Source organism: Megalopta genalis, chromosome 8 (assembly GCF_051020955.1).
Source record: "Megalopta genalis isolate 19385.01 chromosome 8, iyMegGena1_principal, whole genome shotgun sequence".
NCBI lineage: Eukaryota > Metazoa > Arthropoda > Insecta > Hymenoptera > Halictidae > Megalopta > Megalopta genalis.
In genome coordinates this window covers 11140861-11427879 of record NC_135020.1, presented here as the reverse complement: position 1 = coordinate 11427879, position 287019 = coordinate 11140861, and the positions used below count along the sequence as shown (strand labels likewise).

The following is a 287019-nucleotide window of genomic DNA, read 5'->3' as shown; positions in this document are numbered from 1 at the left end:
TAGTGACGTCAATGAAACACGTGCAAATTTAAATTAATTGTCACAAATTAGGCAATCAAATAACGATATTCGTACTCTGGGTCCAAATAGACCCGAGCTTCGTCTTCCGAGTCTCGACACAATGATAGGTTGATGCAACAACAATGATATTGCAGTCTGCAAAATATACAGGACGTATATTTACGTCTTTCGTGCATATTGGTAGACTTGCGAGGACGTATATATACGCCCTTCGTAGTCAAACAAAATTAATTTGCGAAAGTTCGTGCACATTAACAAACAGTAACGACAACGGCTCCCCTATTTTCATGGCAAAGACTTTCCTAATTGGTAAATTTCTTATCCCGTTCACTACGAAAGCGTCCGTGGATATTGAAAATTTGCGTAATTCGCAGTTTAACACGTTCCGTGCCGAGCTTTTTTTACTCGAATCTTCACACTTTAATATTTTACTAAAACTTGATGTATTACGTGCAATTATTAATTCTCGTACACATAACAACGTAACAAAAACTTATCAACGCCCATTCTTGCGGTGGAAATTGATTCTTCGGTTCTAAACTTCTTGTAAACAATTTGTTCAGTTCACTAAGTAAACATGCAAGCGTGTACCATGGATGGTACACGTGGCACGGAACGTGTTAATTATGACAAAGAGAGAAAAGAGTCAATAACTTTGTTGTAAATAGGGCGAAAGGTCGAGGAAAGCCTAAACTGTAGTAAAAGCGCGGTCGTTCTTAATTTGACTCTGAGACACCGCCGCGGCGCGGCGGGTCCCCATAGCAGCGGCATAAACGTTCCGCGGCGACAGGGGCCATTGTGATTCGTAAAATATACGTATTTCGTGGGAGAGCCATGGTGCTCGAAAGTTTTCGCCGGTCGTGGCTCAAGTTTAATAACATTTCGCGTGCAACCTTTTTACGCGGCCGGCTCTTTAATTTAAAGTTTCGCGGCTGAAGCGTTGCCCTTTTCGCGTTTCTCGTTCTTTCATTTAAAGAAAAGCGAGGCGTCGGAGTTATGGCCAGGCGAACGCCGGGAACTGAAAGGTCGGGTTAATATCTTGATGCACGGCCCGAAACGAAACGGCACGGAACGAAACGGTACGAAACGAAACGAAACGAAACGAAACGGAACGGAACGGAAAACGGGTCACAAGGTGTCAATGTCCCGCGATCAGAGATTTTAATGGAATCGGGGTCATTCTATTGGATTTGAAATTCGTTCGTGTTCGCGCTGTGATCCGCGTGCTCCTGAATAGGCGCGCAGATATGCGCATCAAAGGACCGTGATTGGGGTTATATGGAAGCCGGGAAGGGCTTCCGTTCTGCGGCAGAGGTGCGTCATCCTCCCCTGCCCCCCTCTGCACCCCCGCGAACCTCCAGCAAACCCGACAACTACTGTATAATAATTTTATCGCGTATTCTCGCGGTGATGCGCGTGATTGCGCTTCGCGTAATTGAAAGGCGAAATGGCTGGCTCTCTGATGTTCCCTTCGTTTAATTTCGATCTTCGGCCTCTCTGACGTACAAAATTACTATATTTTATTGTTACTTTATCTTGTGAACGTATAGATTAATTTTGAATAATTAATTTTGAGGCTTGCAAGTCGATGGAACACAGCAAGGTTGATGGCAAATAGTATGTACATGAATAAATAGTGTAATGTACACTAGATTAAATTGCTTTTTGTAAAATGGCAATTATAAATAGTTGACCTGCATTGTACATCGAACTTCTTCAGTCTTGTATTTTACGTCAAGTTCAATTTCGAGACGCGAAGACCTGAGGAAGATAGCAAGATTGATGGTAAATTGAATATTTCGACTGCACGTTAAATTAAATTGCTTTCTGTAAAATGGTAACTATAAATGATTTTAATGTATTGTACATCGAACTCTTCAGTCTTGTATTTTACATCAAGATCAATTTCGAGACATGAAGACCTGAGGAAGACAGCAAGATTGATGGTAAATTGAATATTTCGACTGCACGTTAAATTGAATTGCTTTTTGTAAAATGGCAACTATAAATGATTGTAATTTATTGTACATCAATCTCCTCAATCTTGAATTAGACATCAAATTCGATTTCGAGACGCGATGTCCTGAGGAAGATAACAAGGTTGACATTAAATAGAATATCTGACTGTACATTAAATTAAATTGCTTTTTTAAAAATGGCAACTATAAATAGTTGACCTGCACTGTACATCGAACTCTTCAGTCTTGTATTTTACGTCAAGTTCAATTTCGAGACGCCAAGACCTGAGGAAGACAGCAAGATTAATGGTAAATTGAATATTTCGACTGCACGTTAAATTGAATTGCTTTTTGTAAAATGGCAACTATAAATGATTGTAATTTATTGTACATCAATCTCCTCAATCTTGAATTAGACATCAAATTCGATTTCGAGACGCGATGTCCTGAGGAAGATAACAAGGTTGACATTAAATAGAATATCTGACTGTACATTAAATTAAATTGCTTTTTTAAAAATGGCAACTATAAATAGTTGACCTGCACTGTACATCGAACTCTTCAGTCTTGTATTTTACGTCAAGTTCAATTTCGAGACGCCAAGACCTGAGGAAGACAGCAAGATTAATGGTAAATTGAATATTTCGACTGCACGTTAAATTGAATTGCTTTTTGTAAAATGGCAACTATAAATGATTGTAATTTATTGTACATCAATCTCCTCAATCTTGAATTAGACATCAAATTCGATTTCGAGACGCGATGTCCTGAGGAAGATAACAAGGTTGACATTAAATAGAATATCTGACTGTACATTAAATTAAATTGCTTTTTTAAAAATGGCAACTATAAATAGTTGACCTGCACTGTACATCGAACTCTTCAGTCTTGTATTTTACGTCAAGTTCAATTTCGAGACGCCAAGACCTGAGGAAGACAGCAAGATTAATGGTAAATTGAATATTTCGACTGCACGTTAAATTGAATTGCTTTTTGTAAAATGGCAACTATAAATGATTGTAATTTATTGTACATCAATCTCCTCAATCTTGTATTAGACATCAAATTCGATTTCGAGACGCGATGACCTGAGGAAGATAGCAAGTTTGACATTAAATAGAAGATTTCGACTGTACATTAAAATAAATTGCTTTTTGTAAAATGGCAACTATAAATGATTGACCTGCATTGTACATCGAACTCTTCAATCTCGAATTAGACATCAAATTCGATTTCGAGACGCGAAGACCTGAAGAAGATAGCAATTTTGACATTAGATAGAATATTTCGGCTGTACATTAAATTAAATTGCTTTTTGCAACTATAAATGATGGTAATATATTGTACATCGAACTCTTCAGTTTTGTATTTTACATCAAGATCAATTTCGAAACGCGAAGACCTGATGAATATAGCAAGGTTGACAGAAACTAAAATATTTCGACTGCACGTTAAATTCAATTGCTTTTTGTAAAATAAAAACCATACTTACCTTGTACTGCACAAAATCGAGACTTCAAGACCCGAGGAAGATAGGAAACAGCAATTTCGTATAGCACACCTGGTTCTACATTAAATTTAATTATGAATCACGAAGATCCGAAGAATGTGTGAATGATAAACAATTAACGATTCGATCTTCCAAGTAATTGGAAAACGCCAGCAACTTCTAACGTACACAATCTGCACGAGCGAACCATCGAAAACATAATTGTCCGATTAAAGTTGCAATCTAATTATATTTGCCAGCAGCAATGACAGTCGCGCAGACCCGCGGAACGTGTGCGCGCCGCGAAGCTGTTGCGAGATCGAAAGCAGGAGTGGTAAATTTTTCAGAGGACCGCGTACGCGAGAGAACAAAAGCAGGCGCCGACTTTATTGTTATGGCGCCGCGGTGTTCTCCTGACTGTTTCCCTTTCAAAAACTCCAGTAGATCACGCGGCATCATCGATTGTCTCGGGCAATAAATTTGCTAGCCGCAGAGACAGCGGGAGCGGGCAAAAATAGAGTCGTCGCATGAATTCGAACGAGACGCGGCGGCGTTCCACTTCCAAGGGGATGGAAAACTAAAAGAACCTTAAATAACATCTTCGAAAAACCCACTACCCCCAAAATTAAACAGAGTGCTGTCCCATTTTAAGTGGGGCAAAGTGGAGCGAGCAGCCTTCGGTGCAGTAAGTTCGGGGATCCACCCACTTCGAAGCTACTTTAGTTCTACAGAAAACATACATACTATTGGTTTCGCAAGGGGGGAGCTTACAGAGGATTCCAAAATGCCCGGCCGTTTGTTCTGCCGAAATTAGATTCCGTATAGCGGGGCGATATCGCCGTCGCCTATCGGCGATTCCTATCAAAAAGGGGGGGCAGGGGGGGAATCGTGCCGCGCTGACGAATTAAATGGCGGCGCGTAACGAAATCGAATACGTAGCTCCATCCGTAGTTGCATCCGCCAGCCGGATCTGGATCGGATCCGCTGTGTAAGGGGCGTGCATAAACGGTATGAGCGCAACGAAGATTTCGAATAAGTTTAATGAAAAGGAAACACGGGCGGAGCCGAAATTCCTGCCGTTAGCCATTGAACGGGAACACCGTCGCGGTGGAATCGCGCCGGAATTTCTCGCAAACGGTATCGTATTCCTGGAATCGTGACGCAATCCGAAACGTTGCGGAGGAAGGAACGGCTTGGATGGAGGGCGTGCAAACGCTTTGGGAACGGTATTATTTTTTCCTTCGAAATCTCCGCTCTATTCCGCGGACCAGAACCGACGAGAATTAGATCAAATATCACTGAAGTACCGTTTTAATGATCTGTCTTCTCCTTCTCTCCCGCTCTCTCGCTCTCTCTCTCGAGCTCACTCTCTCTCGTGATATTTATCTCGCTCTCTCTCTCTCTCTCGTGATATTTCTCTCGCTCTCTCTCTCTCGTGATATTTCTCTCGCTCTTTCTCTCTCTCGTGAAATTTCTCTCTCTCTCTCGCGATCTTCCTCTCGCTCTCTCTCTCTCTCTCTTGCGCGCTCTCTGTCTCTCTCGTGCGCGCTCTCTCTCTCTCGTGCACTCTCTCTCTCTCCATTTCTCTCTCTCCATCTCCCTCTCTCTCTCCCTCCATCTCTCTCTCCCTCCATCTCTCTTTCCATCTCTCTCTCTCTCTCTCTCTCCCTCTCTCCCTCTTTTGCTCTCTCTCCATCTGTCTCTCTCCATTTCCCACTCTCTCTCTCCATCTGTCTCTTAACAGTTCCCTGTCTCTCTCTCTCCCTCTCTCACTTCGCCTCTCTTTCTCTCTCCCCTCTTACTCTCTCTCTCTTCTTTTCTCTCTCTCGCTCCGTCTTCCGCTTTCCGCTTCTCCATTCGAGTATCAGATTTAAGTCGCAATTACCAATAGCAGCACATCGAAGATCTTCGTCTAATTGACGCGCTGATCAATGCGGTTGACTCTGAAACAGAAAACTGCTGCACGAGCACGTGCAGAAATTCTGATTTTTGTTCTCGATCACTCGAAGGCGATGCGCCGTGAAATGTATTCCGCGCGGAAGTTTTATCGGGGCGTTGGCAGGTGAGAGCGAGAACAGGGAGCAGTTTTTCAATTTTCGACGAGCTGTTCGGCTTTATAATCTAACGTTCTAAATTGGCGGCGAACTTTCAAATTGAAATACTTCTCCGAAACTTTGATTCTTCTTTCGCCAGGCTTGTTACGAAAAAAAGAAGTCGATAGCAAGACTGTTCGATGTTGCAATCAGATCGATTTAGCGCGTTTCATTGTTCCGCGAGTATTTTCATTCGTTATAAAATCCGTGCGAAATGTGTAGGTTAATGCTGTTTGCACAGCGGAGTGTGCGTTGCACAAGCATTACCGTGCGAGATGGTGTAATTATCGGAGCGTCTCGTATCGTCGGAACAACGGAGTAAATGAAATATTTGAATAAATAAATGTGGAGACACGATCGATGCAACGCGCGACGGTAACGTATGCGTTTAACGCGCATACATTAAAACGAACAGGCGTTTATTTCTGGTGCGCAGCAACAACGACTTCGAATATTATTTTATGGGTGCTCTCGGGTGCTCGATTCGCGCGGCCAGGCGTCAGTCAGAACGTGGTCGCAGAAAAATACCGAATGCACGGCTCGTCTATTCTCAGTGCAGCGTTTCTGAATCGTCGAAGTTCCCCGGAAAATCTTAATTATTCCGGCCGAGCGAAAAATTCGGGAATTCTCGCGTTCGCGACACGAGGAAGGAAATTCTGTCGGCGGCCAGTTTGGCTACTTCGCGTGCAAACGCTATTCATGAGCCGGGGCATGCATAATCTTACGTAGTGTATAAACGGAGGAATTGATATCGTGAAATTGTGTACACAGTTAATCCTTGAACTTCGGTGTAATTTTCATGCGGGAAACGTGACCGAAACAGCCTACATTCTTGCAAAAATATTGGGTTGGCGTGACGCGCTGTATTTTGTACGAAAACCGTGCCGCATTTTTGTTAGTGGAAACACACTTTGTTCGATAACAACCGTGCGCCCATTCTCTTTTGGAAACTCGGTCGCACGATTTCATAATTTCCACGATAATCGTCACGTGTACGTATATACATTCGTAATCGTGTAGGATTGTCGCGCAGAAATTTCGAGTATCGCTTCATTTGTATTCGCGTTGCATACTTGCCTTTGCGGAGGCAAAAAGCCGTGATGCCCCAGAAAAACGCATTGCTGCGCTCCGGTTTGTCGAAACGTTATTATAACCGACAAAGAATGCCTTCGAATGCCAGTTTCATAGAAAAGTGTACAGAGCGAAGTTTGTCGTGTGCGTTGTTAGACACGAGCGAGTACGAACCAATTAACAGTACGTTTGCATAATTCTTATTCATTTATTGTTTATTTCGTCGTCGCACTTGATTCTCGACTCTGGACGACTGCCGATTTCCCTTTCTATCGCAATGTGGAATTCGCAATGTATTTTGTACAATTGATCGAGAAAATAACTAAATTTGAAAAGATTTTAATTAGAAAGAAAAGATTGTTGTTGCTTCTTGTTTCTCTTTTTATATCCTTTTTAATCGACAACAAATAAAACTAGCCTTCGATACCGAATTTTTAATACCGAAAAGTCATGAAATCGCACGCGATTGGGGACTTAATACTACTAATTATGTGAAAGAAAGTATCTACATTCTTAAAAAGTAATAAACATGACTGCGGATTTAATGCATTCGTAACAAGAACGAGTACAGTGGATCACAAAAGTGTTCGTACACCTTTTAAAAGGCAATAACTTTTTTGAAACTGGACCAAGTGACTTGAATTTTTTTTAGATGATAGCGGGACTAGTTTACTAGTCCAAAATGACCAAAGTGCATTTTTTAAATTTTGCTATTGTTTGGAAGGACAAAAAAAAAGAAAAAAACTCTTGTTTTTAACTTACTTTTTTATCACGAATTTAACGAAAAACTGGAAGAAATCTGCAGTTTTTTAAATCTTTCAACGTTCATAGCTCGACTCCGAGTCAGTCATTCGATCTCGGTCAAATTTTCAGTACGCGTATAATATGTACAGTATATACAGTAATAATACATAATATATAATATAATATATAATAATATATATAATATAATAATAATATATAATAATATATAATAACATATAATATATACTAATAATATATAATATAATAATAATATATAATAATATATAATATGTACAGTAATATACTTATCGAGACCTACGAAAGGCACAATTAACTAATTAACTTAATTATTAAACTAAATTTTCTAGGACAAATTTTCTACCATGTCACAAGAGGGTCGCCTGTGTTCGAATAAACATAATTCTACCATGAATTTTAGAAAACAAAACAGTTAAAATGCCATCTGCTGCTTAAATAACTTCGACTTCGTCAAGAAAAATTCGCGAATTTTTAGCGTTGATTTTCGATACTTGACGCGCAACGAAGCTGAAAATCTTTCCGCGCAGAGGAAAAATGTTTAGCGTAAACCGTTCGCGCAAACCGTTCGCGTTTGCGTCGCGAATACGATAGAACCTGTCCGAACACGTTCGACGTGTAAATAGTTGAACGCGGGTTGAGCCATTTGGTATACAAGTCGCTTAAGAACTAGTTCCAACACGGTAACTAAACACACGTTCCACTATCCGAACAACGTCGCTTCAGCCGCCAGTTCGGATAATCGACGTGGCACTTTGAATCCAAAATGTCCTCGACAATGTTTCCTGCAGCCTGCAGTAAAATCGATTAACATCCAGCGAGGAGCAAGAGCAGTTTCAGGGTAGCCAACGACCGAATTTAAAAAAGCCGAGAGCTGCGAAAACTGGCTCCGGATGTTTCATCGTGGCAATTAACTCTTCTCATAGGTGTGATTATCGAAACGGCGTGGCCGGAGAGAGGGTGGGGGGCCTGGCGGTGGGACGAGAAAAACAATTTATCCTTGGGAATACAGTAATGTCTCTCTAATTGACGCTTAGATTGTCCAAAAGAATGGACAATTTAGGAAGAGGAGATACGATTATTCGAACATTGCGGTTCAGTTTTATAGTCACGAATTGTCAACAACAATTAAAACGAGCTGCAAGGCTCGAATAATCGTGTCCCCTCTTCCCAAATTGTCCATTTTTGTGCAGAATCTGAGCGTCAATAAGGGAAACATTACTGTACATTTTAAGTCTCCCTTACTGACGCATTACTGTACAGCAATGTCTCCCTTACTGACGCATTACTGTACAGCAATGTCTCCCTTGCTGACGTATTACTGTACAGCAATGTCTCCCTTGCTGACGCATTACTGTACAGTAATGTCTCCCTTACTGACGCATTACTGTATAGCAATGTCTCCCTTTCTGACGCATTACTGTACAGTAATGTCTCCCTTACTGACGCATTACTGTACAGTAATGTCTCCCTCACTGACACTTTACTGTACAGTAATGTCTCCCTTACTGACGCATTACTGTGCTGTAATGTCTCTCTTACTGACGCTCAGATTGTGCACGAAAATGGACAATTTGGGAAGAGGAGATACGATTATTCGAGCCTTGCAACTCGTTCTTATAGTTGTTGACAATCGATAACCATAAAAAACGAGCCACAAGGCTCGTGAATGTATCTTTACGATATGAATAATCGCGAATCAAAAAAATTAGTAACCGGCCATTTTGTCAGATTCCATAAATTTAGTGTTGAGAGAGGCATCGGTTTTCTAATTCAGAGATTCGTTATCGAATTAATAAGCTGAAACTGTTATTACTGGATTACGAAATTTTGTGGAAAAATAAAAATTGTTTGCATCGATTGCAGGAAATAGGGGTTAAATGGAAAATGGTTTCTTCTGTTAGTAATTTGAGTAGGTTGTGAATATACTGTATCAGAAATGTTAAGTGCTTCTAATATTCCGATCATTATACAGGGTGTCTCAAAAATGTCTCGAAATCCAGAAATAGGGGTTCCCGAGGTCGTTTCAAGTAACTTTTGCGTCAGCGAGAATGTAATTCGCGGCTTCGTTTACGAGTTATTAACGAAAAACAGTTATTAAAGAAAAACATATAAATTGAATAAATAACTCATAAATATATCTTCACGATATGAATTGCAATCGTAAATTAAAAAGATAGCACCATTTCGACGGGTTCCGTAAATCCAGTGTTAAATTTGTCAAGTTCATTATTGTGCAGTAATGTCTCCCCTACTGACGCTCAGATTGTGCACAAAAATGGACAATTTGGGATTGGGATTATTATTGTCTGGAATTATTATATTATAGTTACACCGATTGTCAACTAATTATAATAATGAGCCGCGAGGCTCGAAAAATCGTATCTCCATTTCCAAAATCGTCCATTTTTGTGGACAATCCGAGCGTCAATTAGGGAGACATTACTGTAATTCGTAAGGAACGAAGGACGCGGCGGCGGCGGCGGCGGCGGCCGCGTGCACGGGCGTCGAGGCTCGCGGATCCGCGAGGGGTTCGTTTATTCCCAGCGCTTTCAATCGCGAAAAGCGAGGCGCAAAAGTGTGCAGCGCTGTGCAACCGCTGGGTGATCAGCGAAACGAGATGAAGGCGGTCGATTCATAATGCAGCCCTGGCTTCTATGAAAATGGTATGCACGTATTTCCGAGCTTTACAGGCTACGAAAGTGCTTCTGTGTCCATTCCATTGCGAGACTGAAAAGCAGATAGGAAGCTGCACTCTCGAGTTCATTTCCGTTCCACTCGTGGCCCCGTACTGTCGCATCAAAAAACATCATAAAGTCGGGGCACACTCGTCCCGGCGCGCTGGCTGGCTGGCTGGCTGGCAGCTCCTGCATCGGCTCGAGGCCGACCTTTCCAACGCCACCGGCCACCCTCCGGCCACCCTTCCCAGCCGCCTGCCTATCCAACGAATCTCCATTCCTCTCTTTACCTACTCCGTAACCGCGACCGCGATCCTTTAACGTCCGCGTCTACTGCGCCGCTGCTGATGAGAAAGCTTAACGACGCTCGGCACCAGGACCACCGGCCGGGCCACTTTATTTTACACATTTACGTTTAATAAATTGCGAACAGTCCGAAGTTTTATTCGCTGACGGCCGTTTTTACATCCTACTTCGCCCGGCCGGCGCGGCGGCCGCCGGAGCCACGGCACTCCTCAGATTCCGTCGTTTACTTTATAGCGCAGCTTCAGAGAACGAGGAGCCCGTGTAAAAACCGTCGCTATTCTTATTGCAACACTCCGACTCGTATAATGCGCGAAGTGGTCCTTTTGGTTACGTCAAGGTTGATCTGTTATCGGAACGCGATGGGGGACCTGATCTTCAGGTATGTTATCGGTTTTGCAGGTGATTCGTTAGAAGCGAATTAATACTAGATTTATGGAGACGAGCTCCGTAAAGGTTTTCGCAATTTTTCTTGAAGTGTTGGAGCGAATTAGGGTTATACATGGTGTCCCAAAAATGTCTCGAAATCTGAAAGTAGCGGGTTCCTCGGGTCATTCGAAGCAACTTTTTCCTTTACAAGAATTTTCTCCGAGACACCGTTAACGAGTTATTAACGAAAAACAGTGACCAATGAGAGGCGAGCTCGGCTGGCGCGAGGCGACCGAGCCAGTGAGCGGAACTGGGCTTCGCGCGCTGGTTGGCTGGGCCGCCTCGCGTCAGCCGTACTCGATTCTTATTGGTCACTGTTTTTCGTTGATAACTCGTTAACGGTGCCTCGGAGAAAATTTTTGTAAAGGAAGAAGCTGCTTCAAATGATCCGAGGAACCCGCCATTTCCGGATTGCGGGACATTTTTGGGACACCCTGTAGAATGCTGTATTGTACGAGTGCAAACTGTAATTACAGATATTCCTAAATTCAGATAAATAAGACATTCAATTTTGTCTACGATAAAAATGATGCATTCAAGGTTTTTCACAAGGAGTCTCCAATTAAGGAAAATTCAATATAATTGTCGATTCATTTGCGTTTACAAATTGCAATTGTGCCACTGGAGTTCGGAAATTCGCGACTCGACGATGTTCATTCGACGGGACTGATTTATTTAAGTGATTTCATGAACCCCTCAGTTCCCGGAAATACAATAATTTTGGAACACCCTGTATATATTGCAGTGCAATACGAGCAATATTGCAGTGCAATATTGTACAGATTTTTATGCATTTACAAGTACGGAAACCCTGAGAACTTTCGTACGATTAACACTAGATTTACGGAGCACAAAAAAACAGCTGTTTTATATTAGTTCATTTATTTTTATATAGAAATCTGTTCTGATTTTTAACAAGTGTTATTGCAACATTTCCTGCGAGTATAAAGTTCGATAAACAACTCAGAAATGCATCTTTGCGATACGAATAATCGTGAATTAAGAAATTAGTGATTAGTGATTAGTTATTAATGAACCCGCCATTAAAAAATAATAAATCCAGTGTTAAATTTGTCCCACTTTCAATCCTTCGAATCCTCTGCACCGAAAAACGTAATTTTACGTAAACGACAATTTAACGTAAATGCCAATCGATTATTTATAAATAAAGCAGAAGGTATTCAGGCTGCAGAGAGGCGCGCCGGAATCTCGCGATCGAATAGGTAGATTTTTTTGTTTCGCTGTTGCAAGGAGCTAGGTAACGGAGGCAGGGAAAATAAAAGAAAATTGCGAATTACCAGATACCAGGTCAATGCAGACAGCAATCCTGCAGCTCCTTTTCGTCGATGGGAAAACTGATTGCGAGGCGGAGGCATGCTTCCGCGTGACGGGCTGTTCGTTTTCTGAAAGAACTCGGCCGTGTACCCGATCCGATATATTCCATCAAATTTTCGTTCGGCGAGAGGCAAGGCAAAAAAAAAATTTTAACTCCGCGGCCCGTGTAATGTCAACAGCGGTATCATGAGCCGGCGCTCGGGCAGGACACGGCTGAATGAGCAAATCTAAAACCCCTTCGGTACGAAGAATTTTCAGCTGCGCCGCCGCGCCGCCGCACGGATCGTATATTACACGTTCCCCCGAAATATTAACAACAAACCCTGGCAGCCACACGAACGGATCAAAATTTCATCCGTTCGAGGGAAAGTTTCTCGGCGGAATTCTCGTGCGATGAAAAATTACGCCGCCGCAAAACCAGCCGCGAACACTGCGCCGAGACCTGGCTGGATTATTTGCTGCTGCTGCAAATTTCTACGGGGTTACGAACAGAGAAACCATTACGGTAAACCAGAAGGAACGTGCGTTCTAAAAATGTTATTTTCGGTTCGGAATTCCCGACGGATTCCGCAACGAGTGCAATTAATTATACAGCGTGTCCCAAAAATGTCTCGCAATCCGAAAGTGGCGGGTTCCTCAGGTCATTCGAAGCAACTTTTTCCTTTACAAAAGTTTTCTCCGAGGCACCGTTAACGAGTTATTAACGAAAAACAGTGACCAATGAGAGGCGAGCTCGGCTGGCGCGAGGCGACCGAGCCAATGAGTGGAACTGGGCTTCGCGCGCTGGTTGGCTGGGCCGCCTCGCGTCAGCCGTACTCGATTCTTATTGGTCACTGTTTTTCGTTGATAACTCGTTAACGGTGCCTCGGAGAAATTTTTTGTAAAGGAAGAAGCTGTTTCAAATGATCCGAGGAACCCGCCATTTCCGGATTGCGAGACATGTTTGGGACACCCTGTATATGCGCGGAGAATATGAATAATATTCTTCTGATTTGCATACAAAATGTAGGAAACCGAACGGTTCGCTTTCTTTTTTCCTATCGCGATAAAATATTTGTACTTTGCGACACGGTTTCGCGCGTTGTCTTCGCCGCGGCTAGTCAGACGTTTCGTGCGTTTTGAACGCAGCATCCGAATCGCCGCGTCTCTTGAATATTCGACGACTTAATAAGAAACGTTCCCGGGGAAAGTCGGGAATAAAGAATTCATAAACGAATGGCAAACTTTCGTAAAATTCCGGTACACTGCGGTGTACATCAATGTTTCACGGAATAATTTGCCCTCCGACGTTGCAGTTTTTTCGAATAATACGAAGAATACTCCGAGGCGCGACGCGCTCGGTTCGACGCGGCGTTGTCGCGGCGAGCTGAATTTTCGTCGTACAAATTTCTCCGGCCATTTATTAAGTCGTATATTTAGCGGCGGCAGAGGCGGACACGTACACGCGGAATATCCACATTAAATATTCAGTAACAGGCGGCCGGCCGGCTTTTTCGAGTCTGAGTATGATTTAACTGAACTCTTTGAGTGCATGCATCTAGCAAATCCGAAAATCCGATTTACTGCGGCAGGTAGCCCGGAACAAGGGCGACCGAAAATGCAATTTTGCGAGCTTTTATCTAATATTACGACCGCGTACTCGTGCCTAGCGTATTCCCAGAAAATGTGGAAAGAGGAGTTCTCTCTCTCTCTCTCTCTCTCTCTCTCTTTCTCTCTCTCTCTCTGTGTGTGTGTGTGTGTGTGTGTGTGTGTGTGTGTGTGTGTGTGTGTGTGTAACTTCACGCCGGGAAATATAACTACAGGTCTCACGGACGCAATAAAATATGCTTATCGTAAGGAAAGTTGGACGGCGCCGGCTAAACCCAACACAATAGGACTTGATACGTTTTTACAAGTTTATGGCGCGACACCGCATTTTTACGCGGGCCCGAGATTATTCCCGAATGCCGGCGCAATGCGTGACCGAGTATCGGCAAAACCGGAAGCTTGGAAGCTGTTTCTACATTTTTCGATGCAAAGTACTTTCTCTTTAAACAGGGCGTCCCAAAATTATAGCATTTCCGGAGAATGAGATGTAGCTGAGATCATTTGAAGTAACTTTTTCCTTAGCGAAAATGCAATCCGCCGCGTCGTTTACGAGTTATTGACGAAAAACGGTGACCAATGAGAGGCGAGATTAGTCGGCGCGAGGTCGCCGAGCCAATCAGCGCAACTGGACTTCGGCCGCTCGACCGCCTTGTGCCAGTCGAGGTCGACTCTCATTGGTCATTGTTTCATCGTTAATAACTCGTGAACGAAGCGGCGGATTGCATTTTCGCTAAGGAAAAAGTTACTTCAATTTACCTGAAGAATCCCTCATTTCCCGAAGGTAATAACTTTGATTATTGACAATAATAATAATGAAACGAGCCGCAAGGCTTGAATGATCGTATCTTCTCTTCTCATATTGTCCATTTTTCAGTATAAACTGAGGATCGATTAGGGAGAATTTACAGTACTACCTGGAACTGGGAACTCGCTAGTTAAGAATCGTGAACACGGTTTTAAAATCTTTCCATCAACCAATCAAAAGACTGGAGGTCGCAGGACAGTTGTTAGAATAGTTTTTTCGTGTGCTAAATTCTTATCCGGATCTTTCGAAGAAAATAAATATCAGGAAAGAACAGTAAGTTCTCTCCAATTGTCCTTCAATTCCTAAACAAAAAATGGACAATTTTCCTGTTTTCATACTTATTGACAATCGGCGACTATAAAACCGAATCGCAAGGCTCGAATAATCGTATCTCATCTTCCCAAATTGTCCATCTTTGTTTACAAACTGAGCAACAAAGGAAAAGAATTTACTGAATTACGAAATAACTTAACGAAGTAACTTAGCGTTTATTCTGAGAATATTGCAGATGGAAGAAAAATTATATCTTTTTAGCGCTACAAGATTGCATGCATTCAAGCTTCCTTCGATCTCGAATAATCGAATAATCATATCTCATCTTCCCAAATTGTCCATCTTTGTTTACAAACTGAGCAACAAAGGAAAAGAATTTACTGAATTACGAAATGACTTAACATCATAGATCAGCGTTTATTCTGAGAATATTGCAGATATAAGAAAAATTATATCTTTTTAGCGCTACAAGATTGCATGCATTCAAGCTTCCTTCGATCTCTATTATAATGTCAGCTCGAACAACGAAGTATACCAAAAAGTTTCAAAAAGTTTCAAAAATCGGAAACCGTCACGATTTGTTCGATAGTTCTATTGACTCGCGCAACTCGATATTTCACGTCCGAATTCTAGAAAAACTGCAAACCCACGGTAATAATAATATATAGTCTAGAAGAGATAAAATACTACACGCGAGAGCCAACGGTGCTGAATATTTCCCGAGTGTTATATTTTCCTCGAAAACACGATGTTGGCATGCTAATATTCGCAAGGGTAGGACGCGCGCGCGCTCGCGCGCACACGCACAGAGCTTTCATCTTGTGTTCTACATCAAAGAATTTTCGTCACGCTTACTACTGTAACATCTACATGGAAACAAGACTCATTTATGGTTCATTTCTGGTCCGTGGCTGAAAAGGCAAGGTTCGACAGAAGAAAAGGAAATTCCCGATTCGCCCTTTACGATGCTCCGCCGACGCTCTTGACAAAGGTGAAGCGTGTCAATCGCAGAAGTAATATTCGAAAGTAGGATGAGACATACCGGAGGCGGCGGGAGATGTAAGAACGCGAAAACGTGGGAACGTGTGCCTCCTGTCAGGCCAATCTGCGTGAAAAATTTCCAATTTCGGCGCGGCGACGGCGGCGGCGGCCGGAGACGGGTCAGCACAAAAAGCGTTGATATCCGAAAACCGGGGGGAATTCATTCTCAGGCAGGCGTTACGGTCACTTTGTCGCAGAGCACATCGAAATAACCGATCGAATATTGAACACGTTCCCTCCGTCTTTATCATTGAAATTTTGCCACACGCGTTTCGCGGACGCGCACCGCGAGGCTCCCAGGGAATTTCTCTTGAGCAAACGCCGCGCATGTGTTTCAAACGGAAGGACACGAGTTTGAGAACTGCAGAGGGTCGTAGATTTTCGGACATATTATGCAAAACTACTCTTCCAGCATATATTACGCGTTGTCATATTGTAGGGATTAGTTTAGGAAATCCTACGGGACCACGTGGTAAAATGGGAACAACGCGCAGAGCGCAACTTAAATAACGATAATAATGATAAGAACGATTTTATTAACGGAAATAACGATCGGTCTAACAGAACATAATTTCTCACGAATAATAACAACAACGACGGCGGTAATAACGAGTTCGATAACAGCGACGACTACGGCGGTAACTACTGCGACTTCGACAACGACAGCGACAACAACAACAATGACGACAACGACTTTGCTCGCAATGGCTCAGCTTGGCTCTGCTTCTAATGCCTCGATCTTTGCATTTTGGGGGAGGGGGGCATGTTCCTTATAGGTTCTTTCCTTTTGTACTTCTTTCTCTTCCATACATTATTCCTGCTCTCACTCTCACTCTCTCTCTCTCTCGCTCTCTCTCTCTCTCTCGCTCAACCTTCCTCTCTCTTGCTCTCTCTCTCTCTCTTTCACTCCCTCGCTCTCTCTCTCTCCCTCGTGCTCTTTCTCTCGCTCTCTCTCTCCCTCGTGCTCTCTCTCTCGCTCTCTCTTGCGTTCTCTCTCTCTCTCCTTCTCTCTCTCGCTCTCTTACACACAGAGGTCCTCTTTATTCTCTCTCTCTCTCTCTCTCCTTCTCTCTCTCGCTCTCTTACACACAGAGGTCCTCCTTATTCTCTCTCTCTCTCTCTCTCTCTCTCTCTCTCTCTCTCTCTTACACACAGAGGTCCTACTCATTCTCTCTCTCTCTCTCTCTCTCTCTCTCTTTCTTACATACATTCTGTCTTACTCTATGTCACTCTTACTTATTCTCTCCCTTTCTCTCTCGCTCTCTTTTTCTCCGTCTCACTCCCTCACGCTCTATCTTTCAGCAACGCAGGAGTTCGAGGAACCTAAGCAATAAACTCAGGTCACTCAAAGCTGCGCACACACTCGGCAGACGTCAGTCCCATTCATTCAGTATTTTGCTACACTCACTCTCGAGATCATTCTGTCTTTCATACACAGAAAAACCCTATAATATTCAGATATGCAATTAATACGTATACTAATCAAAATGATTTGTCCATACCCTGAAGTCAATTTTTGTCTTTTTTTCTTTATACTCATTTCTATCTTGATCTCTTTAAATGTAAAACTGACCGACACGTGACACTCGGAATTCTTTTTTGTAGTGAAAATTTGTAATCTTAGACGGCGACCGTGGTCGAGAACAATTGTAATATCAATGACCGAGATTAAACAATTTGTTACAATCGGCTTCACGACGAGTATGTCCGTCATTTGCAGTGAGTAAGAAAATCATCGATCTACACTGATATCCGCGAAGAACGCACGCAACGTGCAGGAAAAAACAGTAAAGAAAACTATGAAAAAGAAGAAAAAAATAAGTATAAACTCTCATTATCAAAATTTATGTTTATTTGTATTGTATCGGTCGCAACTGTGTCATGTTTTCTTGAAAAATTGTGCTTCCTAAATAGTTTAATTAAACAGAAACATTGCGTTACCATCGGCCCTATACAGTTCTCCATTGTTTGTTAATAACTTAAATGTTTCTTGCAAAACGAAAATACCGTGATCAAATAGCGTCAGATAACCGGATAACATTTTGACGCAAAACTTTTCATTGAAAGTGTAATCGTAACCGTGAACGAAAGTCAAGGTGTCGCTTTCGACCACGGTCTCCTTTGTTCATTGATACTTTCGTCGGATCGGAACAAAGGGAAGGGCGCATAAATCGATTAAAAAATGAATCGAAAATGTACGGCGCTGTTATCGTGTTGCGCGTAAACCATGATAATGTCGTAAATGAAACTAGATGAAAATTTCTGCTTGCGAAAGGGAACGATCCTCCATTAGGCGAGTGCTCTCCGAAATTGAAAGCTAATATGTTCGTGGATAATAAATTTTTTATAGTAACAAGTAAATCGAATATCTTTCAAACTGTGTGCGCTGCGCGGCGGTCGTTGTCGTATTTCCAACGGAACGGCGTTTTGATGAAAATAATGCATGAAATTTATGGCCGAACTGGCTATCGTGCGGATATTGAGAGGTGGAAAAAGTGGAGCATCGCTTATCGAATTGCTGCGAGGTTCCTCGCCGAACGCTGCCCGGTAGTAAAACTTGCCACTAAGCAGATGGAGTGCTGCAAATGGACGAAACAAAGTGGAATTTAACGTTTCCGAAGCACCAGGAACAGCCTGACAAGCTTCAGGACAATCGATGGAGATGGGAATACGGGCGCAGCTGGTAACTACCATATGTTATCGGAAAGATCGATGATACATGTCTAGAGAAAGCTAGAGATAGCAAGAAATTCGATTGTTAATATTTTTCCACAAGTGCCTTCTTGAATGGAAAAAGAGCCACTTGGTCCATCGAAATTCGCTAAATTATTGGGTATGATTATAAAAAGTTGCAAACGACGGACACGCGCCAGTAAACGTCGCGAATCTGCATCGGTTTGAGTGAAAAAGAACTTTTCATGAGATGCATCGATGGACGTAATCAATATGCAATATTGTAATGGCGGCATCAAAATTATTTCTTAAAACCTGAAACTCATTTGCAGCCTGCATAAATTTATACTCTCGAAGAATAATGTTTTTGGTGCGACTGTTTTCTCTGTTTAAGAAGTTCGTTAAGAAATGGACTTTTCTTGCTCGCATTTTAATAATTTCGTTCTAATATTTTCGAGTCGGAAACAGATTTAAGTGGAAGCAAATAATACGCCCAAATTAGGGCGTATTCCAGATGATTTCGAGAGAAAGCTAGAGATAGCAAGAAATTCGGTTCTTAATATTTTTCCACAAGTGCCTTCTTGGATGGAGAAAGAGCCACTTGGTCCATCGAAATTCGCAAAATTATTGGATAAGATTATAAAAAGTTGCAAACGACGGACACGCGCCAGTAAACGACGCGAATCTGCATCAGTTTGAGTCAAACAGAACTTCTCACGAGATGCGTCGATGGCCTGTGCCTTTTTTGATCTACGAAAGACATTTTTTAAATTTTCGTTACATGCTCGGATAAAAAAGTGAAAAAACGAGGGTTTATAATTCTTTCTTTTTATTCCAACTAATAGCAAAATTGGAAAAAAGCTCTTCAAGTATAGTCTAGTATATTAGTCTGGCATCTAAAAAGAATTCAAATCATTTCGTTCAGTATTAAAACAGTTACAGTAATGTCTCCCTAATTGACGCTCAGCTTGGAGACAAAAATGGACAATTTGGGAAGAAGAGATACGATTATTCGAGCCTTGCAGCTTGTTTTTATAGTTGTCGACAATTCGTAACCATAAAAATAAGTCGGAGGCCACGTGACACGATTCGAAGTCTATTGCGCAGGCCACGTGACACGATTCGAAGGCAATTCGGAGGCCACATGCCACGATTCGAAATTAGTACAGTAATCTCTCTCTAATTCGCGCTCGGATCTCTCGTTTCTACAGTTGTCGACAATTCGTAACCATGAAAATAAGACGGAGGCCACGTGACACGATTCGAAGGCAATTCGGAGGCCACATGCCACGATTCGAAATTAGTACAGTAATTTCTCTCTAATTCGCGCTCGGATCTCTCGTTTCTACAGTTGTCGACAATCGATATAAATCGAATAATCGTGTCTCCTTTTCCCAAATTGTCCATTTCTGTGGACAATCTGAGCGTCAATTAAAGAGACATTACTGCATTTCGTTTTAAAATGTGTACGAACACTTTCGTGGGCCATTGTGTATTGACCTTAAAGAAATCCCTGGACCTTCCTCAATTCCACGCAATTTCCTCGAATCGAGTTTAATATTTACGAAGCGATAAGAGACGAGAGAGAGAGAGAGAGAGAGAGAGAGAGAGAGAGAGAAAGAGAAAGAGAGAGAAAGAGAGAGAGAAAGAGAGAGAGAGAAAGAGAGAGAGAGAGAGAGAGAGAGAGAGAGAGAGAGAGTAAAAAGCGGGTCGCCGGAAGTCGGAAAATAGAGGTCTGTTAAAAGAGCGCGTACGCGTGCTCATGATCGATGACGCGCGATCGGGACCGCGATGGACAGGAATTTTCAATTTTGTCCGAACACCCGAACTTCCCGCGCCAAAGAAACCAGCGCGGCGGCACGTTCCCGCTGGCAATTTTTTCGCCGAACATTTCAGCAAAATCGCACGATTATCGCCGTAGCCGCGAAACCTCCATTATGTATATCGGATTCCAAAAAAGTTCGGGTCGCCGCCGAGAAGTTTTAAAACTCGATAACCTCGGAATGTAATATAGGTTTCGCATATTTCGACGAGTCGGATATTCCTCGGTCGCGCGCGAAAGGACGTTCCGCGTTTCAAAGTTCATTTATTTCCGACATTTTCGCTCCCGAAACCTGGGAGATAACCTATTCTTCGTTTACGATGCGCCCCCCCCCCCCCGCGGCGCAAGCTTCTTTTCTTCGTTCGTTGCGGCTAAATGCGCAACTCGACTTTGAAAGCGGAAAGCTGACCATTAAACGTCTATACATCCGAACGAGGAGCGTTTGAAAAACCGGCAAGATTTCTTTAAAGCGGCCATTTTTCTGTCATACCCCCCTTCCCGCACCCCGACCCAAGATACGTTTTAATTGCTGCTCGCTGAATGCCGGGCGAGTGGCGTCCCGGCTGCCGAATTGAATGAACGTAAAAAAAACCGGCTGCTCGCCTGCCTGCACCGTTCCCGACATTAATTAAAAACGACGAACGAAATGGCATAAGTTCAATCTCCATAATCTTAACGAAACAATGCAATTCCGTCTGCTTGTCTACCTTGAAACAGTATAGCCCGACTTCCTCCTCCTCCTCCTCCTCCTTCTCCGCGAAAGTTCCTCGATCAAAGACGCTCCGAGAACGAACTCCTCTCAGATTGTCTTAAGCGTTAAGTTTCGTACGAATTCCGTATCTTGTTCTTTCGAACAATGCCGAAGCATTCTTTCAGACAATCGCTGGTACGGTAGATTCTCTCCGTTGACTCAGCTTTTAAACAACAAGTGGACAATTTCGATAGAGGAGACACGATTGTTCGAGCCTCGCGGTTCGTTCTTGTTCGCGAGCTGAGGAACAATTGGAGAGAATTCGTTGTACAGCAATGTCTCCCTAACTGACGCTTAGATTGTGCAGAAGAATGGACAATTTGGGAACAGGAGATACGATTATATTCCGGCTTTGTACTATGTTTTTATGTATCGTTGACAATCGGTAACTAGAAAAACGAGTCGCAAAGGCTCGAATTCGCAAGGCTCCTCTTCCCAAATTGTCCATTTTCGTGGACAATCCGAGCGTCAATTAGGGAGACATTACTGTACCCGTGCAGGACAAATTGGAATAATTTCTCGAGGTCTTCGAGAACTCATTTATTTAATCTCAATTTTATAGTAGCTTTCATCACGTTTTTATAACAGTTTGAAGCTAGTTGAGACGTTGATTCGTTCATCGCGATGTTGCTTCTGTTTATGAATTAACAAATATAAATAAATCAATGGTATGCAACGAATGAAATTTGGTATGAATTTACAGGGAGCAGAGAATAGTTTAACCCTTTTAGTGGCGGTGCGAAAAATACCGGACCAATTTGTCGAATTTGCTAAGGTTTGGGGAAGAAGCTCGTAAAAAGCAAAGTAAGAATGATATTTAGAAAATTCAAGAGGAAGCACGTTACGAAATAATGGGAGAATGAAATAACGCCAATTGTATTTATATGTTCGTTGAAAACCATACGAATAACATAAATAAAAAATCAATAGAGAAAAAGAGGAAAATCAATTCTCTTTGTTAGAAACAGTATTTCTACGTAAGAAAAATTTTACGTAGATCACCTTTTTATTTATATAAAAAATACTATAAATTTTTTAATTTGTAACAAAATAACTGATATCGGACCACAAAACTAAAGGATAATGCCATGATGAATGGCAAGCGTCAGAACGATCTGTTATGAATTAGTGTAGCTAGAAAAAAATTTGGTATTATTATAAATATTAAAAAATTTTAGTATGCAAAAAATTCATATTTTAATATGAAAAAAATTTAGTATTATTATAATAATATTTATATTTAGCTATCTGGCTATCGAAAAAATCTGTAATATTTACTTATCATTACTCGCACAAATAATTTATTTAGTTAATATTTTATTGATATTTAATTAACATTTATTATTAATATTTATAATTCATTTAATATTTTTCTTATACGCAACTGTATATCGTCTTTGGCACTTTTCGATGTATCGACGATGTATCGTCGTTCGGCGCTAAAAGGGTTAAAATAAAAGGTCACAAACGATATTTAGGAACTCGTGAATTTTGATATCTGCATCGCGGAGATCTTATCGCGCGATCTCGAAACAAATTTACGGCAGAAATTTCAACCAGTCCACCCGACAATCGAAAGTTTATCCGTCTCTTCTTTCTAATGGCTGCCTAACCGCGTGTTTCTGACGTATAATCCCGAGATCTCCAGTTGATGTTTTCCTTTCTTCTCTCACAATGTCCGCACGAACTCAGCCAGCATCTTTGGTCTCGTGGCGCCGCTCTCCAGCGCAGACAACGCGTGATCGTTTTAACTCCGAGCAACAGCCATTGAAACTTAGCAACCAGTAATAAGAAAGGGAGCTAAGAGAGATTGAGACATCGCGATCGCGGAGGTACGAAATCGCTTCTTCCTTTTTTTGCTCTCTCTCTCTCTCTCTCTCTCTCTCTCTCTCTCTCGCTTTTCCTATTTTCTTCGCAATCAAACTTCGGAGAAATGTAATTTCCTCGTACTTCAGCGTGGTTAATAGTGACAGTTTCCACGTGATCTCACACACGGTTTGTGAAAAATGATCGAGACGCCCCAGTTCCACGATATGAGATGGCATATATTCGACACGATGTTTTTGTACGGAACGGGCACGGAGTGAAATGGAACGACCGCTTCTCCCCGCGAAGTAAAATTAACGTTGAATACGACACGGGGAAGCGATCGAAAGTCCGATCATTTTATCGGCAGAGGCGTGTAACGCGGATATATCGCCGCTATAACGACGTCGAATTTCGCGTCTCCGATAACCGCGTGTTTTCGGGATTTTCGGGAGTTCGGCTCCGATTGCGTTCACGTGTGCAGATCTTTCATGAAATTAGCAGGATAAAGCGATAATTCAACAGCGAAATTAACGTTTTACGATGCAGTTGACGTTCGCCGTTTGATGGAGAACGTAGACGATATTACGAGCGGACAGAATTGTTTCAACAGTAAATTGGATCGGGACTTTATCAATCAGTATGTTCGAGTGGATAGTAAAATAGTGTTTAACGAACGGTACTCTCTCTCTCTCACACACTCTCTGTCTCTCTCGTTCCGTCATAAAATTATTTCATCACACGATTCTCTTCGATTCGAATGTACAGTAATGTCTCTCTAATTGACGCTCCGGTTGTGTACAGAAATGGACAATTTGGGAAGAGGAGATACGAATGTTCGAGCCTTGCGGTTTATTTTTATAGTTATAAATTGTCCACAATTATAAAAACGAGCCGCAAGGCTCGACTAATCGTACCTCCTCTTCCCAAATTTTCCATTTTAGTGGACAATCTGAGCGTCAATAAGGGAGACATTACTGTATCTCCCGATTAATTCTTCCATTAAAAAATGTATTTTCTAGGGTTTGTTTTCTACGAACGCGTTGTAAACGTGTAATATTTAGACTAAATATTAATATTTAACTAAATACTAATGATTAACTTAACTAACTTAACTAACTTAACGATAGTTAATATTTAACTAAATACTCTCCCTCTCACTCTCTCTCATCTCGTCGTAAAATTATTTCGTCACACGATTCCCTCCGATTCGAATGTATCTCCCGATTAATTCTTCCATTAAAAGATGTATTTTCTGCGGTTTTGTTTTCTACGGACGTTGTAAACGTGTAATATTTACACGTAGAAAGTATTAAAGCAGACAGAATTGTTCCAACAGTGAATTGGATCGGGACTTTATCAATCAGTATGTTCGAGTGGATAGTAAAATAGTATTTAACGAATGATATTTTCTCTCTCTGTCTCTCTCGTCTCGTCGTAAAATTATTTCGTCACACGATTCCCTCCGATTCGAATACATCTCCCGATTAATTCTTCCATTAAAAGATGTATTTTCTGCGGTTTTGTTTTCTACGGACGTTGTAAACGTGTAATATTTACACGTAGAAAGTATTAAAGCAGACAGAATTGTTACAACAGTGAATTGGATCGGGACTTTATCAATCAGTATGTTCGAGTGGATAGTAAAATAGTCTTTAACGAACGGTACTCTCTCTCTTTCTCTCTCGACCCGTCATAAAATGATTTCGTCACACGATTCCCTCCGATTCGAATACATCTCCCGATTAATTCTTCCATTAAAAAAATGTATTTTCTAGAGTCTGTTTTCTACGGACGTTGTGTAAACGTGTAACATTCAATTTCTCCCGGGTGTATTTTGGTCAGACAGCGATTACCGAAATCGCATTCGATCCCCAATCATAATTGGTTGCATTCGGTCATTACCCGTCAGCCGTCCTTTGGCCACCGCACTGCACCACCACATGAACGAATTACCATCGTGCTGATGGTAAAATATAATATGTACATAATCCGACGCATATTTCGTTTAATGCCGCGGTTTTAATTCGATCTTATTTAGCAGATGACTGATTTAATGCCGCGCGCCGCCAACACAACGCGATATAATGGCCGCGCGATTTCGATGCGGTTTTAATTTACAAGATTACGGCGCACGTAAATTGCAATATTCATAGGATAACGCGGAACCTCTTCGCCGCGTTATTTAATGCGCGACGAAAAGCCGAAAGAGGTATTCAGAGCGATTTAGCCCGATTCGCGGGGAGCAGCTTTAACCCTTTGTGCTCGAAGCTATTTTAACTGTAAATATAAAATCATTTTTCTAACCTATAGTGATTTTATTTTATATGGCAAAATGCATTTTATGCATATGAGATTGACTCTTACGAGTCACACGCAACGATTACGCTCTTAACAATTTTTTAAATCTGAATTTTGTTGATATATAGTAAAAATGATTTTAGAACGTGATGTAACAAATTTTAGCGGTGCCTCAGAGTCACCGCTCGAGTGCAAAGGGTTTAACGATGAATCGACCGATAATCATCGTCGCTCGTTTGATTTTCCTATTACACATCGTAGACACCAATTATTATCGCACATCGCGCAAAATGTTCCGAAAACGCCGCCACGCGACCGACAATGAAATATCTGTCGCAAACGGGCCATTCGTTTGCGAGATCGATTTATCGGATTGCTCGATAAAATTTCAACCTTAGAACATTTTTTGGAACCGAGTTTTTCACGCTCCGCCACCGTGACTCATTAACTTGGCTGTCGGTGTTTACTGGGGCGCAAATACTATTTCCACGCCGTTCATCGTTTCGCAAAACGCGTGGTACGCGAGAGATCTCTGTTGATAAATATTACGTTGCTTGGAGCAGACTGTCGAGAACGGTAATTTGTTACGTGCAAGAACCGTTCTTCAATGTTCCTTTTAGTATCATCTATGACTTTCGAAGTACACCTTTTTTGCAGAGATATTTGGCTCTCACGCGGAGCTGTTCGAATAAAGACATTTTTATAATTTTGTGATCAAATCGTCGAGAATGATTGAATCCTTTCTCAAGACTTGCAATAATGTTTCCCTAATTGAAATGAAGAATTTGGGAAGAAGAGATATGATTATTCGAGCCTCGTTTTTATAGTTGTTGACAGTTCGTAACTAGAAAAACGAACCGCAATCGTATCTCCTCTTCCCAAATTGTCCATTTCTGTGGACAAACTGAGCGTCAATTAGAGAGACATTACTGTGCTTCCATCGTTAACACTGAACCCGTCGAGTTCTAAAAAGCACTAACGCGTGCTGCTTTATAAGAACGACAAGATTGAATTGATTTAGACTGTTCGCCATTTTCGTAACAATTTAAGCTCGATGGAAGGAATTTATTCAATCGTTTCCTATGAAAGAGTCTTCGTAACTTCAGCGATTTGAAAATAATAATATATATATATATAATATAAAAACAAGCCGCTCTAAATACGATACGAAAATATACGCAACATTCTATCCACTTTTCGTTTCTCCAGAAATACTGCTTCTACGTTGTTGTTTAACGCTTCGGCCGCCATTTCTAAATTTACTAATATCCGGAAAAGCGAGAAAGAAAGAATGTCGACAACGCAACGACGAGTATACTCGTCAAAAAAACACATAACCGGTTAATCTATAACTTTGCTCTCCGTAATAATAATAACAAAAGCAGCGAAACATTGCAAAACATCGTCCACGATTTTCTGTAACAATTTCGAGAAGAATTCAACAGATGGCACACCACCGTTCAGACGAAGAGAAAAACGAACTGATCGTTTGAATTCTTGGTGGAAACGCGCGGCTGCAGCGCAAGCAAAACGTAGGATGCGAACGTGTTAATACCGGGGGCTTTTCTAGAATGCCAATTTGTTCGAGAACGCGTCGCAGAGAAGCAATAACGGACCGGGAAAATTAGCCCGAGGCGCGGAGCACCTTTTCAACGCGTCGGTATCAGATCACCTGGCCCGTTCGAACGGAACCCGCTTAGAAACGTGATAGAATTTCCGCGGCGATGCGCGTCGGTCCGGGATCGTAGCACGCCGATCTTCTCTTCCTTCGTGTGAACACCTCTCTCTCTCTCTATATATATATATATATACAGCGAGAGAGAGAGAGAGAGAGAGAGAGAGAAAGAGAGAGAGAGAAAGAGAGAGAGAGGCACCCAGCAACAATCGAAATAGGATACACCGTTCATCGGGCGAGCGCCGGCTGCGTAAAAAGAGGGGCCCGCGGGGACGGAGGCGGGCCGTGTCGTAGTTTTCCGTCGAAATAATACGAGGTGTCGGATAGGGGTGGCTGATTGCGCTCGAAGAAATTGAATTTCGCCGGGAGCCGTGAAGAGCCGGTGGCAGAGCGAGCCAATAATGCCAGGGTCACGGGTGATCGGGCGATCAAACGAGTGTGTATCTTCATGATTTCGTCGGTGGTAACGATGCACGGGGTGGCCCGGGCGAGCTGCGCGAACAGACGAGGAAAAAATAGACCGACGGAAAATCGAGTTGTCGGGCTGCGCGCCGGGCCCGGCCCGGCCCGACCCGCTCCGATCCGCCCCGGCAGCCAGCACGATTTCAGACACCGGGCAAGAACGAAATAACATTTTCTGATAATTAAATCGATCCTCTGCGGAATCGGGTCCCGGCGTTTACGTATTCGCGGGCTCTCCGCATTTACATTTATTTGCATAAACATGAGCAATACATACGCGCCGGCGAAAGTAGACTTCCGAATGTCTGGAGGTGGCGTGTGTGTGTGTGTGTGTGTTACTCAAAATATTTAGGAGACCCATTTGCATCCGCGGCGAAGAAAAAACTGGCGCGCGGACCGAGCAATATACGGTTTTTGTTTAACGCAACGGTATTTTCTCGGGGAGTTCGCGCAATTTTGGATAACGGCGTGGGGGGGGGGCGAGGGTTTCTTTGTAATTTCACGCATTTGGTACTGCGAAAATCAGTGTGAATAGGACGGTTGTAAAATATACGTACGGTCCCGTTGTCGGTAGAAAATTGTGCGCGAGACTTCCGAAACGGAACAACTTTCTTCCAAATTGAATTTAACCCTTTGCACTCGAAGCCATTTTAACTCGAAATCTAAAATAATTCCTTCGATCTATGGTGCTTCCATTTGATGTAACGTACCGCATTTTTATGCACGCGACATTGAATTTTGTAACGATAATTACACTTCGCGCGGTTCTTTAAATATAAGCAAATTCGATGATGTTAAAAAGTATCATCAAACGTGACGTAACAATTTTTCGTGGCGCCTCGGAGTCGCTACTCGAGCGCAAAGGGTGAAGCGAATTGAGTTTTGTCGAGGCATTAAATTTGCTAGTTTACTGGACAATTCGTGAAAAAATTGTTGGTAACAATTGCTATTGCTTAGAATGACAAAAATGTTTTAAAGTGATGGTTTTACAACTTTTCTGTTCGTGTCTGTAACGGAATCTTAAAAAAGAACAATGCGTTTAATAAATCTCGGTGGCTTGTTTTTCTAATTTTGGTTATCGTTCTGACTAATTGCTATTCCTTCACAAATATTTGTCACGTGTTGTCTAGTAAATTAGTCCTTTTATCGTCTGGAAAAAGATTCTAACAAATTGCTTCGATCTTAAATAGGTTCAATGTTAAATCCAATCTTAATAATCGATAATAAAATTAAATTTTGTCTCTAAAATTGTACGAAAGAATAATGTAACCTTTTTTTATTAAATAAGTACGATGCACCTAGTGCACAAATTTCGTGTGCAATTTATTTATGTAATATAAATGTTCACACACATGCTGCAAAACTTTGTCGAACCAACACAGATACTTTCCGAATTTTGAACGTGTTACACTTTTATGTGTTTAATCAAAAGGGAATTAAATTCAATTGAATAAAATACAATAATCTCTCCCCAATTTCCCTTCACAGCTTATAACAAAAATGCCGATTGTCTGCAATTATACAAGGGGACCTAAAATTATGGTACTACCGCCAAATTAGAGATTCCTGAGGTTATTCGAAGTAACTTTTTCCCTTACAAAAATTTTCTCCGAGGCATCGTTAATGAATTATTAACGAAAAACACTGACCAATGAGAGGCTAGCTCGCACGAGGCGGTCCAGCCAACGAGCGCACGAAGCCCAGTTCCGCCCATTGGCTCGGTCGCCTAACGCCAAACGAGCTCACACCTCATTGGTCATTACATTTTGATAATAACTTCTAAACGAAACTGCGGATTGCACTTTCGCTGAGGAAAAAGTTGCTGCAAATGATCCCAGGAACCCCTCATTTCCCGGAAATACCATAATTTCGGGACAGCCTGTAGAAACGAGGTGCAAGGTTCGAACGAACTCCTCTTCCCAAATTGTCCATTTTTGTTCACAAGCCGCAGGAAAATTAGGGAGAGAACTTATCGTATTCTCTCGCCCGAAAATCCTTCGTCGAAGATGCCCCCTAACGACGGTTCCCGAGGGATGATAGCTTCTACAAGCTCTTCAACTTGACTTGAATTAATAATATTAGATATCGCAAGGTCAGCGAAGGGCTAATTTTCGTCACAACATTTCTAAACGCGGTTAACTCGGAGCACCCATTATCCCGGGTGCTTGATTAAATGGTAAGCCGTTTGTGTATAATCGGGACTCACGTGGAACAACGCGGGGAATACAACTTGCGGTTTAATTAAAGTTGGGCATAAAGCAGCCTTTATGCGTGCCGGGCTATTAGTTTGATTACCATGAAAATATTCGCTGCGGCACACGCTTATAATGGAGAATATTAAGCTTGAAGGTTGTGAACGCGCGCGGGGACAGTTGCGCGACGACGCAATTTCGCGTCGCTATGATTACTCGTCGATCTCGTTCTCGACCGTCTCTAGCCCTAATTATCCACACACAAAAATTCTGCAGCTTCTCTACGCGCGAATTAACCGGCATAAAATATTTATGACAGGATCGCGCGAACTTCAGTCACGGTAACGGCGGGATCTCCCTCTCAAAATTTCGAAAGCGCTACATATAATTTCGCGTAATCGCGTAGAAACGCGTCGCGCGAAACGGAAATATGTGACCGGGTTTTAAGCCGCCTTATCGTACGCTGTTACTAAAATTTTTTCCACCCGTTAATGTCATCTTTAACCTCGTTCCTGCTAAATGTATCTCTGATCCACTTCAGCGTGTATTCCAAGAAGAACATTAGCATTCACATATTAAAACGGCCCCCGCGCTCTGTATCTCAATTAAGTGTCTCCAGTTTTAATTCGGGCGACGTTACGGTCTTTGAAAAAAATCCTAATTTTCCGGCAATAAAATCCGTGGAATCCGGGTCAGGACTTTGTTTTATACTGGCGGAGCTCGCGCGGGGCTCTCGATGTTCTCTTTGCGCGTTATCGCCGGATAACAGCGTATTATCACGAACTTCATATCCAGCGGAAAGTTACGTCAATTGCCAGTCCCCAGGGCGTCCTCGTGGATTGTCATAAATTTTCACACGCGGTTAAGGCGTTTCGTTTCCTTTTTTCCCTCTCTCTCTCTCGCGCTCTCTCTCTCTCTCTCTCTCTCTCGCTGTCTCGCGGTCTCTCTCGCTCTCTCTCGCTCTCTCTCCCTCGCGCTCTCCCTCTCTCGCGCTCTCTCTCTCTCGCGCTCTCTCTCTCGCTCTCTCTCTCGCTCTCTCTCTCTCGCGCTCTCGTCCTCTCTCGCGCTCTCGTCCTCTCGCTCTCTCTCGCTCTCTCTCGCTCTCTCTCCCTCGCGATCTCTCTCTCTCGCGCTCTCTCTCTCTCTCTCACGCTCTCTCTCGCGCTCTCGTCCTCTCTCGCTCTCTCTCGCGCTCTCTCTCTTGCGCTCTCTCTCGCTCCCCCTTTCGCTCCCTTTCTCGCTCTCTCTCGCTCCCCCTTTCGCTCCCTCTCTCTCGCTCCCCCTTTCGCTCCCTCTCTCTCGCTCCCCCTTTCGCTCCCTCTCTCTCACTCTCTCTCTCTCTCTCTCTCTCTCTCTCTCTGAAATTCTACCACGCCCCGCGCAGCCGCCGCCGATTCGAAATACGATTGGCCTTGGTCCGAAAGTTTATGGACAATGTTGGACGCTATAAAGAAAAAGGATCGAAGAGACAGATGAACACGTATATGGCCGAGAGTTCGCCCGATACAGTCGAGTCATCCGGAATGTATGAAGTTTCCCCGAAATGGCTCGTGCGAGGAATAAATATTATGAGGAATTCCGTCCGTTCGGTATCATACGTCTGCCAAGAAATTGCTTTTTAGGGGGCTCGAATAGACGAATCCTAAAAACCTGTCCGGGGAACATCGTAACTCGTTTCGGAAATGGAAGCCAGCCAAAGATTCGTTAAACGCTCGTCACCGATCCCAATCTGCGAACGTTCAACCAATTCGGCCGTTATCGTCGCAGAACGAAAGCTCTGATAACGATGTCGCGTCCGCGAAAATTATTTTGCATTTTATGTAATCTGTAATGTATTAAACCCTTACAGAACGGTGGGCCACGAAATTATTCGCTCACCTTTTAAAACGCAGTAACTTTTTGAGAATTGTACTAAATCACTTGCATGTTTTTTTAGATAAATTAGTTCTATGGATTTTTAATTAATTGACTCGACGGATGAGATTATTGCGTAGTTTTCGAATGTTATTTAAGAAATTTTACAGCTTTTTAAGAACTGCTAGAGAATTGCCAATAGATAAAGCGTTAAGTTACGATAACGAATGCACCGTTAATTAAATGATTTATATTGACACTTTATTTACTGGAAGCCCTACTAATGAACTTTCGACGACTGAACTGTCCCTAAAAGAATTTATTATTCCTTATTATCATTATTTCTTTGACATAATAATTCCAAGAGAACTTGTTACATCATATTTGTCTAACTAATTTGCTGGACGGGATTTAAACAATTTAATTAATTAATTCGACGGCTGAGATTATTACGTAGTTTTCGAACGTTTTTAAAGAAATTTTCAAGCTTTCTAAGAACTGTTAGAGAATTGCCTGTAGATAAATTGATCATAACGAATGCATCGTTAATTAAATGATTTATATTGACACTTTATTTACTGGAAGCCCTATTAACGAATTTTCAATGACCGAACTGTCCCTAAAAGAATTTATTATTCCTTATTATCATTATTTCTTTGACACAATAACTCCAAAAGAACTCGTTACATCATATTTGTCCAACTAATTTGCTGGACGAGATTCAAACAATTTAATTAATTAATTCGACGGCTGAGATTATTGCGTAGTTTTCGAACGTTTTTAAAGAAATTTCGAGCTTTTTAAGAACTGTTAAAGAATTCCCGATAGATAAAGCGTTAAGCGACGATAACGAATGCACCGTTAATTCTTCTCGCGCGGCATCGCGTACCGCCGGAACAATTGATTACGAACCCGATGAATAGACAATGGAATCGCAAAAAGTGATTTCCCCGTAATCCAGGAATGCGCCGGGCCTTTTCAATCAGCCTAATGCATCGCATTAAGTATTAGGCGAGCGTTGATTTCCCGGCTCCGCGGGCCGGCCCGGGTTTCATTCAGGCCAGCTCGCGGGAGAAGACACGTACACACGTGTTGTGGAATAGGTCTCATAAATTATGCCTGGGAACCAATTCGATCATCGGTCGAAAGTCATGCGCATCCAATTACGCGATTAACAGGCTGAAAACGGAATTACTCTCGCGGGGCTCGACCGCCGGCGAGAGGAATTCGGCCCACGGAAAATTCGTCGCGGGCCGTGGTTTCGGGGTTTCGGAGTTTCTCCCGTGCCCGGCGCCGTCGATATCGTTATCGATAACCATCGCTGGAAAAATGATTTGCATGCCGGTCGACGGCGCGGCCGCCGCTGAGCCGCGCGACGCGCTAAGCGCGCGCAACGACCGTCGCCCGTTCCGCACTGATTACAGGCCGCTTTTGTGTGCCCGATAAATCCGAACGATCGATTTATCGGTGTTTACTCAAATTTCGGTCTCGATTTAAATCGCGACCGGGCTAACGATTTAAATTCGACGCTACCGTAAATCGTGCGAGTCGGACGGCTCGCGCCGGTCGGACGACACGGACGCGTTCGCGAATCGAAAAACGCGCGCTGATCGATGGAACTGTTTCATATTGTTGAAGAAAGAAACTTTAGCCTTGGAGAAAAATTAATCTACAGCGTGTCCCGAAAATGTCTCGCAATCAGGAAATGGCGGGTTCCTCGGATCATTTGAAGCAGCTTCTTCCTTTACGAAAATGTTCTCCGAGGCACCGTTAACGAGTTATTAACGAAAAACAGTGACCAATAAGAATCGAGTACGGCTGACGCGAGGCGGCCCAGTCAACCGGCGCACGAAGCCCAGTTCCGCTCATTGGCTCGATCGCCTCGCGCCAGCCGAGCTCGCCTCTCATTGGTCACTGTTTTTCGTTAATAACTCGTTAACGGTGCCTCGGAGAAAATTGTTGTAAAGGAAAATGTTGCTTCGAATGACCTGAGGAACCCGCCACTTTCGGATTGCGAGACATTTTTGGGACACCCTATATAGTCTACTTAGGACTGAGATTCGAAAATATTAGTTTACATTTCCGCCGGTTCCGTCAGTGCGCACCGACGGTGCGTTAGAGCACATCGCGCTCTGACTGTTAGTGATCCAAGAATGAGCCGCGAGACTCAAATAATCGTATTCTCCTCCTCCCAAATTGTCCATCTTTGTGCACAATCTGAGCGTCAGTTAGGGAGACATATTACTGTACAGGAGACGCTAACTTAAACGGTTCTTCTAACGGGTAATTTTTTGGAAAGAAACTATTACACCTCTTGCAGCCAAATTGACATGGTTTATTTGTACGTGTTTTAACAATTTAATATTTTTTGGGAAAAATAGTTGAAATTAGTGGCAACGTCAGACTTTTAAACAAAGTCGATTTGTAAATAAGATCGTCCCACGGTGTCCATGATTCCAGCCATTCTGTTTGTCTGAAAAAACGTGAAAGTTTCTTAATCGGTACGAATTTGATTACAGTAGGTGGTAGAACAAAAGAAAAATGTCAAGTTAATTAAAAACGTGGCGAGACTTTGAAATTCGATTATCGATTGATTTCCAGCAATGATGGAAACATTCCGTTTTCAGCATAGTTCGCTACAATTAATATTACAAAGATGAACAAACTTTAAAGTCGATTTTCTCGGAAACCGTGCCTAAAACAAAAAAATGTTATATCAAATTTTTTTCTTACTTCTCACGTAGAATCGCCCACTGCTCGGTTGCATTACGAATTCCGGCCCACCCTGTGTAGTATAAGCGAAAAAGAACTATAAATACGTACAAATTTGTATACAGGGTATCCCAAAATGACTCACAGTCCAGATATGAGGGTTCCTGAGGTCATTTGAAGTAACTTTTTCCTTAGCGAAAATACAGTCTGCGGCTTCGTTTACGAGTTATTAACGAAAAACGCTGACCAATGAGAGGCGAGCTCGACTGGCACGAGGCGGCTCAGTCAACAAGCGCACAGAGCTCGGTTCCACTCATTGGCTCGGTCGCCTCGCGCCAACTCGCCTCTCATTGGTCAGTGTTTTCGGTTAATAACTCGTAAACGATGCATCGGAGAAAATTTTTGTAAAGGAAAAAGTTACTTTGAATGACCTCAGGAATCCCTCATTTCCAGACAGTACCATAATTTATGACAAAAATGATTAGTTCGAATTGAAAGCAGTGAATCACTTATTCTAGGCTCCTGGATCTCGCAGCCGGTGCAGACAATTTTTATTTTGCGTCCGCAGTCGAATAAATTAAGTCGAATATATTATAAATATATTATAATATTAGTATAATATATTGTATATATTATAATATACTATTATATATATATTATATTATAATATTATAATATACTATGATATATATTATATTATAATATTAGTATAATATAATATTATAGTATACTATGATATATATTATATTATAATATTGGCGTAATATAATATTAATATAATATATTATGTATATTATATTATAATATTAGTATGATATAATATTATAATATCCTGCATTGAGTTAGTATTGTAACTAACAATACTAACAACAACGGCGACCATTTCGATGTACCTACAGCCTTGTGATCCTTCTTCATTAAATTTTTCTATAAAATGTCCGCACCGAATATACAAGAGCGAAGTCTAATGCAAGCGTTGTACAGAGTGAGTGCTTTACGATTTCATCCACAAGAGCGGATCTCTGGAAAAGGATGAATCCTCCAGAAGCCAACAGCACTAAAAGGGTCCAGGACGGGAGTGTCGAGGATCCGGTTGACTGTGCGCCGGGACCGGATAGCGGTTGATTTCCTTCTGTCTCGGAACACAGCGGGAACAGCGTTGCGCGTCTGTTGGCCGGCTCGCGGCGCGGGCAGGAAGGAATCCGAAATAGGAGCGCGTTCAGTCGTCCCTGATCGTCGCAACGAATCCAGAAATACCCGTCCACCGCGAAGCGTACCGGAGTTCCATAAATCTGAATCCCGTATACGATAAAACCCGCTGACACGGCAGCGCGACTGTAATTGCGCCGAGTGGCTCGTAAACCGTGCATTTACACGGGGCCCACGTACAGAGCCTGTAAACAGCGTACGCGATGGAATGTCGCCCGGTGTTCCAGCCGATGTGCAAACTTTTCTGCTAAAGTCGTTGGCATATGCACACCGCTCCTGCTCCATTTACCGTCGAACTTCGTTCCGACGTCGATAACCAACCCACATACCCCGCCCCGGCGTCCTGTTTACGCGTTAAAGCATGCGCTCGTTTTAAAACTCGACCGGTCGCGTCGACCGATGTCACACTCTCGCCTTTTCCGGTCGAGTTTCTTGGCCCTTAATGCCCAACCGCGCGGCTCGTGCCGCGGTTTAACGACGGCAAGTTTCCCTCGGCCAGCCGTTCTCGGACGTACCGATGTTTAATTCAGCTCCTATCGGCAGAAACCGCGTTCGATTTCAGCGGATTCGGTTTCAAGCTCGCCGCGCATTCGAGAATATTCGTTCCCCCCGGGTTCATCGTCATCGCGCGCCCTTCTCGCAAGAAGGGCGACGTCTGGCAGCGTGTTTCAAGCTGAGATCACAGACCAGACGTTTCAGGACTGAAATCTACAATTGAAATCGTACGAGATTTCGCTGACTCTTGGCTCGGCGAAGGCAAAAGAGTACACATCTTACTTTCAAAGCGACAGCGTTCTCGGTCGAGAGATACAATTTTTCGTTCGCCTGGCGCGAGAACTGCCATTCTTTCGCGATAAGGTCGTCGAACTCGGACGCGGCTCAAGGATTGTATAAATGGGTAGTTTTACTCGAATTAGGTAGCTTTAATACGCGATCGATCTCTCGGTACGTCGAGCGCCATTTTTCCGTGACGAGTGTACTCGTCAAACAACGATTTGCGAAGAGATATGCGAAGAGATATGCGAAGAGATTTGCAAAGAGATATGCGAAGTTTATGGCGTCGATTGTTTAACAGAACGAACGTGTCAGAATTGGTTCTGACTTTTGAACATCGAGCTGGCGAGCTTGCGAGCTTTGAGCTTTTGAGCTTTTTGAGCTTGCGAGCTTTGAGCTTGTGAGCCTCGTGCTTTCGAGCTTTGAGCATTGAACATTGAGCATTGAGAATTGAGCATTGAGAATTGAGAATTGAGAATTGAGAATTGAACGTTGAACGTTGAACGTTGAACGTTGAACATTGAACATTGAACATTAAAAAGAGATACGCGAAGTTTATGGCGTCGATTGCTTAACCGAACACACGTGTGAGAATTGGTTCTCACTTTTGAACATCGAGCTTGCGAGCTTGCGACCATTGAGCTTTTTGTGCTTGCAAGCTTGTGAGCTTTTTGAACTTACGAACTTTGAGCTTTTGAGCCTCGTGCTTTCAAGCTTTGAGCATTGAACATTGAACACTGTGCATTGAGAATTGAACGTTGAACGTTGAACATTGAACATTGAAAAGAGATGCGCGGAGTTTATGGCGTCGATTGCTTAACAGAACGCACGTGTGAGAATTAGTTCTCACTTTTGAGCACCGAGCTTGCGACCTTTAAGCTTTTTGTGCTTGCAAGCTTGTGAGCTTTTTGAACTTGCGAACTTTGAGCTTTTGAGCCTCGTGCTTTCGAGCTTTGAGCATTGAACATTGAACACTGTGCATTGAGAATTGAACGTTGAACTTTGAACATTGAACATTGAACATTGAAAAGAGAAACGCGAAGTTTATGACGTCGTTTGTTAACAGAACGCGCGTGTCAGAATTGGTTCAAAAAATTTCGTTCCGAAGATATTTCACTTAAAGATGACCAACGTCCTGGTCGACCTTCTGAAATTGACGATGACAAAATCAAAGCCATAATTGAATCGAATCGTCGTATAACTGTACGAGAGATTGCAAAAAGGTTAAATGCATCGCACACAACAATTGAGTATCACATAAGCTGTCTTGGACTCGTTAAGAAACTCGATGTTTGGATTTCGCATGAATCGAAAGAAATTCACTTAACACAACGAATCGGTATTTGCGATATGCATTTTAAACGCAATGCGATCGACCCTTTTTCGAAACGAATTATCACTGGTGATGAAAAATAGATCGTTTAGAATAACATTAGTCGAAAAAGGTGATGGTCCAAGCGTGATGAAGCAGCACAGGCCATATCGAAAGCTGAAATGCATCGGAAAAAGACCATGCTGTCAATTTGGTGGGACTATAAAGGTGTTGCGTATTTTGAGCTGCTTCCAAGCAACCAAACGATCAATTCGGATGTTTACTGCCAACAATTTGTGAAATTGGAGGAAACGATCAAAGCGAAAAGGCCAGAATTGGCAAATCGCAAAGGAATCGTGTTCCACCGCGACAATGCGAGGCCTCGCGCATCTTTGGCAGCACGTACGAAATTATTGGAGCTTAATTGTGATGCGATGTCGCATTCTCCATATAACCCCGACCTTGCACCATCGGATTATCATTCATTTCGAAATTTACAAAACCTTTTAAATGTTAAAAATTTCAATAATAACGTCAGCCTCGAATCGCGCTTGGTCGAGCTTTTCACTGATAAAAACCAGAAGTTTTACGAGCGCGGAATCACGAAATTACCAGAAAGATGGCAAAAGGTGATCGAACAGAATGGAAAATATTTGACCGATTAAAGTTCGTTTCTCGTATAGAAAAAATTAAGTTTTATTTAACATTGAAATTCCGAAATTACTTTCCTGCCTAATGAATAGTTTCACCCCGTAGACTGCATCGGACGCGCATCGCGTTTTCGTCAGTACTTTTTAGCCTGCTCCGAGAGACTTCCATTTTCCGAAGAACCCCAGATCGATGTTTATTCTGTCGAGCAGCATCCCCGCATATCCCGCAGTTCCATAAATACACGAACGGAGTTCGCCGGCATCCGGAAGTCCCTTAATTCTTCGATGCACTCGCGTAAGAGGCTTTCTGTCGTAGGTTGACGCGATGCAACAATACCATGTCGTCTGGCTGACGATGTCGCTGGTGCCTGTTTACACACGTTGTCGCAGAATTACGGGGGAACGTAAGCACCCGGCAGTCGGCGAGTTTCGCAGCGCACAGTCGTCCGAAGCAGGAACGGCCGGCCGGCTGTCAAAACAATGCCATTTCTCACGGCGTTATGCGCGGCCCATTTAAGAGGCCACGCCAGGGCCGACGTGTTTCCGCTCCGCGTTTCGCTTCGTTTCGTCACCGACGCGGCCTTTCCCCCGCAGCCAACCTCGCGGATCAGTCGATCGTATAGTTTACGCTCGCCCCGCCTGATCCGTATTAGCTGAGTCAATGTTGACTACCATTATAATTCAATGCGACTCCCCCTCCCCACCCCTCAACGCGGTGATTTGCAGCGGAGGTGAGGCGATTATCTGACTCCGAAGGATCAAGACTAGACTTTCGGCAACTACGTACTGATGGGATCGGTTGGATGTTTGATTAGTCGAATGTTTGTGCAAGAATGAACTGCGGCGGCGATATGGTTGTGACAGACTGGATAAATTGACAGAATGATTTTTTACATTCATCTGTTCATCTTATATCGCTGATCAGAGTAAATTCAATTTTTTTTTTTAAATTTTGTATCCGTTGCTAATTTGTGTCGACAGATTTATGCTACGTACAAATATATAAATATAATTTATAATAATATAAACATGGTGACCACTAGACGCATGTATTCCTTCGACAGATTTATATATGCGCGCTAGATACAAATATATAAATATAATTTATAATAATATAAACATGGTGACCATTGGACACACGTGTTACTTTCAAAATAGACTAATAAAAACAGTACATAAAATCGAACAATTTATTTAATATGTTATTTAATATTTGGTTGTTTAATTTATAACACCATTCTGAACTTAAACGTTAAATTAATTCGGGCGATGTATTTATGTTCTTTAAAAATTGGCGAATGATCAATTTTTTAATCGATGCACTTTTCACCTTCCATTCTAGAGATCGTTCTTGACTTTTCAACATAGTTGAAACGACACTTTTCAACATAGGCGAAAACTGATAAATACAGGGTGTCCCAAAATTATGGTATTTCTGGAAAGGGAGGCGTTCCTGAGGTGATTTGAAGTAACTTTTTCCTTTACAACAATTTTGTCCGAGGCATCGTTTACGAGTTATTGAGGAAAAACAATGAGCAATGAGGGACGAGCTCGCCTGGCGCTAGGCGGCCGAGCCAATGAGCGGAACTAGGCTTCGCGCGCTCGTTCGCTGCGCGTCAGCCAAGCTCGCCTCTCATTGGTCAGCGTTTTTCGTTAATAACTCGTGAACGATGCCTCGTAGAAAATTTTCGTAAAGGAAAAAGTTGCTTCGAATGACCACAGTAGTCTCTAATTTCCTGGAAGTACCATAATTTTGGAACATATAATCTTCAGTAATATTTTTAAAACTAGTCGTTCTCAGAGTTTTGTGAAAACTCTTCGAAATTAATATTTTTAATCATCCCTTGAACTCGATTACAAATAGACAAAACAATCTACAATTAACTAATCTTGTTCTTGCCTTTAACCAGCTCAATCTTTGAGCAGAAAAAATTCTCTGCACGTCCGACAAGTGACACACAATTCTACTTCGATGTAAAGTGCCCGTTGCTAGATCTTAACCTCGGTGAATTATAAAAGCTGATTACGTGCAATTCGAGCTAATGCATGTCGAGTCAATTGCCACGCAAATCGATAGAACTGTTGTTTATCGTCCTTTTATCAGTAACGCTTCTCATCGACTCGCCGAGGGTTCTTTGGAATCCCTACACCTCGCCGGTCGTTCGATAATGCCGAGTGCTATACTGGCAACTGGTTCTTGTTAAGTCACATCTTCCGGCGGAGCGGAAACCGGCAACAATAGAGACAAGTACTTCCCGCCTATTGTGATGAACCGAATAAGGCGAAGACGCGGCGAGAAACGCGACGCGATTTCCGGCTGTCAAATATTGATTGAATATTTGTCGGACCGTAGGGACGCGGCTATCAAATATTTGTGTATCGATGGATCTGCATAGCTACGCGAAGTTCGAAATTTTTGATCCGGTAACAACCATTCATCGACGCGTTTGTCGCGCCGCGCCGCATGCTGCTTTTAAATTAAATATTAGGAGAGATAAAACATGCAGGTCCGTCGATTGAAAATTTCATACGTTCCGATTTCAAGATCATTGTTATCGTAACGTATTGAGCAAATTTTATGCCACTAAGATTTTTAGAATACGATCAAGTTAAATTAATATTTGCTACGCTAAACTTTCACTTTTTAGCCTCGGTTTCAATTAATTCAGTAACTCTGATATCGTAGGAATTTTTCTGCCTGATATCCGGCACTCAACGAGTTAACCTAAATATACTGGAAAGAGTCAAAATCATAGTGAAAAGTATAATATTGCAAATGAGTATACGAAGTTCACGTTTCCTTGAGAAATTTGTATTTGCTTATTCTTTATTTGCTTATCGTCGAAACTTCGGCTGGAAATGACGCGCTCGAAGTAAACTTATTCAGTTTAAAATCATTAATTATTCACATTAAACACATTCCGCGTATTATCAGAATATTCCCAGCAAGAGAAACGACGGCGATATCGGAAATCCTGCGAAAGATGCGGAAACATATTCTTTGGACATTGAATTTCCAAGCTGGCGTGCAGGCTAATGAAAGGCTGGATCGCGGCTCTGGCACGGTGCTCGGCTGAATTTCTTTCGAAAATGTTAGTTGGCGCTTTTTACTTGGTTCGTTATTCGCGCGGCTCGCCGCTTTTAATTAGAAACATCGAAAACGCGGCGCCGTCGCCGTTAATGCGGCCTGTGAATAATAACGCCGATAAACCGGAATTTCCGCAGTGCGACGACGACGACGACGATGACGTTGATAACGACGCCGCGCGATCTGCTCCGGAACTTTTAATAATCGGTTTATGTAATAGAGATTAAGAACCGGCCGCTTCTGGGCCGATCTCGCGATCGATCGATCGCGCGCCGAACAAAAATATCGCGCGAACCAACGCGGATTCGGTGCAACGCGATTCCATCGGTATCAGGAGCAACGATCGGGAGGGTGCGATACGGGATTTCATTAGCCGATTAATGCATTCATTTTCATCCACACCGCCGACAAATTATATCGTTACTATTCGGACACGCGCGACCGCCGAGAGAATACGATAATTGAATTCAATGATGCACACTTGCGTCTGGAGATTTTATTAACCGGATAATTGGCCCGGTTCCGGCCGCATCGCGACGTGTCGCTCCGAGGTTTCTAATTAATCACGATTTCAGGAGTCAGATGTCCGAGACAGCGCCCCGATACACCGAACACGCGCGATTTCGTGCGACTGGATAACGAATAATATACCGGGTGTCTTGGAACGAACGAGTTTCGAGATACTAAAGCTACGAACGAATCGTTCCATGACGACTTTTCGATGGAAGAGCAGCAGATCGAAAATACGGAAGATAAAATAACTATGTTTTTCGGTCACGTTGGCACCTTTTGGGACGGCCAACAAAATTCGTGAAACTGGACCATGGTATATTTCCGTGCTCGACTGTTAACACTAGATTTACAGAGCACAAAAAACAGCTATTTTATATTAGTTTATAAAAGCGACAATAAGACATTTATTCTGATTTTTAACCAGCGTTATTGTAACGTTTGCCGCAAGTGACATATAAATTGAATAAATAACTCGTAAATGTATCTCTACGATACGAATGATCGTAAATTAAAAAATTAGTGTTAAAACGAGAACATTTTTAGGAAGAATAATATAATTTAGTTTTGAGGCCGATGCGATAGAGAACAATTATTACTATTTCTTTTTACGTTTAGTCAAGAGTCACTTCTTTTAACTTGTTAAGTATTGCGATTATCGCTACATGAACTCATGGACATTCCATTCCTTTATCCCCAGAGATTCTAGGATGTTCAAATTATGTTCTCAAATTTTTGGATCTCGATAGTACTGCTAGTTTTTTACTGACAGTTGTTTGAACACTGAACTGATGCGATACACGTGATTCGCGTAGGAAGCGTGATAGTTTAAGGTTTAAGGTTTAAGCGAAATATTTCTTTAACTTCTCGTAAAAACTGAGCCGAATGAGTCATTGCAATCGTAAACATTATAATCTATGTCAGTGAGTGCAGCGCCGTGAATCAGTGTCATGAATTTTTAATAAGTAACCACTTTTTAAAATAAATAACCACTTATTAAAGTAAGTAACCACTTGTTAAAATAAGTAACCACTTATTAAAATAAATAACCACTTATTAAAGTAAGTAACCACTTATTAAAATGAGTAACCACTTATTAAAAATTCCTGGCGCAGATCTACGCCGTTGTGCAGTCATTTACATCGACTATAATTATTACAACTACAATGATCAGCACAGTTTTTCTAAGAAGTTAAAGAAATATTTTTATTGAATCTCCGCTGTCACACTTTTAATACGAATCACGTGTGTCGGTTCACTTTTCAAACAACTGTCACTCAAAGACTAGCAACACTATTGGGCCCCAAAAATTTGAGAACATAATTTGAACTGTCTAGAACATCGATTTCTCTATTGGAACTCGATATCTCCCTTCCAAGTATGTATATTGAATTATTATCGTCGCTTTAATTTTTCTCACAATATCGCTTCCTCAGAAATATCGCTTTCCGTATGTGAGTCGAGGCAATAAGATTTAAAATATATTACGATTTTAAATATATTATACAATAATTTTAAATATATTATACAATAATTTTAAATATATTATACAATAATTTTAAATATATTACTAAATATATTAAGATAATTAAATTGAATACGCGGTCAATACGAATTATTGTTGCGACCCAAAAATTTGAAAACATAACTTGAACTGTCTAGAACATCGATTTCTCTATTATAACTCGATATCTTCCTTCAAAGCATGTATATTGAATTAATATCGTCGCTTTAATTTTTCTCACGACAATATCGCTTTCCGAATGCGAGTTGATGCAATAAGATTTGAAATATATTACTAAATATATTAAGATAATTAAATTGAATACGCGGTCAATACGAATTATTGTTGCGACCCAAAAATTTGAGAACATAACTTGAACTGTCTAGAACATCGATTTCTCTATTGGAACACGATATCTTCCTTCAAAGCATGTATATTGAATTAAAATCGTCGCTTTAATTTTTCTCACGACAATATCGCTTTCCGAATGCGAGTCGATGCAATAAGATTTGAAATATATTACATAATAATTTCAAATATATTACTAAATATATCAAGATTATTAAATAGAATACGCGGTCAATACGAATTATTGTTGCGACCCAAAAATTTGAGAACATAACTTGAACTGTCTAGAACATCGATTTCTCTATTAGAACTCGATATCTTCCTTCAAAGCATGTATATTGAATTAAAATCGTCGCTTTAATTTTTCTCACGACAATATCGCTTTCCGAATGCGAGTCGATGCAATAAGATTTGAAATATATTACATAATAATTTCAAATATATTACTAAATATATCAAGATTATTAAATAGAATACGCGGTCAATACGAATTATTGTTGCGACCCCAAGGATCGAATTGTCGTGGTTTCGGTACGAATAAATTTGTCACGTCGCGGCCCGCCGCGTGAAATCTGCATTCAGATGTAATCCGTAAATTAAGTTGCCCCGGTCACGGTAGCCCAGATGTATCGATTCCAGACAACTCGGCCGAGATACCATCCCGTAACGATCGAAACCCGAGACAAATCTCGCGAGCAAACAACCCCCGGCTACGCTATCTATCCACAGGGCGGCTCGTCCCTCTTCTTTTTTTCTTCTTCTTCGGCTCGTTTCGTGGCCGACGGCATTAGCCTCAGAAATTCCGGGCTCGGTTTTCATTGCTCACGGCTGATTTGAATCGTTAATTGGAAGCGCTTATCGTCATCGCGGCGTCTGGCGTACTCTGTTCACGCGATCGTCACGTACAACGTCTGCCATAAGTACGGCGGGGTGGATGGGAGGGAGGAGGAGGAGGAGGAGCCGAATCGGGGAGTCATTCGTCGAACCGCGTATTTTTTTCTTGTATTTTTTATTACCGAGAGTGAACGGACGAATCGTTATATCGAAAGCGAGCATTACGCCAGTTTTGGGAAAAAGTTCATCAAACACAGAAACGGGTTTATCGGACGGATCTGTTTGGAGCGGATTCAACGTCGGAGCAAAGAAATGAGATTTGTTGGTTTTCGTCGGAATTTTCCAGAAATATCAAACACATTCAAACCAATTCGCAGCAGATTTATTCTATTTGTTCGGCGCCGGGCCGGGCGTGCTCCGGCGGTGGCCGCGCGAAATCCGTCGATTCTACGTGTAAAAAATGGATCCCGGATGTAGAATGAAACTTTCTGGTACAAAGCTTTTTTCCCCCGGAGAATCCAATTGAAAAAAAAATCTCGGGGAGCCGCGCACGCTACTGAATACGACCGACGCGAAAATGCCTGAGTAATGACCAATCCTATTTCAAACGAACTTCGACGGTGGTTTTATATTATTATCCGATAATTCGTGAACGGCTGAATGGTCTCCGACGTGGAACGCGGCGGTACAAGCATTTATATTCCTGTGTGTACAAGTGAAAATTCGTGAAATCTGTTTTTCCGCGCCGCTGATGCTGCGGTTTTTGGTCGAACGGGGCCAGTTACGGGAGATTCTCCCTAATTGACGCTGCTCGGATTATAACACAAAAATGGACAATTTGGGAGTCGGGATTATTTTTGTCTGGAATTATTCGAGCCTCGCGGCTCGTTTTTATAATTATCGATCGTCGACTAGTTATAATAATGAGCCGCGAGGCTCGAATAATCGTATCTCCTCTTCCCTAATTGTTCATTTTTGTGCGCAATCCGAGCGGCAATTAGGGAGAAATTAATGTAATTGTGGCTAATAATATGTAGTAGATTTCCTAAGTCAAGATTTCAAGGTCACGATTTTCTAATGAATTCGCGCAGTCATTTCGTAAGTCATTTAACTCATTCACCTTAATTTTCAAATATAAAATTATGTTATATAAGGCATAGAGGGGAGCATGCACGATAACAATGAATTTTTTGCTATTTATCTTTTTTTATCAAAATATGAAGGTCATTATATATTATAAGGTCATTATAAGGTCATTATATATTATAAGGTCATTATAAGGTCATTATATATTATAAAGTCATTATAAGGTCATTATATATTATATGGTCATTATAAGGTCCTTATATATTATAAGGTCATTATAAGGTCATTATATATATTCACATATCAAATATGAAGGTCAATATGAAGGTCAAAAAATACGAAACACTTACACATGCATGACTCGCTATTTGTTTATTCGTCTACATGCTTGCTCTGGTTGCAATGCACAACATTTAGAACGTATCTTGCATTAAAAATCGACCAAATATCTCGACAAACATTCGTCCGTGAACCCTTGCACCATTTTTACTCGGCATTCAATAGAGTTTATACTTTTAAAAAAACACACAAACGTTTCGATAAAAAAGGAAAACAGCAAAAAGTTAATTGTTGCGCATGTAAACAACTTTCATTCGAAACATTTTTGTATACAACATATATACGAGAAAATTTTGCTTACGAGTAAAATGATGACGAAGGAGTGAAATTATTTAGTCAAAGAGTTAATTCATTTAATTAATTAAATGAGTTAAATTTAATCATTAAAGTTAATTCATTTTAAGAGTTAATTCATTTCTTCCGAATCGACATAAAACTCTAGGCACACGACAAATATAAATTGTCTTCTTCTCACAGAAAATTATATTTCCCAAACAAATTCTAATCATTGCAGTTTCGCAATGATTAATAATACAAGCAAATTAGTACCGAAAAATTCAGCGCAAGAGGCTTCCTGTGTTCAGACTGCCGATTTGATATATCCTCGACAAAAATTGGAAGAACTTCGAAATATAAATGCAACTTATTAAAACTGTTAAACAGAAAACTAAATTCCTACTTGTATCCTGGTTCTTTCGATTGTTGCAAATAATGTCTATTTCGTGTACATTATGGTCGCCGTCCAGTTAGGATTCGACGCTGAGAACAGGTCCGAAACCGCGAGCGATGATACTTGTGGCCGGTACTGTACACGAGCTATGTAATCGCGAAGCCATCCGTGGCTACCTTTCCTCCCGCTATCATCCGCAGTTAATTACTGTCCGCGTAATTGTCACCTTCTCGGGGAAATTGCTTCGCCGATTAGTCTGAGACCCTGGCACGCGAAGTGCATCGAAACAGCGTCGAGTTATAATTTCCTTCATCCCCGTGCCCTCTCGTTCGTCCTCTTTCCACCGGCGACTGCTATCTCACGGGGTAAATGGAAGTGGAATTATTATTAGCCGAATGAACGAATCTCGTTTTTTTTTCTGCTCGCCCTTGCCGCGCGCGAACTGCCGCTCTCTCTCTTTTTTCCTTTTGCCAGAAAAATAGCCAATTTTCTTGAGTGAGCGGCGCACCGCAACTGGTAGGAATAACGTCAACAGCGTTACTTTTAAAATTTACCGTGGTAATATGGAAATTTTGCGAGCGCACCGATAAAATAAATAGCGACGCCCGGGCGCAGTCGCTGGAAAGGGTTGCAACGAAAGCCTGCGCGAAAGACGAAGAATTTTTATCGGCAGAGGAATAAATGTTTTTCTTGAACGTCGATCGCAACTGGCGACTCGGTTGCCGCGAGTTCCGGCGACTTCCGGTTTTTACGGAAGAAAGAGAAATCGTTTTTATTAAGAATTACTGTCTTTATTACTTACTTTAGATTGATATTAATAACTGACGATATTATTAACTGTTAAGTATTGTTAATATTACTTAATAACATTAACTGCTTACTTTATTAAGAATTACTGTGCCGGTAACGCACGTTCCAACATAATGCGTACATAACCTTGGTATATTTGAACATAATACATAAACAAATAGCAAATATTTCAACGTAACGGGTTAATTAATAATAAGAAATTATATGCGAAAATATTTGCAGAAAGTGTGAGGTTGCTCACATTTGGTTTTAAGGTTATTCGCATACCAAGGATTCACCACCATTAATAAATAAATAAATAAATAAATAAGTAAATAAATAAATAGATAGATAGAGAGATAGATAGATAGATAGATAGATAGATAGATAGATAGATAGATAGATAGATAGATAGATAGATAGATAGATAGATAGATAGATAGATAGATAGATAGATAAATAGATAAATAAATAGATAAATAAATAGATAAATAAATAGATAGATAGATAGATAGATAGATAGATAGATAGATAGATAAATAGATAGATAGATAAATAGATAAATAAATACATAAATAAATAAATAAGTAAATAGATAAATAAATAAATAAGTAAATCAATAGATAGATAGATAGATGGATAAATAAATAAACAAAAATAAATGACGCGTGATAATTTTCAGCGTCGTAACATAGTTTCAACGAATTTAGACCGGTTCTTCCAGCGCTTCTTCAGAACATTCCCCAATCATCCCCAAACGTTTCTTAATAAAACCATCCTTCGACTAGCTTCCTAATTCCCGCTTCGCGAAGCTCTATTAAAATCACGAATACCGCGGGATCTTCGTTTCTCCTTCTAACCGGGTAACGTTTGTTTAATACGCGCGAGAGAAACCGAATCGGTCCTACTTGAAGCGCGAGACGAGAACGATGGAAAATCACGGGTGTATCTTTTGTCCAACTATCCTCGAGTATCCCGTAAAGTTTAATCGGGACTAGTTTCGGAATCATCGCGGTATGTCCCGAGCTCCCGTCGTAGAAAGTATTATACATGTGCATCCGCAGGCGCGCGCGCGCGCTCGCTCGCTCGCGGATCGATACATGGGGAAACTTGTTGTCGACTTCCTCGCGGCTGAACGTTTCGCCTGTGACGGCTCGAGAACAGGCAGATATCTATTTCCAGTGCGCCGCATCTGCCGCGTGTCTCGCGGCCTCGCTGCCTCCCGAAGACGCTTTCAGCCCTCTCTCTCTCGCTCTCTCTCTCTCGCACTCTTTCTCGCGCGCGCTCTCTCTCTCTCTCGCGCTCTCTCGCACTCTCGCTCTCTCTCGCGCTCTCTCGCGCTCTCTCTCTCTCTCGCGCGCTCTCTCTTTCGCGCTCTCTCGCACTCTCGCGCGCTCTCTCTCTCTCGCGCGCTCTCTCTCTCTCGCGCGCTCTCTCTCTCTCGCGCGCTCTCTCTTTCGCGCTCTCTCTCTCTCGCGCTCTCTCTCTCTCTCTCGCGCGCTCTCTCTTTCGCGCTCTCTCGAACTCTCGCTCTGTCTCTCGCGCGCTCTTACTCTCACGCTCCCTCTCGGGCTCTCTCGCACTCTCGCTCTCTCTCTCGCGCTCTTTCGCGCTCTCCCTCTCTCCCTCGCTCTCTCTCTCTCTCTCTCTCTCTCTCTCTCTCTCTCTCTCTGTCGGGCTAGACTCAGTCGAAAGGTTATTAGATCTTGATGGCCTCTCGCTTTCCCGGTCTCGTTGCTCGTTACCGGCAAGCTTAGAGGGGTTTAAGCAACCCGTCCAAACAAAGTTTCCGCATGAACTGGGGAGACGCGGCACGTCACATCTGCCGTATGTCACCGGAAGCTCTCGGAGCTCGCAGGATAATTGGAGTTTCGAAAGCGAGCCGATCGGTCCCGAAAGGATGATTTATCGGGGCCGCGAAGCAACCCGGCGTAACCGGCAATAACCGATTCGTCATTAGCGGGGATCTTCTCAGACACGGTTTATCATCGATTAAGACCTGGAACTCCCGCGTTAACCCGTCCTGCTTGATATTTATTGGTGTGTACGTTATCCGGTTTCCTCGATTAGCTCACCTTACCCCGATATGAACCGGATGATTTAGGATCCCGCCACGCTAGATCCACGATCTCGGGACACCCAACGTTTACGAACGATCCGCGGATATATCAAAAAGTCGTTCTTACGCGGATCTTGGAGCAGAAGACGCGCAAGCTTCTTCAGAGGTAAATGAAGTTTGCGTAACTTAAGGAACGATGATGATACTCGCGCTTGTTTCGCTTTAACGGAGTTCCATTGGTGTTCGAAGAAGATTGGTGTTCGAAGAAGTGTTTAAACTGTTAGCTGGTGAAACTTAACATTAGTCAAAGCGGTCGAAATGACTGGCGTTTTCTTTGTTTGCGATTTTTATGAGAAATTGTTTGATAAGCTTCTTTATTAGGGCGTATATAATAAGAGAAGTCGTACAAAATTCGTGTAAATCCGATCTTGGTTATTGTTAGGGTTCGGTAGCGTTGAATTGTATTGTATGCACTGTGCAGTAGTGTTGAATTGTATTATATGCACTTTGCAATAACGTTGAATTGTATTATATGCGCTGTGCAATAATGTTGAATTGTGTTATATGCACTGTGCAATAATGTTGAATTATATTATATGCACTGTGCAGTAATGTTGAATTGTATTATATGCACTGTGCAATAATGTTGAATTGTATTATATGCACTGTGCAGTATTGTTGAATTGTATTATATGCACTGTGCAATGATGTTGAATTTTATTATATGCACTGTGCAATAAAGTTGAATTGTATTGTATGCACTGTGCAGTATTGTTGAATTGTATTATATGCACTGTGCAGTATTGTTGAATTGTATTATATGCACTGTGCAGTAATCTTGAATTGTATTATATGCACTGTGCAATAACGTTGAATTGTATTACATGCACTGTGCAATAACGTTGAATTATATTGTATGCACTGTGCAATAACGTTGAATTGTATTATATGCACTGAGCAATAACGTTGAATTGTATTATATGCACTGTGCAATAATGTTGAATTGTATTATATGCACTGAGCAATAACGTTGAATTGTATTATATGCACTGTGCAATAATGTTGAATTGTATTATATGCACTGAGCAATAACGTTGAATTGTATTATATGCACTGTGCAGTAATGTTGAATTATATTATATGCACTATGCAATAATCTTGTTCATAGTTGACTACATTTGTGAAAACGTCTCATCGATAGACTCAATTTCTCATTAGATGTTCTAACACTGCAAACTAAAGCAAACATTCTGTTAATAGTATATACGAATGTGTGTATGTGTCTGATATACGAAATGAGTAAAAAGAGACAAGCAAGTAAGCGTCGCTTTTTCTAGTTTATCAAATAACCAGGTTTAACTTCTACTTGAATGAAATTGAAATCTCTTCATTCCTTTCATTCCTTCATTCCTTCATTTCAATTGAAATTCCTTCCTTCATTTACTGTCTCTGTACTAAAATTACTGACGAACATTTCATGATTTTCTCGCGAAAGGTCGCGCGGTGGTCAACATGTCGCACCTCGTTGGATTTGTATTTTTATATGCTATAAGACTGGTGTAGTAAAAATACGTAGTCCCATTTGAAAAAAAATACGATGATCGTAAAATCTCGAAGAAATGACCTTGAGAAAAAAATTCGGCCCGTCACCGTATCGGCGCCTTTGAACAGAATATTTGCCTCCTCGTGACATTTTTTCCTATCGTACAAAATAAGCGATATATTTAAGGTGGTCAAGTTAAGCGAAATACCTTGTATATACATACAATAATTAATATATGTATGACTAATTAATTATACGTATGAATTACATGTATGAACAACTAGTTCACACATCCTTTTCATACAACGTAGAATTATAAATCACAACGAAGAAATAAGCGCGACTTCGCGAATGCACATTCAAAATATCTACGAAAATAAGGTCTTCAAAGCGAAGAACAAGTGTCTGCCAAGAGAATTATCACGTCGATTAGAGTAACAAGCGCCGATCTTCTTGCTGCAAACCGGCAGCTTCTCGAGCTCATAACAAGAAACTACAACACGTCTGCCTCATCTACGAAAGCCGTTTCCTCTTAGCAGGGGAGCACTTGCCACTCTTCAATAATTACCGCCTCGATTCTACAGCTGGAGCCGTACTCGACTTCCGAGTACACGATAATTCACCTATCGAAAGGTATCCTTAAACTGTCCGTGACCACGTTACTTCTGGGGAACAGTAAATTCGTCGTTGTCAAGCGAGAGAACGAGAGAGAAAGAGAGAGAGCGAAAGAGAGAGAGAGAGTTAATGGAAAAAGCGTATCTGTAACATGTCCGCCGGCACCCTCCTTACTCACTAGCACGGGTACCGTTCTTTTTATTTCCCTACCACGTTCCGGACCATCTAGCCGGGGCTATAAAACGCCGGCCCCTTCGCCCCTTCCGTATTTTCTCCCTGTCTGTTCCTCCTGGCCGCTCGATCCTCCTCGCTCTTCTCTCGCCTCGTCGTCCATCCGTCAGCCAGCATCTTTCCCCTTTAGCCTGCATCCAGCGCAAACGCGGCGTTTTACAGCGACGTTAGCTCGTCCGGTCCTTTTTCTGCCCTGTCCCTCCGTAGCGTCTCGTTTCGCTGCGGCCGCCCTCGTCGACCACCCTCCGCGCCGGGTCTTCTTCACTGTTCGTCGCCTCGGAGCCGTAAAGTCCGAAGCGCTAACTGCGAGACGTTCGCCGGCAGCTTTCTGTCCGGCGGCGATCTCGTCGCCGAACCGAAACTCCTCGTTAACCCTTTCGCTACTACGGGCCACTATAGTGGCCCTCCATAAGATGTCACTGAGGTACTACGGGCCACTATAGTGGCCTTTCGTATGATGCCACTGAGGTACTACGGGCCACTATAGTGGCCCTCCATAAGATGCCACTGAGGTACTACGGGCCACTATAGTGGCCCTCCATAAGATGCCACTGAGGTACTACGGGCCACTATAGTGGCCCTCCATAAGATGTCACTGAGGTACTACGGGCCACTATAGTGGCCTTTCGTATGATGCCACTGAGGTACTACGGGTCACTATAGTGGCCCTCCATAAGATGCCACTGAGGTACTACGGGCCACTATAGTGGCCCTCCATAAGATGCCACTGAGGTACTACGGGCCACTATAGTGGCCTTTCGTATGATGCCACTGAGGTACTACGGGCCACTATAGTGGCCCTCCATAAGATGCCACTGAGGTACTACGGGCCACTATAGTGGCCCTCCATAAGATGTCACTGAGGTACTACGGGCCACTATAGTGGCCTTTCGTATGATGCCACTGAGGTACTACGGGTCACTATAGTGGCCCTCCATAAGATGCCACTGAGGTACTACGGGCCACTATAGTGGCCCTCCATAAGATGCCACTGAGGTACTACGGGCCACTATAGTGGCCTTTCGTATGATGCCACTGAGGTACTACGGGCCACTATAGTGGCCCTTCATAAGATGCCACTGAGGTACTACGGGCCACTATAGTGGCCTTCCATAAGATGCATTATATTGCATAATGTTATTTCCTCTCATACTGTAAATTAAAGAGCGCATGCTAAGACGTTATAAATACCCTGGAATACCCTTTGGAGAGAAATTTTTTCGTACGAAAACATTCAAGCAGCTTGGGTTCTCCGCCGCGGTACTGCCGCTGATGATCGGCGTCGCGTAGCGTGCAGTGATGTCGCGGCGCTCCGTTCAGCGGAAGTACCGCGGTGGAGAACCCGCCCGTAGCGAAAGGGTTAATCCGCGCGCGGTCACGCCGCGAACTCGGATCGTTCTTCGCGGAGACTGTTCGGCGAAAAAGTAGCCACCTCGGGGTGACGCAGTGCGCTCTTTGCGAGTTTTAAATATTGTCCGGGCGGCGCCGCGGCGCCGAGTCGACGTCGAATTTAACGAGCTCGGTTACCCTCGAAGGATCAGCCTCAAAGCCTTCGGAGTAATTTGGACGATGTCTCGCGATGAAAATGTTGCGCGGAAAATGTCACTTTGAGCGCGAATTTAGCTTCGATCGGGCCGCGTCGGAAACGCGTTTACCTTCGGCGACGATGATCGAAGGGACTTTTGTCGTGGATCGAGTAATTCGTTCGGCGATTTTGTTGTCGAAAGCCGATCTGACGGAAACTTAACTCCTTAACTTGTACGCTATTTATTATTCGCGACCGATGAAATTCGTTCATTTATTTCGATGGTTTGCCGTTTCAATCAGCCGGGCTGAATTACACATTTTTACGATGTCGCGGCCATTGAACTTCGTCGAACGAGCGTTTCCCGAAGTCGAATTGCTCCCACCGAACGAACACCGAAACGATGCAACTACGAATTGTGATGTGCTAGAGATATAAAATCTTATTCGGACGTCTCGTTGTGACCGATTATCGATTGCAGTTTTATCGTAGAGCTCTTAATTGTGGACTCGAAAATCTGCTTCACAAGTATTTTAACCCCTTAATACTTGTACGCTCGAGTTAATTCGAGCGCGCTAAACAGGTCAAATTGTGCACGCTCGAGACAATTCGAACGGCGTTGTAGTTTATGCTGCTACAATTTTTCACACTCGAGTATAATCGAGAATTGAAAATGACAATGTGAAAGCAAAGAAAATAAAATCGTTTTATTGTCATTTATCATTTACATGGGATTGTAAGCTATAACACTTATTTATTCAAGAATAAAATATAGCCTTTTTCCATGGAACAAAAGCGCAGTATATCAAAATTCTTCACCAAAAATTGATTTTTCTTGGCCGACTTTTCTCAAAAAAACTGTGCGTTAAGGGGTTAAAGCAATTAAAACTCGATATATTAGATGTAATTGTTAATTATCGTATATGCAACAATAACACAAACTTATCATGATCCGTTCTTGTGTTACATAACTGTAATGTATATAACTAAACATATCTTTACATCAGTTACACGATGCAATAAAAAGAATTATACAATTTAACCTTAAGGGCACCTTTAACCTTAAATTAATTAATTTAACCTTGAATAACCTTAGACAAAAAAATTTTTGTTGCAATACGATGCTTTTTCCAAGCCATTGAAATAGCATAAAAAATATTTCTTGTACCCTCACACTTAGAGGAGATATTTAAGTGGCATTTAGGTGGACCACCCTGTACAATTAACGAGAAACAGTGACGAATGAGAGGCGAGATCGACCGCGCCAGCCGAGCTCGTGTCTCATTGGTCACTGTTTTTCGTTAATAATTCGTGAACGATGCCTCGGAGAAAATCTCTGTAAAGGAAAAAGTTACTTCGAACGATCCCAGGAACCCATCAGTTCCCAGAAATACCATAATTTTGGGACTCCTTGTATAAGAACCTGAAGCCAATATCAGGAACCGAGAAAATGGCACACGCAAAAATAAAAATAAATAACGCAAAGGGCAAGGGGAATCGGTCGCCCGCTCCACCTAGACTCTTCCAATCTTTTTTTTTGACTCCAGAATTTCGATCATTATTATTATTATCGTTAAGTTACGCGCCGAACAAGTGACGCGATTAGGTGAAGCGGGAGGCCGATCCACTTTGGCCCTCGCGTCGATTAGCTTGCAGGTCTTCTCGTTCATTGATAGAACTGGATTTCAGGAGGTCATAGAAGGGTGGGAACTACGAGCATGCAGATCAGGCGGATCGAATAAAACACCCCCCTTGCCCCTCTGCCGAACCGACGGACTCCTCCTGAGCAACTGACAGTGTGACCTCACGACGAGATTTTCCAAATGCTTTGCAACAGGCCGAGCACCCCGAGAGCTACGACGATCGATATGAGCCGTCTATTTCGAAAGTGGCATAAGTCACTTTTCAGTAATGAAAAGTGGTGATTTTTTAATGTTTATACGAAATTATTTATACTACCGAAATTACGTGAACAGCAGGACAATGGCTCGATGCTATCGTTTTTTTTTTAACCCCAAGCTACTACCTACGGACCGGTTACCGATGCTTGGAAATCGGCGAACGATCCTCGATTTTCGTGTCTGGTAACTATAGTTAATTCTGCCTAATCGACGCTCGGTTTGGAAACGAACATGGACAATTTGGGAAGAGGAGACACGATTATTCGAGCTCGTATAATAATAATAATATACGGCTCGTATAGTCGATGACTATAAAATGATTATAGTCGATGATATTGTGTGGACACTTGGACAATTTTGGAAAATTTGACAATTGGACGGTTCAATGGACAATTTGGGAGGAGGAGATGCGATTATTCGAGCTCGTATAATAATAATATACGGCTCGTATAGTCGATGACTATAAAATGATTATAGTCGATGATATTGTGTGGACAATTGGACAATTTTGGAGAATTTGACAATTGGACGGTTCAATGGACAATTTGGGAAGAGGAGATGCGATTATTCGAGCTCGTATAATAATAATAATATACGGCTCGTATAGTCGATGACTATAAAATGATAATAGTCGATGATATTGTGTGGACAATTGGACAATTTTGGAAAATTTGACAATTGGACGGTTCAATGGACCATTTGGGAGGTGGAGATACGATTATTCGAGCTCGTATAATAATAATATACGGCTCGTATAGTCGATGACTATAAAATGATAATAGTCGATGATATTGTGTGGACAATTGGACAATTTTGGAAAATTTGATAATTGGACGGTTCAATGGACAATTTGGGAGGAGGAGATACGATTATTCGAGCTCGTATAATAATAATATACGGCTCGTATAGTCGATGACTATAAAATGATTATAGTCGATGATATTGCGTGGACAATTGGATAATTTTGGAGAATTTGATAATTGGACGGTTCAATGGACAATTTGGGAGGAGGAGATACGATTATTCGAGCTCGTATAATAATAATATACGGCTCGTATAGTCGATGACTATAAAATGATTATAGTCGATGATATTGTGTGGACACTTGGACAATTTTGGAAAATTTGACAATTGGACGGTTCAATGGACAATTTGGGAGGAGGAGATACGATTATTCGAGCTCGTATAATAATAATATACGGCTCGTATAGTCGATGACTATAAAATGATTATAGTCGATGATATTGTGTGGACAATTGGACAATTTTGGAAAATTTGATAATTGGACGGTTCAATGGACAATTTGGGAGGAGGAGATGCGATTATTCGAGCTCGTATAATAATAATAATATACGGCTCGTATAGTCGATGACTATAGAATGATTATAGTCGATGATATTGTGTGGACAATTGGACAATTTTGGAGAATTTGATAATTGGACGGTTCAATGGACAATTTGGGAGGAGGAGATGCGATTATTCGAGCTCGTATAATAATAATATACGGCTCGTATAGTCGATCACTATAAAATGATTATAGTCGATGATATTGTGTGGACAATTGGACAATTTTGGAAAATTTGATAATTGGACGGTTCAATGGACAATTTGGGAGGAGGAGATGCGATTATTCGAGCTCGTATAATAATAATATACGGCTCGTATAGTCGATGACTATAAAATGATTATAGTCGATGATATTGTGTGGACAATTGGACAATTTTGGAAAATTTGACAATTGGACGGTTCAATGGACAATTTGGGAGGAGGAGATGCGATTATTCGAGCTCGTATAATAATAATATACGGCTCGTATAGTCGATGACTATAAAATGATATAGTCACTTTACCGTAATGAAAAGTGGTGATTTTTTAAATGTTTATACGAACTTATTTATACCGAGAAAAATATCAGTATCCCGAGATAACAAATACAAGTAGATCTTTTCGAAAGTTAGCATCCATATTTTTAAACGTGTTAAAAAACGCAAACCCTTAAATATATCGACTTGAAAACAAAGTGACCGACTTAAAAACAAAGTGACTTATGCCACTTTCGAAATAAACGGCTCATACATCGGTCCGTAATCGAGAAAAAGGTCTCGCTGTCCGTCTAGATTAGGGTTGCAGCACGGTGTTCCGTTCGTCGAACTGGAAGAAACCTCGAAGAACGGCTGTTCCGCGAAAAATGTGCAGAACGGTCGGGTATCATATCGCGTTGCCACTTACCTCTGGGTCTCTGGCCGGTCTAGAAAAGGGGGTGGCGATGTTGCGGACGCCGCAGGAGGGGCGGCGGTGAAGGGTTCGTGTATTTCTCGTGTTGGCCGCCCACCGACCGGCGCCACCCTCTTTTTGCTGGCCGTCGACGAGCTCAAGCCGTACGAGCTCCGCGGCGGTGGCTCGCGTTAAACCTACCTTGGGAATTCGTTACGTGTGCCCTGTTTTGCATGCCGGCTCCTCGACACGGTCAATGCATGCACCACGGTGTACACCGAGTTCGTTTCGCCGGCCTCCGCTGTTTCGTTTCGTTTCGTTTCGTTTCGTTCCGTTTCGTTCGCCACCACTTGGAGGAAAAAAAGATGCGCATTACGAATGTAGAACTCGAGATTGCGGGAACGCCGGCTGAAAGCGGCCGGGAACGTTCGCGGAGCGGCAATTAATTTCGCGGATAATTAGAAATTCCGCGGAGGCGAAATTACGTGAACGGCAGGACAATGGCTCGATGCTACCGTTTTTCTTCTTTTTTTTTTTACCCCAAGCTACTACCTACGGACCGGTTACCGATGCTTGGAAATCGGCGAACGATCCTCGATTTTCGTGTTCGGTAAGTATAGTTAATTCTGCCTAATCGACGCCTCGGTTTGGGAAACGAACATGGACAATTTGGGAAGAGGAGATACGATTATTCGAGCTCGTATAATAATAATAATATACGGCTCGTATAGTCGATGACTATAAAATGATTATAGTCGATGATATTGTGTGGACAATTGGACAATTTTGGAAAATTTGACAGTTGGACGGTTCAATGGACAATTTGGGAGGAGGAGATATGATTATTCGAGCTCGTATAATAATAATATACGGCTCATATATATATATATATTAGTTGCCGATTGTCGACAATTAGAAGAACAAGGTGCAACGCTCGAATAATCGTTTCTCTTCAATCCCAAATTGCCTATTTTTGTTTCCAAGTTGAGTGTCAATTAGAGGGATTTTATTGTACATTGGCAGAAACGAGCTCAGGGAAGTCTTGTAATTGTAACGCACTTGATTCTCACAAATTTAGTAAAATCGAAAAGTATTTTATTCGATCAAGATAAGATCGATAGGCGAAGTGGTGTGTGTGTGTGTGTGTGTGTGTGTGTGTGTGTGTGTGTGTGTGTTGTGGTGTTGTATGAGACCGATTATTATTATTATCAACATTCTTTCTTTTATTCCCGGATACAGTAAATTCTTCCTAATTGACGCACTGCTTGGAAATAAAAATGGACAATTTAGGAAGAGGATATACGATTTCTTAAATAGTTTATTATAGTTTTATACTTACCAATTGTCAATAACTAATTGCGTCTCCACTTCCCAAACTGTCCATTTTTGTTTCCAAGCAGAGCGTCAGTTAGACTGAATTTACTGTACTAATAAAATTAGGAACGGCAGTCAAAGCGTTAAAGAACGCAGTAGCAATATTTCCGGAGAAACGAAAAGTGAATAGAATATCACGTGTCTTTCCGTATCGTATTTAGAGCGGCTTGTTATTATATTGTACACCTGTAATTAATTTCTCCTGTGTGTCTACCTTTCCTTCTATCTAACGATGATGCATTGCGCCACTGCCGACGCGGAAACAGTTATAGCATACGGGAACGTAATACTGAGACAATTTAAAGAGCAGTGCTAATTAGGAGAATATTCTCAACGAGGATGCAGCGAGGATTACATGTTTTAAGAATGATTAATTCGAAGCGGACTTGCTCGTTTTGTATAAATCTTACATAGAAAGCTCTGTGAAAGATGAAAGGGACGGCTCAGCCAGTTAGCTGTGTTTGACGAGTGTACTCGTCACGGGGAACTGGCGGTCGTTTGCGTTACGACGAGTATACTCGTCGCGCGTGGAAAGCAGTGACCATTGGCTATTTAAATTGTAATTTTAGTGAAAGCAGCAATTTCAATTTTTAACTTTTATAAGCGTTTGGTTTTTCCTGCATTTCCTGTTTATTAAACAGAAATTTATATATACAATACATAAAATAATAATATATATAAATAATAATAATAATAATAATAATAATAATATATATAATTTACAATTATAATCACTAATAATTATAATTATAATTGTAAATTATATATTACAATCACTAATAATTATAATTGTAATATAATTATTAGTGATCGTAATTAATGATAATTGTAATATAATTATTAGTGATCATAATTAATGATAATTGTAATATAATTATTAGTGATCGTAATGAATGATAATTGTAATATAATTACAATTATTAATAAATTTCCAAATATAATTTACAATTGTATTATAGAAGATATAATAAATATATACATTATTAATTATACATTTATATATAAATATATATTATATAACGTATAATTATATTGTTAATTATATATATATATATTGGATAATATATATTTATATTATTAATTATATATATAGCAGATAATATATATTTATATTCTTAATTATATATTATATAATATATATTCTTTTGTAATACAATCGTTGATTTTATAAAATAAAACCATCTATTCGATCCAATATCTTACCAGCGACGTTTACCCTGAGTTCGACGAGTATACTCGCCACGGGATTCTCGCGCCACGAACGAGCGCGCGGTCTACAAAAAAATAGACGCCGCAGCTAACTCTGTTAAGTAATAAAGCGTGCCGAATCGCGTCGAAAGGTAGAGTAGATCTGCATTAACAAAAATGTCTCGGTCGATGCAAAGCGGAACGCAGTCCGTAACGGAATTAGATTGCCGGCAGACCTACGAGCGCGGCGGCGTATCTCGGGATTAAGCTCCGATCGTCCAACTCCCCGGTTTTACGATCGCTTTTAATAACCCGGGGTTTACGAACAATTTCAAGTTACACGGGCACAGTGTTTTTACGTTCTCCCCCGGGAGGGAGGGTGCCCATCGCGGAAAATTGGGTGAAACGTTTCCGCGAGACGGTGAAATATCCTTGAAACCGGTTCGAACAGCGATCATTCCGTTCGACGATTCCGTAGTGATACTTACCGATCCGTCGCGCGTCGAACGGTTTCCGGTCTCTCTAGTATATGGGGGGAGAGAGGGGGAAACACGATTTTTGCACGGCTCCTCTGGTTCCACGGCGACCGACCGGGCAGCGGTAAATTCCGAGGAAAAACTTAGAAAAAGATGTCCGCGACCACAGCCAGTTAGCCTTAATTTGGAGCGTAGCCAGCTCGCGGTTATTAAGATCCGGCGGACCGTATCCCGGCCGCTTGAAGTTTCAATTTCCATAGTCTTGCAGGGTCGCGGTGGCCACACGCTGAAGAATATCTCTCTGGGCCGCGGCGCGCGTTCGCGCCCGCGCGCGGTCTGCACAGCGTATAGAAAAAGTATTCCACGAAAGAACGGTAAGGTATTGCACGGAGGGCAATAAACGTCCAATATTTTTCCCCACGGTCGTTTTTGTAATCGTGTAAACACGTTTCCTGTGTACGGAAACTCTCGCGGCCCGATGCGAGCGCGGAATTCGGAATGAAACGTGCCTGCCGTTTTTTTGTTTTTAATGCCGGCAGAAGAGATCGAACCCGCTTAATGCCTTTTCTACTATTTCATGATACGGGAACCTGTGACGAAGTGTGCGCTGGCTGCGTATTCATGGTACGATCGGAAACGAGGTGACTCTAAATGAGGTACAGTGAAAAGAGAATGTATTGTTGTCTTGGTATTATTATCCTTTTTTGCTGTTCCGACGTTTAACCCTTTGCGCTCGAAGCTATTTCAACTGAAAATATGAAATCATTTTTCTAACAGTATTTCTGTTTTATGTGAGAAAATGCATTTTGTGCATATGTGAGCCGTTTATTTTGAAAGTGGCATAAATCGCTTTACCGTAATGAAAAGTGGTGATTTTTTCATGTTTATACGAAATTATTTATACTGAGAAAAATATCAGTATCCTGAGATAACAAATAGAAGTAAATCTTCTCGAAAGTTAGCATCCATATTTTTAAACGTGTTAAAACGCAAACCCTTAAATATATCGACTTAAAAACAAAGTGACTTATGCCACTTTCAAAATAAACGGCTCATATGAAAATTGACTCTTGGGACTCGCGCAACGGTTACACTGTTAACTGAATTTTTCAAACGTAGACTTTGTTAATATCAAAATTATCCTAGAAGGTGATACGATAAATATTAGTGGTGCCTCAGAGTCGCCACTCGAGTGCAAAGGGTTAACTTCTTTACGTAGCATTTACTTCGTAGCAGTTATTGCGATCAGAAATTTTTCGATTGCAATTGTTTCTTGGAAGGGAAAGAAAATTGATGCTTATCTCGTGTGCCTAAATTTACTCAAATGCTTAAATATCGATGACAAGAAGTTAAAATTTGATTTCAATTTTAGAAGATAGAATAACATCTATATTCAATAAGTTATTGAATAGAAAATAATTCTAAAAAAGAAACGATTCGATTCTAGAGATTTCAAATTCTAAAACAGAAATGTTTTTCACGTTTCGTAAATGAGATTGCGAAATCGTGCTACACTGAAATTTTTAGCAATTTCTCGAATACACTTAGTTAACGTAATTAACGTTGGGAGCTATGGTACGATTATTTTTCATGATTAAGAATATATACCTTCTCGTTCTCTGCAATCTCTTTACTAGCCTTTCTGACAGAAGATATTACGTTGGAACAAAATTTTTAAACGTCCGAGACAGTAAAAATGACTTTCCTAGAATTGTGAAATTATAAATGCACCAAAAGTGAGGTTACCGTCATGAACGGAAAGTATTTTATTTGATCAAATCAATATTGAAAAATTACGATTTATGACAGCAATTACTTTTTCACCAGTCGTACATTCTGCGGATGCTAATAAAATCAAAAAGACACAGAGTGTCCCAAAAGTGTCTAACAATCCGGAAATGGAGGATTCCTGAGGTGATTTGAAACAAATTTTTCCTTAGCGAAAATGCAATCCGCTGCTTCGTTTACGAGTTATTAGCGAAAAACGCTGACCAATAAGAGGCGAGCTCGGTTGAGCGCGAGGCGGCCCAGCCAACGAGCGCATGAAGCCCAGTTCCGCGCATTGGCTCGGCCGCCTCGCGCCGACTGATCTCGCTTCTGATTGGTCACTGTTTTTCGCTAATAACTCGTGAACGAAGCCTCGGATTGTATTTTCGCTAAGGAGAAAGTTTCTTCAAATCACCTCAAGAACCCATTTCCCGCAAGTACCATAATTTTGGGACACCCTGTATAAAAAATATGTGTATAGTACAACAAATTTGCTGCACAAACCAATGAAAAGTTAACCAAGACGCTAATTAGTAATTCCAAATAATCATGTGTGTCATAACCTTCAATCTGAAGTTAATGCTTTAGGGATAAGTCAACGCATCTTGCGATTGCTGCCTTGTAATAATTGCCAGACATTTTTAGCGCACCCTGTACAACAAATTGCTGCACGAATTGCTCCAAAAATCTGAGCAAATAGTCCCGCCACTATCGTGCAGGTAACGCGACAGTCCGAGCGTCGTACGAAAATGAAGGAAGCATTAGCCCGAGGTCTATTGTGCGGCTATTTGCGAGCAGTGTACAAGGGTTAAGGAATTCAACGAATGTTCGCCGCGCTGACACGGCATCCTCTCGAAGAATGGCGTGCCCTGGCCGGGGTCCTGTAATCAGGGATAATTATAAACGCAACGCGCCGCTCCAGGACGGAATGCCTGAGCATTTAATTGGCAGGTCGCGGGCGACGGCCGGTCACGTAACCACCACGTGCTAATGAAAGTAGCAAGTTTTTCTGGCCGCTTGTAAAAGTTTCCATTAACGAACCGATCGATGAAGTTCCCCGTCGGGTTCGCCGGTTTCCGGTCGGTCGCGACCCGAGTTCCTGGCTCGCAACCTTCCGCCGGTTAGCATCATCGCGCCGGTTTAAATTAGATGATCTCGCGGATGCCACAAAAGCCCGCGAAGTTATACCCCTCCCCTGTCGGGGATATCCAGGGTGTTGCATTTTGATTAGGCTGCCGCTGATAGCAGCCGCGGCGGAACGCATTGACACAGGCGGCAACGCGCCGCTCTGAAAGCTGTCTCCGACGGGATCCTTTGACGCTCGTTAGCTCCGCGCTCTCGCAAGCTATCCCGAAAGCCACCGGTCCGTGGGAGAAGGATCACGGACGGCTCGGTTTGCGACGCTGCCTTCCGTAGAATGGTGTCTGGGAAAGAGCTGCTGCTGTGTTCCGGGATCTGCTCCGCTCGAAGATGGGGGGTGGGACCTTAAAGATGGGGATTCGCGACAAAGGTAGCGCGCGGCCAGAGATGGGCGGAACTTTCGGCGAGACGATATTGAAAAATACTGTTTAAAGCAGACTTCGGCTCTGGGATTTCTGCAGCTGACGAGAGTAAAATATTTTCTGTATTCATCGATCGGATCTTTGATATTGTGTGCTAATACGGGACGACGTTTCAAATACGCGTTTCGAGAATGATGTTGCAGCTCGGAAGATACAATGTCCGAGGAAATGAATGTGTTCTTAACGCTAGATTTGCGGAGCTCAAAATACGGTTGTTTAGTGATTAGTTTATGGAAGTGACAATGAGACATTTATTCTGACTTTTAGCAAGTGAAAAAATTAACCCCTTAACGCACAATTTTTTTGAAAAGAACCGGTCAAAAAGATCAATTCTTTTAAATGTAAAAAAACACAATTTAGAACATTGTCTTGGCAAAAAAATTAAAAAAATACAAAGATAATAACAAATTTTATTTTAATTTTGAATAAATAAGCGTTATAGCTTACCATCCCATGTAAATGATAAATATCAATAAAACGATCTTTTCTCTTTGCTTTCACATTGTTATTTTCAATTCTCGATTATATTCTAGTGTGAAAAATTATAGCAGCGCTATATATATACAACGCCGCTCGAATTATCTCGAGTGTGCACAGTTTGGCCTGTTTAGCGCGCTCGAATTAACTCGAGCGTACAAGTTAAGGGGTTAAAATAAATTAAATAAATGACTCATAAGTGAATCTTTACGAAAGGAATAATCGTGAATTAAAGAAGTATAGTGACCCGCCATTTTGACGGGTTCGGTAAATCTAGTGTTAATCTCGGTACATTTGCAATTAACGACGCTTTAATGGCCGCGCGTCTACGCAGTCAAATTTAAAAGACTTTATGTAAATTCGCGAAATAATTCGGTGAAATAACAATTATCGAAAATCAAAGACGCAGCGATGAAATAGCAAAAGCCAATAACAATATCCACACTTGTTTACGTTCATCAATCATCGCACAGAAAATGAGACCAATAAACCTTCAACGGTAGCATCGCACACGTGTTGGGTGAGCGGCCATTAAAGCGTCAAGTACAGTAATGTCTCTCTAATTGACGCTTTTTTTGTTTGTCCACAGATTGTCCATAGAAATGGACAATTTGGGAAGAGGAGATACGATTATTCGAGCCTTGCGTCTTGTTTTTATAGTTACAAATTGTCAACGATTATAAAAATAATAAACAATCGTATCTCCTCTTCCCAAATTGTCCATTTCTGTGCACAATACGAGCGCCAGTTAGGGAGTCATTACTGTAGTCGTCGTTGAAATGAATTTTTCGTGGACTCAGAAATGTCTCAAGCTTATAAAGATAAGCTTGAGACATTTCTGAGTCCACGAAAAATTAATGTGCATGTAATATTGATATGCACATCAAATCCTTAAGACACGATACCGATTGAAATCAGAAAACCGTTCCGTCATATATAGAGAATATAAACACAGTAAATTCTCCCTCGAATTTGACGCTCCGATTATACACAAAAATGGACAATTTGGGAAGAGAATATACGATTTGTTATAGTTTCGATAGATTTATAGTTACATTTACAGTTAATTGTCAACAGTTGTCAAAATGATTCGCAAGGTTCGAATAACCGTATCTCCTCTTCCCAAATTGTCCATTTTTTTGTACAATATGAGCAACAATTAGGAAGAATTTACCGTAAATAGAGTTCCATCTAGTATAATAATCATTGAAACAGTGTCTGACCCATCTCTGTCGCGAGTCAGCAAGAAGCGTGGGCGTCATCGTAGTCCCTTGAAGAATACGCTAGGCATCTCCGACACCCTCCTTTCAACGTTTTTATTTAGTAAACATCGTAATGTTATAGTATGTACAATAATATACCTATCTAGTCTAACGATATCACTGCGATTACAGATTCTGTTCATGTATCCATTTCTCTTTCTCTCTCTCTCTCTCTCTCTCTCTCTCTCTCTCTTTCTCTCGCTTCGATTCGCCCGTCGCTTCAGCGTCGTCGATTTAAGTAACTACGGGCTGTGCCGAGTGTGTTGACGCCGTTTTCTTCTCTCTCTCTCTCTCTCTCTCTCTCTCTCTCTCTCTCTCTCAGTGTCATTTCACCTTCTTTCGTCACAGTTAAACGGTCGTCTCGCTACGTTGTGACAAGCAGCCCGGCTCAGTTGGCGGCCGAATAACGTCGTGTCACTCGCGTCCGCTGCCAGTCGAGTTCACAAAGAGAGATAGAAACAAAGGAAACGAGAGGGAGAGAAAGAGAGAGAGAGAGAGAGAAAAGAGGGAAAAGAGCTCTGACGTTCGCTTTTTCCGCCGCGTTGACCGACCAACCTTTCCCGCTTGTTCTTCTGGCGCGTTCACGGGCCAATCCGGCGGTATCACTTTTCCTTTCGCGGGACGAAAATACCGCGAACACCGGAACAAAGTAGGCAGCGAGAGGCCAAAGCGATTCGTGCACGGTCAGGGGAGCAAAATCGAAGCCCGGCACGACGACCCCTCGAATCGAATTCGATTCGCGGCCGGAATTCAATTCGGGACGAGCCCGGCCAGCCGGAACGAACGAAATCCAGAGAGTTTGTTTCAATGCGCCCTTCTTTCTTCCTGTCCCCCGAACACCCAGGCGACCCTTCTCGTACGCCCTCCGCCGTCCTCGTCCCTCGGCCGTCCCCGCCGACGTTTACCTCGTTTCGCGTTTCATAAACCCGGTGAAACGCGGCGTTTCGACCTCGGAAAGCCCGCGCGACAGCGCGCCGCGCCGAAAGCGACCGCTTCTTTTTTTCTCCGCTCGCTTCCGAAAGATCGACCACCCTTTCACGATCATGCTTACACCGATTACTTTTCAGAGTCGCGGGAATAGAGATCCTCGTCCGCTTCCTTCGAATTTGTTCGCCTCTTTTATTGGCAATTTCCGCGGACACTTGCGTGTACGAACCCGCCGAGAGATGCAGGGGAATCGGGAAATCATGCGAATGAACTATTGTCCCGGCAACGCTTCCGTCTGCAGCCGGATGGCAAGCAGACTGCTCATCGCCGGGCGAAGTAAAAATTGTCTGCGACAAACTGCGAGGCGCGCGTAAAAGTTACGCGTAAAAATTGTTCCTTCGCTTCAAGTCGAAGAATTGGGTTTTGTTAACGTAATTGTTGGCAACGCTTAAGCATCGAAGTGAACGCGGACGTACCAATATAATGAATGCCAATTTTATTTTTCTGGAAAGAAATGTAACCCTTTTAGTGCCGACCGACGATATATCGTTGCGTATTCGACGGCGCCTAACTATTCGAGATGCATTGGTGTACGCATTAGCGAGCGTCAATGCTAGATAAATTATTTGTGCGAGTAACAATAAGTAAATATTACACATTTTCAATAGCCAGATAACACGAAATATAAATATCTATAATAATATTAAAATTTTGTTTTCGGTAACGTTATATTAGCTACTCCCATTTATTTGTTTCGTAGCAGATCTTTCTGACGCTTGCCGTGCATCTTGTCATTATTTTTATATCCTTTAGTTTTCTAATCCGATATCAATTATTTTGTTACAAGTGCAATATCTATACTTCATACTGGGTGATCTACACAAAGCTGTGATCAAACGATGATTTTTCTTACGCGCAAATGCTGTTCCTAAAAAGAGAATTGATTTCACTCTGTTTCACATTTATGTTATTCGTATGATTTTCAACAAATATTCAAATAGAATTGGCGTTACTTTGTTCTCCCTTTATTTCGTAATATGCTTTTTTTCGAATTTTCTAAATATCATTCTTACTTTGCTTTTTACGAGCCTATTTCCAAACCGTAGCAAATTCCGTCAAATTGGTCCGATATTACTCGCATAGATACGATATCTTTGCTCGGCACCAAAAGGGTTAAAGTCAGAAATATGTTAATCAATTCAATCTTCCCAGTGTTTGAAACTTCATACACCTAGCTTTGCCCAAAAAAGAGTGAGCTTTGCCCTTAGAATGCACAAAATCCGCAGCGCGAACACCGCGGATGCGTTGTTCCGAAGAAATCGTTCTCCACGATTTAAATTCAGCGATTCAACGATAAGAATCGATCTAACCGAATCGGCACGAGTTCTCGAAGCCTCCCTTAAAAACCGCGGAAGCCTTGTTACGACAATTGTTCACGATTTCGAAGACAACGCGAAACCCTTTTGGATTCTCGCATCGTTCACGATTCAACGCGCGATTCGCGCACGATCGGCTACGTAAAATTGAATCCCGTTTAATCTCGTAGCCCCGTGATTACGAGATCGTTCTTTAAACTGCAATTCCCGAGCCCTTTCAGTAGGGCCCCGCATATTTCGGTGTTTCGGAAACTGCCGGCGCCTTTGACGCTCCGCAAGACTCTGCCGGCGTTCCACGGGTTCATAAGTGCCGCGAAGGTTTTCAGGCGGTTCGAAAGGAACGGTGAAATATTCAAGATGTTTAAGTGACTCAAGATCAAGGCTGCCAAGCTTCCCGGCCCGAATTCGTTCCGCGAGTCCACGCTCTCAAGACCTCTCTCCCCGCAGACTTCGGCAAACATTTTAAAACTCGGAATCTGAAAAGTCTCCGAGAACGTTCCGTGAGCGCCCGAAACTTTCTACGCTCCATTCGTTTCAATTCGAGTTTTGCGTGCCGCAGCCGGTAGAGAACAGAATGAATTTGTTTCTCCACGGAGAATGTTTCTCTCGAGCCAAAGGTGATCGATCTTCGTCGCGTCGCGAAACTAGGATCGCGGATCGGCGCTTCGCGCGGCAAGCGCGAAGAGCTGTCGCGATCGTAGACGAGAGACTCGAGCGGCCCCGTAAATTTCATTTTCCCCCCGGACGATGCCGCCGTAAAAATCCCCGGCCCGGAAAAAAAACAACGCCGCGCGTTTAAGCCCTATTAACCCCTGAAATATGCCGCGCGCTGTTAAATCCCGCTGTTAACGCGCGGCCCAAAACAAATAGCGTCCGCCGCCGCCGCCGCATCGGCTGCTCGAATATTTATCCGCCGTCACGGCTGATCGATCACCGGCCACGATAATATAACAGAATTTCACCGAAATTTCATTAAAAGCGATCGCCATTATCAATCGCGTGTCGGATAAATTTCAAACGGAATCGGGCGGCCGATATTCTGCGCGGCTGGAGCGCGTTCCGCGATTTCGTTCCGCGATTGCCATTCTCGTCGTCCGCGGATTGCCAAGCACATTGTCGTCCAAAGAAAAGAACAATCGGAGATAACGAATTCATCTATAAGTCGGTGTTTCACGCAAAACGGTCTCTCCAAACTCTTCTTCGTAGAGGAAGTCGACGCGCGACAATTTCGGCGCGCTTTTAATTTGATACAGCGCTGCCGCCGAAAAAGAAAAAAAACGATCACAGGTTCTCTATTTTTGTCGCGCACACGCGACCGACCGCTTTCGCCGGGCAAATACGACCAGCGAATTCAGCGAATTTAATCTCGGGAACCCATCAACCGTGGCAAATATATTTGTTTGCGCCGCGTTTTCAAACACGGTGTCCAAACAAATTATATTTAAAAATATATATATATATATCGCGCGGGTAATCCGTTTCGACGAACTCCTCTGACAAAAATGCTTCGGAACAGTTTCGACGGACCTTTGACCGCGGGAATCGGTTATTAAAAAAATCGGAGACACCGGAACATCGAGCTGTAATTTGCGATACGCTGTTTTCCGTCGCCGCGTCGCGACGAGTTTTCCGGCCGTTTCGAGCGGACGCCCGCGGAACGGGAAAAGAAACTGTTTCGCGAAGCACCGTGTCACGCTGAAAACGCGTGCGTCGCGCGGCCGACTTCCCTTGTTAGAAGTTCGACTAGGAAGTTTCGCGGACCCAAAAATGAACCTCGCGGCGGCTCGCGAATGGATGGCAGAATTCGAGGCGTCCGACGGCGACGCGGCTCTCTCGAGTTTACGTCAACGAGGCGGGGACTGCTGTCAGAAGCTCCTTTCTTGCGTCAGTCGCGCGCCGACGTTCCGTGTTCCGATAAAAAATCGTACGAAACGGATCTCCGGAACAGGAGAACGGCGCCAGAAGTCGGGGCAGGAATTAACAATCGCTGCCAGTTTCGCAAGAAAAGGCGACAACGCCGCGGCAGCTTGCGGCAATCATCGTGTTAAACTTGGCCGCGTGTATCAACCTCCGTTTCACCCTCGGAAAACTTCGGGAACTCTGGCTCATGCCGCGGGGCTGGCACCCTCCTTTCTTTCTCCCTGCTCGCTCTGTCTAACCGGTGGCTGACGAAAGTGTTCGAACGGTTGGATTTCTTATTTTTAGATCGTGAAGTATCCGGACATGAATAAAATACGAATAATTAAATGTTTAAGACAATTTAGCGTCTGCAGCAAGAGCGATGTCCCAAGATTATGTGTTTTAGTAAAATTAGAGAATGATCCAATCGTGTGTACAGTGTTTGCGACATGCTTATCTGAAACGCGCGCCAGGAATGGGTAAAAAAAAGTGTTCGAACGCTTCGAAGTTATTTCGAACTTCGGCTTATGTCGCAACGCTGAATGTAAATATTAGCATCGAATGTAAATAAAGGAGCATTTAGTTGATCGTAAGAGATCGTTTAACACGTTCCGTGCCGAGCTTTTTTTACTCGAATCTTCACACTTTGATATTTTACTAAAACTTGATGTATTACGTGCAATTATTAATTCTCATACACATAACAACGTAACAAAAACTTATCAACGCCCATTCTTGCGGTGGAAATTGATTCTTCGGTTCTAAATTTCTTGTAAACAATTTGTTCAGTTCACGAAGTAAACATGCAAGCGTGTACCATCGATGATACACGTGGCACGGAACGTGTTAAGTAGGAATAAAGTACAGTTGTGCGGTGTAATGATGAATATGATTAGAAAAAAGTCGGAAACGCGAAACTGTGAACGAGAAATAATATTAAAGCTACGTGGAGATGGAAAATCTTGCATCAAGCTTGCGGATATTGTAAACAGGAGTAAATCGACGGTGCACTACGTAATAAAGAAGTTTGAAAATCAAGGAATCGTTGCTGATACAGCTCGATCAGGTCGTCGGAAAAAATGAAGAAGCAGAGAAGAGAACGCTATAATTCGCGATATAAAAAAGGATCCTGCAACTCCTGGTCTCAAATTAATAAATATGGTTGAAGAAATGTTTGATAAGCAAGTTCATCCCTGATTATGCCGGCGATTACTATGGGGCAATAATTATCACGGCAGAGTGTCAATAAAGAAGCTTTACGTAAATAAAGCAAATCAACGAAAGAAGTTATGATAAAAATATTATATCAAAAAATAAATCGCAAAATAATGTATCGCAAAATATTATATCGTTAAAAATACTTGCTTCTTGCTTCTTCAAGTCATATTCTCGGACGAATCGAAATCTCATGTCTTCAGTTCAGATGGTCGGAATTATGTGTGCCGAGAACCAAATACAGAGTTGCAAGCGACGCATTTAAAGCAAACAGTTAAACATGGAGTTTATATGGTGGTGATATGGGGCTGCATGGCGGCTAATGGGACCGGAAAATTAGTGTTCAACGATGGTACGCTCGGTAAATATAAATATAAAATCGCTAAATATTTTAAAGAATAATTTGAACGACAGTGCCAGAGAACTGGGATTACTGGAAGACTTTTACTTAAAAACAAGATAACGATCCCGAGCACACAGCTAGGATCGCCAAAGAATGGATCATTTATAATACACCCCATAGCACCCAAAGCACTCCCCCACAAAGCCCGGACCTTAATCCGATTGTGCGCCTGCGGGCAGAAATCGGAAAAAGACTAAATGAATATCAAAATGCATCAAAACAAATGTTAATGGATAAAGTAACAGAAATATGGAATTCTCGATTCAAATTCTACTCAATTCTAGCTTCATAAAAACGCTAATACACAGTGCGGAACGTCGTTTAAAAAAGGTAGTTAATGAAAATGGAGGTGCTACAAAATATTAACACGTGAAAATGTAACAGTATTTGCGGCGTTCGAATACTTTTCATAGCAAAGTTTGTTTCTAAGCTTTGCTTAAAGTGCTTCGCTTTGGTGCTCAAATAAATATGTTGTAAATACCGTATATATGATTGAATCATTTTCTAATTCGATTAAAAGAATCTTGAGATTTCGCTCTTGCTATAGACACAAAATAGTTTTAAACATTTCGGATTGACATACATATTTTATGTGCTGAAAATAAGAAATCCAACTGCTCCAATATTTTCGTTAACCACTGTACTTCTCTCTGTTCTCTCTCTCTCTCTCTCTCGCTCTCTCTCTTTTTCTCCGTGTCTCTTCCCTCCTCTCAGGTCCGCTCCGACACTTTCGATCGACTCGCGCGTGATCCAAATCGGAGAAACGACCGCCACACCGTGGTAGGAACACAAAAGTGAGGGGAAGGAACTCGATTGTTCGTGTTCGGCGCGTGAACGAGCCGCGCGCGATACTCTTGTGTCGGGTTATCTGCGAGGATATCACATCGAAACACACACAAATAGAAAGTGAAAACAGTCGTGTTACGTTTTTTTTCTTATTTCCTTATTTATCCTGCGTGCCGAGCCGGTTCCGGGTTCCCGGCGGTGCGCCGAGCCGCGCGCCGATCCCGGCCTGCGATTACGCTCGTCCCTCGCGACGCGGCCCTTTTTTTCGCAGTGTCACGTGGGGAGCAGCAGTTGACGGGGAAGCCTTTGAAAGGAAGGAATAATGTACAAAGTAGTAAAAAGGTCCGGTAACAGGGCTCGCAGGGCTGAGAATTGTCTAAAAGTCGCGCGGCGCGGCGATCGGCTCGGCGATCACCGGCTGCTCGCCGCAGCTGCGGCGGAGACCAATCGCGGGGGATCGTCGCATTCGCGGAAACGCCGTCGGAGGATCGTTCGCTGGGTCTCCTCATCGGGCCCTGGTTTCCTTATCGCGTCGTTAACATAACTGGGTTAATTTAATCTTGATGAAATAAGAGGCAAATGGAAAAAGTTCCCGGAAACTGGGTCGGCTTCGAACCTAAATCGTGCTCGAGGATTACTCGACGACTCGCGCGGCATGACTTTTAATTCTTTAACTTAGCGGACACGGGCTTGCGAAAGCAAAATTTTATCGCGTCATTTGGTTAGAACGCCTGGCTACTTTTGTTCGCCGACCTGTTAAACTATCCTGGATTTTCGCGGCGGCTCGGTAACTTATCGACCAGCAGAAATACGAGCTCGAATTCTTTCCAATCGACGCTCGTATTCTGCACGAAAATGGACAATTCGGGAAGCGGAGAGACTTACGCGGCTCGTTTCTGTAGTTACCGATTGTCAACAACTGTAAAAACGAGCCGCGGGGCTCGGATAATCGTTAATAAATAGACAGTTGTTTGGAAAAGAAGTTGATTGTTTCGTTTGAAGCGCGTGTCGCAAGAGGTACAGAATTTCGACCAGAGACTGAGAATCGAAATATTGTAAATTCTCCCTAATTGACAATGAGATTCTGCATAAATTTGGATAATTTGGGAAGAGGAGATACACGATTAGTCGAGCCTCGCGGCTCGTTTTTATAATAACCGATTGTCAAGAACTATAAAAACGAGCTGCAAGTCTCGAATAATCGCATCTCTTCTTCCCAAATTATTCATTTAACCGTACAATTGTCAAATTGCCCGAAATTGTCCAATTGTCCATACAATATCATCGACTATAGTCATTTTATAGATCGAGTATGAAAATTCTTCTTTTTATTTGACGATCGTTGATGTTATGAAGACATTTTTATAGGAAATAATTGAATAGATTTCCAATTCGAGCATACATGAAATGATAATGAAATTGATAAAACGTCAAAATAAATTCAGTCTTGTTATTCTTATAGAACAACGCGCGGCGATCACTTTTAGCACTCGATAGGTTTAGCGTTAAAGAAGTATTTAAGAGTTAGGTCACGGTTAGAGCAATTATTATTTTATAGGGCAGTTATTACAGTTACTAATTGGACACAGAAACGACTATTTCATTACAGGTACATGTAAGTTCGAATGGAATGTAAACACAAAGAAGGATAACTGTTTTTTACGATCCCTAATCAGTTGTAAGAGGAAAATGAGATGTAAAGAAACCCGTAATTACATTAGTTACAAACGATGTAAATACCAAAAAGAAGATGTTCGTAGTTAAAATATGCTTCTCGTAAAAAGTACCAGCAAAACCACCATTCGAATGATGCACAAAATCAACGTACACTACCGTTCAAAAGTATTCAGATACCCGTGTGTTTGCGAATATCACCGAAACGACTTCCAGTCGATGCGTTTGTTAATTATTTAATATGTTGTTTCTCGAATATTATGTCACTATAGAAGAACGCGAGCAACGCGATAACAGATCACATTGACGAAATAATTGAAGTGACAGAATATTTACTATGTCAAAGAGTATTTACTGTCAAAGTTTAAGACGATTTCATCTCTCGTTTCGTTCTGTCTTATGATCGCAATACATTTCATACGTTTCATACTCTATTTTAACCGAATACAGTTATTAATTTGGACCAGCTTGACGATTGTAAGATTGGCAACTCGAATTTGTGCAGGAAATTAGATCGGTATATTAAAATCTATTATCGAATCTCTTTTTCTCACTTTCGAAAACAGTTGTAGAAATGATCCAATAAAAAAGAAGAAAATTTTAACAGACGTACTGAACGCTGTCTGTTCAACGAATACAGATAAATTCTCCCTAATCGACGCTCAGATTGCACACAAAAATGCACAATTTCCGAACCATCGCATCTCCTCTCCCCAAATCGTCCATATATTTGACGCACAATCTGATCACCAATTAGGGAGAATTTACTACAATAATTTGTCCTAAAAACTTGTTAAATACATCGTTACAGCATCAGCACGCGAACCGTGAGCATTCCTCAAGTGTCCGAACCCTCGTGAACGGCAGTTCACACGAACCTACCTATCATTTACCCGGAAAATCAAAAAGCCGATCACCCAACCCGGAAAACTAAAATTCAGTCAGCAAGATCGAAAACCGGCTGTCGCGCAGTCGCGCCCAGTTTCCAAGGGGGTCGCCGGAAATCCTAGATCCGCGCCGGCCTGAAAGCAGCGGTGAATTTTTTAGGGTGCCTTCTCGCAAGAGGATTGTCCCCGGCGAGCCCAGAAGCCACGATCCTCTCGGTTCGATCCTCCGTAGCGAGCCGGGCAGGCCGAAGAAGCTCGGGCTCGGTCCTGCAGTTTCGCGGAGCCGGCTCGCTCGGAACCACTTCGCCGGCTGGGAAACTCGATTTTCACGCGGTAAACGCGATTACTAGATCCGTGCCGCGCACCGGTTTTCAGGTGAGAGAGGGTTGTTCCGCGCGCGGAGCGTCGCCGAGCAGAGCGGAACGGTGCAAGCATCGTGACGCGTTGCAAGCAACGTGCGCGCCGTGCACCCCGCGCTCTCTCGGCCGTTTTGCGTCGCTCGGCGTCGCTCAGCGTCGCTCAGCGTCGCGTCGTCGGCCACGTAACTACCATCACCCGGCCACAATTTATATGATACAGACGCTATGTACAGGTTTTCCGTGTTCGCTCGTCGACGCTAATACCCGCTCGAGAGCCGATTTCGCCGGGCGACGACGCCGCAGCCGCGTCCACGATCCACGTTCCGGCTCTTTCGCTCGAATATTTCGAATATTGTTGTTCGCGCCGTTCGTCCATCTTCGCTTTATCCTTCCTCGTTCTCCCGTCGACGATCTTCTCCGAGAGTCCGTTCGCGCGGCCTGCGCGAAATCATGCAGCGCGATGCACGTGTACTCGGACAGATCGATCGATCGATCGATCGATCCGAGGCGCTTCGATGTTCTCGGTTAAATCGGCCGGAGGACTGTTCCAACGATTGGGAAATTATCTGCCGTCAACTGGAAATTATTTTCCCTCCGGAACTTTCTGTTCGGCTGGCTCCGAGTCGGCGAAAGTTCGAAAGCCCTTCGTTTCATGCTCTTCCCAATTTATCGGCGCATACGACGCGTCGTCTTCGGCGATCCTGCTACCAGAAGCAAACAGGAGGCATCCTCAACGAATTACTGAACGCGGTATCTTGGTTTTTTTACAAAATTTTCGCGGGATTTCGCTGATCGATTAACGGAACTTCGAGTTCAAAATTCCGTCGGTTCGTTCGACGCGAGTTCGCGAAATGAAGCGCGGCGTTCGCCTGAACTTTACGTTGAAATTAAATGGAATTACGTTAAAAATTTAAACGTTACAAGAAATTTGAACGTTCTACAAGAATTCGAAATGTGTGTGTGTGTTTTCGATTTAAATCGTAGACACTGTTTCCTAAAATCTTTTCACATTCTGCTAAACGTTTCGTTCGAGCAAAATATAACTGCTGTTACAGATTTATATCCGAACGAAACCAATGGTTGCTTTTATAGTTACCGATTGTCAACAAATATAAAAACGTGTTGCAAGCTCGAATAATCGCATTTCCTCCTCCAAAATTGTCCATATGACTGTTCAAGTGTCAAATTGACCAAAATTGTCCAATTGTCCAATTGTCAAATTATCCAAAATTGTCCAATTGTCAAATCGTCCAAAATTGTTCAAAATTGTCCAATTGTCCAATTGTCAAATCGTCCAAAATTGTTCAAAATTGTCCAATTGTCAAATTATCCAAAATTGTCCAATTGTCAAATTATCCAAAATTGTCCAATTGTCAAATTATCCAGAATTGTCCAATTGTCCACTCGTCCAAAATTGTCCAATTGTCAAATTATCCAAAATTGTCCAATTGTCAAATTATCCAGAATTGTCCAATTGTCATATTATCCAGAATTGTCCAATTGTCAAATTGTTCAATCGTCCAATTGTAAAATTATCCAAAATTGTCCAATTGTTAAATTGTTCAACATTGTCCAATTGTCAAATTCTCCAAAATTGTTCAATTATCAAATTATCCAAAATTGTCCAATTGCCAAATTATCCAAAATTGTCCAATTGTCCATCCAAACGTTACAAGAAATTTGACCGGTTCTACAAGAATGCGAAAAGTGTGTATGTTCTCAAACTAAATCGCGGTCACTGTTTCCTAAAATCGTTTCACGTTCAGCTAAACGTTTCGTTCGACGACGAGCAAAACAACAGCTGTTACAGATTTATATCCGAACGAAAGCAATGTTTGAGTCACGATTGCGAAATTATTACAAAACCGCGTAACCGATACGCTCTATTTCACCAACGAATCTTTTGCTGTTTCAGTAATAATAGTATTAATAATATGATCAGTTCACGCTGATCGCGACGAACTCTCGTTTCGTCTTCTTCGAACGGAGCGGTTTGCAAATGAATCGCCGCGAAGACGACGCGTCATGCGCGTTTCCCCCGTCCAGACTGAGTAGGGAATAATAAAGCTTGTCCGAACAAATTTTTCAGTGATATCCAATCAACCGGAACTCGTCAGCAGCAAGTTAAAAGGAAACGGTGACTCTCTGCTGTTGTTTAGGCCGAGTGACGTCTAGCTACGATCGGCCAGAATCGTTGTTGTTGTCGATCTTCGCCGTGATGCGATTGTCGCACTGATTATCCCGCTGTCCAGATCAACGAATTCCCCACCGGGCTCGGAAGAATAGAGAGTTCTACTGTATCCTAGTTCCTTATCGACCTGTAAACTGTTTCGTGTGTCCATCTCGAACGAGAGCGCGTAGACGCAGCGGAAGGTTCTCGCCGGTCATCCGTCGCCGATGAAAATTCTCGTGCGCCGAACGATCCCCGTTTTCTCAGCGAAGTCTCGCGAAGAGCCCCCGCGTAATTTAACCTCTGTCCGATTCATTTGATTTAATATCCGACTCCGGAGACAGACGGGCCGGTTCTCGACGAGCGATGACGTCGCCGCTGTGCGAATCGCGCGGCGGTCGACGCGTTTGAAACGGTACAAAGATGATCGCGAACACTTCTCGACCGGTCGTAAATCTAAATGATTCGGCGCACCGCGTGTATACCGGAGGAGGGAACGATGAAAACGCGACAGAGAATGGAAAACGAGTTTCCGAACCGGTTTCGGAGAAGCGTAGGAGAACGCGCGAGGCGAGCAGAAGCGGCCTCGTTTCTTCGGTTTAACAGGCGAACGGAGCGGAACGGCGCGGCGTTTCGGCCCCGAAGCGGATTCAGGTCGGCGAAGGCCGGCGTTTCGACCGGGAGAGCCGGGAATAATTTAAATTCGTTACAAATAATTAGCCAAATTTATCCGGCTCCGACCGATAACGTGAATCGATAAGCCGGGCCAGCGAGCAGCAGCCCGATCCGCGCGGAATTAGGGCACCTCGACCGTTCCCGCGACCGAATGCCGCGTGCTCGAAAAAAGAACGTAGATTAGTTCAAGCGACCGGCAATAATAATTTGCCACGGTAATTGTTTCGAATCGCGGGATGCCCGCGATCCCGGGTATTAATCGGCCGGAAATGGAGCCGCGCGCGGCTTTTGTACGCGAACCGATAATGACGCGCGGACGCGTCGACGGTGATTCCGAGCCCGGACGTTAACGCCGCCGCGATCCGCTCGATTTTTACCGTTCGATCGGCTTGGCCGTCGTTCGCGTCGGCGATCGTGAACACGGGAGTCCGCGTCGGAGGCGGACGCGACGTCGAGCGACGCGGCTTCCGAGACGACGGCGAGGCGCGAATCGCGAGCAATTGATCGACGGCTCGCCGATTCTTCCGCGGGAACTTTCACGACAGCCGAACAGCCGCGAGCCGGCAACCTTTGGGTCCCGGAACCGACGGGTCGCGCAGTCGGGTCACGTTTCATTCGGCGAGGAACGGGTGTTTCGCGCGAACTCGCCCCGCGTCGCTCGAGATTCGACCGGTCGTAAAAGCGAGCCGCGAGGCGGTCGTTCCGCGATTTTACGCCTTCCGCGGAACGGTTTCACGCGGAGCGGATTGTGGAGCTCCGACGGGCCGGGTCGGGCCCGTTCCGCGCGCCGCCGCCGCCGCCGTTCGCGGTATTAGCGTCGACGTGTCATCTTAACTAAACACCGATCAATCGAGATACGATTCCCGATCCTCTCGATCCCGGAGCTTCTTCACGCTTCCAGTCTCCGCGTCGCTCTGGGACCTCCCGGGGTTTCGTATTCGCGACGGGTCGGCCGGAAACGTGCCCCGCTCCGCTTCCATTGGACGACGATCATCTCTCTCCCGACTCATTCACCGACGATCGCAATTACCGCGCGACTTTTGCTCGTTTCGTGTTTTGCCTCGCTCAGCCGACACCCGGCGCGGCGTCTCCTTCTTGTGTGCGTCGGCGTCGAGGGCGAGGCGAGGCGCGAGGAGCTGAGTTTCAGCGTGTGTTTTTCTTTTCTGTTTGTTTTATAGGTTTTACCCGTTCCGGTCCTGACACAGGTGGGGGTCCAGGTGGGCAGTGGGCTGAATTGAACGGGAACGTGCTCCGACAGAATCGAATCCGGACGTTGGCGACGCCGCGGCGACGCTCGCTCGTGCCGTTCGACGTTCCTTTTACATCGACGATATGTACAAAATGATCAGAGACACCACAAGACAGCTCGAGGATAAAATGGGCCCCGCCGTTCCGGTCTGCATCGCCTCCGGTCGTTCGCCTGTAACAAAGACGGGGTCGTTTGTTTTATAAGAAAATTTCGTTCGCCTCGGCGGATTCTGTTCCAGCGACTACCATCGACTACCGGCTGACCGATGTTGCGTTCGCTTTGCTCGGTATGGGCTTGTTTTTCTTTTTTTATAGAGAAAACGCTACGTGTAATGATAAAAAAGAAGGATAATGATGGAAAAATTGTAGCTTAGTTTGGTGGAGAAGTGAATTCTTTTCGATTGATTTCACGTTCTAGGCGAAGCTATTCAAACGATTATATGTTATTGCTTTTGCAATAAAAATAGCATTTTTGCGAGTAACAAAATTGTTGACAAATTGTTGGTTCTCTGCTTTGTGCATCAACTTTCTAAAACATATTTTTGGAGATGCACCATGGAGAACTATTAGTCTTTCTCTAGTGTCCTTAATGAAGTCCTTACTATCCGTGATTAATTGGTAATCATCCTTGCAAAGTAAAGGATTTTTGTTATCCATAAATAAATAAGTAAAAGTATCTTATTTAATTCGATCGCTGAAAATTGAATAATTAAGTCACGATTTAAGTAAGCTGGGTCAAAATAACCCGGTAACCGCAGCACGAGGGTCGATACTTTTTCTCGGTAATATTCATTCGAATCGTCTTTTAAATATTATAAAATATGCGTTTACACGCTGACCTAATATTTTTTCAATGTATTTCGTTTTCAAGAGAAAAAGTTTAAAAATTTGTAAGATATACGGATACATAATCTGATATTGTGACCCGACCGGTGTCTGATCATGACTTACCATATCCCCTTAAAGTATGTTTACAGGGTGTCTCATAATTATGTCAACACTTGGAAAGGAATGATTCCTGAGGTGATTTGGAGTAACTTTGTCCTCAGCGAAAATGTTCTACGAAGCTTCGTTTACGAGTTATTAACGAAAAACAGTGACCAATGAGAGGCGAGCTTGGCTGGACGCGAGACCGCCAGCCGCGAGGCAGCCAATGAGCGGAACTGGGCTTCGCGCGCTCGTTGGCTCGGCCGCCGCGCGCCAGCCGAGCTCGCCTCTCATTGGTCACTGTTTTTCGTTAATAACTCGTTAACGATGGCTCGGAAAAAATTTTTGTAAAGGAGAAAGTTATCACAAACGATCTGAGGAAAAATTTCAAAACAATTTTAACATTATGAAATTTATTTATATTTTAACGAAGCCGCGGATGGCATTTTCGCTAAGGAAAAAGTTATTATACTTCAAATAATCACAAAAATCACCCCTTTCCGAGTGTTAACGTAATTATGAGTTAACATAATTATTACTCTGTATGCACGTGTACTCAATATTCAAAAACGATTTTTTATGCAGCAGAAAGAACACAAGCAAGTAATATGTTACTTAAGAAATAGATTTTTAAAAACATTTATTACAGAGTTACTAAATCTGAGACTTTCATCTCCGAACAATATGCGAGCTTTAATAAATATCATTTCATTTCGCACAAGATAATAATAATTGAATATCGTTTTACGTATCTCAATGACAACTCCTCGTAAGTTGCGTAATGTGTCCAATCGGCAAATTATTGTAACGATACGAACTTCCGAGGGACAGTTTTTTTTCGTCCACGTGATCGCAGACTAATTTTACGTTCGCATCACGCCGCACTTAACCGCGAACAATCCGAATCGCTGGAACTGTATGAACTTCCATTACGGGGGAGCCTCAGTTATTAGAACTTGCGTAATCTCTGTCAGTTTCAGTATAATTGGAGTTCCACTTTGATTCCAGCGCATCGGTGCAATCGAGACGTTGCTGCATCCTGGACGCCGTTAACTCTCGTATGGCAAGTGTTAGATAAGTTTCAAGAATGTCTCTCCGTGCACAGAGATGACCTACATCAACGTAATAATTTGTCTTTTCGAGATCGTTACGTTTTACGACGAACGAAATTATAATACGTTACAAATGATTGCGCGTAAATTCTCGAGATAATACTTCATTCATTATCATTATTATATATTATATTAAATAATATTATTATATTAAATTAATATAATAATCGTCGCAATCCGGAAACGGCGGGTTCCTCAGATCATTTGAAGCAGTTTCTTCCTTTACAAAAATGTTCTCCGAGGCACCGTTAACGAGTTATTAACGAAAAAACAGTGACCAATAAGGATTGAGTACGGCTGAGGCGAGGCGGCCCAGCTAACCAGCGCACGAAGCCCAGTTCCGCTCATTGGCTCGGTCGCCTCGCGCCAGCCGAGCTTGCCTCTCATTGGTCACTGTTTTTCGTTAATAACTCGTTAACGGTGCCTCGGAGAAAATTTTTGTGAAGGAAAAAGTTGCTTCGAATGACCCGAGGAATCCGCCACTTTCGGATTGCGAGACATTTTTGGGTCACCCTGTATAATAATATATTATTATTATTATTATAATTATATATATATATATATAATAATTAATAAATAATATTATTATATTAAATCAACGAATTAAGTTTTATCTGCAGAGAAATAAATTTCAGAATAAGATATGAGAAAAGACGATTGATTCGCCACTATTATAAATAATCTTACGAGAAGGAAACGAATAAATTTTCGCCCCGAGGAACGCGTGACGTTGAATCGCGCGAACACGAGATTTTCATAAAATTTCGGAAACAAACGGTCGGAGCACAGAGAGCGAAGAATAGCAACATTCGGGACTCTTTCTCGTCGGAATAAGATAGCAAATGCAATTTTGTTTGCACGCACGGCGAATCAATACTCGAGGCAAGCTGGTTGTTTATTCAGCGAAGAATGGCTCGGTCGGGAACGTTATTAGAGACTTTTAGTAGAACGAAAGTGTCTCGTAGCGCGGGTTACCATGTAACTCGGATAAATTTAACGGCGATTAGCGACGGTCGCCAGTTCGGAGCTCGTTATTAATTGCACGGGGGATACGAAAATTAATTAAAGCCCCGTATTTTTCCCCGTATTGGCTGCCTCTCTGCTCGCGGAAGTTTTTAACACAGCCGGGCAACTCGGTCGTTCGACTTTAACGAAACCAGCAGCTGCCAACTGGTGGGGTAACAGGGTTTTTTTTTCCACGGAAGATGTAAGCTCGGGAAAGCTCTCGAGTTTGTTTACGTTGCAGCCGGATCTCCGTGAATTGCTTAAATCACGGCCGGCTTCCAATTAAATATATTTCTTTGCTGTTTTCTAAGCATAATGCTACCGGCTCCCTTTTCGAATAAAACATAACCGACTTCGTTGCTCGTATCGGTTTCGCGATGCTGCGCGCGCTAGTTTCTTCACTTTTCATGCGATTCCGAGAATTTTGCATTTACGCTTGCTTTTCGAATTAATAGCTCCGATTTGTTTTGCTTCGCTCGCCTGTTACCGGACTGCGGATATTATGCGTTTACGGTCAAATTTGTCGGGAGCAATATTATACAAAATATGGAAGACGTCGGAGGAATTTAATATTAATTCACTAATTTTTTAATTCACGATTTTTCGTATCGTAAAGATGGATTTAGGAGTTATTTAGTCAATTTATATGTTACTTGCGGCAAATGTTACGATAACACTTGTTAAAAATCGGAATATTATCTTATAAATAGTAATGTTATTATAATATAATATATTATAATAATATTATCTTATTGATAATAATGTTTAATTATTATTATTATATTAATATCTAATAGTGTCTAATAATGTCTTATCATCTCTTACTTTTATAAACTAACATGAAACAGCTGTTTTTCGTGCTCCGTAAATGTTGAGTCAAGGACCTTGCTACGCTATTTTTAATTTATTATTAAAGAAGAAGTACATTTTTGTATCATTGTTACGTCGTACAGCCGGTGCAAATAATATTTATTTCGCATAAAAGTCCACGTATCATTTTCGGAATTTCATCAGTAATTGCGAGAGACATTTTATATGCACGCGTAATAATTTATTATACAGCCGGGGAATATATTACAATTATGTTAGATTTAACGTGATTTAATTTAATTCATTATTTCGCACAAGGTAGAAAATAGTCTGACAATAGTTACGGATTAATTGATTGCATGAATTTCATGATAATTTTACGAAAGTTTGCAGTACAAACGATAGAATTCAATCAACGAATATATGTAAATCTGCATTTTCGTAATCAATTCAATTACGAGCATTTCAGAGATTGTGCGTATATGCGCATTCCGTTTACGATCCTTCTGCAAAGCTTCGACGTCATAAACACAGTATAATCTAATAATATTGTTGACGTTGTTACTATTTGTAATAATTTTGGTATATTGATAATTAGACTGCAGATGTCTGTGCGTGACGAATAAACAAAATTCATGTTACATTTTAGTTGGAAAAATATGCCAAGTATGAACGAAAATAAAAGGAAATATACGTGAAAATATGCGAATACGCACGAGAAATAAATATAAATTCGCATAAATAATAAATAATAAATTCGAATATTAAGTGTTAAGAAATGTTTTACAGTTGTTCCGATTATTGTATCTCGAATTACAGTAATTATAATCATTTTTTCTAAATTTGGTGACATTAGTTGATAACACTTAGTCGATGAAAATTAATTTAAATCGAAAGCACATATTTTGTACAGCACATACATGTATGCATTGTGATACACGCATCGGACTAATTGTGATTTTCGATCGCAATTTACGCTTTTGTTGCACGTTCGACAATAAATGCTTTCTTCATTGTTTTCGTCAATCGTGAAATTGGGATCGTTTTCGATCCAGCTTTTTCAATAATAAAATTCTATTTCCGTTTATTATGTATTTCTATATTTCCAACTTCTCGTCCTTTTGTTTATAAATATTCGAACGCACCCGCGGAAAATTCACCTCGTCGCTTCGATAACGAAACTGAACTGTTCGCATTCGAAATGCTAATAGCCGCGCCTAATGTTCAATTACCAAATCAATGTTTTGAAAGCATGGATTACCGCGGCGTTGTATTCCTAATGATAACGAGGTATAACTGGTAGCAACGTAATCCGGTTACGATACAAGTACCGACTAATAGACTAAATTAACTCCCTGCGCTATCGTTTCTTTCGCATCTGCGTTGATTGGCACTTCGTCGTCGTTAACAATTTCCCTGTTAGAACGAGGCCATTTTTGTTTCCTACATGTCTTCATTTATACTTACATTCCTATATTATAGTAACAGAAGAATCGAATATTTAGAAGAAATATAAATAGCATTCACGTTTAGTTGATTATAGATCAAATCTTTGTCACGAGTGCTTAAGTGCAAGGGCTTAATTTAACAAGATAGCCGATTCAGATAAGCATGATATACTCATATATACCGCAAACAACATGCACAATATATATTTGAATTGTTAAGTGTACTATTTGCGCGATGCTTTATTGTTTCTGTATGTACATAACCATTTCGAATTTCTGAGTGAAACATTAAGAATAGAATCTTCGTTTACGATTTATTTATGTTACGTGTTAATAAATCCGACGGTTAAAATTCGAATGGCGGAGTTTATTAACAAAAATATAACTGAGTACAGTAAATTCTCCCTAATTGTGCACAAAACTGGATAATTTGGGAAGAGGAGATATTTATTATTCGAGAGATTATTCCCGAGCCTTGCAACTCGTTTTTATAGTTACCGATTGTCAACAAATATAAAAACGAGAGAGAGAGAGAGAGAGAGAGAGAGAGCTGCAAGGCTCGAATAATCCTATCTTCTCCTCCTAAATTGTCCATTTAATTGTCCAATTGTCAAATTGTCCAAAATTGTCCAATTGTCAAATCATCCAAAATTGTCAAATTGTCAAATCATCCAAAATTGTCCAATTGTTCAATTGTCCAAAATTGTCCAATTGTTCAACTGTCAAATTGTCCAAAATTGCCCAATTGTCAAATCATCCAAAATTGTCCAAAATTGTCCAATTGTCAAATCATCCAAAATTGTCAAATTGTCAAATCATCCAAAATTGTCAAATTGTCAAATCATCCAAAATTGTCCAATTGTCGACTCGTCCAAAATTGTCCAATTGTCCATCCAATGTAAGCGTCAATTATAGAGAACTTATTGTACTAATTACTCCTTCTAGACAAGTCAGACTTCCCACAAACATTAACGAATCGCGTAAAAATTGAAATTAATTGTCAGAACTAAATAGTCGCATAACAATCTCTGCATCGCAACGAACCCGAGCCGTCGGAACGTTAGAACAAGAAAATCGATTTATTTATGCTGAAAAGATACTCTCCCCCCCCCCCCTTCCGGAACTTCAAAGATATCCAAAATATTCACCCGTTCGCTTGGAACATTTAAAGTTTGACGACTTTAGCGAGGGACAGTGTATCGCGAAAATATCTTTGGCAAGTTCCCGTGATATTTTCCCGCGGCACGGAACGGCGAGTTTCCAAAGGCCCGTATCGATGTGCCGCGCTTGCCTGTTCTTTCTTCGTTAAACGTCGCTCGCGGCACGACGGCCAAGTATTTTATGCGACCGATCGAAATGCAATTTCCGCTCGATTTCGGTCCGGCGCGCCCGTCGGGCCGAGGCGGGGCACGACTGCTCGAAGTTCGTAAGAATTCCGTGACCCGGCAAGCACCGTGATTTACATGGACGAAATTTGTCGACGGCGATCGACGGTCCTCTTATCGTCAGCCTCGGGAATCCAAGGCGTTGCGCTTTCTGCGCAGTGCGCGGTGCGCAATGTGCAGTATGCAGTGTGCAGCGTGCAGCGTGCAGTGTGCAGTATGCAATATATATTGTGCAGTGTGCAGTGTGCAGTATTTATTGTGCAGTGTGCTCTGTATATTGTGTAGCGTGGAGTATGCAGTGTGCAGTGTGCAGTGTGCAGTATTTATTGTGCAGTGTGCTCTGTATATTGTGTAGCGTGGAGTATGCAGTGTGCAGTGTGTATTGTGCAGTGTGCAGTGTGCAGTATTCAGAGTTTATTGTGCAATGTGCTGTGTGTATTGTTCAGTGTGCAGTGTGCATTGTTCAGTGCGCAACGTGCAGCGTGCAGTGTGCAGTATGTATTATGCAGTGTGCAGTGTGCAGTGTGCAGTGTGCAGTGTGCAGTGTGCAGTATGTATTGTGCAGTGTGTAGTGCATATTGTGCAGTGTGCAGTGTGTATTGTGCTGTGTGCAGTGTGCAGTATGTATTGTGGAGTGTGCAATGTGCAATGTGCAATGTGCAATGTGCAATGTGCAATGTGCAATGTGCAATGTGCAATGTGCAACGTGCAGTGTGCAGTGTGCAATATGTATGTATTGTGCAGTGTGCAGTGTGCAGAGAGACCAGACGATACGCGGCCGACGAAGAATTCCGGCCGTTAACAACAGAGAACGGGGCAACTTTTCGCGCAGTCGCCGCCGGCGGCGGACCTCGCGGAAGTATGCTGGAAAATTCTGTGATTACGCGCGGACATTGGGAAAGTTTCGGTAGAAAAATGCTGATGAAAAATGCTCCGGAACGGGGAATTGTTACAGCCGCGAACGTAATAATGAAAATCACAGGGAATTACGTTTGAAATGCGCATTAACGAAACTATTCCGGCCGGGGCGTTTCGTATCGGAGTAGAAACGACGAGCAGAACGGGTAAACATTCTTGCCGCTTCGAAACTCGTTTCCTGTACGCTCTGCTCTCGTTGTTGCTGCCGCTGCCGCCGCCGCTGCCGCCGCTGTTGCCCTATTATTGAATAAACGGAGAAAACTTTGCAACTCCGTAATTGCCGAGTTTTAATAAGCCGATCGTTTCGCGTTCACCGCCCCTATCGCCGCGCGTGTACGACTCAAAAGACACCCGTTCGCCGAGCACGACATTACCTTTATCTATCGTCGCATTGTTCCCCGGCCGAGTGCCAATAGCGCTCCCGCTGGAAACGTTAGGTTGCCGACCGATTGATCGCGCGACGACACAATCGAGCACGTCACAATTAACGAAGTACGCAGCAGTTATTTATTAAAGCGTTTAAATAATCGATAACGTCGAATGAATGATCCCCGAACCGTTGGGAGACGCGGCTTGATTGATAGCAGGTGCAATCGTTTTATAAATATTTTAATCCGTCCCGCGGGGGCGTTTATATTTTGCTGGACAATTATAAATTTCGCCTGTGCAGCGTCGGGAAAATATAAAATCGTTAAACGCGCGACAAAGCGTCGCAACGCTGTTTTCGCACTTCGAATAACAAAGGTCGCTGTGAAGTAATTCCTAAACGATTTTCTTAGTTTTAATCATTTTTAGGGACAAATATTGGAGCGGAGTATATAGATGTCAATATGCGAGGAACTTTCGATTCAGTTTAAAACGTTGTTTATATAATGAAAAAAATATAAAGAAACATTGAATTTTTCGTGCAACGTAAGTGTTTTCGAACGGCTTATAAAATTCAGTCGGAAAGTTGTAAAAATAGATTCTTTTTGTTCATTTTTATTACTAATTTTATGTCTGCACTGTTTGACAAGATGTTTCAAGAAGTTTGACATTTTAAAAATAAGTATTTATTTAAGATCGATGTTTTTTTTGCTTTTTTATCTCTATTTTGTACGATTTTATGATTTGTTTATTGTATGTATTTTTGTTGTTGCAACTCGAATGACCGAATTCACTTTATGGGGATAGACAGTCGTGTGTAAGACACGTATAAATATAAATTGTTATCTTAATTTGTTAATAATGTTATTCTGAAGAAATTTGTAAAATTAGAATGCATTTTTGGTTGATTTTTCCCATGTTACATCAATATTAGCGGGTAAACGGAGACCAAAACTGCATTCTAATTTTACAAACTCCTTCAAATGCATTAACAAATTAATATAAATTATTATTTATATTATATTTATATTATATTATATTTATATTATATTATATTTATATTATATTATATTTATATTATATTATATTTATATTATATTATATTTATATTATATTATATTTATATTATATTATATATTATTATTTATATTATTATTTACTCGTGCCTTATTCATGACTGTCTATCCCCGTGACGTGAATTCGGTCACACGAGTTGCAACAAAAAACATACATACTGTAAACAAATCATAAAGTCGTGTAAAATAGAGATATAAAACATCATCGAACATAAGTAAAGAATGATTTTTAAAATGTCAATCCTCTTGAAACAAATTGTCAAACAACAGAGATATAAAATTAGTAATAAAAGTTAATAAAACAATCTATTTTTCTAACTTTCCGACTGAATTTTGTAAAGCGTTCGAATACTTATGTTACACGAAAATTGGATGTTCCTTAATATATTTTTAATTACGTAGACAACGTATTACACTAAATCGAAAGTTTCTTGCATTTTGACATTTATATATTCTACTTTAATATACCGCAAAGTTTTCATTAAAAATTTATTTAAACATATCCCGTAGAAAGTCAAACATTTTTCAAACACTGTTCGAATACTTTCGTCACCGACTGCAGTCGGTCAAATTAACTGAACTGCAATTAACGAAGCACTACAGTCGGCATGCAAATGCGACGATAAAATTCTCGACGTCTAATGAAAACATTAAGATAAAAGTGAAATACGCTATATATATCGCTTCTATCTTAACATTTTCCCATGCGCATATCGCTTCAATCTTAACATTTTCATTGCACGTGACGAATTTTATCATCGCACTCGCCTGCATCATTAACGGAAATATCGTACGCGTTAATTACAACGAAGGTTGGTACGTTCGGTCGTATACCGTTCGCCGCGGACGTATTATTTACATTGCCGCTGATAATTAACGAAAATGATGTTCATAAAATACGACCGTCAGCGTTGAAGTTTTATGTCGGATCACGCGTTACGTTGATTTTAATGGCGGTTCTAGAACGAGGCGTACATGTATGTGTGTACCGAACGCATGCTTTTCGCCAGGAGGGATGTATCGCTAACACCGCCGCTGCCCGTACATAAATAAGGGCGCGGGTGTTAATCACTATTGAAATTTCATGTAAAATCGTAGAAGACGCGCAGCGGGACGATTATCGTTCCCGCGAGAGGAACGGTCGATTATTTACGACACCGTTTAATACTTTCGCGGGAGAACAGCGGTGGCTCGGGATCGGGTAATCGAGCGTGCAAACACTCACCATTCAGTACATGAACTTTGATGGACGCCGTATTGGCATTGCTGGGTTTGCAGCTGTATTCCCCGGAGTCCGAGGGTTGTGCTGTCTGGATAAGGAGCCAGGAGGTGGTGATGTCGCCACCCTTTTCGGTTATCACCGAGACGCCGCCCCTGGGACTGTCGTAGCTCAAGACATTCTCGTTGTAATACCAAAAGATGAAGGCTGGCGGCTCCGAGCTGAAGTGTATAGCGCACGTCAGGTTTATCGTGCTACCTGCGCCAACGTACAGGTCTGGACCGCCCAGTATCGTCGCCGTCGGCACTGGAATTAAAAGGAAAACGAAATCGAGTTCTCTTTCGGCTCTCTCGATAAACATCGCTCTCTCGGTGTGTTCGCGGCGGCCGGCCTCTCGCGCCGCCAGGAAATACGGCAATGTCTCTCCAATTGACCCTCGGATTGTCCCCAGAAATGGACAGTTTGGGAAGAGGAGACACGATTCTTCGAGCCTCGCGGCTCGTTTTTATATCGATTGTCGACAACTGTAGAAACGAGATCCGAGCGCGAATTAGAGAGAAATTACTGTATTAATTTCGAATCGTGGCATGTGGCCTCCGAATTGCCTTCGAATTTTGTCACGTGGCCTCCGACTTATTTTTGTGGTTACGGATTGTCGACAACTGTAGAAACGAGAGATCCGAGTGCGAATTAGAGAGAAATTACTGTATTAATTTCGAATCGTGGCATGTGGCCTCCGAATTGCCTTTGAATCGTGTCACGTGGCTTCCGACTTATTTTTATGGTTACGAATTGTCGACAACTGTAGAAACGAGAGATCCGAGCGCGAGTTAGAGAGAAATTACTGTACTAATTTCGAATCGTGGCATGTGGCCTCCGAATTGCCTTCGAATCGTGTCACGTGGCCTCCGACTTATTTTTGTGGTTACGAATTGTCGACAACTGTAGAAACGAGAGATCCGAGCGCGAATTAGAGAGAAATTACTGTATTAATTTCGAATCGTGGCATGTGGCCTCCGAATTGCCTTTGAATCGTGTCACGTGGCTTCCGATTTATTTTTGTGGTTACGAATTGTCGACAACTGTAGAAACGAGAGATCCGAGCGCGAGTTAGAGAGAAATTACTGTACTAATTTCGAATCGTGACATGTGGCCTCCGAATTGCCTTCGAATCGTGTCACGTGGCCTCCGACTTATTTTTATGGTTACGAATTGTCGACAACTATAAAAACGATGCGCAAGGCTCGAATAATCGTATCTCTTCTTCCCAAATTGTCCATTTTTTTACGCAAGCAGAGCGACAATTGGAGAGAATTTACTGTACTCGTTCAAAGCTCTGTTCAAAGGCTTGTTCAAGACGTTAAATAATTTGTGTTCTGTTCTAAATTTGCTGATCTTTCGCTCTGAGCTATTTCGATAATTGTTGGTTTTATCGGCAACTAGGCCTGTTAATTTGTTGCGGTCGAAGTCCAGATGTACGGTAATTTCTCGAGCCTTGCAGCTCGTTTGTATAGATGTTGACAATTCGTAACTACAGAGTGTCCCAAAAATGTCTCGCAATCCGAAAGTGACAGGTTCCTCGGGTCATTCGAAGCAACTTCTTCCTTTACAAATATTTTCTCCGAGGCACCGTTAAGGAGTTATTAACGAAAAACAGTGACCAATGAGAGGCGAGCTCGGCTGGCGCGAGACGACCGAGCCAATGAGCGGAACTGGGCTTCGTGCGCTGGTTGGCCGGGCCGCCTCGCGTCAGCCGTACTGAATTCTTATTGGTCGCTGTTTTTCGTTAATAACTCGTTAACGATGCCTCGGAGAACATTTTTGTAAAGGAAGAAGTTGCTTCGAATGACCCGAGGAACCCGCCATTTCCGGATTACGAGACATTTTTGGGACATCCTGCATAAAAATGAACCGCAAGAATCGAATAATCGTGTCACCTCTTCCCAAATTGTCCGTTTTTGCTGCGTTTCTCGGCGAAGAACCGGAGGCTTCGGCTGTTCGTGAAACATGACGAGCCCGGAGCCTGTTATTCGCGGTTTCGATTCATCGCGATCGTTCTAACGAGGACGAACGCGATACCGCAATCTCGGCAATTAGGTTGTTTCTACTTTTGTGGAGTCGTTAATGGACCGAACGTTTCCCACGGCATGACGCGGCGCATTCCCGGATCGCCGGGGAATCGTTCCCCGCGAACAATTAAGAATAAGACGGGTTTACGGTGCATCTCGAACAAGTGTTATAACGGAGATAACGCTGAATCTCGCGCATTTATCATTATACGTCACGTAATAAAGTCGCCGGCGTTATTACGGCTCCGGGCTACTCGCGAAACTGCTAGTAAACCGACCCGTTTTTAACAAGCGCTTCGGACCGATTAGCGCTTTTTATCGGACTACGTTCATCGATTCCGGTAAATATTGCTGTAATCTGGTATTTTTTCATCGATTTTATTGTCATCATTTTATCTTTTAACGTTTAAAAGAAACTCGAGCCGTTTAGTCCAGCTTTAACACATTATCCACCAATGTCTCATTTTTGAGACAAAATTTTTCAAATTTTTCAAATTGTTTTCTTTTAAAAAATTGAACTTCTAAATAAAATACAGGCATTGAAATAGCGAGAACGTATCACGTGCTCCATGAAAGTATCAAGAATTCTATTCTGTTTGAAATCATTGTAAACTTCAGATTGAAATAATAATAATAATAACCTTAATTTAGTTTCTTTTTTTGTATCTTTGAATTGCGGCGGATAATGAGCTAAAGAAGTTATTGCGCTTTAACTCTTTGGGGCACAGGATTTTAGAAAATAAAATAGATCAATGTAGCACAGAAATTTTACTGCGTTTTAAATTAAACGAAATTGCTATATTTTTATTAACGAAGGAATCGCACGATATAAAAGCATTAAAAAAATAATAATAATTCAATTCAATTTGTTGTTTACTATTCGGTCAAATAGTCCCATCGTGCCACGTGGATTCACGAATGCAGCTATTGCAATATTTCGAGGTGAGCCTAAAAATACAGTAATGTCTCTAATTGACGCTCAGATTGTCTACAAAAGTGGACAATCTTGGAACAGAAGATACGATCGTTCGAGCCTTGTCGCTCGTTCTTTTACGGTTATCGATTCTCAACATCTATAAAAACGACTCGCAAGGTTCGAACAATCGTATCCCCTCTTCCCAAATTGTCCATTTCCGTACACAACCTGAGCGTCAGTAAGGGAGACATTACTGTATGTCCCACCATACATTACCGTGCATCGATAAGATAGCAAATTTTTAATCCCGCCGTGCCTCAAAGAGTTAAAACGTGCACGACTGCTTTGCCTTAATTTTACGAAATTGTTTCATGAAATTGTGTTATCGCGTCGGTCAAATATTTGAAGTAAAAAAAAAGAAGAAAAGCGCGCACAAATGAAACACGGCTAAAAATTCTTGGATCTGTTCTATCGGACAGCTGTGCAAAGTTTCATGAGAATTGTGGGCTCCCTTGTTAGCAGGGCGACGTTTGGACAAAGGCTGTTGACTTACCGACGACGTTCAAGCGAAACTGATGCGACTTGACGGGAATGGTCGATATCTGGCATTCGTAGAATCCCTGGTCTCTCTCCTGCGCCCACTTTATGTAGAGCGTCCATTCGGACCACTCGTTACTTTGGCCCTTGTTTTGCCCGTGCAGTGCCTGGAATCGCTGATCGCTCGTGTAGGTGTACGCCCCCGCAGTTAGGATGTGTATATCCCTTGCTCTGACCCAGGACACCTTCGCAAACGGAATTTCAAAGGAAGAATCAGTTCCGACGTTCCGCCGACAGGGCTGATCGCCTAAGCGAATTCGCCGATAACGAGACGTCGCGACCGCGGACGCGACATCAAACGCGGAATATTCTTTCGCCTTATTTTTCCGTCCCTTATTTTCTTCCGTCGTTCGACGGCCGACGGCTGCGATTAGTATTCTATATAGTATTCTTGCCACCGTTGCACCGACCCGGCACTTTAACGAGCACTTCGACGCATAAGAATAACGAATTCCGGCGACGAATGACCTCACCTCGTAAATATTCCCGAGCATAAAACATGCCTCGGACTTGCCGACGAGATTGAAACGGCGACGGCATTTTCAGTTAAGCGGCGCCCTTGCTCGAGATGTCTCCGAACGATTCAGCGAGCGCCTTCGCGACGTCGCGTAAACTCTTCGAAGCAGAAATTATCGAGCACCGAATTTCGCTACGCGATTCGATCGACGGATATGTCAAGCTATGACGGCTAATTTAAAAATGTTTCACACCTCATCCTACTCGTTTCTTATTCTGTCATTTTCTGGAGGACGGCAGAGAAATTTTGGAGTTCGTTTACAATTCGTAGTCGATCGATTGTTAGCACTGTAAGTATGTTTTTTTTTTCGAGGTACAACGACGATAAAAATACAGGTACAGTAATGCCTCTCTAATTGACGCTCAGATTGTCCACAAAAATGGACAATTTAGGAAGAGGAGATACGATTATTCGATCCTTGCGGTTCATTTTTATAGTCACGAATTGTCAACATCTATAGAAACGAGCTGCAAGGCTCGAATAATCGTATCTCCTCTTCCCACATTGTCCATTTTTGTGCACAATCTGAGCGTCAGTAAGGGAGACATTACTATAGTTCGCTTGCATAGTAATGTTTCTCTAATTAACACTCAGATTATCCACAAATATGGACAATTTAGGAAAAGAAGATACGATTGTTCGATCCTTGTGGTTCATTTTTATAGTTACGAATTATTAATAACTATAAAAACGAGCTGCGAGCCCTGAATAATCGTATCCGCTCTTCCCAAATTGTCCATTTTTGTGCAAAATCTGAGCGTCAGTAAGGGAGACATTACTGTAACCTTCTTTAACGTGGTAAAGTCAGTACAAAAAGGAGGGTTGCGTTCGGAAAACTTATTAAAAACGAACATTTTTTTAAATTCTATACAAGCTTAATATACTTATATTTAACTTTTATTAAAAATATAAATGTACGTATAACAGAAAACGAAAAAAAGGACAGAAAATATTATTTTCATTTAATGTAACCTTAATTTAATAAATTTTGTTCTCGTCACTACTCTGTGCAATCAAACGAGAACGTTTTTTCGATTAATTTCACCTTCACTTTCTGAACCTTCTTCTTCGTTCAGATTTTTTGCAACTTTCATCCTCTTTAAAAAATCTGTAATTTTGATTTGTTTGCTGGTTCTTGCAAGATTATTGTATAATTCATGGTACGAAAATAGACAATTTTACTACTCCCTTTTGAATTTTCGGCTTCTTTCAGCGGAAGGGTATATATTTATACAGGCTGTCCCAAAATTATAGTATTTCCAGGAAACGAGGGATTCCTGAGGTGATTTGAAGCAACTTTTTCCTTTTCAAAAATGTTCTCCGAAGCGTCGTTATCGAATTATCAACGAGAAACACTGACCAATGAGGGGCGAGCTCGCTTGGCGCTAGGCGGCTGAGCCAATAAGCGGAACTGGGCTTCGCGCGCTCCTTGGCTGCGCGCCAGCCGAGCTCGCCCCTCATTGGTCAGCGTTTTTCGTCAATAATCCGTTAACGATGCCTCGGAGACAATTTTCGTAAAGGAAAAAGTTGCTTCGGATGACTTCAGGAATAATTTCCCGGAAGCACCATAATTTTGGATCATCCTGTTAAACATAATTACAATTATTATCAATTATATTCATTATTCATTGTTCCTTCCTGTCATTATCTCAAGGTTATTCAGTGTTTTAATATGTTAAACAAAAATCATGTTATCCAGAAGTACAACGTCGTACAAAAGTTCTTGCAATTTATCCTATCGTGTCACAGCGAAACCGTGTTATAGAATGTCATGCTGTGTCGCTGCCTGTATAGCAAATTCCTAGTCTCCTTATCTAGCATCTTGTTGCACGGTTCATCGATCATGCGCGCGACACAAAAATTCCCGGCGTATGACAATTATCCAAACGCCGCGAGAGGAAGCGTCCAGGAAAGCCGTTCGCAGCGCATTCTTCAAATCCACTAGCTTTTTTATCCCAAGCGATGCGATCTTTAAGAAAGAAACCGTTGTCGAGGAGGAGGAAAGCATGAAGTATTCAGGAGACCCGAGATGTCGCGAGGCTGCGCCTGTCTCCGGATGGCCGCGAAGAGATTCGAAGTTGTTCAGGGTTGTTCAGGGTTGTTCAGGGCTCCGAAAAATTTACTCGCAAGAATGCTGGCGTCCCCCCGGTTAGCAAGCAAGCGCAAGCAAGCAAGCAACGGAGAATCTCTGAACGCTTCTTGGAGGGTTGACGATAGCGGGCATGGGCGTCTCCGCAGGAGTTAATATTTCAACGGTGTCTCGTCATTCTGTACCGCTAAATATTTCAGGGTACCGAGACACGGGGTCAGAAGTTCCGGCACGAGCACACTTCCGTCACCCGCAAACGCCTGCCGCGCTCGTCCGTATAATACATAATTTGTTTCGACGAAGGAGACATTTAAACTTCAGCCCCGGTGAACTTTGACGTCTTCTGGGACCACGGTAATTTCATCGGCCGTGGGCGAATGTGTGCACGGGCACACACACACGCGCTCGCCCCTCGCGCGCACCCTTCAGCAACGAGAAAGTAATCTAGTAAACTCGGCGGGTAAGTCTGCCAACGGCAAAGTAACTGCCGGCGCGGCGCTAGTTTACTCGTGCCCGCGAAGCGGAGAAACCGGATCGACGACAATTTGTCGGCTCTGTGTTTTGTTCCCCGGCTCGCTATGAACGGGGCCATTTAACCCCCGGCCTCGCCTCGCCCCCTCCCCCCCTTTCCGCCGCGTCCGGACTTCTTAAACTGTCCGAGATGAAATTCGGATCGTCGCACCGTCGCGTCGCGCCGCGTCGCGACGAGTAAAACTCGTTGAATCGTCCGTGTAGATTAATTAACCGAGTTGCCGAGTTCGAACGGGATGTCAGAAGTCGTTTCTGAGAAGCAATTAACGGGACAATGGGACAAAAATTGTGCCCGGGCTTTCGGATCCGGCGACGACGAATTCACCGGAACGTATTCCGACCGGACTGCGGGATCTTTAAGCAAAATGGGAATTGTCTCTGCGTCGATCGCGAGAAGAGAAGTTTAAGGCAGAATTACCGGGCACCGAAGACGCGAGACCGAATTTATTTAGACGCTGGGATATTTTTATTGCGACGCGAACATAATATAATATAATATAATATAATATAATATAATATAATATGATATAATATAATATGATATAATATAATATGATATAATATAATATGATATAATATAATATGATATAATATAATATAATATAATATAATATAATATAATATAATATAATATAATATAATATAATATAATATAATATAATATAATATAATATATAACATAATTTCAATAATTTTCAAATCGAAAGTGTAGAATCGGTTAAATAAAGCGGTTAAATCAGCGTTAAATAAAGATGTGTTTTTGCCTTTGGAATTTTTGTGAATTTGAAAATGATGACTACGTAAAATTGACAAGTGTAGAAAAATATTTTCAAGGTACCTTTTGGATTCTTATGACAGCGCAGATTTGTAGTGTGAATGAATTTTAATAATAAATGTTTTGAATATAAATAGACCCGCAAAAATAGATTGAATAAAAGTAGAAAAGAAAGAAAATATTTTGAATAGAAATAGGGCCACAAAAGTGTTCGTAAAAGGCGATAACTTTTTCAAACCTGAACTAAATGAGTAGAATTTTTTTTAGACGATCAAGGAACTACTCTATTAGACGATGGCTAAAAAGCATTTTATTAATTTTGCTATTATGTACTTGGAATGAAAAGAGAAAATTAGAAATCTTCGTTTTTTAACTTTTTTATGTCAGCCTATAACGAATTTAAAAAATTTATTATTATTAATTATATTAATTATTATTAATTTATTATTATTAATTATATTAATTATTATTATAAAATTTAACGAATTTAAAAAATGCCTTTCGTAGATCTCGGTAACTTATATGCATGCTGAAAATTTGATTAACCCAGATTCGTGCTGCAGGAGTTTAAGGTTTTTTTAAAAGTTGCAGATTTCTTATATTTTTTGGTTATATATATAAAATCGTGATAAAACTGCGATTTTTGCGATTTTTAATTTGTTGCAACTCGCAACAACGCGTGAACCGATTTCGATCAAATTTTCAACATGCACATAAGTTACCAAGATCTATGAAAGGCATTTTTCAAATTTTCTTTATAGGCTCACATGAAAAATTAATTTTTTGTAATTCCAAGTAACAGTAAAATTAAAAAAAGAAGCATTTCAGTCATCGTCTAGTAGACTAGTCCCTCTCTCATCGAAAAAAAATTCAAGTCATTTAGTTCAGTTTTAAAACAGTTATTGCGTTTTAAAAGGTGTACGTACACTTTTGTGGGAGACTGTACCTCCTATTCAGCCATGTGTAGAACGGTCTGAACGTAAAAGACAGAAAGGAGTAAATAACCATTGCCCCTTCGAGACTCTAACTTTTTCCCAAATCAAAATGCTATAAAATACAAAACCAAATATAAATAGTATTAATTTATATATTATAATTTAAATAATTCAAATAATATTTTATATTATATAAATATATTTTTATAATAATAATAAAATACCAAACCAATGCGCCCACTTAAAAACACAGATTCCACAAATTCTCAGGCGTTGGATTACAGCGTTCGGAGCGCAGAATTTCCAGGGAGCGGCTTTCGCGTCTAGAATCGCTGCTAAAACGTGTCTTCGACAAATTAGCAACATAGAAGAACGTTTCATTAAAATGGAAAGTCAAACCGGGCTTCCGCATAAAATTCTGGAGATCCGGAGACCCGTTGCCGAGTGTTCGCCGCTCTCGTTCCTGGCAATCCGAAACAGCGAGCACGTAACGAGGTATTCCTATATTCCCGTGCTAATCCATATTAAACCGCAAATCCCACGGACTCGCGGCCGAGTCCGCTGTTTACGCGACGACGAGATTCTGGCCAGGAGACACATCAATTTTCTGGGACACGATGGAGTGGGCGAGCACGGACGAGTTCCTCCGAAACGAAACCCGTATCGAGCAATATCCTTTCACCCGTGGCCCGGCCTCGTTTCCCCGAGGATAATAACGTTTCGGTGAACAGTTGCGAGCGATCGAGTGACTGATTGCAAGGATGATCGAGAGGCACGATCCGTCGCGTGCGATACACAGGACGTATATACAGGGTGTCCCGAAAATGTCTTGCAATCTGGAAATGGGAGGTTCCTGAGGCGATTCGAAGCAACTTTTTCCTTTGCGAAAATGTTCTCCGAGGCTTCGTTTACGAGTTATTAACGAAAAACACCGACCAATAAGAGGCGAGCTCGGCTGGCGCGCGGCGGCCTAGCCAACGAGTGCGCGGGGCCCAGTTCCGCTGATTGGCTCGGCCGCCTCGCGCCAAATGATCTCGCCTCTGATTGGTCACTGTTTTTCGTCGATAACTCGTAAACGAAGCCGCGGATCGCATTTTCGCAAAGGAAAAAGTTGCTTCAAATCATCTCAGGAATCGTCCTCTCCCAGATTGCGAGACATTTTCGGGACACCCTGTAGATCCCAGGCGGAAGGAGCCGGATTCCGGTAATCTGCTCCGCGAAGGAATTACTCGGCTGCCTATCGGCGCGAGAAATGAACTTTTCCACGGCAGAACTATTAACAGGGACAACGGGAGTGGCTAATTCGATGATTGGTTCAACCGGTCGCGTAATCGCGGAATCGCTCGAGACGCGCGAGTCGACGGGAACCGGTTCGGTGTTTAATCGGACATTGATAAAAAAAACCATCGATGGTTTTTATATCCGCGGACGCGGACGCGGCGCCACTCTAACAACCGAATCAAGGCGGAGCAGCTTTTTTAATTAGGCTCTCGGAGCGAGCGGCGGCCAGGCCGCTTAGAAATCGCGACAAAGAGTATCTCTTTTTAGTCGGTCGTGCCGCGAAGTCCAGAAGTTCTTCTCCCAGACCGAGGCTGAAGCTTTTTTCGTCAACTTTCAACGCGTTTGACCCTGTCCTGGAACCTTCTCTCATTACGACTTTGTCAAGGTTATTTCTTTTCTTTCTTTAAAGAATGCTGCCGTACGGAGGAAATCTTGGGTCACGTGCAGAGTGACGAGCAAACAGGCAAACAATGAGACTTTATTTGTTCGTCGGCTGAGACGTGCTGGCCGCAATCGGAGGTATAATCTCCAAAAAATACACAGCATCTTTGAACACTGCGACTTTCGGATGGTTTGAAATAAGCTGCTGCGGACTTTTTTATTTCGGAGATACTGAAATGGACGAGGATGTTGATGTGATTACGTAGAGGTGCATCGCTAGCTGTTAATACCCTTTGCACTCGAGACTATTTTAACTCCAAAACGAAGACATTTGTTTCAACCTACGGTATCTCCATTTGATACGATTGTTTGTTTTTTTATACACGTGAAATTTCTTTTTATACATCTAAAATTGAACGTGTATGCTTACAGAAAACATATCTATTACTTGACAATCATTAATATATCATAATAATAATAATAATAATAATAATAATAATATATATATATATATATATATATATATATATATATATATATATATATAAGGTATATATTAATAATAATTATCCAATACAGACAGATTTAATAATGTGAACATTCTTTTGGAAATAGCGTCGCCTCAGAGTCGCCACTCGAGTGCACAAAGGGTTAATAAGTAAATTAATGTTTCCGAGACTTTCGAACCTTTGAAATGCAGCGATCAAACAATTTGTGATGAATTGTCATAACATCCGAATTAAAGGTGATTGCGAAATGGAAACACCGTGTATCAATTATTGAATTTATTAATAGTAATTATGATCTGTTAATTATTGTAATTCAGACTGTTGGTTAAACAATTGTTCGGAACAACGGAGCGATCAACGGTTTTAATTGCATCGGTGGTGATAACAACGTGCTCATGCGTTTGAACGAAGTGTGTAGATTTAGATGTCAATTGTGTATCGGTTTGATTTAATATTTGAGCGATTAATTCCTCTCGAGCGTCTCTTTTTGTATCGCGTATCGAATCGAACGCTTCCTGATGCAACGATATCAACATTTAATCATCGATAACTGCGCGCACGAAAAGGCAATCGCAGATGCACAGTCCCGATTTCGTCCAAAAGTACAGTAATTTCTCCCAGAAATGTTCGGAGGTTGGAATTGAAACCGGAAAATCGGGGAATACTAAGTCGCGATTCTTAGGGCCTCGCGGCTCGTTTTTGGAGAAACTCGGATCAATCGGTAAAAAAGGCAGCTATAATAAAAACGATGACTTAACTTTTTTGTTTCTAACTTTTTGCCACGATTCGGAGGCAATTCGGAGGCCACATGCCACGATTCGAAGGCAATTCGGAAGCCACATGCCACGATTCGAAGGCAATTCTGAAGCCACATGCTACGATTCGAAGGCAATTCGGAAGCCACATGACACGATTCAAAGGCAATTCAGTAACGACTTAACACAATTCAAAGGCAATTAGGAGGCCCCATGACACGATTCAAAGGCAATTTGAAGGCCACATGTCATGATTCGAAGGGTCATGTACCTAGTAGAGTAATTTCTTCCTAATAGGATATCATTATTCGAGCCTTGAGGCTTTTATATTTACCGATTGTCAATAACTAATTTCATACCAACTTAAAAGAACGGAATAACATTCACATTTAACAGGTTCTTACTAGAAATCACTATTACGAGTTAGACTCGTTAAAGTATGACAAGCGGTTAAAGAATAGTACAAAGTTTTAAGGCCACGGAGATCATCGAAGTGCTTGCGAAAATGCGAAATCGATCAAAGATTGATTCAAATTGAGTTAGAAATCTGGTCACCTATCTAATACCTACCGCGTACCTTGTAGCTCCGCGGTTTTTCTTCTCCGACTCACACCCAAACAGACCATTTTGCATTGTCTTCCGGGAATTCGCGTCGCGTGCCGCATCGCACGCTTGACACAGGCGTAGTGCTACCACAGGGAAATCCACAGCAACCCGAAATTCGACGTTTCCAGGAGAAATTACTGTATTTACGAAAAGTGGTCATTCCCGTTTCTTGCACAAAGATCATCGACGACTAATAAAGTATTAGAATCTTCCAGAGGCAGGGCCAATTGCGTCGAACACTTGGCGCGAAGTGGACAAGATATCGATCGAAGTTCCGCGAGGAAACACTGATCACGGTTTGCACAGCAAAGGATTAACAATCGAAGTTAAACCGGGAATACGCGGTGTGTCCGTCAGCGACAGAACCGTCGAGATTTATGGATCCATCTCGGCGATCCACGGCAATTAATCCCTCGAGCGTGCATAAATCGGAAAAGGCAGACTGTCTCCGGCGACTACAAGCCGGTGGTACGTAGCGTTGGTATGGCTGGCACCACTTAACGTATTTACCCGGGGAAAGTTTACGTCTGGCGAGCCACTGCTGCAAGGGAACGGATGCAGTTTAACGCTCCCGAACTTAGCCATCGAGACGGTGAGGCACCGCCGTGCCGCGTCGGGCGGAAACTACGGGAAGACGTCCAAGATGATGAATGCCAAACGTTAAGCAAAACTGGTGCGGGCGAAACTGGAAATGGATTCGCATATTGTCTGCCGCGCGAACTCGCCAGCAACTTTGTACATAAAGTTTTTGGATGATCATCGGGCGCCCACCCTCCGCCGAGTTCTGTCATAAATTCTTATTACGCGCCCCGGCCATCGATTAGTCTCGGACCTCGTAATGCTTCTGGATTGGCTATTCTCAGGAATTTTTCACGTGTGTTCGCGTGAAAAAAGAAAATCGTTTGGCAGATCACTATTGTTGTAGTACGATAGCAATTTAACCTTTACGCGTCGAGCGCCGAAAATCAACTTAAAAATGCCCAGAAAATTTAAGTAATCGATCGTATAAAATTTTAAGAGTCGATCGTACTGGATAAAAATTAATTTTGAAAACTTGTCATAAATTAGTGTCGTCCACGTGTGACTGCTGCGTTGATAAACTGATATTTAGCCGGTCATTTTAACATCTTTTTTCCAAGTTTTCTAATTTGATAGAATCTATTTTTCTGTTTAATTTATAGAGAAGGGATTGTAACTCGATTATACCAAATCGTTTAATTATCGAATCTCATTTACGTGAATCGTTTTCCATATGGATTGCCTTAAGCCGAATTTGGACATTGCACTAAGAATAAATCCTCTTCGAATGCAGATTAAATTCGTCGAAATTAGAGCTCGGCTCGATTTCGTTCGCTGTTCGCTTTGGAATAAATGCAGATGAAAACAATCTTTACACTCTTCGCTTATTATGTGGGATACACAATCAAATTGGCAAAGTATACATTCTGACGATACAAAAATTATGACATCCATTCTCAGACAATTCTTTTACGTGGATTGCGAGAAATTTTAACACTAAACCTAGCAAGCAGTAATACTAACTGGCATGTACCGCTTCACAAAAGTGAGAAGACAGAATTTATTTGGAATTTGTAAAGTTTTTACTACAAAACTTGCTCCAATAATATAATTGAATAATAATAGAATAATAATATATATATAATAATAATAGTATTGAATAATATTATTATCAATACTATATATTCAATATTATATATAGTATCAATACATCAATATATATATATATATATATATCAATACTATACTATACAATATAGTATCAATACTTATCAATACTATACATTATCAATTACATTAATTGAATAATAATAGTATATATAATAATATATATAACCAATAATATGATTCAAACGTTTTCCACGAAAGAGTCTCGGAACTTTGCAGAATTGCAAAATAAGGTCACTTCGACCGCGGTCGGTTTAGTGTTAAACACCGATCTCCGCGCACGCGAAAAAATCTCTGGCATTCCCGTAACTGGGTCGCAATCGAATCTGATTTGTAATTGCATCGATAAGGTAAAGATCTGCCGTCCGGTCAACACGATTCAACAGGGAAGCCCACGTAGGAGCTATTTTCCAGAGAGATTTCCGCCGGATTCAGCGTGTGCCGCTTCAGCATATTCCGTGCAGCACGTGACACGTCGCGATTCGGCTGAGTCAAGATATCAGGATTACTGGCGGAAACTCGAAACCAGGTATAGGTCCGAGAGAAAGCTCGATTTCATTGATACAGCGTAAATATTGGCTCTGGCTGTCGGACGAACGATCTGGGCATGGACCCACGGCGCGCATTGTGACGCGGACGCGAGAGCATCGCGGTGTTTCTCGAAGGCGAGACACCGTGCACAGGGAAATCCTCGATCCCGTAATATCCCCGTTGCGAGCAGTTCCCGGAGCCTTATCGCTCGCGGAATGGAATCGGCAAACCGTGTCGCACCGGTCGGCTGTCCCAGATCCGACGGATCTCGTTTGTCGCGGAACAAAACGGCGAACGGGGCGCATCAATAATTCGAGAACCGCGGAGTGGCGCAATGAAACGCCAAAAACCCGTCGGCCAAGTGTGTTCGAAGTGTCGGCGAATCACGTATCGAGGAAATCCGTGTGACCCGGCAATTCGGACCGCGGGCAAATGGGATTCCACGGGCGACGCGCAACGGGACGACGAATGAAATTAAAGGCGCGTCTGTTCCCGACTGTATAATGAATTTACTTAATACGGTTTACACACCCAGAAATGCCGAAATTGAACAGCCCCGTTTCCCTCGTTTCACCCCCGTTCCGCTCTAAGCCCGATCCACTGTACTCCGCCGTGATCTCCGGCTTCCTCCTTTTTCCGGCTAATCCTGTTTGCCTACGAGCTTCCCGCGAGAAAGCTCGCCGAATGTACTGGGTGTGCTCGCAAGTGTTGCTCGCAAGTTTATAAACCCGGTGCTTAGCTGAATATTCTTCGGATCTCGAGGCCGTTAACTCGACGTCGAACTATTATCCCTACTCATTATTTTCGCGAAGATCTCTCTCTCTCTCTCTCTCTCTTTCTCTTTCTCTCTCTTTCTCTCTCTTTCTCTCTTTTATTAGCGAGATGCACAATTTCGGTCTTTCGTACAACGCAAATCTGTCTATTCTACGCTAATCATATTTCTAACGCAATTTGAATCAATCTTTCATTGATTTGTCGATGGATTGTCTCGCCAAGATGGATCCATAAATCTCGACGGTTCTGTCACTGACGGACACACCGCGCGTACCCGGTTTAACTTCGATTGTTAATCCTTTGCTGTGCAAACCGTGATCAGTGTTTCCTCGCGGAACTTCGATCGATATCTTGTCCACTTCGCGCCAAGTGTTCGACGCAATTGGCCCTGCATCTGGAAGATTCTAATACTTTATTAGTCGTCGATGATCTTTGTGCAAGAAACGGGAATGTCCACTTTTCGTAAATACAGTAATTTCTCCTGGAAACGTCGAATTTCGGGTTGCTGTGAATTTCCCTGTGGTAGCCCTACGCCTGTGTCAAGCGTGCGATGCGGCACGCGACGCGAATTCCCGGAAGACAATGCAAAATGGTCTGTTTGGGTGTGAGTCGGAGAAGAAAAACCGCGGAGCTACAAGGTACGCGGTAGGTATTAGATAGGTGAGTCAGATTTCTAACGCAACTTGAATCAATCTTTGATCGATTTCGCATTTTTGCAAACACTTCGATGATCTTCGTGGCCTTAAAACTTTGTACTATTCTTTAACCGCTTGTCATACTTTAACGAGTCTAACTCGTAATAGTGATTTCTAGTAAGAACCTGTTAAGTGTGAATGTTATTCCGTTCTTTTAAGTTGGAATGAAATTAGTTATTGACAATCGGTAAATATAAAAGCCGCAAGGCTCGAATAATGATATCCTATTAGGAAGAAATTACTCTACTAGGTACATGACCCTTCGAATCATGACATGTGGCCTTCAAATTGCCTTTGAATCGTGTCACGTGGCCTCCTAATTGCCTTTGAATTGTGTTAAGTCGCTACTGAATTGCCTTCGAATCGTGGCATGGAGTCTCCGAATTGCCTTCGAATCGTGTCATGTGGCCTCCGAATTGCCTTCGAATCGTGTCATGTGGCTTCCGAATTGCCTTCGAATCATGGCATGTGGCTTCCGAATTGCCACCGAATCGTGGCAGAAAGTTAGAAACAAAAAAGTTAAGTCATCGTTTTTATTATAGCTGCCTTTTTTACCGATTGATCCGAGTTTCTCCAAAAACGAGCCGCGAGGCCCTAAGAATCGCGACTTAGTATTCCCCGATTTGCCGGTTTCAATTCCAACCTCCGAACATTTCTGGGAGAAATTACTGTACTTTTGGACGAAATCGGGACTGTGCATCTGCGATTGCCTTTTCGTGCGCGCAGTTATCGATGATTAAATGTTGATATTGTTGCATCAGGAAGCGTTCGATTCGATACGCGATACAAAAAGAGACGCTCGAGAGGAATTAATCGCTCAAATATTAAATCAAACCGATACACAATTGACATCTAAATCTACACACTTCGTTCAAACGCATGAGCACGTTGTTATCACCACCTTGTTATCATGGGGCCTCCTAATTGCCTTTGAATTGTGTTAAATCTCTACTGAATTGCCTTCGAATCGTGTCATGTGGCCTCCGAATTGCCTTCGAATCGTGTCACGTGGCCTCCTAATTGCCTTTGAATTGTGTTAAGTCGCTACTGAATTGCCTTCAAATCGTGTTATGTGGCCTCCGAATTGCCTTCGAATCGTGGCATGTGGCTTCCAAATTGCCTTCGAATCGTGGCAAAAATTAGAAATAAAAAAGTTAAGCCATCGTTTTTATTCTATCATTACTACGTATTCGTATTAATGTACATCGGCATGCTAGCCGCTGTCTATTACATTGCAGTTATATCAATAAATAAATAAGTATGTAATGCACAGATCTCTCTTCCTACTTTTGTCACTGCGAATTTCCTTTCGCAGAGCATATCAAGGATACGAAGCTTTCGTAGAATCGTCAGCTTCGTTAAACCTGGAATGGAACACCGTGTCGAATTTAGATCCTGTTACGTATTTTATAGCGTCGTTCAGTTTTAACGCCAGCAATCAATCTGATTTATTTGAATGTTGAACGACGCCTTCGTAAGCCGTTTGCGAAATGGGAACTTTGCGAGACAAGAAGTTAATTCATTACTGCTGGATTGAACGATTCTAATAAGTACGTATATACGTACGAATAAAGAATCGATGCGTTCGTTAAGTCAATTTTCAGGTTCTGATACGATGCAGACCTATTGAAACGAAGAATTATTATTTCATCGTGCCCTAAATCGTGTTTTATTCCAGGACGAACACGTTAAATTTTTGTTCCGTTGGAAATATCGGGTCGACGTCCGAATTTTCGAGCAACCCGGTGCATCGATGAAAATGCAGCACGATCGAAAAACTACGGTGTGTAATCGAGGTCGACGTAATTTCGGGATTTCCCGTAATTCTAGCCGTTATCGCGAGAAATTCCGACCTTTGGTCGATTACCGGCAAACGACAATGTCTTCCCCATTCTAGCCTGTAATTACCAACTTCGGGAAGAAGTTCTTCCATCCGGAGAAGTCCCTAGAAGGAAGTACCCGGGGCTCCTCGAACGGAAATTTGTCTGCGAATCGACTCGGATTCGCGTGTTTGGATGCTGTAAGGTGAAGATTTGCTGAAACTTTATTCTACCAGGATCGAATCGACGACGCGGAGAAACGAGCTAATTATCCGACATGGCTACGCCCCGAGAAACTGTGGACTACTTTTTCTAATGAATCTAGAGCGAAGCTTCCCAACGGGCGCGCCACCACATCTGGAGAACGTTGAAATTTCAATTTCCAGTTACCTTCTGTATATTATTCTTTATAAGATTCGAGAATTACAAATTTTAATCATAGCAGTTCGCTAAGAATGAAATTGTGCATGCAACAATGCGTATCTCTGTTAGTGGGCATTGCAAAATTTAGGCAATTTTTAGTGTTACTTGGAGATACATTTTCAAAATGTTGTTCCAATATTTTCTGAAAATTACTGAAGTTGAGTAAACTGTATTTGCACTGTATAATACAATCTAATAATTGCAGTATCATTGCTATTGTTCCAATATTTTCTGAAGATTACTGAAGTTGAGTAAACTGTATTTATACTTTATAATACAATCTAACAATTACAGTATCGTTACTATTGTTCCAATATTTTCTGAAAATTATTGAAGTTGAGAAAACTGTATTTGCATTCTATAATACAATTTAATAATTACAGTATCATTACTATTGTTCCAATATTTTCTGAAGATTACTGAAGTTGAGTAAACTGTATTTATACTTTATAATACAATCTAACAATTACAGTATCGTTACTATTGTTCCAATATTTTCTGAAAATTACTGAAGTTGAGTAAACTGTATTTGCACTGTATAATACAATCTAATAATTGCAGTATCATTGCTATTGTTCCAATATTTTCTGAAGATTACTGAAGTTGAGTAAACTGTATTTATACTTTATAATACAATCTAACAATTACAGTATCGTTACTATTGTTCCAATATTTTCTGAAAATTATTGAAGTTGAGAAAACTGTATTTGCATTCTATAATAGAATTTAATAATTACAGTATCATTACTATTGTTCCAATATTTTCTGAAAATTACTGAAGTTGAGAAAACTGTATTTGTACTCTATAATACAATCTAACAATTACAGTATCATTACTATTGTTCCAATATTTTCTGAAAATTACTAAAGTTGAGTAAGCTATATTTATGCTCTATAATACAATCCAATAATTACAGAGCGCCACAACTTCTGTAAAAAATAATTTCTTATTTTTTAATCTTAATTTCCTAATTTATGCACTCTACTATTTATTATCTTGACAAAAAGACGGACAACTTTAAAACTCTTTGTACAAAGTCCAAATTATCAAACAACATTGTTCTTTAAATAAACAGTCATTGAACAAGTGTACTTAACATTAAAAGACATAAATGCGTCCACGATTAAATGGTTTTCATAAAGTAATCCGTAAAAACAAGAATCTCGATAAAAATCTGGAGTCCAGCCACCGTTTTCGGGGCCACATATATACTAACAAATCGACCACATATCGCTAACGACGGAATAAAACAATTTCCTAGCGAAACGTCCGCAGAGAAGACACGGAATGTTGTTGCACGCGGGGTTAAAAAAAGAAATCGAGATCGAATGCAGTCAGGATGCACGAGAGCGATGCAATAATCCGAAACCGTGGTCACGAAGTCATAATTCGAGTACCGCGTGTACACCGCCATACCCGATTACTTTCGATCGACCAATAGCTGTAACGTCGGAACCGCGAGCTACCATAAAATTGAGTTTCCAGTTGCCTTGAAGGTCGATTAACGTCCAATCGAGACCAGGCAACTCGATTATTTCCTGCAAATCGCTTTTCCTAAGGTCTTTACGAAGCCCGGATTTCCTCCCGAGCCAGACCAAGAGTACGCCGTTCCCTCGCGTAATTACCTTACCGCCGCATCGTGGTCGAATTGCCAAAAAAATTTCCACGAAATTCGTATCTTTGTGCGTCTCGCTTCACTCGTTGCAAGCGGGCCGGTCTTAGGTTTCAATAATCGCCGATAAACGGCTGGAATATACAGTAATGTCTCTCTAATTGACGCTCAGATTCTCCACAGAAGTGGACAATTTTGGAAGAGGAGATGCGATTATTCGAGCTTTGCGGTACGTTTTTATAGCCACGAATTGTCAACGATTACAAAAACGAGCTTCAAGGCTCGAATAATCGTGTCCCCTCTTCCCGAATTGTCCAGTTTTGTGCACGATCTGAGCGTCAGTAAGGGAGACATTACTGTACTTCGATGCTCGCAAGACGGATGCTTTTGAAGATTTTATGTCATCGGTAGACTAAATTCTATTTTTAAGGTTCTTCTAAGCTTGATCGTTTTATTAAATCCAGTACAAACAGCTAATGAGTCGAACTGATTACCGGAACATCAAAAATTAGGTATAGAAATACAAATTAGAAATACAAACGATTAAGACAAATAGCTAATGATTGGATCTGAAAATGGGAAAAGTATCAAAGAAGAAGTCAAAGGAAAGAGAACAAAAAATATCAAACGATATAGAAAAAAGGAAAAATGTAAAGTTAATTACCCTAAGAAAAACATGGCGTTAGCCTTGCAAGAAATTCGTGGAGGAACTCTGTTGCACAAATATCTCGGAAATATAACATTCCAGAATAACGCAGTAATCGGAGTAATCCACAGTATTTGGCACACAGTAATCCGAGTAATCCGCAGTATTTGGCACGCAGTAATCGGAACCGTCCGCAGTATTTGACACGCAGTAATCGGAACGTCCGCAGTATTCGGCTCGCAGTAATAGATACATAACCGCAGTAATATAGGCACACGTGTGAAAGGCTTCGCGTTAATGAAATTCGTGCTTTCAGAGATCCGATATTTCGAGAAAAATAAATATTCAAGTTAAAGGATAATAGGTATAGCTCAAGTCGTCAACTTTCAAAATTCTGTCAAAATTCTGTCAAAATTCGTCAATATTCTGTCAAAATTCGCCTTCATTGAGAAACCGCAGTAATACCTACACTTACCCTATAAGTTTCTGTGTTCACGTGTCCTGAGACAACGCCGTAATGTTCTTCACAATGTTCAATAATATAATGCAAAATCAAAATTTTCCTTGGCAATTTTCAGAAACAGGAGCTACACAAAAATATACATTCGCTTTGAATCATTTTAATAAGTCGAAGTAACAATATTCCCGAGGTCCTCGCAGTTTTGAACTTCACTTATACATTTTTATCATAAACGCATAAATAGGAACAGTTGTCAATTTATCGGCGTAAAAGGTCTTATTTCCTCTGTCAAAGCGCGCCGTCATTGAGGAACCGCAGTAATACCTACACTTCTAATAATAGTATTAATTTGATTCCATCTACAGTAAATTCTCCCTAATTGACGTGCAAATTCTCCACAAAAATGGACAATTTGGGAAAAGGAGATACGATTATTCGAGCCTTGCAGCTCGATTTTTATAGATGTTGACAATTCGTTCCTATAAAAACGAACCGCAAGGCTCGAATAATCGTATCTCCTCTTCCCAAATTGTCCACTTTTGTGGCAATCTGGGCGCCAATTAGAGAGACATTACTGCTCACCTCAGTTTTGTCCACGATTTTGGAAACCGATCGACTACTATGTGCCGGAAATTCGACAAAATCCCGAAAATTAACAGAACTATCACTTTATCGGTTAAATTAACCGTCGCGCGAGACTTTTTGCAGAAGCACAACGTCGTGACTCAGCCCGAAAAGTTCGCGGACAGATTCGAGGAGAAACGTTCGACAGAAGATGAAGGTTCGGTGGCGGAGAGGAACGATGGGAAAATTCTTTCCACGATGAACAGAGAGAAATAATCTTACAGTCTTGTCGCCCAGATTCCGCACTCTACACGTGAGATAGGCTGCCTTCCCGATCAGCGCAGTCACGTTCGTGCTCTGCGTGTGGTCGAACGTCGGCTCTGCCTTCGACTTCAGCCCGGATGGGTCGACCAGCAGCTGATTCCGTGGTTGACTCTGGCTCTGGTGTGGAACCATGTTGTCCATCGCCCGATCCCCTAAGCTGAGGGTATCTGTAACACACAGAGAGAGAGAGGAAAATTCCCCGTCACACTTTCTCTTCGTTTCTTTTCCACGTGCACGTCGAATCGAGCGTCTACAGGGTGTCCCAAAAATGTCTCGCAATCCGAAAGCAGGGGATTCCTGAGGTGATTTGAAGCAACTTTTTTCTCAGCGAAAATGCAATCCGCGGCTTCGTTTACGAGTTATTAACGAAAAACGGTGACCAATCAGAGGGAGAGATCATTTGGCGCGAGACGGCCGAGCCAACGAGCGCAACTGGGCTCCGTGCACTCGTTGGCTGGGCCGCCGCGCGCCAGCCGAGCTCGCCTCTTATTGGTCAGTGTTTTTTCGTTAATAACTCGTAAACGAAGCCTCGGAGAAAATTGTCGCAAAGGAAAAAGTTGCTTCAAATGACCTCAGGAACCTCCCGTTTCCAGGAATCTTCCAGATTGCGAGAGATTTTCGGGACACCTTGTATATCGATTCCCGAAGTCGCCGCGGGAGAGAAACCGAGACGCCGCTGGTGCACGACGCCCGTTCGTTCTCATAAGCAAGCGAATCCGACTTTGACTCTGTTCCATCTAGCGTAGAAATGCCGAGGCCACCGGGAATTCGGAACAGTGGTTCCTTTGGTAACGACCCTGGGCGCATTGGATCCTCATTCCCGTTTCTGTTTGTCTAGCCATCTGGCTAAGGAGCTGGTTTTCGAGCCCCGAAGTCGAAACGTTTTGACCTCTTTCCGCGGCATTCAAGAAAGTTTTTTAATCTCCGGCCCACATGTCAAAAAGTTGTCCTATCTGTGGGCGAAAGGAAAGGATCTCGATTGTTCCCGCGGAAAACGCCCTTATGATACCGCAGTTACAAGGAGTTACGCCGGCGTTCTCTCTCCGGTTTCCATCAAACTTTCCTAGCAAATTTTTAATAACCGGTGGCCCGCAGCTTTTCACGCGAAATCCGACGTTTTTCCGCGTCCGTCGCAACACAAACCGACAGCGAAATTCTGTTGATCCTCTTACGGTTGTAAACGCGTCCTACTCGCGTTCATCGTAAATGCACGCGATCGGTAATGCAATCCGTAAATGCACTAAACCTGCACTAGCTGATCGTAATGACCGGTTTCGCGCTTCTTGTTGACACTAGATTCACGGAGCACGAAAAACAGCTGTCTTGTATTAGTTTATAAAGGTGACAATGAGACATTTGTTCTGATTTTGAAGAAGTGTTATTGCAACATTTGCTGTAAGTAACGTGTAAGTTGAATAAATAACTCATAAATGTATCTTTACGATTTGAACAATCGTAAATTGAAAAATTAGTGTCATTTTGACGGGTTCTGTAAATCTAGTATTGATAAAATTTTCTCGTATGTATGTTGTGTACAAAAATGTTTCGAATGGAAGTTCTTTAGTAGACAGAGAAGCATGCACAACAATTAATTTTTTGCTATTTTCCTTTCTTATCAAAACATAAGAGTTACCTTGCGTCTCTTTTAAATATAGATTCTATTAAATATCGAGTAAACGATTTTGATTATTAAGGTGCAAGATTTCACAAATGAATATTTGTCTAGATATTTAGCCGATTTTTAATGCAAGATACGTTGAAAATGTTGTCCATTGCAATCGGTGCAAGCAACTAAATGCAGTAAATTCGTCCTAATTTTCCTGCAGCTTGCAAACGACAATGGACAATTTAGGAAGAGGAGATACGATTATTCGAGTCTCGCACCTCGTTTTTATAATTGTTGATAATCGGCAACTGTAAAAATGAGTCTTTTCCCAAATTGCCAATTTGTCTTTACAAAAATTACAAGGGAGAATTTACTGTACAGTTTTATCACCGTTATACAGCAACACGCGTTAATTACCTTAAGGGCTAAGTGGATTTAGTGTTCAAGAAACTTCGTTAGTTTATTCATTTGTGTCTATATCTAAAATATCGCGATAATTTATAGTTACGTAAACGATTGAAAGCAGAAAATATGCAGCTAAAAGGAATCGAACGACTTATTAAAATATACCGAATCAGACATTACGTTTGTGAATGAAGTGAATCAAAGTGCTCCCAATTAAGATACCCAATGTCCACTGATAGTAAAGCAAAGATTGTAATACTATCGTTAAGAGTAAAGTTCGCTGAATATTACGGAACAGATTGAGTAGCTAAATTTTATAATATGCATAGAGGAAAGTTTGCTTTTTGTTATTTAATTCCGAAGAAAAATTCTTTAGAGACTTGTCCATTTTTGTGCGCAATCTGAGCGCGAATTAGGGAGAAATGACTACATATCTAAAATATCGCGATAATTTATAGTTATGTAAACGATTGAAAGTAGAAAATATGCAGCTAAAAGGAATCGAACGACTTATTAAAATATACCGAATCAGACATTACGTTTGCGAATGAAGTGAATCAAAGTGCTCCCAATTAAGATACCCAATGTCCACTGATAGTAAAGCAAAGATTGTAATACTATCGTTAAGAGTAAAGTTCGCTGAATATTACGGAACAGATTGAGCAGCTAAATTTCAGAATATGCATAGAGGAAAGTTTACTTTTTGTTATTTGATCCCGAAGAAAAATTCTTTACAGAGTTCCATTCCATTGAAATGTTTCAAATCGCGGCGGTTCCATTCGAACCGAATTCACAATATTGTTTTAGCACAGTGAATGTACCCGATCGCGATTCTGTGTCGCAAGACTATCTATTGATCTCTATATACCTATCTGGTCACCAATCTTTCTCTCTCGATTTCTCTCTCTCTATCTCTTTCCCTCTCTCTCTCTCTTTCCCTTGTTTCCTCCCTCCCGATTCTCTCGGCTTATCGCACCCTGTATCTATCTTGCTCCATTTGTTCTCCCTTCGCTATCTCCTACACTCTCGTTCCTCCCCACTTTTTTTGTTCGCGCGTTGGCTTCTTTTTTCCATAGCGCACGAAATCGCTATAGCGCGACTAGGTTCTTTTCTCCCCCTTTTCTCTCTCTCTCTCCCTCTCTCTCTCTCTCTTTTTCTAGAGACATTGAAACGACCGTGTTAATAGCGATCGTTGCAGAAATGGAACGCATCAGAGTATAATTTCTCGTGCGTGGAAACCTCCATTTTCCTCGGTCGGCGTGCAACGATGCGTTCCGCGAACGCGGGCGCGGTTAAACTCCCGTCGAACGATGCTTTTAAATATTCGCCGACGACTGGAGAGAGAGAGAGAGAGAGAGAGAGAGAGAGAGAACTGCAGCCAAGTATTTGCATCTCGAATGAAACTTTTCCTTTTCTTAATGCGCCGCACGCTCCCCTTGGTTGGGCAAGTTCGATTGATTATCGATTTTAGAGTAAACGGAAACAACGATGGAAATTTATTCCAATGTATATATTCGTTTCCTGATGATGCGAAGAAGGAAACACGAAGTAAATACTAACAACTTCGCCGTGATTAATAGGCTGCGATTCAAATTCTCATTTGCGTACGTTATTTTATGAAAATTGGAAATTAGTAGAAAAATTTCTCTCGTCAAATAGGAGATTGTTCATTTAAAAGAAAATAAAAGTGCTGTTAGAACTTGTTGTCTCTCTATAGTACAATTTTTGTAGATATAGGTATAGCAAAAAGTTTATCTAACATGAAATTAGAATATCTCAATTTTTGTTTATAAATGAACGACGAATTAACAAAATTGAAGTGTTTGAATGTTTTCTGACGTGTGAAGTAAAACTTGAAAATCATGATAAAAGAACAGAAAAGAGATATTTTTGCAATATTCTGGCTAAGGATAAAATTAAACTAAAAATCGTAATAAATAATTATGTAATTTCAAAGTTACACCGAGTTACAGAGGGTTAATTAATACGTTTCTTTTGCATTTCGAACACCTCCACATAGCGTAAAAGTATAAAGATGCGTAGTATGGTGATTATACAGGGTGTCACATAATTATGTTAACAAACGGAAAGAAGTGATTCTTCGGATTATGTGGAGTAACGTTTTCCTTAGCGAAAATGCGATCCGCGGCTTCGTTTACGAGTTATTGACGAAAAACGCTGACCAATGAGAGGCAAGCTCGAGTAAGCGCGCGGAGCCCAGTTCCGCTGATTGCCGCGGCCGCTTCGCGCCAACTGATCTCGCCTCTCATTGGTCACTGTTTTTCGTCAATAACTCGTAGACGAAGCCTCGTAGAACATTTTCGCTAAGGAAAAAGTTACTTCAAATGACCTCAGGTATCATCCCCTTCCGGCTGTTAACATAATTATGGAATAACCTGTATGGTGATCACCAAATTGATTCAATTAGAATAGTGGAAACGGTTACTATAAGGTGACCAATTGTAGCGACTATGATTTATTTTCGAACATAATTAATTTTACATTTATCCACTGATACACATTAAATTTTCTTTGCCTCAAAATAAACAAAATAAAAGAAGAAAATATTTCAAAAAGAATATACAATTAATTACACCCACAAAGAAACCAAACTAACCGGTTCCACAATTTCACTGCGATCGAAAATCACTTTTCACATTCGCGAAGATATTCCATTGTGAAAGATGACGGAACATCGCATAGGAGACTAACACCCCGCGCATTATACTTTTCCACACGATGATGAATAGACCGCGGATTTCGTGAATCCTCGCCAAAGAGGACTAGCCGAAATACGATGCATCGAAAACGCCTGCATTCGAGGACTGTACCTTGAAGCGAAGCGATCATCAAGACCGAACAAGTATAAGCGAAAACGATATCGAACAAGGGTCGAAACTGTCCGAGTATCGATTAACCAGCGACACAACAATATCAACGGTGCACGTCCGCCGATATAATTTGGCCGGACCGGGGATATAGCGCGGTGGCCGAATTTCGAGTTCGAATTTCGCCAGTAAATTTCGCGACTCTTCCTGCGCCGCGCGGCCGCGGCCTGTTCATGAAAACGTTTCGCGCGTTGCGAAACGGCCGCAGAGGTCCGTCCGGTGAATTGTAACCTTTACATTATCGCAGCAGGCGAATATTAATGTTCCTTTATTTCGCTATTTGCATGGTAATCGTAATTGCCGGCCGTTCCGTAGGTACATCGAGCCCCGCGGTCGCGGGTTTCGGGCTCGGCCAATGGAGATCGGCTAAAAATTCGCAAGCGATACGCGCGGCATTTAATCATCGGTCGCGTCGCGTCGGGGCGGGGCGGGGCGCGGCGATTCCGCTCGCCGGAAAGGTAACCGGCGTGCTCCTTTTAATAAACGGCGAACGAATTTACCGTGTTACCACCCTGAACGGCCAATTACTCCCGATGGGCTCGCATAAAAAAGCGCGCTCCTTTGATGCCTCCCTAGGCAGACACTGTCGCGTCGTTGATCTCCGCGCCGAACTGCCGTCCCGCCCGAGCGGGACGAAGAATTCTTGAAAGAACGGGTGAAGGTAAAGAGCGCCCTTAAGCGCATCTAGTTAAATATGTTGTTGGAGGACGCTGCCGGGCCCCGGCAAGAATGGAGGCCCACCCTCCCTCCCTCCTCCCTACGCCCCGGTTCTCAATAGGAAAGCGCATACAAAGTGCCTATAGCTCACTCCCCGCAGGAGAACCATAATAGCCGCGGGATGTGGCCATAGCCGGAAGGAGATTGGATGGAATTAGATTAGATCAGAGCTCATTACACTTCGGCTTAAGAGTGAATTAGGTAGAGAATGGGACGGCCGAGAGATCCGAGAGCAGCATGGAAGAGAGAAAGAGAGAGAGAAAGAGAGAGGGAGAGATCCACGACGCCCAAGGGGTCCCTCCGCGTATCTTCCTCCGCTGTTTTTCTCGTAATCCATCACACGCCGGCCTGAAAAGAAACTCCGATACACTCGTGTGTCCCTAGGAAAACGCGTATGCAGCCGCGAGCCCGTTATAAATATACATGACCCGTGGCCCTACCCTCTCGGCTCGATGTTCCAACTGCTATGGTAATTTCCTGGCGTGCGTCGCGCGCGCGTTCGAGCCACTTTTTCAATCGCGCCTACCGCGCCGGCGAAACCGCCGACTCGCTCGTTGTTGACCCGACGTGTAAGAGAAATGGCTAAATAAGGCGAAACAACGCGCGCCGGGTTAAATTCGTTTTTGCGATCGGGCAGCGTGATCGGCCGCGCTGTCGTTAATTAATAAATTAATGAATTAATAAAATTCGTTACGCTTGCACGCCGATCTCTGGATCTTGACGGCTCGAAGCGAGTTCTTTCTTCTTTTTTACGTTTTCTCGTTTCAGGAACGTATCCAGGTGCCCCGATGGAATTCGCGAAGCTGTTGAAGCTGTGAAAGGATCGAGGACTCCGGGCTGAGACAGCGAAAAGGTGAAAATTTGGCTGGTCGACCCGTTAGCACTTTCGAAATTATTGCTGGGATTTATCGTCCGAGGTTGACACGTTTTGAAGATACGAAAATTCTTAGTTTCACGAAAATCTCGAATACTTTTTCTTTTTTTCGCTTTTTTTCTTTCTTTTGGTGAGCTGTGAAACCTCTTACGGGGTTATTAGCAATGTATTTTGTAATGTATTATTATATATTATTACATTATATTATATATTATTATAATTATATATTACTAATATATTGTTATGAAATTACTGTTACATATACGATAGATTATACAATATTATTACATGTCACTTTGGATACGTGAAACTTGTCAAGTGCTGTATTTAACGCTCAACGACGTATGTCGTGCTTTTTAAGGAATTTAAAGGTTATTAGAAAATTATTAGAATAATATTTAAGATTATATTAGAAGATTATTAAAATAATATTTAAGATTATTTGAAGATTATTAGAATAATATTTAAAATGATTAGAAGATTATTAGAATAATATTTAACATTATATTAGAAGATTATTAGTATAATATTTAAGATTATTAGAAGATTATGAGTATAATATTTAAGATTATTAGAAGATTATGAGTATAATATTTAAGATTATTAGAAAATTATTAGACCACTAGAACAGTGGTCGAATGTATGCTGTACAATAATGTCTCCCTAATTGACGCTTAGATTGCGCACCGAAATGGGTAATTTCGGAAGAGGAGATGCGATTATTCGAGCCTCGCGTCTCGTTTTTACATTTACCGATTGTCAACAACTGTAAATTGTCAACAACGAATAATCCTCCTCTTCCCAAATTGCCCACTTTTGTGTAGAAACTGAGCGTCAGTTAGGCAGACATTACTGCAATCTCACCTTCTTGATCATCACCTTAATCAGTAATAACTTGCAATAAAACACAACTTGTGGTAAAAATTTCACACGTGATCCACTTCTTGTGGACCAAACATAATTCACTGGTAAAACTGTAAAAACGAGCCGCGAGGCTCGAATGATGATATCTCCTTTTCCCAAGTTGCCCATTTTTGTGTAAAATCTGAGCGTCAATTAGGGAGTATTTACTACAGTTGGTAGCGATTTCAATGGCCTTTTCAATTGCCAGACATTCCGCGGATTGCGAATACTTAATTTCACGTCGCATCGCAGCACCTATTACGAATGATCGAAAGCAGGATTCGTCGCCAGCGAAGAAGAGCTTCTTGCGCGGCAGATCCATACGTTTCTTGGGAGGACATTAGTACGACTCTTTTAATTTGTATTTGCCCGAGGGTAGAAACTCCATACAAGGAGCCGGGGATTATAAGCAGCAAGAACTTCGCGCCGTTAATTGCTTTTCTCTCTCTCTCTCTCTCTCTCTCTCTCTCTCTCTCTCGCTCTCTCGGCCCCGTTACCGGCGCGGCGACTGCGTTATTTAAACACGCCACGCGATCAGTAGAATAGCAATATAATAAATCCGTCGCGCGCCTAGTAGGGTGACACCTCTAGATATTTTATGCGCTTTACCACCGGGCACGGTTTAATTAATTCTGTAGCTGCGACTAAGCCTCAAGAGCTTATAACGAGCTTCCCCCCCCCCTCCCCAGCATACCGGTGACTGCTCTTTGGCCCCCTTCGCGGAACTCCGCCACCGTCTGTCTACTCTTCGCTCGCTTGTATCGACTTCCCGGCAACCGCGTCACCAACATATTGCACCGTTCTCCTAGAATGTGTCTGATAGTCGGCGGGTCTCGCCGTTTCGACAATTAAACGCCGCCATTTGGATCATCTTCCGAACACCGACGTTACGAGCGCGCTATTAAATTCTTCGCCTAGATTCGCATGTTCCCCTCCTCTCCCTCGAGTTTCTCGCTTTGGCAATCGCGAAATTTCAAGCACAGCCACGCGCGCGACGCAGAGATCGATCGAAAAACTGCGTCGGAATTTTCAGCGAGACGCGGCGAACGATTGCGAACGATTCGCAAAGCGCGATTTTGATGCCTCGATTTTGATACCTACAGCTTGTGCGATGTGGATTATTTTCTTCGTGGTTTTATGAATCGTTCTTGCACCCGTCTTGCTTGCACAAAATGAATATTGTGCAAGTTCTTTTTTTATTATATTTTATTATACAGGGTGTCCCAAAAATGTCTCGCGAGCCGAAAGTAGGGGATTCCTGAGGTGATTTGAAGCAACTTTTTCCTCAGCGAAAATGCAATCCGCGGCTTCGTTTACGAGTTATTAACGAAAAACAGTGACCAATCAGAGGGCGAGATCATTTGACGCGAGACGGCCGAGCCAGTGAGCGGAACTGGGCTCCGTGCGCTCGTTGGCTGGGCCGCCGCGCGCCAGCCAAGCTCGCCTCTTATTGGTCAGTGTTTTTTCGTTAATAACTCGTAAACGAAGCCTCGGAGAAAATTGTTGCGAAGGAAAAAGTTGCTTCAAATGACCTCGGGAACCTTCCGTTTCCAGATTGCGAAATATTTTCGGAATACCTTGTATATTTTATTATTATTTCTATTATAAATCTCGGGCGAGATTTATTCGCTGTACAGTGAAGCGAGCGTACTTAATCGTGGGTTATTTACTTAATCCAATCCAATTGCTTAATTCAATCAGACGTTATAATGAAAATGGCAAAGGGACTATATAAATACATTGTTGTTAGTTTCAGGGATCGATTGATTTTATGTTGAACAGTGAACTCAAATACGATAAACCTTTTTTAAATTATTGAATGTACACCCCGTTCCAAAAGTGTTAGAACACCTGCTGTAACTTTTCATGCAGTTTAGTATTAAGTTTTATGACATCGTATTATCGAAAATACATATTAAGTTACAAGTGTTTGTCACTTATGCAATCAATTAGTTTAACCATTTATTGCATTTTGCTTATTTGGAAGTGTATGCTGACTTTATTTCGTACGATATGTTTTCTAAATATATGGCACATTCTACAAAATACGTGGACCCAAATAGAATAAGAAATAATGGAAATACTAATAAAAGGAATGCCATAATTAGTCGAGGAAGTAATGAAAAAACGCGGTTGATATATCGTCGAAAAGAAAGTTCAATTTTCTTGTATAAAATCGACGTAATTTTTATTAAAATGTAAAATACAAATAGATATATGTACTTGTTAGAGTTTAATACAATTAACGCTGCAATAAATTGAAGAAATTATTGAACAATTTCCCGTCGGTTACTCAAATATATTTAATTTCCTGAAAGTATCCTGGCGCTTCTGAACGGGAGTGTACACACCAAAATCTCAACTTATTGCAACAAATTATACACAAGCGTATCATAATTATCTAACGTACACTCGAGTAGAATTTTCATCTTGTTTCCACTGGCAGAAATATCGTACTAAAAGTTTCACGAGGAAACTCGCAGCAATCTCTGCGAAGCTCGTTCGTTCGATCATTATTTTCCGGCGATCAATATAGAATGAAAGGAACGTTGTTCCATTGATACCGGAAATAATGAACAGAGGCGGATGACCGCAGCGGTGTGTTTGCTAGATCGAAACCATAAGCTGTACATTTCATCACCATAAGCCGACATATTAAATGGCTGATTCGAGAAGCATCGGTGGCCACGGATCCCATTCGATGGAATCGGGGTCACGACGAAAGAACGCGGACTCTCCTCTAGGCACGCACAATTTACCCACAGCATTTCCATTTATCTCTGGAGAGTTGCGGCAGGCTGTGACTTTACTTCGAGACGTTCATCAATATTTATAGACACGTGATAGCTATATAATGTTATGGCCTACCTAAACCGGGTTACTTATAGAATCGCGGTCGTGCTAGAAGCTACGTAAATATGCTTCGAGGTTATAGAGCGAATTATGTGCAGGCTGGTTTGCTATTGTAACGGCATTAAGGCGGAATAAATTGAAGCTGCCTGATGAAGATATCGCCGCTGATAAGCAGTTCGTCGCGAACACCTGTAATTTATTGTAATTTTGCTAGGACGATGCTTGCCATGTTGTGTAAAAACGTTATGTCGTCGAACAAAAAATTTGTAATACCTATTTCATAATTCAGTACGCTCATTATACATGTGCAGCTATGAAAGTGAGTAGGGGAGACCGGGGCTAGAAGTTCCGGGGGTAAGTTGTTCCGATGGTGATATACAGGGTGACCCAAAATTATGGTATTTTCGAGAAACCAGGGATTCCTGAGGTGATTCGAAGCAACTTTTTCCTTTACAACAATTTTCTCCGAGGCGTCGTTAACGAATTATTCATAAAAAAGCACTGTCCAATGAGAGGCGAGTTCGCTCGGCGCTAGACGACCGGGCCAATGAGCGGAACCGAGCTCCGTGCGCTCGTTGGCTCAGCCGCCGCGCGCCAGCCAAGCTCGCTTCTCATTGGTTACTATTTTTCGTTAATAACTCGTAAACGAAGCCGCGGATTGCAATCTCGCTAAGGAAAAAGTTACTTTAAATAATCCGAGGAATCACCTCTTTTCATTTGTTCACATAATTATGAGATACTCTGTATAATCACCATATTATGCATCTTTATACTTTTAGGCTATGTGGGGGTCTTCGAAATGCAAAAAGAAAACATTAATTAACTCTCCGAAGCTCGGTGTAACTTTGAAATCACATAGTTATTTATCACGATTTTTTTCCTAAATTATCATAATATTAGATTATTATTTTCATTTTACTATTATTATTGATATTGTGCCAAAGAAATATATACGTATTTCTGTTAATCCGAAGTTAATGAACAAACTTTATTAATAAAATTGTGTCTTATTACATCGGAGAATGAAATATCTCATTACAAAGTAACATTTATTTATCAGTAACAACTTATCCCGGGGCGTTAACAATTTATCCCACGACGGGGATATTGCAATATATTAAATTTAACCTTGACAATCTTAAAGTAGAATAAATTTAACAATAAATAAGTCAGAGACGAAAGAAGTAACTGCGTTATTTCTTACTCAATTTTTATGTTTTCTCAAAATCGGAATTTCCAGCTTCTACATCATTTTCCACACTGAATCAATATATGAGCAAAAGATCATTTTCAGAACAAACACTGTGTGTCGAACTTGGTAGTAATTAATTCGTACGAAATATGCGAATGTGAATAGGAATGTAAAAATGCGAATACATTGTGCATTATAATAAATCTTTGCGGACGGGGATCTTTTAACGGACCAACGATATTTTCCTCGGAGAACTAGGTTACCTACATAGAGGAGACTTAAATACATAATGGTGAAGATGATTAATATATCTTGATCTTTTGTAATGCACAGTGACTCGCATTAATATTCTGACAGATTTTAAAACAGAATAACTTTCCTCCAAATAAGCTACTCGCACGAAAAACTTTACAAAACGCGGGTATCTTATTATTTCTTCATTCCAACTGATTGCAATTTAAATCAAACATAATTTTGCAGACATTGCCTCGCAAACTAGCCTCTCTAGCATCTAAAAAAAAAAAACAAAAAAAAAACAGAAAGAGGTTCCGTCCACTTTTGAAGAAGTTATTCCGTTTTAAAAGGTGTCCGAATATTAACACATTCCACAGAATGAAACTATCTTAATCAATTAAACGAAACTCGCGAAGCAAAGTCTAAACAAAAAGTTCAAAGTCAAAATCGTTCAAACCTTAATAAAGTTTAAAATCGATTGCTATGTCAACAATCTTACCTCTCGCGAATCTTAATCAAATGAAGAAATTCGTACGGATCAGCATAGAAATTAAATCTTTCTTTCGTTAACGCGTTAAATTCGTTAACGCGTCCGAACAAATTTTTGTAAAATTAAAACCTCTTCAACAATTCAACCTTGCGCAATCCCCGCCAAAATGAAATCCACCGAACGCGCCAATGTATAATATAAAACAAATGATTGCCTGTTAATCATACCACCGCGAGCAGAATATTCGAAATTCATTGTTCATCGGTGCCGAAATCATGCAACACGGACTACCATGCGGCACGGAATATCATGTGCAGCATATTCACGGCTAACGACGCGGAAATAGAGATTGTTTCCTGTTCCCGTTTCGTCGATGGCGTTAAAACAATGTGCCTACTGCCGGCGCAGAATGCCGACGCGATTACAAAGAGATCACGAAAACGTCGCCGTAAAGATGGCGCGCCTTCTCGGTCACATTATTTTTCATCTATCCCCCAACCTGCCACGTCGTCGATGGGAGGTCGTTAACTGTCGTATTACCGAGCATAGATTGAAATGAAGATCGGACCGGCCGCAATCGGGGAAACTTAATCATAAAAGCAAAGGAGCTAATACCTTCGAGGAATACGTGCTCCGTCCCGGAGCCGCGCGAGAACGAATGGGGCGTAATTTTTCGCGCGATTGCCCGGCCATAAGTCGTCGAAAATTGTCATCGGAATTATCGCGGCGGCAGGCCGCGGCGCGGTAATTTGATTTCCGCCGGGATTCGTCGTGCTACTTTCCATTATCCACGATTTAACGGCGATAAGGAACGCCCATACGGCTCCTCGATCAATCCTGGCAATTACAATTGTTCCGGATCCGAGCGTGGGATCGTCTCGACGATACGTACAATACGCACACGGGTTCGCTCGAGTTCCCTCGAGTTCCCTGCTCAGATATTCGAGGCGGATCACAAACACCAGCCATTTGAATAAACGAATATCTATTCAGACTGCGCCGCACAGCGCGGTGAGATTCTTCGATACCCAGGCGGGGGCGTTCGAGGATTCCCGAAAACGTTCGAAAACAATTTCACGAGATCAACGGGGGCCCTTTCGCCAGTCGACGATAATCCGGCCAGTTATTCTCCTTTGAATTCCTGATCGCGGCAGGCGGTTCCCCTCGTTCCCCCGCAGGCACAACGCGTGTTGCGGTTTTTCTTCTCTTCTCTAGATACAAACGGTATATCCAGGTGACTTTCGAAGTTTCCTCGCAGTCGTGCGATACGGCTGTTCATTAGAACTTCCGCGATGTTTTCGCTCTGTTTTCTAGTTGCGCGTCTGCGCCGCTCTTTCTTGGGAATAAAAATTACGTGTTCGCGTTTTATGCTGTTTTAAGCGAATTGAGAAGGAACAGCGACGATATCTCGACGACGTCGATACCGCGTGTCTTATCTTCCGAAATTGTCCACTTTTGTTTACAAGCTGAAGAAAAATTTGCGGAGAATTCACTGCGCATGGAAATGCGAATTTTTATCGGATAAATATAGAAATTAAATATATAACAAAATAGAAATAAGTAATAAATATCGAATATAGGACATAGAAATCTCTTTTAAATGTAAAATAGAATCCCTTAAATGGTTCGTCGGGTTTCTAGCGAAATGGAAATGGAAATACGAATTTTTGTCGAATAAATATGGAAATTAACTATATAACAGAATAGAAATAAATAATAATAATCTCTTTTAAATATAGAACAGAATCCCTTAAATGGTTCGTCGGGTTCCTAGCGAAATGGAAATGGAAATACGAATTTTCGTCGAATAAATATGGAAATTAACTATATAACAGAATAGAAATAAATAATCATAATCTCTTTTAAATATAGAATAGAATCCCTTAAATGACTCGTCGAGTTCCTAGCGAAATGGAAATGGAAATACGAATTTTTGTCGAATAAATATAGAAATTAACTATATAATAGAATAGAAATAAATAATAATAATCTCTTTTAAATATAGAACAGAATCCCTTAAATGGCTTGTCGGGTTCCTAGCGAAATGGAAATGGAAATACGAATTTTTATCGAATAAATATAGCAATTAACTATATAATAGAATAGAAATAAATAATAATAATCTCTTTTAAATATAGAACAGAATCCCTTAAATGGTTCGTCGGGTTTCTAGCGAAATGGAAATGGAAATACGAATTTTTGTCGAATAAATATGGAAATTAACTATATAACAGAATAGAAATAAATAATCATAATCTCTTTTAAATATAGAATAGAATCCCTTAAATGACTCGTCGAGTTCCTAGCGAAATGGAAATGGAAATACGAATTTTTGTCGAATAAATATAGAAATTAACTATATAATAGAATAGAAATAAATAATAATAATCTCTTTTAAATATAGAACAGAATCCCTTAAATGGCTTGTCGGGTTCCTAGCGAAATGGAAATGGAAATACGAATTTTTATCGAATAAATATAGCAATTAACTATATAATAGAATAGAAATAAATAATAATAATCTCTTTTAAATATAGAACAGAATCCCTTAAATGGCTTGTCGGGTTCCTAGCGAAATGGAAATGGAAATACGAATTTTTGTCGAATAAATATAGAAATTAACTATATAATAGAATAGAAATAAATAATAATAATCTCTTTTAAATATAGAACAGAATCCCTTAAATGGCTTGTAGGGTTCCTAGCGAAATGGAAATGGAAATACGAATTTTTATCGAATAAATATAGCAATTAACTATATAACAAAACAGAAATAAATAATAATAATCTCTTTCAAATATAGAACAGAATCCCTTAAATACTCCGTCGAGTTCCTAACGAAATAAAAATCGTAATAAACATTATCGAGAATGATCCTACACAAAAATGTATGTATCGTACAAGGGTGGACGTTATGTAACTGCAAAAATTCGCGGTCTAACACAATGATTACGATAAATCTCGATGTTTGTCTCGTTAAACGAACTACCGCAATTTCGCGAGATTTCTGCAGCCTGAGAAGCAAAATGCGCAGCCCCGTGCCGTTCGCGAATTAATATAAATAGACGCTAATTGTCGCTCAGTGGCATTTGGGTCGCGCGAACTTTCCAACCGCTTCGTCTTCCCGGTGTCCCAACGCGATTGTGTTTTATCGTGTCGCAAACATTGGACAAAAGACGCGTGCCCTCTTTCGCTGGTGGCTGCCCGGGCATCCGAGCAGTTTAATTAAAGGAAAAAAAGTCGAGCGGGAACGGCGCGGAGGACGCCGACCGAGAAGAAATTCTGCTATTCATCGCGGGGAAAGGGATGTTATCAGCGCTTCGCCCGGACAACGGGCTTGATAGAGTCAACCCGCCAATCTGTGTCACATCTTACTTGTAAATTCCCTACATCCCTCTGCAACACGTTTTCCGTTCCGAAGCTGGCCGGCTAAACTGCCGAGGAAAAATGCGCGCACAACACGGTGTCGCCGCCGGAAAGTTTACTTTCTCGCGTTCGCGAAACGAGGCGGAAAAGGATACCGTTCAATTAGACCTTTTTTTCTATTAATTTCTCTTGGAATTGTTGCCGACGATGCAGCGAGTCAGGGTAACGCCAACAATAATATTTTGCCGCGTTTGTACCCCGTTCGATATGTTTTCGATAGCCAATTTGGAGCCAATTTTGTAATATCAATTCTCCCCGATTGTGAGCGTAGAATGCAAACCAAATAATTGCTCGCCGAGTTATTCAGTTTACAAACGGTGCAATGTACTCGCGTACTATGTAATTGCTTTTTCCGCAAATGAAACTGTTTATTTTCACGGAACCAAAACCCCGAGCAGCGAACATATTCATTGTGCAACGGGAAACATTAAAAACGGTTTACTTTATGTTATGAATTGCCGTTGGTCTAACGCTACGTTCTAACATTTCCTCGTGGAAAATTCCTCGTACAGTAATTTCTACCGGAAATGTGTTAAACTGCGCTAGTCCTACGCCTATGTAACTTATTAGTACGTCGATGCTAGGGGTCGAAGGAATCGGTCAAGCGTGTGAGGCGGCACGCGACGCGAATTCCCGGAAGACAATATAAAATGGTCTGTTTGCCTTCGAATCGCAGCAAGTGGCCACCGAATTGTCTTCGAATCGTGTCATGTGGCCTCCGAAATGTCTTCGAATCGTGGCAAAAAATTAGATATAATCGTTTTTATTCTAGCATTACAGTAATTTCTCCCGGAAATGCCAAATTTCGGGTTGCTGTGAATTTCCTAATTGCGAATACATCACAATAATCTGTGAATGGAAGATTTATGCGATGATGTTGGTCCAATAATTATCAAGACAGTCTTATTGCATTTTTAAAATTGACTACAATCTACAGGGCGAGTCACAAATTAATCCCCTCGATTTTTCAGTCCCTTCCGATGGTCTGACAAAGAAATGTTTCTGATCGAAGTTAATTAGTATTTAATCGAGAAGAAATTGCAATCGTTTTCACTGGAAAATAACTTGATTTTCGATGATAAAACAAGGTCGGTTTCCATTAAAGAAAAAGTTGCCATGAATCGATTGCCACGAATCAGTAATTTCTCCTGGAAATGCTAAATTTCGAGTTTCTGCGAATTTCCATGCGCTAGTCCTACGCCTATACAATTTATTGCTACGCGAACTCTCGGATGACAATACAAAATTGTTTGTTTGTGGTAGGTATTAGGTACGTGGACGTTAAATCGTGGCATGTAGCCTCCGAATTGCCTTCGAATCGTGGCATGTGGCCTCCGAATTGCCTTTGAATCGTGGCATATGGCCGCCGAATTACCTTTAAGTCGTGGCATGTGGCCTACGAATTGCCTTCGAATCGTGTCACATGCCTCCGAATTGCCTTCGAATCGTGTCATAAGCCTCTGAATTGCCTTCGAATCGTGTCATATGCCTCTGAATTGCCTTTGAATCGTGTCATATGCCTCCGAATTGTCATTGAATCGTGTCACATGCCTCCGAATTGCCTTCGAATCATGTCATATGCCTCCGAATTGCCTTCGAATCGTGTCATAAGCCTCCGAATTGCCTTCGAATCGTGTCATATGCCTCCGAATTGTCATCGAATCGTGTCACATGCCTCCGAATTGCCTTCGAATCATGTCATAAGCCTCCGAATTGCCTTCGAATCGTGTCATATGCCTCTGAATTGCCTTTGAATCGTGTCATATGCCTCCGAATTGTCATTGAATCGTGTCACATGCCTCCGAATTGCCTTCGAATCATGTCATATGCCTCCGAATTGCCTTCGAATCGTGTCATAAGCCTCCGAATTGCCTTCGAATCGTGTCATATGCCTCCGAATTGTCATCGAATCGTGTCACATGCCTCCGAATTGCCTTCGAATCATGTCATAAGCCTCCGAATTGCCTTCGAATCGTGTCACATACCTCCGAATTGTCATCGAATCGTATCACGTGGCCTCCAAATTGCCTTCGAATCGCGGCAAAAAGTTAGAAACAAAAAAGTCAAGTCATCGTTTTTTATTCTACTAGAAACGAGCCGCGATTCCGAAAGAATCGCGACTTAGTGTTCTCGGATCCGCCGGTTTCAATTCCGACCTCCGAACAATTCTGATTAAAATTACTATAATTCCGAAAAACTCGCCGCTCCTCGCGTATAAAACTGCATTCGCGTGAAAGTGAAATAATAAAACGGACCTCTCTCTCTCTCTCTCTCTCTCTCCAAGAGCAATTCAATTTCATTTTTCCCCTCGTTCCAGTCCTCGGCCAATCTCGAAACAAAATCCGCGAATACGGAGTAACTTCGGCAAAGATTATTTTCACGCGGACAGCAGAATATTCCATTCAATTTCGTGGAAAGTCTGCAAATTCTGCGGGAAGCCACGACCGGTCGTTAGCCGAAAAGAAAGCCGCGCCTCGGGGAAACCGTCGTCGACGCGTACCGCGGATAGATATTGCAACAGCTGCGGTTATTGCAGTATCATGAGGTGCGGCTAGATAAAGACGGTGCATAACGGTGCACACGTCGCGGGAACGCGAAGCAGCCGTCCCGATAACTGGCGTGATACGATTACTTTCTTTGCGACGCGACTCCGACGCGACGGTTGCTCGCGACGGTTGCTCGCGATGTTGCGGTTTTCGGTCGAGAACGCGGGCGCCCAATCGACGAAAACACGCGGATCTATTTACTTCAATCTCAAGTTTACCGAATTAACCTCGCGCGCGATTCGCCACGGTTCCTGCCCGAGATTCGAGACTGTCTTGTTTCAGAGTACACCCACGAGTAAAGCGGTTCCGTGCGCCGGTTAACCGCTGAGCGTGTTCCGTTCTTGTGTCTTGCGTTTGTTGTTTAAACTTCTCTGGCCGCCGCCGAGAGATAGGTACGCTCTGTAATTCAGAGTAATTCCCCAGCCATATCGGGCTACTTTCCGTCTCTAAACAACGTCGCATCGGTTCGAACTTTGAATCGTTCGTCGATTGTTCGGGCTTAATGTTTCATTAACCAACGAGTTCGCCAGCGGATGCATGCCGTGTCGCGTTGAAAATTTCAGAAAGGATATACGTACAGCGAGTCCCGTTAATACTCGGACACTTTTCAAAACGTTATCACTTTTTTTAGAGCGGGATTAAACGACTTGAATTTTTTTTTTGATGATAGAATGCTTTATGATAGAATGCTTTAACGATAGAACGCTTTATTGATAGGACGCTTTAATGCTAGAACGCTTTAATAATAGAATGCTACTATAACTAGAATGCTTTTCTAAAATTTTTCTCAAATTTGCTACTGCTTAGAATGGCAAAAGAAAATAAAAACTCTCGCTTGTTAACTTTTTTAATCCGAGCCTTAAAACACGAGTCTTTCATCTCTTATTTTGTCACTCCAAGTAACAGCAAAATTGTGACAAAGTAGTTCAGTCGTTTAGTCCATCTGTCATCTAAAAATGGATTCGAATCGTTTATTCTAGTCTTCAAAGGTTTATTGCATTTTCAATAGTGTCCGAATATTAACGAGCGTCACTGTATGTCGAAAGCAGCGAGCTCGGCTGAATGGAAATGTTTGCACTAATTCCTTCATGGTGAACAGCTTCAACGAACGAAGAGACGATGGATATATTCTGTATTAATTTAAGTGGAACGATCGCTGTCCCGTTGGCTCAAACGTAGATAGAACGCGTTCACGAAGATGACCGGATGAAAGCTTTTACTAGCGCATTGTGATTATTAAAAAGATATTAGCGAAACAGTGCGAAGAACCGAAGAATTCTGTTGCATTGTTTTTAGAGGTGAAATAAGTTCGCATTTAAATCTTGCATCTTCGCCGATGCATTACTGGAGTGCAATTTTTATTTTGCGCAACGATCTGCAATCTAATTTTTAGAATTGTTATTTAACGCTGGAATTGCCGAGCTAGTTCAAGGGACTGGTGTCTTGTTTATTTTTTATTCTAGCATATACGAGTGGGTTAAAATCATAATGGCGTAAATAATATTTTCGAACATTTCGACTCACTTCTCAGAATGTTAATTATATATGCCGAAATGTTAAAGAGACAAGTGAAATAAATGATAAAGTTACTATGAATTAACTTAAGTCTAAATTATCGTGACGATAAATTCGGTCAGTAAACAATACACATTTTAATAGACAATAACACTGCTTGCTTCTCGCAATAAGGGAAATGTATGTGTGTGACTTACGTTACTATGATTCTAACTCACTTATATGTAATATACTCTACTAATCGTGAAAGTTTAAATTAATCTAATCTTGTCATCGTTACAAAATAGCCACGTATATCTGAAGATCTTAACAATAACACTGCCGTGTTCTAAACACGACTAATGTATATTGTTTTATAAGAATAACAAGATTGTATCTATTTAAACTACATACGATTTTTATTATTTATTTATTATTATATACGTGATTAAAAAGATTTGTCTAAAAATTTCCCATAAAAACATTTTAATTGCGTTAAGAACCGTGAAGGAAAAAATTAAAGATCGGTCATTCTGACTGGTTTAATAATTCTAGTGTTAACACTAGATTTACGGAACCCGTCAAAATGACGGATTCGATCCGTCAAATCACGCTAATTTCTTCATTTACGATTATTCATATGGTAAAGAAACATTTATGAGCTATTTATTGAATTTATACGTCACTTACGACAAATGTTACGCTAACACTTCCTAAAAATCGGAACGAATGTTATAAAAACAATAAGCATAAACTAACATAAAGCAGCTGTTTTCTGTGCTCCTTAGTGTTAACGAACAATTGAAAACGCACGGTGACCTCTCCAATCTTCCCCCAAACGTTCGCGTAGGTGTCGAACGGCTTCATTATTTTCGCGTACACCTGAGGGAACGATCATCCCCCCCGCGATAATTAATTCGGTCAGCCGCAGACACATTCTTTCCCCACCACCGACAACGCTCCCGGAATAATCTTCGCAGCGTCTGGCTTCCCAGCGGCGCGTGTCAAAGGTCGGAATTACTTTCAAGCGGAATCCCCGATCCGACGACGTTATTGCCGCACCTTGGCCTGCGGAGGATCTGCACGCGAATCGCATTGGCGTTTCAGATTAAGGTATTTAATGGACCCGGGGCCCCGGTGCCAGCGTTCCTGTCCTCCCCATGTATTCCGCCGCAATTTCTAGACAGAAAGACCCGGCGGGAGCGAGCGAGACGGAGAAGTTTCCGGGTTTCGGTCGGCGATCTGAATATTTAGATCACCCTGGACCTCACGGGAAAACGACCTCTGGCCGAGCGTTGAAAGATCATTTACCTGAGAGTTATGATCTTATTTCGGGCACTAGCACCTTGGCACTTCCGGGTAATGGCGGATTGAGTTAACCCTCGCGTGATCCTCAGGTGAATACCCACACGTTCCCTGCGCCTGGATAGCGTCAAGTGCTCGATTTCCCTCCGACCGTGTTGCAATTTTGTTCGCCCGCTTGGAATAACGGGTTACAAGTCATGTACGTGTAATATCTCCCTAAATGACGCTCAGATTGTGCACAGAACTGGACAATTTGGGAAGAGGAGATACGATTGTTCGAGACTTGCGGCTCGTTTTTGTGGTTACCGATTGTCGACAGCTGTAAAAACGAGAGATCTGAGCGCGAATTAGAGAGAGATTGCTGTACTAATTTCGAATCGTGGCATGTGGCCTCTGAATTGCCTTCGAATCTTGTCACGTGGCTTCCGACTTATTTTTATGGTTACGAATTGTCGACAACTGTAGAAACGAGAGATCTGGGCGCGAATTAGAGAGAGATTGCTGCACTAATTTCGAATCGTGGCATGTGGCCTCCGAATTGCCTTCGAATCGTGTCATATGGTCTCCGACTTATTTTTATGGTTACGAATTGTCGACAACTGTAGAAACGAGAGATCTGAGCGCGAATTAGAGAGAAATTGCTGCACTAATTTCGAATCGTGGCATGTGGCCTTCGAATTGCCTTCGAATCGTGTCATATGGTCTCCGACTTATTTTTATGGTCACGAATTGTCGACAACTGTAGAAACGAGAGATCTGAGCGCGAATTAGAGAGAAATTGCTGCACTAATTTCGAATCGTGGCATGTGGCCTTCGAATTGCCTTCGAATCGTGTCATATGGTCTCCGACTTATTTTTATGGTCACGAATTGTCGACAGCTGTAGAAACGAGAGATCTGAGCGCGAATTAGAGAGAAATTGCTGCACTAATTTCGAATCGTGGCATGTGGCCTCCGAATTGCCTTCGAATCTTGTCACGTGGCTTCCGACTTATTTTTATGGTTACGAATTGTCGACAACTGTAGAAACGAGAGATCTGAGCGCGAATTAGAGAGAAATTACTGCACTAATTTCGAATCGTAGCATGTGGCCTCCGAATTGCCTTCGAATCGTGTCATATGGTCTCCGACTTATTTTTATGGTTACGAATTGTCGACAACTGTAGAAACGAGAGATCTGGGCGCGAATTAGAGAGAGATTGCTGCACTAATTTCGAATCGTGGCATGTGGCCTCCGAATTGCCTTCAAATCGTGTCACGTGGCCTCCGCAATTGCCTTCGAATCGTGTCACGTGGTCTCCAACTTATTTTTATGGTCACGAATTGTCGACGACTATAAAAACGAGCTGCAAGGCTCGAATAATCGTATCTCTTCTTCCCAAATTGTCCATTTTTTTTATGCAAGCTGAGCGACAATTGGAGAGAATTTACTGTACTCGTTCAAAGTTCTGTTCAAGGCTTGTTCAAGACGATAAATAATTTGTGTTCTGTTCTAAATTTGCTGATTTTTCGCTCTTAGCTATTTCAATGATTTTTGGTTCCATCAGCAACTAGGACTGTTAATTTGTTGCGGTCGAAGTTCAGATATACAGTAATTTCTCCCAGAAATGTATGGAGGTCGGAATTAAAACCGGCAGATCCGAGAGCACTAAGTCGCGATTCTTCGGGAATCACGGCTTGTTTTTAGTAGAATAAAAAACGATGACTTGACTTTTTTATTTCTAATCTTTTGCCGCGATTCGAAGGCAATTCGGCGGCTACATGACACGATTCGAAAGCATTTCGGAGGTTACCTGCTACGATTTGAGTGTCACGTATCTAGTGCAGTAAATTCTCCCTAATTGACTCTCAGACTGTCCATTTTTCTGTACAATCTGAGCCTCAATTAGGTATAATTTACTATACCTACCACGTACCGTTATCGGTCCGCAGTTTTTCTTGCCTGACTCATACCCAAACAAACCATTTTGTGTTGTCTTCCGAGAATTCGCGTCGCGTATCACATCACACACTTGACCGACTCCGTCGGCCCTCAGCATCGACGTAGCAATAAATTAAATAGGGAAATTCGCTCGCACAGGGAAATTCACAGTAACCCGAAATTTGGCATTTCCGGAAGAAATTACTGTACCCTGCAACGGTATACTCGGTGACGCATAATAATTCAATGCATTATGAAAATATAGAAGTTAATATATCGCTTAACAGAGATACATGCATTTTAAGAACATCTAAGAATGGCTGATTGAACGTACAAGGAGAGAAATCGCAGCGAAATAAAATGTTTCAATTCATCGACGATTTCCCTGTCCGCGAGCTAAGTCCGCGAACTGGCTCACTCCAACCACAACAGTGTATTACCATTTCGCGGAAGATCGAAGGCGGACGATAACAAGAGCGCAGACCTCATTTGCAGTCGACGCGGGATCTGATCCATGGCGGTACACGCGAAGTACATGACGCGGAGGTGAATGGAGCCGGCCGAAAGTACATTGTTACAACGTCGCGAAGAAAAAAGCGGCGCGGCGCTCGCGATTAATCTCCCTGGCCAGGGAGGGGGAGGGGCGCGGGGGTCGAGCAACTTCTGTCTGACTTCACGGCGAGAAATTTCCCGGCGCGGGGCGAATTAATCTGAGTAATAAAGGAATTCGCGGGGCTAATCGCGGCGGAACGTGAACGAGCCTGCTCGCCGCGCTGGCGGGCGCGGAGAGGGGAGAGAGAAAGAGAGAGAGAGGGAGAATTAGAGAGAGAGGGAGAGGGAGAGGCAAGAGTGTGAGAGAGACAGAGAGAGCGAGAGCGAGAGAGAGAGAGCGAGAGAGCGAGAGCGAGAGAGCGAGAGCGAGAGAGAGAGAGCGCGAGAAAGAGAACGAGAGTGCGAGAGAGAGAGAGTGAGAGTGAGAGTGAGAGAGAACGTGAGAGAGAGAGCGAGAGAGAGCGAGAGAGCGTGAGAGAGCGCGAGAGAGAGCGAGAGAGCGCGAGAGGGAGCGAGAGAGCGCGAGAGGGAGCGAGAGAGCGCGAGAGGGAGCGAGAGAACGCGAGAGAGCGCGAGAGAAAGAGAGAGCGAGAGCAAGCGAGAGAGCTAAAGATCGATAGAGCGAGAGAGAGAGAGAGAGAGCGAGTTTGCGAGAGAGCGAATACAGAATGAACACAAATGAATACAAGTTGTTCTTTTCAGAGCGGCAGTTAACTATCCCGGCCGCGGCTCACGTGCGTATTTAGTGTAAATCAGAGAATTAAATGAGGCCGGTGGTGGGGGGCCAAGTCGAGCGTAGGTGGCGCGGATCGGTCTGTGAACCGAGCCGCGCGAGCGTCCGTGCTCCCTGAAAAGCCCGCGAGCGGCCCCGATAAATAAGTTCGATAAAGCGTTCCTTATCTCTCAAATAGGCAATGTAATTTAATCATGCGGGGGCGGTCGCGTGACCGCGTCAGAGATTTGTCTCCGGGCTGGACGAAGCTATGCGGTCGCATTACTTCTTTCTTTTTTTCCTCGTCGGCGCAGATTGCGGGAAATAAATAGCCGGCCGCGTGCGCGTACGTGGCCTGCTCGCATAACTTTCGCGGCCCGCCGAGCCGCGGATGATTTGTGGATGGGAACAAGACGCGAGCAAAACGACGGGAATATTGATATACGCTGGCGTCGCGATAAGTTCCGCTCGCTTGTTTCAATTTTTAAACGAGACCGCGATAGAATCGCGTCCGCCCGGCCGCGGCGGGGCTCGTTACACCCGCGATAATGGTTTCATTAAAATACGTTTCGGCCACGGAATTCGCGGGCCAAGGAAACGCCGTATTTTTCCCTGCAATTATCGTCGTATCAACTGCTTACGGGAAGGCTTACCGAGATTTAGTATTAATAGCATCGAGATTACGGGAAAGCCGACGAAATGACGACGAATCGGGGCGAGAGGGGGCGGGGGTGACCCCTTGGTGGTTATTCATTTACCCGGACCGCGGACCTCGTCTATTTTTAATGAAACAGAACCACGAATATTAAACGGCGAAAATTAACACAATCATCTATAGCCATATGATGGAAATTCGTTATTTGTATGTTACAAGAAATAATTGATTCTTGTTCTTGTAATTGTAAATATATTAAATTCTAAATTTTTATCGAACAGAGATAGTTTCAACGAAGAACTGATTTCTGCTTCGGTTGCGTCGCATAACGCCGAAGAAATATTAATTACTTATAATATTAAAGATTTAATTTACTTAATAATATTAAATATTTAATTTACTTAATAATATTAAAGATTTAATTTAATAATTTACTTCGCCTAATAGAAAAGAGAATAATAACTTTGTGTTTTCAGTAATTCGTTTCAACTTTTTTGTGGATTTAATTGTTTCTTAACTTCAGAAAGCAAAAAAGGAAATTAAAAATTTATATATAAAGACAAATTTGTGCTATATCATTTTGCAAAATTTCACTGAAGAATATATGATTTTTATCGAGTTACGTTGTTTTTATATAGACCATATCATTTGTACGGATAGCGTCAAAAAGTGACGGCATTTTGTGAATGGCGGTGAAAAAAAGCTACCAGACGAATATTTGTTAAATATTTAACGGTGCTGTTGTATGTTTCACAACTTTCGTCAGATTAGATGTGTCATCTGGATTTACTTTAATCATTTCAGATTACGCGCCCCACATTTCTGCGATTTAATTTGTTCTGTGACACGATAGTGACGCGATCATAAAATGCTAATAAGATGAAACGTTGGATAATTAATTCCGAAAAATTTATTTCCTTGGAATGAGAGCCTAACATGAGGTGACAAAAGTTTTCACGGAGATTAGTCGCGTTCAGAGACGATAAAACGATGGTTGCGTGTGCGTGCGAGATACGAGCACACGATTATTATAAATAAAGGTTTAAAAAAAAACTAAGGGAGCGAGTACGAGGTTATTTTTATTAAATCGATGGGATTGAATGATCGAACGATGACTGCGAAGTGATTGACGGCTGCAGAAAATGTTATTGTTGCGTGTAAAAATATTTGCGCGTGAGATTTAACGTTAACGTTTCAATTTTGTATTTAATATCGTTAATGAAATATTATGATCAAGACTATGAAGCAGATCGTATCTGCCGGTATCGGTAAAAGCTGCGATAAATTGTCATGAAGCACGGTATAATTAATAAACTGTTGATTCAATCAATTGTTTCTCGTTCTCGCACGATCGCATTATCAGCGATCAAACTGTAAATAAGAAATTTTATCCGGCTACAGAAAATGCATATGTAAAAACTTATGCGTAAAAACATAACAAACTATCAACTAAAGCTCCCTCTCCGGAACGAAATTATTGATCAAATAGCGTTTTGGAAGCAGCTATATTAAATAGCGACAATAATTCGATAATAGAATATTTTAAGCAAAAAATATTGCAGCAAGAAGGATTTGTGGTCGACACGAACGAGCCGCGAAAATATTATTTTCTGCCTCGAGATGTCAGCAATCTGAATCGTTGAAGTCGTTCCGAAAATTTTATTGTCAAAAATATTACGAGAGCGCGAGAGTGAGAGAGAGCGAGAGAGAGAGAGAGAGCGAGAATGCGTGAGTGAGCGAAAGAGACAGAGCACGAGAGGGAGAGCGAGAGTACGAGAGAGCGAGAGTGCGAGAGTGCGAGAGTGAGCGAGAGAGACAGAGCGCGAGAGAGAGAGCGCGAGAGAGACAGAGCGCGCGAGAGAGAGCACGAGAGAGAGAGAGAGAGAGAGAGCGAGGGTGCGAGAGCGAGAAACAAACTGCCAACTAAAGCTCCCTCCGGAACGAAATTATTTATCAAATAGCGTTTTGGAAGCAGCTATTAAATCTGAGCGAGACAATTCCAGCGCGTTAAATTCCCGGTTCGCACGTCTTCGAGGCGAGGCGAGGGCAATTTTTCCGAAGCCACGAGGGGTTGGAAGAGCCGAGGTTCGTACACGGGAGAGCAGCAAGGATTTTCCCCGCCGCCAATTTATGCTAATTACGTTCGGGGCATGCACGCACGAAGAGAAGCATCTCCTCGCGGGAAAAGGGCGAAGACGACGGGGGATGCGTCTTCCCTGGATAGAACGTTGGTAGGGGAGTTATCATAACTGGGCCGGCCGCATCGCTAAAACGGTTATGCATTCAATGAAAGTCAACGAGGTACGTTCCCATTAAACGACTGTCCCGCTGAACGAACGAACGGTTGGCTAGGCGCGGCCGAGGAATTTCAGATAAACGCCAGCCTCGTTTCAATTTTCCGAACCGCCGCGATTCCTTGCAGCGCACAGTGGTACAGAAGCCTGAAATCATGGCAAAAATCCAAAAAATCGAAGTTGTCGTTGGCGAGTTTTTCACTTACGGATTGGTTAGTTTAACGATGCGTCCGTGCGGTAGGAAAAACGAAATGACCCATACTTTTGTACCCGAATGGCAATTACACTTCGAATTTCGAGTTTCTCGGGCAGTCGTTACTCGCGAGCGCGAGCGACAGTACGAAGCGAATAGTTTGAAGCGTGTATGTTTTTGTGGAAGTGTTCTTTTTCAATTGTGTAAAATGGATATTGTTCCCGGTGGTAAGTACAACATTCCGTACCGCTAACATCTCACGAATCGTTCACTGTTACATTGGTAAATCGATAAATTGTAGATTCAAATTAGAAGAGCAAATGGAATGCATTTACCGTAACGTTATAGCCGAAACTTTTGCGGCCTACGAGGGCCCGCTTTCAAACTTACCGGAGCCATAGTTTATAGTTTCATCTAGCTGCGCTCGAAAAATTGGCTGCATCGCGTTGCATTTTTATCAGTTACAACCATTTTTGCGAGTCAACGTACGGGAAACTGTCGCGCGAGAGTATCCAAGACGGAATAACTTTCTAAAAATCGTGCCGAATTGCTTGCATTGTTTCGAGTTGTTGGAAAAAACACTTTATCAGGCAATGTCGAAAATTATTTTGAAAAAAAATGATAATTGCTAGATTGAAAAAAATGTTTCAATCTTTGGTTTTCTATTTTCAGGATCTCGCGACAGTCGATACTGTCTAACTAGAAAAGAAGTGTTCCTTGTTATTAAAGAAAACTTAAATAGTGACAATAATTCGATCATAGAATATTTTAAGCAAAAAATATTGCACCAAGAAGGATTTGTGGTCGATACGAACGATGATGTGACACGAGCCGTGAAAAAATTATTTTCTGCCTCGAGATGTCAGCAATCTGAATCGTTGAAGTCGTTCCAAAAATTTTATTGTCAAAAATATTACGAGAGAGCAAGAGTGCGAGAGAGAGCGAGAGTGCGAGAGAGAGAGAGAGCGAGAGAGCGCGAGAGTGGGAGAAAGCACGAGAGAGAAAGAGCGCGCGAGAGAGAGAGGGTGCGAGAGAGCGAAAGAGCGAAAGTGCGAAAAAGCGAGAGAGAGAGAGAGAGAGCGTCAGTGCGAGAGACAGCGAGAGAAAGAGCGAGAGAGAGAGAGAGCGCGCGAGAGGGAGAGCGAAAGTGCGAGAGAGAGCGAGAGAAAGAGCGAGAGTGCGAGAGAGAGAGAGAGAGAGCGTGTCCCAAAAATGTCCGATCGCGAATCGCGCGAGTCCTCGCGTCGCTCGCGACGCACGAGGACGGAATTCGCGGGGCGCTTGTTGCGACGCGCGATACCGTTTCCAGAGATTACATTTACACAATAATAAAAGGCTGAATAGTTCGCAGGAAAGGTAAATTAAATCCGTCGGGTCCGGCCGGGTCGAAAAGCGAAAAATCAACTGGGAACATTTGAATAACAACGAGCCGGCCGCTTTTGTAATTTATTTGGCCGAACAATTGTAGTCGCCGCTCTGGTTGCCGGCCGCGTTATTTGTCTCGTTGCCGGGCCGAAAGTTCCGCTCGCCGGGCAATTATAGAGCGACAACGAATAATAAACAAAGTCCGTGTCCCCCGCGGTGCGGCCCGGGCCAGCGGCTAATTTCCAATGGCTCGTCTTTATCGATCATTTCGAAACGAACGTCGTCGGCGTACAGTTTTCTCGCCGCGAGCTAATGAAAGAATTACGAGAGACAGGCGAGACACGGTGGAGGAGGAGGAGAACGGGACGTCCCCCCGGCCCCACCCCGGCGGAAATTGAACGGTGCGCCGCCGATTGATTTGTTAACACGCGGCGCTCGCCTCGGCCAATAACGGCCAGCCCGATAACTCGGCTGGATTTCCGGTGGGAAAAAAAAATCGACCCGATTACAGGGATGTGTGTGTGTGGGGGGGAGGGGGGAGGGATCGGAATTCGTCGGGCGCGGGGGGCCACGCGTCGCGCTCGAATTCCATCGGAGTGAGTCATTATTGAAAATACGCGGACAATAACGGGGTAATGGGGGCGCCGCGGAGTAATGAATAGCCGGGATCGTAATCACGGGCAGCCAGGAGGCTAATACGCGCCGTGTGAAAAATCCCGGCGAACGATAAATCGCCGTATCGTCGGGCCGGTGGCAGGCCCGAACGTCAGAGAGACCGCGCGGATGCACGTCCTTGCAATTTATCGGCGCATAAGCTGCACCGTATCGGCCCTATTAGACCCCGTTAACGATCACGGATCAGATTTCATTGCTTTCGTTCCTTCGATAAGGGGGGCGGTTTGCCCGTTTTTTGTCTGGCTCGCGGCGCGTCGCGCCGCCGAAATGACGGGAGAAAGAAAGGAAAAGAGGCGAAGACACGACAGCCGGGGTCAAACGGAAGCAAAAGGAGAGGTTCCGGGGCTAGTAGTAGGAGAGATAAAAGCAATTAATTAAGGCTCGAAGCCTCCCTCCGTTCCCCCTTCCCTCGCGCCCCGCCCTATTTATGCCCCACCTACACCTTGACCGACCATGTCACATCTTTTTCCCTCTTTTCCTCTGTTCCTCTTTTTTCTCTTTCTCTCTCTCTCACGCACACATGCACACTGTCTCCCGCCCCCCTTCCCCTCTTTCCTTCTCGGTCTGCCTGTCTGCTCTCTATCCCGCGCGCAAATCCAGTCGACAAAGGTCGATCCTCCTGTCTGCCGTGAAAATGCGCCAACGACACTTCCGTATCTATTATGGGACAAGTGGGCCACGTCACGAAATAATGGCACGGCCATGATTTCGTGAGTTTATCGTCACTCGTCACGTGACACGGAAATGCAGGCACGGGGCTGGTGCAGGCTCTCTCTCCCGCGTTTAAACGGGTCGAGGGTGCTCGCGCTTAGGCTCGTAATTAAAACACGCCGGAACTTAATGTTTCCTACTCGACGAGGGTTTTCAAGTAACAGGCCTCGTGGATCCCCCGCGTGGCTGAACCCCGCGCGCGCGCGCGCGCGCGGGTCATGATGCTGGTGTGTTCCAAGTGATTTGCCCGCGCGGAGGCCTCCTCGAACAGTTTTACACCTGCAGCCTGTGCATTTAGGCGAGCCCGGAGCACTGGGTGTCGAACGTGTTCCTGCTGGTCTCGCTCTCCTAGATTCCAGCCGTTTTCGACGAAATGATATCGCGCACACCTCGCGCACTCGACGCTGAACCTACTGCGGCGGCCTAATCGACCGGCTTTTTCAGCTTCCATTTGAACATTTTTGAAATGTTACGAATGTTACTTTCATTGGAACCGTTGATTTTTCGCAATGTACGTTGTAAGCGGGATGACTAAATGATTCTTTAACCAGTTTGCAGTTTTCAGTTTTCGTTTGAAAATTATTGGAATGTTAGAAATCTTTTCGTGGGAAGCATTTATTAAATTCTTCAGTGTACGTTATAAGGGTGATGTTTAAACGATTCTTTAAGCAATTGGCTGTGGCGCCTCATTTTCAGAGCGCGCATCTGTCTGTGTCGCGAGAATCAAGCGACGACGAGTATACTCGTCAAACATAGTTAATTGGTAAATAATAATATATAATATTTCATTTCTGTGGAAGAAAAAATTCGTCGTCGCAATTCACAACCTTAATAAATTTAAGTTAACGCATTAATTGAACTATAGCGTAGAGGGATTTATGCAGGGTGTCCCAAAATTATGGTGCTTCCGGGAAATAAGAGATTCCTGGGGTCGTTTGAAGTAACTTTTTCCTTAGCGAAAATGCAATCAGCGGCTTTGTTTACGAGTTATTAACGGAAAACACTGACCAATTGGAGCGCGAGGGCGGCCGGCGCTCCGCATTTGCGGCCAATACTGCGTCGCGCCTGCCGTCTGACGCAGCGGCAGTGGTCGCGAAGGCGGGGCGTCAGCCGTACCCAATATTGATCAGTCTTTTTCGTTAATAACTCGTGAACGATGCCTCGGAGAAAATTTTTGTAAAGGAGGAAGTTACTTCAAATTACCTCAGGAATCCCTCATATGCATTAACTTAATTATTAGTGCATTAACTTAATTAACTTAATTAATGAATTAACTTCAATTGATTAAAATTGCGAATTACGGCATTTTTCCTTCCACCGAAATGACATTAACCAGTTAGCTGTTTTTTGTCGAGTATACTCGTCGTCGCTTGATTCTCGCGAAGTACCATTCTCAGAAGTACCATAATTCCGGGGCACCCTGTGTATTTATCAGAAGAAACGTCGTGAAAAGCGAATTCTATAGACTGAAGAAAATAGTGCAATATAAAACGCCACTAACACGAAGTAATTAGTCGCAGAACTTCAAGCAATAATATCTCGAAAGTGAAATCATGTGACTCGCGGCGTTCTTCCTTGCAGCCACAGATTTAACGAGAAAAATTTCAGGATATTATTCATTGTATAGAATTCCTTGCAAATCTTCCTCGAGTCTGCCTCTTCACCGACTTCCGCACTAAAGTTTTTTTTACCGACATACAGTAATGTCTCCCTAATTGGCGCTCAGATTGTGCACAAAAATGGAAAATTTGGGAAGTGGAGATGCGATTAGTCGAGCCTTGCAGCTCGTTTTTATAGTTGTCGACAATCGATAATCATAAAAAAACGAGTCACAAGGCTCGAACAATCGTATCTCCTCTTCCAAAATTGTCCATTTTTGTGGACAATCCGAGCGTCGATTAGAGAGACATTACTGCACATCGCGTTCATCGACAATACCAGAATCACCAGAGTATTTTAGATCGCGTACAGTCCGTCCAACGAAACGAATCAGTAGATTTCATCAAGACGGCTTCGCCTAATTGAACCTGACGACTGCAGCTGTTACCGGTTAAATGTTGAGCACAAGCTTAGTTTCCAGCGGTCGGAGAACTTGTCGCTTTCCAAGTACGTATATGTACGTCATGATCACGGATTTTATGGATTTATGCTGAAATTGCCGCGGCGAAATACCGCGCAAACAAAAAATCAGAAGAACGCTCCCAATTCTCCTTAATTCATTGAAATCGCCGAAGGTAGAAAATACACGTTTGCTTACGTTTCGCACAAAACATTTCAACAAAATTTTAATTTCGCACAAATATCCGCTATCTAATCACGACCACGCTCGTGCTCACCGATTCGTCAGTACCGGGTGTCCCAAAAATGTTTCGCAATCCGAAAATGGCGGGTTCCTCGGATCATTCGAAGCAGCTTCTTCCTTTACAAAAATGTGATCCGAGGCACCGTTAACGAGTTATCAACGAAAAACAGTGACCAATAAGAATCGAGTACGGCTGACGCGAGGCGGCCCAGCCAACCAGCGCACGAAGCCCAGTTCCGCCCGTTGGCTCGGTCGCTTCGCGCCAGCCAAGCTCGCCTCTCATCGGTCACTGTTTTTCGTTAATAACTCGTTAACGGCGCCTCGGAGAAAATTTTTGTAAAGAAAAAAGTTGCTTCGAATGACCCGAGGAACCCGCCACTTCGGATTGCGAGACATTTTTGGGATACCCTGTGTAATCGAACAGCGCGCAACGCGCTCCAAACGAAGCGCGAGCCGCGACAGTTAAAATCTCGCGTCGTTTCGCGCGCGCGTTTCTAAATCGCGTTCGAAAGCTACGAGGGTAAGGAACCGTGGACGAAGAAAACGGTGTTCCCGTGAACTCGTGAAATTGGCCGGAGCCCTTAACCCAGTATTCGCTTGGCAACTCTGGCGCAGGCGACTGCGGGTCCTGTGCCTGTTCCGCCGTAGGAAGGAGCAGTCTCCCCGGTATCCGAAACCCGGCCGTAGCCGGGAGGTCCGAAACGATAAACGGTAGCTCGGGAAACTCGCGGGGCGTGAAAATAATTACCGGCCACTTTATTCTCATTCGTCTGTCCCGCTACCTTCGGGCTTGAAGACGGGGAAGGGGACCGAAAAGGAGAGATCCGGCCCGGTAACGAGCCGCGCTCCGGGCTACGGGCTGCAACTCGGGACAAACTCCCGGCTGAGGGAAGCGGCGCGGCGTTTTATTATTGCGAAAAGTTATTTCAAGGTTCGTCATACTTTCCGGGATTTCGTTTTGGGCAGAGAGTAGAGACCGCGAGAGGTCGAGATAGAGCGAGAGAGCGAGAGAAAGAGAGAGAGAGACGGGCATAAAACGATTCCGCGGGAACCCAGTTTCTCCGTCGACGAACTTTCTGGGATTGACGGAGCGGCCGAGCTTAAAGTTTATTTTAAAATAATATAGTCTCGGGATCGGGCTGTCGAACACGTGAAATTTCCCGACGAGCCGACGACGACAAGTAGCAAATTAACGACGATAATGGAGAACGTTCCGCGACGAGAAAGTTTCCGGCGACACGGCGCGGCGCGGCGCGGCGCGGCGGGTCGCGGCTCACGTTTTTCGCAATCCGCTCCGAACTTTCTTCGCAATGGACTTGCGACATAATTAAGTCGCTGGCGCGAGTTACCGCGCTCGTTACGAGCGTAACGGAATCGTTTTATTCCGTTCGGGCAATTACCATTTCGCTGCGCCCGGCCCCCGTTTTTCTCCCGGCAGCCGATTTTGTTGTCCGACGCGGGCCGCACCCCCCGCCGAAAGAAACCCCGGCCGAATCCCGCGTCCGCGAGGAAAGCAGAAGATAAAATAATACAATTCGTCGGCGGCGGGGGGAGGGGGAGGGGACGGGTGGATACGGTGGTAACGGGTTTCGACGTTTTTATCCCGGCGACTCGGGAAAGTGAAACGAAGCCCCGGCTCGTTTCCATTTCGCTAATCCCCGTAATGACCGTTTTTTTCCTCTCTTAGCTCCACGCCCAAGCAGACGAATGAAAATCATTCCTCACCGTAGATTTACCTCCTCCGTGGACAATGCGCCCGTGGCCCCCAGCGAAACGAGCGGACCGTTATTTTGAACGGGAATTACGCTGGCGAAGAATGCGCACTTTTGCCATTGCCTCTGTAGTTGTCGGGTCGCGCGCGGGGCCGTTTCGCGGCGATTACACAACGAACTGGTTCCTTTCGGGACGGCGAGGTCGACTCGCGAGGAACGCTTACCCGCCTCCAATCTTTTTATGGGGTGCACAGATCTATGGTAGCTACGGAACGCTCGCTATTCGCGAATTTTAATACGCGAACCATTCTCTTAATCCTTCGAGGATAACAATGTTTTGAAGTGCTAGACACGTTTTCGTTAGATTGCTAGATTGTGCATTAATCCTTTGGGGGAACGGTGGGATTTAAAGTGCTACATTCTTTCTGATGCGCGCTGATGCATGGTGGGATATCTCGAGACGCACATGGAAATATTGCAATTTTTGCATGCGCGTTTATAAACCTATGTGGCACGGTGGGACTATTTGAGTCCAATCCTATGGTAACAAATTGAATTGAATTGTTATTATGTTTTTTATGTTTTTATATTATGCGATTTCTTTGTTAATACAAATATACCAATTTCGTTTCATTTAAAACGCGATAAAATGTCTGTGCAACATGGGACTTCTTTATTTCCCGAAATCCTGTGCCTTAAAGAGCTAAGGGGGCGGCATTGAGGCAAAAATAACTACCAGTAATCTTCCAGATAAAGTATTGAACAGCATGTTTTTATGCTGATTGGAATTATGAGCAAATTATTTTTTCGTCAACTATAACAATTTGTTTGGGAACAAAACGATTCTTTTTGTGTGAAAGAAAACTTCGAATCGTGGCATATGGTCTCCGAATTGCCTTCCAATCGTGTCATGTGGCCTCCGAATTGCCTTCGAATCGTGGCAGAAAATTAGACATAAAAAAGTCATCGTTTGAAATTTTAGGTTTATTATTACATTATCAAGGTTAAATTGCGATTTCGCACTCGTTCACAGTCGACTCGAAAATAACTAGCAGCTTGTACCACCGATACTGGCACCGAACTGGCGCGTGATCAGTGTATTCAGGAAAAATTGCTACGCGAGGAGTGTGGCGGCGACGCGCGTGGAGGGAGTCCCGCACAGCGGCGCGGCGCGTCTACCGGGTGAGCATTGTAATTCTGAACTACGACGGCGACGCGACGCGACGCAGAGTGCCACCCTGTAGACGCGCCGCGCCGCTGTGCGGGACTCTCGCGCATGCGTCGCCTGCCCCCACTCCTTGCGTAGCGACTTTTCCCGAATACACCGCGCACGATACACACGTTGTACCAGCGGCCGTTAACGTCAGTTCGTGCCATGGCACAACTGTTGTGTCAGCGGCCGCTAAAGCGTTAATGTACACCGGCATGCTGGCCGCCGCCTTTTTTCGCCGACCGGCCCGAGTTTCTCTAGAAACGAGCCGCTGGGCCCGAAGAATCGCGACTCAGTATTCTCAGATCTGCCGGTTTCAATGCCGATCTCCGAACATTTCTGGGAGAAATTACTGTAGCCGTTGTACCCGATGTATCTCCGGTACAAATTTCTCTGCACGAATCAATAAGTATCGAAACAATCGAAAGCAGCTTAACTGTTTCTGATGGTTTGGATAACTGCAGCCACGGTCTAACAACGAAAGCTCGCGAAGCCCAACTTCGCAGCCTATATCGGGGCGCCGTGTTATCAACAAACGCATAGGGTACAGCGCATCGATGCACTATAGACCGGCGGACTAGCAACGCGTTTCCTGCTGATTAATCCTCTTCTAGTTAACACATGCTTGCAAAGACTAGGCAGTTAATCGCATTTGCTCTACGATCCTGCAGAACATCGAACAAACTAACTACATTCTCGAGGCGGGGGAATTATAACGGGTTCGATCTGATGTCGGGCAGAGGCGGGGAGAGAGAGAGGAAAGCCGCGATCGTTCTCCCATCCAGCGAATCCGAGCGACGGAAAAGGGATAGACCAATTTATCATCGAGATAAAGGAATCACGGTGGTTCCGCCTCCGTCGGCCGAGTTCGATAGCGTGCACCGAAACCTACGAAACTCGGCGGCGACGAAGCGAGGCAATAAGATAAGATTCCCAAAAGTTCTCTGGTTCGTCCTCCGGGGCGGTAGCAGCACTAGGGGGAGGGAGGGACGAGGAGGAAAGAAACAGCGAGATCCAGGGGATCGTAGGAAGGCCGACGAAAATCTTCTCTCGCGCAAACAACTCGTCTTCGACGTTATCGCGCGCCGTCGGTCGCCCGACCGGAAACAGCGGCGAATCCTCGCGTCGAGCGAGTATTTACATTTTTTGTTCCTCGGTCATTAAGGATGAATAATCGGTGCATTAACGTGGCCCGCGAACGGCCGCGGCCCACGGTCGTTGGCAGAATTTCAATCGTTCCGGTGACACGAAACTATCAACGAAACCTGTACCCGTTCGAACCTTCCAATTTGCGCCTCTGTGTTGGCTACCGAGCGCCGGGGAAATTTGAGCATCGCGCTTGGATGTAATTTCCATTCGAATTGAAAAAGGACCCCGGCCTATTCGACGGACACAGGGGAAATTGAACGCCGCCGGCCAATACGCGCGGATTTATTTTTTTCGCGCCGCGGTCTAATACCGCCGCGCGAAGGATATGTTCGAGGGGACCCGCTCTCGCGCTTTGTTCTTATCCCGAGCTCCGCGGCGGCGTGTTGTAAATTATTCCAGCCGCTCGACGTCCATTATTATAAATCGTCCGTTTCATTCGTCACGGCGGTTGCCGGGATACTGGAAGAACATTAATATTTATGAACGAGCAGCCTCATTTATGCGAGGAGCATGTTAATGTGTGCGGAGTGGCTCCGGCATTGAATGGGCCTTGATCGATCAGAGCTCGCCGAAATTAGTGTTGGCCGACCGGTGTGATGTTCTTTCGAGGGCTACGGTCTCGTCGTGAAACAGTTCGGGAAAAATAGAATCTCGTTAGAGAGGAACCAGTTCTTTTTTTTTTAGGACAATGGTAGACACGATTCTTTGTTTCGCGATAGTTTGTACGATTTCCGCTCGCGCCGAATTTGAACGAGCAGTTTGATTGCGATGGATATTCTTGGTTAGTTAGGCGAAACGTTGTCGAAGTGTTCGAGAAAGTATTATGTTAATAGGATCGATGACTGTACAGTGTTTATTCCGACAGTAACTGTAATACGTGAATTACAGTTACTGATTCTAATCGTAGTTCATTCGTTTTTCTCTTAATTGCGGGTTTTTGTCGTCGAACCAGGACCACGCTGTTCGAAGGAAAGATGCAGATCCTAGTTTTAAACTTTTAATTATTACAATTATCCTGTGTGCTGTAATAAACCGATCGAAAAATTCGTACATCGATTTAGACATTTATACTGAAATTCTTTATTATACAAACAGGATTTGCAAACATTTAGGATCAGTGTGGGTATTTCTGCGGACGCCCCAAATACCGCTGTATTTTATGAAAGTAATAAAATCTGACATTTTACGGCGTGTAATCTTCTAAAAATGAATCTCATAATTTTTTACATGTTTAATATTGTAAATATTAAGACAAATAACAGCAATCACTGTGAACACTGATTTGAAAGGCATTTATATTTTTATAGTTAACAATAAACTATTCGTGTTAGCGTCATTTGTAGATAAAGTAATTGTTACTTTTATAAACAATCGACGTACACTGTCGCTATCATCTATCCTGAAATATTATTTACTAACACAGTATTTGGCGCACATAGTTTTTTACTATGCGTTTACATTACTGCGATGCTTTACTGAAATGCAGAGTACCTATATATCTAATTTGTAAAGTGCTACAATGAGAATATCTTGATCCTAGAAATTGTAGCAGTGAGTGTACATTTAAAAGAAAATGGGGAAAGTATGAAGGAAGAAGTCAAAGGAAAGAGAACAAAAAATATCAAATGATACAAAGAAAAGGAAAAATGTAAAGTTAATTACCCTAAGAAAAACATGGCGTTAGCCTTGCAAGAAATTCGTGGAGGAACTGTATTACACAAATATCTCGGAAATATAACATTCCAGAATAACGCAGTAATCGGAGTAATCCATAGTATTTGGCACGCAGTAATCGGAGTAATTCACAGCATTTGACACGCAGTAGTCGGAACCATCCGCACTATTTGACACGCAGTAATCGGAACGTCCGCAGTATTTGGCTCGCAGTAATTGGAGTAATCCACAGTATTTGGCACGCAGTATTCGGAGTAATCCACAGTATTTGACACGCAGTAATCGGAAACATCCGCACTATTTGACACACAATAATCGGAACGTCCGCAGTATTTGGCTCGCAGTAATCGGAGTAATCCACATTATTTGACACGCAGTAATCGGAATCATCTGCACTATTTGACGCGCAGTAATCGGAACGTGCGCAGTATTTGGCTCGCAGTAATAGATACACAATCGCAGTAATATATGCACATTTATGGCTTCTTTGCGTTACACTTTTTAATGAAATTTGTGCTTTCAGAGATCTGATATTATGAGAAAACTAAATATTCTAGTTAAATAATAATAAGTATAGCTCAAATCGTCAATTTATTGCCGTAAAATGTCCTATTTTCTCCGTCAAAGTTCCCCCGCCCTCATCAAGGAACCGCAGTAATACCCACACTTGCCCCAGAAGTACGAAGAACATCTAGAAGCCGTCACGTTCGTAACAAACGCTCCGAAATATCGCGCTATCCGCCGGTCGAGGGTCCGCCCGGCATTGTTTAGAATCGGTTAGCGTGGCGTCCGCACGGTGATAACGGCATGCATAAAACGCGACGGATTTTATAACGGCCATTAGCATAAAGTTTACTGTTGCGTCGTCGTCGGAACATAATATCGCGCTGTCTACGATTCAGCGAAGTGACCCCGATGACGTCCGCCGGGTATCGCTGCCAGGTTCGCGGCCGGAGAGCTCTAAACGGCGCGGCGCGGCGCGGCTCGGCCGCGAATGTAAATGAGACATGCGTCCGTAATTAACACGCGAGCGCGGCGGTGAAATAATATTTCGTAATTAATTGTAAGTAGGGTCAAACGGGTGACCCGTATCCTACGGTGGATTTAACGTCGCCGCGGGACCGGCTGCCTCTCCCCGCAGTTGTCGATTGCGTTCCCGCGGAACACAGCAGGATTAATGAAACGGAAGAGTCTCGCGGCGCGATCGGTCAGAGTAATTTTCGCCGATAAAAATAACGAGACCGCGGGGCTAAATGTGTCAGTGGGTCGCCGGTTTCGGTGGCACCGGCGACAGAGGTCATTTTACTCGCACCCATCGACCCCGCGCGTCCTTCGAACGAACGCCCGCGGTAATCGCTCTTTCGACGGCCGATTCGGAAAAAGAATCGGCTCCGCGATCGGTTCAATTCGACCGCCGTCGAGATTATAACAATTCGGAACGCGGGAATCGTCGGAGACCGCGAGCCCGAGAGAAGCCGAGCCCGGCGAGTACATTCGAGAAAACTTGCTATTCTCCGAGGAGTCGTTCATACTTGCGCGATGCGCGCGGCTTAATTCCCACCATTACGGGCACATTAAAAGCCGACGCGTTGCAAATAACTTGGAAGTTTTCTCGCTTCATCGAGGCTCTTCGGAATTAATGGGAATTGTTCGCAACCGAGCCCCTAATTAAAGCTAAAATTCATTTGGTTCGGTTTGATCATTTCTGATTACCTTTCGGTTGCTATGTTCAACCTGTTCGGGTTTTAGAGAAGTGAGATCTTCGCGAATATCTAGTTTTCTGGCTAGACATTGTGTCGCGGCGACGCATTATCAGCGATAATTGTAGTTGTATTTGGTTTCGCAATGCTGATTACCATGTGATTATTCTTTCGTAGAGGTTCAAGGTTTAATTCGTTGCGAAATAGACGAGATTCGATCAAAAAGTGCCCGGAATATTAAATAAGTTATTTATTATCTGTACTGAATATATAGAATAATCTTTTTAATTTTAACTTTTGAAACGTCCGCTTTTTTACTGTGGTTAAAATAATTCTAGCCGTTCTTGTTAATCGTCCCTGCTGCTTCTATGTTCCTTTGATTGCTTTAAAAAATACCACATCGGTCAAGATATTCGTTAATATCGACAGATGCCGGCAAATACGTGTTAATGTCAAGAAAAATTTATTTATTCTTCAATGACGCGATGCATTTCTAAGCATCAAATATAACACAATTGCGTCAGCGTTGTTTCCAATCTTCAAAACGTTCGTGACACGAAGAAGTCGAATACCAACATGTACCAACATGTGTACCAACGTCGGAGATAAAGATCGATTCCGGAAACATTTTAATCACTTCTAGTATTATACTTCAAACATTACACGGTCGAGTCAGGTCAAGAGGTCCATCGGAGTTAAGAGATTAGTTACATCGCGTGTGTGATAAACGAATATGTAATACGGAATTTACATATAAGGATAATATGTATACGGAAATATAAGTATATAATAACTAGTATATAATAACTAAAAAATAATAAATAAATCGAATATATTATTCGGAATTAAATAGTTAAAAAAGTTAAAATAATTGTGGAACGCTCTGTGTAAGGATAATATAATATATATGTATACGGATAATATATAGATAATATGTATACTGAATACATACGGAGTATATATTGAAGGATAATATACGGAAATATAAATATATAATATCGGAATGTACCACATATAGCGTATTATAAACGAAAATTGATTGCAATCTACAGCAGCTACAAAGGAATTCCATTGCACAACGAAAAGCGAAACTCACAGGTGTTGTACATTATAAATAAACCTTGAAAACGATGTGGAATGAAACGAGAAGCAAAGTGATAACTAGACTGCAGATTTTATCAGAATTTATTAGAAAAATGAAGTACGTCAAATACAAACGTGAAAATACAGAAGAATTAAAAAAATTTTGGTACATTATTCCCGACTGATTAAGATCGTTAAAAGGCAAAAGATATTTCCATTCGATTCATATTTCTTACAATTAACCCTTATCGCTCCAAGAATTTGACATAGTGATTTGTAGCGAACTCCAGACAAATTAGAAATAATAAAAAACTAAATTAAACATTTTACTTGAAAATGACGGCAGACATTTCCACAGGTACGATGTGCTTACAGTGAACTAAACTATAACTACAATAATCATACCACTGCGAAATTCTGACAGCGACAGGCTGTCGATTGGATTAGAACGCTGCGTAAAGCTTGACAGTATTACTGCCGTTTAATTACGTTTCGAGTAATTAGGGTTAACTCAGATAATCTTTATTTTCCGTAAAGAAATCCGCAGTCATGACAAATTAACTCTTCGCACTCGAAGTCAAATCAACGGAACATTTAAAATAATTTTCCCGACCCGCGATTTTTCCATTTTATATGACCTAGCGCATTGTATACATATAAATTTGTGACTCGTACAACAGTTCACGCTCTCAACAGCCCTTCGAAATATAAACAAATGTGATTAACAAAATCATTTTGAAAGCCGACATAACAATTTTCAACGGCGCCTTGTAGTCGTCACTCGAGTACAAAGGGTTAACATCGGCGGATGAACATTTGCCTGATTTAGGTAAAATTCCTGTCGCACCCATCGCACCCGTCGCACGTTCGTCCGCGAGCAGAGAGAGAGCACGACGTCGCGACGGTCGCGCGACGGCAAGCGGAGAGTATCGCTGACAGATTAACGCGGGCCGGGAAACGATCGAGTTTTGCCCATTTGGTGAACAAGTATCTGCGATCTTCGGTGCGCCGGAAGTTCGGCGCGGTCCCGAGACAAGCGTTTAATTTACCGGAGCAAACTTGGGGGGGAGGGGCTCGCGAACAAAGTCGGCCGCGAGCGTGTGTAGCGTCGAACGAAATTGCCAAAGTTGTTCGGCCAGAACGACAATGGCGTAAACGAGGTGTAAAGTCGTGGTGTACGTAGTAGCATCGTCCTACGTCGACAACGGCGGCGGCGACGACGACGACGACGACGACAAGCGTCGACGTCGGCCGAAGCGACGGGACGACAGGTAGACGCGAGCCCGGTAATTAGTTTACAAGGTCGGTATCAACGGGCCTTTCGCGTGACGGACAACCACCGAAAAACCAATTCTTCCGCACCCTGCGGCCGCCTGTCTTTCTATCTGTCCCGATCACCGCCAACCCGCACCCCGTGTATCATTCCCGAGGCTCGGGGGCCACAGGCGACTGACTTATGAATAATGCATACGATAAATTCGCGTCGCACGCACGCATGCACGCCGGTAATTCCATTAGCTGTACCATTTTGCCGCTCGATAGCCGCTACGTTTTCGATCGAATAACTCCTGCCGGTCCGGCTGTCGCATCGGACGAAGATTCCGGACAGATTATTACGGGAATGCAAACACCGGGTCGTTCCCGTCGCCGCCTGCCAGTCTGCTGCGAGACCGCCTCTCAAGACGTTCGGCCACTTGGGGACCGGGGGTCATTGTGCGTGCGACCAATGCCACCGACTCTGACTTGGCTCCGTTGCTCCTTTCGCGAAGCCGCTTATCCCGGTTTACCGGTTCCGCGATTAGAAATTGCTCGAACCTCGCCGAACGTCATTTATTTGTGACGTACGGCGGATCTTTATGCGAAGTCCAAATTGTCTGAAGCAATTTCTAGCGATAGCAGCTAAATTGCAAAATTGCGACTGTTGATCGTTACGCGTGCGATCAGTGCTCTGCCTCAAATTTGTTATAGTTTTAGCGAATTTATTTATCGCGGTTTGTGCATTCGCGATAATTGAACCTCGCTATTATAATTTATTCGATATCAACTCCGCACTGTAAATTATTATGCCACCGACTTTGATTTGGCTCCGTTGCTCCTTTCGCGAAGCCGCTTATCCCGGTTTACCGGTTCCGCGATTAGAAATTGCTCGAACCTCGCCGAACGTCATTTATTTGTGACGGACGGCGGATCTTTATGCGAAATCCAAGTTGTCTGAAGCAACTTCTAGCGATAGCAGCTAAATTGCAAAATTGCAAAATTGCGACTGTTGATCGTTACGCGTGCGATCAGTGCTCTGCCACAAATTTGTTATAGTTTTAGCGAATTTATTTATCGCGGTTTGTGCATACGCGATAATTGAACCTCGCTATTACAATTTATTCGATATCAACTCCGCACTGTAAATTATTATGCCACCGACTTTGACTTGGCTCCGTTGCTCCTTTCGCGAAGCCGCTTATCCCGGTTTACCGGCTCCGCGATTAGAAATTGCTCGAACCTCGCCGAACGTCATTTATTTGTGACGGACGGCGGATCTTTATGCGAAGTCCAAATTGTCTGAAGCAATTTCTAGCGATAGCAGCTAAATTGCAAAATTGCGACTGTTGATCGTTACGCGTGCGATCAGTGCTCTGCCTCAAATTTGTTATAGTTTTAGCGAATTTATTTATCGCGGTTTGTGCATTCGCGATAATTGAACCTCGCTATTATAATTTATTCGATATCAACTCCGCACTGTAAATTATTATGCCACCGACTTTGATTTGGCTCCGTTGCTCCTTTCGCGAAGCCGCTTATCCCGGTTTACCGGCTCCGCGATTAGAAATTGCTCGAACCTCGCCGAACGTCATTTATTTGTGATTATATCAGGGCGGCGGATCTTTATGCGAAGTCCAAATTGTCTGAAGCAATTTCTAGCGATAGCAGCTAAATTGCAAAATTGCGACTGTTGATCGTTACGCGTGCGATCAGTGCTCTGCCTCAAATTTGTTATAGTTTTAGCGAATTTATTTATCGCGGTTTGTGCATTCGCGATAATTGAACCTCGCTATTATAATTTATTCGATATCAACTCCGCACTGTAAATTATTATGCCACCGACTTTGATTTGGCTCCGTTGCTCCTTTCGCGAAGCCGCTTATCCCGGTTTACCGGTTCTGCGATTAGAAATTTCTCGAACCACATCGCCGTCATTTATTTGTGAAGGACGGCGGATCTTTATGCGAAATCCAAGTCGTCTGAAGCAATTTCTAGCGATAGCAGCTAAATTGCAAAATTGCAAAATGGCAAAATTGCGACTGTTGATCGTTACGCGTGCGATCAGTGCTCTGCCTCAAATTTGTTATATTTTTAGTGAATTTATATATCGCGGTTTGTCAGCGATTTGTGCATACGCGATAATTGAGCCTCGCTATTATAATTTATTCGATATCAACTCCGCGCTGTAAATTATTATGCCACCGACTTTGATTTGGCTCCGTTGCTCCTTTCGCGAAGCCGCTTATCCCAGTTTACCGGTTCTGCGATTAGAAATTGCTCGGACCTCACCGCCGTCATTTATTTGTGACGGACGACGGATCTTTATGCAAAATTGCAAAATGGCAAAATTGCGACTGTTGATCGTTACGCGTGCGATCAGTACTCTGCCTCAAATCTGTTATATTTTTAGCGAATTTATATATCGCGGTTTATCAGCGATTTGTGCATACGCGATAATTGAGCCTCGCTATTATAATTTATTTGATATCAACTCCGCGCTGTAAATTATTACGCGAGAACAAAATTTTCTATAAAGTTTGCGAACGATTAAATGAGATATATATATATACGAAATGTATACGGAATATATATTGAAGAATAATATACGGAAATATAAATAAATAATATCGGAATATAGCACATATAGCGTATTATAAACGAGAATTGATTGCAGTCTACAGCAGCTACTAAGGAATTCCATTGCACAATATTAAATCCTTATCTAAAGAATTTTCATAAATATTAGCAGTCTTTCGTTTCTCTATAATTTTCACCGTTCGATATTTCGCGCGTACGTTCCTGTTAAAACATTTCAGAAAATCCACGATCTACGAACGCGGGCGACGCGTTCTCTAAAAAAAAACCTGATAGAAAACCTGTCCGTGTAGTACACGGTGGCGTATGCTTGCGTAGTTTAGTCACTATCAATTTTTAAGCGTACTCTAAGCCGAGCAAAGCTTTTTATCATACTAATCCCGTTTTCATAGCACCGGTGCAACGCGACTGCCCTATTTCGCTGATAAATTCCTTGCTGTTCGCAACAGCTTGGATATACAATTAGGTAGAAATTAATTATAAATTTCATATAACGTAGCCCCATAAACCAGTAAATTAAGCAGGAAGTGATTAATACGTCCGTTGCCAGCGTCATGCGTATGCGACGACCATGATTTTCAATTTTCCCGTGAAGAAAATCATATTCATTTTCGTGCGTGACGTTTTATTTATGATTGGAAAACATAGCGCGACATTGGGCGAATTTATTACATTCCTGCGACCGTATTTCACGGGAGAAGGAGAGTTAATAAAATATCATAACCGGACTGTAGATTCTTACGAATTTATGGCGAAAACGAGTTCGCCGTGATTTAAGACAGCGGAACGATCAAAAGAATGTTAGAACATCGATATATAATACTAACTCAACGTTACGATTACCAGTAACGGATATTTTCTGTTCCTCGCGATCCACGTAAATAATAATTTCAATTTTTTTCGGCCTAGTAATAACCATGAGCGCTTACTAGTAACAACTATTAACCCTTTGCACTCGAGCGGCGACTTCGAGTGCAAATCACCTAAACGCTAAAATTTGTTACATCGCGTTCTAAGATCTAACGTTCACATTAACGAAGTTTGCATCGAAAGAAAAAAATAGTTCAAAGTGTAACCGTGCGCGTGAGTCGCAAGGCTCGATTTCGCGTGCCTGAAAATTGCGCTTTGTCCTATAAAATGAAACTGCTATAAGTCTCGAGAGAATAAATGATTTTAGATTCGCTGAAATAGCTGAACAGCTATATTAATTGCTAAAATAGCGTCGAGTGCGAAGGGTTAACGGTGATAGCCAGCCGTTCGATCTCTGCGCGAAATAAAAAGTGTCTCTACAGATAACAAGGTGACACTAACGCGGCCTGCCTTCCGTTTCGAGCACAGCACTTCGACCGTAAACGCGTAAAAGCCGTATTCGATCTCAACAACCAAATAATCTCTTCACCGAAATCCCAGCGAGAAAAAGAGCGAGCGAGAGAGAGAGAGAGAGAGAGAGAGAGAGAGAGTCTCGCAAGAACTCTCGGTAACAATATCTCGAGCGAAAATTTCAGTGAACCCAATTTCTCCGGCGAGCCCTCCCAAGTTCACTTGACCCTTTTTTCAGCTGGATGCCCCGGACCGAAACCGTACACAGAGCCGCGACAGCCGCGGCCCGGCAAGCCTAACCGGATCCGTATCATAAGCATGCGTTTAATCGTGGAAAACGTCGGCACGGTATAATTACCTTCGGTGCACATGAAGAGTATGGCAGCAATGGAGAGCCTCGCTTGCCACCTCAAAGCCATGTCCGCAATTGTTTGATGGCGCGTTCACTTTGGTACCGAAGCGATTCACATCCTCTTCACTGGATGACGACGCACCGACTACACACAGAGGCCATGTACCAGCACAACGCGGCGATGGAATCCTTATCTCGAGCGCGATGCCATCGCGCCAGCCCGGAAAACACTGTTCACCGAAGTCCCGAGGCTCGGCCGGGCATCAATCGAACCTTTGATCACCTTTAGCGGCTCATTCATCGGGTATACCGGCTGCCACCCGTAATCCACACGCAGCGGCCCGAACAGAGGGAAAGACGCACACACTCGCGACAGCTTCTAGGGGCTCTAGCAGAGTTCAGGTAGCTGGCAACCGGTACCAGGTTGTGCCTAGAGCCGGGCTCGAACGGCGAGCGCGGGTCCGAAACTCGGCGGCACGTAGATCCGTGTCACGGATCGTCGAGCGTCGTCGCGTTTTCCGAGTCGATCGTCGCGGCAGTCGGGTCGCGTTTGAACCGCCGTTCGGATTCGTTGAACTCTTCGATCGGTCCCCCGAGGTGTCTCGATGATCCGCCGCTCCGCCAGTCTCGGCCAAATCCGGTCGTGTCGCCGCGATCTATGGATCCGCGACGGGATCCGTTCCTGAACCGTCGAAACTCGCGAAAGCCGACTCTGTCATCGCAGCATCCGAGAGCGCGAAACGTCGCGCTTCTTTTTCGCGCTCGATCCGCGACCGCGGCCGACCTCGTCCCTCGGAAGCCTCGAGAGGGTTCGAGTTACTTTGAAACGGGATCAAGGTCCGCTATCCAGAAGCTCGAGGAGTGTTCGCTCCGGAGAGCCTCCGTCCCACTCTCGGCGAGACTTAGTCAGCGTTCTCGGTGTCAACAGATCGTTAGAACGTTTCACGGACAGATCGAGGAGCATCTGCCAGCCCGGCGCAGGGCCCGCGGCATTCGTTTCCCCGACATGATCTCACGTGCTCTCGAACCCCCCGGAACCACAAGATCCTTCAGAGCAGATCCACTGGGCAATTTTGTGCGCGCACACCGAGCTACCGCGAGTTCACACTGGTTCGCACGGGTTCAGGCTTGGAGAAGCGCGTCGAGAGATTGGCCGCTCGGTTTCTCTTGGTTGCGGTCGCGAGTGGCCTCCGCGGGCGGCCCGACGGCGGGCTTCGATTCTATTTCAACGGAAGTCTCGCGACAGTGCTCGCGACATCGTATATAGGACGACGCAACACGCACCACGTCTTGATTCGGTGGCAGATTTACCCTGACTGGGGAGATTCTCGGCCGTGGGAGCATGCGCGCTTCCGATCCACCTCCTGCCGATGGTGGAAACGCGCAGAGGGTCCACGAACAGGGTCCGCGCACACGTAAGGTCCTCCCGACACACCGACAGCACGGCACACCCACGCGCCCACCGACGAGAGAGGGCTCACCTACATCATCGCAGACCGGGCTTCGTGTAGTCCTCGGGGTGGCCCGCGTCCGCCGCGACGTACGGCACTGTGTGTCACGGGCAGAAAGTGTGGCAGCCCGTGCAAGGAGCACCGAATCGAGCCATGGGATCTCTGCGATACCCTGTGGAACGGGAATCGAGATTTGGTCGCGTGATCGTTTCAACACGTCGACCCGATCCCGCGCCGACCCAGATCGGTCCCAGTGCGAGAAATCGCGCGATACCATGAGATCGACGAACTGTTCGCGTTACGCTCGCTCCACGGCGAGCTTGCCGGAGGACCAACGGACGATCCTGTGCAACGCCGATCAACAAAGTGTCCTACTACTTTGCAACTGCTTTGGGGATCGCAGCTTTTTTTTCGTCCCTAGGTAGTTGCTCTTTCGGTTTGCATCGATAGAGAGCGTTATGTTTACATTGTCGTTCCTTCGTTAGGGCTATAATTTTTTTATCTTTAGTTTCGGTAGTTCACACGTTTAGGTTACTGTAGAAACAAATTCCGTGTAGTTTTGTTTACAACTGATGGTTTGCTGTCGATTTTAACACGGAGTGCAGAAATGAACGTTTTCGACATATTTTACTTTTTTAGTTTCATAAAGGCGTGATAGCGGCCGAGGCTCGCAAGGAGATACGCGAAATTTATGGCGACGATTGCTTAACAGAACGCACGTGTCAGAATTGGTTCTGACTTTTGGGCATCGAGCTTGCGAGCTTGCGAGCTTTTGAGCTTTCCGAGCTTTCGAGCTTTCGAGCTTTTAAGCCTCGAACTTTCGGGCTTTGAGCATTGAACATTGAATATTGAACATTGAGCATTGAGAATTGAACGTTGAACGTTGACCATTGAACATTGAACATTGAAAAGAGATACGCGAAGATTACAGTGTCGTTTGCGCAAGAGAACGCGCGTGTCACAATTGATTCTGACTTTTGGGCATCGAGCTTGCGAGCTTGCGAGCTTTGGGCTTTGGACTTTGAGCCTTTTAAACTCGCGAGCTTTCGAGCTTTTTGAGCTTTCGAACTTGCGAGCTTGCGAGCTTTTTGAGCTTTGAGCCTTTTTAACTTGCGAGCTTTTGAGCTTTCCGAGCTTTCGAGCTTTTGAGCCTCGAACTTTCGTGCTTTGAGCATTGAACATTGAGCATTGAGAATTGAACGTTGAACGTTGAACATTGAACATTGAACATTGAAAAGAGATACGCGAAGTTTATGGCGTCGTTTGCTTAACAGAACGCGCGTGTCAGTATTGGTTCAAAAAATTTCGTTCGGAAGATTTGTCACTTAAAGATGACCAACGTTCTGGTCGATCTTCTGAAATTGACGATGACAAAATCAAAGCCATAATCGAATCGAATCGTCGTATAACTGTACGACGGAAAATACGACTTTAAGAAAAGCGCTCCGTTCATGATAATTCCGTTTATGTCCTTGAACACTGTTTCTCTTTTACGTTGTTACATATCATGATAAATCAAGTAAACTATTCAAAGATGCTCAAGTTATTTTGTTCACCCGGTATACACCGAACAGCGTTGGCAGTTAATTTTGAGGAATAAACGGTTCCCAATGGGAACCGAGGAATCAATGAATTGTAATAGATGACTCGAAAAGATAAATCCTTTTTAAAGCGCCGATCGGTGGCTTCATATTTTATAGTTCCGGGATGGCGTAATGTAACGTGGAAGAGAACGCAATATAACCGAATATTTGCTATCCTCGTGGTTGGACTTTCTACCGTCTTGCGGTTAGTGTCGTTATTCCGATCGTAGAATTTCTGCAGTTTTGGGCGAAGAAAGTTAAGAAGATTTCGAAGTTTTCCGATAACCCGATGGTAAGCTCGCATTTATGTAATACTTTTTGGTACGGTCTTATCCAACGTAACCAGCTAAGACAGTGCGCACAGAGCACGGAAGCGCATATTTTGGTTAAAATTACGAGGAATGCGAGAATTGAACATTTCGCACTCGAGCGGCGACTCCGAGGCGCCATTAAAAATTGTTACGTCGCGTTTCAAAATAATTTTATCAATCAAATTTGTTTATATTTAATGGAGCGTTGAAAGCGTAACTGCATTGTGTTGAAAATAAATAAAAATGGAAAAATAATATATAAATAAAATAAATTTCCATAAAATGGAAAAACCGTGGGTCGGAAGAACGGTTTTCAATTTTTCGTTGATACGGCTTCGAGTGCAAATGGTTAATTAAATCCAAGATCGTGCTTGGACAAATGTTGCTCGTACAATAATTTACATTCGAGTGCGTACACTTTCGTGCGAGGCTGGATTATCATCAAAAGATTGTAGGCTGTATGCAAATTAAATTAAAGCTGTACCACAGTTGGGAAAACGGAAATTAAATTGAAATTCATTTCCTCTTCCGGAAACTGCAGTTATGTGTTCCCTAAGTATGTTCGGTATGTATGCTATTAAACTCAAACCTACGTTCACAATCTTTCACTGTTTCTTAATGGTGCGAATTTTTGTTGATTTTTTAATGCTTTCTTATACAAAATATTTTCGTCAAGCATATATATATAAACTCGCTAATGAATATTCAAACGGGGAAATTAATGAAATATAAATAAGGGTATAGCATCACGGATAAAAGGCGATAAAGAAGGAAACTGTTTAGTGACATAAAAATGTACCTTCCCTTCTTCTCCTGATGTATGCATTAATTATGTAATTACAATACTAGAGTTACAATGCATTAACTGTGCTGTTACAACTAATTTGTTCATTTATCTATCTTGATTTGTTTAAAATTAAGATCGTACAGCGTTAATAACACTGACATTACATAATATTGTAAGGAATTGGTTTCTCCGAAAGCGAGCGCAGTTAGAATACAAATCACGTGACACACAGCAATTGTGCGCGCGGCTGGACGAAGATAAGACGAAGAAGCTGAAATGGGATCAAGGTATGTCTCAATAGTTCTATATTACGACAAAGGTGGCTGGTTCTGCTCTATTAATCTTGAACAATAACATTCCTTAAAAGTATCTGATAAAACTTACGAATATACACCTACTTAATCTAACATTTGTTCTTTGGCTGTTCGCAGTCTTTTTTGTAAACGCATTGTTGAGTCAATATTCTCATGTGCTTTCTTGTACGTATTAACTTCTCTGAATTCACATGGTACAACAATAGGAATATTCTTACCCAAATGAGGAGCAACGATGTTGACTTCTGAGATGCGCCCGTTCATTTTGAAATCGCATATCTATGTATGCAGATGTTGCATCTCATAAATCGACACGGCGGCGAGTGGGAAAAGTGCGTTTTTTGTGCTTCTAAGTTTGGTAAGAACATTACTACTATAGTCGTAGCAATCTAAGCTTAGAACTTATTTTGTGAAACTATACCAAAGATTTGCTTTAAATAGTAGAAGAGATTCTACAGTTGGAATTTTAGGGGACATAAAGCGGAGGCTAGTCCTTGGCGAAGATGGTTCTATGGAACACTATAGAAGCTCCTCCAAATTGACGACAATAACATTACATTTTAACTAATAGCACAGTGTACAAAATATAAGCAAAGAGTTTCAGACCTATATCTTCGGGGGACATACAGTAATTTCTCCCAGAATTGTTCGGAGATCGGAATTGAAACCGGCAGATCTGAGAATACTAAGTCGCGATTCTTCGGGTCTCGCGGCTCGTTTTTAGAGAAACTCGAGGCGGTCGGCGAAAAAAGGCGGCGGCCAGCATGCCGGTGTACATTAACGCTTTAGCGGCCGCTGACACAACAGTTGTGCCATGGCACGAACTGACGTTAACGGCCGCTGGTACAACGTGTGTATCGTGCGCGGTGTATTCGGGAAAAGTCGCTACGCAAGGAGTGGGGGCAGGCGACGCATGCGCGAAAGTCCCGCACAGCGGCGCGGCGCGTCTACAGGGTGGCACCTATTGTATTGCATTGTACCCGCAGCTCTGCGTCGCGTCGCGTCGCCGTCGTAGTTCAGAATTACAATGCTCACCCGGTTGACGCGCCGCGCCGCTGTGCGGGCTCCCTCCATGCGCGTCGCCGCCACACTCCTCGCGTAGCAATTTTTCCTGAATACACTGATCAACCAAAAATTGGACATTTCCGGGAGAAATTATTGTACAACTTAGCTTGATCTTTAACACTAAGATGATCTCTGACTCAAAAGAAGTAAAAATGAAGTTCGATCAGGACACTGTAGAACCGGTACAAGAAACTTTAAGTTTCTTATCCCCTTAATATATAGTTCGCCGTCGCCTGTACACGGTATGCTAATAAGTTCTGCGTATGATAATACCGCAATAATAACGAAATCTACGTAATTACGGCGTTGCTGGTTATCGGCGGGCCGCGAGGCGGCGAAAAGCGCGCAACTCTTTCGCGCTTGTTGCCGCGCCTTCTTTTTTCTTGCCGGCGACTTTAGCAACACGCCTCGCAGAGATCTCGGAGAATACAAGACGGATTTTCGTCGCGTGATCTTTGAGCGACGGTTGTGCGCGGAAAACAACTTTGTACATCGTTTAAACCGACGATTATAAACCATGATACCTTTCTTGACAAGTTCTCGTTTGCGTTCTATTGTCGGCAACGTGTGTTACACCGACGGTAATGCGCCATTGCGATGCCATTTAGTAGCTCGTTATTGCTGCACACGCCTATTTTCAGTTCGATATTCGGGGCGTGCCGAGAGCGGCGGAGGTTCGAAAATTTATTCGATCCGCGAGAGTGACACAATTCGCGATTCGACTGAAGCTCATGGAATGCAGAGTTGAAGTTTTACTGAATTTACGACGCGTTTCGTAAGCGTCGCGTGGTAACGGCTAAAGACAGGTTCTGTTATTGGTCTCCACGCGTTCGTAGCACCGTTCGTTATCGGAATTCGGTTCTAGGTGAAAGAACAAATACAAAGGGAACGATATTCGCTTTTTTAAATATGAAACCTCCGAGAAGTCTCCGTGTCTTACGCCACGCTTTGCGCGAGGGAACGTTTCACGGAAACGACGCGTCGTGCCCACTGTACAGTGGGCCCTCGACTTTCGCACGCAATTGGTTCCTGAAAGTGTGTGCGACTGTTGAATGTTCGAAAGTAGAGGGATGTAAAAAAATATGCACCAAAAACGGCGTTTTGAAGTATCTATTTATTTATTTAGCTTTCGGGTGTTCTCTTTATAAACTTGTCAAGAGTTAGTCGAGTACCTCCTTTTTCTTTCTTTTCGCGATAAAGATTTCAATAACACGCAGTGTGTTTTTGTATTACCCTGCGTACTCGTGATATACGTTCTCTCATTCTTCTATAATAGTTAAAAATTTGTCTAGACGCGCAAAGGCTTCGTTCATATTTTTAATTGTCAAAGTCTCGACCTCTCGTCGGAACAACATTGTAATCCGATGGCTAAAATCTGATGTCCCCTGAGAGGCGGCATCCAATTACAATGCAGCCTGCTCGACTCGCGATGTCCGCTCAGAGGGAACGTTCGACCGCAAGGGCTTGCGAAGTTGAATTTTTTAAAATGTGCGAAATAGCGAATTGCGCGAAAGTAGAATGTGCGAAAGTCGAGGGCCGCCTGTACAATCCTCTCAAGAGTTTGAAAGAATTTCAGAACACTGTTGCATGTATTACTTTTTATATATTGAGATGATTGTACGAAGAGATCATTTTTTAGCTATTTTCTGTGTCTTAAAATCGACATACAAATATTTTATTTTGGACAGAGATTTAAATAAAGAAGTGTGCCACTTGAGAATTTCTTGATACTTGCATTATGGCGACGAGTGCTATGTTTCAAAAGGTATGGAATCATATCTTGAAATGGTGAAGTAATTACTATAGTAATATTTCTTCAGCTTGTTCTGCAGGAGATTATTTGGGAGGCGTGATTATTCGAGTCTCGCGGCTCAATTTTATAGTCGCCGATTGTGAACGATTACAAGAATGAGGTACAGGGCTCGAATAATCGTATCTCTTCTTCCTAAATTGTCCATTTTTGTGTAAAAGTTGAAAGAAAATGAAAAAGAATTTACTGTATTATTGCTAAAACACGCAGAAGTATCTTCCGTAAGAAAAAGTACAATAAAGTCTCCCTAATTGGCGCTTAGATTCTGTACAAAACTGATTCTGTAAAAACGCTTAGATTCAGTGCTTCAGTTTGTAAATAAAAGTGGACAATTTGGAAAGAGGAGATTAGCTTGCGAAGTTGAATTTTTGAAAATGTGCGAAATTGCGAATTGTGCGAAAGTAGAATACGCGAGAGGGCCGGCTTCGAACAACGATTAATGCGTTCTCCTTGCAATATTTCCCACGATGCATAAAAAACAAAAAATTACACGCGATTCAATGATTGACACTACAAAACGCGCGCGCGTTACATCGAGCTCCATACAACCGAGCAAAATCAAGCAATTATTGATTTACACAATAATTTAGTTACCGCCGTTATAAATTAATTCGGGTGAACACGATTACGCTGAAATGTTCACCGCGATACGAGTTTAATTAACGCAATAATATTAAATTACCGCGCGCTAAATTATTTGAACAGGAGCTAATCTGGTAATAGATTTTAAGCAGCACTGTAAACTTTCGGCGGAGCTCGTAGATTGAATTTCCACAGGCTAGCCACTCTCTTCTTCGTTCTCAGCGTGAGTTGTATTTCATAAAACGGTCGGTTATCCGTCTTCCGCCATTCTATTCGCCACTGTCTGCCAGGACTTCCGCAATTAGCATGTCAAGGAAGCTCGAAAGAGCTGTCTTATCCCTAGGCCCGGTTCTCAATCGCCCGCGGTAACCGCGCGCCGCCTTTGTTTTCGCCCGCGTAAATCTGTTGCGATGATCGCCGGGCACGCTATTTATGCTCGCTGCTGGATAAACCAGATGAAAATGGACACGCGAGCGCGCGCCGAGTGTCACACGCGACAATGTCGGTCGATTGCGAATAGCGTCACTCGATCGTGCACGAATCGGCCGGCCAAGTGGTAAGCCGCGCTTTTTAATGTTTCGCGAGAGGTACGCTTATGAAGTACATAGACTGCATTTTTCGACTGCATAGAGAGATTTTCTGCATTTACGAAAAATGTGGCTATATACAAAATGCAAAACCGCGAAGGTATTGGATGAATTTAAAAAAATTGTTACTTTATTGTTAACGTGTTCGTAGCATCGAAGCGAGGAATGCAATCTCAATTAACCTTCTTGTAATTGTCTTGCAATTAAAGCAAAATATTTTTATTTTGCGTAAATATCTAGAGTCTAGGTACAAGTATGCCAAGGATCTCTACGCGAACTCGTACTTCCACAAAGAATTTTAATAACTGCAGGATAAGGACCTAATGAATTAATATAATTAAACTGTTAGAAATACTTCATAAAATACTTAAATACTTAAAAAAAGTACTTAATAGTATATATATAATAAAATGCGATATTGAACCGAAAAGTTTTAGCGAAACTACGTGTTAAGTAGTGCAGATCAACGCTGCTCATGGCCACCATTGAAGATGTTGAAATTAAGATGACACGTTTTCTTGTACGGAACCGGTCTGCGGATTTTACGCACTCATGATTTAATCGAGTGAGTAAGTAAAGAGCAGGAAAAAGATCGAAAGAGTTCAATGGTACGGTTTCATTATTCGATACTTGATAAACCTGTCCAGAAAACATATGTTCATCCGAACGTTTCTATTTTGTACCTTCTTATGGTTATCCTTCTATTATGTACCATTTTGGACAGCATGCTTCGAATTTCCTTCTACCTCAAAGCGTTGCACGAACCACAAATGCGTAAAGATATGCAGTCTATTTACCAAATATCACAAGAGCTCGATTCAAATGAGATATCGTTGAAGGAAACATGCGGTTCTCCGGAGTTAAAAGGAATCAGGTTTTCGAAAGTTCTCGATTGCGTTATCGTTTGTACCGTAATTTCGAGCATTGCGAATTTATGATGCAACGCCTTCAAGGTGGGGCCGAACGTGGAAATGCATTTTTATACGTACATTAATTTTTCCTGCTCACGCATGCACCCTGGAGATTTCACGTCTGCTCGGCAAAGATATATTGTAACTGCGCATCCCCAATAGCCGTTTAAAATAGATATTGCAAACTATAATCTCTGCTGCAGAAGAGAAATTACTTTTTGTCCGACGATGATAAGCAAACGCCACCGAATCGCTAACATTCGACGACATTACCGAAGCGACCATAATCTGGACCATTGTATTTTCTGTTATTTCTCTGCCGTCATATCATATTATCCTAATAATTTTGCATTTACGCATAGAATATGTAATATTCTAAAATAGCTGGGATCTCTAATTTCTCAGATCTTATTTTCGATGTTAATTACGAATCGCTGAAATTACTGAATCAGTACCCATAACGTAATTAACAATTATTTCCTAAATCCTTCATTCCAGCTAAATATCGCATAGTTACACTCTAGGACTCTGTGGAATTATTGTCTGCCATGAAACCGGCATACCTCGCACTCTCACCCTGATTTCGTCGCTATGACATTTTGTGATAATTTCAGTTGAGGGCATTAATTGTATTTCCCAGCATCATGGCAGTAATTTAGTCAAATTGCGATAACATCAAATAGAACGAAATGATAGAGCACGAGCATTTGGATACTGTACAACGTTATAAATTCTTACCAATCTGTTGTTGTAACCATACCATATTTTTTTGCAATATTTACAGTGAAATTAGGTCGACGTATCTTCGAATTGTTTAAGAATGTAGTCTGGTCTTAACGCAGATTTTAGAGCAATATGTCGGATTTAATTTCCAGAGAACAATGGAATGTAGAAGACCAAAATTTTTCCTGTGAATTTACACATATTTGAAGGATCGGCACAAATTTTTACAAGACATTTTAGTAATAATTGCGACTGTTACTAATAAGAGTGCAAGAGTCTCACAGAAATGGAAATAAACATCGTGCTTCCTTCGTGCAGAATCTAACCATCGCCGAATGTCCGCATAATAAATAATCCAGAAACGTTGACAAAATAACAAAAGCTCGGAACCCTGGCCAACACAATTGTAGCTTCAGTCGCATAACTTCCGCAATTATCGGAATATTTCGATGAAAGTTTCTTGCAACGCTGATGAAGAACGAGACCCGCAATAATAAGATCAGAAATAAATGCAGAAATAGTTGCGCGTGAATAAGCCAGAGGCGTCAATTTTTTCTTCGACCAATCGACCCAAATTCGCGAGCCCGATAGGCTCGCTACCTCGTTATATTGTTACCATTCAGCGCGCCTTCATTTCAGCCCTGGAAAACGTTTCGCAGAAGCTTCGAGTCTTGTTCAATATGCCTTCCGCGTCGAGCACATTTTCTTGTCGCCCCTATTGACAGCACGGCTTCCCCGCGTGACTCTCCGTCGACACATTTTAATATCCATCGATCTTACGGCGATACAGCCCTCGGCGAATACGGGGCGAAGAGCAAGCGAAATCACGCGGCAAGGACTTCGTACGTGCGTGAAACCCCTTTCTTTTGACAGAGTCCAGGTAGATCGGGAAATATGGTTGAGAAACCATATTAATTTCATCATCTTCAACGTTGATTATGATAATAGCCCGAATAAAGGATTCAGGAAATCATTGTTAATTAATATTAATTGTTATGGGCGCTGATTTAGTAATTCCGGCGATTCGTAATTAACATCGATAATGAGATCTGAGAAATTAGAGATCCCAGCTATTTTGGAATATTACGCGTACATGCAAAATTATTAGGATAATATGATATGACGGCAGAGAAATAACAGAAAATACAATGGTCCAGATTATGGTCGCTTCGTTAATGTCGTCGAATGTTAGCGATTCGGTGGCGTTTGCTTATCATCGTCGGACAAAAAGTAATTTCTCTTCTGCAGCAGAGATTATAGTTTGCAATATCTATTTTAAACGGCTATTGGGGATGCGCAGTTACAATATATCTTTGCCGAGCAGACGTGAAATCTCCAGGGTGCATGCGTGAGCAGGAAAAATTAATGTACGTATAAAAATGCATTTCCACGTTCGGCCCCACCTTGAAGGCGTTGCATCATAAATTCGCAATGCTCGAAATTACGGTACAAACGATAACGCAATCGAGAACTTTCGAAAACCTGATTCCTTTTAACTTCGGAGAACCGCATGTTTCCTTCAACGATATCTCATTTGAATCGAGCTCTTGTGATATTTGGTAAATAGACTGCATATCTTTACGCATTTGTGGTTCGTGCAACGCTTTGAGGTAGAAGGAAATTCGAAGCATCCTGTCCAAAATAGTACATAATAGAAGGATAACCATAAGAAGGTACAAAATAGAAACGTTCGGATGAACATATGTTTTCTGGACAGGTTTATCAAGTTTCGAATAATGAAACCGTACCATTGAACTCTTTCGATCTTTTTCCTGCTCTTTACTTACTCACTCGATTAAATCATGAGTGCGTAAAATCCGCAGACCGGTTCCGTACAAGAAAACGTGTCATCTTAATTTCAACATCTTCAAGGGTGGCCATGAGCAGCGTTGATGCACTACTCAACACGTAGTAGTATCGTATCTTAAGTCATCGTGTAACACCATACTTTGCGTTATGAATCTTGTTAGAGCAAGACTTACAAATGACTGTCACAATTTTGTCTCTACCGAGATGACAGTGCTTCGAGATATATCGTGAAGGGAAGTACACAATTCGATTCAAATATTTTATTTTGCGATGCTTACGAGTGCAAAGTTCATTTCTTGTAATATATATTTTAATTTAATATTTTAAAATACTCTGCAAATGGTTTCTTTGAGGATAATCTTTAGCTTGGCACGTATTAACCCTCGCGTTACCATCTTCAACCCTCGAGAAATCTCGCGAGGTAGATTTCTACCCTACCCATGATATTTATATTCAAAAGTCCAACTTTGTTATTCGGTGATATTTTTTATATTTATATTTATATTTATATATATATATATATATATATATATATATATATATATATATATATATATATATATAACGTATATATATATATATATATTCATATGATATTTTATTGTGTCCGAAGATATGTCAGTCTATTATTTTTCCTAAAACAATTATTTCAAAAATATAATGACCATGAACGTTATTTGGATATAATAATAGCAACAATAATAATAACAACAACAACAACAATAATAACAATAATAGCAATAATAATATCAATAATGACAACAATAACAACAACAATAACAGCAATAATAATTATTATTATTATAATTATACAACATATATATTGCAACATATTGTGGCTTTTTGCTGCCGCGCACTTCAAAAATTGCATTCCGGCCCACTTTTCAGGAAAACGAAGCGCTGCGCGTCGTAAGGCTGAAAGGAGACAATGGGATAGCGCGGCGATTGTAATTACCCGGTCCGAAATGAAAACGCGAACGGCTCTGTGTTAACAGTTTCAAGTCATTATCAGGCTGAGTAGGACAGAGTTAAGCGAAGCCGAAATTACCCACTCCAGGAAGAATTATCGTCGGCCGATGTATGCCGACGAGAGCGGTTCCATAACACGACGAATAAAAAAGCCGTAGGACCATTATGGGCGACAGGTTGAAAAATCCGGTCGTAATTTTAATTTTCATCGCGCGTCACGTGCGATCAGATACCATTAGACGAGGCGACCCGGCCGCGGGGCGGCGGGTGCGGCGGTCGCTTCGGGCGTCGACCGTATGCGCTCCACACGGGGACGGACCTGCATGCGAAATATGTAAAGAAGGTATAATATTTTGACGACACCGTGGAAACAAATGACGTTCGCTGCAGCCCTCGTATTACCGGCGCCTCGGGCTCAACAACTATCTGGGAAAGTTTGATGAAATCTACTTTATAACCCTCACCTTTGTGAAATATTTGCCGGGAAATTTCGCGCACGTGTCACACCGCCCCCGTAATAACTTCTGCTTTTCGCGCAATGAATACATCGGCCGAGCGTTCATTCGCGCGCCATTCGTCCCCGGGTATCGAGTGAGGGCATAATGAGGCGGCGACGTCGGGTGTAACTCTCGTTCCACCGGTACCCGCAAGTTTCGAAATCCTTCCCCCGAACCGGAAGTCTCGGCTTATGGAACGATTGTTACACAAGCCTCCGGAATTTGAAGTCCGCGGGCCTCCCCCGGAGCCTCGGGTCTTAAGAAACCAACTTCGGAAGCCGATATTTGACAGGATTCCCCGGCCACCGACGGGGACCGTTTTGAATAATCGCGGGACTTTCGATGTTAATTAACACATGAACGACGGTCGGAAGTGATTCCGAGATCCTTCGCGATTCGAACTGATCGATACGATTCGTTTGAAAATCGTTCCTTCGCTTTGAAAGCGCGATACAGTATTGTCTCCCTTATTGACGCTTAGAATGCAGTAAGTTCTCCCTAATTCGCGCTCAGATTATGCAGAAAAATGTACAATTTCGGAGGAGAAGAATACGATTATTCGAGATTTGCGGCTCGTTTTTATAATCGTTGACAATTCGTGACTATAAAACAATCTGAGCGTCAGTAAGAGAGGCATTAGTGTATCGATCCACGTGAACAATTTTAAATCCTTCGTTTTAGGCTGGAAATTAATTGATACGATGCGATTTCAATTCTTTGTTGCGAATTGCAGTAAATTCTCATTAATTTTGCTTCAGTTTCTAATAAGAAATGGACGATTTGGGAAGAGGAGATACGATTATTCGAAGCCTTGCGGCTCGTTTTTATAATCGTTGACAATTCATAACTATAAAAACAAACGACAAGGCTTGAATAATCGTATTTCCGCTTCTCAAATTGTCCACTTTTATGAACAATCTGAGCGTCAGTAAGGGAGACATTACTGTATCGGCCCACGTGCACAATTATAAATTCTTCGCTTTAGGGAAATTAATTGATACGATGCGATTTCAATTCTTCGCTGCGAATTGCAGTAAATTCTCATTAATTTTGCTTCAGTTTCTAAACAGAAATGGACGATTTGGGAAGAGGAGATACGATTTTTCGAAGCCTTGCGGCTCGTTTTTATAATTGTTGACAATTCATAACTATAAAAACGAACTGCAAGGCTTGAATAATCGTATCTACTCTTCCCAAATTGTCCACTTTTATGGACAATCTGAGCGTCAGTAATGGAGAAATTACTGTATCGGTCCACGTGAACAATTATAAATTCTTCGTTTTAGGATGGAAATTAATTGATACGATGCGATTTCAATTCTTTGCTGCGAATTGCAGTAAATTTTCATTAATTTTGCTTCAGTTTCTAATAAGAAATGGACAATTTGGGAAGAGGAGATACGATTTTTCGAAGCCTTGCGGCTCGTTTTTATAATCGTTGACAATTCGTGACTATAAAAACGAACTGCAAGGCTTGAATAATCGTATTTCCTCTTCTCAAATTGTCCACATTTATGAACAATCTGAGCGTCAGTAAGGGAGACATTACTGTATCGGCCCACGTGAACAATTATAAATTCTTCGCTTTAGGGAAATTAATTGATACGATGCGATTTCAATTCTTCGCTGCGAATTGCAGTAAATTCTCATTAATTTTGCTTCAGTTTCGAAACAGAAATGGACGATTTGGGAAGAGGAGATACGATTATTCGAGCCATACGGCTCGATTTTATAATTGTTGACAATTCATAACTATAAAAACAAACAGCAAGGCTCGAATGATAAGGGAGAATTCACTGCAATTAGTACGATCCACTTTTAATTCTTCACTTCACGATGTCAATGAACGTACCTCAAATCTAACTATAATAACTTCAAATTCTTCGTTTCGCGATTATTTCGACTATAAGAATGATTTTATAGACAATTAAGAGATCGATTAATTTTCTCCCATGCGCGTTATCGTAAAAAATCGGCCGAAGTTTTAACGTCTGTGTGATCTTGTAATTTCTAAAAGAAGGTGATTCCACATGTTCAGGATCGATAAGCGAGAGTCGTGAACGCAATGGTTAGTACCGTTCCAGGCGTTCGTCGTTTAATTTCAGTGTCGGTGTTTAAGGATCTCTCTCCCCCTCCCCTCCCACCGCACTATTTCAAGTCTCACGGCTCGTAGCGAGTTCTCTGTCCTGTCATTAGACGGCTGATTATGTGTCCACTCCCCCAACAGGCACAATAGACGGCATAGGGGCAGATGGAACTGCAGATGAAGCTCCCACTCGTGGGGTGCTCCGAAGTATTTCAATTGGGTCTGATCGAAATAGGGTTGACTCACTGTCAATGGCCCCGCTGACAAGTGTGTTCTTACAAGACTCTGTGTTGAACCAATGACCCAGGTTAGATTGCGTTTCGTCCCACGAAATCAACAACCTTGTTCTCTCAGTTCGAAATTTTAGTTTTATTCTTAGTTTTATTTTTCAGTTGAGCTCTCATGCTATCTATATGATAATAATAATAATAATTTGTTTTTTGGCTTTTATAGCGGGGAAGAAATCTTCAACGAGATCCCCGAAAGCGGAGATGATAATAATAATAAATATATATAAATAAATATATATATTTAAATAAATTTATATAAATAATAATAATAATAATAATAATTTGTTTTTTGGTTTTTATAGCGGAGAAAAAATCTTCAACGAGATCCCCGAAAGCGGAGATAATAATAATAATAAATATATATAAATTTTAATATATATCTAAATTTAAATAAATTTATATACATAATAATAATAATAATAATTTGGTTTTTGGTTTTTATAGCGGGGAAAAGATCTTCAACAAGATCCCCGAAAGCGGAGATAATAATAATAATAAATATATATAAATTAATATATCTATATTTAAATAAATTTATATAAATAATAATAATAATAATAATGCAATAATACACACGCAATAATATTGATGGGCTCCATTGTGTTTGCAACAGTCACTCGTGGTAAACATATTTTACCTCCAAATCGTCAATTTTCACGCAACAAAGATATTTGTGATATTATCGAACAATAATTACAGCATAATCTCTCGATCCAAATTAATCAGTTAGCTGTTTTCGAGGAGTATACTCGTCACGTAGAAACGGCAATATTTTGTGTTCATGGCGAGCGTGCTCGTCAAAACCAGCAAACTGATCAAGCTAAGTAAATAAGTAAATGTTAGCAAAATATAAAATTAGAAAACAAAACAGCCATTTCAATACAACACTATTCTATATCCTAACGGTTATTATATGCACTTTTCAAAAAGATCGCATCAGATAACTGGTTAAACGAAGTGTCGTCTTTCGCTGATCGTGAACAGTTCGCTGCCACCGTGTACGTGGACCAGCGACGCTTTTAACCCTTTGCACTCGAAGCTATTTTAACTGTAAATCTAAAATAATTTTTCTGATTTATGGTATTTTCATTTTATACGACAAAGTGCATTTTATGCATGCGAAATCGAGTCTCGCGACTTACACAACGCTTACACTTTTAACAATTTTTAAAAAAATCTAAACTTTGTTGACGTAAAAATTATCTTAGAACGTGATATAGCAAATTTCAGTGGTTACTCCGAGGCACCACTGAAATTTGCTATATCATGTTCTAAGATAATTTTTACGTCGACAAAGTTTAGATCTTTTTAAAAATTGTGCAAAGGGTTAACACTTTGCACTCGAGTTGGTGACTCTGGGGCACCACTGAAATTTGCTATATCATGTTCTAAGATAATTTTTACATCGACAAAGTTTAGATCTTTTTTTAAATTGTGCAAAGGGTTAACACTTTGCACTCGAGTGATGACTCTGAGGCACCATTGAAATTTGCTATATCACGTTCTAAGATAATTTTAACGTCAACAAAGTTTAGATCTTTTTAAAAATTGTGCAAAGGGTTAACACTTTGCACACGAGTGGTGACTCTGAGGCACCACTAAAATCGTTACACGATATGCTTCAAGATAATTTTTATATTGACAAAGTTTACATTTAAAAAATTGTCAAAAGTGTAACTGTTGTACAAGTCACCATAAGACTCGATATCACATTTACCAATTTCACTTTGTCATGTAAAATGGAAATACTATAAGACAGAAAAATTACTTTTGACTTACAGTTAAAATGGCTTCGAGTGCAAAGGGTTAATACAGCAGCGACTTGGAAACAGTGGCCGCGCGTTGGTCCACCCACGCCGCGTCCCCTTCGTGAAACGTTATCGGACGAATGATTCGTTAGGCGGGCAGAGGACGCGACGATGCAGGTTCGCGGCCGCAAGATCGAAGTGCCGTGACGCGTGGTCGCCGTAAAAAGCGTCCTCGAGGTGAAAGTCGATTCCATCCCGACTTTAACGGGCCGTTTCGGGCCGAGACTCGGGCGAACGACTTTCGCGGGCGGTTCTTTCGACAGGCGGGCGGCCTTTCATCGAGCCATCGAGTCCCCGGGCCCGGCGTCGTTATCGGCTCGGTTCACGCGCGACCCGTAGCTGATGAATGGTCCCGCGTCTGCAAAGGCAGGGCCGTCACGCGAAACGTTATTTATAACATCGGCCTGTGGAAGCTGGTACGTCAGTCGGGTCGTCGACAGCGTTTTTCCCCCCTCCCCACCTCCTTGCTTCTTTCTCTTTTTGTCGCGTTGTTGTTGAATGAACGCTCGGCCGTTCGCGGCGTCAACCGACTGCGCGAGCCAGCCGCGACAGCTTCCATGAATTCCGGATTGCTCGGCGTAGTCTTCCATCTACTACCCTGTAATTCAAATGGAAATTCGAAATGGCAGGTTTACCAACGCCGCATGGAAAGATGTTCGCCGGCGAGTGAACAAGAACCTTGATTCCGCGAATTTAATTCGTCAAGAGAAGCGCTCCGCGCCACGGCGAGAAATTAGATGAGATTGTACAGGCTGACCCAGAGCATTCCTTTGCCAAATGGCGCAGCCATGTGCTCGACGCTCTACCAAAATGTATACGCGGACCTCTGGCGGTCGCGTGATTAACCCCTCGCCTTATGATACGGAATCGGACTCGTCGGATTTTATACGCTGTCTGTTGAACGCGCGGAGCTTGGATATTCGCAGCCAACTTTCGCGCGCGGTTCTTTTTTAGCACGTTTTTAATTTACTTTCTCGCTTTTCTTAACCCCTTCACGTACGAATAGAACGGAATTTGATAACAATATCCGAAGGATACTATTTAATTTAATTGAACCGAACTACAGTAATGTCTCTCTAATTGACGCTCAGATTGTCAAAAAAAAAATGGACAATTTGGGAAGAGAAGATACGATTAATTTGAGTCTTGCGCCTCGTTTTTATAATAAGCAGAGCTCGAATAATCGTGCCTCCTCTTCCCAAATTGTCCATTTTTGTGGACAATCTGAGCGTCAGTTAGGGAGACATCACTGTATTACGTGAACAAGCTGAGAAAGAATTTTATTTGAAATTATTTATTTACTTATTTGAATTTATTTGGAAATTTGGATCACCTATTTGTGCACGCAACTTTGTTACTGGTACTGTCGTGAAGGTAAGAACATAGTAAACAAACAATCTTGAACATAGTAATCAAACCAAAATCGACTGCAATAAATTATACAGGGTTAAATTATGGTCCCAAAATTATGGTATTTCCGAGAAACGAGGGATTCCCGAGGTGATTTGAAACAACTTTTCCCTTTACAAAAATTTTCTCCGAGGCACCGTTAACGAGTTATCGACGAAAAACGCTGGCCAATGAGAGGCAAGCTCGAGTAGGCGCGAGGCGGCCGAGCTAATCAGCGGAACTAGGCTTCGCGCGCTCGTTGACTCGGCGAGTTCGTCTAGCGCGAGGCGACCGAGCCAATGAACGGAACCGAGCTCCGTGCGCTCGTCGGCTCGACCGCCGCGCGCCAGCCAAGCTCGCCTCTCATTGGTCAGCGTTTCTCGCTAATAACTCGTAAACGAAGCCGCGGATTGCATTTTCGCTGAGGAAAAAGTTACTTGAAATGATCTCAGGAACCCCTGATTTCCCGGAAGTAGCATAATTTTGGGACATCCCGTATAGGCGTAGGACTAGCGCAGGTAAATTCACGGCAACCGAAAATTTGGCAATTCCGGGAGAAATGATTGCATCTAATGCCACTAATTTTAACTTTTCTTTATGCTCCAAAAGATCTTAAAACGCCGTCGAATAAACGTACGAATAAACCTTGTCAAATTATCGCTGCGAAAGGTATAATAGCTCTTTAGCAAGAAAATTCCGTAACAAAGTTAAAAACACACGCGCTTCACCCTGGAATAGCCTCTTGGGAAAGTCGGCCGCGCTGCGAATGGGATAAGAGAAGGGAAAGTAGCGGAGAGTGCTGCGTGCAGAGCGCGGCCGGACAAAGGTTGGCAGATCGATAGCCTAAAGAGCCGAATCTACGCAGAAAGCAGGGCAAACTACTCCTGGCTTGGAGTTCGTTGATTGGTTAACAAGCTGAATACCCGCGTAACGTTTCGGAACCGTCGTTCGGTCGTGATGGGCGGCAAGAGCCGAACTGCGCGAATCGGAGCGCCGGCGAACTCGCCGGATTCAACTTCTCCGATATTGCTGGCCCTTTGACAGAGAGACGCGCCGGCGAAGTTACGTTTTCTGCCGCGCTAATAGATATACATACACATGTACATACAACGGGCAAATCTATCGGCGCCGTAACTTCACTGTCGCCGGATAGCACGGTACGGGCAATTTCATTTCGCTCGGCTGGCCCGCGTAACAAAGAGCCTCTCCCCCCTTCCCCCTCCCCATCCGGTTGGTTATCATGCACAGATATTTCGATATATAGAATACAATATTCAACATCACGGCTGAATCGCGAGCGATGCAATTATTTTTTAATTGCACAGAATAAATCCGGATTGAACGCCGATACAGAATTCCCCTTTTGCCGCATTCCGGTTTTTGCGCAGGATTCGTCCTTTTTCTTCGCGTAATCTGCCGTTACGCTGACAAAATTGATACCTCCTTTGCTCGTTTTTTACTTCTCGCGCATCATTTTTCGTCGCCGCCGGACTCTGCGAATCATTTTTTTTCATGCGAAAGACAAAATTTTTCGCCCGCAACGATAGCGTCGAATTCTTTTTCACGTTTCCACGATTTCATGTCAAATTCGTGACATACATAGCCTAATCGTTTTTCTATCGCGGCTTTCGAGAAATTTTACGTCGACGTTGAACGTCGTGTTTTTATATTCAAATGCACTTTTCGTGTAACACATCGCGCGCAAGAGTGGCTGCTCGAACGTTCTTTGTCGCGGAATTCGCGACAAATCGGCTGCCGTTATTCTACGAATACGGGGACTTATCAAATGTTTTTAAGCTTCGCGTTGGACATCGTCGAAAAAGCTTCGAACCTCTTCGAGTTCATTGACCGGAAAGCCGGGCGGAAATTTTACACCGACGGAATAACGGCGTATATATCCAGAAAATCGCGCGTTATCATCGAAAGTTCGAAATCAAGTTTCGGATTAATATTTAAAAGGATTTGAAAGTTCTCCGACAACCAGATACCCGCCGTATATAATGAAAAGGCTGACTGAACACTTATTAGCGAGGGATACCGTGTTTTAGAGAACACGATCCTCGGGAAACTTCGTGAAACAGGATTCTCTACGTTAGGAAAGGTTTGTTCAACCTGAAAATATCTGTTTTCCTTCTCTGACTCTCAAACGCTATTATCTAACGGGATAATTCATAAACGTTATGAGAAAATTTCGTTGAAGATACTTCTTCTGTAAATTCTCCGTGCAAATTCTCCCTGATTGACGCACAAATTGCACACGAAAATGGACAATTTGGGGAGAAGAGATACGATTGTTCGAGCCTTGCACCTCAAATTGTTCAGTTTTGTACAGAATCTAAGCGCCAATTAGGGAGACTTTATTGTACTTTTTCTTACGGAAGATACTTCTGCGTGTTTCAGCAATAATACAGTAAATTCTTTTTCATTTTCTTTCAACTTTTACACAAAAATGGACAATTTAGGAAGAAGAGATACGATTATTCGAGCCCTGTACCTCATTCTTGTAATCGTTCACAATCGGCGACTATAAAATTGAGCCGCGAGACTCGAATAATCACGCCTCCCAAATAATCTCCTGCAGAACAAGCTGAAGAAATATTACTATAGTAATTACTTCACCATTTCAAGATATGATTCCATACCTTTTGAAACATAGCACTCGTCGCCATAATGCAAGTATCAAGAAATTCTCAAGTGGCACACTTCTTTATTTAAATCTCTGTCCAAAATAAAATATTTGAATGTCGATTTTAAGACACAGAAAATAGCTAAAAAATGATCTCTTCGTACAATCATCTCAATATATAAAAAGTAATACATGCAACAGTGTTCTGAAATTCTTTCAAACTCTTGAGAGGATTGTACAGGCGGCCCTCGACTTTCGCACATTCTACTTTCGCGCAATTCGCTATTTCGCACATTTTAAAAAATTCAATTTCGCAAGCCTTTGCGGTCGAACGTTCCCTCTGAGCGGACATCGCGAGTCGAGCAGGCTGCATTGTAATTGGATGCTCCCTCTCAGGGGACATCAGATTTTAGCCATCGGATTACAATGTTGTTCCGATCGAGAGGTCGAGACTTTGACAATTAAAAATATGAACGAAGCCTTTGCGCGTCTAGACAAATTTTTAACTATTATAGAAGAATGCGATCCCAATGGAGAGAACGTATATCACGAGTACGCAGGGTAATACAAAAAGACACTGCGTGTTATTGAAATCTTTATCGCGAAAAGAAAGAAAAAGGAGGTACTCGACTAACTCTTGACAAGTTTATAAAGAGAACACCCGAAAGCTAAATAAATAAATAGATACTTCAAAACACCGTTTTTGGTGCATATCTTTTTACACCCCTCTACTTTCGAACATTCAACAGTCGCACACACTTTCAGGAACCAATTGTGTGCGACAGTCGAAGGCCCACTGTACAGTGGACACAACGCGTCGTTTCCGAGAAACGTTCCCTCGCGCAAAGCGTGGCGTAAGACACGGAGACTTCTCGGAGGTTTCATATTTAAAAAAGCGAATATCGTTCCCTTTGTATTTGTTCTTTCACCTAGAACCGAATTCCGATAACGAACGGTGCTACGAACGCGTGGAGACCAATAACAGAACCTGTCTCTAGCCGTTACCACGCGACGCTTACGAAACGCGTCGTAAATTCAGTAAAACTTCAACTCTGCATTCCATGAGCTTCAGTCGAATCGCGGATTTCACATTTTCAATCACATCTTCGTCTTTCATTTTCGCAATCACACTTTCAGAAACCAATTGTGTGCGAAAGTCGAGGGCCCACTTTTTGTTACAAATGCATAAAATCCAGAATGCGGTGTCATACTCAACTCGAGAAATTAAGTCGATCTCTTGAACTCCTAAAACCATGCTTTACAAAATCTCATGTCTCAAATCCTATGCTCAATTTAAGGGTCGCGTCTTCACTCACCCTTGAACCAATTTTCTAAAAAATCTTTCCCGACCATAAATCGGAGCAAGAAGCCGTCCGTGTCGGTTTCACCAAAAATTTGCTGGATGAAACAGCACGATAGTTAGAAGATAGTTACCCACGCGACATCCCGGGCGAGATGAATCCTCCCCTTCGTGTAACACGCGAGGCGGAAGGCGGCAAGAGCCGGATTTATCGCGTTACATCCCAATTTGGTTCCGCGATTCCGGCGTTGGCCGGCGGAGTTATGAAATCGTTCAGCATCGCGGACCGGATTTCAATTTGTAGTTTCCTCGGCGAAACAAACTGGCGCACGGATTCGCGGGCTCTGGTCCCGGCAAGAATTCATGGCTGGCGTGCTCGCTCGGTTGGCCAGGGCGTTTTTCAATTTCGTGCGGAAATGTTCGTGCGTGGCGCCGATAAAACAACGCGGGAACAAGGGGCAGAGCCGCGGACGACCGGGGGCACAGCCGCGAGAGCTTGTTATCGGCATCAATTTCGAAATATCGGGAATCTTAGCGTGTTGCAGCTCTCGTTCGCGGGGCTAGAACGGGGTCGACGCCTTCGCTCGCGGAGACAAAAGTTTACCTGGCCGACCGAGGGCGAGCCCGACACCCGCAATCCAACCGCTTCCCTCGGCACCCTTCCCTTCCCTCATTTCGTGTGCGCCCATGCCGACACCGTTATCGCCGACATTATCGCTATGGTTCGGCGTCTAGGCTCGCCGAAGGTATAATTGTCGGCTGGTCCGCGACCCCAGAAATCAGCGGGCGGCGTTCCGACCGAAAACGGAATCGAAACCGCGCCCGCGGCTAAAAACCTGCGAGAAGATTTCACGGCCGAGCGAGCTCCAGTTTTTAAAGAAGCGCATTCCCGGCGGATTTAATACGCGTCGTTTTATCGCCGCGTTGATTCTTAACCGTTCGAGTCCCAAGCAGCGCGACCCCGCCAATTTTAAATTGAAAAAAAGACCCACTGGCATTTTTTAGGATGTTTAATATTGTGTTTTAAGACGTTAAATATTAACTGAAAAAAAATATATTAAATATTAGACGTTATAATGTTAATAATATAATAAATATATATTATTAATAATATAATAAAAAAATATTAAATATTAGACGTTAAATATTAACTAAAAGAAAATATTATAATATTAAATATTATAAAATATTAACTAAAAAAGGTTACACTAAATTGATCACAAACTATGTGATATCTGATTCAAAAAGGAAAAATATAGATCTAAATTATTAGTCGCGTTTGCCCGTAATAACTGTGTTCAATGCGTCGAAGCTAATGCTCAAGTTTCAGCAATAATTCCGAAATTCTCTCCGGCCTGCTGGCAACAGCAATTCATTCCAGCAATAAACCAGACATTTTTCTAGTCGATCGCCGGGAAAGTAACCAAGCCCGCGTCGAGGTAAATAGAGAAAAATTGATAGGTAGAGCGCGGTTCTATTCTCGGCGGCGATATCTCGCACGGCGGGCTAAACTATTCTTTGCTTTGCACGGTTCCCGGCGTGCTTAATCCGGCGATACGGTTTACACAATTTTCGATGGAATCAGCGAAGTTTCGGTCAACAAATTGCGCGCGGGAACCGGAGCCCGCGCGCTAAGGAAAACAGGTCGGTGCCGCTCTTAGGACGCCGAAGAGTAATAGAAAGCTGGGTTGACAGATTGAAGTTTCCCCTGTTGTTTCAGTTGCACCAACATCTCCCCGAAATACCCTCCATTCCCGGTATTAGTCCGAATCCGTAGATGGAATCGTGGAATGTACACCACGGGGTAGCTACGTTCGCCGCGCGGTTTGGAAATTATCCAAGAATTGCCGCCATATTGAATTAATCCGGCTCCCCGGTCTGAACCCGGAAAGTTTATCCGGCCGTTGCTACGTGTGTTAAATAGAAGAATTCTATTAAACGCTACGTCGTGCGAGCAACTTCGAAGTTTTTTCCAAGTTCGATGGGTTCCGTGGGTGCCGCCGCGGCGTCGAGCGCCCTTCGGGCCTCCCCGAAGGATTTCGTTCTGCCGTACGATGGAAAAGTGGAAAACGAAACGTTTCGGTGTGCGAAACTTCACCGATCCGAAAAACTCGTCGCCAATGATCTGCTCGGAAAAATCCCGATCGAATTTCTAGTTTCAACGGAGTTCATGATGGAACCACCTTCGGGACGCTCGGTTAGGGGTTTTGCCTGTCGCGTTGATAAATGAGAGACGGAAATGTTCCTCCGCCGAGCAAGAAATATTTCGACGTCTAATATCGCCGCGTGATCTCTTACCACGACGGATGTGAATTATTGAAAACTCGTGTGTGTTGTTTGTTAATTTATTGGGCATCATAAACGTACACATGGTTGACGAATGTTACGTAATTTCGTTACGGTTTATTAGCGTGTACTTACTTTACACTAGCTTATACTATTTTACGCTACTTTACACTACTTCATACTATTTTACACTACTTTACACTACTTTATACTATTTTACACTACTTTACACTATTTTACACTACTTTGTACTATTTTACACTATTTTACACTACTTTACACTACTTTATACTATTTTACACTATTTTACACTACTTTCCAATACTTTATACTATTTTGCACTAATTTGCTACTTTATACTATTTTACACTACTTTCCAATACTTTATACTATTTTTCACTACTTTACACCACTTTATACTATTTTACACTACTTTACACTACTTCATACTATTTTACACTACTTTACACTACTTTACACTACTTTACACTACTTTACACTACTTTATACTATTTTGCGCTACTTTACACTACTTTATACTATTTTGCACTACTTGACACTACTTTATACTATTTTACACTACTTTATACTATTTTACACTACTTTACACTATTTTACACGTATATTCCATCACTATTGCACATAGTCCTCCGTAATGATTCTGAAGGGATGTTCCGAATACAGTAATGTCTCTCTAATTGGTGCTCAGATTTTCCACAATAATGGACAATTTAGGAAAAGTAGACACGCTTATTCGATCCTTGCGGTTCATTTTTATAGTTACGAATTGTCAACAACTATAAAAACGAGCTGCAAGGCTCGACCAATCGTATCTCCTCTTCCCAAATTGTCCATTTTTTCGCATAATCTGAGCGTCAGTTAGGGAGACATTACTGTACATCTCAATAATCTATGAATAGAAGATTTATGCGTCGTTGGTGCAATAATTATCAAGATAGTCCTGATTAATCTACTAAGATTGACGGCAATCTACAGGGTGAGACAGCAATCTACGATGGTCTGTCAAAAAAATGTTTCCTACTAAAGGTAATCAGTATTCAATCGACAAGAAATTGCAATTTTAAAAATTTAAAAATAACTTGATTTTCGATCAGAAAGAAACAAGATCGCCCTTATATTTCTAAATGAAACTAGATAATTTTCGATTTTTCGAATTCATCGACCTACTACCCGATGACCTCGAGATGATATTAAAGAAAAAATTACCATGAATCGCTTGACATAACCTTGACATAACCGTGCAGTATATTGTTCGATTACTCAGTTGTTTCAGTCGTGCGTCGATTCCGGTTTGTTTGCAATGTTCAAGACCCCCCACCCTCCCTTCTCGACAGTACCGATAACAAATCCATCCACAAATCGGTGATCCATATTTTAAAATAAAGCATTCTCTTTCCTAGCTGCGCATAACTGTTCGATGTAGCCAAATTAAATAGTATTTCTCGGTCGCAACAAATTCCCTTCTATTCGTATTTCAAGAGGTTAAGAACATCCTCCTCCGACGATCTATTCGCATCCCAAATACCGAATCTCAACCGGCCGGTGCAAAGGTCACTCTGCTCACCTCACGATCCCTAAAAACTGTAAAAAGCATCAAGACACCGATTCCTCCGGCGTACTCGCAAGTATCCGAGACGAACGGCGCATTACGGCGTCTCTCGCTGGTGGCAGTAATGAAAATTCTAACAACGTCGTCCACGGACCGGTGCTCGCCGGCCGCGCGCCACCCCGAGAGTTATCATTTTTGATATTCATGTCCCCCTAAAAGATAATGCACTTAGCTTCCGGCGGCGGCGTAAGCCCCGAGTTAACAACCTTAGCTGTTGTTCCGGCGCGGCGGTGCTTGGAGGCTCTCGTTCACGGAGCAGCCCGCTACCCGCAAGCTGTGAGCTAACTGAAAATTAACATGCCGGCGAAACCCTTAAAACCGACGAGAATTTACGCGGTCGGCCGTCGTTACGCATACATTCCGAAAGGGTTGTTTGCGGGGGAGGGGTTCACCGAGACGCGCGAGGGCCGGGAGGGGGCAGGGTCGGCGGGGAGATAGTCGCGCGGGCGGTCTCATCCCTGACCGAATCGCTGGATAAGGTTTCGGTAGCAGCTTCTATCCGGATCTGCCGCTCGGCCCGGCTGCAATTCAGCCGCGCGATATTTCTTTCATGGGGCTCCGCGCGTTTCCTCGCCATTCTTGCCGGCGTTCAAACTTCTCCTCGGGCGGTTGGTTTCTCGCCCCGCCGCGCCGCGGGAAACGATACCGCGGGCTTCGGGGCCCGCTGAATAATTGACCCGCCGGAAAGTGTGCGGCATTGATTGAAAGTTTGATGGGACCGGATGGTAGCGCCGATGGGAACCGGTGATAATCAGAAATACTGCCGACAATATTGCTTTTTATTGAAGTATTAAGCCGTGAGCGCGCGCGCGCGAGGGAAGTTCGCGCCGTTGCGAGGGCGCGCAGAGAAATCCGGAGGGCCATAGTTTCCAATTTGTATCTTATTTTACGAGCGCGGCCGCGGTTCTCTTTTCTACGCTTCTGCGTTCTTCTATTTTCTTTCCTTTTTTATTTTACAATTTCCCCCCCACTCGACGGCCGAGAGTAATTTCAACATCACAGTTACGCGGAATTTTTATCGTCTTGGTTATGGAACTCCTCTTCGGCATACTTTGAAACAAGTTCTCCGTTTCCGCATTTCTTTATCCGACGCAATTCCTCTCCGCAAACAATTCCCTCGCCGAGCTGTGTTTAGCTAACGGAATTGCCACGAATTTCATCGCGGAGTAATGAGTTTTATTAATAGCCCGCGGATCGCCGCGGTTGCGACGCGCTTTGCAATCGGGGAGATCATCGTCAGTCGCGCGTCTATCGCGCTGAGTAAAATGGCCGGTTCTGGATTTATTTTTTTAATACTTGATTTATGGGATTCGCCAAAATGACGGGTCACTGATTTTTTAAATTTACGATTATTCGTATTCAGCATTCGTTATTCTTATTTATGAGTTATTTGTTCATATTTATATGTTACTTACGGCAAATGTTACAATAACGCTTGTTAAAAATCAGAATAAATTATTTTTTTATTACTATATTTACGGAACCCGTCAAAATGGCGGGTCACTGATTTTTTAAATTTACGATTATTCGTATTCAGCATTCGTTATTCTTATTTATGAGTTATTTATTCATATTTATATGTTACTTACGGCAAATGTTACAATAACGCTTGTTAAAAATCAGAATAAATATTGTCACTTTTATAAACTAATGTAAAACAGCTGCTTTTTTGCGCTCTGTAAATCTAGTGTTAATATTGTTGTAATTATAGTAAGTTCTACCTAATTCTTCTTCAGCTTGTGAACAAAAGTGGAGCATTTCGGAAGAGGAGATAGTTATATGTTAGGATATATTATACAGGGTGTCGCAAAAATGTCTTGCATTTCGGAAATGGGAGATTCCTGAGGCCATTTGGAGTAACTTTTTCCTTAGCGAAAATGCAATCCGCGGCTTCGTTTACGAGTTATTAACGGAAAACAGTGACCAATGAGAGGCGTGATCGGTCGGCGCGAGGCGGCCGCGCCAATCAGTCGGAACTGGGCTCCGCGCGCTCGTTGGCTCGGTCGTCGCACGCCTACTCGAGCTTGCCTCTCATTGGCCAGCGGTTTTCGTTAATAACTCGTTAACGGTGCCTCGGAGAAAAGTTTTGTAAAGGAAGAAGTTACTTCAAATGACCTGAGCAATCGCCCCTTTTCACCCCTGTTAACATAATTATCAGACACTCTGTATACTTTTAATTGGTATACTATATATTATATATATAATATATAATAATAATATATTAATATTAATATATTATATTATATTATATTAATATTAATATTAATATATTAATATTATAAATATTAATAATAATAATAATAATGTTATATATATATATATATATATATATATATATATATATATATATATATATATATATATTATATATAATACTGTATATTGAAACTTTCGTAGGAATATGATTGATTAAATTTCTTGATTGAAACATTCTCACGTTGAACAATGACGATTTATTGGAAATTGTATTCTTAACGAATTGAATACCACTAATGATCATGCTTCGAGACGAACTTAAATATTCGGGTCTCTGTGTAATAAAGTTTACATTCGTACGCGTTGCAATAAAAAAAAAACAGATATTGCACTACTTTCGAATGACACCGGAAAGATGAATAAATTGACAGGGATTGATCCAATAAATTTTATTGTCCAGGGTGACAGTGACTGATCGATGCATATTTTATTGCTGGCACTGAGATATGCATTACAGGCGCATACACTGCTGCAGTTAGAATATTTGAAACGTCAAATTCTGACAATATTTTTTCATGAATTTTCGAATTGTCTGTTTTCGGAAAAAAAACAGAAGCATGGAAGTTATTTTCTCTCTGGAAAAGTAGATTTGAATTATATATTTATTTATAAACACGATCCAGTGGAAATGTGAACTTACTGAAAGCTTTACTAAAGAAACTCAGGGATCATTATGTAGACGTCCAAGACGGTGAACAATTTGATCGTTTCAGTCTGTAAGTTGTTGTACAGGCGAGAAACACGATTAATTAATTTTTCTCATATGTTTCATCTTTTTCCTTTAATTCGTGGTATTTGCGAAGATCTACCTTGATCTTTACATGTAATTAATGAAGTGAATTTAACTCGAATACAAATAATATGATCTGAAACATAATCATATAATGCAAATGTAAAATAAAGCCATAAAAATAACACGAGAAAAGTAGATATTTCTTCTGCTTTAATTTCTCGGTTCAGTTAGTGTTTAAACTGTTAATTTTCTTCCATGTACATCAATTTCCGAAAATTGATGGTAACTATTAAATTCCAGTGTACATATATGAATAGCTTTATATATTTTGTCACGCCTTATTTTTCACCAGGTCTGTTTTATTGAGCGGTGAAGGGGGGAGGGCGAAAGATCCGACTTCGGGTTTCGCAGGCGCCGAGTTCGGACCGCGCGCGATCGCGCGCGGCCGATCCACCCGGGACAAAAGCCGACCTTCCGAGAGCCTCCACGAGTTCCCTACAATGATGTCACACGTAATTAGCGGAACTCATAGCGAACGGCGGATAGCCGCAGGAAGCCGACGAGATATCTGAACGACTCGGAACGACTAGGATTCGACGAGAAGGGTGGTAGGAGGGTCCATTCCCCACGACGGGAATGGACCCCTCGGAATTAAGACAGGCCGTTTACGATTGCCAGATCTTCATTTATTTTGCAACGCGATCCCCGAGATTAATTCCACAATCTTGCACGCGGTGTGCGAGTTATTTCAAGGCTATGTCAAGGTTATTTTACGCGACCGGTGATCGGAATGATCGGACTCCCACGTCTCTCTCTCTCTCTCTCTCTCTCGCTCTCGCTGTCTCTCGCTGTCTCTATCTCCCTCTCTCTCGCTCTCTCTCACTCTCTCTCTCCTTCGCTCTCGCTGTTTCTCGCTCTCTCCCGCTCTCTCTCCCGCTCTCACTCGCTCTCTCCCACTCTCTCTCTCACTCTCTCTCCCGCTCTCTCCCGCTCTCTCTCGCTTTCTCCCACTCTCTCTTCCGCTCTCCCCCACTCTCTCTCTCGGTTTCTCTCGGTATCTCTCGCTCTCTCCCGCTCTCTCCCGCTCTCTCTATCTCCCTCGCTTTCGCTGTCTCTCTCTCTCCCTTTCGCTCTCTCTCTCTCTCTCTCTCTCTCTCTCTCTCTATATATATATATATATATATATATATATATATATATATATATATATATAGCTGATTCGTGCTCTCTCTCTCTCTCTCTCCCGCTGTCTCTCACTCTCTTTCACTCTCTCTCTCTCTCTCGGTCTCTCTCGCTCTTTCCCGCTCTCTCCCGCTTCCTCTCACCACGGTGAAAGCCGCACGGACAATACGCGTCGCACAGTGTTCGGTTTCCTTACAAAAAACGGAAAAAAGTCAGCTTTGAAAAATATACCTATAATGTACAATTTATTCATTAATAGTCAATTAAACGCGCGACGAAACTCACAAGAAGGCACTCTGGGACTCGGATTTCTGACCCACGCATTCCCAATTGGATCCCAATCTAACCAGTAGTTGATCAACGTTCACAGCCCCGCAGTTCTGCAATTGACTTCCAGTTAACCTCGGCTTACAATAATCTCACATATTCGTGACTACGGCCTACGCGGCGGTGATCGATGTTTCGGCAGATCGATAACCCGAAAGCGAGGCGTCCCCCACTCCGACGTTCCCTATCGAATTACGCGCAAGGCGTCGCACAGTAGGTCGGATCGAAGATTTCAGTGACTTTTCGACAAAAACCAAAAATTTTTCTCACATCGATGTCCAGGCAATTTGTATTGCTCGTTAAACGTCCATCACCCTCGCAAATGAAAATATTAATAAAAATGATCATATAAATTGTAGTAGATGCAATTTAAAGTTGAACATTTTGAACATTGCATTTGAAATTGCACCAAAAAATATGCTCCTTTTGCTCGCAATGTCCCGGCGAACCTAATTATCTCTTTCCCTTGCTTTTTTTTTCTAATACTGTCCTCTAGCAATCCCGATTTCTCGATCATGATCGACTGCGCCGATCCGCAATGCTGCACTGAGATCGCGAATTGCATCATTCCGGTCCCTTAATTCACTTTTTAGTGAATTTTTTAGTGAATTCGCCGGACGAGGCGACGACGAATGGAGGAAGTTGAAGGTGACAACGTGGAGCGAATTGTCTCTCGCCCGCGCCTTTGGGTCGACTTACCCGGTTGAAGATTGTGCAGCACTGCGCTGCATCCTTTTCGGGTCGAAGCCGGGGCGTCCTGGTGTCGAGGCTAACATCCTAACGCAACATCGTAACGACCTCGGTATTATAGGGAACAATATCTCCCCCGGGGTCCCTCGGGCCCGATACGGTCCTGTAATTCCGCCGTAGCGGCGCGCAAACTTATTAGTTATTTTCAAGCGTCAATTCTAACAGCGTCGGCCAGGAAATGTGCGACGCGAGGGGAAATCTCTTTACTCTCCCTCCGTGGCCCGTGCCGCGAAATTTCCTACCCACACACAGGTATCTCCACGCCCCTCTATTACTCAAACTTCAGTTTGTTTACGACTGCGGTGCACGCCGCAAGAGGGGCAAAAGAGATTTTCCCCACTCGCCGTACATTTCCCGGCGACGCTGGTCCCAGGGAGAGCGATCCCCTGCCTCGAGATTAACTCGATCTCCGCCTAAGGGCGTTTCGATCCGAACTGACCTAGAGCAGCACGTGTTCACTCTGTGGAGGGTCGCAATCAATTAGCGCACAAAGAGCCACGAGTTTGGAGCACACACGAGAAATCGACGAGGAAAATATAAAGTTCGTCTTGTTCAGAGAAGCGTGAACTCCCAGCACAATCGTGGTACGGTAATTTCTTCTAGAAATGATCGGAGGTCGGAATTGAAACCGGCAGATCTGAGAATACTGTGTTGCGATTCTTCGGGCCTCGCGGCTCGTTTCTAGAGAAACTCGGGCCGGTCGGCGAAAAAAGGCGGCGGCCAATGCCGGTGTACATTAACGCTTTAGCGGCCGCTGACACAACAGTTGTGCCATGGCACGAACTGACGTTAACGGCCGCTGGTATAACGTGTGTATCGTGCGCGGTGTATTCAGGAAAAGTCGCTACGCAAGGAGTGGGGGCAGCGACGCATGCGCGAGAGTCCCGCACAGCGGCGCGGCTCGTCTACAGGGTGGCACCTATTATATTGCATTGTACCCGCAGCTCTGCGTCGCGTCGCGTCGCCGTCGTAGTTCAGAATTACAATGCTCACCCGGTAGACGCGCCGCGCCGCTGTGCGGGACTCCCTCCACGCGCGTCGCCGCCACACTTCTCGCGTAGCAATTTTCCCTGAATACACTGATCGTGCGCCAGTTCGGTGCCAGTATCGGTGATACAAGCTGCTAGTTATTTTCGAGTCGACTGTGAACGAGTGCGAAATTGCAATTTAACCTTGATAATGTAATAATAAACCTAAAATTTCAAACGATGACTTTTTTATGTCTAATTTTCTGCCACGATTCGAAGGCAATTCGGAGGCCACATGACACGATCGGAAGGCAATTCGGAGGCCATATGCCACGATTCGAAGTTTTCTTTCATACAAAAAGAATCGTTTTGTTCCCAAACAAATTGTTATATTTTCGATTCGACTGTGAACGAGTGCGAAATCGTAATTTACCTTGATAATGTAGTAGTAAATGTAAAATTTCAATATTTGTGAAGTTTATCTGACAATCGAAGTACATAGTAATGCTCGAATAAAAACGATGACTTAACTCTTTTATTTCTAATTATTTGCCACTATTAGAAGGAAATTCGGAGGCCACATGCCACGATTGGACTGTCACCTACCCAGAGCCTGTTACGTACCATGTAACTTACAGAATTTAATGTACTTAGTATGTATTGAAATTATATGTCACAGGACACTTTTTTTAACTCTTGCATTTTTTGAACCATGTCGAATCGAAAATATTGAATTTTTATTTCATCTTTTAATTATGAATTCGGTGTAGTTCGGTGTTCCCTTTGATCGCATTTTGCAGACCGATGACTGATGTTGTTAACAAAATAAAAATTGGCTGCTATTTGAGAAATCATCTAATATTTCGATGAGCACGCTTTTCAGCTCGCTTACAAGTGCCCGCTTATAAATGCAAAATGCATGTTTAAATTTTCGTTATGGGCTCACATATAAAAAAATTTAAAAAAGCATCATTGTTTAATTTTTCATCGTTCCAATCAATTGCAATCTAACTAACTTTTTGTGTACTCATTTCACAGGAAACCAGTCGCTCTAACGTCTCGAAAATATTCAAGTCCTCCGAACCAATCTTAAAGAAAGTTATTCCGCTCGAATAGGCGTTTACGTACTTTCCGAGACGACTGTACCTAGCACCTATCACGCATCTTTTACCATCGCGGTTTTTCTTACCTGACTCACACCCAAACAGATCATTTCGTGTGACCGCATCACGCGCTTGACCGACTCCGTCGACCCTTAGCATCGACGTAGCAATGAATTACACAGGCGTAGGACCAGCACGGAGAAATTCACAGGAACCCGAAATTTGGCATTTCCGAGAGAAATTACCGTGCAACGCAGACGCGCGGGCGTCGATTCGATTCCCGAACCAACAGATCGAAACACGTTCCGCCTCTGGAAACAGTTTCTTCGTAGGCCGGCGCTCGATTTTCCAAGAATTAACGAATTAACGTCGCACCTGTTGGCGCGGCCGCGGCGAACCTGAGTCGGACGAAGCGCCGGGGAATTGCCCCGGGTATCAAGTTCACGAACGAATTCCGACGGCTACGTGACACGCAGACGCGCGCACGGAAGAAGAAGGCTGCCAGGCAAGTTCGCCGAGGGGATCGCGCTCTGCTTCCGCGGAAGTTGATCGCCGGGGACAGAGTCGAAAGCTTTCGGAACTCAGTCACGCCCCCGCGAAGACGGGAATAAAACCCGCGGATGGAGGCGAGAAAATATTTCTCCGTGGGAACTCGGATTTCGAGAACGCTCGCAATCAGCACCATTAAAATGCGTCGCTTCTTCGCCGGCACGCGTCCCACTTCTCCGTAAATCTTTTTTTAATTTGTTTGCGCCGCTGTCGGATGGCGGAAATATTGTACAATTTGCGCCGCGCCGGATCGACGGCGAAGAAACGGGCCGCTCTACCCCGGACGATGCTCCCATTAAAACTGTAAACCGTATTAAACGTTAAACCGTCTATTACCGTTTAATATTTATCGCCGGTGATGTTTCTTCCCATCGCTGTTTATTTATGCACGTCGACCGGCGAGCACGTAAATTGCCGAGTTTGTTTGCGAATGAAAATATGAAGAGTTCGTTTGCGGGAGATAGAAATGTGCGATGTAATAAAATGCGGAGAGACGAGAATTTCGGGAAAAATCGAGCGCGAAATTCTGGAACACGCTGTTTCCGTTCGGATTATTGCGGGCAAGCGATTCCTCGATGAACGAGAAGAAGAGTTGTGATTAATTGTGCGAGACGAAATTATAGTGTTCAAATCGATGTACAGTAATGTCTCCCTTGCTGTCGCTCAGATTGTCCACGAAAATGGACGATTTCGGAAGAGGCGGTGCGATTGTTCGAGCCTTGCGTTTTATGATTGTTGACGATTCGTAAATATAAAAAGAAATCGCAAGGCTCGAATAATTGCATCTCCTTTTCCTAAATCGTTCAAATTTTTGGACAATCTGTGTGTGAGCGTCAATTAGAGAAACATTACTGTATACCTAATTGAGGCTCGGATTGAACAGAAAAATGGACATTTCGGGAAGAGGAGAAACGATTATTCGAGTCAATCGAATTTTTCGCTTCTCAAATTGACCATTTCTGTGTACAATCTGAGAGTCAATTAGGGAGAATTTACTGCGCTAGGTACGTGATCCTCAAATCGTAGCAAGTAGCCTCCGAATTGTCTTCGAATCGTGACACGTGGACTATGAATTGCCTTCGAATCGTGTACCCTCTTTAAAGTTCGAACGAGTTCTTTTGGTACTAAGCTATCAAACGTTTCTCAGTGACTGAAAATTCACTCTTTTGTGTTTATTAAGTGGTATAAAAATTTTTATTTTTTTGAAATGTGACGCTATGAATGAGATCACAGCCTACGAATATAAAAGCTGAAGCAAAAACAGGTTAAATTATCCAAGAATTTCGTAAACGAATATGCAACTAATACTTAGCAGAATTATTCCATTAAATATAAAACGAAGTACCAATCTTCAAAAAAGCCACTTGGACCCAAATTTGCGGATCTTTACGCAAAATCAAAATTGTCTGCAGGGCGTCCCAAAATTATGGTATTTCCGGGAAAAGAGGAGTTCCTGAGGCGATTTGAAGTAACCTTTTCCTTTACAAAAATTTTCTCCGAGGCATCGTTCACGAGTTATTAACGAAAAACAATGACCAATGAGATATCGCTTACGGCTGACGCCCCGCCCTCGCGACCACTGCCGCTGCGTCAGACGGCAGGCGCGACGCGGTATTGGCCGCAAATGCAGAGCGCCGGCCGCAGTCGTGCTCCGATTGGTCACTGTTTTCCGACAATAACTCGTAAACGAAGCCACGGATTGCATTTTCGCTAAGGAAAAAGTTGCTTGAAATGACCTCAGGAACCTCTAATTTCCCGGAAGTGCCATAATTTTGGGACAACCTGCATATTAATTATGAGAAACATAACTTATATAAAAACGTCTTTCCTCTTTTAACAATTGTAAAACATTAAAAATAATATAAATTTCATACAAGGTCTCCAAAATTTTGTATTCGATTTCTTTTCATGTCCGACAGAGATGCGTAAAATTCGCGGTCTGCCGATCCCAATTAATAAAAAAACACGCGACGAACCCGCAGAATTAATTAAGCCGGCGACCGATGGTTCGAAGAATTCCAGGCCCCGCCGAGTTGATGATGTCTGGAAAAAGCGAGCGACGTGTTATCAAAAGTTTCCATCGCGTGGGTCGTCGCCGGCGGAAATTCCAGCGGGGTCACTGTGCCCGCGTTTACAACGCGTTTCGGCGTGGCAGCTCGCCGCGGCAGAAGACGAGATTAAAAGGGGAATGAGTGGGGGAAAATTCGCGAAATGATAAATTCGCGTGGGAGTTGAGTGGCTGGAAGAGTGGCCGGGAAGTGGGCAGAAGACCGGAAGAAAAATGCGGCCGCGGTTTCGCGGCTCGGGGATAGGCGGGGAGGGGGAAGGGGAGGCCGGTGGTTCGGCACGGATATATTTGTCGTGTTCCGGCAGGTCTGGATGCCTGCAGAAAATTAATCAAAGGATGCGCGACTTTGGGCAAAGGAGGAAAAGAATGTTGTGCGTCTCCGGCTGGGGGATTTTTCAGCGCGGCTGCAGGTGCCGCCGCTCGGAGATAAGGAAACGTTTCCATTCAGGAGAAAAATTGCGCGAGCGTTCCTTAGGAAAACGAGTGCTGAATGGAGTGCCGCTTCAGTGTCGATCATTTTACGGGGGCCAAAAGAATTCTTTCGACGGTGATACCGCCTTCGAGCGCACTTGTTCTCGCGGACAAAGGAACAACCTCTGAACGTTGCGCCGAATGTCCGAGTCTCTTTCGTTCATGGAAACTTTCGGGGCCCATTCAGAGCCCGGGAAACCAGCGGTATAATAAAGAGATAAAAGTCCGTGGGAAGCGAATTTTAAAGATTGTTGAAAATTGTTACGTCAAGGTTTCCGATGTAGCTGTCCTCGTAAACGAGAGATATTTGCTATGTACAGGGTGTTTGACAATTTTTTTGATATTAATAATATTTTTCAGATTTCTATAATGAACAAATCCTTTACGTCCCTTAACGCCATTATTTATTATCAAATCAGCTTTGCGAATCATTCGTTGAATTCCTGTTCGGACACGGAATTATTTCAATTGAAATATCATTTACGAACTTTGTTAATCCTCACCGTACACCTTGCATAAAAATTTCATACGGTGCACACGAGGTGTCGTGCGCACCAGAAAATTAAAACGACTGTCACGGTTAAAATGTATATTATTTCGGGTCCGAAAAATTAGTAAATATTCTTCGGACGTTCTAAAGTGAAGGTGAACAGCGTTTTCCTTAAAAATATCACTGTTACGTAGTAAACAAAAATCCGGAAGTTCACGCTTCGTGACTTGTTCAATGCTTCGAATGCGGCTCGAGTCCGTCCCGACCTTCTGTCGAAGCCGCGTGCTGCGGGCGTTCGAACTTCGCGCCCTCGCCTCTCATTGGTCAGGGTGTTTCGTTAATAACTCGTAAACGAAGCCGCGGATTGCATTTTCGCAAAGGAAAAAGTTACTTAGAATGACCTCAGCTACCCCACATTTCAGGATTGCGAGACATTTTTGGGACACCCTGTATACTAACCCTTTCCACCCGAGCGGTGACTCCGAGGCACCACAAACATCGTTCATTCAGGTTCCAAGATCATTTTTATATTAACAAAATTTAGATTTAAAAGAATCGTTAAAAGTGTAATTATTATACGAGTCATCGTAAGACTCAATTTTTATATTATATTAGATTTAACAGAATTGTTAAAAATATAACTATTATACGAGTCACATCGCAAGACTCAATTTCATACGCATAAAATGCACTTTATCATGTAAAATGGAAATACCGTAAGTCAGAAAAATCATTTTAGATTTACGGTTGAAATCGCTTCGAGTGCAAAGGGTTAAATGTATCCGCTATTTTTTATTAACGCTAGATTTACGGAATCCGTCGAAATGACACTAATTTTTTAATTTAAGATCATTCATATCGTACAGACACATTTACGAGTTATTTGTTCAATTTATATGTTACTTATGGCAAATGTTACGATAACGCTTGTTCAAACAACTGTCACTGAAAAAACTAGCGATACTATTGAGATCCAAAAATTTGAGAATATAATTTGAACATTCTAGAATCCCCGGGGATGAAGGAATGGAATCTCTATGAGTTCATGTAATGATAATCGCAATACTTAACAAGTTAAAAGAAACGACTCAAACGTAAAAGAAATAGTAATAATTGTTCTCCATCGCATCGGCCTTAAAAAGAAATTATATTATTCTCCTAAAAAATGTTCTCATTTTAACACTAATTGTTTAATTTACGATTATTCGTATCGTACAGATACATTTATTCAATTTATATTGTTACTCACGGCAAATGTTACGATAACGCTTGTCCAATAAAATCAGAACAAATGTCTTATTGTTACTCTTTATAAGCCGATATGAAACAGCTGTTTTCCTTTCGATGAAAACACATTGTAAATGATAAAGTACTGCGAAACGTGTCGAAATCATCGGACATTGATTTCGCCGACAGCATTAATTAACCGGCAATGTTTTCATCGACATTGACTTTGTATTTACCTGCCAGTCGTACTGAATGAATATTGTTGGCACATATAAACATAAAGTCAATGCCCGCGATACTAGCGTCGATGTAAACATTGCCGGTGATTTCCCACGCAGTTAATTAATATTGCCGATCAAACGGTGTCGATTAGGACATTCTCGGTGAAATGATTTCGGTAATTTCATACGAACCAGTGAAAAATTAGCAGTAGGGGAGGACCGGGGCTAGAAGTTCCGGTTGTAAGTTGTTACACGACTGCAATATATTTTAAATAAAAAACTACAGTAACGTTTCTTTAACCGACGCTCAGATTGTCCGCTAAAATGGACAATTTAGGGAGTAGAGAGACGATTATTCGATCCTTGCGATTCGTTTTTTTAATTGTCAAGAATTATAGAAACGAGCTGCGAGGCTCGAATAATCGTATCTTCTGTTCCTAAATTGTCCATTTTTGTGTACAATCTTAGCGTCAGTTAGGGAGACATTACTATATCGCGTTATACAGTAATGTCTCCCTAACTGACGCTCAGATTGGGAGATCGACAACGATTGTTCGAGCCTTGTAGCTCGTTTTTTTATAGTTGTTGACTATAAAAACTCGTAACTATTAGGTCTACCGGAAAGTTCTGTCCGTTTTTGAATTGAAATATAACACAATTTTCATAGATTTAATAATATTTATTGTAGAATATACTTTCCATCGTTACTTATGACTTCTTGCCAGCGCGATGGCAACTTGAAAAAGCCATTTTTAAGAAATGATTTATTTTTAGAGGCGAAGAACTCGACTAGTGCTTGGTTGACATCAGCTTCAGTTTTGCATTTTTTCTCCTGTAAAAAGTTTTGCAGAGAGAGAAACAAGCGATAATCGGAGGGTGCTAGATCTGGGGATTATGGTGGATGTGACCGCGGTTATAAAAGTGACCGCTTTCTTGTTTCGCAATTCTGCAAAGTTCCGAGACTCTTTCGTGGAAAACGCTTGAATAAGTTATCGTCGAAGGATTGTCCCTGCGAGGGACATAATATTTTAAATCTTGTTATTATTAGGTCTACCGGAAAGTTCTGTTCGTTTTTGAATTGAAATATAACACGATTTTCATACATTTAAATAATATTTATTGTAGACTATACTTTCCATCGTTACTTATGACTTCTTGCCAGCGTGATGGCAACTTGTAAATGCCATTTTTAAAAAATGATCTATTTTTAGAGGCGAAGAACTCGACTAGTGCTTGGTTGACATCAGCTTCAGTTTTGAATTTTTTTTCCTGTAAAAAGTTTTGCAAAGAGAGAAACAAGCGATAATCGGAGGGTGCTAGGTCTGGGGAGTATGGTGGATGCGACAGAATTTCCCAGGCTAGCTCTGCGATTTTCTGACGAGTCGCCAAAGCAGCACGTGGTCTGGCATTATCATCGGTAGCCATGTTTTCACGATCGCGTCTCGCTTAATAATGACATCAGACGTCTTTGTTTCAGTTTATTTAGGAGAGTACATGTGTGTAAATGCAATGACAAAGAGAGATAGTCATATATGTCTCAAATCAACATGTGAATATGGATTGGAACTTGAAGTGACACTATATTATTTTATGATGAGCTGCGTCGCATCTGGCGAGAAAGTGCGACGACTGTCTACCTGGACAAGATGTCCTTAAACAATAGACAAGCGTGTAGACCGGCATTCCTCTGCGCATATGGTCTATTGGCACTGCGTTGCCATTTTTGAGGCTCCAACGGCCAAAATATTTCGTTTCTTTTTTTGTGTCAGTTGCCTGCGGACGAGCGAGGCGCGTGGTTGCGCTTACCGTTGCTTCCGAACCATCGCCCGTAATATTAGTTGACTATCAATAAATAGCTTTCTCATTAAAATTAATTCTGTTACGATTATTTACGTTGCCTGTAAATGTTCAACACTTATATTATTGGAGCAAGTTTTATAATGAAAACTTAACAAATTCCAAATAAGTTCGGTCTTCTCACTTTAGTTATACCGCTTTAGTATTATTAAGCTTTAGTATTATTAGCTTAGTTATACTGCTTTTTTATTTAGTTATATTTATAGTTAGTATTACTGCTTGGTAGGTTTAGCGTTAATGATCACGCCGCGCTAATTTTTGGGACAGCCTGTATAAAAATGAATCGCAAGGATCGAATAATCGTATCTCCTCTTCCCAAATTGCCCATTTTTGTGGACAATCCGAGCGTCGATTAGAGAGACATGACCGTACTCTAAATGATTTTGAAAGCGTGGGCCGATCATGCGACGCCGGAAACCATTCTAGTCGCGTCCGCGACAAAGAAGATTTCGCACATTCGTCGCATTCTCGTTTCTCATCGACTTTCCCATCTCTCGCGAGATGCGGTAGATTTATTAATTAATCCATCCGGAGATCGGTCGCCGTTGAATTATATGAAATCGATGCAGCCACATTGTTTCTAAACCGTTCGCACGCCTGTGCGCGCGCGCGTGTGCGTGTGTTTCAAATGGGAATAAATTATGAACATGGCAACCGGCGCGCGAATATAAAGAACCCGGCATCGGTATTGTTTCCGTCGATAATCGATCTAGGGGCGAGCCAGCGGGCTTCCGCAATACGTTCGGAAGACAGATTAGATTTATCTGAGAATAAATTAGCCACGCTCTCGCGGATTTACCATTACTCCGCCATCGATTGTCCTATAAGCTTAACATACGCGCGAGTTTATTAGCGGCGGGAATTATATTGACATTCGGTACAATATGAGCTGTCGACACGTGACAACTTTGTGATTAATGGGCCACGTGGAACATTGTATCCCGTGACGAGTGCCCCGTAACGTACGCGCCGGCCCGTACAAGTGTGCGCTCGCAGACTTTGCGCTGTCCTACGCCCCGGTTGGGACCGATCGATCCTGTTCGCGGAATCCCGTAAATTTCGGTCGTTCGCGACGAAACGGGCGACGATCTAATTTGCAATCGAACAACTCGGAATCACAACCGTGCCCGCCCGCGAAAATATTCAATGAATTTCTGCCACCACTACGGCCGTGACGTCGTCCGCATCAGAATGAAGTTTCGCGCGGACGTACAGGGTGTCCCAAAAATGTCTCGCGAGCCGAGAATCGGAGGTTCCTGAGGTAATTTCAAGTAAGTTTGTCCTTGGCGAAAATGCAATCCGCGGCTTTGTTTACGAGTTATTAACGAAAAAGAGTGACCAATAAGAGGCGAGATATGCTGGCGCAAGGCACTGAGCCAATGAGCGGAACTGGGCTTCGTGCCGCCAAGCGCTAGGCGTGCTCGCCTCTCATTGGTCAGTGTTTTTCGTTAATAATTCGTAAACGAAGCCGCGGGTTGCATTTTCGCTAAGGAAAAAGTTACTTCAAACGATCCCAGGAACTTCTCATTTCCGGTTTGCGAGACATTTTTGGGACATTTTTGTAGAACTCTGCTATGATACACGCCGCAAACATCAACGTATTTTTTTTGTGTACGTGAAGTTATGGTTTTCGAAAAATATCTTCTTCGATGGTCGCTTCAAAATTAATAGATTTTACGTGGTTGAATTCGTTAATAAATATGACATTTTGTCTAAAAAGAAGAACGATAACACGATGACTTCGTGTTATCTCCTCCGAAGATCATTTCAAAATCGACATATTGTACATAGTTGAATTCGTTAATAGATACGACATTGTGTTTAAAAAAAAAAAGCGATAACAACGATGACTTTGATTATGACTACTGTAGCGAACAATTTTTTTCTTTACACATTTTCTCATGGGATTTTAAATTGGATTGGAAGGAAGAAAATATTTGAACAATGTGTTTCAACGAAAACAATAATATAATAATTTTTCTCGGACACTAATAACACGGTTGCTACTAACTGGAGAAGCAGAAATTCTTCTACACTCCATAAACTCGTAGCTATAGTGGCTCACAAAAGTATTCGTACACCTTTTAAAACGCAATAACTTCTTCAAAACTAGACTAAATGACTTGAATTTCTTTTAGATGATAAAGGGACTAACCTTCTAGACGATGACCAAAAAGCTTTTTTCTTAATTTTACTATTAGAATAAAAATAAAAAATAAAAAACCCTCGTTTCTTAACTTTATTATCTGAGCATATAACGAAAATTTAAAAAATGCCTTTTGTAGATCTCGGTAACTTATATGCATCTCAGAATCGATCTACAGGCGTTGAACAATTTTAGAAACTGCAGATTTCTTACAGTTTTTTTTGTCAAAGTCGTGGTAAATCTGCGATTTTTGCGATCTTCAATTTGTTGTAACTCGTAACAACGTGAACCGATTTCAATAAAATTTTCAACACGCATATAAGTTACCGAGATCTTTGGAAGGCATTTTTTAAACCTTCGTTACATGCTCAGATAAAAATGTTAAAAACAAGATATATTTATTTTTTGTCATTCCAAGTAATGGCAAAATTAAAAAAGATCATTTCAGTCATCGTCCAGTAGACTAGTCCCTCTATCATCTAAAAAAATTCGAGTCATCAAGAAAACATCATTAAAAAACAAAATACATTTATATTTCGTCATTCCAAGTAATAGCAAAATTAAAAAAGAAGATCATTTCAGTCATCGTCCAGTAGACTAGCCCCTCTATCATCTAAAAATACAGTTCGAGTCATCCACTTCAGTTTAGAATATAATCATTACCTTTCAAAAAGTGTACAAACACTTCGTCCACTACTGTGAATCACTATATGTGTACAAATCTGGCCTAAGAGGTTCCTGCTGTAAACTGATATACGCCGTCGGGATCCACCGAAGCCAATAACGATCAATCGTGGAACTCCTCGAATGTGTACATCATCGGGCACAATCGTGAAATCAAGTGCAATTGATGGATCATAACTGGGTTATAAATCGCGCTTCCCAGCTCTTCCTATAATATATTGTCAATCTCAAGCGGCCGAACTACGGAAAGCGCGGGCATCGGAACAAAACAAACGACGAGGCGACAAAAACAACGCCGGCCCCGTAAACGCACGCTCTATCAACGACTTCCGGCCAGCCGAGAGGTCTCAGTTGCTGAAAGCTAATGCTGGAAACAAAAACGCGTTGTTTCGAATGGCCAATCAACAGCAATCAGTTCTCGCCGAGCTCGAATTCGGTCGGCCATTCTTCGCGCTCCGTAACGAAACCGCTCTCGTTTCACGCTTTAATCATGAACATTAATTCTAAATGGCAGACCGAATGGCGTGTCGCTCTGTGCGGATGACACGCGGCGATGGCAGCGCTGAAAGGGGTGTCACTTTTCTGGCCTGACAGTGTCTTTTGTCGGCCGCCGGACTCGAACCCCTGTTTATGACACCGCTCGATTTATTATCTCATTATCTCGTTGGTCCCGCAGATACCCCATTTAGTGTCGCAACGGGCCACCCTACGCATCGCTAACAAAAGTTTCGGTTAATGTTGATGGGCTTCCAGGCCGACTGCCCCTCAGACTTTTCGGACGCCATTACCCCGGCCGTGTTCAGCGAACGACAAATTTATTTATCGATCTGTCCAACACACCATCCCCTGCCCCTCCACAGCCGTCGCCACACTCTCTCTCTCTCTCTCTCTCTCTCTCTCTCTCTCTCCTGTCTTTCGTCGCTCTCCTCGACCACTTGTCCCTCCGCGTATCTCGCCGAGAGAGCTATTTATTGTGATCCTACACCGCGATGGAGGCACCCCTCTTTCCTCGAACTTCGAAACTGGCTCTCGACTGCCATCCGCCCGTTCCCCCGGATTTTTTTCCACCGATATCCAGCCGCCCTTGCCTCTCTCGCCGATGGCGCGCGCAAGCTCTCGATTCCCCGGGCGAGAAGCTACGTTCAAATTGTTTTCCGATTCGACAACCGTCAAACATACGGCCGGGGCCGCGCGCGATCCGTCTTCCGTTACGCTCCTCTCCTCCGTGCATCGCTACGCTTTCGCAGTTTCCTTCGGAGCTTTCCCAGGCACCTGTCTTACTGCTCGAGACCGTGCCACGCTATTTCGCCAGCGCGCCGACAGCCTTTGTTCCACGCCTCTCATCACTTCCGAGCGCGTTCCCATCAAGCCGCGCGAACATCCCCCGTGTCTTCGGGGGCTGCGCGTTCGATCCCGCGCGAAATTTTTTATGATATTAAAGCGACGGCGTTCCGGTGAACGGAACGCGTGATTTGAACCGCGTCGGGCGACGCGGGAAGTAAAATTCGTGGAAATAACGTGGAGATAAGTTCTGGATAATTGGAGTAAATTCTGCAAGATCGACGATCGGATTGTATACGAGAGTAGATAATTTGGGAGGAGATGTGATTATTATTATATGATTATTGTTATTATGGCCTCGCGGCTCGCTTTTATGGTTTCCGATTGTCAACGATTATAAGAACGAGGTGCAACGCTCGGATAATTGTATTCTTCTCTTCTCAAATTGTACATTTTTCTGTATAATCTGAGCGCAAATTAGGGAGAATTTGCTGCATTCGAGCCTTGTGGCTCGTTTTTATAGTTAGCGATTGTGAACAATTATAAAAACGAGGTGCAACGCTCAAATAATCGTATTCTCCGATTCCCAAATTGTACAGTTTTGTGTATAATCTGAGCGCGAATTAGGGAGAATTTATTGCATTCAAGCCTCGTGGTTTGTTTTTATAGTTACCGATTGTCAACGATTACAAAAACGAGCCGCGAGGCTTAGATAATAGTATTCTCCTGTTCCCAAACTGTCTATTTTGTGCATAATCTGAGCGCGAATTAGGGTGAATTTGCTGCATTCGAGCCTCGTGGCTTGTTTTTATAGTTACCGATTGTCAACGATTATAAAAACGAGGTGCAACGCTCAAATAATCGTATTCTCCGATTCCCAAATTGTACGGTTTTGTGTATAATCTGAGCGCGATTTAGGGAGAATTTATTGCACTCGAGCCTCGTGGCTCGTTTTTATACTTAGCGATTGTGAACAATTATAAAAACGAGGTGCAACGCTCAAATAATCGTATTCTCCGATTCCCAAATTGTACATTTTTGTGCATGATCTGAGCGCGAATTAGGGAGAATTTATTGCATTCGAGCCTCGTAGCTCGTTTTTATAGTTACCGATTGTCAACGATTATAAAAACGAGCCGCAAGGCTCAGATAATAGTATTCTCCGATTCCCAAATTGTACATTTTCGTGCATGATCTGAGCGCGAATTAGGGAGAATTTGCTGCATTCGAGCCTCGTGGCTCGTTTTTATAGTTAGCGATTGTGAACAATTATAAAAACGAGGTGCAACGCTCGGATAATTGTATTCTTCTCTTCTCAAATTGTACATTTTTCTGTATAATCTGAGCGCGAATTAGGGTGAATTTGCTGCATTCGAGCCTCGTGGCTCGTTTTTATAGTTAGCGATTGTGAACAATTATAAAAACGAGGTGCAACGCTCGGATAATTGTATTCTCCGATTCCCAAATTGTACATTTTTGTATATAATCTGAGCGCGAATTAGGGAGAATTTACTGCATTCGAGCCTCGTGGCTCGTTTTTATAGTTACCGATTGCGAACAATTATATAAACGAGGCGCAACGCTCAAATAATCGTATTCTCCGATTCCCAAATTGTACATTTTTGTGCATGATCTGAGCGCGAATTAGGGAGAATTTATTGCATTCGAGCTTTGCGGCTCGTTTTTATAATTACCGATTGTGAACAATTATAAAAATTAGGTGCAAGACTCGAATAATCGTATCCCCTTTTTACGAAGTTGTCCATTTTTGTGCACAATCTGTGCGTCAATTAGGGAGAATTTATTGTAATCCCTGCGTTGGTATCTTCTATGCTCTTCCATAAGTATCAAGAAACAGCTGCAAACTCCATATTTTGGTCATTGTTACATCGAAGACTCGAATACTAAAGCTTTATAATTATTGTGCATTCAGTGCACCTTTTAAAACGCTGCATGGTTTAAAAAAACTGCAGATTTCTTCTAGCTTTTGGTCAAAATCGTGATAAAAGTGCGATTTTTGCCATCTTTAACTTGTTGTAACTCATAACAATGTCAATCGATTTCGATAAAATTTTCAGAATGTGTATAAGTTACCGAGATCTACGAGAGGAATTTTTTTTAAATTTTTGTTGTAGGCTCAGATAAAAAAAGATAAAAGAACGAGAGTTTTCGTTCTTTTTTGGCATTCCAAATAATAGCAGAATTTAAAAAAAAGCATTTTGGTTGTTGTCTGTCATCATGTTTTATCCGAGACACCTTAGAATTAAATGGAACGGTAAAGGGTTTCAAGTGAAAATGATAAACAAAAAGAAATCATAATATAACTTTGGTCGAGCTAATTTTAAGTCAAACGTACGCAGTTGTATGATTGGTTATAAATAATAATATATAATATATATATTATAATAATTATAATAATATTATAATAATATATAATATATATATTATAATAATTATAATAATATTATAATAATATATAATATATATATATTATAATAATTATTATAATTATTATTATATTATTTATTATTATTTATAACCAATCATACAACTGCGTACGTTTGACTTAAAATTAGCTCGACCAAAGTTATATAAAGTTATTATAAAGTTATTATAATTATTATAATAATATAATAATTATTATTATATATTTTTGAAATTACCATATAATTTCGTTGATCTCTCTCTCTCTCTCTCTCTCTCTCTCTCTCTCTCTCTAAATATTATAACATTATTTTAATAATCTCCACATGTGTGTGTGTGTGGCTACAAAATGTAGCATAGTAATGTAAGATTCAGTGTGTGAACGTACGAATGTAGTGGTATGTAGGTGAATGTGAGTGCACGGTTACGTGGGTGAGACAAATGAATGATTGGAACGTAATTTAACGTAATTTTATTGGAACGGAAGAGTAATTTTGGTGAAAATGTGGCGGGACTTCTCCGAAAACTGCGCGCAAAAACGGACACCGTTCTCTATTGTGTTATTAATAAATTATCTATCGATTGCCATAATCGATCTATAGTATTTCTTAAAATATTAGTAAATTTAAAAACGTCGGAAAGTCCCCCGGAGACTAATTTTAATATTTTATAAAATACGAACTTGCAGAAAATGGGTGATACTGAATCTCGGTGGTGGAAACTTTTGATTTCCGCTGCTGCAGCTTGCATTTAGCGAGGGGGATCCAATTAAAATGGATATAGAACAAGGGAACTTATTTTTGTAGTACGTAGGATTTAACTACAAATTTCTCTGTTTTCAAAGGAATTAATATCTTTTAGGATTTTATATTTGGAATTCCATGTATCGAACACACGGTATTTCTCTGTTAAAAATACACACATATCATCATGAATAAACATTTTTAATTAACAGATGCGATGCTAAAAGTTTTGAAAAATAATAATAATAAAATTGTATTGTGTTTTATTATTTTTTTGTGATCCTATGTTTTTCTGACAGCTTCGTCGTAAACTGAGAACTAAAATGTAACAAAATCTTTTGTTATGCATATAAATATTCGCAACCATTAATTCCGACCAAATTCGAAATTCGCGCGCATGAAGATTTCAATAAAATTGTAGAAATTACAAAGACAAGCTGGAACAATTTAATCAAGTTTAAGTAAATCCAATCTTGTAGTTGTTATAAAACAATAAAGAAAATAAGTCAATTAAGACAACAATATCCATAAAGAAATCGCTGAATATGCAAAATTTTCATGTGCATTCAGTCGCATATTTATGCTTCAATTTCCAATAATTGTGAATTTCTAACGGTATAGACGACTGTCAATATTGAAGTAACATTAAAAAATGATAAAGTGCACCGAGCATGAAATTGGTACTCGAATATGGGACACTGATAATTGGTACGATATTTAAAACATGAAATAAAATAAAAAGTTGCTTTCTTCATTTATTACAATCTTTTGGTTATCGTCATAAATTTAGTACACAATTAAATAAACATTTAATTAAAACTGTTATAACCTTTGTAAAAAAACAACAACAAAATATTACAAATCTTTTACTAATTAAACTTTTCGCTTGTAATATCGTATTTTAAATTGAAGTATCAGCTCTTCTATATTTGGAATTTCATAAATTGAACACATGATATTCCGTTAAAAATACACATATATTTTTATAAGTGAGCATTTTAAATTAATCAATATATAAATACACATACATATCTTTATAAATAATCATTTTAATTTAACCGATATATAAATACATCGAATTTACGTACAATATGTCGAATTGATAAATTTTGTAACAGTTGCAAAAAAAAACGATTATCAAGTTTTCCGGATTTATTTGACTTACAAGCTATTACGTGCACAGTCTTCATGAGAGACAGTTCGTAACCGCATCAACGATATTAATTTGTTACATTCTTGACCCGTTTGCATCCGCAAGTGGAACAATCCGAGCGTGATGATTGTCAAATATCTTCAATTGTGCAAGTATTCTCGTGATGTGCTCTTGTTTATGGTCTCGAGTAGCACAGAATTTGTGCGGTAATAATTAGCCAATCCAGTAGTTAAGCTTAAAACAGTTAACTGACTGGTGATAATTAACGATCATCGCTCTCGAATCATTCCGCATGCTGATGCAAGTGGATTCAAAATAGCACAATTCCATATTTCACGACTTTCCTCTACAGGGTATCCTAAAATTATGGTATTTCCGTGAAATGGGTTCCTGAGGCGATTCGAAGCAACTTTTTCCTTAGCGGAAATGCAATCCGCGGCTTCGTTCACGAGTTATTAACGAAAAACAGTGACCAATCAGAGGCGAGCTCAGCTGCCGCGAGGCGACCTAGCGAGCGCGCGAAGCGTCCGAGCCCATGAGCGGAACCGAGTTCCGTGCGCTCGTTGGCTCGGCCACCGCGCGCCAGCCGATCTCGCCTCTCATTGGTCACCGTTTTTCGTGAATAACTCCTAAACGAAGCGGTGTATTGCATTTTCGCTGAGGAAAAAGTTACTTCGAATGACCTCACGAACCTCTCAATTCCTGTAATTACCATCATTTTGGAACACACCGTACAGTAATTCGAGTATAGATCTCGGAAGTCCTGCGAAATAAAGTGAAATGTATTATTTATTCGAATACACGAACTTCCTTGAAATGAGGGAACACTAACGGGCCAAGTAGAGTGCTCCTCGTGGCAGTCTAACAAGGAAGCACCAGCGCATCGCGTCAGCCGAAGAAGCGTTTCCGCAGCGACCCTCTCTACATTTGCATCTGTATTCAGGCTCGCGCGCATGCACGCGCCCCAAGAGAATCCTAACGATGTAATCATTTAATGAAGCTGCCGGTGTATCCTTTGGATCCTCGAGAAGAATCCGGGATGAGACAGAAATATTCGAGAAACTTGCCCCGCCTTGTTATTAAGCCGTGATTCGGCTCGCGCGGACGGCGGACGAACAAACTGGGACGGCGTTTCCGGCCCCTCCTTTCATTCAATCCGCGAACACCGGAGCCACAGTTAGCCTTTCTCCCCCCAGCGAATAATTATCGTTCAGATTACACTCGGGCCGTGTTTAATCGGCGTCTGAAACAGCCGGTTTTCTTAATGCAAAATAAACTCGAATTTTCGTTTCTGTGTGCAGAGCGTTCCCGCGGCCGGAGCCCCGCGGCACCGGCCCGGCACAATTCTCCCCTGAGTACATCTGAAAAATTGTTCCAGATAAAAGTTTAACTATCTTCCGGTCCATGGAATCCGCGAGGGTGTAAACTTTTTGCCCCCGTTTCACTACGGAGAATTACAAAAGTTGCTCTTATTTAGCCGTCGCGGAAACGTAAAATCTTTATGCGGCCGGCTTCTTAGCCGCCAAATGGGAACGGAATCTCGGCGACTCGCTCTTTCGAACTCGCGAAAAAGTCCCTCGCGAAAGTATTCGATGATCTTCGCTCGAAATCGAGCAACGAGATTTCGATGTTTTATCGGTTGCTCCATGCACGGTCATTTCTCCCGGAAATGCCGAATCTCGGGTTGCTGTGAATTTCTCTGTGCTGGTCCTACGCCTGTGCAATTTATTGCTACGTCGATGCTAAGAGTCGACGCCGTCGCGTGTGTCGTGTCGTAATATTTATTAGTCGTAGATGATATTTGTGCAAGACGATCTTTACGTAAATACAGCAATTTCTCCCGGAAATGCCAAATTTCGGGTTGCCGTGAATTTTCCTGCGCTGGTCATACGCCTATGCAATTTATTGCTACGTCGATGCTAAGAGTCGACGCCGTCGCGTGTGTCGTGTCGTAATATTTATTAGTCGTAGGTGATCTTTGTGCAAGAAAAGAGCATGTGCAGTTTACGTGAATACAGCAATTTCTCCCGGAAATGCCAAATTTTGGGTTGCCGTGAATTTCCCTGCGCTATTTATTGCTATGTCGACGCTAAGGTTCGATAGAAAACAACACAAAATGATCTATTTGGGTGTGAATCGTGGCATGTGGCCTCCGAATTGCCTTCGAATCGTGGCAAAAAATTGGAAATAAAAAAGTTAAGTCATTATGTTATGTATTCATGTTAACACTTTACAGGCTGCGCGGTTTTGTGAGAAACCTTCAGCCAATGTTTAATCCTGGATTAAACTGCTATTTTGCAAATAAACAAAATTGTAATTAAATTATAGTTTGGAAATCAGCAATCAATTGTCAGATAAACGTCACAGATATCGAAATTTTAGGTTTATTATTACATTATCAAAGTAACATCCTAATTCGTTTCGTGATTTAATGGTTTTTCTGAACGGAAGAACCGAATGCTATATACTACTCTAAAAGCGTTAATAAACATATTGAACAATTTAGATCCTCGAGACGCTTAAGCGGCGTTCACATTTGAAGTTAAAATACGATTAATTTTAATTACAGCTAATTCGTAACAGCACGTTTCGAAGAACAAAACGTGCTTAAAAGAATAGCCAAAAACCCTCAAACTGACAGAGGCTTGCATGCTTTATTTTCATAAAGCCCGTCCGGCGTGCAACCGGAGCGGCCGCGCCGGTAGGTTAACAAAAGAGCTGAGATTAAAATTTCATGTTTATTTATTAACCTCCGTTTAACCGATGTCCGTTTACTTGAAATAAAGCACGGGATCCGATCAACCGCGAAATGGAACTCTGTCGCGAAGAGATGATTCTAAAAAAAAAAAAAACGTTACCGGTCACGGCAACGAGTCCTGTAAAATTTCTCACACACGTGCGTATTAATTTATATTAATGTACTTGTCCTACTCGTTTCATCGGGTTTCACGAAACCCGGGAATATTTTTCCGCGGCGGTGTGCGCAACATTAACAGACGGTATTTTTGGACCGGACGCATGAACGTCCGTGATCATTTATTCATTCCTACGCAGGTATTTATGCATCCCGGTAAATCCACTCAATTAACGGAAATTGGGCGGTACAAGTAATACCGCGATGCGTACCGGGACCGGTGAAATGACTAATTGAATCGATCGATTTAGCAATTAATCGGACGGCTTCGGATAATTGATCAAAAGTAACACGCGCGAAATTAATAGCGGCGCGTGTAACACGTGTGTAGCCAGCTAACGCGTTCGCTAATTATTATATAACTGTTTGTAAATTTCGGCGCATCTGTTCTTAGTCAGGGGGGGAGGGGGGGATATTACGTTCTGATAATACACTGTTCATCGTTCGAACACGAACGGCCGACGGCGAACATGCGTACGCGTGCGCAACGAACCCGACATTCTATCTCGAAAAATCTGATCTTATGTTATTATATATTCATAATAAATATCAATATTATTTTAACGAACGGACTGCGACGACGGATGCCGTGTACGATATGCTGTAAGAACGTTTTTGTCTTTTTTTAAGAACAGAGAAATCGTATCTACATCTCGAATATACGATTATGCTTTTAATCTTTTATTTTGTTGTGGAGTGGATACTAAAAATCTTTTTATCTCGAAAAATCTGATCTTACGTTATATTCATAATAAATTTCGATATTATTTTAACGAACGGACTGCGACGACGGATGCCGTGTACGATATGCTCTGTAGGAACGTTTTTGTCTTTTTTTTTAGCAGAGAAATCTTATTTACATCGAATATACGATTGTGCTTTTAATCTTTTATTTTGTTGTGTAGTGGATATTAAAAATCTTTATATCTCGAAAAATCTGATCTTACGTTATATTCATGATAAATTTCAATATTATTTTAACGAACGGACTGCGACGACAGATGCCGCGTGCGATGTGCTGTAGGAACGTTTTTTTTTAACAGAGAAATCGTATCTACATCGAATATACGATTATGCTTTTAATCTTTTATTTTGTTGTGGAGTGGATATCAAAAAATTGTGGGTATTTCATTTGCCACGGTTTTGTAGAACGAAGCTATACAACGATAAATCTGGACTGATTTATCTCGTCTACCGCATCTACATATATATGAGTTACGGAACTGCATTTTTTTATACGTTAATACGAAAATAATGTTATAATCTTAATAACCTGCACACTGTGGTATGATTTTAATAACATGAATATAATATTATGTATGGTATGTGTTATAATAAATTATTTTGTTTTATGTTTTATATTTATATCTTTTTTTCTTTGCGACAATCCCTTAATATTTGTTGTACAATTTCTTTCAGTTGCTTTGTGAAACAAGATCGAGTTCGTTTGATTACAGCATACATTTTGTATTTTACATTAAAAGTTCAATATACAGTCAGGAGCGAATATAAATAAAGTGGTAAATATAATAAAAATATACACCTTTTAAAACGTCATAAAGTTTTCCAAATTCGACTAAATAATTTGAATATTTTTTAGATGTTAGAGGGACTGGTCTATTAGACAGTGATTAAAATGCTTCCATTAAACTCGTTATTACTTGGAATGACAAAAGAATGTTGTTCTTTAACTTTTTTACCTGAACCCATAACTAAAATTTGAAGAATGCGTTTTATAGATCTTGATAAGGATCGTTAACGATTTCATCGAAATCGGTTAACGCAGAGTCAAGGTTATTGAAACAATAGAATTGAAAAAATCTGCATATTGCTAACAGTTATTTGTCGAAAGTTCAAAAAGTCGGTACAAAACTGTGATTATCGCGATCTTTAATTGTTTGTAATTCTTAGCAACGTCGATCGATTTCGAAGACATTTTCAGCATAGCTCTATCAAGATCCACAGATCGAATTTTTTAAATTTTCATTATAGGTTCAGATAAGAAAGTTGAGAAACGCGAGTTTTCAATTCGTTTGGTCATTTCAAGTAGTATCTAAATTAAAGAAAGAAGCATTTGCCTCATTACCTAGCGGACTAGTCCCCCTATCATCTAAAAAAATTCAAATCATCTAGTCTTAAAAAGAGTTTTTCTTAAAAAGAGACTTTTAGTTTTAACCCTTTCGCTACTACGGGTGACTATAGTTACCCGCCACAAAACGACACCCACATACGATGGGTGACTATAGTCACTTGCCACAAGATGCCACCTATACACGACGGGTGACTATAGTCACCGGTCACAACAATGGAGCCAAAAGTTCAAACAAGGGCTATCGCCTCGCTTTCCTCTGTTCGCAGACGCTATCATCTACCAAAAACTACGATCAATTGTAATAACTCTGGTCAAATTAATCCAACGTTTTTGAAGCAAAAGACTTGGCCCCGAATGCCGAAGACTGCGCGCGCTTAATGTTCCTGCTTTCGGCAGGGTGCTCCGTTCTACACGAGGGACTCCGCGGCGAGGCCCGCCGTAGCGAAAGGGTTAAAAAAGTTATACCGTCTTAAAAGCTGTCCACTTACATTTCCCTCGACTGTAACCAGCAGAAGGAATCGTACATCTAAGAGGTTGTCATAAACTGTAAAAGTTATTTTAGCACTGAAGGGAAGGTTAGCGAATCGGAGCGCGTGTTTAAGGTTACTATTAATGCAGTTTATTGAATTGCTATCGATGAGCGCGGGCGCGACTAGCGTGACGTCGTAGGACTAGCAACTTAGGACAGACTGAGCTTTTGGAGTTGCGCGTTTGTCTCTTTTATACTGGAAGAGAAGAAAGGAATAGATGGACTTTCGTAGGAAAGGAGAAAGTTGGGAAAGTCCCGTGCGGGTCCAGGTGTCCAGATGTGAGGAGAATTGTTTTATTAGGGGTGCGTGTTTTTTAGGGAATTTTGAGGATTAGGAACGGTACTTGTTTTATTGATAGCGGCCGCGCTCAGGTGGAGGGATGCGACGCCACATTATTATAATTCGTGGAACCACAACATTTGTACACCGCTCGTCAAACATTTCCTTTCATGTCATTTCCTTTCCGCGCGAAACACGACGAGTTGTGTAGCAGATTTCGCTGCGGGTTCGCCGCGAAAGTGGTACCGTTTGACGGACCGAGCGAATTAAAGGGAATCCGCGGACTTGATCGGGCCATGGGATTCTCTTTTGCTGCGAGGACGGATAAAAAACAGCATTCGACCAGCTCGAATGGTATGGTTTTATTTTCGAAATGCTGCCAACAGCAACGCGTTACGGAATTTATTACACACTCGGCGAGCACGCAGAAGGAAAGACTGACAGTAACAGATCTGCCAGATTCACGCCGAGCAAAGCCTTCATCCAACAGAACAGCCGGCGGCGTGTGAAATTTATTTAAATCGACCGGCGCTTGCTCCTTTTCCGAACAAATTATTTTCTTGCCGAACAGTTCCGCAACTATTCTCGCCGCTGAACAAACGGTTGAATTCGCTGGAATCGGCGAATGGCGAAAACGATCCTGACTGAACGCACTTGCTAAATGCAGCAGCTTTCTTAAACGTGCGACATCGGGTCATCTCGACCTCTAAAATGAAAGACACCTCGAAGAGCTGCGGACATTTCAGTCAGCAAAAGTTCCATCTTCTCTTCGAATTCGTTGTTTGTCCGAATTTGTCCGAACGTGCGGGAAAATTGCTGCATGAAGCGCTGGTCTTCGTAAAAAAAGCGAAGCAATGCTTTCGACATATCGGTGCCTCCACCTACGAATCAGTCACGAGATGATCGAGCCACGTGTCCCGAAAACCCCTACAGTGTGGAACACTTTTTCTACGAACGTTTTTCTCTACGTTGGCTTCATATTTCTTCGAGGAACGTAACGAACCCAATTTGTCTGAAACTGTATGATTACCGAATTTCTGTTTCAGATTGATATCCGGACGTTACAGAATAGAGTTATGGCTTCGCATCGAAAAAGTCGTGCCCAGGCGTTTCTTCGCTTCCCGATGTATCAATCGTATCCAAGCTTTTCTGACACGAATATAACTATAATATAACTAATATATAATATAATATAATAATATAATATAATATAATATAATATAATATAATATAATATAATATAATATAATATAATATAATATAATATAATATAATATAATATAATATAATATAATATAATATAATATAATATAATATAATATAATATAATATAATATAATATAATATAATATAATATAATATAATATAATATAATATAATATAATATAATATAATATAATAATATAATATAATATAATAATATAATATAATATATATATAATATTATAATATATAATATATAATATAACTAATATAACTATACGGGATACGAATGTAACTACGTGAACGAAGGCAGACTTTGAAATGGAAATATAAGGGTATCCCAAAATTATGGTGTTTCTGTTAAATGGGGGATTCCTGATATCATTTGAAGCAACTTTTTCCTTAGCGAAAATGTTCCACGAGGCTTCGTTCACGAGTCATTAACGAAAAACAGTGACCAATGAGAGGCGAGCTCGATTGGCGCGAGGCAGCCGAGCCGATTTTTGTGACACAGACCGAGCCTATAACGTATATAGTGATAGTTAATTAATCTAGCAACTAGTTTCGAAAATGATTAACTAAATATTAACAATTGACAATCGTCGCGCGAGAATTATACCGCGTGCAAACGAGCCGAAAGTTGTTTCGACGTTCGTTCGAAAGTCGAAAGTTTTTCTGCACGCGAGTTTCATTGGTCTGCTCATTATCTATTTAGCATCGCAATATAAATTCGTGCATTTACGTGCATTTATGTTAAGGCTGTCCACGTCCCATAAAATATGAAGCATCGAGGAGCGGCAGCGAAACTTTTGATTGGCAAATAGAAAAATTTCCGTCGGTTTTACTGCCGGTAGGAAAGTTAAAGGGTTGAAATTTATGGTCCCAACAGTCTGTAAATTGTCGTCAAAGCCTCGAGTAGGTAGTGCTCGAGGTTCCCATGAATTTCTGAAATCCGGGAATGCCAGTCCGACGAATGTTAAAAGGTATATCGGCGCCAACGACGGAACTGTCATCGTGTTACACTTCAACAAACTTTATCGAACCTATTACGTCACTATTTACTTTACTCGTCGCGGAAAGATTCAATTTGGAATTCAGGCGCGCGCGTCGCGAGAGTGCGCGACCAAAACTGTTCGAAGGGTTGAACGATTAATGTTGCAAATTAATTTAACGTTGTTCTGTACGGTCGCAGATTAATATGACCGCTTTGGAAAAAAAAGAATATGGCCAACAATGTTTGAATTTAATATTGCAAGTATGTCGTCGCACATGATGCAAGTACGTCGTGTGTTGTTCGACCGACGATAACTTTCTCGCAGACCGGCAGAAAATTTCAGCTGGATCGGTAGCGGTTGTAAATCAACTTACTTATCGTCCGGGTGATTAAAAGTTAGGCGTCGCTCAGCGGAACGAGACCGCTGTTTTCTTGGACATCGTCGGCCAAAATTTATCGTCGAAATATTGCCCCATAGCTTCGTTAAATCTTTAACAAGCGATCGTAACGCGAGAAAACACAAAGAAGAAATTAGTTACACATCTTTTTCAGACATGTACAGTGGGTCACAAAATTATTCGCTCACGGTTATATTCGCTCATAAAACGGAATAACTTTTTGAGAATAATACATACGCACATAATGCTCATCGCATTAGCAACAATTAACCTTTTAGGCACGACGCGCCACTATAGTGGCTTTCGCGGATGTCATCTCTCTGGACGACGCGTCACTATAGTGGCTTGCTCTAGTAGCTCACTCGCTCATCGTTTGAACCAAATAATCGTCTTCATATGCATTGTTTCACACTTCTTTTGTCTTCACATCGATTTACAACAGTCTACAGGGTGTCCCAAAAATGTCTCGGAATCAGGAAATGGCGGGTTCCTCGGATCATTTGAAGCAACTTCTTCCTTTGCAAAAATGTTCTCCGAGGCACCGTTAACGAGTTATCGACGAAAAACAGTGACCAATAAGAATCGAGTACGGCTGACGCGAGGCGGCCCAGCCAACCAGCGCGCGAAGCCCAGTTCCGCTCATTGGCTCGATCGCCTCGCGCCAGCCGAGCTCGCCTCTCATTGGTCACTGTTTTTCGCTAATAACTCGTTAACGGTGCCTCGGAGAACATTTTTGTAAAGGAAAAAGTTGCTTCAAATGGCCTGAGAAACCCGCCACTTTCGGATTGCGAGATATTTTTGCGACACTCTGTATATACAGTATCAGACACTGTACAGTACACATCAGACTCTGCCGTCCAGAGAAATAGCCTCGCGCAGAATTCAGCCGTACCTAAAAGGTTAAAGCACCTCTGTCCTGAGCGATCGGTGAACTGTGACCCCGCATTCGTAAATTCCCCGAGTAAACGATTAGTAATCCGGTAACAATAAATTCTCCGCGACTCCGCGTCTTATCTACTCTCGCCAAAACCGGTGCGAACTCCTCGATCCAGCGAGCAGAGGGATCCAAAATCATTTCGTCTTGATCGTCTCGACGCGTGCCCAGATTGTGCCCAAGAAGCGAAGTAGTAGCGTCGTCTCGGGAGTTAGCTCCGAAAGGATAAATGATTGGCAGAAGAAACGGATGAACTCCGGAGCGGAAAGTGTCGGCGGATGGATGGCGGGCGTCCCCGCAGACAGATACGCGGCATCAGCGTCGCGAGAAGGACGATGTAAACAGGCGGGGGGGACGAAGGAATATCGGTGTCGAGAATCGAGCAGGGTGGAGCGTGTGCAGAGAGCCGTGTCTTGTGCCAGAAATCCATCCCCGTTCCTGGGCGGCCTAGGGGCGGGGGCGCGGGGAAGCCCCTGGTGGTCGATACGTGGGTCAGCAGCATGCTTCACTGACAGCGCCAATGGGGCGGTTTGCGAAATCCTCGAGCCAGTACAACCCCGGCGTACGAAGTAACGCAGGTGTCCGGCAACGCCGAGATCCTCCGGACGCCGCGATGAAGACCTCGACAATGACCACAATTAATAACCGTTATCAAGGGAAGGCCCGAAGGGAAACTAATCCTTCCCGCGGGAATCCGCCCGAAACTGCGCCACCATGAATTCTGAATTTGCGGATGGCTGCAGATTTCCGCGGGATCATCCCCACGGCGCCAGGCGTCCCCGAAATAGAAATTGATGCGCGCCTTTTTTTTCATTCCTCGCGCGTCTCCGCGCGATTTTTATGCACACCCTTCGCCGACTTTCGGCACGCCGAACGCGACGTTTCGGGCCTTCCAGAGGGACGAAATTGAATTTTGTTGATGTCCCGGGCGTGCGGAATCGCACGCTGATTATAATGGTATGCGATTCATCTCGATGTGTTAACGTTGTGTAAATTGTTATGGTGTCGTGAAAGTGTTCAGGGAAGAAGGGTCGATATCAGATGGAAATTATTTGGAGAATGTTTAATATATGTTATACATATTAGTATATATTGTTATGTATATTATAATAATTAATAATTATTTAGAGAATTTTGGTGCAATAATTTTGTACCACTAGATCCGTTTAAATGATCGACATCACCCCTAATCATCTTTACGAATTTAGTGACTTTAAACTACTACGAAACACAAATCAATTTTTATCATCTAAATTTAAAGCCAAAATTATTCAATTTCATGATCTCATATTCTTTTAAATTAACTTGCAAATTTACAATAATAATTCCTTTCAATCAACTAGATCCAATTGGTGTTACCCCTAATTATCTTTACAAATTTGGTGACTTTACACTATTGCAAATCACAAATCAATTTTTATCATCTACATTTAAAGCCAAAATTATTCAATTTCATGATCTCATATTCTTTTAAATTAACTTGCAAATTTACAATAATAATTCCATTTGATTAACTAAATCCAATTGGTGTTACCCCTATTCATCTATACAAATTTAACTACTTTATATTTCTACAAATCATAAATCAATTTTTATTCTCAAAAATTTAAAGTCAAAATTATTGAATTTCATAATCTTATAGCCTTATAAATTAACTTTCAAATTCACAATAATAATTACATTCAATCAACTACCCCTAATCACCTTTACGAATTTAATGACTTTACACTATTGCAAACCACAAAAATCAATTTTTATCATCTAAATTTAAAGTAAAAATTATTCAATCACGTGATCCCATAGCCGTTTAAATCAACTTGCAAATTTACAATAATAATTCCATTCGACCAACTACATCCAATTGGTGTTACCCCTAATCACCTTTATAAATTTAATGACTTTACACTATCGCAAACTTTTATTTATACGTGATACTTCGCACTGTCCAAAATCGTATCAAAATGATTTCTACGAACTGCAATCTCTCTTCGATTGAATTCTCGCATTATCTCGAACGAAATTCAAAGCTTAATGTCCTTTCACAAGAATTCGACATGGGATTTCATTTCCCGAAGAGTGCGCCCGTGAAACTTCATTCGGTAGGATGAAATATTTAACGAAGTTTCCAGAAGTCGGAAAGGGCAGGAGGGCGTACACGTGGAATTACATCGCAATTGCTGCACACTGTTAATACAATTTTATGTATATACCATGAATTATATCGTCGAGACAAATATTCTCTTACGAACAATGCCGCGGCGCTCGCTTTAAATTTAATACACGAATAATTTTCGTTCGCGATAATACGAAGCCCGTCGATTCCATTAATGAATCGGGTCATTAATTAGTATTCGGTGACCAGCGGTCGCATTGTTCTTCGGGGGTCGGTCGGCGATACCGGCGACGGGGGCCGGTCAAATACAAGATGATACAGTCGCGTGACACTCCGGTTTGTAACCTGATCTCGGATTAATCCGTCCTGAACGCTCGGACAACATCGATCCATCGAAGCCATCGCGGGATGAAGCGTGATGAAGCTTGTCACTATTAATATCCGACCTGCTCGCCAATTATTGGTGACATAATCGTGATTCACGTAAGTGTTGTCTGTCGCTTTTAATAGTCACGGAGTCACGACGCCCATCGTTCTTTTGCTGCACGATAATAGCTCGTCGTCGATGCGTATACTAAATTCTCCGTAATTCGCGCTCGGATTGTGCACAAAAATGGACAATTCGGGAAGAGGAGAATGCGATTGTTCGAGCCTCGCGCGGCTCGTTTTTATTATATCATATTTATCGTTTAATTTTTATATATTTTATATATATAGTCGTTTTTATTTGCCGATTATTGATTTACATTTAATTATGGAAATAACTTTGTTTCCATAAAATAGACAATTTGGGAAGAGGAAAATAGGATTCTTCCAGCCTCGCGACTCGTTTTTATAGTTACCGATTATTGATTTACATTTAAATATGGAAATAACTTTGTTTCCATAAAATAGACAATTTGGGAAGAGGAAAATAGGATTCTTCCAGCCTCGCGGCTCGTTTTTATAGTTACCGATTATTGATTTACATTCAGTTATGGAAATAATTTTGTTTCCAGAAAATGGACAATTTGGGAAGAGGAGAATAGGATTATCTGAGCCTCGCGACTCGTTTTTATAGTTACCGATTATTGATTTACATTTAATTATAGAAATAATTTTGTTTCCAGAAAATGGACAATTTGGGAAGAGGAGAATACGATTGTTCGAGCCTCGCGACTCGTTTTTATAGTTACCGATTATTGATTTACATTTAATTATGCAAATAACTTTGTTTCCATAAAATAGACAATTTGGGAAGAGGAAAATAGGATTCTTCCAGCCTCGCGACTCGTTTTTATAGTTACCGATTATTGATTTACATTTAATTATAGAAATAATTTTGTTTCCAGAAAATGGACAATTTGGGAAGAGGAGAATAGGATTATTTGAGCCTCGCGACTCGTTTTTATAGTTACCGATTATTGATTTACATTTAATTATAGAAATAATTTTGTTTCCAGAAAATGGACAATTTGGGAAGAGGAGAATACGATTGTTCGAGCCTCGCGACTCGTTTTTATAGTTACCGATTATTGATTTACATTTAATTATGCAAATAACTTTGTTTCCATAAAATAGACAATTTGGGAAGAGGAAAATAGGATTCTTCCAGCCTCGCGACTCGTTTTTATAGTTACCGATTATTGATTTACATTTAATTATAGAAATAATTTTGTTTCCAGAAAATGGACAATTTGGGAAGAGGAGAATAGGATTATTCGAGCCTCGCGACTCGTTTTTATAGTTACCGATTATTGATTTACATTTAATTATAGAAATAATTTTGTTTCCAGAAAATGGACAATTTGGGAAGAGGAGAATAGGATTATTCGAGCCTCGTGGCTCGTTTTTACAGTTACCGATTATTGATTTACATTCAGTTATGGAAATAAAGTTATTTCCATAATTCAAACAATAACGATTAGAAAAGAGAAAATAAAAATCACATATCTTCACGATTAAATGATATCAATAAAAAACTATTTGCTAGATTGATTTCAAAATTTCTTTATATTTAAAGAACTGTCGAAAGCGTGACTGTTGCACGAGTCACCAAATTCAATCTCGTATGCACAAAATTGCATTATAGGTTATATAAAATGGAAATACCACGGGTCAGAAAAACTATTTTAAATTTTGCATTAATTTGGCTACGAGTGCAAAGGGTTAATATTATGGCGTGCGCATATATGATAGCCTTTCTTAACGCTTGCAACCTGCGTGCCTAAGTGCCTTTGGTTTCCACAATGTTACTAACTCTGTGATATTTTGTAATGTAACATGTTGTAATAAATCTCACGAGAGATTTCCTTATAATAAAAAAAAAAAGTTACATGTAGGTAGCTTGTACACAAAAATGATACGATTATTCGATCATTAATTAATATAAATTATAATAATTAATATAAAATTAATCAATATTTATATAATAATATAACATTATATATATCGAATTTCGAGGTATACAGTAAATCTATGAACCGTCGGTAATTATAAATTGATGATTATAAATCGGTAACCGTAAAAACGAGCCGCAAGGCTTTTATATTAATTATATAATTTTATATATATATACTGTAAAAACTGTAAAAACTGTAAAAACGAGCCGCAAGGCTTTTATATTAATTATATAATTTTATATAATATAAATTATATTATATAATACTATAAAAACTGTAAAAACGAGCCGCAAGGCTTTTATATTAATTATATAATTTTATATAATGTAAATTATATTATATAACACTGTGAAAACTGTACAAACGAGCCGCAAGGCTCTTATATTAATTATATAATTTTATATTATATAATATAATTTATATTATATAAAATTATATAATTAATATAAAAGCCTTGCGGCTCGTTTGTACAGTTACCGATTTACAGTCATCAATATACAGTCACCGACAGTTCACCGATTTACTCTGTTCCTCGAAATTTGATCGCGCAAAGCGTTTCCAATTTTCACTCGCGTTTGCCGACGATAAGCGAAACAAACGTTCGATCGTACTATACAAATCAAAGATCGAAGTGCACAATTATCGAGCACATCGAAACGAAAGCAAAGCGAATCGAGTGAATTAAATGCGAAAAACCCGCAACAACAATGTCTCCGACACACTCGTACTTCTCATACGCTCCGCTATAAGTTCGTATCGGCGGGACATTTCACGCGAACGTTCGATGCAACCGGCGGAACAATCAACGATATCATGGCCACAGCGATCGTGCAATATTATCGAGCATCCGCGGTCTTTCGCGATGTACCTCGCCAGACGTCGAGCAAGCGCCTTGTTTCCGAAGCACCGTTTCGCGAGGTCGACGCGCATAAACGCAATTCGACGCGCTCCGTTCTCCAGCCTGCACGCGGCGCCGCGATCGATGCGAACTCCGGCGGGAACTCGGATGCAAAAATTCTTGGACAATATGGAATTTCAATATTCGATAATCCGTAGAAACATGTACACGCCGGGCGGACCGAGGTATACCGTGCCCGCCGAGTAGGTACACGGTTGTTATCCCGGCCGGGCATCGGGCTTTCCCGAGTTTACAAGGAACGGAATATCTCTTGGCGCGGCGATGTCCTAAATTCCGGAAGCAATGTCAGGTTATTTTCCGGGGCGGAGAGCCTGCGCAATGGTAATATCTTCCCAAAACAATTTGGATTTTGCGCAAAACGGCCGGCCCGGCCGTCGCGGCCGAAACGTCCGGCGCGCGCGTCAAAATTGCAACCGAGGCAGCTTTCGAATCCCTTAGAAAATTGACATTCCGCCGTTCGGGCGTAGCCGGCAAGCTGCGGGCCGGGCTTCCGCGTCGGTTTTCTTAACCTCGAAGCCACCTCGTCCATTTTCCACTTTGAGAATCGCCCCGGCATCCTATCTCGTTCCCGGTGTTCCCGTTCGCCCTGCAACCCGTTACCTTCCACGACCCGTCCCCCGCGCCCCTCGCTCTCCTCCCATTCTCTGGAGCACGACGAGCCGTTTCTTCCGACCTGGCCCGATCCCCTACCCAACGATCTGATCAATGTTGGAAGCGTAGTTCGACTGGGAAGAGGATATCCCGACGCCAGACGACGCCGCCGGAGCGCGTCGGATCGAGACACCGCTCGACCGGGAATCGATTTTCGGCGCGGACGGCGACGACAAATAGCTGTGTCCGTGCTCGTCGTTTATTTAATTAATCAAAGGGTTCGATAGGAATCGCATTACGTCCGGCCACCCTGCCGCGCCGCGCCGCGCAGCTCGATCCTTCAAAACAAATATTTTTCGCGCGCGCGCTTGCCCCTCGCGATATTTGCGCGCCGCTGATCTCCGCGAATCCATTAGGCAGATTACTGTTCTGCATTTTTCGAAAATCTCTCTCAGTTTGTTCTCATCCTCCTATACCCTCCGTTTTGTTCCTCCCTCTCTCTCTTTCTCTCTCTCGCCGCAACGATCCTTCCTCCTTTTTTACGATCACCGGGCACCCGGCTACGCCGCTATCAAACTTTTCTAAAAGGTATTACTTAGTCTCGGATCCAATGAAAACTTGGCGAGCTCGGTTAATGATAATGGTTACAGTGTAATTAAACGATCTGACAAGTTTGCCGACGCTGTTTACCTGCTATTTCGGAGGAGATTGAGGATCTGTTTTGCTGGATTGCCGGGGTTTTCTTTAGCGACGTTTGCGAATTATTGGTTTGCTGCGCGATCTTTTTATGGAATATGTAATGTATTGTTTGATCCGCTGGGCATTTGAATCTGTCTTTTCTAGTTTTAGTCATGTGAGAAATGTTTTGAGGTACGCCTGCTTATGACTGTTCTGTTTTAGTCATCGTTTCTTTCGCAATTGCGTTTTGTAGCACTTTTTTATCGGGAATAGTTTTTGTGACAGAACGATTCAATTTTTGTTTCTTGTATTTCTTTTTTACTTTCATTTCAGAATTTTGATGACAGAAGAATCGAATTTTCCTTCGTTTTAAAAGAAATATGTAACATTTATATTTAGTGCATTATGAGTGAAATCTTCGCCATGAGTTCTTTCGCAACTGCATTTTGTAGCACTTTTTCGTCGCGAATAAATTTCGTGACAGAACGATTCAATTTTTGTTTCTTGTACTTTTTTTTTACTTTCATCTCTGAATTTTGATTACAGGAGAATCGAATCTTCTTTCGTTTTAGAAGAAATGTGTAACATTTATATTTAGTGGATTATGTGTGAAATCTTCGCCATGAGTTCTTTCGCAACTGCATTTTGTAGCACTTTTTTGTCGCGAATAAATTTCGTGACAGAACGATTCAATTTTTGTTTCTTGTATTTCTTTTTTACTTTCATTTCTGAATTTTGATGACAGAAGAATCGAATCTTCTTTCGTTTTAGAAGAAATGTGTAACATTTATATTTAGTGGATTATGTGTGAAATCTTCGCCATGAGTTCTTTCACAACTGCATTTTGTAGCATTTTTTTGTCGCGAATAAATTTCGTGACAGAACGATTCAATTTTTGTTTCTTGTCCTTCTTTTTTACTTTCATTTCTGAATTTTGATGACAGAAGAATCGAACCTTCTTTCTTTTTAGAAGAAATGTGTTCCATTTATATTTATCATATATCACCACGAGTCTAATTCGTTGTCATATCGCAAAGGGTTAAGGTCGAGGCGTCTTCAAGTAACTATAATAGCCCGCTAACTATAATAACATAATCCTAACTTATAACCACGAAAAAAATAAGCCGAAGAATACGATCGTCAGAAAAATATCGGCGAATTCTACTACGAATTCTACTAAACAGGATCATAATCTTTTGAAATACGGGATCATAATCTTTCGGGACAATTTTCATATCGTTCATACCATGAGAAAAATATTTGAACATTCTTAATTAAGACATCCCATGGCTGCCACAAAAAGCGCCAGAAAAGTATCATTTTCGTGACATTTGCGCTCTCCACTCGGCGCTGTGAATTATTAGACGCGAACAATATAAAATCGCGCAATGTCAAAAAACTCATCGCCGAAGATTCTCGTGCGCCATTTCTCATCTCATTTCAGCTGCTAAACAGTTTTTCAGAAGATTTTCCGCGAGAAAATTCGACGAAATTTCAATTAATTTCCGCGGCAACGGATCACGGGCCGCTCGCAGAATTGATACGTGTCGGTAAACAGAATATATTTTCGTATTTTTTTTCCCCCAGCAGATTTTAAATATTTACTCGAATCACCATCAGGTTATATCAAAGCTGCGCGTTCATTTTGTACCCTTCTGTGACTCGGCAAAGCCCCGTTACCTTTTTTTTTTCACGTTCCATTTTGTTTGCAATACACTCGACGCGTTTGGTCCCTGTTAGGAGAGCGCGGAGTTTGAAAGCCTCGTTAATTTAAAGGATTGCCCAGCGTAGAACTGGAAATCGCCGCACCACCGTCTCGCTCACATACATCGATACTATTAACGAATCGATGGAACGGATGCCCCTTTGCCACGGCAACTTGAGTATCTCGAAAAATATGTCTTTGTTTTCTAGTCTTTGTTCCGGTTCGACGTAGAATTTATTCTACGAAATAATCATTCCGTTGTTCCGCGAGCGCACAATGAAACGCATCGTTATCCGTATAACACGGTTAGGTTAAAATACTGTTTTAAATAGAAAATAATAAATAGACGTTTAAATAATAATAGACAGATTTTATGTAAAATATATTTTATTCGTTCGAAAGAATGTAGTTTTAAAAATAAAATATTCTATTCTAACTGTAAAAAATGGTTAAAGTAATACTTCGAGTTGTATTTTACTTGAAAAATACTGAACATACTTGAGCCATTCTTTGGGATATTTTATTTATTTAATTTATTATCATAGAATAAAATATTTTTATTTGACTAAATCATAATGTAAAAATATAATTATTTTGATCATCTAAAAAGAGCGAAGAACTTTTCCTACTTTCGAATACAACATTACAATAAATATTATAATTTTTTAGGTTATTTCGTTGCACGTTACATTAATCATTTTCACAATTTATCTTCAGATTGGGGAAATCAATTAGGAAAAGCATTGTATTTCATGTTTCATATTGTCGAAACAAAGAATATTTTATTTTTATGCTCTAGATTATCAAAATAAAATATTTCTTTTCAAGCTTTAGCTTCAGATTACCAAAATGGACTGTTTTATCTGACGTTTCGCGTTATCAAAATAAAATATTGATTTCGCGCTTCAGCTGCGAATGATCGAAATAAAATATTTATTTCAAGCCTTAGCCGTGGACTGCTAAAATAAAATATTTTATTCAACTGAAATTTCCATGCTCTACTTGGAACACTATTTTATTCGAATCGTGAAGAATTTATCATTTAAATTCGTATTTGAAATATTTTGTCTAGAAATGTTAGCCAGCTCTGTCCGTGTCTTATCGTAACGACAGAAAATTGTAAGGACGTAAAGCCTTAAACGTGCGCGTACGTTTCGAGATTGAGGCAGTTATGGCATCTACAAAAAGATACGATTCCATTTATTCCGTCGCTTGTTTGAAATGAACAAGGTATGTACCAGGAAAGCTGTGCGACATGTTAGGTTGCGGATTTTATGAATTTATAGCTCGCAGCAGAGAACGTGGAAAGCACTACAACGGAATTCCTAGTCAACAGTGTTTGTAAAGCAGCTCGTGAAAATTTGCATCTGCATAAGCAGTATTTTGTGGATGGCAACTCTCGATAAAATAACCTAAAATATTTTTATTAAACCGTTCATGTTCCCCATGCAGAAAGTTTCGTTTTGCATTCAATAGTTTCGAAAGGTATAAGCTCTATTTTCACGTAGCAAAAGAATAATTCTATGTGCTGGTCGAGTATAAATCCAACATCTTTTATTCTTGCAACATACAGTGACGGACAAAAAAAATGAGCAGTAGTTAACAATGGCTGTTAGTTCAGCGAATGTCGTTTTTTGACGTAGCATTACGATTGTTTTTATTTTTTGGTGAGTAGTTTTCTTTTCGTTCCGTGATTCACTCATGCTTTTATGCTCGCTAAATGGACTTAAAAATCAACAAACAAATTTGTAAAATATTTCTCGCTCGACAGATCTAAACTAATGTCCGTCGTCCATAGAACTCAGGAAATATGTAACCACAAACATAAAAATAACTGTATTTTGTTTATATTTCCCAATCTCATGTTTTAGATTAAGAAACTGAAACATGAGTTTACAGATTTTATCTCTTTGCACTCGGATGTCGCCGATACGGCGACACAATACAAATTGTCTCAAAAATATCTCGCAATCTGGAAATTGAGATCCCTGAGGTAATTTCAACTAACTTTTTCCTTGGCGAAAATGCAATCCGCGGCTTCGTTTACGAGTTATTAGCGAAAAACCCTGACCAATGAGAGACGAGCTCAGATGGAGCGCGATGCCCAGTTCCACTCATTGGCGCGTCCGTCTCGCGTCAACCGATCTCGCCACTCATTGGTCAATGTTTTTCGTCAATAACTCGTAAACGATGCCTCGGAGAAGATTTTTGTAAAGGAAAAAGTTACTTCAAATAACCTCAGGAACCCCTTATTTCCGAATTGCGAGACATTTTTGTACACACCCCGTATATTCATATCGAAGTGGCATCTGCTTTTAATTATCATCTTCCTTGATACTGTAAAGTGATCACATATAATTAATAATGCATAGTTAAAAACACAAAATCCTTTATTTATCAGTCCCTATAAAATTATCCAGCAGCATAATGATTTTTCTTTCAACTCGACTCTGTATAACGAAATCTCAGTATTCGCAAAATCTGTTCCGAGTGCGAAGGGTTAAAACGAAAGGAGAAATAAACAAACAAGTGTCATCGTAAATAACTGAAACGAAAATTCACGGTCAGGATCATCTTCCAAGCGTAAAAACGTGAACACAATTCGGCCGATTCGCCGAACGTGCCTACGATTCAACCGGGGTAAAACGTATCAAAGGGAACGTCTCGTTGCTCGCAGCTGAACATCTCGTTCCTCCGCGAGGAGAGAAATCGTTGAAGAAGCGTCGGCCGCGTCGGCGACTTTGAAGTCCCAAGATTACGCGGCGACAACTGTTTCGCCGTGACGGTAATTGCTATGCAAGTTAGCCCTTAATCCATTAGAAAAATTGAAAGCCGTGTTACCGGCGCCGAGGATTCCCGGGGATCCACTTTTGTTGGATCCTTTAACCGCGAAGTCACTTCGTCCATTTTCCACTTTGCGACTCGGCAAAGCCTCGAGCGTGGCCCGTCCCTCCCCCCGTCCCCCCCGGACCCTTCCTGTATTCCTTTTTCTTGGTCGTGCCGGCTCCCTCCGTCTTATCTGGCTCGGCTCGGATCCACGGTCCGCGCGGCCCGGGCTTTCTTCAGATCGAAGTGGAACCCGAAGTAGATGAAAGGGAATACCGGCCGACGCGGCGGAGTCTCCCGATACATAAAATTGCAATGGATAGCCGCTACTTCATACAGTTCGCCGATATCTCGTTTTTCGAACAACCACCCGTTACTTCGGAAACTTGACCGTTATTAGCCCGAGAAAGGATTAACCTTTTGTGATCCGCCGTATCGTCCGTTGCGATTTAACTCGTTCCGAGTGCCGCGAATGAAAATTCGCGGCTACAAATTTGTCTGGTCGTTGCCACGCTGTTCGCCATTTCGAATGTGTATCCGCAACGAGAAAATCCCAGGTTTTACGATCTACTCTTCGTTGCCGCGTTTCCCAAATTTCGAATTTATTTTCGCGGAAACAAGATCGTGAAAATATGAGAAGGATTCGAGAATACAGTAATGTCTCCCTAATTGACGCTCGGGTTGTCCACAAAATTGGAGAATTTTGGAAAAGGAGATACGATTGTGCGAGCCCTGTGGCTCGTTTTTTTATGGTTATCGATTGTCAACAACTATAAAAACGAGTTGCAAGGCTCGAATATCTTAGAGGAATACCGATGCACCCGAATGATGAGGTGTGATTTGTTTTGTCCGTACGTTCGGTTAGTCGCCTAACGTACATGCGCGACCGAACTATTGTACGCTCGATTCGCGCTTCCTACGGCAAATTAATGACGTGGAAGGGTCTCTAGTAGTCTTAGAGAACTTTATTTTTTGTGTTGTACTCTCTGCGAGCGCTGGTGGAAGAATGCTCTTCCAACGCTGGAAAGTCGTGGAAGAGCACCCGTGGATGGAGGTAGATTGTTTATTATTGGTCAAGGCACGAATCGCCCCTTGGAGGGGGGTGTCTGCCGTGACCCTTGTTGGGGCCTGAGAGGGTTTCCCCAATGGTGGGACCTTTTTATGGCCCTTGTCTCTGGACGCAACATGATTCATTACGTTGCTGCTTGCAACCATCGGTTCACATGCGATTCGAGTTTCGCCGAGGATCTGAACTACTTTCGGTTACGGTCCGTATTGTATTATACGTATATCTAGTTCCATAGGATCGAGGTACAGTAAATTCTACCTAATTCTCCTGCAGCTTGTAAATGGACAATTTGGGAATAGGAGATACGATTACTCGAGACTCGTGCCTCGTTTTTATAATTGTTAACGGTTATGGCAACTGTAAAAATGCGCCGCGAGGCTCGAATAATCGTATGTTTCGTTTCCTTTATTCTCACTTCTCATAATTTCTTCTGTTTGTATCGTGAAAGTTATATAAATAAATAATACGGAGAATAATTTCGTAGACTCTACCAATAGAGCGTATTCTCTAATAACACTACGAACATTTAACGAGCATTCAACACACAACAATCTTGTTCCACAATTTTTCATTTATTTTGAAAATGAACAGCGCGCTCTAAATGTAATTATACTCGCATACAGTAATGTCTCCCTTACTGACGCTCAGATTGTCCACGAAAATGGACAATTTGGGAAGAGGAGACACGATTATTCGAGCCATTTGGCTCGTTTCTATAAATAGTTATAAATCGTCAACAATTATAAAAACGAGCCGCAAGGCTCGGATAATCGTATCCCCTCCCCCCAAATTGTCTATTATAGCGCACAATTTGGACGAGAGAGAGAGAGAGAGAGAGAGAGAGAGAGAGAGAGAGACAATTAGGGAGACATTGCTGTACACACTTTTATTTATCGGTGCGTACAGATACAAAACTTTTCGTTAAAATGATCGAAAGAGAAAAGAAGACATTTTCATCCGGTTTACACAATTTTTATTTTCCATAAAAATCCGCGATCCATTAACAACCCTCTTGCTAACCGGGAACCGTTACAAATACGATTCGAAGGACGAGGAACTTTATCGCGCACCGTTACGAAGCATTTCATCGTGCATTATCGGCGAAAGGAGCTTGTCAGTAATAAGTAATGCGTATTCCATGCTTGTATAATAATTCCATTATTTTATACACGGAAGCAGCTTTCACGTGCACGATCCGGCCTGTGCTCAATAACGATATCAAAGGGCCGCGTAGAATGCCGCTGCAGCATAAAAATAGCGGGTGCGCTATTACTTCCGGTTCGCGAACTTAATTCCGTGTTCTCGATTTTCTTAAGGGCGAATATTCGCCCGGCCCTTGCGCCGATCACGCACCGTTAATAAACGCGAGGGAATTTCATTAAGTCCAGGGCCTCGTAGTCTTCGGCTCGCAAAGCTCCGAGTCCGGTTACTCGATAAAACAAGCCCGCCGGAAACTTGAACATAAATGTTCCGTTCGAGTGGCGAGGGCATCGACGCGAATCGTTCCACCTTTTCCGGTTCCCTTTGCGCGTCCGCGATCCGCTCCGGCGTGTAACGCGGAAACCGTTGATTCGCGAATTAATCCCAATCCTTTTCGCGCAACTTCCGATGCGGAGGTTTCAATTTAATTAGCGGATCTCGCGCCGCCTCGCAACAAGTTCCGAAGAAAATGAAACGGGAATGAAAGCGAGAAAGAAGGCGACGGAAACAGGAAAAAATCAGTGAAAAAGAGAGAAAAAGGGAGAGAGAGAGACAGAAAGGAGAGGTGGGAGAGAGTGTGTAAGAGAGAGGGGGGAGGGGACAAGGATTGTTTCTTTGGCCCAGCGATTGTTGAAATTCCCGCTTTGCCCGTGCTCTTCAATTCGGAAGCCGGCGATTTTCCGCTCGGCGGCCCACGAAACTTTCCTCCCCATCGTTTGTTTTCCCGCGTCTCCTTTCATCCCCCGTGCCTCCGCCGTAGCCCCGATGAATTTACATCTCTCGCTTCTGGCCCGTTCGGAAACTTTTATCGTGGCACTTTGAGTTTCCGGATTAAGAACAGTAGCGACCGATCGTGTTTCACGGTGCCGGAGCACCGTGTGTACAAGTTCTCAATTTTCCCCGGGAAAACAGCGGGGCTCGAAGCTAGATTCTCGAATATTTACCGCCTGGGGTGAGCGGGAGGCCGAGAGAACACGTGCGGGGCGGGGAGGGGGGCCAGGGGGGGATTGTGCAGCGAGCCCGAGGCCGGTTCGTCCGTTTTCCACTCTTCGATTCGGCGAGTCCTCCTATCCACGGTATCTCGGTCCCCGCGTCCTCTTCCTCCTCGTTCCTCCCCCCCACCGTTCTCTTCGACCTCTTCATCTTTCTCTCTCTATCTCTCTCTCTCCTCCCTCTTTCACGCCGCCGCGAAAGTCCCATCTTATCTGATTCGTGCCGAGTCAACAGGGAGGATCGTGGCCGCGGGCGATTGGAAATCGATTCCCGACGCGAAAGTAATTCGTAAGGAGACACCCGGGGTTCCGGTGTGACGGCGAATAAACGTCCCTTTGTCTCTCGTTACGAACGGCCTCGGTGAAAAGCGACGTCGAATTTCCTCCGACGTTATCCCGAAATGGAAACCGTCGGGACCGGAAGCGTGTTCGAGTGCATCGAGCGGTGCAGCACCTTCTTGTCACCCCCACCCTCTCGCTCTCTTGTTCGCTCTCTCTTTCTTTTCCTCTCTCTTTCTCTCTGTTTCCCACTTCCTGTATCCCTCTCTCTCGTTCCCTCTCTCTCTCTTTCTCTCTGTTTCCCTCTATCTCTTACCCTCCCTCTTTCTCTCTGTTTCCCTCTCTCTCTCTCTCTCTCTCTCTCTCTCTCTGTGTGTACCTTCCCTCTCTCTCTCTCTCTCACTGTTTACCTTTTCCTCTCTCTCTCTCTCTCTGTGCTTACCTTTCTCTCTCTCTTCCTCTCTCTCTCTGTTTTCTGTTCTCTCTGTTTCCCTTTCCCTCTCTCTCTCTCTCTCTCTCTCTCTCTCTCTCTCTGACTCTTTCTCTCTCTCCCTGTTTTCTTTTCTCTCTCTCTCCCTCTCCCTCTTTGTTTCCCTCTCTCACTCACTCTCTTCCTCTCTATCTTTGTTTCCCTCTCTCTCTCTCACTCTCTTCCTCTCTCTCTTTCTTCACAGTCGTGCGAAAGCAAGTTTAAAAATTGATTTTCAGGTTTGGAACGACACGTACAGACAACAATTAGCGTACGTTAAATAGTTAATATACTATTAATTGGTATCTGTTTTCTGTCAGATTCCAATCACGAGGTGTTTCATCAATATCTTCTCACTCAAAAGAATTATCTTATGGACTATTTAGATAGTTACTTTCAGCATTAAGGAATTCGGTGTTTCTCGTATCAAGTATACAAGGTGTCCCATAATTATGTTAACACCCGAAAAGAGATGATCGCTGAGGTCATTTGAAGGAACTTTTTCCTTTACAAAAATTTTCTCCGAGGCACCGTTAACGAGTTATTGGCAAAAACCGCCGACCAATGAGCGACAAGCTCTAGCAGGCGCGCGGCGGCCGAGCCAATCAGCGGAACTGGGCTCCGCGCGCTCGTTGGCTCGGCGAGTTCGCCTAGTGCGAGGCGACCGAGCCTGATTGGCCGGCCGCCTCGCGCCAGCTTATCTCGCCTCTCATTGGTCACTGTTTTTCGTTAATAACTCGTAAACGAAGCCTCGTAGAAAATTTTCGCTAAGGAAAAAGATACTTCAAATAACCTCAGGAATCAGCCAATTCCAAGTGTTGATACAATTATAGAACACTCTTTGCCCTATGATTAAAGTATAACGTGTAGTTGCAGTTTATAAAAATTCCCAATGCTCGCACTTATCGCTGATCTATCATCGGGACAGCCCGCGTTGCCCAGAGTATCTAAATTGTCTGTGATCTAGATCCTTTCTCCGGCATTCGGGAAGCTAATAATCTCGAGGAACTTTCCCGGCGAAGTTCCCCAACTCTGACGGACGAATATCAGGAGTATTTGACAAAGAATAAACTTGACGCGTTAGAGACGATGCCCGGGATGGGGAGGAAAGGTTACTCTCCCAGATAAGGAGCTCCTGGGTTGGCTCCTCCAGGGTACCAGCTATTCCCCTCGCCAGCGAAAGGAAATCTTCATCCACTCCGCCGCAATTTCGGGAGGTCAGGCGTAATCCCGCGGCTGGGTTAATGCCAGCTACCGGAACGATTGTTCAGACTGTAAACTGAGCTTCGCGCTTTCAGTTAGCCCGGCTCGCGAATTATTTCTACGGTTTAATTGGCGACGTAAGCGAGCTTCCTTATGACGTGGGTTACTCCTGGTATAATGGAAGATTTTCTGGCTTAGGGATTTCGTGTTGCACTCTTCTTCTTTATTCGGAGTGACCGATACTGGGTTTGAAAGGGTTATGGAACTATTAGTTAGCTTGTATTTTAGGCACGAATCGTGGAACTCGTTCATAAAGTGGAAACAGATTCTTGAAAATAAATTCTCGAACGCGACAGTTTCAGCTTGAATCGGGCTCGCTAAGTTCTCCGCAGAAAATAAAATGTTCTGAATTGATTAGAAGAAACGGGGTCGGTTGAAAACAGTGCGAGGACGTTCTTTACCCTTTAAGCGTTCACTAATATGAAAAATTACAGCAGAAAAGATACCAACTTTTATATTAGTTTCATGGCTTCGTATTGTATCGGTATTGTACGAATGCCATTCGGATCGTGCTGCATCTACTTTCGTTGCATTCGTGTTATATGAATGGCATAAAAATAACGGTGGATCAAGTTTTTCATAAATTGAACAAATCAAACAACGTGGTACGCGCGAACCGAACACGTAAAGGGTCGAGTTCTTCCACCTTCGGACTTCTTGCGTGTCGCGCGTGTTCAATTTTGTCATAAACGTACAAGTTTGCGGAACCGATCGTTAAAATTGTTACCGAAAACTCTGCACAGAGAAATGTTCGAAGCTCGTGAAACGATGAACCATGCGATCCGATCGCGGGCAAGGCGACTGAACTGCAACTCAAAAAGTTCGGGCTCGTCGCCCAAATGCTGCACGCACACGCGTAAAGCAACAGGCACACGCACCCGATGTGCTCCGAGCCGAAAGCGGCGACCGCGGGCGAGCGAGACGCGCGACGGGAGTCAGGAGCCCTCGACATCGCCGTGTTGCGTGCACTTTATTCCGTGCCCTGTCGAAGACAAAACGAATGGGAAGGGGCTGAGAAATTCTCCTTCATACTACTTATGCGCATGCTACGGCTCCGTTCGATGAGTTTTACAGCGCGTTTTGAATCTGATTCCACACTATGACAGTCGTCTACTTTGCCAGGATCACAAATTGTATTATTATTACAAATAATTATTAACACGAAGAAAAGGATTTTGCTTCATACTTCCCGTGGTTTTTAATACGTCGATTACCGCACTGTTCCAGCTTTTGTCGAATGCCTGAAACAAAATGAATGCTAGCAACTAAAAAAGTTCAAACTACCTGAACGATTCGGTGATAATTAATGGTATCATGAGAATGAAAAATACATAATCGATAAGGATCGTATTCAACCATTTAACAAATGATGTTCAAATAGTGTGTTCAATTTTGTCGTAAACGTGCAAGTTAGGGGAACAACCGACGGTTAAAATTCTTACCGAAAACTCTGCACAGAGAAATAATGTTCGAGGCTCGTGAAACGATGAACCATGCGATCCGATCGCGGGCAAGGCGGCTGCCAGACTGCAACTCAAAAAGTTCGGGCTCGTCGTCGCATGGAAACAGAGCCCGGTAGTTAATCAGCAGCAAACCGCTAATGCCCCGGTTGATCAACGATCGAGCCTTCTTTCGCCGGTGCGGCGGCGTTCCCTCGTACACGCTGCGGTTCGGTGTGTATGTAAGCTCGAGGCTCGGCGTTGGAACTGCGGTAGATTCAACATCGCTCGCTGCCTAACCCACTCAGCCCGGAATAGATACAGCCGTGCCTAGAAACCGTTGTACGTGTTCCCGGCTGCAGCTGCGAATACAATGGGGTTTCACGAGCGTTCCCGGTTTCCCAAGGAGGGAAACGTACCGAAAATAAAGATGGATGTCGATGTTGCTTTTGCTCGACAATCACCTAACGACGATGTTTGGCTCTGTCTTTGTGTCACGTCCTTTCGGCGAGCGCGACGAGCGTCCCGACAATCGTGAGCTGGAAAGCTGATACGCCGGGAGGGATTGAAACCGTCCCGTTTGATCGCGGAACCGGAGATTTTCGTCTCCGGCGAAGTTATCGCCTTATAGCGAAATTACCGGCAACGATTTTTAAGAAAACCGTAAAGCCGCGCCCGCGATAGCGCGACTGCGCCCGATCTTTCTTCGGAAACCGAGAGAGGAGGGATCGTTTAACGATCGAGCGGCCGCTCTTTTTGCTTTTCGGATCAGATAAAGAATTTGCTCGGTTCGGTTTTCGGATTATCGTCGTCGACGCGGAGACGCGTTTCGCGCAAGAATTCGGCGGTGCACGGTGGTCGCCGGATCGGGAATTTGCATGTTTAATCAGAAACGATTTGAATTCGTACGGTTTATAAGCGACGACGGCGAGACGCGTGGGAGAGTTGATATTCCGAAAAGCGACGACACTTATCGCGCGGAATATTCAAATCGATTTTGATTTCCCCGGCAGATTATATTCCCATCGATATAACCGTGACCGTAAAAGAAGAGTTCATGAATAGAGTCGAGATACAATCCGGTCGCAAAATTTTACGACACACATTTCAATTTTATGATTAAACCTGTTATATCACCTAGCTTCGCTGTTACGATCTGTTTTTTTTTTTTGCATTGAAGAAGCCTGATTTCCCATTTCGATTCTCTAACTCTTCGCACTGTATGGGCGCTCTCATTTTTCGGAAATCATATTATAGAAGTTCGGTGAAAATATTTTCGTCTCCCGCTCGGACGTACGGGGTGTGCAGAAAATTCTGTATCTGTATCTGTGTATATTTATATTTATCTGTTTTGGAAAGAACGCGCACACACGCATACTTTTCAATTTAATATATTATATATATTTCGCCAGTTTAACAAACATATCATTCGCAAAACTGAACGATAAAATTGACATTATTAAATAACAAAGCATTATAAATTATATAGAAATAATAATTATTATTATATAATTATATAATATAATATAATATAATATATTATAATTATGTTATTATATAATTATTATTATATTATTAATATAAATATATATTATTAAATTATTATTATTATATATATTATTCGAATTAAAAGTGTTCAAAATTTGCTTCCTCCGCTTCAATACATTTTCGAAGAAAAATAAATAAAAATATAGAAAATATAGAAAAATAAATAAAATTATTAATGATTGTCGCAGATTCGGTTATTTCAATTCATTAGATTAAGATTACATTAAATGGAAATGGTATTTTTTCTTTCTTTTTCGTTTTGTGTTAAACATGCATTTATATTTTTAACAAAAGTTAAGTTGCTTATACAGAATTGAAAAAAATGTTTCTAACAAGTTTTCGGTACGTAATTCCCCCCTTTTTTTTACTTATACTGGATCTCGTGTAATATGGTTTCACGCAACACAGCATTTTCGAGGAACCTCTCTACCGTGTTATAGGAATGTTACCTGTACCACTGTTATACTACTCGTCCGCATTCGGTGCTCGATCGGTCGCGTGTCTGACTGCACGCGTTCTTATTCCACTTACTCGCGTGCACTAGTCCCCGCGATACGCTCGAAACGCCGCCACAGGGTGTCCCAAAATTATTGTATTTCCGGGAACAGAAGGGTTCGTGAGATCATTCGAAGTATCTTTTTCCTTAGCGAAAATGCGATCCGCGGCTTAGTTTACGAGTAATTAACGAAAAACAGCGACCAATGAGAGGCGGGACCAACTGGCGCGTGTCGGCCGAGCCAATGAACGGAACTGGGCTCCGTGCGCTCGTTGGCTCGGCCGCCTCGCGCTAGCCGAGCTCGCTTCTCATTGGTCAGTGTTTTTCGTTAATAACTCGTTAACGATGCCTCGGAGAACATTTTTGTAAAGGAGAAAGTTACTTCAAATGATCGCAGGAATCCCACGTTTCCCGGAAATACCATAATTTCGGGACACCCTGTACTTTGCTTCACGAATCCGCCAAAGTATCGCTTTAAGGATCGACCAATTAAATAAGAACGATCCTCGGCCACGCTCGAAAGCTTCCGGTTGATTTTTTAATGGCGTTACTATGATTAGAGGCGGTAACGGTCGTTGATTACCGCGCGCTTAAGCGGAGCGCAAATAGAATTCGTGCGTTCTTAAGCGTGGCACGTGCAAAATTTCACGAACAATAAGCTGTTCCTAATCCCCCCGCCCGTGGAAAACGTTTAAACGATAAGATTCTGTAAACAGCATTACACGCCGGATGACTATGATCTTCGCGCATTCATTTGCAACGTTGCAAGCAACGACAAGTCTTTTATCTCGTTTCATTTCGTACGGAAACCGCCGCGGTGAACTCGAGTTCTCAGGATTATTCGGTAAACTCGTTGAGAAATGGAATTCCCCCGATTAAAATTTCGAGGAAATTAATTGAAATCCAGACGTTTATATTAATAGCTATTGTTATCGTGACGTGTGCACGGAGTTAACAAATATTCTTTTATAAAGATGTAACTTCGTTTCGAATGTTTGCTGACGCAAATTAGTAATTAACTCTGATCTAGATCTAGTGTATTATGTTTGTGTAACCTTTTTAATTATTACCCCATTCGAAATAAAAAAATTGATTGTATTCTACAAATTAATTTTTACTCTCTCTCTCTCTCTCTCTCTCTCTCTCTCTCTCTCTTTCTCTGATATTTTAATATTAATCGTTATATCTTTTCATGCGACGAGCTTAAAAACAAACACCATTATCCCAAGCTTTTATAAACACCGTAGAAGGGTTAACCCTTCGCACTCGGACGTCACCGATACGGCGACACAATATATTCATGTCAAAGTGGCATCTCTTTTTAATCATTTCCCTTCATACTGTAAGGTAATCACGTAAAATGCATAAATAAAAGCACGACATCTTTTATATGAGCCGTTTATTTTGAAAGTGGCATAAGTCACTTTTTCAAGAAAATCGAGTTAATGGTAACACTAATTACAATTGAACGGTATCTTTTCATTTAAAAAAAAAAGAAAAAAAGTGACTTATGCCACTTTCAAAATAAACGGCTCATATATCAGTTCCTATAAAATTTTCGAGTAGCATAATGATTCTTCTCTCAACCCAATTCCGTATAACGGAATCTCTGTTTGCAAAATCTGTTCCGAGTACAAAGGGTTAACACGTTCAGTGCTTTTTCTACACGAGCTGTTTTTTACTCGACTCTTCACCCTGGCCATTTGATATTATACCAAAACTTGATATATTAAATGCAATCATCAATTATCGCGCGCACAACAACGAAACAAACTTAACAAAATTATCGCTTATTAATTAAACTTATCATTACATTGCGGTGTAAACTAATTCCACACTTCCAACTTACGAACCATTTTTTCCGCGCATTAAATAAACATGTAACCACGTACCATCGGCGGTACGGAGCGTTCCAAGGAACGTGTCAAAGAAACGTCTCTCTCTCCTAAATTGAAAGAAAGTCGAAACGTTGAAACAAGATACGAATCGGTTCAAACTTACAAGCAATATAAATCCAACAGAGAAAGGAACCGGTTCGTTAAAACTTGATATTCAGTGATTTGAAAAGTCCCGACGTTTCTTCCACGAAAAAAAAGAAAAAAGAAAGAAAAACCAAGCAGTCGTAATACGCTCCGAGACCCCAATTTATTTGCAAACAAGCCAAAGAAGCTACAGAATAAAAGCCAAAGTATCTCGAGTACCTTGCCTTCTCTTGGAGGCTCGCGGCGCATTCGACGTGGACATCCGCATTTATCTTTCCGATGCGGCTTGTTCCCACAGAGCCGGACCGCAGCTCGTTTACCAAATCTCGCGCACTTCGCCGAAGACGCGTATAATTGAGGCGAGGCGAAAAAGGCTCGGGACGAATAGAACGGAGGAGCCGAGTAAATTACAGTTTTCCAGCGCGAGTTTTCGGCGTGTTCCTCGGTTTAACGGGCGGCCACTTTTCTTTCCGGTCGTGCCTCTCGTAAAACCTTTTAGCCTGTGATCCCCGCTCTTCAACTTCGAAAAAACTGCTCGAGGGCAGCGCAGCTTCCGCGGATAAATACTATAACGACGCAGTCCCTTATCCGTCGATCTTTCGCGGCCGGCATCTCGTCGCTTGAAGTCCGCAGACGCTTTGGCCGCGCCGCGGCATCCTCTCTTTTCTTTGTCTTTGATCCGGTTCCGTGTTCTCCGACTCGTCCCCGAACTTCGACTTCGCCGGAATGGAAAAGTGGCGCGCGGGCGGGGGAGGAAGTACATTGGAAACGATGTCAAGATCCGGCTCGAACGGCCAACGGAAACGCCATAATTCGCTGAAAACGCTCCTTTCGCGGGAGCATCGCCGGCAGCGACAGTAGGCCGACGCTCGTTAATAATAGCCGCTTTCGGCTGGGCCGGCGCTTCCGCGAGCGCATAAATTACGATCCTGACGAACGTTAACGAGCGCCTACCCGCGGACTGGGCTGACTGAACGAGTCCGGGCACGATGAAACAATTGTCCCCGCGGCGGAGCGGGATGGTAATGGTCAAAATTTCTACGGATGAATTGCTCTGTTGCCGGGGGCCGTTGTGGTCTTGCGACTGCCAACGAAGTTCGGGCCTGCGTTGCGTGCCGAATAATTATACCGCGCGAGCGCGCGCGGACCGGGTCTTTAATTGTCGTCGCGAAATTCGGAGGCCGCTAAAAATCGCTTGCAGAGGCGACGTTGCGCTGACTTGAACTCCGGGCCTCGGTGATTTCAAAAATGTGTTAACCGTCCGCGTACCAGATGGTTCTGAAAAAACAGGATCGAAAAGCGCCGAAGAGCGCAATAGCGCTCCTTCGATTGTGTGTCGGAAAAAGCCGAAGAGCGCAATAGCGCTCCTTCGATTGTGTGTCGGAAAAAGCCGAAGAGCGCAATAGCGCTCCTTCGATTGTGTGTCGGAAAAAGCCGAAGAGCGCAATAGCGCTCCTTCGAATATGTGTCGGAAAAAGCCGAAGAACGCAATAGCGCTCCTTCGATTATGTGTCGAAAAAAGCAGAAGAGCGTAATAGCGCTCCTTCGATTATGTGTCGGAAAAAGCCGAAGAGCGCAATAGCGCTCCTTCGATTGTGTGTCGGAAAAAGCCGAAGAGCGCAATAGCGCTCCTTCGATTGTGTGTCGGAAAAAGCCGAAGAGCGCAATAGCGCTCCTTCGATTGTGTGTCGGAAAAAGCCGAAGAGCGCAATAGCGCTCCTTCGAATATGTGTCGGAAAAAGCCGAAGAACGCAATAGCGCTCCTTCGATTATGTGTCGAAAAAAGCAGAAGAGCGTAATAGCGCTCCTTCGATTATGTGTCGGAAAAAGCCGAAGAGCGCAATAGCGCTCCTTCGATTGTGTGTCGGAAAAAGCCGAAGAGCGCAATAGCGCTCCTTCGATTGTGTGTCGGAAAAAGCCGAAGAGCGCAATAGCGCTCCTTCGATTGTGTGTCGGAAAAAGCCGAAGAGCGCAATAGCGCTCCTTCGAATATGTGTCGGAAAAAGCCGAAGAACGCAATAGCGCTCCTTCGATTATGTGTCGAAAAAAGCAGAAGAGCGTAATAGCGCTCCTTCGATTATGTGTCGGAAAAAGCCGAAGAGCGCAATAGCGCTCCTTCGATTGTGTGTCGGAAAAAGCCGAAGAGCGCAATAGCGCTCCTTCGATTGTGTGTCGGAAAAAGCCGAAGAGCGCAATAGCGCTCCTTCGATTATGTGTCGGAAAAAGCCGAAGAGCGCAACAGCGCTCCTTCGATTGTGTGTCGATAAAAGCCGAAGAGCGCAATAGCGCTCCTTCGATTATGTGTCGAAGAGCGCCGAAGAGCGCAATAGCGCTCCTTCGATTGTGTGTCGGAAAAAGCCGAAGAGCGCAATAGCGCTCCTTCGATTATGTGTCGAAGAGCGCCGAAGAGAGCAATAGCGCTCCTTCGAATATGTGTCGGAAAAAGCCGAAGAGCGCAACAGCGCTCCTTCGATTGTGTGTCGATAAAAGCCGAAGAGCGCAATAGCGCTCCTTCGAATATGTGTCGGAAAAAGCCGAAGAACGCAATAGAGCTCATTCGATTATGTGTCGGAAAAAGCCGAAGAACGCAATAGCGCTCCTTCGATTATGTGTCGGAAAAAGCCGAAGAGCGCAATAGCGCTCCTTCGAATATGTGTCGGAAAAAGCCGAAGAACGCAATAGCGCTCCTTCGATTATGTGTCGAAGAGCGCCGAAGAGCGCAATAGCGCTCCTTCGATTGTGTGTCGGAAAAAGCCGAAGAGCGCAATAGCGCTCCTTCGATTATGTGTCGAAGAGCGCCGAAGAGAGCAATAGCGCTCCTTCGAATATGTGTCGGAAAAAGCCGAAGAGCGCAACAGCGCTCCTTCGATTGTGTGTCGATAAAAGCCGAAGAGCGCAATAGCGCTCCTTCAAATATGTGTCGGAAAAAGCCGAAGAACGCAATAGCGCTCCTTCGATTATGTGTCGAAAAAAGCAGAAGAGCGCAAAAGCGCTCCTTCGATTATGTGTCGAAAAAAGCAGAAGAGCGCAAAAGCGCTCCTTCGATTATGTGTCGGAAAAAGCCGAAGAGCGCAATAGCGCTCCTTCGAATATGTGTCGGAAAAAGCCGAAGAACGCAATAGCGCTCCTTCGATTATGTGTCGAAAAAAGCAGAAGAGCGCAATAGCGCTCCTTCGATTATGTGTCGAAAAAAGCCGAAGAGCGCAATAGCGCTCCTTCGATTATGTGTCGAAGAGCGCCGAAGAGAGCAATAGCGCTCCTTCGAATATGTGTCGGAAAAAGCCGAAGAGCGCAACAGCGCTCCTTCGATTGTGTGTCGATAAAAGCCGAAGAGCGCAATAGCGCTCCTTCGAATATGTGTCGGAAAAAGCCGAAGAGCGCAATAGCGCTCCTTCAAATATGTGTCGGAAAAAGCCGAAGAACGCAATAGCGCTCCTTCGATTATGTGTCGAAAAGCGCCGAAGAGCGCAATAGCGCTCCTTCGATTATGTGTCGGAAAAAGCCGAAGAACGCAATAGCGCTCCTTCGATTATGTGTCGAAAAAAGCCGTAAAACACAAAATAAAACGTTATGAATGAAAATATATATACTATTAATTTAGAATAGATAACAACAAAATGCAAATTGGATTACTGAATCCGCGATGCGACGCGCGACGTATACATGCGTCTGAAAGACTGAGCACGTTTCGACAAATTTCGGATGGGCCGTAAGTCGTCTGTTTCGGCCAAATGCCCTGGCTTTTCTCGACACAAAATCTGAAGAGCGCAAAAGTGGCTCGTGGTACGCAAACGGTTAAATAAGGAATTTCAAGAATTGTTCTCGATAATTGGTTGAAACAAAGGGGAACAAAGTGCGTTTTTTTTTAAGGCGGTGCAAGTCCATTGTTTGCTGATTCGAGAAAATTAAAGGTTGGTATATTGGTCAGTTTAAAAATGTATGTTAATCGTGTCAAATCTGGCAATGTTTCTGCTAATTTATCAGTATGTAATTTGATTGTAGAGGGTGTGCCAAAATTACGGTACTTCCGGGAAATGTGACGTTCCTGAGGTCATTCGGAGCAACTTTTTCCTCAGCGAAAATGTAATCCGCGGCTTCGTTTACGAGTTATTAGCGAAAAACAGTGACCAATGAGAGACGAGCTCCGGCTGGCGCTAGGCCAATCAGCGGAACTGGGCTTCGACTGCGCGTTGGCTCGGCCGCCGCGCGATAGCTGATCTCGCCACTCATTGGTCAGTGTTTTTCGTTAATAATTCGTTAACGATGCCTAGGAGAAAATTTTTGTAAAGGAAAAAATTGCTTCGAATAATCTCAGGAATCTCTAATTTCCCGGAAGTACCATAATTTTGGGAAACTCTGTATAAATTTCTTTCGGGCGAGTTTCACTAAAATATTATATATTTACGGGCTGTAAATGGAATTACGCTATTATCGTAATTAGTCGATTGTAAGAATCACTTAATTTCCGTTATGAAAAATTGAATATCACTTTAAATATCACTTAAATTTTGTATTAATCCAATTTTGTTTGTAAGTATTAACAAGAATTAAAATGGGAGTAGTATTTTCTATCTCGAATGTTTCGAATGTTTATTGTATTTATATATTATTAAACTTAACATAAGATATTGTTATTATTTATTTATTTATGCTCTTTATGTGGCAACGTTTTGAAATATTACACATTCGAAAGGTTACACTAAATTGCTCACAAATTATGTCATATCTCATTATAAAAAAAGAATAGACCTGCGTCACTTTCAAAATAAACGGTTCGAATATTTGTTACATTACTCGTGCATCGTGTGTAAAAAATTTATATGAATAATAAAAAAACGACAAAACGCACCACTCTTTTTCCTTTATTTATGAAAAAGATAAGAACACTTCGAATTAATCCCTTAACAATAATCACATAAATAATCGAACGAAGCAAAAGACATTATTGATTAAGTTATCGTGCAAAGGGTTAAGCCGTATAAATTTGGTTAATTAATTAATTTATTTATATATATAAATTTTATTTATTAATTAAATTACGTTTTATTTTCTACGATGGTAACGAATTGCGTCGATATCCTTGACGACGATCAAGCGAAAAACTATTTCAAAACGGATCTCCGGTTCTAGAACGCTGCATTAATAAACGTGCCCCGTCGAAAACGTAGTTCGTTCGATATAAAGAATTCGACGGGACATTTAATTCGTATGAACACACGGCCACCGCGTGAATCGTAACCGATCGCTTAAATGGAAAGGGAAACAAAATGGCTCGCGATGGGGAATTCAAAGCATCGAAATTTTTCACGAGGAGAGAAAAAAATTGAAGTTTTCAATATTTATTGACGGACGTGGTTCGCTTTTGAATATATTTACCGTCGAAAACCGGGGGGAAAAAATTTCGATTTATCAAAAAAAAAAAGAAAAAAAGAAAAAGCGTCACTCAGAATGAAGTGGCCGGCGTGGTCCCGGAATAGATATCGGAGTTACGTGTTCACGAACGATTATATCGTGGTCCTATCAAACGGATTGTAATGTTTCTTTCAATACCGGGCTTTGTGATATCGCGAAATCGAGATGCGGCCTTCCAAGCGTTGCGGATCCGCGCTCCTTTTAATCCGGTATCGCTCTTAATCCTTTATCGAGCCCCGATGAAACTGGACACTCGATACGCGTATTCAAGTATTCGAACGGCGAACCGAAGGCACCCCGAATAAGGGCGGCGTCGTTCCGCCGCCGAGGGAACGCCGAACGTGTAACGAATCGGCCGCGACAGCGGCGTAAAAATTGAATCCGTCAACCTAAATATCGAACGTCGTGCCATTTTGTTTGTGTTTTAGCCACGCTCGTTGGAGCAGCAGAGGGCTGCACGCCGCCGCTGCCAAAACAAAAGCACCTGCTGACTAATGCACCGAATATACATAGAATGGAAAGCTTGTTTGCTTCTTTTTTTTCTCTCTCTCTCTCTTTTTTTCTGTTGCTCAGGCGAAGAGCAGTGACAAAGGGCACCAGTGTTTTCCACTTTGCGTCCCGTGGCATCAACTCAGCTACAAAAGCACCGGCGACTGAAGCGGCTACAAATTCCGTGACTTTCAATCAGTATCCTGCCAATGGACTGGCCAGGCGAACGAATTCGTTCGTTCGCGACTAAATTAATCGATCGGTTTATCATTAATCAATGATTCGTTCGTCGACGACAAATTTTCACCCCCCGAAAACTCTGATTATTTTCATCGAATAAACGATTAAATGAATTATTTTAATTAAACTCTGATTTATCTTTACCTGTTGAAATGCAATTATTATTTCGAGACTGGATTAAACGACTTGATTTTTTTCTTTTAGAAATGCTCTTTTTCATTTCGCTGTTACTTGGAATTAGACGAGAAATAAGAATCTCTCGTGTTTAACTTTTCTTTTATCCGAGCCTGTGTGTGTGTGTGTGTGTGTGTGTGTGTGTGTGTGTATGTGTGTGTGTGTAACGAACGTTTTAAAAATATGATTCGTATATCGCGGTAACTTGTGTGCGTGTTGGAAAATTTTATCGAGATCGGTTCACGTTGTTGCGAGTTACGACGAATTAAACATCGCGAAAATCGCAGTTTTATCACGATTTCGACTGAAAAAATTCTATGAAATCTGCGGTTTTTAATATCCTTCGACGCCGAATTTTCGGCACTCGTACAAGTTACCGAGATCTATAATTGGCGTTTCTTAAATTTTCGTTTCAGGCTCGGATAAAAATGTTAAAGAAGAAGTCAAGAAAAAAAAGTTCAAGTCACTTAGTTCAGTTTCGAAAAATTGATTGCGTTTTAAAAGGTGTACGAACACTTTTGTGGGCCACTGTATTTCAACCACGCATTTCGTCGTTCATTTAACGTCACAATCTAGTTAATTAATCGTCGATTACGTAAGCTTCTCGTTGGTTAACTAAATCGGCGGATCTCGACGCACACGTCGCATAGACAGTAAGGCCCATATTACAGTAAGTTCTCCCTAATTGACGCTCGGTTTGGGAACAAAAATGGAGAATTTGGGAAGAGAAGGTACGATTATTCGCGTCTTGCACCTCGTTTTTATAATTGTCGTCCATCGGCAACTATAAAAACGAGCCGCAAAGCGCAAATAATCGTGTATTTTCTTCCGAAATTGTCCATTCTTAAGTACAATTTGAACGTCAATTAGGAAGAATTTACTGTATTTTGAATTTTCAGTTCGACGAGATTATACGTTCCTAGAAGACACGATTATCTAACATATACATTTTTCTAACGATTCAGTGGAATCCTGCATCAATCGGAAACTCGATCGTCTAACGGAAGAAAAAGCTCCGACGAGATTAAGCAGTGATAACGATTTTACGGCGCCTCGATCGACGACGGGCAAAGACGTCCGGGATCGTCTTACGGTTCGTTGGAAATTCTGAAGCGTTCGGCGACCTAACTTTATCCTTTCGCCAAAGTATCCTGGTCTAATCTGTAACGATACTACACTGTCCTATCAAATTTATAAATTATTCATCGCTTTAAAATCTCGTGGTTAATCGGCCGCGCTTTACTCTACCGTGTACTCTTCTTTCCATCGAGACTTCGAAGAAATATACTCCGGAATAATAATCGTAAATCTGTACGCGATGTGAACATAGTGAAACAAGATTCATTATAAATTAACGATTCAGTCGGGTTGCTGTTTCGAGCGTCGTTAATAATGAGACGTAAATTTTACAAATTGTCGTCGACGTTTCTCTTTTCGCAAGGATTGCATTCAAACCGAAGAAAGTCTAAGCATTATATATATACACAGGGTGTCCCAAAATTCTGGTACTTCCGGGAAATTAGAGATTACCGAGGTCATTCGAAGCAACTTTTTCCTTTACAAAAATTTTCTTCGCGACTTCGTTTACGAGTTATTAACGAAAAACACTGACCAATGAGAGGCGAGCATGGCTGGCGCAACACAGCCGCTCCAATCAGCGGAACTGGGACTTTGCGCGCTCGTTGGATCGGTCGCCTAGCGCCAGGCGAGCTCGCCCCTCATTGGTCATCGTTTTTCGTCAATAACTCGTGAACGATGCCTCGAAGAAAGATTTTGTAAAGGAAAAAGTTACTTCAAATCGCCTCAGGAACTCCTCATTTCAATACCATGATTTTGGGACACCCTGTCTATATATAATAATTTACAAAAAAATTTTAAAATTACTATTGCAATATTACCATGATTATTATTAAGAAAATCTTAAAATGTTATTAAGACAAAATTCCTAAGAAAATCGCCACGGGCAGGTTTGTTTGGAGAACGGAATGGTTCCGGTGCTAGAAAACTTGCTCATCTGTTGCTCGAAGCTCGCCAGAACAGACATTATCTCGACAATTTGTTAGATCAAGATCTAAACATCCAATTACGGTTCCCGCATACCATTAAAGTCCGGACGAAAGCTATCAGCGATCGTTTGTTCTTTTCCGCGGGATCAGATTATCGGCCTGTCGGCCTTAGAATTTTATTTAGGCGGCAGCGCGTGATGCGCGAACCTAATCTGTCATCGAGGCCTCCGTAAATTCGGGAATCCGGGCCAACGGCGTCCCATGGGAAATTCGAGGCGGCGCCGCTGATTGCGGGCCTGCGGAGAAAATGGATTAATTCTAGCGCCTGCTAAACAAATCTGATCGTCTCTGATTCGAAACGGGACAACGAGTGGAACACTGACAGCAATTTTGGACTCTGCGCCTCGACGACCATATTCTAGCGAACTGACGCGGCAAACGAGCTTTCTGGCTCGGTATTAATTCGAACTAGAATAGATTCTTAACCTTTTAGGAAGGTAATTCTGCGCGAGGCTATTTCTCTTGGACGACAGAGTCTGATATTGTATATTCTGTCTGTATATACAGGGTGTCCCAAAAATGTCTCGCAATCCGAAAGTGGCGGGTTCCTCGGGTCATTCGAAGCAACTTTTTCTTTTACAAAAATGTTCTCCGAGGCACCGTTAACGAGTTATTAACGAAAAACAGTGACCAATGAGAGGCGAGATCAGCTGCCGCGAGGTGGCCGAGCCAACGGCGCCAGCGGTCGAGCGGTCGAATCCCAGCTCAGCTGGCGCGAGGCGGCCGAGCCAGCGGCGCCAGCGGTCGAGCGGTCGAATCCCAGCGCAGCTGGCGCGAGGCGACCGAGCCAATGTGCGGAACTGGGCTTCGCGCGCTGGTTAGCTGGGCCGCCTCGCGTCAGTCGTACTCGATTCTTATTGGTCACTGTTTTTCGTTAATAACTCGTTAACGGTGCCTCGGAGAAAATTTTTGTAAAGGAAGAAGTTGCTTCAAATGATCCGAGGAACCCGCCATTTCCGGATTCCGAGACATTTTTGGGACACCATGTATATCCTGGTTCGAGTTTCTGGTTCCGGTGCCGGCTCGCTGAGATAAAAGCGAGAATTGAGTAAAATATTGATGCCCGTTGCGGGGTAATTTTTTCTGGCTATGCCGAAGAATTGTAGCCACGTTTCGAATGAATAATTATTTTCGCTGCGCGACGGAAATCATAACTTCGCGCGCGCGGCAACAATTGTTTATTCTTGCAACTTCTCGCGCAGAGCACGTTCTACAGTAAAGTCTCCCTAATTGGCGCTCGCATTGTCCACAGAAATGAATAATTTGGGAAGAAGAAATACGATTATTCGAGCCTAGCGGTTCGTTTTTATAGTTACGAATTGTCAATAATTATGAAAACGAACTGCAAGGCTGGAATAATCGTATCTCCTCTTTCCAAATTGTCTATTTTTGGGCACAATCTGAGCGTCAGTTAGGGAGACATTTATGCATAGAAGTGGAAACATTGTAAGCCGTTGTTACTTCAAAGTTACAAATTCAATTAATTATAATAAAGTTGTTCAAACTGTTAAATATTGTTTTGATTAGCATATAAAGGTTTGTAATAATAGATTTTCCGTTGCATACATTTACTTTATATTTAAGAACAAAATTCGGCCCATAGAGGGTTAACGTCCGGCGATATCTCGGAGCTTATTGTTCCTAAAATCGGTGACCGGTTAGGCGATCAAAATCACTGGATTTTACGCGTTCGCGGGCCGCTCGTGTTCGGGGGAGCTCGTTCGGCCGGAAAATTCGAGGAATAACGAGGCGCCGTTATTGTTTCGTTTTTTACACCTTGATGAAGTGCCATGTTATCGGGGATCCGACCGCGAGCTATTACAAGGAAAGTTCTCGAGTTTAAAAAAACAAACTCGAAAATTCAAGTTCCCCGAGCGTTTCTCCTTCCGTTCGCCGCGCTGGGAGTCGCGTAATCTCGACGCGGGAACCGCGTCGCTCGACGACATCCCACACGTAATAACCGGACGACGCCTCCTCGTTTTTCTTTCCCGAAAGAAGGAAGCAACTTCCCCAATCTTCATATCCTCGATTCGATCGATCGATCGGGCAAAGTTTCGGCGAGCGAGTTCCGAAACTTCTCTGCCCGAGAAGAATCGAATGGATCCGACTGCGAATTAGCCCGGCGGATCCCGACGTTATTGAATTAGGCGCGGCCCGGGCCAGCCTAAATTCGATAATCGCGGGTTTCGGGGAAGAAAAATACCTACGGGCCGATGAATGGCGTTATCCGGGGATGGGATCGAGCACCTCTCGAACAGGTTCGAATTGCGATTGCTTGGATTCGAGATCGTTGCAAGCGCTTCGAAAAATAGGAACGGATCTTCTAAGTTCCGTTTCACTTAGGCGATGGCTAAGAAGTTATTTTCAAAGATCGCAGTTTGTTGGCGCGACGACGAAGAATTAAAAACCGATGCTTTTCTGCAACTGTTTTGTCCGTGCCTGAGCAACGAAAAGCCGAAATAATCATTCAGCCGTTGTCTAGTAAAGTAATCCCTCTGATGTCTCGAAAAGAAATTTAGATCGCTTGTAAAAGAAGCGAAAAATTTAGATCGCCTGGCTCGGTTGTGAAAAATTTGTTCCGTTTTGAAAAAGGTACGCGAATGCTGTTCTCGCTCACTGTATACGTCGATGTTGATTTCTTCTTTAACTGCAAGTACCTTTCGTTCCAAGATACTTAATTTCGCTGCTCGATCGAATCTTTATGGGTTTCTAAGCTAATATTGTATATAAAGAATAAGTATATCGGGTAAAAACAAATTTAGAGCATCGATTCGTAATTTAGGGTCTTCTTAATTTCGAGATAAGCATAAATGGGTTGTTAATCTTTTAGGCATGACGCTGAGTGTGGAATATCGATCCAAAGAAGAGCGAGCCTTCGACATTCGAGAGTCAAGAATAATAAATAATTTTGATGCAACCGGAATGCTTTAAAGCCTCCCCTCTGCAATTGTTACGTTTCGAGTGAATTTGTTTTTTCCGGCCCGACTGGAATAAACAATATAACATATATATAATATTACAATATTATATTATAATATTATATTAATATTATATATATTATTATATACATAATATTGTAATATTATAATATTATATTAATATTATATATATTATTATATACATAATATTGTAATATTATAATATTATATTAATATTATATATATATTATTATATATATATAATATTGTAATATTATAATATTATATTATATTATAATATATGTAATAATATATATTATAATATCGCAGAAATAATTTGCAACAGCTGAATAGAAGAACAAAAGTTCTGCCGGGCCTTCTTCCCAGAGGGGAAGCTTATATATCCGCAACTAGCGGGTTCCTCAGACCATTTGAAGCAGCTTCTTCCTTTACAAAATTTTTCTCCGAGGCACCGTTAACGAGTTATTAACGAAAAACAGTGACCAATAAGAATCGAGTACGGCTGACGCGAGGCGGCCCAGCCAACCAGCGCACGAAGCCTAGTTCCGCTCATTGGCTCGGTCGCCTCGCGCTAGCCGAGCTCGCCTCTCATTGGCCACTGTTTTTCGTTAATAACTCGTTAACGGTGCCTCGGAGAAAATTTTTGTAAAGAAAAAAGTTGCTTCGAATGACCCGAGGAACCCGCCACTTTCGGATTGCGAGACATCTTTGGAACACCCTGCATTAGCTTGCGACTTGAAAGTTACATGGGCCTATAGAGGGTTAAGAGAGAACGTTCGCTGGAATCGCGGTCTACCACGAGCCTCCGACGCTCGTCCGACGGCGGCCCGTCGGATAAACGAAAGATAAACGAAACGAATCCGACGATATCGCGGACCAATTATCCGGGCGTTCTCGCGATCGCGTCGTTGGCAACGATAATCTCGCGACGCGACGCGACGCGATGAAACGCGACACGCAGTGCGATGTCAGCCAGAGCGTTGCTCGGACGATCACGGACGTTATATGGCCGCTGCCAGCGAACCTCGAAGTTGGGGCTGTAAAACCGTTTACGCGAATTTATATAGAGTTCCGTGTTCCACGCGCCGGAAGAAATATGAATACGCCGCGTTTTATACGGCGGGCCTTAAACGGTCCGCGCGGATAATACCCGGCTATAGCGATCGCCGACTGCGCGTTTATGTCGTCCGACGCTGTCTTCCTTCGTCTCCTTTACAGCTCCGATACCGCTCGGACCCGATGGCATCTCTATATTACGTCTCCCCCACGTCTCTCCTTTTATTTCGCCGGCGTCGTCGCCGTTCGAGAATCAACCGATAATCGTCGGATAACGCGCGAGAAATTCCCCTCGCGACGCGGAGGGTGGGCGACGGGGAGGAGGACTGATCGGCGCGGAATAACGATGCGCTCTTGCTTCGGAACATCGTCGCGGTCGCAGGAATAATCGGCGCGAAGTCGGGACGGCGGTCGCATTATCGCCGCCGCGGCGCGGCGCGATAAACAGCCGATATTGAATTAACAGCGTTACGCCCCGATCGGCAGCCGTTAAACGGCACCGGGAACGAGACGTCCGAGAGCTACTTCCACGGCTATTTTTAAACGGTCGACGCCTGCGAACGGCCGGCGTTTTATAAAGATGGGGATGTAATAGAGTGCCGTGGATCGATCCCGGCAAAGGCCGATTTAATGGTATCCGTTGCCGAGCAGCCGGCGGAACAGGGAAGACTTCCGACAAATGCGCACGATTCCCGCGGAACCGAGTGTATTTATCGTTCGTGTCGGCCGAGACAGCAAGGGGATTCTGTAGTAGTGGATATTGTAGGATTGGCCGGTGGCCCGCCGGCTTATTTAATATAAAATAATACGGTACACAACCGCGGCTGTCGCGTCGTCCGGCGTAAAACGCGGCTCTTCGGGGCTCTGTTCGACCGGCGATATATTTTGATCGGATATCGATGTCGAATCCCGGATAAATTCCCGGTGTCGATATTCGATGGATCTCTCTCTCTCTCTCTCACTCTCTCACTCTCTCTCTCTCTCTCTCTCTCTCTCTCTCTGTGTGTGTGTGTGTGTGTGTATGTGTGTGTGTGTGGGGGAGAACTCCGAATTCACCGCGAGGCGATGGTAGAACGGTTTTGAAAACTTTTAAAGATCTGCTTTCGTGATTGTCTTGGCTCTCGTATCGTGGTTAACAGCGAACTTGTCGACGTCGATCGATTTTCTCGTGCGATCGAATTGTCCGATATTTTGTTTACGATTGTGGTGATTACGATTGAGAAGTTTTGGATGTAGGAGAATAACATTTATAACAGAAGTTTAGAACGAAATGTATGATATTTAACGCTTTGGCTACCGTGTCAATATCTCGAGTAATTTCGTGAAATTGAAGCATATTATTTGGTCGAATTGAAATTAAAAAGTCGAGTTGCACGACATCAACTACGTTTTCGACATTCTTAAGAATGTTATCAAGTTAGAATGTAATCAAATTAGAAAGATATGATACGTCGGCGTTGACATCAATTTTCAAATCTGAGCAAAGAAAGAGTCGCAGGGTAAAAAATAAAGTCAACCATGTCATTCGTATGAAGTCGTTCGTCGGTCGATTTCAGTGATCGGCAGGTCCAGTAATTAAATCGATAAACACCGCAACAATGAACAGAAATACATAGTGACAACTTGGTATTGTTTAATTTATCAGGTGTTAATTCGTTCTCGTGAATTCGTAATTTATGCAACTCGTTAATTGCCATGCAAATTATGGCGTTAAATGCCATATGCGCCACAATCGAATTTTCATAATTTGTTAAATAGTTCGATACGATCCTTATCGATTATGTATTTTTCATTCTCATGATACCATTAATTATCACCGAATCGTTCAGGTAGTTTGAACTTTTTTAGTTGCTAGCATTCATTTTGTTTCAGGCATTCGACAAAAGCTGGAACAGTGCGGTAATCGACGTATTAAAAACCACGGGAAGTATGAAGCAAAATCCTTTTCTTCGTGTTAATAATTATTTGTAATAATAATAAAATTTGTGATCCCTGGCAAAGTAGACGACTGTCATAGTGTGGAATTAGATTCAAAACGCGCTGTAAAACTCATCGAACGGAGCCGCAGCATGTGGATAAGTAGTACGAAGGAGAATTCCTCAGCCCCTTCCCTTTCGTTTTGTCTTCGGCAGGGTACGGAATTAAGTGCACGCAACACGGCGATGTCGAGGGCTCCTGACTCCTGTCGCGCGTCTCGCTCGCCCGCGGTCGCCGCTTTCGGCTCGGAGCACATCGGGTGCGTGTGCCTGTTGCTTTACGCGTGTGCGTACAGCATTTAGGCGACGAGCCCGAACTTTTTGAGTTGCCGTCCAGTCGCCTTGCCCGCGATCGGATCGCATGGTTCATCGTTTCACGAGCCTCGAACATTTCTCTGTGCAGAGTTTTCGGTAACAATTTTAACGATCGGTTCCGCAAACTTGTACGTTTACGACAAAATTGAACACGCGCGACACGCAAGAAGTCCGAAGGTGGAAGAACTCGACTCTTTACGTGTTCGGTTCGCGCGTACCGCATTGTTTAATTTGTTCAATTTATGAAAAACTTGATCCACCGTTATTTTTATGCCATTCCTATAACACGAATGCAACGAAAGTAGATGTAGCACGATCCGAATGGCATTCGTACAATACCGATACAATACGAAGCCATGAAACTAATATAAAAGTTGGTATCTTTTCTGCTGTATTTTTTCATATTAGTGAACGCTTCAAGGGTAAAGAACGTCCTCGCACTGTTTTCAACCGACCCCGTTTCTTCTAATCAATTCAGAACATTTTATTTTCTACGGAGAACTTAGCGAGCCCGATTCAAGCTGAAACTGTCGCGTTCGAGAATTTATTTTCAAGAATCTGTTCCCACTTTACGAACGAGTTCCACGATTCGTGCCTAAAATACAAGCTATCTAATAGTTCCATAACCCTTTCAAACCCAGTATCGGTCACTCCGAATAAAGAACAAGAGTGCAACACGAAATCCCTAAGCCAGAAAATCTTCCATTATACCAGTAGTAGTCCACGTCATAAGGAAGCTCGGTTACGTCGCCAATTAAACCGTAGAAATAATTCGCGAGCCGCGGATATTCAGATGCGCGCTACTATAAAAATTCCAAAAAATCTTAATTAACTCTATCCCGTAATTCTTACGAGGCAATTTTTGTTAGTCGCTTTTAGATCTCTCGATAGGTTTAGTATTAACCATACCCCGAAAACAAAGCAAAGCAATTGGGTCGCGCACAGTAACCGGCTCGCAGCAGCCTCGCTTGAATATCAACACGCGATCCTGGAAAGCGTCTCGGTAGGTCGCGCCATAACTCCGGCAAAAAGACGAGAAATGTCACGGCGAGCGAACCTCCGTACGTAGCAGAGACGCGAGCCGCGCGTGTCGCTGCACCTGGCAACGGCATCGAGCGCACCAAAGCGAGGGGGACGCCGAAGACAAAGCGCGATCCGCTGGAGGACGCGATCCCGGGGCGGCGCGGGCGGCGAAGGGTAGTTAAAGAACGAGCAACGAAGAGTAAAGGGAAACGGAACGAGCGTTAACTTCGAACTGCAGCCAGCCGGGGCTCTCGGTCAACGAGATTTATATGTTTACGCGCTCCCATGGCAACTTTCTATTTTCCCGGCGTCCCGAGCATCCCCGTTTTATTCCAGCCCCCGCCGCCGCCGCCCCTTCCCACCCCCTGGTTCTTCTTCCTGTTCACGCGTCTTCCGCGATCTAGAGAACAGTTCGGCATTTTTAACGAATGGAGCGAGAATGCGCTCGATCCGTCGCAGCTTCGTTTGGCAAACCGCCAGCGCCGTTTTCCGCGCCGCGTCGCGCCGCGCTGCCCGGCCTAAAGCTATTTACTACAAAGCCTGGCTAAACGATATTTTTCCGTTTCTAACGTTTTTCGAATTCCCGCGGTTCCACGGCCTGATGGACGCCCCGCGCGTGTCCATGTCCCCATATTTTTCCCTCTTTTGTTTTCACCGTTGCGCGTTCCCCTCGCTCGCCCCTATTCCGCGCCGCGTCGAGCCGCGCCGCAACGTTCCCCCTTTTCATTCGCGCCTCTGTGGCTCGCCATTGTGCCACCGCGGCGAAAGTTATTGCTTGAAAGATGGTTTCGCGCATTGTTGTATCGATAGAACGCACACGGTTCGCCGACAGGACAGGGACACGGAAAAACCAACTTTCTCGTTCGCGACGATCTACTTTGCTGTACCTGGGGACAGGTTCAGACGTTCGTTGCGAACGTTCCGGCACGAATAAGCGAGACGCGATCGTGTTCGAAAATCGGGGGTCGAAATGGGGAACGGTGAAGTTTGCGGAATTGTCGAGGAGAGGAGCGCGGACTAGTTTTGTTTTACACGAAGATATACGGTCTTAATAATAATAGTAATAATGGCAACAACAATAATACCAATAATAATAGCGATTACAACAATAATAATAATAACAATAATAATAGCAACAACAATAATACCAATAATAATAGCGATTACAACAATAATAATAAACACAGTAATAATAGCAACAAGAATAATAATAATAAACATAGTAATAATAGCAACAAGAACAATAATAATAACAAAAATAATAGCAACCACAATAATAATAAGAACAATAAGAATACCAATAATAATAATAACAACAATAATAGCAACAACCACAATAATAATAAACACAGTAATAATAGCAACAAGAACAATAATAATAACATTAACAATGGCAACCACAATAATAATAACAAAAATAATAGCAACCACAATAATAATAAGAACAATAAGAATACCAATAATAATAGCAACAAGAAAAATAATAATAACATTAACAATAGCAACCACAATAATAATAACAAAAATAATAGCAACCACAATAATAATAAGAACAATAAGAATACCAATAATAATAATAACAATAATAATAACAACAAGAAAAATAATAATAACATTAATAATAGCGACCACAATAATAATAACAATAATAATAGCAACCACAATAATAATAAGAACAATAAGAATACCAATAATAATAATAACAATAATAATAGCAACAACGACAATAATTATAACAATAACAATAACACTAAAAATAACAATAATAATAACACTAATAATAACAATAATAATATCAATAATAATAATAACAATAACCGAAGACGAGAAGACCGAATTTATTTAGAATTTGTAAAGTTGTTATTATAAAACTTGCTCCAATAATATACCTTATTCAAGCGTTTTCCACGAAAGAGTCTCGGAACTTTGCGGAATTGCAACATAAGAAAGCGGTCGCTTTGACCGCGGTAGGTGTTAGTGTTAAAAGTGATCATTTCTCTACAACGGTACTTTCGATTCTCCTTTTTTTTCTGCAACGCTGCGACAGATCGTAGCTCGTCTCCAATTAATATTTCCACGACGGTCGTAAGTTACACGTTACTCCAGGATGCCAGCGGTTATTGGCGTCGCATATCGGCGAATTCGTCCGCGTATCCACGTACGCCGAGCGTACGAGTGGATATCTTATATTTATTTAGGTTTATATACGAAGTACACACGGGCCGGAAATAAAATATGAGATGGAATATACGAAACAAAATATGAAGCGAATATAACCGCGGAACGTGACGCCGAATAACGAGAGTTCTTCCGCCGCCACTCGGCGTCGTTAATACGTCTCTTAACGCGTTGACCGTCCAATCGGCGGCCACGAAAACTCGATAAATTCGGTGCGATTTATTTAACAGAACACGCACGAACTTCCGAACTTCAGATTTACGGTATTAATTATCGATAACCTGCGTTTCCGTTTCCGCGCCGTGCAAATCTCTCGCGGGCGAAATTCAATCTCGATCGGCATAGAAATGAACTTTTAAGATTGAACAAATAATTTCGGCGTTCGAGTATCGGTAAAATTCGCGACACGGGAATCAACGCGGTGCGACCATTGAAATGTGCCAGCCGGTAATTTTAATTATTCGTCGACTTCGACACTTCGTGCGAAATGAGGAGAGCGCTTGAATGATCGTTGTATTAAGTATAGATATAGCCATCTGTGAACTTCGCTATTTTCGCGAGAACTGTTACATGTAAGGTCTCCCTAATCGACGTTCAGATTTTGCACAAAAATGGACAATTTGGGAAGAGGGGATACGATTGTGCGAGCCTCGTTGTTGGTTTTTATGGTTACCGATTGCCAACAACTATAAAAAAGTTGAAAAAGTCGAACCGGAAGATTCGAATAATCGTATCTGCTCTCCCTAAATTGTGCATTTCTGTGCGCAATCTGAGCGCTCATTTAGGGAGAATTTATGGTATTCTTAAACTTACAGTTCCAAATGCTCCGGATTTCGCATGCTTTGTTCGGGGTTATCTCAAAAATGTCTCGCAATCTGGAAATGTGGAGTCATTTGAAGGTCATTTGAAGTAACTGTTTCCTTAGCGAAAATACAATCCGAGGCTTTGTAGAAATTTCTTCTTTCACCGTACAAGTTTTTTGCGTGAATTACTGACAGTGAAATAAGCAGAGTATTAAATAAAAGTAAATAAGCAAGTAAAATAAAATAAAATAAAAATAAGTAATAATATTTATATATATAATATAAATAATATAATATATATAGTATAATATATAATAATATAAAAATAAATAGTAATATAAAATAAAAAGTCAATAAGCTATTAATGCTTAAGCCCTAATTGATATAATACATATATATATATATTTATAATATAATATATAATAATATAAAATAAAAAGTAAATAAGCTATTAAATAAGGTGAATAAGCAAGTCTCCCTAATTGACGCTCAGCTTGGAAACAAAAATGGACAGTTCGGGAAGGGGAGATACGATTATTCGAGCCGATTATCAACAACTATAACAACGAGCCACGAGGCTCGAATAATCGTATCGGCTCTCCCCAAATTGTCCATTTACAATTTAGGTGTCAATTAGGGAGACATTACTCTTGCTTCTTGGGAAGCTGCATCCTTTTTGCCTTCCTTCCCGTTTAGCCCGCGTTACAATATTCTCTGAGCCCTGGAATACCATGATTTAACTAATACTCGTTAACTCGCCGACCGACTAAACATTTAGAACAGTTTTCGCGAGATAAACAGTATGAAAATGAAGACAATCTGAAAAATTCCATATCATACTTTATTGATTCTAAAGATCAGAATTTTTCTTCGAGACAGGCTTCTGTGCATCAAAATCTCGTCGGGAAAATTCTACGAATGCAAATGCAGCATATTTTGATTAAATAAACAGCTTTCGAAAAAAGATATGCAGTTTCGTGGAAAACGCTTGAATAAGTTACAAATTCTAAATAATTATATATATTATATATATATACTATATATATATATTAATTATATATGTTACATATATATTATAAATTCGAAATAAATTCGGTCTTCTCACTTTTGTGAAGCAGTACATGCCAGTTAGTATTACTGCTTGGTAGGTTTAGTGTTAAAATGCATATCACTTAAAAATGCACTTGAAAATCCGACATTTCACGCGCGCCAACCTAACAGTAACATTCAGATACATTGTTTCACGATCTTCAAATCGTTTAACCCTAGAAAGATAACCATATGACAACATACGTAAAAGATAACCATACGCTTCAGAGGCGCATGCTTTTCTAAGGCGTCAATTTTAAACTAACAATGGATATTTATTTAAGTTAATCTAGTCATTTTAAAGGTTTGGCATTATTGTAAAAATAAAATGCATTTATATTATATTTTTTTATATTTTAAGTAATTTTAAACTTAAATCACTAGACCTCTATGAAAACTTAACAAAAATCAACAGTCTTCGCAGGCGCCTCTGCGACGTAGGTTATCTTTCTCGGGTTAAGATTGATTTACACGAAGGAACACAATTTTTTCAATTTTATATCGTCGGCCACCGGTAACTGACGCCGTCCGAACGGCAAGTAAAGCGTCGCTCAGCGATGATTGACACGGGCGCTTAACGCGTTCAAAAAAAAAAAAACGTTGTAACACCGAGAACGTAAAATCCGTCGCAAAAACGTCGTCGTCCCGCCGGACGGACGATCGAAACGTAATTCAACCATACGCTTCCCGGTTCTCCTATTTGCCGCCGGGAATCGTGTAAGCAAATCATGTATCTGTTACAGTGAAACACCGAAATCTGGAGAATGTCGACTTTCACCGGTGAATGTCAACATTCACATAGTCGCTCGGTGTATGTCCGAAATATTTGCTAAATACCCTTATATCTGACTTACACCGGTAAATGTTGACATTCACCATGCATTAACACGTTCCGTGCCACGTGTACCATCGATGGTACACGCTTGCATGTTTACTTAGTGAACTGAACAAATTGTTTACAAGAAATTTAGAACCGAAGAATCAATTTCCACCGCAAGAATGGGCGTTGATAAGTTTTTGTTACGTTGTTATGTGTACGAGAATTAATAATTGCACGTAATACATCAAGTTTTAGTAAAATATCAAAGTGTGAAGATTCGAGTAAAAAAAGCTCGGCACGGAACGTGTTAATGGTGAATGTTGAACATGTTGGAGATTTATACTTTCTTCTCCGTAATTCAGTCGCTATGAAACGCCACAAGGGTGACGTAACTTTTTCGCCTCCCTTTCTGAAAGGAATGACCAAGAATTTAAAATACACGATACATTCTACGTGAGAAAAGAAAATAATAGTAATAAAAAAATTACTTACTCATGTGATTCAAATCTTATTTATTGCAACAACTTAAACTATTATGACACTTTGAATTGCACAAGAGTCCCTTGCTTTTACAACTGCATTTATTTGTGGAACACTTCCTTTTGCAATGACAGGTTTCGGACCTCCACCAGAGCATATCTGTGATTGTCGACACACACCGGAGAGGGTCCGAATGTACAACAATGTAATGAAATATTCGATCTTTCACCGACGTATTTAGTATCTGTTGACATTCACCGGTGAAAGTCGACATTCTCCAATTTCGGTCATTCACGGTAACATATCTATCCAGAAGAAAAAAAGAACGGTGTCACTATACTATGCGACCGAAGTGGCAGTCAAAGCGTTACCGACAACGGCGGCGGCGACAAGAGCGTCCTCAGAGCGAAAACTCTCTTGGCCGTCAATTAAGAAGAAACGCGCGCGCGCGGAGGAGAGCGTGGGAAGAGCAATCCAGGTAGAATCGGCCCGCGAAACCCTGTAGAGAACCCTTTGACGCCGGCCTAGTGTCGTAATTACACGGAACAAACAGCAGCCGACGTGTCTTTCCTCCGGCGGCGTTCGTTCTTCTCTTTTCCCTTTTTTTTTCTGCATCGCGACCGAACAAAACAGCCTCGAAATTTGCGGGTGCGAGAATACCTTTGAAACGCAACGGAATTCCCGCCGCCAGCTTTGTGACGGCGAAAGGGAGGGAATAGCGCGGCCGAAATTTCAATGAACGGGCGCCGCACGTAAGTACGCAGCGCGCGGCCACGCGCGCAGCCATCCCGCACCCCAGGTACCCGGTAATTATACGTTGGTTACGGGAAAACCGCAGCTTATGTGCTCGCGCGTTGATAATGCGTCGCGTGGATTCCACCCCGCCCGCCCCCCGTCGCTTCGGCCCGTCCCGAAAACCCCTCGCGCGCCGGCACTGCCAAAGGGGATCATCACCCTTTCGACGCCGAGTGCCGCCGCTGCTCTCCTCCCGTGGCTTTTAATGGGAAAAAGTGAAACGCCGGAAGGGTGGGGACCGGTTTGTTGATCTCCCTTGTCTTCTTGGAATCACTGGCCGGTTTAAGGATTTATCAGAAAGAGGACGCGATCGGATTAGATCGTTCGTTACACCGATAACGTTGTTGTTATTATTAACGATTTTGAAACCTTGCGGCGAATTAAAACTTGATTGGTTATTTCGAGGTTATGTCGAGGTTATATTAACCTATATTAACCTCTCTCTCTCTCTCTCTCTCTCGCCCTGCTCCTCTCTCTCGCTCTCTTTCGCTCTCTCGCTCTCTCTTTCAATCTCTCTCTTCCATTCTCTCGCTTTCTCTCTCTTTCAATCTCTCTCTTCCTCTCTCTCTCTCTCTCTCGCTTACTCTCTTTCGCTCTCTCGTTCTCTCTTTCAATCTCTCTCTCTTCCTCTCTCTCACTCTCTCTCTCATCCTCTCTCTCTCGCTCACTCTCTTTCAATCTCTCTCTCTTTCGCTCTCTTTCAATCTCTCTCTCTTTCGCTCTCTTGCTCTCTCTTTTAATCTCTCTCTCTTTCGCTCGCTCTCTCTCTCTTTCAATCTCTCTCTCTTCCTCTCTCTCGCTCTCTCTCTCTCTCTCGTTCGCACGGAGAATTTTCTTACGTTAAATTAGCAAACGTATTTATTCACTTGTCGAGTAGTTGTGCGAACTTCAAATGAAACGTGAAACGATACGATGATTGATTGTAAAATACGTAATTGGATTTCGTGTGAGATTGCAGACGTTTAGATTTTAATGAAGAGAAGGTTTGATTTTGGAAGCACAGTAATGTCTCCCTTACTGACGCTCAGATTGTGCACAAAAATGGACAACTTGGGAAGAGGAGATACGATTATTCGAGCCTTGCAACTCGTTGTTAACAATCGATAGCCATAAAGAACGAGTCACAAGGCTCGAACAATCGTATCTCCTTTTCTAAAATTGTCCATTTTTGTGGACAATCTGAGCGTCAGTAAGGGAGACATTACTGTATGCGGGTATAGTTACATTTAGAGCGCGCTCTTCATTTTCAAAATAAATGAAAAATTGTGGAACTAGATTGTTGTGTGTTGAATGCTCGTTAAATGTTCATAGTCTTATTAGAGAATACGCTCTATCGGTAGAGTCTACGAAATTATTCTCCGTAAGATTTATTTACATAACTTTCACGATACAAACAGAAGAAATTATGAGAAGCGAGAATACAGGAAACGAAGGATACGATTATTCGAGCCTCGCGGCACATTTTTATAGTTGCCATAACTGTTAACAATTATAAAAACGAGGCGCGAGTCTCGAGTAATCGTATCTCCTATTTCCAAATTGTCCATTTACAAGCTGCAGGAGAATTAGGTAGAATTTACTGTACCTCGATCCTGTGGAACCAGATATACGTATAATACAAAACGGACCGTAACCGAAAGTAGTTCAGATCCTCGGCGAAACTCGAATCGCATGCGGACCGATGGCTGCAAGCAGCAACGTAATGAATCACACCTCATCATTCGGGTACATCGGTATTCCATTAAGCGGCTACAGACCCGACTACTCAACGAAATGACACAAGCCGGTCCGAGTGTGACATTACATCCCCCGTTCCATCGTTCCGAAATTTCCCGGGGAAGTCGGCGCTCCAGCGATCTGACTATCTGACCAAGAGGAATTCCGTTAACGAGTCGACATCGCCGGTCCAGAGATTGCCCGGAATAAATTCAATAATAATATCGCGGCCCGACGGGCCCGCCGTCCATATCGAGAATTCCCGCAACGAGTTGTTGAGAGGATCGTGGGCGGGCTGGCAAATGGACGGACTGGCAACGGGACGACTTAACTAGTCCACGCTCGCGGTCAATTTCGCTGGGCATTCGTACGAGCCGATTCGAATCTTGGCAATGCGCGAATTAAACCTTGACTGGTGGAACTCGATTTCGCGTGCACACGTCCTCTCTCTCCCTTTCGCCCTCCCTCTCGCTCTCTCTCTCTCTCGCTCTCTCTCGCTTTCTCTCGCTCTCTCGCTCTCTCGCATTCTCTCGCTCTCTCTCGCTATCTCTCGTTCTCTCACTTGCTCTTTTTCGCTTACTCGAGCTCTCTCTTTCGCTCTGCCCCGCTCTCTCTCGCTTCGCTCTCGCGCTCTCTTTCGCTCTCTCGCTCTTTTGCACTCTCTCTCACTCTCTCTCGCTCTCTCCCACTTTTTTGCTCTCTCTCTCTCTCTCTCTTTTGTTCGCTCTCTCTCACTTTCTTGCTCTCTCTCGCTTTCTGTCTCGATCTCTCTCGCTCTCTCGCTCAGTCTTTTGCTCTCTCTCGCTCTCTCTCTTACTCTTTTGTTCTCTCTCGCTCTCTCTCGCTCTCTCTTTCTCGCTCGCTGTCTGTTTCGCTCGTTCGCCTTCTTTCTCTTCCTCTCTGCTTCTCTCTCTCTTCCTTTCTGCTTCTCCCTCTTTCTCTCTCTCTTCCTTTCTACCTCTCCCTCTTTCTCTCTCTTCTTCTCTCTGTCTCACTTCCTCTCTCTCTTTCTTCCTCTTTGCCTCTGTCTTCCTCTCTGCCTCTCTCTTTCTCTTTGCCTATCTCTTCCTCTTTACCTTTTTACTCTTCCTTTTTGCCTCTCTCTTCCTCTCCGCCTTCCTCTTCATCATTGCTTCTCTCTTCCTCGCCGCCTCTCTCATTCTCTCCCCGTGTCCGCCGGCCGTGGAAGCTCCGCGCTCCGCATCTGGATTAAACCCCGTGACTCGGTCTTCCGGCACCGTAATCGGTGTCAGCGGAATCGGAGTATTAAACCGGCGCGGCTCCCTAAGCCGCGGAAACGCAAACGGGTCCCGCAACTTCGAGAGATCCGCTAACTGCGGTGATAAATAGCTCTCGGTTGGTTCGTCATCGCCGGTCGGGTCGGATCGTTCGGTTTGGGACCGGTCGGGATCGGTCGGAAACGGTCGGGACACGCGCGCGGCCCGCCCGATTTCAACGGATTACGCGATGCGAGATTTATTGTGTCCCTATTAGCGAGCAAATAATGGGGAGCCGCGCGCGCGTCTCTTCGACCGCTTAAGAAGCTTCGAGTGTAGCCGGGTCGCGGGGAAAGAGGACACCGGGGCTCGGCCGAGAGGTACGATGAACCGTGTCTCAGTGGGTGCTTCGCGGAAGAACAACAACCGCGTACCGAGCAAATGAGTTCTGCAGTCAGCGAAGTTCGATTATTAACCCTCCGGTCTAACGGGACGCGACGGTTCCGGAAATCGCGTCTGAGTGCACACGGTTCTTTTTTCCTTTGCTTGCGCGTGTAAGTGCATTTTGCGCGACCCGTGACCGGAAGCAACATCGGGAACTTCTTGCCGTCTATTGTTGCTGCGCGATCCTCGACGTGTCTCGCTACGATGACCCACGGAAATACTTTCGTCGCGACGAAGCTGGTGGAGCGGGGTTAAATCGGATAAGAAGAATTAAAAATTAATTATACAAACTGTACGAAATTCGTGTGTGTAACGAGCTCGCGAAGAAATCTACAAGCGATTGCAGTGAATATTCTCTAATTTTCTTTCAACTTGTGAACAAAGATGGACGATTTTGTGCCTCGTTTTTATAATTGTTGGCAACCGGCGACTATAAAAATGTGTAAGAATTGTCCATTTTCGTGTAGAAGTTGTAGGAAAATTGTGGAGAATTTGCTGTAATTGCTAATGAATGGACCACGTATATTCATGCGAATGTACATCTTGATAGAAAATGGATAAATTAATGGGACCCAGACAGATATTTGTTTTGTCATTAGAGGAATCAAAAATATATATTTTATTTTTCATAGGATGCATACTGCGTATGTTTTGCATAATGCATATTCTACGCGCATTGCATACTTCTTGCATGTTGTGTGTGCATTGTTGCATACTATGAATATGTTTCTAGCATGATTCGAGCATACGTATTGCGGGTTCGTAGATCGTAACGAGTTACAGTTTCGAACAGATTGTCTGCTACGTGATGTTTAAATAGTTGAATAGTTGACTAGTTATATATATAATATAAATAATAAATAAATAAATAATAAATAAATAAATAATAAATAAATAAATAATAAATATAACTTATAATAGCAGATTATAATAATAGCAGAAATACGATTGCGATTTCCGACAATTGATAAATTGGCATCAACTGTAAAGAAAATATTCCTATATATCGTAATTTAAATTATAATAAATAAAATATAATAAAACGAATCTTCCACAGACATCTTTAATTAATTGGCATATCTTTAATTAACAATTTCAACTGTACAATCCAGAAGGCTCAGCTTTAAGTTCGCGGATAAAGTGCATATACGTTGGCGCGAATGTTGCACAGATTTTGCACATATTTTGCGTGTAAGGCTAAATTAAACGTGCGCGAACATCCACTGTCTGCTAATAAATATATTCATCGGATGACGCAGCGGCGTCTCTGCATCGCTGACAGAAGCAATACAATCTAAGAAATTACCATTCGTCTTAGTTTTATGGTCACGTTCGTTGCTAGGAGCATGGAGAAACTTTTCGTAGCCTCCCGTTGCTGCATACAGTAAACTCTCCCTAATTGACGCTCAGCTTGGAAACTAAAATGAACAATTTAGGAAGAGGAGATACGATTATTCCAGCTTGTTTTTATAGTTGTTGACGATCGGTGACTATAAAAACAAGTCGCAAGACTCGAATGATCGTATCTTCTCTTTCGAAATTGTTCATTTTTGTTGGAAACTGAAAGGAAGAAAACCTGAATGAAAATTAGGGAGAATTTACTGTAATTTATTTTATACGTTGATTGTGATCCTCTTGTGTTTCGAAGACTATAATTTTCGTACCAGCCTAATGGTACTTCAATATTGGAAATGGCTTATAATAACCTTTCGGCTTGTTTTTATAGTTGTCGACAATCGATAACTATAATAACGAGTCACAAGTCTCCAATAATCGCATCTTCTCTTTCCAAATTATCCATTTTTTTGTTGCAAAATGAAAGGAAAAAAGCTGAATGAAAATTAGGGAGAACTTACTGTAATTTATTTTATGCGTTTATTAGTCTTGCGATCCTCTTGTGTTTCGACGACTATAATTTTCGTACCAGCCTAATGGTAGTTCAATATCGGAAATGACTTATAATTAGAGTTCAACATATAGGCCGGCTCTTAAATTCTGCACAAATGTACGAATTATCTTGCGGCTTGATTTTATAGTTGTCGACAATCAATAAGTATAACAACGAGTCACAAGTCTCCAATAATCGCATCTTCTCTTTCGAAATTATCCACTTTTGTTGAAAACTGAAAGGAAGAAAAACTGAATGAAAATTAGGGAGAACTTACTGTAATTTATTTTATGCGTTTATTAGTCTTGCGATCCTCTTGTGTTTCGACGACTATAACCTTCGTACCAGCCTAATGGTACTTCAATATTGGAAATGGCTTATAATAACCTTTCGGCTTGTTTTTACAGTTGTCGACAATCGATAACTATAATAACGAGTCACAAGTCTCCAATAATCGCATCTTCTCTTTCCAAATTATCCATTTTTGTTGAAAACTGAAAGGAAGAAAAACTGAATGAAAATTAGGGAGAACTTACTGCAATTTATTCTATGCGTTCATTAGTCTTGCGATCCTCTTGTGTTTCGACGACTATAACCTTCGTATCAGCCTAATGTTACTTCACTATTGGAAATGGCTTATAATAACCTTGCGGCTTGTTTTTATAGTTGTCGACAATCGATAACAATAACAACGAGTCACAAGTCTCCAATAATCTCCTCTTCCCAAATCATCAATTTTCCTTTCCAATCTGCGCGTCAACGCCTGAGAATTCATTCAATCTCTAACTTAAACATTTTCGAACTATTCTGTAGAAATCACCGCGATCTCAAAGAGGCGGAGGAGACCGATAAAGCCCGAGCTATCGATTTCCTAACGATACCGCGTTTTCTAGAGCGCGACAACAACAACTTGTCCATCGGCCGTCAACCCCGCGGAGCCGCGCGCCGGCAACGCGATTTAATTAACGAAACTGGAAGGCGAAACACTGTCATAACAATTTCCCGTGCCTGCCGATGGCTTGCTTTATTTAGTTGCACGGTCTCTGCAAACAGACCGGCGGAAGGAGCGCGCCCGTAACGGCAACTGCTCGCCGGAGGAGTTCCTACGCGAAAACAAAGCTCGCGCGCGGGGAGAAGTTGCTCTAAAATATTGATCTACTTGTGCAAGGAGAGATGATCCGCCCCCGTCGTTTCCCCGGCCGCGGAATTTCCATCGGCTGGGAGAACGGAGGAAGCGAGGAAGAATGTAATCAGGGAAAACATCAATAGTCGTGCACAGAGCAACGACGGTGGGTCGTTGAAAACGCAAGGAAATCGCGTTGATGCGAAATCGGCCCGGGCGGCCGCGCGCGCCTACGGGTCGAGCACTGTTTGCTTTGTCAATATTTCTTATTAGCTCTTCACCGGGACGCATCAACGGAGGAGTTTCTAATTGTTTGCCTGATCCTCGTCCCGGTTTACACTGACCGCATCGATTCGCTCCGGCGGGTTCGTGTAACGCCGTTGCCGGGGCGTTCTCCGTTGAAAACTCCGAGCCCGGCTGCCCGCTCCGCTCCGCGCCACGCGGCCTGTATAGACAAGAATTTTTCATTCCCGCGGACTAATTCGGTTCCCGTCCAGTCAGCAGGCGAAATGAAAAAGAACGTGTTAGTCAAGGGAAAGCGGTTGCCCGAACGAGACCCCGAAAGCTCGGCTCCGGCAGCTCGTGCAACGGCGCGCGTGCTGGAAAGGGGGATGGCGCGGCGCGGCCGCGGGGATGAAACGGTCGGTACAAGGCGACAGAAATGCAATATTCCGGAGGGACACGGCCGAAGGGACCCGGATGCTTGGCTCCCTTTAGACGAAGAATGAACGCAAGGAAAGCTGCCGGCTTTACCGTGCGGAGACGCGTGCATGTCACGGAAAACAGAAAAGAAAGCTACGGGCGCGCGCGGACGCGCGCGCGTTCCCGCAGATCCCTTTATGTGCGCGCATTGTTTCAGCCCGCCTCTGCCGGAAGATAATAACGAAATTATGCGATGAAAATCCTGGCCTAATTCAAGAAAACTGTTACAAAGAGAGACACGAACCCCGCCGGCCCGCCGGCTCGCCGTGGAAGCGAACTTTCGCGCAAATAGCGTGTAAGATAACCGCCGCGGAAGCGGGATAGCGCGATTGTTCGAGCATGCGGAATTACATTGCCACGGGTAAAACTGCGAGGAATGACAACGTCACCAGGGAGCAACGATTCTATTAGTTCTTTCATTAAGTCTGTTTGTTCCTTCTTTCTCTCGCTCGCTCGCTCTGGCTTCTTGTTTGTCGTTGTTTTTCTCCCTTCCTGGAAACAGTGACTGTCGGATTCTATTAATTCCTCGATTACCTTTCTTGCCTCGTAGTTGTTCATTCTCCCTTGAATTCTCGAAAACGGTGACTATAGCGAAAAGCGATCGCGATTCTATTCATTGCTTCATTAACTTGTTCTCTTTCTCTCTCTTTCTCTTTCTGTCTCTCGCTCTCTCTGTGTCTCTCTCTGAATCTCTCTTTCTCTCTCTCTCTCTCTCTATCTGGCTCTCTCTCGGACTTTCGTTCTCTCTCTCTCTGACTCCCTCTTCCTCTTTCTGTCTCTCTTCCTCTCTCTGACTCCCTCTTTCTCTTTCTGTCTCTCTCTTTCTCTTTCTATGTCTCTCTTCCTCTCTCTGTTTATCTCTATTTCTCCCTGTCTCTCTCTTTCTTTCTCTGTCTCTCGCTGTCTCTCTGTTTCTCTCTCTGTCTCCCTCTTTCTTTCTTTCTTTCTCTGCATCTCTCTCTTTCTATTTCTATCTCTCTCCTTCTCTCTCTTTCTCTCTCTGTCTCTCTCTCTCTCTCTCTCTCTCTCTGTGTATCTCTGTTTCTCTCTCTCCCTCTGTCTCTCCTTCTCTTTTTCCCTCTGTGTTACTTTCTTCCTCTCTCTGTCTCTCTCTTTCTCTCTCTCTCTTTCTCTCTGTACCTCATAATTAAGCGCATAAAAAAGCGCAGTTTTATGCGAAATTGCAACTTCCTAATTATATTGTCAGAAACAGGAACATATTTAAAACATATTTCTTCTTTCAATAACTTTAGAAAGTCTAAAATAATGCATCGTAGCTCTTAAATTCTTCTAGTGCCTTCACACTTCTGTATTTCACCTAGCTTTCAATTTTCAATTATGGCAAAAATAGTCACATGAGATCGAATATAATATTGCAATTATATCACTATAGTAATTATATTGCTATAGTGATATTGTGACATAGTGATACAGTATATTATATATAGTGATATAGTGATATAATATATTATAATAGTGATATAGTGATATAGTATATTATAATAGTGATATAGTGATATAGTATATTATATATAGTGATATAATGATATAATATATTATACATATACGGGCTATCCCAAAATCATGGTATTTCCGAGAAATGTGGGATTCCTGAGGCGATTCGAAGCAACTTTTTCCTTTGCAAAAATGCTCTCCAAGGTATCGTTAACGAATTATTCACGAAAAACACTGACCAATGAAGCGCGAGTTCGCTCGGTGCTAGGCGACCGAGCCAATAAGCGGAACCGAGCTCCGCGCGCTCGTTGGCTCGGCCACCACGCGCCAGCTAAACTCGCCTCCCATTGGCCACCGCTTTTCGTTAATAACTCGTAAACAAAGCCGCGGATTGCATTTTCACTCAGGAAAAAGTTACTTCAAATAACCTCGCGAACCTCTCATTTCCCAGAAATACCATAATTTCAGGACACCCTGTATAGTGATATAGTAATCGACAAAGTATCGTCATACGTCGTAATTTAAATTGTAATAAATAAAACATCATAAAACGAACGTTCCACAGATGCGCATATTCTTTAACCAACAATTTAAACATTTCTCCCATAAACGTATAAAATCCGCAGTCCATTCGTAACGTAAAGATTAGGCTAAAATTCTACGTACACTACAAATATTTGAAAGCTCGTAGATTTTCGAAACGGGACGTATCCATTTGACGCAGCACGAGCACAACACCGGATAGATCGATAATGTTCTTTCATTTAGGCGAATGCACCCGGTTGTTATCGCGGGTACACGTTGCTAGCATGTAATTGGGAATCTCTAATCGCGCATCGATCCAGAAATTCTCGCGCAGGCCCCGAGGCGGCGGGGGGGGAGGTGTATCGAAAGAAGGAAGACATCGGCCCGTGTCGCGCAGGCTGTCCTCCCGGCGCACACCGGCGCACGTGGCGATAATTGGCATCAGCGTATCGCTACTTGGCGAAATTAACGTATGCTACGATAGCGCCGCGAATACATAGTTACTTTGGCGCGGCGGTTAATTGCTCGCCGCGATGTAATTGCATTTTCGGCGATTCGAGGGGGGTGGGGCCGCGCGCGCGAACGCATCAGCCGCTGATTAGTCGTGCGTCGAGAGAACAATTAGCGATCGGACTTGCCTCGAGTGAACTTCTCGGAATATCCTTCTATTACAAGCCACACGAACACGCCAACTGGAATTTCGCTGCCACTCAAAGGCCCTTCCCGAACAACTGTTTCGTTTATTCCTAGCATTCGCCGCGGCCCTACGGGTTAATTGCAGCGAGTTTGTTTGGAAAGTAGACACCGGCGCGCCCGGCGAACGCACCACTCCTCTGTTTTGCCGTCTGTTCTTCCGCGTCAAAGAAACCCCCGTCTGGTCTTTGGACTGCGGTATTGGCAATCTACATGATTTCGATCCCAGCGCGGCAACATTTTCAACGAGTGGGGGGGGGGGGTCTGCTCTCGGTGCCACGGCGCAACTTAATGAACATGTGCACGGTGGTGTGCAACGGCTTCCAAACGAAACAGAGACTTGTCAGAGGCGATATTCCACTGACACGAGTGCGCGGCGCGGTATAAAACGAAACGGTGCAACAAATAAACGCTGTTGAATATTTTCTGTGCCTGACATAAATTCGTTCCGACGTCGATTCCGAGGCGAAAGATGAAATGTGTATTTCTGCAGGTAATCCTTCTATAATAAGGTAGATAGATGAGAAAATGCCTAGAAAATACCGTGTTGTATTTGAAAAATATAGTATAAAAAAATATATATATGCGTAAGAATATAATAGAATTTATAATAGAATTTATTATTATAGATTTTCTTTAATTCCATGTAAGCAACTTAACTTTTGTTAAAAATGTATTAGAAAAATGTAGTATAAGAAAAAATATATATGTATAGGAATATAATAGAATTTATAATAGAATTTATAATATAATAGAATTTATTATTATAGATTTTCTTTAATTCCATGTAAGCAACTTAACTTTTGTTAAAAATGTATTATAAAAATATAGTATAATAAAAAATATATATGTATAAGAATATAATAGAATTGATAATATTATATAATTTATTATAATAGAATATTTTCTTTAATTCCATGTAAGCAACTTAACTTTTGTTAAAAATATATTAGAAAAATATAGTATAAGAAAAAAAAAATATATGTATAAGAATATAATAGAATTTATAATAGAATTTATTATAATAGAATATTTTCTTTAACTCCATGTAAGCCACTTAACTTTTGTTAAAAATGTATTAGAAAAATATAGTATAGGAAAAAATATGTATGTATAAGAATATAATAAAATTTATAATAGAAAACATTTGCAATATGTATTTCCGCATATAGATAACTGTGTGAGACAGCACAACCTTGACATAAAAAATAACCTTAAAAATTATGTCAAAATTTGAACCTGTCCACGATAGAGCTTGTCAGACAAAAAGTAACAATAACCCCGCGAATTGAAATTTCGTACGATCATTACTTCTCGCGTGCAGCACGCAAATGCGACGCGATCTAAATATTGACGCGAGATTTAAAACGACTGTTTAACCACTTGTCATCCCCATTCGAGAACTGCGCAAACATTCGAATCTCGGCGGAATAATTAAACGGATCTGCTTCGACGTTGAATATTCGAGCACGTAATCGAAAAACTCGCATCATCGACGTGGTAGCTGCACAGAGAGGATCGAAGACGAGGAGAAGCAAACGCTGCAACAACAACCTCCGAGGAAATCCAACGCCTCTTTAGCGTGTAGCGTTTTACAGTCGATTTTGTTCCCTCTTCTTTTTTTCGAATCCAAGTACATACCCAAGGGGACGTTCCCGCCGCCGTGTGTAACACCGCGTAACCGCTGCTCGAACACGCGAGGCAGAAAAGAAAATACGGTCCGGAGGTTTCTGTTCATTATGCAATCCGCATTTGCAGTGGTTTCACAGGTTCCATCTTTCTTTGGTCGCCCGTCCGGACAACTTTGTTCCCGCGGCTGCACCAGCGATCTTCGACCGCCGCCGAAACGGTCAGCTAGCTGTCGGCGATTTAATCCGCATAAATCGCATTAGTCGCGAGTGCGAAAACCGCGAATTAATCTCTCGCTTTCTCGCTCGCGCTCTCTCGGTCACCCTCTCGATCGCTCTCTCTCTCTCTCTCGCCCGCTCTCTCGCTCACGTTCTCTCGCTCACGTTCTCTCTTGCTCTCTCGCTCTCTCTCCCGCGCTCTCTCGCTCGCTCTCTCGTACTCTCGCTCTCTTTCTCACGCTCTCTCTCTCGCGCTCTCCATCTCGCGCACTCTCTCTCGCTCTCTCTCTCTCACTCTCTCTCACTCTCTCGCTCTCTCTCGTTCTCTTTCGCCCTCTCTTTATCGCTCTCTCTTTTTCTCTCCTCTCTCTTTATCGCTTTCTCTTTCTCTCCTCTCTCTTCCTTTCCTCTCTCTTTATCGCTTCCTCTTTCTCTCCTCTCTCTTTCTCTCTCTCTCTTTATCGCTCTCTCTCTTTCTCTTTCTCTCTCTCTCTCTCTCGCATTCTCTTTCTTTCTTCCCTCCCCTCTCAGCGGGATGAGACATTCGTCGCAAAATCGCCGAGACGCCTGAGCCTTCTCTTTTGTTTTCTTTATCCCCCTCGACCCCATCCCCCACCCGCCCTTCAGCATCGTGGCGCCCATTTCCGTCGCGTAATTCCAGCATTAAGCTACGGCGTTGAGTGCCGTAGCCCCAGCCAGACGGCATATTAATTCAATTTTGCTGTACGTAAGGTAGGCGGCCGGGGTACCTGGCAAGGACACTAATTGCGATTTTTAATTAAGGCACTGATTCAATTACGGCCCTTTATCCGCTTCAATTATTAATACCGGGCGGCGCGGCTTCTTCGGCGATGCCAGCCGATGAATGGCCCGCAATTTTGAGGCGGCCGCGTCGGATGACAGAGCCACCGAAGAGGGATTGTTACGCAACCCGCGTTGTAATTGCGCTGACGTGTGTTTAGCTGATTGTATCTCGCCGCGATTCTGGCGCTAAGTGGCCGCAGCCTGCGGAATTCCGCTCCTTCTACCCCGCCCACACTGGCTGCGGAGCCTGTGTTTCCGATGCGTCGATTCCGTCACAAGTCAACGCGCATCTATCGGTTCACAGAAATTTGCCGAAGTTTGCCGGCTAACGCGTGAAAATGTCACTAATTCTTCGTCGCAAGGACGACGCGATTTAACCCTTAAATGCATAGAGTCCCAAAAATGAATCAATAACTTTTTGCGCGGATACCCGACAACAGTTTTGATATCGATACATTTGGCTGAATGGCAGTGATTCCTTTGTCCATTGACTTATCAAAAATTAACTAAAATAATGACATTTGACTTCAATATTTGTATCTTTCTGACGTTATACCAATTGGCGCGCATTTTTGATAGCGGGTTCATTTACGTACTTTTGGAAGTGGATTATTTAGAAATATTTTGGTGTATTCGTTAAACAAACAATATTTTCTAAAGGTAAGGCTCTTATTTATTAATTTGCTAGTACTTTTGTCTATATTCCGTAACTATCATGTGTATGGAGGGCTTATTTCGTGTTGATGCAAAAATGGGACAACATGCACTAATGGTAATAATTACGACATGTATTTAGTACTATGCTCCCTTTATTGGTTTGTTGGTTTTGTTTTGGTGTGGTATGCATGTGGTTTATAATTTTATTATAGATATGTCATACTAACTAAAGAATTTTTATGTCTATTTTGCATAGTGTACCAAAAATGAATCATTAATATTTTTCAATAAAAACCCTATAAGATATGACTTATAATTTTTTTAAATATTTTTCCCGATTTCCACTCATTTGAAAAATTATAACCCTATTTTTTAAATAAAATTCATTAATTCATGCATTTAAGGGTTAATCATCGCGTCGGTGTACAAGATTTTCTACGATCTCGTCGCTCTGGCTTATTAATCGGTCGGTGTATGAATTTTCTGTAATCCGCGGAGCAGAAGTTTGGCGAACTCCGCCGTCGAATTTCAAAGAACATTAATAAACATGTTCGCGTTCGGCAAACTGCCCTCTCACTTCGTAACGCTAAGTACGTTGCACATTTTATGCGCATTCGCAGTTTCGTGAAACGTTTATATCGCGCGCAGCCAGCTCGCATAAAAGTATGCGAACTTCCGTGCCCCTGTAAATCACCGGGAGACAATTTACGCAGTTTTAAATATGCACATTCCAATAATCAGGACTGCGGCTACTTATGCATTTATGAAACGCGCGGACGTTTCGGGACACCGTGTACGTGCACTTTAACGAGAATTAATAGTGCGACTATTTATTGCGAAAATATCTTGTAGCTGGTGAATGAAATTCTTCCCGATTATTGCACGGCGAGTTAGGAAGATAGTGTTTGCAAAAAGATTCGCCGTTGGCGAACCAAAATCAATTAAATGAGAATGGTGTTATGTCACGTGAACGATTATGGCGACAGATTTATTCTACGATGTCTAACAGTTTGACTGCCACGCCGGCAACCTAAATGATTTTTCATAATGTTAAAGTATTTTATTTAATCAGAATTAAAATTGTAAAGTTCAGTTGTATGACATAAATTAACTTCTCATAATCAACTTAGAAAGGTGCTATAAATTCGCGTAACAATTCATTTTCAAATCTGAGCACAAAATTCCATCGTCTACAGGGTGTCCCGAAAATGTCTCGGAATCCGGAAATGGCGGGTTCCTCGGATCATTTGAAGCAACTTCTTCCTTTACAAAAATGTTCTCCGAGGCACCGTTAACGAGTTATTGACGAAAAACAGTGACCAATAAGAATCGAGTACGGCTGACGCGAGGCGGCCCAGCCAACCAGCGCGCGAAGCCCAGTTCCGCTCATTGGCTCGGTCGCCGCGCGCCAGCGAAGCTCGCCTCTCATTGGTTACGGTTTTTCGTTAATAACTCGTTAACGGTGCCTCGGAGAAAATTTTTGTAAAGGAAAAAATTGCTTCAAATGACTTGAGGAACTCACCACTTTCGGATTGCGAGACATTTTTGGGACACCCTGTATATAGGTGATGTGGCAATTAAATTATTGATAATTAGACTGCGCCGATCTTCATACATTTATGATACCTACATATACAGGGTGGGCCGGAATTTGTAATAGAACAGAGCAGAGAGTGATTCTACGTGAAGAAATAAGAAACTTGGTACAGTAATGTCTCCCTTACTGACGCTCAGATTGTCCACTAAATAATTTGGGAAGTGGAGATACGATTATTCGAGCCTTGTGGCTCGTTTTTATAATTGTGGACAAATTATAACTATAAAAATAAACCGCAAGGGTCGAGAAAATTGATTTTAGAGTTCCTTCATTTTTGGAAAGGATTTAATTGTCGTCTATTCTTCCACCGCAGTTGCCTCCTTCCGAGGTAGTGTTTACAAACATTAATTGTTGCTAATAATAAACTAATAGTAAACGGAATGTTTCTATCGTTATCAACGTTTCTAAACATCATCTCGAACGGAGACACCTACGGTAGAAAATTTGAAACTAAATTTGACAAACTAAATCCTGCACAAAAATGGATAAAAAAAGCTGTATCAAATTTTATTCTTATTTCTTCAAGTACATATAAAAAAATTACGAGATTAATTTTTAGAAGATTACACACTACAAAATATGTTAGATTTCATTACTTTTATAAAATACCACAGTATTTGGGGCGTCCGCAGTAATACCGTAATAATGTACAGTCTTACCGCAGCAATACTGTACAGTCTGAGCAAAACTACTTGCATTTTTCATTACCAAAAAGAAAAGGTCTTCGAATCGGCGAAGCCCTCTTTTAATCCCGATTCCGGGGAGCAGCTTAAGAAAACAAGAATTCGACCGAAGATCCGCGAACAATAAATAATAAATGGAAAGCGACGTTGCCACGGCGACGATTACAGTGACTCATCGCTGGCGCAGGATACAATAATGCCGTGCGTCGAACAGATCCCCGGCCCATTCGCCTCGGCAAATCCGTCTCGAAGCGTGATCCCGGCCGATTCGTCTCGCTGATCGTGACTATTATCTATTCCGGCGGCCGTTCCGCACAGACGACGGAATCGGTCGAATTCAGCCGTGCAACGTACAGGCGGCCGAGCATGCCACGCTTGAAGGCAGCTATTACTTTCCAGGGGAACCGCATAAATAGACGACGGGCCGGCGCATAAATAGTTTCCCTTCGGTCCGCGAGTGATACAACGAAAATTGACCGAATCGGGATTGCGATCGGTAATTCTAATTCCGAGGTTTCCCGTCCCCGCTTCCTTCGGCGCGGCGCGGCGCGGCGCCGCGCTTACGCGATTCCACACGTTCGCAACGCTTGCGAACGTCGATGATCGAATTCGCCTGCACGCCTCTGTTCACCGTTGAACAGACCGGCGGATATTTATGCAAATTCGTGATTTTCGACGTCGGAGTATCGGAAAGAAATTTAGGTTGCGTTCTCTTTTATACTGTTCCGCCGCGCTGCTTCGTTCTGCCTGCTTACAAAAAACTAGACCGCGGACAGAATGGTTTTATGGAAATTCCCTGTTTTTGCGGTCCATTAAAATGTTTGTTTTTACTTGTCCGCTCGTCCGGTTTTGTTCGTTCTACTGGCTTATTGTGCTCGTAATACCTAACGAGGATACGGATACAATATTTTCAGGGAAATTCACCGTTTTCTACTCGATTTGATTGTACTTTGATTGTGCTTTGATGTACTTTGATTTATTATGCGCGAGCATCGACTGATTATTGACATTCAATTGTGTGTAACAATTGATGCGGAATTACAATTTTTGGTATCTCTTGGCGCTGCGGTTCTTTGCGGCGAATAAAAATGATCGTACGAGACGGAAGAATATTTTTAATTCTGATAAAAATTTGCGATAGATATTTGTTCTGATAACTTTTTATAATAACTTTATTAAAGTCGTTGACGCTAGATTTACGGGGCACAAAAAACAGCTGTTTTATATTAGCTTATAAAGGTAACAATAAGACGTTGACAGTATTTATGACAATATTTTTAACAAGTGTTATTGTATGTTATAATAATGGTAACAATAAGACATCAACAGTATTTATGACAATATTTTATGACAATATTTTTAACAAGCGTTATTGTATGTTATAATAATGGTAACAATAAGACATATGACAATATTTTATGACAATATTTTTAACAAGTGTTATTGTATGTTATAATAAAGGTAACAATAAGACATTAACAGTATTTATGACAATATTTTATAACAATATTTTTAACAAGTGTTGTTGTATGTTATAATAAAGGTAACAATAAGACATCAACAGTATTTATGACAATATTTTATAACAATATTTTTAACAAGTGTTATTTTATGTTATAATAAAGATAACATTAACAGTATTTATGACAATATTTTATAACAATATTTTTAACAACTGTTATTGTATGTTATAATAAAGGTAACAATAAGACATGAAGAGTATTTATAACAATATTTTATAACAATATTTTTAACAAGTGTTATTGTATGTTATAATATTATATATTATATAATATCATATATTATATATTGTATGTTAATATCATATATTATATATTGCATGTTATAATAAGACATCAACAGTATTTATGACAATATTTCATAACAATATTTTTAACAACTGTTATTGCATGATATTGTATTTAACAAGTATCATTGCCGAAAGTAACGAACAAATTGAACAAATAACTCGTAAATGTATCTTCGCGACACGAGCAATCGTAAATTAAGAAATCAGTGACCCGCCATTTTGACGGGATCCGTAAAATCCAGCGTTAAGAACGATCATCGCGAGTCTCGAACAATCGAACGTAATTTGCAAGCGAGCCAAAAAATTCGCGAAAGTTTAATGCTATTTTTCACATGTACATGCCGGGTTTCGCGGTGGTGATTGATTAGCGTTCGTTAGAACGACGTGCAATCGATAATTGAGTCCGATAATCATTGCGCAGCGCCGATCGTATCGAGTTCTATTCCTGCCGGTAGCGAAATCGATTGCACGTGCTCGCGAGCCAATCGCCCTATTTTCGAAAACACTACTTACGATTCTCATAACGAGTTCGCTGCACCCTGGAAATTTGCAGCGTCGCGTTTACGCGACGACCCGGCCGAGTCGATATTCCGATTCGCCTCTGTAATTGGTCGATCCTCTGACTCCGGGAAGAAGTACCATGACAAATTGAACGGGCCGTAATGTAATACGGTAGCAACTTCGATCGGGCTCGCAGAGGGGACGTATGACGTTTATAATACTGATCGCGGCCGACTTCGATACTTGACACGTTTTCGTTGGCCGGCGAAGTCGAAAGTGAATCTTCATTCCAATTAACTCCTTCGAAGTGTAACAACGAGTTCGAGAATTGACGACGATCTGATGCGCGATCGACTAAATGTCGATTTCCTCGAATGCCATCGACTTCTACTGATTGGAAATAAAATTAATTCTTGTTTTATACAAATTTGGGGATGGAAGTAAATAGAGACGTAGAAGAAACAAAAGTTATCTCGATCAATTGGAGAAATTATTACTGGCAGGGATGCGCTAATATCTCTCTCTCTCTCTCTCTCTCTCTCTCTCTCTCGATGTAGCTGCGAAGAAATCGTAGGCCATGGGGGTCTTCGGAATTATATAATAATAACTTTATTTTGGAATCACATTCGTTACTCGTCAGATTCGATTTTCGAAGTGTTAATTTTAAAAAGTATTAATCTTTAGTATCTAAAAAGTATCAAAAGTATTAAAGTATATCTTTTGGAAGTATATTAAAAGTATTAAAAAGTATTATCTATCGCATAATTCGATCATGCTGATAAACACTAGAAAGATTCAAAGAGTATAAAAATGGTCAACATGTTAAATTATTTATTATTCCTATTATTAACTCATGCCGTACCGCGTCCGTGCTCTTTCGCACCAAAAGCTCGAAGCCTGCCTTGAAACGTTCTACACTTGATGTCTGATATTTGTTTACGTTGAAACAGTAACGAATTTTTTATACTCTTGTATCGTTCAATTACATAATTAGTACAACTCACCTTAGAAATTGAAAAATAAAATAGTACGATAAGAGAGATAACAGTACTAATAACAGTAATAATAATAACGATGCTAATGGAAACAAAATTTTAGTTCGAAATGTTTGCATACGCAAGCTTATGCGAGTCCATCTGGCCCCGAACACGGGGCTGCGCGTGAACCTTCAACCACCGGTATTGTGAGGGTTAACCCTCGGACGTCCGACCTTCCGCTAGGCAGCGTCCGGCCGACCCTGGGTATTTTTGGATTCATACTAATCTATGCAGAATACAATTGAATATAAATAGAATTCTATAGATTTCAATAGAATTCCATTGAATTTGAATAAAATTCACCTGAAGGCGGAGATTTCTAAGACCACAGCGACGGAGCTGTGGAACATTTGGAAGTTCTTTTTGGAAGTTCTGGACCTTCTGGAACTTCTGGAACTTCTGGAAATTCTGGACCATCTGGAATTTCTGGACCTTTTGGAACTTCTGGAACGTCTGAAACTGCTGGAACTTCTGGACCATCTGGAATTTCTGGACCTTCTGGAATTTCTGGACCTTCTGGACCTTCTGGAATTTCTGGAACTTCTGGAACTTCTGGAAATTCTGGAACTTCTGGAACTTCTGGAACTTCTGGATTTTCTGGACCTTTTGGAACTTCTGGAACCTCTGAAACTTCTGGAACTTTTGGACCACCTGGAATTTCTGGACCTTCTGGAACTTCTGGAACTTCTGAACTTTCTGGAGCTTCTGGAAATTCTGGAACTTCTGGAACTTTTGAAACTTCTGAAATTTTAAGACCTTCTGGAACTTCTGAAACTTCTGAAATTTCAAGACCTTCTGGAACTTCTGGACCTTCTGGAATTTCTGGAACTGCTGGAAATTCTGGACTTTCTGGAACTTCTGGACCATCTGGGATTTCTGGACCTTCTGGAACTTCTGGACTTTCTGGAACTTCTGGAACTTCTGGAACTTCTGAAACTTCTGAAATTTCAAGACCTTCTGGAACTTCTGGACCTTCTGGAACTTCTGAAACTGCTGGAATTTCTGGACCTTCTGAAACTTCTGGAACATCTGGAACTTCTGGAACTTCTGGATTTTCTGGAACTTCTGGATTTTCTGGACTTTTTGGAACTTCTGGATCTTCTGGACCTTTTGGACCTTCTGGAACTTCTGGTCCTTCTGGAGCTTCTGAAACTTCTGGAATTTCTCGCACTTGTGTAACTTCCACGTGAAAAAGCAATTTATAGTAAATCTGTATCGAGTCCTCAAGCTCGACAGTCCCGGCAATAAAATAGCGTTTATCCGTCCTTGAACTGAAGCGCGTCGCAACGCGTCACGCAGGAAAAGTAAACAATCACGACGATCCAGCTATAACCATGGTATAAACAATAGGCGAATTCATAACAGGTATTACTTTGTCCGATTGTTCCGCGCCCGATGAAATATCTTATATTATTCGGCCGGGCATTGTTCGCCGGTGAAACGTGATAATGAATCGTCGATAATACATAGATGAACGGGAATGACGGTGGATATGATTCGGCACGAAATTCAACGGGTATTCGGCGAATATCGGCCAATAGGAACGACTAATTCGCGAGCATCTCGCGGCGCAGAAATATTATCAACGGTTTGCATAAAGTGCGCCGCATGAAATTCAACGTTAATGCTGCTTAGTCTGGCCCGAAAGGGGTGCGCTGGGACGGGAAACGCGAGTGCAGGGGACGGAGGGGAGGGGACTGGCACGGTGGTGGAATCCGGTTTTTATGCAAATCCGCGTAACGTACAGTTGATGGGATATCGAATGCGTTTGGTCGATTGCCGGTAAAAGTACACGGCGAGCCTCGGCCCTCTATTAATGCGGAAAGCCATTTTCAGGGCCGTACGGAAAGTTTATTAGCGCCGAGCTCTCTCTCTCTCTCTCTCTCTCCCTCTCTCTGCAGCGCCGATCCGCGCGGTCTGTATTCGCCCGAATGAGAATAATATCGAGACAGACATAATTCCGCGGCCGGGCAGCGCTTTTCCCTCGTGAATATTAGTTCGATCGGTTTTTCCAGGGCCGCGTGAAAACTGCTTTTTACCGATAATACCCTGATTTACGATCCCGTTGCTGTTCCGCCGAAAGTGAATCGAGCTTCATCCCCGGCGGCCGCTAGAAAATCAAATATGAATGTTTAAGAGCGTGATTTAGAGCGGCCGGTAAATCCAATTTATATGGAATCCCGAGCATGTGTCGACAAATAAAACGAAAAATATGTTTGTGTTTGACGCGCACGGTTTAGGTGGCAGATAAATTATCCGAAAAATGACGATTCGTGTGACGGGCACCGAAAATGCGAACGGTGGGAACGGCGCGCGATCGATGAAAACGCGATTATAAAGTACGACGGGGGAGGAAAACGCGCGGGGTCTCTCGAGGAGAGACTCTCTCTCTCTCTCTCTCTCTCTCTCTCTCTCTCTCGGCTGCTCGAGTAATTAAACGCGAGACAAACGACGGGCAGGCACGCTGTATTTGAGAAGCAAAATTCATTAGGAGTTCGATTTTTACAGAAAGTAATAATTTTAGCGGAACGCGGTATGTTCGAGAGAGAGAGAGAGAGAGAGAGAGAGAGAAAGAGAGAGAGAGAGAGAGAGGAAGAGAGAAAAAAACGGTCCAGCGGTATGGAACGCTTTCGATCAGCTTGCGAACAACGCGGAGAAATGCGATCAACACGTTCGACGTGTCGAGAGCGACGAAAGCGGACGAGAGAAACGCTCAAAGCCTGCGCTGTTTTGCAACAGAGATTGCCAGCTTAACTCGCGAGTTACGAGTATAATCAATGATAATAACCGAAGTTCCTTTTAAAGCCGTCGCTGTTAATGCATTCGAAGTGTTCTCTGCAATCCAGCGGCGCTAAGTCCCCGTTCATTATTTAAATTAAGTGTCCCGAGCGTTGTTTGCCGGCGCGTTGCGTTATTCCAAGCGTGATTACCGTGTGTCTGCACCCTCGAGAAAATGCGGAAAAACCGTCGCGAGAGTGGGGACACGATCACGTGTGTCGAGCAAGCGATAACAATGCGGAACAATGTGCGGTTGCATCGCAGCGTTCACTGTCGTTTTGACGGATAAACAGAAGCGGTTAACCTGCGCGCGATATCAACGTTTCTGGCGAGCGTATTTTATTTCATCGTTTCGAATTTTTTGGTCATGTTTTTTCGGCATCGGTAGCTGACAGTAGATTTTCGAGCGTGGTTTATCTCAAACATTATCGAAATTATCATGTAGGGATCAGTTTCCTTGTAGAATTTCATTGTAAAATACAGTAATGTCTTCCTAATTCGCGCGCAGATTGCTTACAAAGATGGACAATTTGGGAGGAGGAGATACGATTAATCGAGCCTTGCGGCTCGTTTTTATAATTGTTGACAATTCGTAACTATAAAAGCAAACCACAAGGCTCGAATGATCGTATCTTCTCTTCCCAAATTGTCCATTTTTGTGAACAATCTAAGCGTCAGTTCTCGCTCGATCTCGCTCCCTTTCTCGCGCTCTCTCGCTCTCTCTCTTGCTCTCTTGCTCTCTTGCTCTTTCGCACTCTCGCTCTCTTTCTCTCTCGCTCTCGTGCTCTCTCGCTTTCTCTCTCGCTCTCGTGCTCTCTCGCTTTCTCTCTCGCTCTCGTGCTCTCTCGCTTTCTCTCTCGCTCTCTCGCTTTCTCTCTCGCTCTCGTGCTCTCTCGCTTTCTCTCTCTCTCTCTCTCTCTCTTGCTCTCTTGCTCTCTCGCACTCTCGCACTTTCGCTCTCTTTCTCTCGCGCTCTCTCGCACTTTCGCTCTCTTTCTCTCGCGCTCTCTCGCACACTCGCTCTCTTTCTCTCGCGCTCTCTCGCACACTCGCTCTCTCTCTCTCTCTCTCTCTCTCTCTCCAACGATTCTTAACGATCGCGCTGCATCGGAAACGATCACCAAACTCCTGCTCCAAAAATTATCAACTGGTCCAATTACTGTGGGTGACTCTCAAAATTGTAATTACGAAGCCTATTTGTCACAAATATTCCAGATTAATCAAATAATCCCCAACGGTACCAACGAACTACGATCTGCCCCGATCTAGCGCGTTTTACACGTCGACGGACGTGTAGAATCTTGAGACTCTTTGTCGGTGCCCGGTACAAGAATCTTCTCCAAACAACGAATCAGACCGAACACACACACACACACACACACACACATTCGCTGCTGGTTGCAGCGCAACCGGTTGCCAGACACCGAGTGTCTATCCCCACGGGAGTGGCGACACGAGCGAGAACAGGTCTAGCTTGGTTCACCCTCGGGGATTCGGTGCTGGGGAATGGATCGCGGAGGGTACGCGAAACCTTTCACCGTTTCCTGGGACGGACGCCTCGGGGAGAGAGTTCGGTAAACGCGAAGGGATTATTCGCAGCGACGCCCCGGGTGGCTGCAATGAGCTCGAACGAGGATTGAAGAAAGGCGTAGCAGGGCCGTGGCGCAGAATGGGCAGAATGGGACGTCGAGGGTGGATGGGGGGGGGCGAATTTGGAGGGGCACAGCTACTCCAGACGGTTAGCAAGAAATTAATTCCCGTTTAATGCAGTCCCTGGTTAGCATTGCAAATCGCAACCGGGCCAGAGTTCCCGCGGCTTTTCCCGCTTTTCCTCCCCGACCGCGTTTCCACGACGCGGCGCTCGTCCGGTCGTCTTCTCGAGTCGCCACTTCGGCTACAACCACTTTTCCTTCGTCCCACGTATTAGGCAAATTCCGACCAATCCGTGCCGCCACACAGCGCCCGCGTTGCCCCTGTCTCTGTTCGGTTGATACAGCAATGTCTCCCTAACTGACGCTCAGATCGTCCACATAAATGCACGATTTGGGAAGAGGAGATACGATTATTCGATCCTTGCGGTTCAATTTTTATAGTTACGATTTGTGAACAATTATAAAAACGAGCTGCACGGCTCGAATAATCCTGTTGCTAAATTGTCCATTTTTGTGGGCCATCTGAGCGTCAATTAGAGAGACATTATTGCACCACTGACAGAGTTACAATTTTTATAGTTACGATTTGTCAACAACTATAAAAACGAGCTGCACGGCTCGAATAATCCTCTTCCCAAATTGTCCATTTCTGTGGACAATCTGAGCGTCAATTAGAGAGACATTACTGTACCACTGCCAGAGATACAGTAATGTCTCCCTAACTGACGCTCAGATTATCCACAAAAATGCACGATTTGGGAAGAGGAGATACGATTGTTCGATCCTTGCGGTTCAGTTTTTATAGTTACGATTTGTCAACTATAAAAACGAGCTGCACGGCTCGAATAATCCTCTTCCCAAATTGTCCATTTTTGTGGGCCATCTGAGCGTCAGTTAGGGAGACATTATTGCACCACTGACAGAGTTAGAGTAATGTCTCCCTAACTGACGCTCAGATTGCTTACAAAAATGGACAATTTGGGAAGAGGAGATACGATTATTCGATCCTTGCGGTTCAATTTTTATAGTTACGAATTGTCAACAACTATAAAAACGAGCTGCAGGGCTCGAATAATCCTCTTCCCAAATTGTCCATTTCTGTGGACAATCTGAGCGTCAATTATAGAGACATTACTGTACCACTGCCAGAGATACAGTAATGTCTCCCTAACTGACGCTCAGATTATCCACAAAAATGCACGATTTGGGAAGAGGAGATACGATTGTTCGATCCTTGCGGTTCAGTTTTTATAGTTACGATTTGTCAACTATAAAAACGAGCTGCACGGCTCGAATAATCCTCTTCCCAAATTGTCCATTTTTGTGGGCCATCTGAGCGTCAGTTAGGGAGACATTATTGCACCACTGACAGAGTTAGAGTAATGTCTCCCTAACTGACGCTCAGATTATCCACAAAAATGCACGATTTGGGAAGAGGAGATACGATTATTCGATCCTTGCGGTTCAATTTTTATAGTTACGAATTGTCAACAACTATGAAAACGAGCTGCAGGGCTCGAAAAATCCTCTTCCCAAATTGTCCATTTTTGTGGACAATCTGAGCGTCAATTAGAGAGACATTATTGCACCACTGACAAAGTTACAGTAATGTCTCCCCAACTGACGCTCAGATTGTCCACAAAAATGCACGATTTGGGAAGAGGATCATTCGAGCCCTGCAGCTTGTTTTTATAGTTAAAATATATATAATACGAAATACGTTTTACACATGTTTGTGTGCCAAGTTCTAACATAAATAATAATCTTGTAACTCCAAATAGCTTCCCGTACATTGACATAAGTAAACGTAACGCATTGTTTGGCCAGCCATGCGAGCCAATTAATCTGCACGAGCACGCGTATAAAATAACAACAACTCCGGCAACGAACTCGCATCGAAGCGGCTTGTGTCATGCGTCGCGCCACGTGTTTTTTTTCCTCCCAAGTAACAGTTAATGACGTCGTTGCAAACGCGATCAACGTATTGTCCGTGCACAGCACAGCCTACGAATAACTGGCTATTAATTAGCTTTTCAGGTAGTCAATCAATTGAATTTATACAATTCGCGTACAACACCGGAGTATCAAAAAAGAAACGAAAAACAAACAAACAAAACGAAAGAATAAAAAACATGTAAATATGTCACGTAACCGATGGAACTGCGATTGATTAGCCTGCAGTGTGATCGGCTCCGCCGCGCGGTGACCTACTGCACCGCGATTTCAAAAACCCTTTCACATCGGCTTTTACCGTTTCGCATTAATATTACGCCCTTCTTTTTACGAAATCTTGTGTATCGAATTTCTCCGCGGCCCGAAACGCGGCGGATGAAATACATATAAAGCAAATATAATACAGGAATTCCATGGAACGTATTCCGTGTATCGCGAGCATACATTCGTTTCCGTCCACTTTGATCGTCACATTCTCATCGGAGCAAATAGGATATCATTTATACATTTATTTATTTATTGAAAGTGTTACATCCCGAGGCTGGCATCGTTCCGGTTCATCCGCAGATCCGCGCGTGTTTCATAGTTTTCGGTACCACGGAAAGCGCGGAACGTTCAAATATTTACGGACGGTGGATCTGCGTGCTGAACGTATCGTCCAGGGCCGGCGCGCTGTTCTTTGTGAACAGCCGAATGAAAGGGGAACAAAAATTGAAAGCAGCCGGCCGAGGAAACGCGACCGCGGGTGGTCCGGGTGGTATATACAGGATTACGTTTATTTTTGTTCGGGCGCGGGGCGTTACGAAATCTCGCTCTTCTATTGGCGCGGCGGCGGTGCGCGCGAATAGGACGACAGCAAATATTGTACCATTAAAGGAAGTTTAAAAGCCCTTCCGCAGAGTTCCCACCAACACACGCGTGCTCGGGGACCGAGAGCACATTGCCTCTGTTCGAAGGAAAGTCCTCGTAAATTTACTTGCGCCTGGCTACTGTTGTGTATCTCGAGGACCCTCGCCCGGAAAGAGGGGGAGGGGGAGGAAGGGAGAACCGACCGGTGCGGCGGAAGAAACGAAGCGCAGGATTTTCCCGGTAAATCTCAATTTAGCGGTTAATCGCGGCCCCCCGTCTTCGGGTACACCGCCATTTTCCATTCACCGTGCTCCGTTCGTCTGCACGTTCGCTTTAATGGAAACAAGTGTATCGAGGACGGACGAAGGAGCCTGTTGAATCGAATCATTTCAATCAACGGGAATACGGTTGCTATGGGTCCCGAGCGGTTCTCGCGCCGATTAAGAGGCACTTAACGCCGATCGAACGTATTCAAAGGCGCTCAAGGAATCGTTTCTTACCGAAATTCGAAGATATATGAAACATTCGTTGTTCTATGCTGTCGACGATGGTTCTAAAATACTTGTGAAGTCCTGAATTTTTGTTTAGAGAATAGTCATTTCTGCAGCAGTGGCGCGGAGTTGGAATTCACGGAGTATTTTAAGGGACTGCAAGACATGATTCTTCGTTCCTCGCGGGTGTTGCCTTTATAATTGTCAATATCTCTCTGTGAGAGAGGGGGAGAGAGAGAGAAAGAGAGAGAGAGAGAACGAAACTCGGGTCGAACGAAGTTATCTAGAAAGACAGCGATGGCTTAACGAACGATGACTTAACGCTTTTGCTTCTAATTTTTTGCCACAATTCGAAGGCAATTCGGCGGCCACATGCCACGATTCGAAGGAAATTCGAAGATCATATGCCACGATTTAAAGGAAATTCGGAGACCACGTGACACGATTCGGAGGCAATTTGGAGGCCACGTGACACTATTCGAAGAAAATTCGAAGGTCATATGTCACTATTCGAAGGAAATTCGGAGGCCACATGCCATGATTCGAAGGAAGGAAATTCGGAGGCCATGTGACACGATTCGAAGGCAATTCGGAGGCCACGTGACACTATTCGAAGAAAATTCGAAGGTCATATGTCACTATTCGAAGGAAATTCGGAGGCCACATGCCATGATTCGAAGGAAGGAAATTCGGAGGCCATGTGACACGATTCGAAGGCAATTCGGAGGCCACGTGACACTATTCGAAGAAAATTCGAAGGTCATATGTCACTATTCGAAGGAAATTCGGAGGCCACATGCCATGATTCGAAGGAAGGAAATTCGGAGGCCATGTGAC

The 287019-nt window shown here is 42.4% G+C and overlaps 1 protein-coding gene across 1 annotated transcript; it reads right to left on the bottom strand.

Moving 5' to 3' along the window:
- Nucleotides 1-65457: 65457 nt before the first annotated feature.
- LOC117227878 (zwei Ig domain protein zig-8) lies at nucleotides 65458-158472 on the bottom strand. Its single transcript, XM_033483421.2, has 5 exons — nucleotides 157171-158472; nucleotides 110759-110967; nucleotides 92842-93070; nucleotides 89310-89609; nucleotides 65458-79209 (listed from the first exon to the last, which is right to left on the bottom strand). Exons 1-5 carry the CDS (start codon nucleotides 157229-157231, stop codon nucleotides 79109-79111), a joined length of 900 nt encoding a protein of 299 aa, XP_033339312.1. The 5' UTR covers nucleotides 157232-158472; the 3' UTR covers nucleotides 65458-79108.
- Between the last annotated feature and the right edge of the window lie 128547 nt (nucleotides 158473-287019).

Excerpts from the sequence above, each read along its gene's own strand:
- LOC117227878 (XM_033483421.2), bottom strand. The coding sequence starts at position 157,231 with ATGGCTTTGAGGTGGCAAGCGAGGCTCTCCATTGCTGCCATACTCTTC. Across the intron at positions 110,968-157,170 it reads ACTCTTCATGTGCACCGAAG|ATACCCTCAGCTTAGGGGAT; the intron begins GTAATTATACCG and ends TGTGTGTTACAG. Across the intron at positions 79,210-89,309 it reads CAAAGTTCATGTACTGAATG|GCGAACGACCGGAGGCGATG; the intron begins GTGAGTGTTTGC and ends TCTTTGTTACAG.